The sequence below is a fragment of the Pan troglodytes genome, chromosome 2 (assembly GCF_028858775.2).
Source record: "Pan troglodytes isolate AG18354 chromosome 2, NHGRI_mPanTro3-v2.0_pri, whole genome shotgun sequence".
Taxonomy (NCBI): Eukaryota; Metazoa; Chordata; class Mammalia; order Primates; family Hominidae; genus Pan; species Pan troglodytes.
This window is the reverse complement of record NC_086015.1, coordinates 76,731,620-76,990,809: the sequence shown is the minus strand read 5'-3', so window position 1 is coordinate 76,990,809 and position 259,190 is coordinate 76,731,620. Positions and strand designations below refer to the sequence as shown.

The 259,190-nt window shown below is 41.5% G+C and overlaps 3 protein-coding genes, 1 long non-coding RNA gene and 2 pseudogenes across 9 annotated transcripts; 2 read left to right on the top strand and 4 right to left on the bottom strand.

Moving 5' to 3' along the window:
• Positions 1 to 17,032: 17,032 nt before the first annotated feature.
• GXYLT2 (glucoside xylosyltransferase 2) lies at positions 17,033 to 105,504 on the bottom strand. 4 transcript variants are annotated; one of them, XM_516584.9, is made up of 7 exons: positions 105,042 to 105,504; positions 84,961 to 85,153; positions 71,560 to 71,691; positions 38,502 to 38,753; positions 36,517 to 36,640; positions 26,177 to 26,349; positions 17,033 to 18,895 (listed from the first exon to the last, which is right to left on the bottom strand). In XM_516584.9, the coding sequence occupies exons 1-7, from the start codon at positions 105,314 to 105,316 to the stop codon at positions 18,713 to 18,715; spliced, it is 1,332 nt and encodes a 443-aa protein (XP_516584.5). In that variant the 5' UTR covers positions 105,317 to 105,504; the 3' UTR covers positions 17,033 to 18,712. The 4 variants fall into 4 exon arrangements, with proteins under 4 accessions (XP_516584.5, XP_054536773.1, XP_054536774.1 ...); XM_054680796.2 differs by lacking the exon at positions 17,033 to 18,895 and adding an exon at positions 21,538 to 21,747 and having other exon boundaries at positions 105,042 to 105,430; XM_054680798.2 differs by lacking the exon at positions 38,502 to 38,753 and having other exon boundaries at positions 105,042 to 105,429.
• LOC129143507 (ferritin heavy chain-like) lies at positions 64,130 to 67,359 on the bottom strand (annotated as a pseudogene).
• Positions 105,505 to 106,364: 860 nt separating the features above from the next.
• On the bottom strand, positions 106,365 to 144,836 carry LOC129143509 (uncharacterized). Its single transcript, XR_008547014.2, has 2 exons — positions 144,683 to 144,836; positions 106,365 to 106,531 (listed from the first exon to the last, which is right to left on the bottom strand). It is a non-coding gene; the product is annotated as an uncharacterized LOC129143509 (long non-coding RNA).
• Positions 115,487 to 116,870, top strand: LOC460508 (26S proteasome non-ATPase regulatory subunit 12-like; annotated as a pseudogene).
• Positions 144,837 to 144,868: 32 nt separating the features above from the next.
• On the top strand, positions 144,869 to 244,443 carry SHQ1 (SHQ1, H/ACA ribonucleoprotein assembly factor). 3 transcript variants are annotated; one of them, XM_063806013.1, is made up of 12 exons: positions 145,811 to 145,981; positions 146,226 to 146,317; positions 148,989 to 149,053; positions 151,005 to 151,127; positions 152,213 to 152,367; positions 160,918 to 161,030; positions 169,081 to 169,208; positions 176,251 to 176,405; positions 178,232 to 178,285; positions 180,849 to 180,972; positions 200,599 to 200,719; positions 242,884 to 244,443. In XM_063806013.1, the coding sequence occupies exons 4-12, from the start codon at positions 151,064 to 151,066 to the stop codon at positions 243,434 to 243,436; spliced, it is 1,467 nt and encodes a 488-aa protein (XP_063662083.1). In that variant the 5' UTR covers positions 145,811 to 145,981; positions 146,226 to 146,317; positions 148,989 to 149,053; positions 151,005 to 151,063; the 3' UTR covers positions 243,437 to 244,443. The 3 variants fall into 3 exon arrangements, with proteins under 3 accessions (XP_001141951.2, XP_009444138.1, XP_063662083.1); XM_001141951.8 differs by lacking the exons at positions 145,811 to 145,981; positions 146,226 to 146,317 and adding an exon at positions 144,869 to 145,166; XM_009445863.5 differs by lacking the exons at positions 145,811 to 145,981; positions 146,226 to 146,317; positions 242,884 to 244,443 and adding exons at positions 144,882 to 145,166; positions 240,016 to 241,951.
• On the bottom strand, positions 220,105 to 221,934 carry LOC129143508 (U2 snRNP-associated SURP motif-containing protein-like). Its single transcript, XM_054680800.2, has one exon. The coding sequence runs from the start codon at positions 220,836 to 220,838 to the stop codon at positions 220,410 to 220,412; it is 429 nt and encodes a 142-aa protein (XP_054536775.1). The 5' UTR covers positions 220,839 to 221,934; the 3' UTR covers positions 220,105 to 220,409.
• Positions 244,444 to 259,190: the final 14,747 nt, after the last annotated feature.

The following is a 259,190-nucleotide window of genomic DNA, read 5'->3' as shown; positions in this document are numbered from 1 at the left end:
TTTGCTACGTTCCTCTGCAAATTCAGATCTCTACTTAAACACCACTTCCTCTGGTACACTTTCCACGATTCCCTTAGGCTGTCATTGCTGTGTGCACTTTGTCGCCCGTCATTGACCTTATCCAGTGTCTGGAAGTCAAGATTACAAGGGGAGAAGAGGCAAAAGATGAGGCTGAAAAAATAACTTCGTTTGGTTCATTCCTTCCTTCTTCCTTGAATTCTTCTCCAGCCGGCCTGTATCGCAATGTCTGCAATTACTAGAGCCTCCTACTGGCTGGGCATGGTGGCTCACACCTGTAATCTCGGTACTCTGGGAAGCCAAGGCTGGAGGATCACTTGAGACCAGCCCAGCAACATGTCTCTACAAAAAATAAAAAATTACCAGGGGTAGTGGCGCACACCTGTAGTACTAGCTACTTGGGAGGCTAGGAGGATTACTTGAGCCCAGGAATTTAAGTCTGCAGTGAGCCGGGATCATGCCACTGTAATCCATCCTGGGCCACAAACATAGTGAGACCCTGACTCAAAAATAAAAAATAGAATAAAAAGCCTCCTACTGATGCCAATTTCCTGGGAAGAAAACAGAATACAAATGTGGCAGCCAGCCCCCACAATTACCCCTCATGATCCTCACTTGCTGAGATTCATGCCCTAGTATAATCAGGCACACCAAATCACAGCTGTCTGTGTGAAGGCACTAGGGCTTCTGCCTTGGCCTCTTGAATTGGTAAATGGGGCCTCAATGGGGGAAGCCAGCTGCCATGTCATGAGAACATTAGACAGTCTTGTGGAAAGGCCCCACAGAGAGAAGAACTGTCCTTGAAGGTGGATCCTCCAGCCTCAGGAATTCCTTCAGGTAACTGCAGCCCCAGCTGACATCTGGATCACAACCTTAGCAGACATCCCACACTAGAGCAGCCCATCTAAGTCACTTCCCAATACATGATCCACAGAAACTGTAAAAGGTGACAATGTCTATAACTGTTCTAAGCCTCTAAATTTTAGAAACTAATGCAACAAATAAGAAATTTAATAGTAACAGCTAATATTTATTAAATACTTTCATGTGTCTGGCATTCTCCTAAGCAGTTTACAAAACTATCAAAAAGTGTCTCCTAAGCAGTTTACAAAAGTATTTAATTGAATCCTCACAAAATCCTATGAGGATCCTCCTCACTTAACAGAAAAGAAAACTGAAATATAGAGGCCCAGCACAGTGGCTCACGCCTGTAATTCCAGCACTTTGAAAGGCCGAGGCGGGTGGATCACCTGAGGTCAGAAGCTGGAGACCAGCCTGGCCAATGTGATGAAACCCCATCTCTACTAAAAATACAAAAATTAGCTGGGCGTGGTGGTGGGCGCCTGTAATCCGAGCTACTCGGGAAGCTGAGGCAGGAGAATTGCTTGAACCCAAGAGGCAGAGCTTGCAATGAGCCAAGATCACGCCACTGCACTCCAGCCTGGGTGACAAGAGCGAAACTCAAGAAAGAAAGAGAGAGAGAGAAAGAAGGGAGGGAGGGAGGGAAGGAAAGGAGGAAAAGAAAAGAAAAGAAAGAAAAAGAAAGAAAGGGAAAGAAAGAAAGAAAGAAAACAGAAATATAAAGAGGTGAAATTGCTTGCACAAAATCACACAACTACATAGGCAGGTGACTGACCCATGATTCAAACCTAGACTGGCTTCAGAGCCCCCAAACACTTTCTTGTCCTCAAGAAGTTTGCAAAATACTAGGAAAGATAAGATGTAAGTGTAGGCCCTCATGCAAGGTAGAAGGCAAAGCTGTGTATCAGATATTCAGAGGCCTGCAAAATTTCTTCCAGGAAGAGATGGAAGGGTCTCACTTAAAGACTGGAAAAGATTTGTACTGACAGAGAAGAGCCCTCCTGGCAGAGGGAATGGTATTAACGAGGTAAACAGTCTGTGAGGGTCTCCAAGGTGCTCGGGAAAGTTGGTGCATAGTCTCTTTTCCCCCACGGAGCTCATAGTCTTATAGGGGAGGTAGACCTTAAATAAATATGAACATTCAGGAAGACTGGCAAGATGAAGGCCCATGTTCTGGGTGTGCAAAAGAGGGAAAAGGCCTGAACAGGGAGGAGACACAGAGTAGGCTGTAGAACATGGAGACACAAAGAGATGGGAGGGAGAAAACAGCCAGAACTATGTCAGAGAACATGTGGGTGGATCTTTTTTTAACCCCAGGGAAAAGTACTGGAGCTTGGCTGTCCTTCTGAGATGGGTCTGTGGGAAGGGACAAGAAGAGATTGAAGAAAAATCTAGAAAAACCAATATCCAGTCTAAACAAGCTGGAGAACAGAGGACAGACTGGGTTACAATACCACTACACAAAGCTTTAGACGTTCTTTGATTCTCGTGGCTTTTTATTCATGCCCTGAAGTCCTTATTTGTATATATAATGGGTACCAAATGAAGTTGAGATAGGAAGATAAACTAAACTGAATACATTTTTCTAAACAAGTATGAAGGCAGTTTCACAAACCATCAGGCTTCACTTTTTTCCCAGAGACTTTCCACTTTTTTAGTGGAAACAAGGGTAACAAAGGGTCTATGCAAAAAACCATGGGTTGTTTTCTCTGGAGTCACCACAGGCATGATGGCTGCTGGTGGCCATGGTGGGTGTTTAAGAGCAGTGTCAGAGAAGGGAACTGGCAGAGTGAAGCTGCCTAGGTGGCCATCTTGATTAGGTCTGACTGTAGTAGTGGAAGTTGGCTTCGAGTTGTGTGAAAGAAAATGGGAATTTATGAGGAGAGTAGGGTATTCCACAGATTAAGGACACTCACTGAACCCAACAGCCATTCTCTTCTTCAACTCTGCACACTTTCTGTCTCTTTCTCTGTCTCTCTCTCTCTTTCCCTTTCTCCACACCCACACCCACACATCCTATAGGTTGTGTTTCTTTGAAGAACCCTGATTATACATACACAGTCATGTGTCACTTAATAACAGAGATAGATTCTGAGAAACGTGCTATTGGGCAATTTCATTGTTGTGCAAGCATCGTAGAGTGTACTTACACAAACCTAGATGGTATAGCCTCCTACACACCTAGGCTATGGTACTTTCTATTGCTTCTAGGCTACAAACCAATACAGCGTGTTACTGTCCTGAATATTGTAAGCAACTGTAACACAATAGTAAATGTTTGTTTATCTAAACATACCTAAACATAGAAAGGCATAGTAAAAATACAGTATTATAATCTTATGAGACCATTGTCATTTATGTGATCTGTTGTCAAATGAAACATTGTTATGTGGTGCATGACTGTCTATACACAAATACACACACATATATATATTCGATAATTGAATATGATAAAATCGAATAGTGTATTAAGAGAAAAAGGTCTAAAATCAGATATCTAGTTTAATTCCTGGCTTATTACTTCCTAGCTGTTTGAATTCAGGTAAATGATTAATATCAAAATGCCTCAGTTTCCTTATGTATAAATTGAAGTTAATAGTGGTGACTTACTCATTGGTTTGCTGAGAGAATTAAGCCAGTGATCTGACTCAATCAATATTAGGTATTGTTCATACTTACATAGGTTAAGAATTACAAAAATAATTTATGGTTTTTCTTTCTCTTTTGAAATGATTTCAAACTCACATAAAAGTTGCAAGTACAGGCCAGGCGTGGTGACTCAAGCCTGTAATCCCAGCACTTCGGGAGGCTGAGGCGGGCAGATCACTTGAGGTCAGGAATTCAAGACCAACCTGGCCAACATGGTGAAACCCCGTCTCTACTAAAAATACAAAAAATTCACCAGGCATAGTGGCACATGCCTGTAGTCCCAGCTACTCGGGAGGCTGAGGCAGGAGAATTGCTTGAACCCAGGTGCTGGAGGTTGCAGTGAGCCAAGATCTTGCCACTGCACTCCAGGCTGGGTGATGGAGCAAGACTCCATCTCAAAACCCAACCAGCAAACAAACAAGTTGCAAGTACAGTACGAACATTTCTTTTCCTGAACTATTTGAGAGTAAGTTGCTGAAGAGATACTCCCAACCCCCCGAAAACTTTAGTATATAATTGCTAAACATAATGGTGCAACAATTATTATTATACAACAATTGAGGCCGGGCGCAGTGGCTCACGCCTGTAATCCCAGCACTTTGGGAGGTCGAGGCAGGTGGATCACGAGGTCAGGAGATCGAGACCATCCTGGCTAACACGGTGAAACCCTGTCTTTACTAAAAATACAAAAAATTAGCCGGGCGTGGTGGCGGGCGCCTGTGGTCCCAGCTACTCGGGAGGCTGAGGCAGGAGAATGGCGTGAACCCAGGAGGCGGAGCTTGCAGTGAGCCGAGATCGCACCACTGCACTCCAGCCTGGGCGACAGAGTGAGACTCCATCTCAAAAAAAAAAAAAAAAAAGCAATATATGTAGTTTATTCTATTTCAATTATATCTTAAAAGAGTTGTACAAAAATACTGACTCCCTAAACACAAGTCAGAAATTAAAAAAAAAAAAACTAGAATACAATGCATTTAAAGTACATACCTTAAAAGGGGAAATAGGGATAATAAAAGCATTGGGGGATTTTTGGAGTTAAAAATAAATCACCCAACTATGTTATCATTCGTAATAAAATTAAAGTAATAGCCATGCTACAAACTGGAGGAGAAATGTTATAAACCTTGAATATGTAACATCATAATAGCTAGTAAAATCCAATGATGAGAGAAAAATAAGAGAATATATAAGTATGCTAAATTCTAAATACTTTGTGCAGAGTTGATTCAGACTTTCCAAAATAGAAACAGAGATTGGCCGGGCACAGTGGTTCATGCCTGTAATCCCAGCACTTTGGAAGGCTGAGGCGGATGGATCACTTGAGGTCAGGAGTTCGAGACCAGCCTGGCCAACATGATGAAACCCTGTCTCTTCTAAAAATACAAAAACAAGCCAGGCATAGTGGCAAGCACATGTAATCCCAGCTACTCGGGAGGCTGAGGCAGGAGAATCACTTGAACCCAGGAGACGGAGGTTGCAGTGAGCTGAGATCATGCCATTGCACTCCAGCCTGGGCAGCACAGCCAAAGCTCCATCTCAAAAAAATAAATAAATAAAAATAAAAATAGAAACAGAGATGAAGGGCCAGGCGCAGTAGCTCATGCCTGTAGTCCCAGCACTTTGGGAGGCCGAGGTGGGCAGATCACCTGAGGTCAGGAGTTCAAGACCAGCCTGGCCAACATGGTGAAACCCCATCTCTACTAAAAATACAAAAATTAGCTGGGCATAGTGGCTCACGCCTGCAGTCCCAGCTACTTGGGAAGCTGAGGCAGGAGACTCGCTTGAACCCGGGAGGTGGAGGTTGCAGTGAGCCAAGATCACACCACTGCACTCCAGCCTGGGCAACAGAGTGAGACTTGGTCTCAAAAACAAAACAACAACAACAACAACAAACAGAAACAGGCGTGAAGAAGGAGTAGAGCGGGGAGGAGGATAATTATTCTTACGGTTAGTAAACTTAGACACAATATAGGTATTATTATTTAAGTTTTTTTTTTTTTTGGAGACTGAATTTCACTCTGTTGTCCAGGCTGGAGTACAGTGGCGGGATCTCGGCTCACTGCAACATCTGCCTTCCGGGTTCAAGCAATTCTCCTGCCTCAGCCTCCCAAGTAGCAGGGATTACAGGCACGTGCCACCACGCTCAGCTACTTTTTGTGTTTTTAGTAGAGATGGGGGTTTCACCATGTTGGCCAGGCTGGTCTCAAACTCCTGACCTCAGGTGATCCTCCTGCCTTGGCATCCCAAAGTGCTGGGATTACAGGTGTAAGCCATCTGTACCTGGCCAAAATTCCATTTTTTATTCACATGAACAAAAATTACCAATTGCAAATGACAAGACAAAGATTTGAGTTCAAGTGGTCTATTTGGGGGCCAAATCCAAGAAAACACTGGTAGGAGTGGGGAAGTGTGATGGGGAAGGCAAGAAGGCCAATAAAGAATATATATTATTAAAGAAGTTACTACTGTGGGCAATTTGAGCTTCTTCACACTGGGAAATTCTGGGATGCAATTCTGGAACAGACCAGAGTTACCCTTCCAGAGAAGATGAGGAGCTGAGGTATTTATCTACCAACTCCTGTCAGTCAGTGATTGTTACTACTCCCAGAGGTGTTAATTTCCCAATACTTTGAGCCTGCCTGTAGGCAAGTGGAGCAGGCTGCAGTGGCAGAAGGGAGCCTTCGGGCAGAGTCACAGGTTGGGAATCAGAATTTTGAGCTGGCATGCATGGAAATAATGTATGTTAAGGGAATAAGACAGGGCATGCTATGCTGGTCATCTATTCTGTGCCAGAAATTGTGGGTTCTAAATAGGCAGATGGCAACCTTAGGAAGCTTAAATTCTGACACACAATACACCAACTATTTTCTTAATTAGTTATTGACTTTATTTGAATTTCCTCTCATTTGAGCACGTATTGGTTTTATGTTTTAAAACCTCCATACACATACAAACAATAAACATCAGAGAAGCTGTTATAAACGGTGATCAAGTTTTAAACATTTAATTTTTTTTTAAAAGCTACTATCGGCCGGGCGCAGTGGCTCAAGCCTGTAATCCCAGCACTTTGGGAGGCTGAGGCAGGCGGATCACGAGGTCAGGAGATCGAGACCATCCTGGCTAACACGGTGAAACCCCGTCTCTACTAAAAATACAAAAAACTTAGCCGGGCGCGGTGGCAGGTGCCTGTAGTCCCAGCTATTCGGGAGGCTGAGGCAGGAGAATGGCGTGAACCCAGGAGGCGGAGCTTGCAGTGAGCCGAGATCACACCACTGCACTCCAGCTTGGGTGACAGACTGAGACTCCGTCTCAAAAAAAAAACAACAAAAAACAAAAAACAAACAAACAAACAAAAAGCTAGTATCAGTCCTTTTACTTTTCTTTCAACTGTGTGCTTGCAATCTTTTCTTTTCTTTTTTTTTTTTTTTTGAGATGGAGTTTCGCTCTGTCACCCAGGCTGGTGTGCAGTGGCGTGATCTCGGCTCACTGCAACCTCCGCCTCCTGGGTTAAAGCAACTCTCCTGCCTCAGCCTCCCGAGTAGCTGAGATTACAGGTGCCCGCCATGGCTTCTGGCTATTTTTTTTTTTTTTTTGTAATTTTAGTAGAGACTGGCATTCTGCCATGTTGGCCAGGCTGTTCTTAAACTCCTGACTTCAGGTGATTCACACACACTTTGGCCTCCCAGAGTGCTGGGATGGATACAGGCATGAGCCACTGCGCCTTGCCGCTTGCAATCTTTTCTAATAACAATAATTTAGAAGAATTCAATTTCCTAATATGATATTTAGACTTGCATTGTCACTTGACCCAGAATAGCAATCCTGAAAAAAGAAATGCTATTGTTTTGATAAACTCTAAGTGCTCCGTAATGAGACAGGCATAGGTGTTCCCAGGTGTCTCTTTATAGTTACAGCCTATATGCATATACATGACATAGAGCCTACATAAGTATAGTGGATACATCAACATTTATGATTTTGACTGTCACCTCTAGGAGTCTATGGGGACTGTGGAACTGAGGAATTGTTGAAGTGCTCTTTGGGAGGGGGAACCACCCCCTCCCAAATCATTCATTCATTTTAGATTATTGAATTGTTTCTGGTACGAGGGGTTTATTTGGTTAATGACAGTTTTCAATGAGGGGAAAAAGATATATTATAGTTGTCTTAAGTTAAACACAAGGAGAACAATTTTCTTGATATTTTGACCCAGGTTGGCAATACCATTTTTCATATGAACATGGAGACAAGGTATTTTTCCAAAGATGGAATGATTCTATTAAAATGACTTGAAAATTTTATGGCCGGAATCCTAGAAGGATGTGTGGTTTTCAATAAAATATTAATGAAAAAAGCATTGTTAAAATGATACATTTCCCTTGGCATCTTTTGAGCCTTTGAATATAGAGCTATTTCCGGATTTTTCACTTACACAAGACCTTTTTTTTCCTCTGTACTTGTTTGAGTTGTGTTTGCTGTCACTTACAATTTAAAGAGTTTTAATGACTAAAGAAATTGGTACCAGGAGTGGGGTGGTTTCCAGGCAGCCAAAATCCCACAAATATCTAGTATAGAGCTATAAAAAACAGATTATGGAAATAGAGAGCATTTACACAAAAAGGAACTTTAACCTCATCTGACCTAACCATGTCATTTTATGAATAAGTAAATAAACTGACTCAATCAATACATTCTCTCTCTTTCTTTTTTTTTTTTCGGGACAAGGTCTTGTTCTCTCACCCAGGCTGGAGTATAGTGGTACAATTACAGCTCATTACAGCCTTGACCTCCTGGGTTCAAGTGATCCTCCTGACTCAGCCTCCCAAGTACCTAGGACTACAAGCATGCGCCATCACTCCCAGCAAATTGAAGTGTGTTTTTTTTTTTGATATGGGGTCTTGCCATGTTGCCCAGGCTGGTCTTGAACTCCTGGCCTCATGATCCTCCTGCCTAGCCTCCCAAAGTGCTGGGATTACAGGCATCAGGCACCACACCTGGCCTCAATATACTTTCACTGACTGAGACTTTATTTATTTATTTATTTGAGACAGCGTCTCACTCTGTTGCCCAGGCTGGAGTGCACCTGGCCTCAACATACTTCCACTGAATGAGACTTTATTTATTTATTTATTTATTTATTTATTTATTTATTTATGTAAGACAGAGTCTCGCTCTGTTACCCAAGCTGGAGTGCAATGGTGCGATCTCGGCTCACTGCAACCTCCACTTCCTGGTTCAAGCAATTCTCCCACCTTAGCTTCCCAAGTAGCTAGGACTACAGGTGTGCACTACCACGCCCGGCTAATTTTTGTATTTTTAGTAGAGACGGAGTTTCACTCCCACAGTGCTGGGATTACAGGTGTGAGCCACCAAGCCTGGCTGAGACTTTATAGGATGGGTTATTATAGTCCAGCACCAACATTTACAGGAAAAGTAGTTTCTGAGAACACTCAAAATCAATACAGGGTATTGTGAAGCTTTGCCAATAGGAATTGGTCCCAATTCATGATGCAGATGAATAACTTCATTTATTTATTCCTTAAAGTTTTTTTTTTTTTGAGACGGAGTTTTGTTCTTGTCACTCAGGCTGGAGTGCAATAGCACGATCTCGGCTCACTGCAACCTCTGCCTCCCTGGTTCAAGCGATACTCCCGCCTCGGCCTCCTGAGTAGCGAGGATTACAGGTGCCAACCATCATGAGCTAATTTTTTTTTTTTTTTTGAGACCAAGTCTCACTCTGTCGCCCAGGCCAGAGTGCAGTGGCGTGATCTCAGCTTACTGCAACCTCCACCTTCTGGGTTCAAGCAATTCTCCTGCCTCAGCCTCCTGAGTAGCTGGGATTACAGGCACATGCCACCATGCCTGGCTAATTTTTTTATATTTTTAGTAGAGATGGGGTTTCACTGTGTTAGCCAGGATGATCTCGATCACCTGACCTCATGATCCGCCCGCCTCAGCCTCCCAAAGTGCTGGGATTATAGGCATGAGCCACCGCGCCTGGCCTAATTTTTGTATTTTTAGTAGAGGCGGGGTTTCGCCGTGTTAGCCAGACTAGTCTCAAACTCCTGACCTCAGGTGATCGCCTGCCTTGACCTCCCAAAGTGCTGGGATTACAGGCATGAGCCACCGCGCCCAGCCCTCAAATATTTTTTGAGCATGAGAAATGTGTTGGCCGGCCCTCAAATATTTTTTGAGCATTGAGTTGATGATGGGCATAGAGCAGAGAACAGGATCAGCAAGGACCATACCCTCAAGGAACTATGTGTCTACTGGGGCAGGTATTCAATAAATTAATATTTTAATACAAATAAGTATTATTATTGTTATAATAATGCAAATAAAAAGTGCAGGTTGATATGAGTCAATATAAAACGAGGACCTGCCCTTATGTGGCATAATAAGAGGAGGCTTCCATGAGGAAATGGCATTTAAATTCAGACCTGAAAGATAGTGGAAATTTGCCAGGTGAAAGAAGGTGCGAGGCAAGGTGTAGGATTCCAGGTACATACGAAACCCCTGTGGGAGGAAAAAAGCTTGTATACTTAAAAGAGAAAACAAACCAGCATAAATAGAAATTAGTGTAGTGGGGGAGAATAACTCAAGATGAGAATAGGGAGATAGGAGATAGATTATACAGGAACTTTCTGAAACATTTGTTTTTCTTTTGTTTTGTTTTTGAGACAGAGTCTCACCCTGTCGCCCAGGCTGGAGTGTAGTGGCACAATCTCAGCTCACTGCAGCCTCCATCTCCCGGGTTCAAGTGATTCTCCTGTCTCAGCCTCCTGAGTAGCTGGGACTACAGGTGTGCACACCATGCCCAGCTAATTTTTGTATTTTTAGTAGAGATGGGGTTTCACTGTGTTGGCCAGGCTGGTCTCAAACTCCTGACCTCAGATGATCCACCTGCCTTGGCCTCCCAAAGTGCTGGGATTACAGGCGTGAGCCACTATGCCTGGCCTCTGAGACATTTGGAAAGGAGCTTAGGCATTATCGTAAGAGCAAAGGGGAATATGGGGTAGGGGTGGGTTATGGTTTAGAGGAAACCAGAGGGAATGTAGAGAGTGAAGAGAGACATAGGGCACAATGCAGGCTGGAGATGACAGGGACTCAAAGGGTTCTGAGCAGAGATAGCAGTAAAGATAAAAAGAGGAAGCTGACTCAGTTAATATTCAGGAGGTAGACATAGTCCATTCTCTTCTTTTCTGTGCTAGTTTGAGCTGTGTTTGCTGTCACTGGAAATTCAAAGGGCTTTAACTTACCACAGAAATCGGTACTGGGAGTGGGGTGGTTTAGTGGCGAAGTAATGATTTAGTGATGACAATGATGTAAAACCAGGGGGAGGAAAGAGACAAGGATAATGCCCAGGTTTCTGGGATAAGGCAGGGGGTAGGTGTTAGTGACATTTATGACTTAATGGAACAATGAAGAAGGAGAAGGAAGAGAAATATGAGATTGTGATGAAAGAGGGTGAGGCTGCTTTTGAGCTGTGTTCCAACTAAAGGACTTGATTAGGAAGCAAACAGAAACAGGACTGCAGTGAGAATTGTAAAGTGCAGCCAGAGAGTCACGCTTTTCTAGCTAAGTTCCTCTAAAAAGATAAAGAAGGCAGAACTTCTGCATATGAACCCCCTGGTAAGTAAACATAGGACATCATGGTAGACTGGTAAATTGTCATTCCTTAAATCTGATATTTAAAAAAATCTATTAGCCATTTATTTAGTGGAGGCAGGGAGCACAAATAAGATATTTTTAATTTCTGAAATTTCATGTTTTGCTTTATTTATTGTTTTTGAGAAAGGGCTCACTGCAGCCTCAACCTCCTGGGCTCAAATGATCAATCCCCCCAAGTAGCTGGGACTGTAGGCGCATGCCACCATGTCCAGCTAATTTTTTGTATTTTCGGTAGAGACGGGGTTTCGCCATGTTGCCCAGGCTGGTCTTGAACTCCTGAGCTCAAGCGATCCACCTGCCTCGATCTCCCAAGGTGCTAGGATTACAAGCATAAGCCAGTGTGCCCGGCCTCATGTTTTACTCAAATGCACCCAGATTTTACTTTTCTACAGTAACAATGTAGATGTGATAATAAAGCATGCTTTTAAAATTAGCAAGTGCTTTGAATCAGCATTATGCTAAAAGTCTTATTTTTATATCTCTTGTCACAATAACCCTTATAAGGTAGACATTTTAATGTCTGTTGTTTAAGGCACAGAGAGGTTAAGCTACTTCTACAAGGTTACACGACTAATAATTTATAAGCTAGGATTTGAGTCCAAGTTTATCTGAATATAGAAAGTTTTTTGTTTGTTTGTTTTTTGAGATGGAGTCTTGCTCTGTCGCCCAGACTGGAGTGCAGTAGTGCATTCTTGGCTCACTGCAACCTCCACCTTCTGGGTTCAAGCAATTCTCCTGCTTCAGCCTACCGAGTAGCTAGGATTACAAGCGCCTGCTACCATGCCTGGCTAAGTTTTGTATTTTTAGTATAGACTAAACATGGTTTCACCATGTTGGGCAGGCTGGTCTCGAACTCCTGACCTTGTGATCTGCTTGCCTCAGCCTCCCAAAGTGCTGGGATTACAGGCATGGGCTACCGTGCCTGACCTTTTTTTTTTTTTTTTTTTTCAGACAGGGTCTCACTCTGTTGCACAGGCTGGAATGTAGTGGTATGATCATGGCTCACTGCAGCCTTGACTCCCCTGGCTCATGATCCTCCCACCTCAGCTTTCTGAGTAGCTGGACTACAGGTGTGCACCACCGCACCCACCTAATTTTAAAAAAAGATTTTTTTCTTGACAGATAGGGGCTTGCTTTGTTGCTCAGGTTGGTCTAGAACTCCTGGCCTCAAGCAATTCTCAAGCCTCAGTCTCCCAAAGTTTGGGATTACAGGCATGAGCCACGGTATTTGGCTTAGTCAGTTATTTTTGATGTGTGTACTAGCTAGCAAGTTAGGCTCAATTTTGTTAAATAAAATGTAGGAACATAGATAATTAATTTTCACATTCTTCAAACTCTATTTATTCTATCTTAAACACAAAACACCATTAAAACCAAATAACATCATTTGTAGTATGGCATTTTTAAAAACAAAGCAAATTTTAATGATTTTTAAAAATAGACTAAGCTAATTACTAAACCAAATATTTCATTACTTTTTACAAGAATTTAAATATTATTACTTACTGTAAATGTTTAAACTTGAAATCTTATATAAAAGAAACATACCTCCAAAATAATACCCAAAGACATGTTTTTAAAGCTTTTATTTAAAAAAAGGGTAAAACAAGAGATGATATTTTAAAAAGACAAGACAGTAATTAAATCATAGTACCATGTCCCTTTTAATTTGCTGTAATAATTCCTTTTCTTTGGAGTATTCTTTTTTATGCTCATTTCTTTGCAAAGAAAAATTACAAAAAAAATGTTTTCCAATATAAAAAATGAATACGGGGCCAGGCGCGGTGGCTCACTCCTGTAATCCCAGCACTTTGGGAGGCTGAGGTGGGTGGATCACCTGAGGTCAGGAGTTTGAGATCAGCCTGGCCAACATGGTGAAATCCTGTCTCTACTAAAGATACAAAAATTAGCCAGGCATGGTAGCAGGCACCTGTAAATCCCAGCTACTGGGGAGGCTGAGGCAGGAGAATCACTTGAACCCAGGAGGCGGGGGTTGCAGTGAGCTGAGATCACGCTACTGCTCTCCAGCCTGGGCAACAAGAGCGACACTCCATCTCAAAAGAAAAAAAAAAGAATTTGGGGTCTCCTTGGGAGCTATAAACAGTGGATGCATTTTTTCAGTGACAACATGAACATGTGAAACTGATGAAGCAGAAATTGTATCTGATTCTTACATGTTCATGCATATGGTGATAGAAGCACAAACACTTTATCTTGCAGACAAGAGAATATTGCCAGTTTTGACCTATGAAGAACAAAAACTAGGACAAAGCTCTCTCTTTGTCAGAGAAATCTCATCAGTTTTCAATACCACCAATGCAATTGTGAAATGATTTGACCTAAGGTTTATCTATAATTCCTCAGTTCACAGGTACAACAAATATTGGCTCCTCCTTTTAAAGGCAGTGTGTGTGTGTGTGTGTGTGTGTGTTGTGTTGATTGATTTTTTTTTTTTTTGAATTCTGGAAAACTCTTAACATAAAGATTTGGTCTAAGGGTTAGAACTTCGTTCTAGCCTGCAAGGGATCCCTAAGTTCTGTCATTCTACCACTAAAGCCAAGCTTCTTGGTTCTCCTCAGAAGCTTACATATACACAGAAATGGAAAGGCAAAAATGAAAAAGAGGAATATGAAAAAGTGGGAGAGAAAAAGAAAAACATGAAAAATTTCTCTATAATTCTATTAAGTGAGAATATGTCAGCTGGGCACAGTGGCTCATGCCTGTAATCCCAGCACTTTGGGAGGCCAAGGCAGGTGGATCACTTGAGCTCAGGAGTTTGAGACCAGCCTGGTCAACATGGTGAAATCCCATCTCTACTAAACATTCAAAAATTAGCTGGGCATGGTGGCGCACACCTGTAGTCCCAGCTACTCGGAAGCCTGAGGCATGAGAATCGTTTGAACCTGGGAGGCGGAGGCTGCAGTGAGCTGAGATTGTGCCACTGCACCCCAGCCTAGGTGATAGACGGAGACTTCATCTCAAAAAAAAAAAAAAAAAAGAGAGAATATGTCCTGTGTTAGCTTGCTTAAGAAAGAAAGAGGGAGAGAGAGAGAGAGAGAGGGAGGGAGGGAGGGAGGGAGGGAGGGAGGGAGGGAAAGAGAGAAAGAGAGAGAGAGCAAGAGAGCAAGAGTAAGAAAGAAAGAAAAAGAGAAAGAAAGAAAAGAGGCCGGGCACAGTGGCTTACGCCTGTAATCCCAGCACTTTGGGAGGCCGAGGTGGGCGGATCACGAGGTCGGGAGATCAAGACCATCCTGGCTAACACGGTGAAACCCCTTCTCTACTAAAAATACAAAAAATTAGCTGGGCGTGGTGGCGCCTGTGGTCCCAGCTACTCGGGAGGCTGAGGCAGGAGAATGGCGTGAACCCGGGAGGTGGAGCTTGCAGTGAGCTGAGATCGTACCACTGCACTCCAGGCTGGGCGACAGAGCGAGACTCCATCTCAAAAAAAAAAAAAAAAAAAAAAGAAAAAAGAAAGAAAGAAAGAAAGAAAGGAAATATGATTTGTGCTGTCATAGAACTCAACATATTTCTGATTTCAGTGATGAAATCATGTTCATGTTGGTTTATCAAACACATGTAATTTATCTTTTATATGTATAAATATCAGATAATAACGTATAAATATCAGATAATATTTATACATGAATCTAAATTTGTATGAATGTCCTGCTTTCAGGCTGGGCTGGAGTGATTATTTTGTTATTGGATCATTATTTTGTTTTCAATCACTGTGAATAATAATGTTTTGTATGATTTGGTTTATTTGTTTGTTTTTGCTCATGAACACCATAACTGCAAATAAAAGAAATACTCTCAAACGTCTGAGTCCATATAAATACCCATTTCAATACCAAATTTGGTAAAAGTCACAATAATTTGCAATGGAAGCACTGAATATGAACTAGACATATCCCATAAATAGTAAAGCTTGGAGCTTTGTATCCAAAGTGCTAAATTGCCATTTTGGAAGTTGAAGAAAAACTTAAATTGCTTTTCTAGCCAGTTAATTGTTTAAATATTAGAATTTTCAATGTAAGCCATGATTACTGAGATTTATATTGGAGAAACACTCAGCAAGAAAAATATTGTCAGCATTTCCAGTGACACTGCTGTTGAAAAACCTCAATCTCGATGCATATAAAAATACTGTCACCTTTTGCTATCAGAAAGTGCTCTTTCCTTCTTTAATGGAACTCCATAGTTATATGCATTAAACAGAAATTAAAAAGAAATGAGTAAAGAAGAAAAGAGAGGGAAGAGAGAAAAGGCAGGGCAGGAGGAGAGGAGAGAACTGGCCCACCTTCTTCCCAGTATTCTTTTTTTTTTTTTTTTTTTGAGACGGAGTGTCGCTCTGTCGCCCAGGCTGGAGTGCAGGGGCGCAATCTCGGCTCCCTGCAAGCTCCGCCTCCCGGGTTCACGCCATTCTCCTGCCTCAGCCTCCCAAGTAGCTGGGACCACAGGCGCCACCACGCCCAGCTAATTTTTTGTATTTTTAGTAGAGAAGGGGTTTCATCGTGTTAGCCAGGATGGTCTTGATCTCCCGACCTCGTGATCCGCCCACCTCGGCCTCCCAAAGTGCTGGGATTACAGGCGTGAGCCACCGTGCCCGGCCCTTCCCAGTATTCAATGTGGCATATGGGGCAGCACCACCTTTGGCAAATTTTAAACCAGAGAGTGCATGTTTTAGCAGGCCACTGAATTAAAATTTGTGGCTCCTGGATTTCAAAGGCGGTTAATGTAGTAATTTGCTGGGAGTTATCAAAGGCAGAGAAAATATTGCTCCATGGTAATATCCTAGCTATGGAAAATAATTAGCACTTTCAGGCAGCAAGGATTAGAAAAGCAAATTTTCTCTAAATTCTCTGCCAAATTCGGCTAAAATTTCGGGATACAGCACAGGAATTCCAAGGCAGACAACCGCACGAGGTTCTAAGGTTTCACATTCTCAAAATTCATCATTCTAGAATGTTCTAGGGTGATATCATTGACCTTTGTGGGCAACCCTTTTCTGCACAGTCAGACCAGTACTGGTAGTTGAGAGTTGTGGGTAAACTTGGCTCTCATAAAAAAGAAAGGCATTGTATTTCAAGTCTTTACAGTAGATGTTTTTGTGGGACTTATCAAAGGAGGGCAGGAACCTCTTTGAGTTGGTGAGCCATCAACAAATCTGAGTGCCATTTGTGTGTTTCACTGGCCATTCTGAACAAGCAGAAAGGAAACTGGGATGAAGTTAGGAAATTATGTTCCATCCTGGCTCTTTCACTAAAACCCAATTTATGGGTATATAAGATGCAATTTCCCCTATGTGAAAGACAATTCAAAAATTGCTCCATATCGTATGTGTCCATACCACAAATGGAAAGCCTAGTACTAAAGTTACAAAATAATGATGTCACCTCTAGTGGTGAAATAAGGAAACAAAATCTAACAGCAAAAATAAGAGTTTCCCATCATAATGGTAGTTTCCTTAACAAAAATAACCACAGGGCAACTGATCAGAAGGAAAGTATTACTCTAAAATTTTAGATTTAAATTTGTTACTACTATAATAATGCTGCATACCAAAACTGATTGGCATCTAAACATTTCTCTGTAGTGCTGAGATTTTCATATCTATTTTTTTTTCAGGGTAAGACTGACTTTTTTTTTGCTAATATTGCGCCCATGATATCTTATTGGATTCTAATATATATAAGGATATCATATTTACATCAACAAGATAATATTTTTCTTTTTATACTTTCAGATCATTGTCTCGATATAACAAAAGGTATTTAATATTTTAATTTTCAAAAATGTCTCTGTAAATAAGATGCATCTTACACAGACTGTACGTCTTACAGAATAGCAATTATATTCAATATGTTTATTTCTTTGTGTTACAATTTCCTTGTTTGCCTTATAGAGATGATTCAGGACCCTACTAAATCCACTAGGCTGTTGCAAATATCAAGATCATTTATGCAATAGTCATTTGAGAAAAATAAAGCATTATGCAAAATATTGCTATGCTGATACCAACTATATGAGCAACTAGGGATTAAGCCAGATCCCCGTGGGGAACAGAATATTCAACTTCCTCCTTGCAGTGAGGTGATAAAACCTGTATGGACCAGCTGGGTAACCCTAGGGGGAAAGAAATTGTTTAAAGAGACCTTTCTAAGGCTGGTAGGAAGCTGAATTTTCTTACCAATAGAAGCAGCTGAACTATTTGTTTTTTACACATTAAATTTGAAGTTAGTCTCTGATTTCCACCCATTGCCCAACAGTTTAAGAAAGAGAGATGACCACAGCTACTGATGATTAACAGATCAAATGTTTTTGTCTGTGGTAAACACAAACATTCCTGAATTTCCTCTCAGAAGCTATTGTTGCATAGAAATGTATTACGATTTAGTCCTCCACAAATTGAAACAATTTTTTAATTTAGAAATACTCCCAGATTGGCTGGGTGCAGTGGCTCACACTTGTAATCCCAGCACTTTGGGAGGCTGAGGCAGGCAGATCACTTGAGGTCCGGAGATCAAGACCAGCCTGGCCAACATGGTAAAACCGTGTCTCTACTAAAAATACAAAAATTAGCCGGGTGTGGTGGCGCACACTTGTAATCCCAGCTACTGGGGAGGCTGAGGCATGAGAATCACTTGAACCCAGGAGGTGGAAGCTGCAGTGAGCCGAGATCCTGCCACTGCACTCTAGCCTGGGCTACAGAGTGAGATTCCGTCTCAAAAAAAAAAAAGAAAGAAAGAAAGAAAGAAAAAGAAGAAATACCCCCAGATACATGCTTCATCCTTTAACACTGCCCAAGTATCTGAATGATTCTCAGGTGTATTTTAAATAAAATTCTGTATGCATAATCATCTCGTCTAATATTTTAGTCTCCCACATAAAAATCTCAGCAAAAAGGCCAGCTTTTACTGAGATTACCTGTTTTAGATGTGTGTTAGAGTGGAAAATGCAAAAGTAGAGAAAAAAGGTTGTAAGGAACTGCTTTAAAATGGAAACAATCTTTTCCACTGGTCAATAGGATTATGGCTCATCTAATCTTGATGTTGAGCCCTTGACCCATATGCTCTACAAGTGTGTCTCTCTGTTTCACAAGTGTGTATTACTTTTATAACACGGGTGTGGGGGAGTCAGTTGCATAGAAAGAGTTTCAGGAATGCTAGATCAATATAACACCTCAGGTGCCACTGAAATGGTCTCAGACATTTAGGAATTGGAAGGCTCACAAAAGCTATTTTCACAGCTAGCTCAACCTGCTTAAACAATGTTAAATGAGTAATAGTCTTTTTTTTTTTTTCTTTAGAGATAAATAGCATTTTAGAAAAAAAAATAAGGAAAAGCATATTCCCTTTTGGGGGCAACTGATTTGGCAAAATTTAACGAGGTTTTTAAAACTCAACAGTCATGGAGCACCATTAAATATTCACACAAAAAGACCCAGGCAGCTTAGAGATTAATATTTCCTTGGTCACAAGACGCCTAATTGACTTGCAACAAGACAAAATATTCAGTGCATCTGGTTGGGGCCAACATGGATGATGACGTGTTTCTCATAAGCCCTTTTCATTGTTTTCTCAATTTGCTTCAGAAAAACTTGCGGGATTCGTCCACATAAAGTGTGCACAGTCTCCAAAAACTTCAGCTGAAGGGGGTAATACATGGATTGAAAGAGATTGTCTTGAAAGGGAAACTGAAAGATGACAAAAAAAAAAAAGCTTATTTAGTAACGGAAATGCCATTTTAAATGCAGATCATTTTTACTAAGAAATGACATAGGAATTACGATAAGCCCACAGGCACAGGTTTGGACAAGTGAAAAGACCTTTGAGGATCTAACTTAAAATCCTGTCTCAGCTGTGCAACCCCAGGTGATCATTTAAACTCTCTGAACCTCAGTTTCTTTACCTCTTTAAAAAGAAAAAGGCTGGGCATGGTGGCTTACACCTGTAACCCCAGCACTTTGAGAGGCCGAGGTGGGAGGACCACTTGAGCCCAGGAGTTTGAGACCAGCCTGAGCAACATGGCAAGACCCCATCTCATTAAAAAAGAATAGTAATAAAATTAAAAAAAATTTTGTGTCCTTAAGGGTCTTACAATCTAAAAATGATGCATGTCTCTAAGGACAGGAAAGTCCATATATCATAGCATGTTTATGCTGAGTAGAAGGAAGGCTCAAGATACTCACTTGAAATCTACTACAACAAAACAATGAATTCTTCATCTTTTTTCACCTTAATGAGGAAACTTTAGGGTATGTCTATGGTAATCTCGTGAAGTTCAGGGTTTAACAATTACTAGTAAAATTTATTGGCAATAAACCAGATTTTAATAATTCAGGTACCAAATATTAGTGGTTGTTTACTTCCCTCTTAATATTGGGCTTTTGAGATCATCACTGCCATTTTTAAAAATTCTTTTGTTTTTTTCATGGAATACGTCTATGAGCAGTATAACCCAAAATAAATCTTTCAGACCACTTAGTTATGCACATGTATCAAAGTTTTATTACAATCTTGTTGAAAGGGAAAAGTCTGGTAAGTAGATCAAGTCAAAGATCCACTCTTGGTCAGGACATTTTGTATGGAAAGACTAGCGAGAAATGAAAGAAGAATGGTTAAAGATCAGTACACTCTTGCCTAACAGGAGAGGTGGGTGTCTGGTTTCCTAGAACAAATGTTAATCCTTTAAAATTAATCAGAAATACTGCTTACACAGGTTTATCAGAGATGCCAATTTCTTCTCGGAAGGAGATTATGCATTATGTAATGCAAGAAGGTTCTCTCCCAGACCAGGTTGATTTGGGATACTTTTTCTTTAATCATGAAATTTAAACCATTGATAAACCCCTTGAAGCCAGTCCTGAATCTGTCCTTTTCACCACTGTAGCTCCAGTAATGGGAACAGGATAGGTCAAAACCTTGGAATCACCCTCAATTCCTCTCTTTCCCCCCACAACCCTCATCCAATTCATCAGCAAGTCCTGTAAACTCTATCTCAACAACATAACCCAAATATGGCGACTTCTTCCCATTTTCCTGCCACCACGCAAGCCCATGCTGGCCCCATTGCTCACCCAGGTGGCTGCGATTAGTCTCACAAATAAATAGCCTTTGTGTTTTCACTCTTGCATCCCTTCCACCACGTTACCAAGGTGATATTTTTAAATCATAAATCAGAGCCTATCACTTTCCCGAAGGGGCTTTCCACTGCCATTAGAATGAGATTCCAACTCCTCCCTTGTTCTAAAGGTTCAAGGTGACCTGGAAACTCTCCCCTCTCAGTTCCTCCTCTCTCCTCTTATCTGGCCATTCCTGTCTTTCCAGCACACCAAATTCATTCCTGCCTCTGGGACTTTCCCCTGGTTATTCCTTCTGTTTCACGGGATTTTCCCCAGATTTCCCCTGGGCTGCCTCCATCTGATAAGTCTAGGACTTACAAGCAGCCTTCCTGGTGCCCCTCCCCCCAGCTGGTAGAACACTCCTCTCCAGCCCAGGACTTTGGACCCATCAGCCCACTCTTTTTACACCTTTTGAACTCCTTTCACTATCTCAGAGGATTTTTTTTTTCTTTCTTTTTTTTTTTTTTGAGATAGGGTCTTGCTGTGTCACCCAAGCTGGAGTACAGAGGGGCAATCATGGCTCACTGCAGCCTTGAACTCCTGGGCTCAAGTGATCCTCCATCTCAGCCTCACAATTAGCTGGGACCACAGGCACTTGCCATGACGCCCAGTTGTTACTATTTTTTTTCCTAAAGAGGCAAAGTCTTGCTCTGGCTGGAGTACAGTGGTGCCATCCTAGCTCACTGTAGCCTTGGCCTCCTAAGCTCAAGGGATCTTCCCACCCCAGCCCCAACCCCTCCCCGCCCAGTAGCTGGGACTACCGGCATGTGCCACCAGGTTAATTTTTTTTTTTTTTTTTTTTAATTTTTGTAGAGACTCATCTCACTATGTTGCCCAGGCTGAATTTTTCTTTCTTTTTCTCAATGAGTATTGTCTGGCTTCCCCCACCAGAATATATGCTTCTTTTTTTTTTTTTTTTTTTTCCGAGACAGAGTCTTGCTCTGTCACCCAGGCTGGAGTGCAGTGGTGCGATCTTGGCTCACTGCAACTTCCGCTTCCTGGGTTCAAGAAATTCTCCTGCCTCAGCCTCCTGAGTAGCTGGGATTACAGGTGCCTGCCACCACGCCCGGCTGATTTCTGTATTTTTAGTAGAGACGGGGTTTCACCATGTTGGCCAGGCTGGTCTCGAACTCATGATCTCAGGTGATCCACCTGCCTCGGTCTCCCAAAGTGCTGGGATTACAGGCGTGACCCACTGCGCCCAGCTCAGAATATATGCTTCTTAAAGACTAGGGCTTTGTTCATCTTATTACCTTCCAAATTCTTAGAAACTAGAATTGTTCCTGCATAAAATAGATGCTTCATAAGTGACTGTCAAGAGAATTACTGCAAAAATGTCTATATGATAGATGCCTTCTTGTGGGGAGGCTGCACTGCCCTTTCACACAAACACGTACCACACAGGTTAGGATGTCTATGAGCACCTGAAACAGAGAGAGAAACAGAGAGAAAGAGAGAGAATATTTTCAGAGACAGATGAAGGGAGAAAAAGAAAAAGATATATAGAGAGAAACTGTTTATAAGCAAGAAGAGAGAGAGAAATGTGAAAAAGCTAGAGAAAGTGTGAAATTGTTATCATCAAAACAACTTCCTTATATCTTTTTTTTTTTTTTTTTAGATGGAGTGTCACTCTGTCGCCCAGGCTGGAGTGCAGTGGCACGATCCTGGCTTGCTGTAACCTCTGCCTCCCGGTTTCAAGCCATTCTCCTACCTCAGCCTCCCAAGTAGCTGGGATTACAGGCATGCGCCACCACGCCCGGCTAATTTTCATGTTTTTAGTAGAGACAGGGTTTCGCCATTTTGGCCACGCTGGTCTCGAACTCCCAACCTCAAGTGATCCACCTGCCTCAGCCTCCCAAAGTGCTGGGATTACAGGTGTGAGCCACCGCACCTGGCCAAAACAACTTCTAATTATTGCACAAACTGTATGTCAGGCTCTGTACTAAAAGCGTAAAGACTATCATTTTGTTGAATTTTCATAACACTTGTTTGAGGTAGATAATCTTATTATCTACACTTGACTGATGAAAAAACTGAGGCCCAGCAAGGTAAGGGCACAGTTAATGGCAAATCACCAGAAAGTGGCAAAATTGGGATTTGAACCTGTCTGTCCAGGCCCAAAGCCAAGCTCTGACCCACTACACAATGGTTCACAGCATTGTAGAGAATGGGGAAATACATCTTTTATGATGGAGTCTCTTTATATTTACTCACATTTTAGGTCAGGGTTAGTCATTTTTCCGATTGAAATGCCTGAACGAAAACTATATTTTCAGGCCCAACTGAGGAAAATCATGGAGTGTACTAAGCAGAATCATTTATGAAACAAAGTTGTTCAGCCCTCTTTCTGATCCCCCAGAAAACAAACAAGATGAGTTGTAACTCAAGAACCACAACTGCTCAACTCCAAACTAGGGGTGACAGATCACAAAAGAAACCCAAGAGTGGCTCTGATAGACACACGGCTGCTGTGTACTTATTTAACTTCTGCTTGTACTCCTGAATGAGTTTGCCCCTGGAGTCAGTGTTTGAATATTTAAATGTGAGGATATCATTAAGCACAGAACAAATTTTCTGCGTAATTAAATCACCTGGCCTTTGAAAACCAAATAGCAGGAAATGCAGAAGGAAAAGCTTGGATGCATGCTAAACACTTTCCCTGTACAGAAGTCAACTCTAGGAATTTCTTTTTTCTTTTTTTGAGATGGAGTTTCACTCTTGTTGCCCAGGCTGGAGTGCAATGGCATGATCTTGGCTCACTGCAACCTCTGCTTCCCAGGTTCAAGTGATTCTCCTGCCTCAGCCACCCGAGTAGCTGGGATTACAGGCATGCGCCACAACGCCCAGCTAATTTTGTATTTTTAGTAGAGACGGGGGGGATTTCTCCATGTTGGTCAGGCTGGTCTCGAACTCCCGACCTCAGGTGATCCACCCACCTCGGCCTCCCAAAGTGCTGGGATTACAGACGTGAGCCACCATGCTCAGCCAACTCTGCGAATTTCAGAGTTAGAATTCTCCAGGACTCTCCCTAGCAAATGCATACTTTCTTTTTTTCATTTATTTTCTTTTTTTTAATTTGTTTTTTCAGAGACAGGGTCTTACTATGTTGCCCAGGCTGGTCTTGAACTCCTCGCCTCAGCCTCCAAAGTGCTGGGATTATAGGCGTGAGCTTCTGTACCGGGCCTATTTAATTAATTAATTAATTGGTTTTTTTGAGATGGAGTGTCGCTCTGTCACCCAGGCTGGAGTGTAGTAGTGCAATCAAGACTCACTGCAACCTCTGCCTCCCAGGTTCAAGCAATTCACCTGTCTCAGCCTCCCTAATAGCTGGGATTATAGGCGTGCACCACCATACCCGGCTAATTTTTGTATTTTTAGTAGAGATGGGGTTTTACCATGTTGGCCAGGCTGGTCTTGAATTCCTAACCTCAAGTGATCTGCCTGTCTCAGCCTCCCAATGTGCTAGGATTACAGGCATAAACCACCACACCAGGCCGATTTTATTTTTTTTTGAGATGGGGTCTCACTATGTTGGCTGCGCTGACCTCAAACTCCTGACCTCAAGCAATCCTCTCACTTCTTAGCCTCTTGAAGTGCTGGGATTACAGGCATGAGCCACTGTGCTGGGCCTTAAATGTTTTTTTTTTTTTTTTTTTTTTTTTGCAAATGCACATTTTCATACACAAAAAAATGTTACTATGTTACAGGATTTACCCCCTACCTCACTTCTACCAAAGCCTGTTCATGAAACTTAGAGAATTCGATCTTTAACAACAAAGCCTAATAAATTCTACATGTTTTATGTCAGGGGCTGGCAAACTTTTTCTGTAAAGGAGTAGATGGTAAATATTTTAGACTCTGTAGACCATATGTCCTTTGTCACAACTAATCATCCTGTTATTATAGTGCCAACATAACCATAGATAATACATAAATGGCCAGGCACGATGGCTCAGACCTGTAGTCCTAGCACTTTGTGAGGCTGGGATGGGAAGATCACTTGAAGCCAGGAGTTTGAAATCAGCCTGGGCAACAAAGCAAGATCCCATCTCCACCAAAAGAAAAATGACAATACATAAATGAATAGGTGTCACTGGTTCCCAATATGACTTTATTTACCAGTGCTGACATTTGAATTTCATATAGTTTTCTTCTGTCGTGAATTTTTTTTTTTTTTTTTGAGACAGGGTCTTGCTCTGTTGCCCAAGCTGGAGTGAAGTGGTGCAATCATAGCTCACTGCAGCCTTGAACTCCTGGGGTCAAGTGATCCTCCTGCCTCAGCCTCCCAAGTCACTCAGATTACAGGCATGAGGCTTGCCTTATTTTTTAAATTTTTTGTACAGATGGGGTCTTACTATGTTGTAGTTTTCTTGAGAAAGTTGCATAAAGGGCTCCAGACAGCCATGTTCATACACATACCTGCATTCCCACCCTATTTTCTCCTCTCTTTTCCCATCCCTAGCCCACGAGTCCATAAAGAGGCAAGAACCTTCTTTTTTTTTTGAGATGGAGTCTTGCTCTGTCACCCAGGCTGGAGTGCAGTGGCGCCATCTCAGCTCCCTGCAAGCTCCGCCTCCTGGGTTCATGCAATTCTCCTGCCTCAGCCTCCCGAGTAGCTGGGACTACAGGCGCTCGCCACCACACCCAGCACCAAAAAAAAATTTTTTTTTATATTTTTTAGTAGAGATGGGGTTTCACCATGTTAGGAAAGTCTCGATCTCCTGACCTCGTGATCCGCCAACCTTGCCCTCCCAAAGTGCAGGGATTACAGGCATGAGCCACTGCGCCAAGCCTAATTTTTGTATTTTTAGTAGAGACAGGGTTTCACCATATTGGCCAGGCTGGTCTCGAACTCCTGACCTCGTGATCCACCTGCCTTGGCTTCCCCAAGTGTTGGGATTACAGGCGTGAGCCACTGCATCCAGCCAAGAACCTTTTCTTCAGTGCCCCTTGGCAGTGAGAAGGTTCCTGCCATGTGTGCTGTATGCACTTGACTCTTATCTTGTACCCTTTGGTGGGGAAAAATGGAAGACTGGGGAGTCAGGGCCTCTTTCTGCTGCTTGCATGCACTTCTGCAGTTAAGCAAATAAAGGCTTGATTGTTACTTTTAGTTTGGCTCCTTGTTATAACTGAACACCTTGACCCCTGATTGAGTAACAGATTGGAGTTGGCAATCAGGCAACGTATTTAGCTAGAACTGAGTAATATCATTTTCTTTTTATTGTCTAATCTTGATCCTATATGTTACCTTACACTATGGCAAAAGGCACAGAAGCTGTCTTTGTGACATGAAATTTCCTCCTAAAGTAGGTGGCTCACACCTGTAATACCAACATTTTGGGAGGCTAAGGCGAGTGGATCACTTGAGGTCAGGAGTTTGAGACCAGCCTGGCCAACGTGGTGAAACCCCATCTCTACTAAAAATACAAAAATTTGCCAGGCATGGCGGCGCGTGTCTGTAGTCCCAGCTACTTGGGAGGCTGAGGCAGGAAAATCACTTGAACCCAGGAGGTGGAGGTTGCAGTAAGCCAAGATCCCACCACTGCACTCCAGCCTGGGTAACAGAGCAAGACTCCATCTCAAAAAACAAAAACAAAAAACAGAAATTTCCTCCTAAAGTAAATTTGGTTAAGTAAAAGATAATGAATGGTGTACGTGGAAATAAGTCAAGTAGATATGACATAGTACAAGGTGGCAAGAGGATATAGTGACAGAGCGTGACTGAGGTCGGGAATAACTGGTATAACTCTATGCTTTGGGAATATTTGGCCTTCAAAGGGACAGGTGACTAAAGCGCCAATATTGCTTCATGCTGATAAGCACATCTGCTAACAGCAGCAAGGGCACACTTACATCCCGTATTGCTTCATAGAGTGCTCTGAACGTTGGTTGCTTATCGTCATGGTAGACGCCTCGGTTTCCATGCAGAACAGACACACCTTCATGCTCAGCCTCTCTGCAGTTGCTTCCGTACATGCAGTGATCGGGACGGTAGTTCCACTGGCAGGGGAATACATAGAGACACTCTGGTGGTAAAAAGAGAAAGACATATATGTCCACGGTTAGTGCCAGCTCTCATGCACATGTCCCACGATTAAACTGTTTCCACTAACTGTACACAGCATGTAATTTCAAAGTACAGGAGTGTGATTTTTTACTCATAGATCAAATTTTGCTCCATTTGTCAAAATTCTGAGATCAAGAATTGAAGGGGCACACAGTGATGATGTAGGTTTCATCTAAAAAAAGAAGAGAGTATTGCATCTTAAATAAGAAAGCAAACACAGGCATGAGGCAGCCTGGGTCCAAATCTCAACTCTCTCACTTAAAACCACTGAAATCCATGTCTAGTCACTTAACTTCCTGTACTTCTGTTTTCTCATCTGTAAATGGGAATAATACAACCTCTATCTTATTTTGATGATTAAACTTTAAACATACATGTAAAATGCTTAGCAGGGTATCAAACATACAGTAGTGGTTCAATAATGTTAGCAGTTGCACTGGCTGGGTGTGGTGGCTCACACCTGTAATCCCAGAGTTTGGGAGGCCAAGGTGGAAGGATCACTTGAGGTCAGGAGTTTGAGACCAGCTTGGGTAACATAGCAAGACCCCTGTCTCCACACAAATTTTAAAAATTAGCAGCTGGGCCAGGCATGGTGGCTCACGCCTGTAATCCCAGCACTTTGGGAGGCCAAGGCAGGCAAATCACCTGAGGTCAGGAGTTTGAGATCAGTCTGGCCAACATGGCGAAACCTGTCTCTACTAAAAATACAAAAATTAGCCAGCCATGGCGGCACGCACCTGTAATCCCACCTACTTGGGAGGCTGAGGCGGGAGAATAGCCAGGAGGTGGCAGAGGTTGCAGTGATCCAAGATCGCACCACTACACTCCACCCTGAGCAACAAAATAAGACTGTCTCAAAACAAAAAAAAAACGAACAAACCAAAAAAATTACAAAAATAAATTAGCCAGGCATGGTGGCACACTTGAAGCTACTTGGCAGGATTCCTTGAGCCCAGGAGTTAGAGGTTACAGTGAGCTATGATCATGCCACTGCACTCTAGCCTGTGACGGAGTGAGATCCTGTATCCAAAAAAAAAAAAAGATACACACAAAAAAATGTCAAAAATAGTGTTAGCAGTTGTAATCAACTCTCTGGAAAGGTTTTATAAAATGGACAGAGCTAAAAAAGAGGAGTCAAGATTAAAGTAAAGATTCTGCTTCAGATTAAGAACAAACAAAAAACCAAAGGAAAAAAAAAAACCAGCAAAAACCCCCACCTTCAGCTGGGTACAGTGGCTCACACCTGTAATCCCAGCACTTTGGAAGGCTGAGGTTGGTGGATAACTTGAGGTCAGGAGTTCGAGACCAGCTTGACCAACATGATGAAACCCTGTCTCTTCTAAAAATACAAACGTTAGCCAGGCATGGAGGCAGGAGCCTGTAATCCCAGCTACTCAGGAGGCTGAGGCACGAGAATCTAGAACCCGGAAGGCAGAGGTTGCAGTGAGCTGAAATCACACCACTGCATTCCAGCCTGGGTGACGGAGTAAGACTCCATCTCAAAAACAAAAACCAACAACAACAAAAAAACCCCACCTACAACAGGAAAGAGAAAAACCCCAAAGCAAAAAGCAAAGAAAAAAAAGCCCTGTGCCAAGCTAACTATATGCACCATGGCCATATGTGCACATATGTACACAGGTGTGTTTGTATCTCTAAACCCTGGTTGGTTCTCAACCAGGGGCAATTTTGCCCCCTCCCTACTCCTCTACCCCAGGGCCATTTGGCAATATTTGGAGGGAAACACTGTTGACTGTTATACATGGGGGAGGCTGCTACTGGCATCTAGTGGGTGCTCTGAACATCCTATAATGAACAGGACAGTCCCCAACAATAGCAATAGTGCTGATGTTGAGAAACTCTGCCCTAATCCTATTGGATTCAGAAAATTTCCTCTTGGTGACCAGAATTATACAATTAGCAATAAATTCATGACCCCTAGCTTCCTGGCTTCTCAGCTTGATGCTTTTCAGGGTTGGGGGCAGAGGAGTATGGATCAAAGCTCTCTGCAAATGTGTGTTGCTGATCATGAGAAAGACCCTGTGAGAGAGCACAAGAGAGGATTACAGCAAATCAGTAACACCACCACCATTGGAAAAGCAACTTCAAGATGTGCTTGTTCATTGGGTTGATGGCATTCCTGTCTCACAGAAAAAAAATCATTGCTTAGTGATTACTTACAGAAAGCTTCAAGATGGAAGGCAAATAATGAAGTGATTGTCACAATCCCGTCTGGCAGGCTGTGTATGTTTTCATGGCTCAGTCTTTTATAGGACAGTGACATTTAGGCATCCTTTATCAAATTCCTAATTGCTCATAACACACTGTGACATTTCTCTTTTCTCAGGAGAACTCCATTCCACCATGACATTCCCGTACTTGCATTTACCTGAACATTTGCACATACATAGTCCCTAAGTGGGATGGAGTCGTGGCCATCCTCAAGTCACCCTATATAGATTTGAATCACAACTCCTCTATTAGCTGCCTGACCTTTCTGCAATTTAATGCAGAGACTGGATGTGAGGATTAAATAAAGGAAAATATCTAAAAGTGCTTTTGAACTGTGCCTGGCCACACCCAACTGCTTCCTTTTGTCACCCAATGGGTCATATCACTCATTAATGATGCTCACCCAAGCATTTACATTGTCTTGTTTAAGCGCCTTCTAAAGTTTCCAGTTGAATAAACTGTGCTTGAGTCTGTTTTTGTAAACACACTGATTGATTGAATCAATGAATATTTGTTGAGGGTCTGCTGTGTGCACTGTGGACAAATAATAGAAAAATCCAGTCCCTGCTTTCATGGAGTTTAGATTAGTGATGAGAGTTTTTGCCTCTTTCCAAGTAGTTTAGGGCTTACAAAAAGAAACCTTTTCTCGGCTGGGTGCAATGGCTCACGCCTGTAATCCCAGCACTTTAGGAGGCCAAGGCGGGCGGATCACGAGGTCAGGAGTTCGAGACCAGCCTGGCCAACATGGTGAAACCCCACCTATACTAAAAATACAAAAATTAGCCAGGCATGATGGCATGTGCCTGTAGTCCCAGCTACTCAGGGGGCTGAGGCAGGAGAACTGCTTGAACCTGGGAGGTGGAGGTTGTGGTGAGCCGAGATCGCACCACTGCACTCCAGCCCGAATGACAAAGCAAGACTCTGTCTCAAAAAAAAAAAAAAAGAAAAAAAAAGAGAGAAACCTTTTCTCTCTTTGCAACCTCCTTAGAGGACTGAGCCCAGTGAGGGGCACTCCAAGGCAGAAAACAAACAGAAAGGGCAAAGACTCTGGAATCAGAAGTGCAGAGGTGTAAATCTGGCTTCTACCCCCATCTAGCTCTATAATCGTGGTAAGTTAGAAAAACATTTCACCTTGATTTAACAGCAGTAAAGAGAAGCCAAGGCCGGGCATGGTGGCTCACGCCTATAATCCCAGCACTTTGGGAGGCCAAGGTGGGAGGACTGCTTTAGCTCAGGAGTTTGAGACCAGCCTGGGCAACACAGCGAGACTCCCGTCTCTACAAAATTAAAAAATTTGTCTGGGTATGGTGGCTCACGCCTGTAATCCCAGCACTTTGGGAGGCCATGGCAGGTAGATCACCTGAGGTCGGGAGTTCGAGACCAGCCTGACCAACATGGAGAAACCCTGTCTCTACTAAAAATACAAAAAAATTAGCTGGGCGTGGTGGCACATGACTGTAATCGCAGCTACTCGGGAGGGTGAGGCAGGAAAATTGCTTGGACCTGGGAGGCAGAGGTTGCGGTGAGCCAAGATCGTGCCATTGCACTCCAGCCTGGGCAACAACAGTGAAACTCTGTCTCAAAAAAAAAAAAAAAAATTAGCTAGGCATGGTGGTACACACCTGTAATCCCAGCTACTCAGGAGGCTGAGGCAGGAGACTCACTTGAGCCCAGGATGTGGAGGTTGCATTGAGCCAAGATTGTGCCACTGCACTCCAGCCTGGGCAACAGGGTGAGACTCTGTCTCAAAAAAAACCCAAAAAACTCCGGACCTCAGGTGATCTGCCCGCCTCGGCCTCCCAAAGTGCTGGTATTACAGGCCTCTACTGTGCCCATCCAGAGTTTCGTATTTTTAGTAGAGACAGGGTTTCGCCATGTTGGCCAGGCTGGTCTCGAACTCCTTATCTCAAGTAATCTGCCCGCCTCAGCCTCCCAGTGCTGGGATTACAGGTGTCAGCCACTGTGCCCAGCCTACTCCTCTCCTTATATTTCTGATTATTTCATACTCTTGGGATCTCTAAGATTATGAACTAGTTTATGCCTGATCATTTTAACTTCATGGTAATACAGGCTTGCTACACTTTTATTTTTATTTTTTATGTATTTTTATTTTTTAGTAGAGATGGGGTCTTGCCACGTTGCCCAGACTGGTCTTGGACTCCTGGCCTCAAGCAATACTCCCTGCTCAGCCTCCTAAAGTGTTGAGATTACAGGCATAAGCTCCCACACGCGGCCTCGCTTAATACTCTGTATCAATAGAACGGAGGCTGTTCAACTGCACTGTTAATAGTTTCTTTTTTTTTTTTTTTAATGTCCCATCCTGGAACTGAGATTTCCCAGCATTCTCTTTTTCCTTATTTCAGAATGCTCCTTGTTCCAAAAAAGGCAATTACTTTTTTGAGAAGGCTTTTCTGATCACACAATCTAAGGAAGCTCTTCTCTCTCCAGCCTTGAGGGTCTCTCTCTCAACCCCTCATTTGTTTCCTCCATCTCATTTATCACAATTTGTGATTTTGAACAACTAGTTATTCTTTAGGAGTCTACCTTCTACCTCCTCCAACAAAAGGTAGGTTTCATGAAACCGGTAACTTTGTTTAACTCATCTGTTGCCATATTCCTGGGACCTAGCCCTGTGGCTGGCACATAGTGCTCAAAAACTAGTGCTGAATGAATGAATGAAATGCAACTTATACCTCCTTTCACCAAATGCATCTTTTCCCTTTCTCCAGCTTTCTATCTCCTTTCTCTCCTGAACTTCTCTTTTCTCTCATTTTCCTTGCTGTGGCTCTTTCTCTTCCATTTTTTAATACTTTTCCCCTTCACTCCCTTCTCTTAATTCCATTCATTCAACCAAACAACACTTCTGAACACCAACTCCATTTAAAGCACTGAGCCTTGCACTGTGAAAGACACAAAGTTGACACAACCCCTTCTCACACAGACCATACAATTTTTATCCTTTTCTCTTGCGTTTTACATCAGGGCTCATGAACTTCCTAAACTCCTGAAACAGTGATTTGTTACCAGTTTCCTAGAACAGTCCCAATATGAAATAACTGGGCTTGTCAACCCCACAATGCAGCACTCGTAACTGCCTGTTGCTGGGTGCTTTGGTGTGGTGAATATACAATGTGGTTGCATGCTCAAGGGCAGGGCTCCAGTGACTCCAGGCAGGATGAGAATAAGGCCCTCCTGGAGCCATTGAAGAGACTTGTCCCATGTGAGTGAGTCCTGCTCCTTGAGGCTCCCATGAACTCCTCCTGCCTCCCTAGTATCACACACTCGACTCACAATCTACGTGTACTCCATGGGAATTTCAGCTCTTCTCTCGTCCCTCAGGCAGAATTCTGCCTCTACACTAGCCTGATGCCCTGCCTTATCACTTATACTTGGCTGGTTTCATTTTCTTCCCTACCCACATCTCAGTTTTCTAGAAATTGCCCTTGTAGAAGGAGCAGACCTATGTGGTCACGTTTGAGAGAGGAAAATGCCACATGACTTTGCCCTTCTAGAGACCGATCAAGGGTGGTCTCCCAAATTAAAGAGAATTCAGTCGCAGCTGGGCTGGGCCAGTCTCTCTCTCTCTTTTTTTTTTTCTTCTAAGAATTCGAATTAGGAAACAGAGGCGATCCATCATCATTGATTGTGGACTTGTGAAAATGTATTCACTTGGGGTTGACAATCAGGTTGGGCCATGGGCAAAGAGAGAATGTGGTCTGAGAGACAGAAAAGAATCAGACTGGCATGGAGAGAAGCAAAGATCACAGAAACCATGAGGCCTCTGAGAGATGAAGAAACTACTTTGGTCCTTGGCAACTTCCCAAGGCCAGTTCTCATGAAGCCTGGCTTGATTTGACTCGTGTGGTCATGAGACTGCCCCTGGCCTCTTACAGTATCTGCCCTCACTTAGCTGGCCTGAGTGGAGCTGTGTTCCCTGAAACCTAAGTGCATTCATGTAAACACATCTTCCTATATAGAATTCTCTTTTGGTTCCTGTCAGATTTACCCCTTCCATAGAACTCTGCTCTTGACTCAGACTCACCTTTAAGGGTGTGAACTCAGTTTTCCACCCCTTGATGAAGCTGCCTTGGCTCACCTGCCAGGAAATGTCCTGTGAACTCTCCTGCACGCCCCCACGCGTTTCAGCTATCTCAAGTCAGTCTATTACCCAGCACTGCAATTATGCACCCACAGGTATTTACTATCTAATTATAGCAAGAGTTTTAAAACACTTTCTAGCTAATGACTTTTAAACACATTTTAAAAAGCGGTGTTATCAGATACAAGACACTATAATAATGACAACATTTCCTGATGTGTGCTACAGGTTTTATGTGCATTGGTTCACCCATGGCAACCTGAAGAACCATAACAATAAACATGTTTATCTGCTGTGCCGTGGCCAATACTGTCTCCCTCTCTCCTTTCCAGGGATAAAGGTGACAAATCTTTTTTTCAAATACAGTTTGTTCTGGTTTGTGGAAAGTACTCTGCAATCAATATACATGAAGAGAAACCTTACAATGTGATAGATATTGCTGGATCTCAGTTCAAAGATCCCATGTTTAATCAAGTACCTGGGTAAAGTATGAAATAGGAAGATCAAATGCAGGCTGTACGAAGGACAATCAGGGAGTTCACCTATCAATCACTCATCTAAAACCAGAAAACTTGGTTATTTACTTGATACTGTGCAGAACCAGGATTTAGAACAACGTCATGATTATTTTCCAATATCCTGTTTTACTCAATGGATCTCAGATGGAGAGTGAAGAAGCAATTAAACTCCTCTGGTTTCAGCCCCAGTTAAAGACAAGGGACTCCTGTTTAATTGCAAAGCTGCTTACGCCTGCCTTCGGGTATTATTTATTTACTCACTAATCACATCCTCAAATAATCAGCAACAGGCTAAGAGGAACTGGGGAGGCAACTGTGTGAATCTTTTGGATTCCTCAATTTGGGAATATGGACAGGGAGACTTAAATTAGATCGTTTCGGTCACATGACAAAGAGGAAAATGCAGTATTTAAAGAAAAGGGCCGGGTGTGGTGGCTCACGCCTATAATCCCTCAAGTGATCCACCAGGAGGATCAAAAAATTTCCTGGGCATGGTGGCGGATGCCTGTAATACAAAAATTACAAAAATTAGCTGGGTGTGGTGGCAGGTGCCTGTAACCCCAGCTGCTCGGGAGGCTGAGGCAGAAGAATCGCTTGAACCCAGGAGGCAGAGGTTGCAGTGAGCCGAGATCGTGCCACCACACTCCAGCCTGGGTGACAGAGTGAGACTCTGTCTCAAAACAAACAAACAAACACAAAACCGGTCATGGTGGCTCATGCCTGTAATCCCAGCATTTTAGGAGGCCGAGGAGGGTGGATCACCTGAGGTCAGGAGTTCGAGACCAGCCTGGCCAACATGGCGAAACCCTGTCTCTACTAAAAGCACAAAAATTAGCCAGGGGTGATGGTGCATGCCTGTAGTCCCAGCTACTTGGGAGGCTGAGATAGGAGAATTGCTTGAACCTGGGGGGCAGAGATTGCAGTGAGACGAGATGGTGCCATTGCACTCCAGCCTGGGTGACAGAGCCAGATTCCATCTCAAGAAAAAAAAAAAGATGAAACCTACCTAAGAAGAAAAAGGAAGAGATGCAGACCTACTGTCACAGTGAAATGGATTAAAGCATGCCCTAAGAGGCTGGGCCTGGTTACTCATGCCTGAAATCCCAGCACTTTGGGAGGCCGAGGCAGGAAGATCGCTTGAGCCCAGGAGTTCCAGATGACCTTGGGCAACATAATGAGAATGCCCCCCAATCTCTATAAAAAATTTAAAAAATTTGGCCAGGTACAGTGGCTGATGCCTGTAATCCCAACACTTTGGGAGGCCGAGGCAGGTGGATCACATGAGGTCAGGAGTTTGAGACCAGCCTGGCCAACATGGTGAAATACTGTCTCTACTAAATATACAAAAATTAGTTGGGTGTGGTGTTGGGTGCCTGTAATCCCAGCTACTCGGGAGGCTGAGGCAGAAGAATTGCTCGAACCTGGGAGGCAGAGGTTGCAGTGAGCCGAGATCATGCCACTGCACTCCAGCCTAGGTGACAGAGCAAGACTCCCTCTCAAAAAAAAAAAAAAAAAAAAAAAAAGCTGGGTGTGGTGATGCACACCTATAGTCCCAGCTACTTGGGAGGCTGAGGTGGGAGGATCACTTGAGCCCAGGAGGTCAAGGCTACAGTGAGCCATAATTGCACCCACTGCACACCAGCCTGCGAGACAGAGTGAAACTTCATCTCATTAAGAAAAAAAAAAAAAAGAAAAAAAAATACCTGGGCACCGTGGCTGATGCCTACAATCCCAGCACTTTGGGAGGAGGAGGTGGGCAGATCACCTGAGGTCAGGAGCTCGAGACCAGCCTGGCCAACATGGGGAAACCCCATCTCTACTAAAAATACAAAAATCAGCCAGGCATAGTGGCACGCTCCTGTAATCTCCGCTACTTGGGAGGCTGAGGCAGAAGAATTGCTGGAACCCAGGAGGCAGAGATTGCAGTGAGCTGAGATTGTGTCACTGCACTCCAGCCTGGGCGACAGAGCCAGACTCTGTCCCAAAAAAAAAAAAAAAAAAAAAAGCCACAAGTGAACAGCTAAGACATTCCCCTTTCCTCTACTAAATTGGTATTGGGAATCTTTCCAAGAAACTCTGTATCAACCTGCTTTTTTTCTTTTCGAGGATTTGATCCTTTTTGATCCAAAGACATATGAAATTGAGTTTTATTCCAGAATTTTTTTTAAAAAGGTACACAATATGTGTTCCAAGGGTGACATACAAACAAACACAGGCAAAGTCTTTCTGAACAGCAGTCTCTACTTCAGGATTTTAAAATCAAAACGAAAGGCCTGAAAAGGGTAGGGTAAGGATTGCTTTTTTTGCCCAAAGATCTCTCTCAAGAAGAAAACATAGTTTTAATTTTTTTTTTTTTTTGAGACAGAGTCTCGCTCTGTTGCCCAGGCTGGAGTGCAGTGGAGCAATCTTGGCTCACTGCAACCTCCACCTCCCAGGTTCAAGTGATTCTCCTGCCTCAGCCTCCCAGTAGCTGGGATTACAGGTGCCTACCACCACATCTGGCTAATTTTTTTGTATTTTTAGTAGAGATGGGATTTCACCATGTTGGGTAGGCTGGTCTCAAACTCTCGACCTCAAGTGATCCGCCCAACTCGGCCTCCCAAAGTGCTGGGATTACAGGTGTGAGCCACTGTGCCCGGGAGTTTTAATTTTTAATAAGAATAAAGTTTTAACAAGGAAGAGGAAAAAAGAATTTTATTAGCTTTATGTGTTAATATAAACACAGAGACCAGAAATTTTCATCTCCCTTTTTCCCTCTACCCCACCAAATCATCCACCTAACAATGTAAGAAGAATTTCTTTTGCCCCAGATGAAAAGCAAAAGGGATTTGGGGATCTGAGTTCTTTTTCTAGGATGTTTTGACCCTGAATATGTTCCTGAACTCCAAGGACCCTGAGAATCAATTCCCTTCAATCTAGCAGTTGTTCAGGCTACAGGGTCTCCTGCCTAGATTATAATATTTCCATTTAGTTTCACGCCTCACATCAATTTTAACTGCACTTCTTAGAAGAATGGTATAGCAAAACCTAAAAGATACTCTCTAAAAATGAGTCCAGTGTTGGAAGTTTCAACATTTGGCCTTTTGTGTCAGTAGTGCAAGGCCCCGCCTCCATCAGATACCCAGGGGGGCGGATGAAAGGGCAAACTTCGCTGGGGAACACAGGCTCCTCTGTGCACAATTCAAGCCTAGTCAATAGCAACCCGGGCATGGAATGTGCTCCGTGGGGTGTGCTGAGTGTACTCCTACACAAAAGGCATTCTCCAAAGATAACCTACCTGGGTTGAAATAAAAAATAATATTTAATAAATCCTGGTCTCCCCACGTGATGGCATTCTTGTACTTCTGGTACAGAGGGTACAACATGTCCTCCCAAGCCAGGCCTGTTGGAATCATGCTGTTCTGGAAAAAAGAAAACCATCAGAACAGCTGAAGCAAAGCAAATACATTTTGTCCACTGAGAAACAATGTAAAGGGACTAGTTTTCTTCCCTTCAGAGGAGGGAAACAAATACAGGAGGGGTCCTGCTATTCTCAGGTCACAGAACAAAGCAAAATTTGGGCTGTTGATTGTATCGCTTTTTTCAGCTGTACACACGGATACTAGATGGACCAGGGACTGATAGTCGAACCTATGGTTTCTACTCAGAAAACCATGCCTGGAAATGAACCCCTTCCTTTCTTCTCTTCCCTCCCTTCCTTCCTGTGTTTTTGTTTTTGTTTTGAGACAGAGTCTTGCTCTGTCGCCCAGGCTGGAGTGCAGTGGCACAATCTTGGCTTACTGCAACCTCCACCTCCTGGGTTCAAGCGATTCTCGTGCCTCAGCCTCCCAAGCAGCTGAGACTACGGGTGCATGCCATCACGCCTGGCTAACTTTTTGTATTTTTAGTAGAGATAGGGTTTCCCCCTGTTGGCCAGGCTGTTATCAAACTCCTGACCTCGAGTGACCCACCTCCCTCCCAAAGTGCTGGGATTGTAGGCGTGAGTCACCACACCTAAGAGGCGAAGTCTTTCTGAACAGCAGTCTCTACTTCAGGATTCTCTACTCTACTTCACCTTTCTTAGGTGAACATCTTTCTTAGGCTTATTTCCTCACTGTGAGGTGAAGGAACAAAATACAGATAACAGAGTTCAGGTATCTTAAGGAAAAACACCTTTCCTCGTCTTAAACAATGATTTACTTTTAAAATAAAAGTAACATATTCACAGACTGAATTATTCAAACAGCACACAAAAATATAAAATAAAAAAGTAAAAATATTCTTCTTCCATATCCCATTCCCATTTTCCCCAGACGTATCCACAATTAACAATTAATGGTCTCTTAGGTATTCTTCTGGACATGTGTTTTTCTTTCTTTCTTTCTTTTTTTAGAGACAGGGTCTCACTCTGTTGTTTAGGGTGAAGTGCAGTGGCTATAATGCAGCCTCGACCTCCTGGGCTCAAGCGATCCTCCCATCTCAGCCTCCCAAGTAGCTGAGACTACAGCCATGTGCCACCATGCCCCATTAATTCTTCTGGAAATTTCTAAGGCATACAAATAATCACAGTCTCTGTCGCCAGGCTGGAGTACAGTGGCGTGATCTTGGCTCACTGCAACCTCTGCTGTTCGGGTTCACACGATTCTCCTGCCTTAGGCTCCTGAATAGCTGGGACTACAGGTGTGCGCCATCATTCCTGGCTAATTTTTGTGTTTTTAATAGAGACAGGGTTTCGCCATGTTGGTCAGGCTGGTCTCAAACTCCTGGCCTCAAGTGATCCACCTGCCTTGGTCTTCCAAAGTGCTGGGATTACAAGTGTGAGCCACCACCCCTGGCCAGGAGGATAATTTTTTTTGACTAGTTCTCTAATGATGTTCTTTTAGCTTCTTTCCACTTCTTTGCTAGGATAAAAGATGAGATCATGAACATCCTTATACAAATATCGTCACGGACTTACATAAATAATCCCTAGGGTAATTTGAAGAAATTTTACATAGTCTTTGAAGCATTGGGTATGAAGCGTTCAAACATTATGGAATTCAGAAATGCAACATAGTATTCCTGAATGGTGACTTTGCTGAAGCTTTAAATTCCATTGCCATCTGAGCTTTTCCTGAATAAACAAATATTCTATAATTTTCTAAATACTTTTCTCTGGTTCCTTTTATCCTCACCTGTAGGCCACCCAATTTCCAAAATCAGCATATTGACACTCTGGTAATGCCACTGTTGACAAGACCAACTCCCAGTCTTTAAACAAGGAATTTTAAAGCACTCGTTTACCTTGAACTGGGTACTTCTTATCCGAGTTAAATTCATTAACATGACTCCTGAATTAACTCCTGCAGAGCCATAGAAAGGATGCCTAGCAAAGCGGCTGTACCAGCCAATCTTGGGGATTTCGTGCTCAGGGGCCATGGCTGCAAGCTGGGTGGAATTAAACAGCCTCAGAAGCTTCCAGATGTCATCAACAGGTCTCAGAAAGAGGACATCGGTGTCCACGTAGAGAAGTGAGTCCACATCCTTTAAAATCACCTTTGTGTGTAAGGAGTGGGTGTAAAGGGGAGAGGAGGGAAGAAAACAAAACAAAAACAGGTCAGAAACAAAGGAAGTAGCCTGATAGGTAAATAATGCTACCAACTTTTGTTGATTTCGTATTAAATTCTGGAAAGGTACCACTCTTAGCTTCCACTCCTTCCTTCTCCTTTGACTTGAGGAATGAGTGTCGATCAAGAGGTAGAGACTTAAAAGAAGATAAATCTTGGTCTGGATTAGCCCAATTCTGGGACCCTGGACTATATTTGATAAGGGTTGAACTTACAAAAAAATAAAAACGTCAGCAAATTATTGTGGCTCTCACTTCTTCCATCTTCCAATAAGGCCACTTGCTTTTCTCTCTTAGGTTTTCCTTGGAACATCCAGTGTGGCATTAGAAAACTCGAAGTGGACAATCTCTATTTATTTACTTATTTATTTTTGAGATGGAGTCTCACTCTGTCGCCCAGGCTGGAGTGCAGTGGCCTGATCTTGGCTCACTGCAACCTGAAGTGGACAATCTCTAAAGCAGCTCATACCAAGCCTTGGGGGTAAATACTCTCCATCTTTGGATCCATTTCTTCTAGTGTTAATGGGGGGCCCTGCATCTTTTAAAATATATATAAATATATATAAATATAAATACACACACACACACACACACACACAGGCTGGGAGCAGTGGCTCACTTTGGGAGGCCAAGGCAGGCGGATCACGAGGTCAAGAGATGGAGACCATCCTGGCCAACATGGTGAAACCCCGTCTCTACTAAAAATACAAAAATTAGCTGGGCGTGGTGGTATGCGCCTGTAGTCCCACCTACTCAGGAGGCTGAGGCAGAAGAATCGCTTGAACCCGGCGGGGGGCGGAGGTTGCAGTGAACCAAGATAGCACCACTACACTCCAGCCTGGCAACAGAGCAAGACTCCATTTCAAAATTAAAAATTAAAAAAATATATAGTTTGCAGATGAGGGTCTTGCTCTGTTGTCCAGGTTGCAGTGCAGTGACATGCTCTTGGCTCACTGCACTCTCAATCTCCTGGACTCAAGTGGTCGTCCCACCTCAGCCTCCCGAGTAGCTAGGACGACAGCTACACACCACCATGCCTGGCTTTTTAAATTATTTGTGGAGACGAGGTGTTGTTATGTTGTCTGGGCTGGTCTTAAACTCCTGGACTGAAGTGATCCTCCCACCCTGGCCTCCCAAAGTGCTGGGATCACAGGTGTGAGTCACTGTGACCTGCCTAAAATGTATTTTTAGCTAAGATTTGGTCTTGGGATTAGGCAATGCAAGTCATTGGCTAGCTTTGTTTGTATATCAGCATGCGGCAACCTTTTTCCTCTAAAGGGCCAGATAGTAAATATTCCAGGCTCTGTTGCAACTCCTCAAATCTGCTGTTGTAACATGAAAGCAGCCACTGATAACAGATAAACAATGAGAGTGGGCCGGGCACAGTTTCTTCAAAACAACAGAATTTGAAGATTCTAATTTCAATCCTAGCACTTTGGGAGGCCGAGGCGGGCAGATAGCTTGAGCCCAGGAGTTCAAGACCAGCCTGGGCAAATGGTGAAACCCCACCTTTATCAAAAAGTAGAAAAATTAGCCAGGCATGGTGGCATGCGTCTATAGTCCAAGCTACTCAGGGAGCTAAGGTGGGAGGGTTGCTTGAACCTGGGAGGCAGAGGTTGCAGTGAGCCAAGATCACACCACTGCACTCCAGCCTGTGCGACAGAGACTCTGTCTCAAAATAATAATAATAATGACAATAATAATAATAAGAGAATGGCTGTGTGTCTTAATAAAAGTTTATTTCAGGACATGGAAGTTTGAATTTCATATAATTTTCAGATATCACAAAATATCCTTCTTTTGATTTTTCAACCATATGAAATGTAAAAGCCACTCCTGGCTCACAGGCTGTGGTTTGCTAACCTCTGCTTGGAGGATTCAAGCCACCTTAGGTAAATTAGTTCTCCTGTGCGAACTGCTTAGCTTTCCAGAGCTTTGCTGGGTGATTTGAGACTTCAAAGCCTTAGTAGTGGCATTATTTGCTTTGTTTTGCCATTGTTCCTCAAACTTTGGGGTAGCTTAACCAAGGAAGGATTTGAATCTTCCTGGATCCTTGGCCTAACATCATCCCAACACCATAACACTTATGGACTGAATGTCTGTGTCCCCAACGTTCATATGTTGAAGTCCTAACCCACAATGTGATGGCTTTTGGAAAGGGGCCTTTGGGAGATAATTGGGTTTAGCTGAGGTCAGAAGGATAGGGCCCTCAAGATGGGATCAGTGCCCTTATAAGAAGAGACACCAGAGAGTGCTCTCTCTCTCACTGCCATGTGAGGACAGAGGGAGAAGGTGGCCATTTGCAACCCAGGAAGAGGCTCCATCACCACAACCTGACCATGCTGACACCCTGATCTCAGACTTCCAGCCTCCAGAACCATGAGAAAATAAATTTCTGTTGTTTCAGCCACCCAGTCTTGTATTTTGTTATGGCAGCCCAAGCAGACTAGTATAACCTGCCACTGGGATCCCCAATATTTAAAATTGATGAACATGGGTGCTACATGATACAAGTATCAAAGGAATTTCAGACTTGAGTAATTCTGAAGCCCACAGAATTAGCCACAGGATTTATCTTTTGTTCTTCACCTACTAGAGGAATGGATGTTGCAAACCAATAAAATGAAATTAAAAATACTGATCATCTACCGTTTCATAAATGAAGATTATCTTAACATCCATTTTAAGAATTTGAAGATTCTAAGCCAGGCACGGTGCCTGGGAGGCTGAGGCAGGCAGATCACTTTAGGTCAGGAGCTTGAGACCAGCCTGGCCAATATGCTGAAACCCTGTCTCTACTAAAAATACAAAAATTAGCCAGGGGTTGTGGTGTGTGCCTGCAATTCAAGATACTCGAGAGGCTGAGGTACAAGAATCGCTTGAGCCCAGGAGGTGAGGGTTGCAGTGAGCCGAAATGATGACACTGCACTCCAGCCTGGGTGACAGAGTGAGACTCTGTCTCAAAAAAAAAAAAAAAAAAAAAAAGCTGGGCATGATGTCACGTGCCTGTAATTCCAGCTATTCAGGAGGCTGAGGCAGGAGAATCCCTTGAACCCGGGAGGCAGAGGTTACAGTGAGCCGAGATCGTGCCACTGCACTGTAGCCTGGGAGACAGAGTGAGTAAGACTCTGTCTCAAAAACAAACAAAACAAAACAAAAAAACAAAAAGATAAACAAAACAAAACAAAAAAACAGAATTTGAAGATTCTAATTTCAAAATTAGGAAGAATGCTGTATATTGACTGCTTCTTAAACTAAGCATTTAAAGTTTCAGCATGCTCATTTTGGTATGTAGATCATATTTCAAAGGAACACACAAAAGTAGCCCTAAGGGTACATCTCAGAGAAATGTGAGAAAACAGCACTTAAGAATCGTGAGTCTGGTATTCCTGAGTTCAAGTCTTGGCAGCCTGAGGTAATACCCTCATGACTTCAGACAAGTTCCTCAGTTTACCACCCACCCAGGTTGTTACAAGGATGCAGTGAAATGAAACCCACAAAGTACTCAGTACAGTGGCTGGCACATAGTAAGTACTCAATAGATAGTGGTTTTGTAAGAAGTCTCTGTGTTTTCGCTTTTAAAATGTCAAGTATAATTAGTTACCGTTCGCATCAATGCTCACAGCACTTCAAAACATGTGTCAACCACAAAAAGCCTTTTATGTAGTCAGAGTCAAGCAGTGCAATGAAGTTTTTGAACCTTCCTAATATGATCCACTCAGTACCTTGACTGAAAATAAGTACATCAGGACTTTTTACTCTTTATCTGAAAAAACAAAAGACCAAAAAAAAAAAAAATCACTTTTTGATAACATTGCATCTCTAGAGGCTAATTCTGCAGCAATTACTGCTGGTATTAATTTGAAGAGGATCATTGTTGGCCATGTTATAATGGGATGTGGGATATTTACCGAAAGGATATAAAATTAGCCATTCTAATTCCTTTATGGAAATTAGCCAGCACTAGCAATGAGGCCTTTGTTTTTTTAGAGTAAGGGGCGGGGTTAAAAGGCAGCACACAATAGTACTCTGTACCCGATGCTGCTGGCTATAATGTAATGGATCTTCCTGCTCCTGCCCCATGCACCACCCTAACCTGGGCACCCACCTCCAGTGAACCCTGCTCAGCCATCTGCACCAAGTGTGAGCCAAAGCCTGGCCATGGGCAGTAAGACGATCAGGGGCTCACCAGTGCACCTTCAAATTCATTTTCAATTTGTTGTAATTCTAGTCTGAATTTGACAGTATGACTTGGTGGTTAAAAGTTTTAGGTTTGAAATCTGACAACCTGCGTTCAAATTCCATTTCCACCACTAACTATGTGATCTTGAACAAGCTCTTTTGGCCCATTTTTTTTTTAGACAGGGTTTCACTCTGTCACCCAGGTTGGAGTGCAGTGGTGCAATCATAGCTCACTGAGCCTTGACCTCCTGGGCTCAAGTGTTCCTCTCATATCAGCCTCCTGTGTAGCTGGGTCCACAGGCATGAGTTACCGCGGCCAGCTAATTTTTTCTTTTCTTTTTTTGAGATGAAGTCTCGCACTGTCGCCTGGGCTGGAGTGCAATGGCGTGATCTCAGCTCACTGCAACCTCCGCCTCCTAGGTTCAAGCGATTCTCCTGCCTCAACCTCTGGAGTAGCTGGGATTACAGGTGTGTGCCACCATACCTGGCTAATTTTTGTATTTTTATTAGAGACGAGGTTTCACCATGTTGGCCAGGCTGGTCTCGAACTCCTGACCTCAAGTGATTCGCCCGCCTCAGCCTCCCAAAGTCCTGGGATTACAGGTGTAAACCACTGTGCCCAGCTGCTAATTTTTTTGTTTTTTTGTAGAGACAGGCTCTTGGTTTGTTGCCAGGTTGGTCTTGAACTCCTGGGCTCAAGTTATCCTCCTGCCTTGGCCTCCCAAAGTGCTGGGATTACAGGCATAAGCCACCATGCCTGGCCTGCTTAAGCATTCTAAGTCTCAGTTTCCTCTTCCTGTAAATGGGATTGATAACCCATTTCATAATGCTGCCAGGATGATTAAATGAGATGATGTGTGTGAAGCCCCTGGCACACACACAGCAAGGACTCAATAAATGCTATGTGATCTTATTCTCGTCCCACTCTCATGAGGGCTAGGTTTCCTGACTGACAGCCCAGGTAACCAGCAACTGGCTATAGTAGTAGTAGTAATGAAAGAATGAGGCCGGGCACTGTGGCTCACGCCTGTAGTCCCAGCACTTTGGGAGGCTAAGGCGGGCGGATCATGAGGTCAAGACATCAAGACCATCCTGGCCAACGTGGTGAGACCCCGTCTCTACTAAAAATACAAAAAAAGTTGGCTGGGCATGGTGTCACGTGCCTGTGGTCTCAACTACTCTGGAAGCTGAGGCAGGAGAATCGCCTGAACCCGGGAGGCGGAGGTTGCAGTCAGCTGAGATTGCCCCGTGGCACTCCAGCCTGGTGACGGAGCAAGACTCCATCTCAAAAAAAAAAAAAAGAAAAAGAAAGAAAGAATGATACATATTCCCTGTTCACAGGAGCTTTAATGGGGGAGACAGAAAAGGGGCAAAGCAAAGTGATGATGAGAAGGTTAGCACAGAAGCACAAAGCAGAGCCCTTAAGCCAGGCTGGAGGAAAAGTAAGGAAAGCTTCCCAGCAGAAGTGACATCTAAGCTAAGAGATAAATAAGTGGAGAGCAGGGCAAACATGGAAGAGCATGTGAAAAGAGAGGGCATGGCAAAGGGAGGACTGCCAGTTGCTCCAGGGCTGGAGTTTACAGTGGGAGGAGGGGTGAGAGATCAGGCTGTCCAAGTGGGCAGGTGCCCGATCAGGAACTATGTTGACAAATTTGGACTTAATCCTGAGAGCAACAGGGAGATATGTTCAATGACTTGACCCAGACACCTCTAGGTCATCCTTGCTTCCTCGCCTACCCATACTGCCCGCATCCAATCCTCAGCAAGTCACATAGGCTCTACCTCCAAAATGTCTGAGTCTGTCCATTTCTCTCCTTCTCTGCTTCCTCACCCAAAGTCCAAGGCACCATGACAGTTCTCCTAGAATTCTGTAAAGTTCTGTTCCCTGTGCTCCCTGTGTCTGCACTTGCCCCCTCCAATCCACTCCTCACAGAGCAGTCAAAGGGATTTTTTTTTTTTTTTTTTTTTTTTTTGAGGCAGAATCTTGCTCTGTCACCAGGCTGGAGTGCAGTGGCATGATCTTGGCTCACTGCAACCTCCACCTCCCGGGTTCAAGCCATTCTCCTGCCTCAGCCTCCCAAGTAGCTGGGATTACAGGCGCCCACCACCACGCCCAGCTAATTTTTGTATTTTCAGTAGAGACGGGGTTTCACCATGTTGGCCAGGATGGTCTCGATCTCCTGACCTTGTGATCCACCCGCCTCGGCCTCCCAAAGTGCTGGGATTACAGGCGTGAGCCACTGCGCCCGGCCCGGGATTTTTAATTTCCATTGTGACTTGTTCTTCAACCCATCAGTTCTGTACAACTGTCTTGTTTAATTTCCAAATATTTGGAATTTTCCAGATATCTTTTTGTTATCCACTTCTAAGTTAACTCCCTTGTAGCCAGGGAGCACACTGCAGGATTGCCATCTTTTTGAATTGACTGAGACTTGTTTTATGGCCCAGGATACGGCCTATCTTGGTGAATGTTCCCTGTACATTTGAAAAAAAAAAAGTTTATGCTGCAGTTGCTGGGTGGAGTAGTCTATAAATGCTATAGCTGTTGATGAGGTCACTTGGTTGACAGTGTTGTCAAGGTCTTCTATATCCTCACTGGTTTTCACGAGCTCCATGGAGCTTTACATCCAGACACAAAGAAAAAGGGATGGAGAAATGTGGAGTTACTGCAAATTCATTTATATCAACAGGTATAATTAGGGAATCATTAATCATTTTCCCACTAATGAGAGTTAGTTATTAAAAGAGGAATGTTGGAATCTCCAACTCTGTGAATTTATCTTTTTCTCTATTTGTCTAGGAATGTTTTTGCTTCGTGGAACTGGAAGCTTTGTTATGAAGCGTACACTCATTTGAGATGGTTACACCTTCCTGATGGGTTGATCCTTACATCGTTATGCAACGTCCAGAGGGCTTTGAAACAAAAACAAAAACCTACAATAAATCATCCTGCTTTTATCCTCAAACCCCTCCAAGGCCTTTCACTGCATTTCTTTCTTTTTTTTAGAGATGGAGTTTTGCTCCTGTTGCCCAGGCTGGAAGTGCAATGGTGTGACCTTGGCTCACTGCAACCTCCGCCTCCTGGGTTCAAGCGATTCTCCTGCCTCAGCTTCCTGAGTAGCTGGGAACACAGGTGCCCACCACCACACTTGGCTACTTTTTTGCATTTTTAGTAGAGGCAAGGTTTCACCATGTTGGCTAGGCTGGTCTAGAACTCCTGACCTCAAGTGATCCACCCATCTCCACCTCCCAAAGTGCTGGGATTACAGGCGTAAGCCACTGTGCCCGGTCTTCACTGCATTTCAAACAGTCACACCTGTACCATAGTCTATGAAAGGCTCCATAGGATATACACACTCCGTCTACCTCTCCAACTTAGTTGGCTGTCACCAGTGTTCCTCCACCGCGTAGCACAATCCATTTTTTTTTGGCTCCAGGGCCTTACACCTTTCATTACTGCTCTATTACTGTCAAAGTCAGCAGTGGACAGGGAGCTAAATAATCCTAATAGAAAGCCAATGAGCTCCTAATTCTCTCCCCGTCTAGAGCCAGGGTCTTCTCTATCTGAGATGCTCTTAAATATTTGTTTCTATCTTTGTCTTTGCTTAGATAGAGACAAATATTTAAGTCCCCTCTGTCAGAAAGAAAACACAAAATTGAAACAATAGGCCAGGTGTGGTAGCTCATCGGGCACTTTGGGAGCAGGAGGTGGGAGGATCGCTTGAGGCCAGGAGTTTGAAAACAGCCTGGGCCATGTAGTAAGGCCTCATCTCTGCAATAATATTAATAATAGTAATAATAGCAATAATAATAATAAAGTAGCTGGGTGTGGTAGTGTGCACCTGTAGTCCTAGCCACTTCGGAGGCTGAAGTGGGAGGATCATTTGAGCCCTGGAGTTTGAGGCTGCAGTGAGCTATGATCACACCACTGCACAGAGGCCCAGGCAACAGATGGAGACCTGTCTCTTAAACAAATAAAAACAAAATTAAAGCTATAAATTTCTAATTTAACAAAGGAATCATCTTATCATGGACTAAATGTTTATGTTTCCCCCAAGTTCATATGTTAAAATCTTAACCCACAAGGTGATGGTATTAAGAGGTAGAGTCCTAAAAGGTGATAAGGTTATAAGGGTGGAGCCCTCATGAATAGGATTAGCACCCTTACAAAGAAGGCCTCGGAGAGCTCTCTCACCCCTTCCACCACATGAGGACACGGTGAGAAGGCACCATCTATGAATCAGGAAGCAGGTCCTCACCAGACAGATGCTGAATCAATCTTTTGGTGCCTTTATCTCAGACTTCCCAGCCTCTGGAACTGAGAAGTAAATTTCTGTTGTTTATAAGCTACCTAACTTATGGTCTTGTGTTCTTGCCGCCTGAACTAAGACATGCCTTCTGGAATGACTTAGTCTTCTCTACGACTGGGATGTCTTCTCTCTCACTTTATTTCCTAAGTTCATTAAGATGATAAGGCCCTCAAATGCACTTTAAAATGACATCCTTTTTTTTTTTTTTTTTTTTTTTTTTTCAGACAGGGTCTTGCTCTGTCACCCAGGCTGGAGTGCAGTGTCACAATCGTGGCTCACCGCAGCCTCAACTTCCTGGGTTCAAGTGACCCTCCCATCTCAGCCTCTCCAGTAGCTGGGACCACAGGCATGTATCATCACGCCTAGCTAATTTTTAAATTTTTTTGGAGAGACAAGGTCTCGCTATGTTGCCCGGATTGATCTCAAACTCCTGAGCTCAAGCAACCCTCCCATCTTGGCCTCCAAAAGTGCTGGTATTACAGGTGTGAGCCACCACACCCAGCCAAAAGAAATGGCATCTTTATTGATTATGAAATACATGTATTGCCCCTGATGCTTTAGTCAGTTTCTAGGTTTGTGAACTCTTGTTTTTGATCATTGCCTAAAGTATTAAAACTGTGATTAGTGCAGTATTAAAACTGTGATTAGTGTGAAAATTAATGCTTCCCAATCATATCTGCTGATGTAGGTGAAATAGCAGTCACTGCGCATTCTGCCCTCTTTCCCTGAGACTGCAGGTAAAGCCTCAGGGAGCTCCTGCTGTTCATGATAAGCAACTTCCCAGGCCTGCTGGTGAAGTGTCACCAAATGCTTCCCAAATGCCAGGCAGAGCACTTCACTCATTATTCTTGAACACTCAGGTCTGACTCATCCCTTCTTAGAAAGATTTTCCCAGAGGGCTCCCCCTTCCTTCCTTCCATTTTCTCTTCATCATACCACCCGACTTCCTTCCTTCCGTCATGTCTCACAGTCAATGGCCTTTGGTTAAATTATTTTCTCATCTGTTGCTTGCCTCCTCTAACTAGAATAGAAACCCCTTGCGGGCTGGGATCTTCCGTATCTAGGTAACATCTAAAGTCTGTGTGCCTGGCCCATGCCTGACATAATATACGCTAGGCATCCAATAAATATTTACACAAGCTAAGAAATTCAACTGTTGAGCTCACTCAGAACCACTATAATTTTATTTTATTTTATTTTATTTTATTTTATTTTTTTTTGAGATGGAGTCTTGCTCAGTCGCCCAGGCTGGAGTGCAGTGGCGCGATCTCAGCTCACTGCAAGCTCCGCCTCCCGGGTTCACACTATTCTCCTGCCTCAGCCTCCTGAGTAGCAGGGACTACAGGCGCCCGCCACCACGCCCGGCTGATTTTTTTTTTTTTTGTAGTTTTAGTAGAGACAGGGTTTCACCGTGTTAGCCAGGATGGATAACCACTATAATTTTAAATACACTTTGAGGCTGATTGTAGAAGAGAAGGACAGGTTCTAAGTGATGAGAAGATCTGTGAACAAATGAAGTGCAGAAGACTCAAGTTCATGAAGGAAAACCACTGCATTGCCAATCATGGGAATATCCTGCTTTTGCTTGCATGTCTGGGACGTCACCCTCTAGGCCTCTGTTGACAAGACAGCTAGGTTGCTACGCACATCATTCCACTTCCTTACCTCTCACGCATTTCGAAAATGCCCTGCAAACTAAAGGGCTAGAAAGAGAGCTAGGGGAGGAAAAGAACAGAAGCAAAGACAAAGTTGTCATTCAGATTCAAGCAGAAGTGAATTTCAGAGAGGGAACCTTTGGAAAATGAGCCTGCTGATAATCAGGAGAGAGAAGAAATATTAAAGAGGATTAATTCAGGAGGTGGAAACAGAGAAGAGCAAAGAACAGTTTCAGAAGAAAAAGAGAAACACTCTTTTTGCGCCAAGAGAAGATATCATCTACATACATAAAAAACAAACAGCTGGGGCCGGGTGCGGTGTACTCCCAGCACTTTTGGAGGCTGAGGCGGGCGGATCACTCGAGGTCAGGAGTTCAAGACCAGCCTGGCCAAGATGGTGAAACCCCATCTCCATTAAAAATACAAAAATTAGCTGGGCATGGTGGCACACGTTTGTAATCCCAGCTACTCGGGAGGCTGAGGCAGGAGAATCACTTGAACGTGGGAGTTGGAGGTTGCAGTAAACTGAGATTGTGTCACTGCACTCCAGCCTGGGCAACAGAGCCAGACAGTCTCAAAAAAAAAAAAAGAAAAAAAAAGAGCCAGGTGTGGTGACATGTGCCTGTGGTCCTAGCTACTTGGGAGGCTGAGGCAGGAGGATTGCTTGAACCCAGGAGGTTGAGGCTGCAGTGAACTATGATCACACTACTGCACTCCAGCCTGGGTGAGAGAAAGAGACCCTGTCTTTAAACAAACAAACAAAAAAGACTTGAATGTAATGAAAATATCAACTATTAATCTATACAGAATCAGAAAGTCACAGTCTTGATGTATAAAAAATCAAATTATAACTAAAGAAATGATGCTCCCTGCCAGGCATGGTGGCTCACGCCTGTAATCCCAGCACTTTGGAAGGCCAAAATGGGAGGACAGCTTGAGCCCAGGAGTTTGAGACTAGCCTGGGCAACATAGCAAGACTCCACCTCTAAAAAAAAAAAAATGATGCTCTCAATGGAAAGCTGCAAGCAATACAGACACTAGTTTCAGTTCGGGAAGATGCAAACATTTTAGCACAACAGTGTGTCTGCCCTTAATGCCACAGAACTGGACACTTAGATATGGTTAAAATGGTACATTTTATGTGATTTCTATTTATCATAATAAAGAATAGGAAAAAGAGGCTGGGTGCTGTAATCACGCCTGTAATCCCAGCACTTTGGGAGGCCAAGGCAGGAGGATCACTTGAGGCCAGGAGTTCCAGACCAGCCTGGGCAACATGGTGAAACCCCATCTCTACAAAAAAATAAAAAGTTAGCCAGGCGTGGTGGGGCGTGCCTGTGGTCCCAGCTACTCGGGAGGCTGAGGAGGGAGGATCACTTGAGCCCAGGAGATCAAGTCTAGAGTGAGGCATGTTCATGCCACTGCACTCCAGCCTGGGCAACAGAGGGAGACCCTGTCTCCAAAAAAAAAAAAAAAAAAAAAAGGAAAAAGAGAAATACAGATACCATTACTGCATTTTTTCAGTTAAAATAAAGATTGCTTTATGTGTACTCTGTTGTATTTATTCACCCATTTTTATCTTTGTAAATTTTCACTTCCTTAAGCCAAATACATTTTGAGAAGTTATTCCAAGATAATACTTAATTTCTGTAATTATATGAGGTCCCTGTCCTCCTTTTTCCCCCTTTTCCTTTTTGAAGCATCCATCATTTCTGAAACACACATCTCTTTGGGTAAAATGTGTTGTCAAAGCTGCTTGACTGTGCTGATTTTCACCCACTGCGTCTGGCTGTGTTTTTAAATTTTTTATTGTGAGATCATTTTAAATTTACAGAAGAGGTGTAAAAAGTTCAGAGAGTTCTCATATATTCTTCACTCAGCTTTCTCTTGTGTTAACATCTTACATAACAGGAGAACAGTAATCAAATCTAAGAAATTAACCCTGGTATAAATACTACTAACTAAACTAAAGAACTTATTCAGATGTCACCAGTTTTTCCACAAATCTCCTTTTTCAGTTCCAAGATCCAAACACTGAATTTATTTGTCACATCTCCTTAGTCTCCTCCAATCTGTAACAATTTCTCAGCCTTTCCTTTTTTTTTTTTTTTTTATAACCTGGACAGCTTTGAAAACACTGGCCGGTTATTTAGAACAAAGTCCCTCAATTTGGGTGTCTGATGTTTTCTCATGTTTAGATAGAGGTTATGCTTTATTGGGAAGAACAGAGGTGAAACACGCCTGGGCATATACGATGTTGACCGGGCCAAGTGATATCAGTCTTGATTGCTTGGCAAAGGTGGAGTCTGACAATATTCTCCACAGTCAACTAAGGATTTCCCCTTTTTCTTTACTAAATATTTTGGAGGAGATACTTTAAAAATCATACAAATATCATGTTTCTGGTTAAACTTTCACTCCTTAATTTTAGCATTCACAGGTAGATCTTACCCGCAGTAATTATTACTATGGTGCTCTAACAATGATTTTCTATTTCCCTCATTCTTTCTACATGTATTAACTGGAATTTTCTATAAGGAAGAGGTGTGATTTTTCTCTATTTATTTATTTATTTATTTATTCAGTTATGTATTTATTTTTTAAATTCAGTTATTTATTTAGATTAGCATGGACTTATGAAAAATTATTTTAAGTGTTATAATTAAATACTATCATTATTTATTTTGTTGCTCAAGTTGTTCCAGCTCAAGTCATTTGGAGCTCTTTCAGGTTGGCTCCTACCTCTTCCAATATGAACCCCCTCCTTTTAAAAATTATTTTTATTATTAAAAAATATTTTTTCGCACATCCTTACTTTCTGGCACCATAAGGTTAACTCCAGGGGCATCTTGCATTTTCCCTGCCTTCAGCCAGGAATGAATAGTTCTCCCAGGAGCCTTGGGTTCCTTTGGAGGATGGAATTCAGAAACCAATATCTAGGTGCTAGGTGTGTTCATTGCTACTCAGGTGTCACTGCTTCTAGCCTCCTAACAGTAGACAGAGCTAGGAAATACATGTATGTATACAAACCCATGTATACATACATATCCATAATTACTTCTTTTTCTTATTTTTATCTTTTCCTTTTTTTCACAGATGTTGAGTATCCATAATTACTTCTTTACTTATCTGTACCTATATATTTATTTAAAAAAACATGAGTCCACATTGACACTGATCTCAGGACTGTGCGGGCGTGTGTGTGTGTGTGTGTGTGTGTGTGTGTGTCTGCCTGTGAGAAATAATTTGTTAAAGGCGAAGAGAATTCTGAGCTTAGATTACTAGGGTGTTGGGCTAAGATTACTAGGTGTGATTTTAATAAGTGAGGCTGGAGGTAGGGGTGTAGAATGGCCAGGTTATTGTCTCCAGGCAACAGTATGGCAGAGGGTAATGTGCACAGCATCTGGGAAAGAGTGACACACACTAGAGCGGCTGGAATGGGAAATTCATGACTTGGAATAATGCTGAAAGTTAGTATGTAAACTCAGAATGCAAAGGGCCCCGAACACCAGGCCCAGAGGCCTGGACTTGACTCTGCAACAGGGACTCTAGGAGGATTCTGGGCCAGAATCCATCTGATGAGGATAGCATTCAAAAACCAAAAATGCAGAAGTGGTAACAGGAGAAAAGAGACACATGTAGCAGGGAAATGAGTAAACAGGATAATATAATAACCCTTTTCTCTATTATCATTGCCACCTTTATTTTTTGTCTTAATTGTAAATACATGCAGACCCAGAACACATGGTCAGAAAGAGGCCTATACCTTCACGGCTCTGTACTTCTGGTGCATGCGAATGTCTTTGCAAATGTGAACAGATAGCTTGCGTACATTACGTAAAGCTCTGATGCTCTTTGTCTTTTTTCTCTTACTTACTGGTTTACTATTTTTAAAAACTGGGCCAGTACGGTGGCTCATGCCTGTAATCCCAGCACTATGGGAGACCGAGGTGGGAGTATTGCTTGAGGCCAGGAGTTCAAGACCAGCCTGGGCAACATACAGATCCAATATTTACAAAAAATTAAAAAATTAGTCAGGTGTGGTAGTTTGGGTGGGTAATTCCAGCTACTCAGGAGGCTGGGACAGGAGGGTCCTCTGAGCCCAGGAGGTGGAGGCTGCAATGAGCCATGATTGCACCACTGCACTCTAGCCTGGATGACAGAGGGAGACCCTGTCTCAGAAACAAACAAACAAACAAAACACAAGTTGTCTGAATTCCACAATACACAAATTCATGCATGTGTGTTGTAAAAACATACAAACAATTCAGCAATCAACAGAGTAAGTTCAAGTTGCTCTTTACCTGTCCCTATCCTCACCACACCACCACTCCAAACCCCCATAACCAACCCCCCCTCTCTCTTCAGAATTAACCAACATTAACAGTGAACCTCATCCCAGTCTGTTCCATGGGGTCTTCGTATGGCCAGGAAGTCAGATCTCAACTCAATCATCACTCTTTAAACTCTTTTTTCTGTAATTCTTATTACTGCCTGAAATTAACTAATTTACTTGCTTTTTGTCATTCTTTTCTGACTTGGATATAAGCTCCATGAGATTAGGATATTTGGATATCTTATTCACAGTCATACTTCTAGGGCCAGTCACATAACTGAGGCTCAATAAATATTACCGAATAAATGGTTGTATGTGTAAATGTTTATAAACACACACGAACACATACATTTTTGCATTTTCATTTTATTTACTTTTTTGAGATAAGGTCTTGTTCTGTCACCCAGGCTGGAGTACAGTGACACAATCATGGCTCATTGCAGCCTCCACCTCCTGGGCTTAGGCAATCCTCCTGCCTCCCAGGTAGCTGGGATTAAAGGCGTGAGCCACAGCGCCTGGCCATTTCTTTGCATTTAAGAAATACTGGCTGAGTGCAGTGGCTCAAGTCTGTAATCCTAGCACTCTGGGAGGCCAAGGCAGGCGGAGTGGATTGCTTGAGCCTAGGAGTTCAAGAATAGCCTGGGCAACATGGCAAAACCTTGTCTCTACAAAAAATACAAAAATTAGCCAGGTGTGGTGGTGCATGCCTGTAGTCTCAGCTACTCAGGAGGCTGAGGTGAGGGAATCACTTGAGCCTGGGGAGGTTGAGGCTGCAGTGAGCTGTGATAGCACCACTGCACTCCAGCCTGGGCGACAGACTGAGACCCATGTTTTAAAAAAAAAAAAGGAAAGAAAAGACTACCTATAGAATCATACTACACATGCCATACTTTCTAATTGTCTACTTTGAAATACTTCCCTTTAATTTTATGTGTGCAGACAACAAAGAACATTCTGTTTGATGCTGCATATTCTCAAGTATCCTCTTTGATATTCTTGAAATAGTTTAAGACAGTTTAGAGAATAATGAATACATGGAAAATAATGTTGCTATATAATGCTTTCTTTTCTGTTTTGTTGTTGTAGTTGTTGTTGTTTTTGAAAGAGTCTTGCTCTGTCGCCCAGGCTGGAGTGCAGTGGTGTGATCTCGGCTCACTGCAACCTCTGCCTCCTGGGTTCAAATAATTCTCCTGCCTCAGCCTCCCAGGTAGCTGGGTGCCACCAAGCCCGGCTAATTTTTGTATTTTTAGTAGAGACAGGGTTTCGCCATGTTGGCCAGGCTGGTCATGATCTTTTCTGTTTTAAAATATATATATAATTGGGAGTTTGTAATAAAATAAATATGCATTCTTAAGGAGTGTTCTACACTGTTTTAATCTGAGATTTTAAGATTGCTCATTTTGTTAAATTATTACCTTAAAATGGGGTGGCACAGGAGAAAATTAAAGCCTATCAATTTTTATTTTTGTTTCTATTGTGCCCCCTTGTGGAATTACATATAACTTACATATTCATTTTTGTGACGTTCTAACAAAGAGCAGGGTGTACCAATGTCATGGCTGCATTCAGGCATGCGCCAATCAATGAAGTAGCCTCTTCTGATCAGTTTAGTCTTTGCAAACAAGATTCTGATTGCTTCTGAGTTGAGCAAAGCAATGATGGCTTTGTTCAAGATGGTTCTTCTAAAATTCTGGCTCATTAAACTTGTGTTTGGTCTTTGATTTCATCATTTCAGCTGTGTGGCCAACTGTTAGAACTGCATGCAGGACGTTTTCCACAGGCCTTGCGTAACTGAAAAGTATCTGGTTTCTCCGGCATGTTCTGAGATAATGGCTCTCTAAGATGTTCCATCTGCTTCCATGCTTGCTTTTGGCTTGCTTCCTCCTCTTATCAGGTGTTGCAATCCCAGCCAGCAAGCACACAGTATCTTTCCTTGTTGGCTGTAGACATTCCGTTAGCCATGGCAACTGTCATTTAAAGCAGAGTCTAGTTTCTTAGTCAGATGGTGCCTCCCCAGAGAATGTGTTGCTGAAAACAGGATCATTGGATCACAAGGAACTGTAGCTCTTCACTCAAATTAGACTGATTTTCAAAGAAGCTTTTCCCTTTTCTTATATTTGAGACTCTAATATAGCCAACATTTACTGAGTAGACACTGGGTTCAGGGCTCGGCACTTTTATAAGTTATATCTTTAAATCCTCTCTGTCACTTTTTGAAGCAGTGGTTAGAGCCCTTTTTATAAGACCATCCATCCATTTGTCCATCTTTCCATCCATTGTCCATCCCCCTATCCATCTATACATCCATCTTTCCTTCCACCCATTCATCCATCAAAAGAGTTTTACAGAGTGCCTTCTGTTAGTATGTACCAAATATTTCTGTAGGTGCAGAAGATCAAAGACCTTTTACATTTTTTTCTATTTTTAAAATTAAATTTTTGTAGACAGGATCTCACTGTGTTGCCCAGGCCAGTCTTGAACTCCTGGCCTCAAGCATCCTCCCACCTCTGCCTCCCAAAATGCTGGGATTGTAGGCATGAACCACCATGCCTGGCCAAGATTAAAGATCCTTGCCCTGAGAGGGCTTACATGCTCCTGAGAAAAGCAAAAAAATAAATGAGTTAAGTGTGTAGTATTCCAACTTTGAAGATGGTAGGATATGGAAAACTAAAGCAGGGATGGGGAGCAATTATAAATACAAACACCTCACTAAACTGGCGAGTCTGAGCAAAGACATATGTTCTATTTCTTTTTTCTTTACCCATTTAACAGTTAAAGAATGGAAGGTTCAGGGGAATTTTCCTAAGGAGGTATTTTGGGAACACTTTAGGAATGTCTTCTACAAGTAGAGGAGAAAATGCTGTCACTAATATTCTAAGAAGTAGGGCAGAATGACTATTCTTTAGGAGAATCTTGGGCTTCAATCCAGACTCCAAGATTTACCCCAGGAAAAGGATTTAGTTTTCCTCAATTTCAGTTTCCTCATTTGTAAAGAGGATGCAAATGAGCATATTCCTCAAAGAGTTGGGGAAGAGTTAATGAAATCATAAACCTAAAGATCACAGCCTGGGTTAAGTGCAGTAGGCATTGGGTGGTCATTGGCTACCTACCATACATTCCCCTTTTTTCAGTGTTATGTCCTGAAGACATATTTTAAAGCAGCATTTCTTAAACTATTTTCAACTGTACCTCATAGTAAAAAACGCATTTTCATCACAATTCTAGTTTATGCATACATAAATATATAAGACAGAAATGTCAAAAAGAATACTTGTTTTTACTAAATGCAATGCATATTTATTCTATTCTATTTCTTTTTTTCAAAAAAAGCTGATAATAATCCACTAAACTGGTTCCAAGAGTCACTGGTGGGTTATTCCTCACAATTAGGGGAAACTCAGAATAGTCAAATAGTTAACCAAAACTTAGTAAATAATATACATAGATAGGTAGGCAGACATATGGAAAAAGAAGTAAAAATGGTCCTTCCTCTATGTCCTCCACCATATTCTCTACTATTTTCTTCCCAGAGAAAACCACCAATTCCAATTATTTAAATTGATTCTGTAGGTATATACCTCTGTGTGTCTAAATAATATACCTTATCTATTAACTTCCTACCCTGGAAGAATAGGTTTTAGCTCTCTTTCACACAAATTCCCAACCCCACACATATACCTTCCCATCACCCAATACAATTATATCAAAATATCATTTAGATCAATATACAGTATTATGATGGCCATGAAAACATTATTTCCAGTGAAGCCACAAAATGAGTAGCAATACTTTCCCTCTCTGTACAAGTGTTTTTCCTGGAATTAATGACTCTTTTTGCTGTTGTTAATTTGTTTCGGTTTTTTTTTGTTGTTTTTTGTTGTTGTTGTTTTTTGAGATGGAGTCTCACTCTGTCACCCAGACTGGAGTGCAATGGTGCGATCTCAGCTCACTACATCTTCTGCCTCCTGGGTTCAGGTGATTCTCCTGCCTCAGCCTCCCGAGTAGCTGGGACTACAGGCATACTACACCACACTTGGCTAATTTTTGTATTTTTAGTAGAGACAGAGTTTCACCATGTTGGCCAGGCTAGTCTCAAGTGATTCATCTGCCTCGGCCTCCCAAAGTGCTGGCATTATAGGCATGAGCCACTGTGCTGGCCAGTTTTCTATGTTTATTAAAGTTTCTTCCATGACTTCCTGATTTTCTCTTCTTTTTCTTTTCTTTTTTTTTTTTTTTTTTTGAGATGGAGTCTTGCTCTGTCACCCAGGCTGGAGCGCAATGGCGCAATCTTGGCTCACTGCAACCTCCGCCTCCCAGGTTCAAGCAATTCTCCTGCCTCAGCCTCGGGAATAGCTGGGACTACAGGCGCGTGCCACCACACCTGGCTAATTTTTTGTATTTTTAGTAGAGATGGAGTTTCACTGTGTTAGCTAGGATGGTCTTGATCTCCTGACCTCGTGATCCACCCACTTTGGCCTCCCAAAGTGCTGGGATTACAGACGTGAGCCACCGCGCCCGGCCGGCTTCCTGATTTTCTCCAACCAGGATGCTGTGCAGCTATCATCTCCTTTCCCCTGATACTCCTTTCACGCCCCCTTTGAGTAGTATTCCCTGCTTCTAGGATCTCACATCTTCATGTTTCTTAATGTACTCCATTTCAGTGGAGTACATTAGACTCACAGAAGGAATTACAGAAGACTCACAGGAGGTAAATATTTTGAAGCGGTGCACATCTGAAAATGTCCTGTGACCTAGACACTTAATTTGTAGTTTGGTTGAGTATAGAATTCTAGATTGAAAATAATGTTGCCTGTGAATTTTAAAGGTATTGCTCCAATATTTTGGCACTTTGCCCACTACTGTTGAGGAGTTTGAAGCCCTTTTGATTTCCGGTTTGGGGAATGTGACTTTTTCTTCCCTTTCTGATAGCTAATATTATCTTCTATTTCACCTGTTGTTCTGAAAGTTCAGTCAATATGCCTGATACGGTATGGTTTTTTCCATCATATGTGATGTCTTCTGATGGATTCTCTCAATCTGGGAATTTATGTCTGCTTGTTCTGGGAAATTTCCTTGAATTAATTTCACTGTTGATTCCCTATCCTGTGCGTTGATTCTTCTTTCCAGAGCTCCTATTGTTCAGATGTTGGACCAGTCCTCTAAGTTTCTGATCATTTTATTGCTATTCTCCTTCTATTTAGTTTTTGTTTTTTGCTGTACTTTCAGAAAGAGTTCAATTTTCCCAATTCTTCTATTGAGTTCTATGTCTTTCTGCTGTACTTTTAATGTACAAGAGGTTTTTTTAATCCTCTAAATATTCCATTTTTGACATAGAATCCCATGCTTCTTTAATACATATTGTGTTTTATTTTATTCCTCTAGGATCCTAATAATAATTTCTTTAGAAGTTTTATTCATCTTCCATATATGATTTTCTGTAGGTTGATAAGCTCCCTTTGTTTGTTTTGAACCCTGTCTTTCCTAGTAGAGGGTTTCTTCAAATGTCTAGCAATCACTGGATCTCTATTCATATTCCAGCTGTTTGGAAGTAGGTGGAGTAAGCCTGTCAGCTATGCACATCATTGGAGGAAGATCTGTGGGCCACTCTAATGGGGAATCCTTCCATGTCAGTGTTCTTAAATCTCCATAGATATGCTTCCAAATCTCTGTAATTTTCTTTGCAAGGTTCTGGGCTCTACATGGTAGAAACAGGCCTGGGGTCTTAACATTCATGTGTAAGTTTTTTACTGAATCTCATGTTTTCAACATAATATCCTTAACTGTGCCTGGATTCTCCTAGTCCAGAGACCCCCTGTTTTACTTTCTTTAGAAACTAAACTTCCAATATTTTGCCCAAGGGAGAATCAAATTCCAAGTTAAACAGTATGAAACAGGCAATCTGAAGGCGTAACTGCTTTTCAAACATAAATGTAACTACACCTCCTGATTTTAGGTTCATCTTCATTGCCATCTCCAGACATAGTTGATGCCGCTAATTCATTGGCTTTGGGGGTCTTTTTGCCATATATATCATTTGCTTCTGCGTTTTCCCCACTGCTGGTTAAAGATTTAGCTGTCTCAAGTTAAGGTTGGTAAATACTATTCTAGTTGTACTAGAATATATTTATGCTATTAAAAAAATTAATTATCAGCTAGGCATGGTGGCTCGTGCCTATAATCCCAGCACTTTGGGAGACTGAGGCGGGCAGACTGCTTGAGCCCAGGAGTTTAAGACCAGCCAGGGCAATACAGCAAGACCCTATCTCTACAAAAAAATACAAAAATTAGCCTGGCATGGTGGTGCACACCTGCAGTCCCAGCTACTCCGGAGGCTGAGATGGAAGGATCACTTGAACCCAGGAGGAGGTTGAGGCTTCAGTAAGCTGTGATCACACCACTACACTCTAGCCTGGGTAACAGAGCAAGACCCTGTCTCAAAAAAAAAAAAAAAAAGAATAAAATTAAAATTAACTATCAATTTTTGTATAGTTTTAGGAAAGAATGAATACAAATATAAATACTTTCCTTGCCATCTTTAATCCAACACAAGTCCAGCTGGCTAAGCTCCTCTTTCATTCTGAGAACTCCCAACATCCTTTCCTTTCTTTATTATTATTCTTCTTAATTTTTGAGACAGGATCTCACTCTGTTGCCTGAGTTGGAGTGCAGTGGGGCCATCACAGCTCAACTGCAGCCTCGATCTCCTGGAGCTCAAGTGATCCTCCAAGCTCGGCCCCCCCAGGCTGCTGGGACTACAGACCTGTGCCACCACACCCGGTTAATTCTTTGTAGAGACAGGGTGTCACTTTGTTGCTCAGGCTGGTCTTGAACTCCTGGGCTCAAGTCATCTTCCCATCTTGGCCTTCTAAAGTGTTGGGATTACAGGTACGAGCCACTGTGCCCAGCCCCAACATCCTTTCAATCAAATTCTCTTCTGATTAACTCAGCCTGAATCAATTATGATCACGTTCATTTATTTTTCTTTTTTCTTAATATTTGTACTTACTATAGCCAACATCATATATGATCACTTTCAACCAAAGAACTATGTTACAGTAAGTAATCAACATATATTATTGTGATTCTTACACTAGGCTTCTTAAGAAATATAATGACTCTTCAGTTGTAGAACTATTGCATCTATTAGCATTTACTAGCAACTATTGCAACTATTAGCATCTAATACTATGATGCTAATTATGCTGGAGTCAAAAAGACAATTCCCTACAATGTGACTGATGTTATAATAGGAGTGTTACCTGCTGGGACATGTTTACGATTGTTCATGGTTAGTTATGGCTTGGCCGACTGGGTAAAAAAAAATGATGTTGCTATTAATCAAGATAAAGTCCTTTTCGGAAAGAGAATTAACTATCTCAGTAGTTTCATGCTACATATCAGTCCTAAAAAAATAGGTATAATAATAAAAATAGCATCTAACACTTCCTATGTGCCAGGCATTGTTTCCAAGGGTGTTAAATGTATTCACTAATCTGAATTTTCACAACACTATGAGATAGGCAATATTATTATTCTCTTTTTTTACAGATGAGTAAAGGGAGGCAAGGAAAGTTGAAATTATTTCTTCTGGTTACAAAGCGGTAAGTGGTAGAAACAAGATTTAAATGTATTTGGGCTGCTTCCAGAGCTTGGAGTCTTAACAACTATACCATACTGTCTCTATATAATAATATCTCAAATTAATTTGTCTCCATTAAATGCTTCCTAATACTGTGGCTATTACATTTTCTAAAGGCCACACTTTGTATATTATCTCATATTCCTCATCTTAACAAAGTAACTGGACCTCTCTGAAGGCCTGAGAAGAAATGTTATATAACTATTCATTGTTAAGTCAAACAGATGTTTGTTGTTTGCCCTCCCCTTCATATCTTTCTCCATCTCCTGACAAGAGCCACTCTCCTGTGGTAAAACCCAATCCACGTGGCTTAAATGTTGTTGGCCCCTGTGGCCCATGGAGGAGAATGTGATTCAAGTCAAGCCAATCTGAGTATCCTGTCTTCCTGGACATAATGATTGGTTCAGAAATAAGCATGACTTTGGATTAGACAATGGTTTCTTAGATATGACACCAAAAGCACAACAAAAATGGAAATAGATAACTTTGAATTAAACAAAATTAAATACTTTTGTGTTGCCAATGACACTATTAAAGTGGGCCACGTACGGTGGCTCACGCCTGTAATCCCAGCACTTTGGGAGGCTGAGGCAGGTGGATCAACTGAGGTTAGGAGTTTGAGACCAGCCTGGCCAACATGGTGAAACCCCATCTCTACTAAAAATACACACAAAAAATTAGCTGGGCGTGGTGGTGGGCACCTGTAATCACAGCTACTGGGGAGGCTGAGGCAGGAGAATTGCTTGAACCCAGAAGGTAGAGGTTGCTGTGAGCCAAGATCGTGCCACTGCACTCCAGAAAACTCCATCTCAAAAAAAAAAAAAAAAAGTTAAAAGACAATCCACAGAATTCAAATTTGTCCATTTCATCTAAATTACCTAATTTATTGACATACAATTATTCATAGTATTGGTTTATAATCCTTTTATTTTGGTAATGTTGGTAGTTATGTTCCCTCTTTCCTTCCTGATTTTAGTAGTTTGAGTCTTCCCTTGTCTTCTAGCTCAGTCTACCTAAAGGTTTGTCAATTTTGTTGATCTTTTCAAAGTACCAATTTTTAGTTTTGGTGTTACTCCTCTACTGTTTTTTCTCTTCTCTGCATCATTACTTTTCAGTTGAATCTTTATTATTTCCATCCTTCTGCTTGCTTGGATTTAGTTTGCTCTTCTGAGGTGCTGTAAAGTGGAAGGTTAGGCTATTGACTTGAGGCCTTTCCTCATTTGTACTGCTGAAGTTTATAAATTTCCCTCTAAACCCTGTGTTAGGTGTCTGCCATAAGTACTGGTATGTTGTATCTTCATTTTCATTGTAGTTTCCCTTGTAGTTTCTTTTTAAAGCAATTGGCTATTTAGAAGTATGTTACTTAGGCCGGGCGCGGTGGCTCACGCCTGTAATCCTAGCACTTTGGGAGGCCGAGGCAGGTGAATCACGAGGTCAGGAGATCGAGACCATCCTGGCTAACATGGTGAAACCCCGTCTCTACTAAAAATACAAAAAATTAGCCATGTGTGGTGACGGGCACCTGTAGTCCCAGCTACTCGGCAAGCTGAGGCAGGAGAATTGGGGGTGAACCTGGGAGGCGGAGCTTGCAGTGAGCCGAGATGGAGCCACTGCACTCCAGCCTGGGGACGGTGCAAGACTCCGTCTCAAAACTAAAAAAAATAAAAAAATAAAAAATAAAGAAGTATGTTACTTAATTTCTACATTTTTGTTAACTTCCCAAATTTCTTTCTGTTATTGACTTCTAATTCCATTCCACTGTGGTCAGAGAACATACTTTGTATAACTTCAATCCTTTTATGTTTTTTACAGCTTCTTTTATGGTACAACATATGGTCCATTCTGGAGAAAGTTTCATGTGCACTCACAAGAACGTATTCTACTGGTGTTGGGTGGAGTGTCCTAAAGAAGTCGGTTGGTTCAGCTGGTTTATAGTGTTGTTCTTCTATTTCCGTGTTGACATTTAGCCTAGTTGTTCAATCCATTATTGAAAGTAAGGCAGCTGGGTGCAGTGGCTCATGCCTGTAATCCTAGCACTTTGGGAGGCTGAGGCAGGTGGATCACTTGAGCCCAGGGGTTCGAGACCAGCCTGGGCAACAGGGTGAAACCCCATCTCTACAAAAAGTATGAAAATTAGTTGGGCTTGTTGGTGCACACCTGTAGTCCCAGCTACTTGACAGGCTGAGGTGGGAGGATCACCTGAGCCTGGGAGGTCAAGGCTGCAGTGAGCCATGATCATACCACTGTACTCTAGCCTGGGTGACAGAGTGAAACCCTGTGTCAAAAAAAAAAAAAAAGAAGAAGAAAAAGAAAAAGAGGGGCACTTATATCTCCTACTACTGTTGATGAATTGCTTATTTATATCTTTTTTTTTTTTGAGACAGGGTTTCACTCCTGTTACCCAGGCTGAAGTGCAGTGGCATGATCTTGGCTCACTGCAATCTCCGCCTCCTAGGCTCAAGCAATTCTCCTGCCTCAGTCTCCTGAGTAGCTGGGACTATAGGCACATGCCACCACGCCCAGCTAATTTTTGTGTTTTTAGGAGAGATGAGGTTTCACCATGTTGGCCAGGCTGTTCTTGAACTCCTGAGCTCAAGTGATCTGCCCGCCTCAGCTAGAATTACAGGCATGAACACCTCCTATAGAGAGCACACAGTTCGACTGTATTCTTTATCAACTATAACTTGCAACTCTGTTTTTTTTTGTTTTTTTGAGATGGAGTTTTGCCCTTTTTGCCCAAGCTAGAGTGCAATGATGCAATGTCAACTCACTGCACCCTCTGCTTCCTGGGTTCAAGTGATTCTCCTGGCTCACCCTCTCGAGTAGCTGGGATTACAGGTGCACGCCACCACGCCCAGCTAATTTTGTATTTTTAGTACAGACGCCATTTCACCATGTTGGCCAGGCTGGTTTTGAACTTCTGACCTCAGGTGATCCACCTGCCTTGGCCTCCCAAAGTGCTGGGATTACAGGCATGAGCCACTGCACCTGGCCTGCAACTCTGTGTTTTTATTTGATTGTTGAATCCATTCACATTCAATGCTATTATTTATATAGTCGAATTTATGTCTGCCATTTTACTATTTGTTTTCTATATGTCTCATATTTTTGTTGTTCCTCTATTCTTTCTTTTCTGCTTTATTTTGCATTAAGTGAATATTTTCTTTTTTCTTTTTTTTGGGGGGGGTACCAAATTTCTTTATTTGAAGGAATGGTACACATCAAAGAACTTAAGTGGATGTTTTGGTACAACTTATAGAAAAAGTAAAGGAAACCCCAACATGCATGCACTGCCTTGGTGACCAGGGAAGTCACCCCATGGCTATGGGGAAATTAGCCTGAGGCTTAGCTTTCGTTATCACTGTCTCCCAGGGTGTGCTTGTCAAAGAGATATTCTGCCGAGCCAGATTCGGGTGCTCCCATCTTGCACAAGTTGGTAACGTGGCCACCCAATTCTTTGATGGCTTTCACCTGCTCATTCAGGTAATGTGTCTCAATGAAGTCACACAAATGGGGGTCATTTTTGTCACTGGCCAGTTTGTGCAGTTCCAGTAGTGACTGACTCACATTTTTTTCCCCCCAAATGTAATGCACACTCCATCGCATTCAGCCCGCTCTCCCAGTCGTCACAGTCTGGTTTCTTGATATCCTGAAGGAAGATTCGGCCACCTCGTTGGTTCTGCAACGTCATCAGTTTCTCGGCATGTTCCCTCTCCTCATGAGATTGGTGAAGAAAGTATTTGGCAAAGTTCTTCAAAGCCACATCATCGCGGTCAAAGTAGTAAGACATGGACAGGTAAACGCAGGAGGCGTAGAGCTCCAGGTTGATCTGGCGGTTGATGACGGCCTCTGAGTCCTGGTGGTAGCTCTGGCGCACCTGCGAGGTGGGCGCGGTCGTCATGGTGGCGGCTAAGGAGAGGCGGCGGTGGCTGCGCGGCGCTGGAGCGGCGGCGGGCCTTGGGGCGGTACCGAGGGCGCGGTGAAGAGGTGACGGAGGACTGGCTATGGGCGGCCGGCCGGGATGGGGGACGAACGCCGGGTTCCGTCCAAGCACTGTTGAAGCAGGAAACCCCGACGACTCCCGGCGAGGAACGTCCGGCAAAGTGAATATGTTCTAATAGAGCATTTTAATTTATTTTTTTCATGGTTTTTTTTTTTTGAGTTATTTCCTCAGTGGAGCACAAATTGCCCCCACAGTCTGATCCAATGAAATTAAGGACAATTTGAATTTTTGAGGCTAGTCTATGATATCTGTTATGACTCCAGGAGGGCACGTTTTACCTGCATTGTCCTCTGGCTCTCCCTTGTAAACTAACTGGCCTATGGTTTAGCTTGCTGTTCTCATTAAGTTGCAAGCCTCCTCTTAATTAAGAAACACCCTGGCTTCTAGGCCACACCTCCATGGAATTTAGGCTCTGCAACACATAGCTAGCTAGTAGCAATAAGAAATGCTGATGGCCTGTGCCTCCCAAGGAGATACCATGTTCCTCAACTGGGAGCTGGAGAGAGAGGAATCCCTGTGTTCTTGAATGAACTACCTGAAGGTGAATTTTTATCACACTGAACTGGAAGGGGGAAGGAGGGAGGCTGTGGTTCAGATGTCACAGATTCTCACTCTTCTTACCAAGTTTTAGTAGATTTTCTTGAATAAATGTTCCTTCATTTGCCTAGGTCCTTAGGACAATTTCCAAAGTATTTAGATAGTTATTTTAAAAATTATTTTCACAAGTTATGCTTGTTTCACTGGGGAGCAATTCCACAGGGCTCCTAATGTCACCATTTTGGAAGTTGCTACCTTGCCATGCTCTTTTTCTGCCGTAGCTGCTAAGCTGCTAGAATTTGGATTTCAGGCTGCGTCAAGCAATCATTATGCTTATGGAGTAGCCTTGCAAGGGACTGAAAGAGAGAGACAGAGTCCTGATGACATTATGTTAGCCTCTGGATCTAGCTGTGCTTGGAATCAGCCCTACAGTGTGGACTTTGCAGTTAGATAAGCCAATAAATTAATTTCCTTCTTTGCTAGTTGGAGTTGAGTTTCTCTCACATATAACCAAGAATTGTAGCTAATATCCTGAATGTCAAACTTTTAATAGTGTATGAGTAAATGATAAGTACTGTGGAAAGCTTGTTCAACAAAATTGGTATCTAAGGTCATTTCATGTAATCATTTAGGTGGCTAATCTCATCCAAATAATTTATGGCCTCTTGGTGCTTGATGAAATGTATAAACATCATTTATGGTGATTCTAATTGATGTTCCCCTTAATAAGGGTTTTTAATATATTCCTATATGTGTGTCAATATTTGTTAATATCCAAAGGGTTTGTTGCAAGGATGTCTCAATGTTAATTGCAAATACTGAGGTGTAATATTAATAATAATATAGAGGTCTGACCTTAATTACAAAAAGTTCTAAAAAGTATGATAAGCTTCCTTTTTCCATTAGCCTACAGCTAACTCATGAAGACATCATTGGTAAGCATGCAGATTTCAAAACATTAGAACCAGTTACTGGTCTCTTTAACAAGCCGTAAGTAGAAAAGAGAAGATTATACATTGTTGCTTTCACTACATAAAATAAAGATTTATCTTTATTTGGCATGGTAGTCCTTTGAAATATTAAGGAGTGGGACAAGTTACTTGGAAATATGGAGTCAGAAAACTTTCAGAATACATTTACAGGTTAAAGCTATAACTAATTTGGCCAGGTGCTGTGGCTCACACCTGTAATCCCAGCACTTTAGGAGGCCTAGGAAGGAGGATCACTTGAGCCCAGGAGTTTGAGACCAGCCTGGGCAACATGGTGAGACTCTTGTCTCTACAAAAATTTTAAAAATTAGCTGGGCATGGTGGTGTGTACCTGTGGTCCCAGCTACTCAGGAGGCTTAGGTGGGAGGATCACTTGAGCCCAGGAGGTTGCGCTGCAGTGATCCATGATTGCACCACTGCACTCTAGCCTGGGCAACAGAGTGAGACCCTCTCTAACTCATTCCTTAAATATGGCTATCTATTGTGAATGTCGGGAGCAAAAAAGACATCAGACATTATCCTAACCTTGGAGCTTATTAAAACTTGGTAAAAACAAAAACAAAAACATTTATCCCTGCATACAACTTTACCCTACCTCAAATTACCATATTGGGTACCACTTACTAATAATGTCTCTAAAGGTTCCGCAATCCAGTGATGTCTGTCATATTTTACCTATCTCTAGGATTCCCAGAAGACCACAGTTATTGAGGAGAGAAATCTTCATAATTAAACAGGCACAGCGTGTAACAAAATGTACAGATCTATTATAAAATCTCACTACTTCCAATTAATTGGGGGAAAGGTGATGTGAATTCATACAACTCAATTACTCTTACAGATGTAAAGGATTTCTGGCCTGTACTAAGAAAATAAAAGTATTCCAGAATCAATTTTAACGAACACATTTGATTTATTTGTAATTGGCATATTGTTTTAAATATTTTAAGCTTCTGAATTACCTGAAATATGCATTTTAGAACGCTTAACCAAGCCATCTGCAGTTTAGTTTGCATTCATAATGATCCCATGTCATAGGACCATTAGTCACAGAAGTAGAGGAGTAAATGTCCACTGATTTGTAGGAGTTCATAAATTTTGAATTGGTGGGATCTGAATCACACTAATTGTACTTGAGAACCTAATTGGCTTGAGTTGCAAAGACTTACGCTCTGATATTATTCAGATAGTAAAATCTTAGTTGAGAAAGGGTCTCTTCCACAGTTTTGGGTAGATGACAGCCTCTTAGAAAATGGGTGGGACCATGGTCCTCAGTCAACTGACTACCTGATAGAATGTTTGCACTTTAGGATCTCCATTTTCTCTGTGCTCCTGAGGCAGCACACCTGATATGGTTTTATAGAGATGAATTCCAAGGAAAACACAACCTAGACTTTAAAATTACCCTCAAGATCAATACATCTCACTGATGCCCAAAAATGCCATGTTCATAATCTGCTGTTGTGATATACAACTAGGAAAAGGTAAATGTCCTGTCAACCACAATCTCTCTTTATTATTTTTAAAGAGGGCTCGTTTCCATTATCAGAAGCAGATAAGGAATGCCAGCACCCATTTGTCATTCAAAACCAAGCACCTACTTAGCTGGGAAAGAATTAAGGCCATTAGGTGATGAATTTGTTTTTTTTAAATAATGGTAATAAAGTCACAATTCAAGGTCAACAAAAATTCAAATGTAGTTCCATTGGGTAGCTAATATTTTGGATAGAATGGGAAGACCATTTCCCAACATTACCTTTGGTTTTCTAATACTTATTTTTTGCAAAAATGGAGACAAGAAACAGAAACCTAACATTTTCTCTCACCTCAAAGAGTAATCAGTTTTTATATCACCAACCTAGAGATTTTCATTTCAATTGGAGGGAGTCTTTTCCTACCCCAGTTTTTATGCGATTATATATAAAGGTCTGTGACATGTGAAGAATAGATGACGTGGCCAGGCGCAGTGGCTCATGCCTGTAATCTCAGCACTTTGGGAGGCCGAGGCGGGTGGATCACCTGAAGTCAGGAGTTCAAGATCAGCCTGACCAACATGGTGAAACCCTGTCTCCACTAAAAACACAAAAATTAGCAGGGCATGGTGGTATGTGCCAAAATCCCCCCTACTTGGGGGACTGAGGCAGGAGAATTGTTTGAATCCAGGAGGTGGAGGTTGCAGTGAGCTGAGATTGTGCCACTGCACTCCAGCCTGGGTGACAGAGTGAGACTCTGTCTCAAAAAAAAAAAAAAAAAAGGAAAAGAAAAATAGATGACGTAATGAGCAAGTGAGCTTGGGCAGCTGATCGCTGCCAACAATTCATCCAGGGTTTATTCTGCTCACAGGTCTCTGCGTAGGAAATGCCAAAAGGGCTACTCCCCAGTTAGTGTTTCCAGACCCGATAGATGTGAAGATTCCTTCTGCTTGAGTATCCTCAGCCACCTCAAAATCAAAGTATGACCCAAATTAAACTCATTTGACCCCTTTACCAAAACTGCTTTTCCCTGTCTTTTCTATCCCTAAATGATTCTGCCATTTATTTCTTAGGTTGAGCCATAAGAAATTGCCTTTTTGTAGGTCATTAATGGTTGAATATTGGCAATTTCAAATGGATCAACCTTAACAGTTGTTCAGGTTAAAAAAAAAACTGGTAAAATCCTTTTCATGTCACTCCCCCTTCAACTCTTACAGCGAGCCAATCATGAAGGTTGGTAAATTCTGTTTCAGGCAGGTCCATTATCCATCTCTAAGGCAACCATCAAAGCCCAAACCAAGTTAGTGAGCTGGCTTCACCAACCCTGTCCGCGCTGCCATAAACCAGAGTGTCTTCTTTAAAACACAAGTTAGAACATGCCACTTGCTGCAAAAAATCATCCAGTGGCTTCCCACTCCCCTTAAGAAAGGGACTTGGGCTGAGTGCTGTGGCTCTCATCTGTAATTCCAGCACTGTGGGAGGTCAAGGTAGGAGGACTGCTTGAGCCCAGGAGTATGTGAGGAGTATGTGACCAGGCTGGCAACATAGCAAGACATCATCTCTACAAAAAATAAAAAAATTAGCTAAGCATGGTGGCTCACACCTGTAGTCCCAGCTACTTGTGAGGCTCGGGTGGGAGGATCACTTAAGCCCAGGAGTTGGAGGCTGCAGTAAGCCATGACTGCACCACTGCACTCCAGCAGGGGCGACAGAGAGTGACCTTATCTCTTAAAAAAAAAAAAAAAAGAAAAAAAAAGACAAAGACCAGACACTTCTAGATGGCTTGCTGAGCCTGCAAGCTCCAGTCTCTGCTGATTGCTTCGTTCTCATCTCACTTTCTATTTTTTGGTTACTATGACCTTCTTTTATTTTCTTAAACATGGCCCTTCCCACCTTAGGGCCTTTGTATATACTGTTCCATCTGCCTGGACCCCTCTTTTCTCTCGTTACCCCCAAGGCCCTTGTCACCTAGTAACCCTTACTTCTCCTTCATTCATGTCTGCATAAATGCCACTGCTGGACAGGCATGGTGGCTCATGCCTGTAATCCTACTACTTTGGGAGGCCAAGGCGAGAGGATCACTTAAGCACAGGAGTTCAAGATCAGCCTGAGCAATATAGCGAGACCCCATCTCCACAAAAAAATATGCCACTGCCTCAGGAGAACCTTCTATGATCTCTCTCAGACCAGGATGGAACCCCATGTTACATACATCCATGAGATTATCTCCTCTTAGTACTGGTCATACTTCTAATTATTTGTTCAAGGCCCTACTAGACTCAACCTTCAAGGAAACAGGACCATGGCTGTCTTATTACCATGTCATCATCACTGAGCCAGGGCCCAGCACCCTAGTGGGCACTCAACAAATGTCTACTGAAGGCATGAATCCCTCACAAAAATTAAGGCAGCAACTGACAATTCAAAGTTGCTATCCCTGTGCAATATTATTCTCACTTTTGAAATATCTTTTTCTATTGAATATTTTTATTATTATTTGATTTTTAAAATTTTATTTCTTTATTTACTTTTTTGAGACACGGTCTCACTGTGTCAGGTAGGCTGGAGTGTGATGGTGTGATCATGGCTTACTGCAGCCTCAACCTCTTGAGCTCAGATGATCCTCCCACCTCAGCCTCCCAAGTAGCTGGGACTACAGGCATGCGCCACCATGCCCAGGTAATTTTTTTTTTGAGATGCAGTTTCGCTCTTGTTGCCCAGGCTGGAGTGCAGTGGCGTGATCTTGGCTCACTGCAACCTCTGCCTCCTGGGTTCAAGCGATTTTCTTGCCTCAGCCTCCTGAGTAGCTGGGATTACAGACATACACCACCAATCCTGGCTAATTTTTGTATTTTTAGTAGAGACAGGGTTTCACCATGTTGGCCAGGCTGGTCTTGAACTCCTAACCTCAGGTGACTCACTCGCCTCAGCCTCCCAAAGTGCTGGGATTATAGGCCTAAGCCACCACACCCCGCCTAATTTTTGTATTTTTTGTAGAGATGGGATTTCACCATGTTGCCCAGGCTGGTCTCAAACTCCTGTGCTCAAGTGATCCGCCTGCCTTGGCCACCCCAAGTACTGGGATTATAGGTGTGAGCTGCCATGCCGGCCTCAAGATTTTAAAAAAGCAACCAAAAACATGCAATTTAAAAATTCATTAAACTAAAAGACTAAACCAAAATTCTGGACCCTTTTGGAATGATAGCCTAGTATGGCCATAACTAGTAGTTGTTATTGTTATAAGAGAAATAACAATAATCCAGGCTAATATTTATTGAGGGCCAGCTATGTGCCAAGCCTATGGATAAAACTGAAGTTAGTAAAGTTGGGGGATTTAACGAGGTTCACAGGAGCCAGTAAATAATGGAACCATAGTCACAAAGACCAATGATCCAAGACAGGATTTGAATGCTCACAGTCCCTCAGTCTTTCGGTATGACAACCTCCAGAACACAGGGATCCTCTCTACATGCTGCAGACTTAGAGCATCAGCTCCAGAATCCAAGAGACACAGGTTTTCAGCTGTTAAGTTAAATGTTTCTACACACATCTCAGCTAATTTTACCTTATTTCCAGGAGCAAGCTACAACTTATTAAAAACAGGTGTTCCTACCGGAAGAAAGAGTCTCTGGGCAGCACAGGGTTTGAACAATTTCTTCCACTCCTGAGGGTTTCCAACAGAAAATGTGATGGGGTAGATTCTGTGCTCAAACTTCTTTGTATATGAGTCAGGCCACTGGCGTAACTGAAAAACATGGAAAGCAAGGGAAGGGTGATTAGGCCCTAGGAAATATGGAAAATGCCTGCGAAGCTTCTGGATGGTCAAATGGAAATTATTCAGGCAACTTACACAGAAAGTCTAACTTCATCACCACTATGAATGTTCACTAAATGAAAGAGTATTTGCTCCTACTAAAATTGCTAAGATTTTAAAAAATAACATTCACCGTTGGCAACAGTGTTGAGAAACTGCAGAGGGGAGTATAGATTTGAACAAACTTCCAAAAGGGCAACTTGGAAACTGGTAACAACACCCCAAAAGACAGAGGTACAAGGACATTCACCACAACCTAGTTTGTAATAACAAGACTTGAGAACTTTGCAGCTTGGAAGGAGGAAAAAAACCCAACAAACTTGGGAACAATCAAAATGTCCAATAATAAGGAATTGGGACAATTAAGTATGACAGAACTATATAATAAAATAATGTACAGTTAGAGGGACCAGGGATGGTGGCTCATGCCTGTAATCCCAGCACTTTGGGAGGCTGAAGTGGGTGGATCTCTTTAGGCCAGAAGTTTGAGACCAGCCTGGCCAACACAGCAAAACCCCATCTCTACTAAAAAACACAAAAATTAGCTGGGCATGGTGGCACATGCCTGTAGTCCCAGCTACTCGGGAGGCTGAGACACGAGAATTGCTTTGAACCGGGGAAGCGGAGGTTGCAGTGAGATCGTGCCACAGTACTCCAGCCTGGGTGACAGAGCGAGACTGTGTCTCAAAAAAATAAAATAAAATTAAATTAAATTAAAAAAGAAAAACAGAATAATGTACAGTTAGAATAAAGTAGATGTCTTTTGTGTTATTTGTGGCAGGCTGGATTTGGCTCTTGTACTCCCATAGTTTGCTGACCTCAGTTCTATATCATTGTCACTAATGACTGCATTGTATTCTGTTATGTAGATATGTACTGACATGGAAAACAGTTATAACGTATAGTTGGGTTTTGGAAAAAGCAAAGTGCAAAAAAACTATAATTTTTTTTTTTTTATTATTTCTTCACTACTGTCTGAATGAATGGTTCTGTCTTATAGGAAAAAATATATGCATGAGGCTGGGCGTGGTGGCTCACACCTGTAATCTCAGCACTTTGGGAGGCCCAGGCAGGGGGATCACTTGAGGTCAGGAGTTTGAGACCAGCCTGGCCAACATGGCGAAACCCCGTCTCTACTAAAAATACAAAAATTAGCTGGCGTGGTGGTGGGCGCCTGTAATCCCAGCTACTTCAGGAGGCTGAGGCAGGAGAATCACTTGAATCCGGGAGGCAGAGGTGGAGGTTGCAGTGAGCTGAGATCATGCCACTGCACTCCAGTCTGACGGACAGAGTGAGACTCTGACTAAAAAAAAAAAAAATACATATATATATATATACATATATATATATATGCATGTACATTTTATATGTAAAGAAAAACCTAGATGGATATGCACCAAATTATTAAAAGTGGGCACTCTATAGCTGGTGATGGTGGTTTCATTTCCTCGGGCTACATTTCCATATTCTTTAGAATTTTTACAATGAGTATGTATTACTTTCTTTGCATATATTAATTTTATAACAAAATTTTTAAAATACACTTTTAGATTTTAGAGCAGTTTAATGTTTACAGAAAGTCAGCCAGGTGTTGGTGGCTCACGCCTGTAATCCTAACACTTTGGGAGGCCAAGGCGGGAAGATTGCTTAAGCCCAGGAATTTGAGACCAGCCAGCGCAATATAAAAAGACCTGCCTCTTAAAAAAATTAAAAACAAGGCCAGGAGTGGTGGCTGACGCCTGTAATCTCATGACTTTGGGAGGCCAAGGCAGGTGGATCACTTGAGGTCAGGAGTTCAAGACCAGCCTGGCCAACATGGTGAAACCCGGTCTCTACTAAAAATACAAAAATTAGCCAGGAGCGGTGAGGCACTCCTGTAGTCCCAGCTACTCAGGAGGCTGAGGCAGGAGAATCACATCAACTCGGAAGGCGGAGGCTGCAGTGAGCCAAGATTGGACCACTGCACTCCAGCCTGGGTGACAGAGTGAGACTCTGTCTCAAAAAATAAAAAATAAAAATAAAAAATAAAAAAAGTAAAAACAAGAACAACAATGAAAACAAACAAGAAAAAAGAAAAATTGAGCAGAAATCAGAGTTTCCAGATAGCCTCTCTCTTCTCCCTCCCCTACAGTTTCCCCTATTATTTATATCTTGCATTCATGTGGTATATTTGTTACAACTGATAAGTCAATATCAATATGCTATTACTAACTAAAGTCCACAGTTTACATTAGTGTTAATTCTTTCTGTTGTACACTCTTTCTATGGATTTTGGCAAATGCACATCATGTATCTATCATTACAGTATACAGAACAGTGTCACTACCGTAAAAATCCTCTCTGCTCCAACTTTTCAACATTCCTGCCTGCCCTCTCACCTGAACTTCTTTTTGTTTTTGAGACAGAGTCTCGCGCTGTCATCCAGACTGGAGTGCAATGGCGCAATCTCAGCTCACTGCAACCGCCGCCTCCCACGTTCCAGCAATTCTCCTGCTTCAGCCTCCTGAGTAGCTGGAATTATAGGTGACAGCCACTACACCCAGTTACTTTTTGTATTTTTAGTAGAGATGGGGTTTCACCATGTTGGTCAGGCTGGTCTCAAACTCCCGACCTCAGGTGATCTACATGCCTTGGCCTCCCAAAGTGCTGGGATTACAGGCGTGAGCCACCGTGCCCAGCCCATTACTGATCTTTTTATAGTCTCTTTATGTTACCTTTTCCAGAATGTGATATAGTTAGAATCATATAGTACCTTGCCTTTTCAGACTGGCTTCTTTCATTTAGCAATATGCATTTAGGTCTCCTACATGTCTTTTTGTGGCTTGATAGCTCATTTTATTTTAATCATTTAATAATACTGTATGCTATGGTATGAATATATCACAGTTTGTTTATCCATTCACCTACTGAAGGATATCTTGGTTGCTTCCAGTTTTGGGAAACTGTGAATACAGCTGCTACAAACATCTGTGTACAGGTTTTTGTGTGGACATAAGTTTTCAACTCATTTGGGTAAATACTTAGGAGTTCAATTCCTGGATTGTATAGTAAGCCTATATTCAGCTTCCTAAGAAACTGCCAAACCGTCTTCCAAAGTGGCTGCATGATTTTGCATTCTTACCAGCAATGAATGAGAGTTCCTGTTGCTCCACATCCTCACCAGCATTTGGTGTTGTCAGGGTTCTAGATTTTAGCCATTCAAATAGGTGTGTAGTGGTGTTTCATTGTTATCTTAAGTTACAATGCTCTAATCACATATGACACTGAACATCTTTTCATATGCTTGTTTGCCATCTGTGTATCTTAATTTTTTTTTTTCTTTTTGAGACAGAGCCTTGCTCTGTTGCCCAAGCTCGAGTGCAGTGGCATGATCTCAGCTCACTGCACTCTCTGCCTCCCGGGTTCAAGCAATTCTTGTGCCTCAGCCTACCCGAGTAGCCTCCCGAGTAGGCGCGCACTACTATGCCCAGCTAATTTTTTTGTATTTTCAGTAGAGATGGGGTTTCGCCATGTTTCCCAGGCTGGTCTTGAACTCCTGAGCTCAGGCAATCCGCCCGCCTCATCCTCCCAAAGTGCTAGGATTACACGCATGAGCCACCGCGGCTGGCCCTTCTCAATTTTTTTGAGTTAATGCCTTCCCGTTGCTACAACAATTCTAAGAATTATTCCTAAGGAAAAATTTCAAAAATGGATACTTGTTTATTACAAGGTTGTTTGTTTTAGTGTTGTTTGTAACAATGAAAAATTAGAAACAATCTAAAGAAGAGTTTGGTTAAGTAAGCTCCAGAGTCTATCTATATAACAGAATGCAATGTAGTCATTAGTGATAATGTCATAGAACTGGGGTCAGCAAATTATGGTAGTACCAGAGCCAAATCTAGCCTGCCACAAAGAGTACACAAGCCAACAATGGTTTGGCATTCTAAAATAGTTTTAAAAAATCAAAACAAGAATAATATTTTGTGACAATTATATGAAATTCAAATCTCAGTGCCCATAAGTAAAATGTTACCAGAACACAGCCACACCCATTTGTTTATATATTGTTTGTGGCTGCTTCTACTCTAAATAGCACATTGAGTAGTTGGGATAGAGACCATACAGCCTGCAAAGCTTAAAATAGTTACTATCTGGCGTTTTCCAGGAAACATTGGTCAACTCACTTTAGAGGAAACTCAGTAATATAAGCATCAGTGATATAAAAGAGATCCCATTTCTGATGGTGATATGAAAAGAAAAGGAATGGAAATAAGTATTATATATATACACCAAAACTGTTCTCCCTGAGCATTAGTGTAATGGGTTTTTTTTCCATTTATTATTTATGAATTTACTGGTTTTTACAATGTACATATATTGTTTATATAACCATATAAACTTTTTTTTTTTGAGATAGGGCCTCACTCTGTTGCCCAGGCTGGAGTACAGTGGCACGATCATGGCTCACTGCAGCCTTGACCTCTCTGGGCTCAGGTGATCCTCCCACCTCAGCCTCCCAAGTAGCTGGGACCACACGTGCATGCCATCATGCCTGGCTAATTTTTCTATTTTTTACTGAGACAAGGTTTTGCCATGTTGCCCAGGCTGGGATATAAACATTTTTTGAAATACATGATTGGAAACACTTTAAAATTCTTAATAGGAAAGGAGTGACAGACAAAGTATTTGACATTTGATATATGAAGGGTACTGACCAATTAGAACCCACACCAGGCATTACCTAGTATTTACCCAGTATAATTGCACAGATCCCATTAGAACTGACGCTAGGCATAAACTCTCAGTATGACAGTACTGACCAGTCAGAATGAACACTGGCACAAATACTGGGCACAAATACCAGTACAATTGTACCACCGCACAACAGCCCAAAATCAGCCCTCGAAAAAGTATGGGAAATTCACATGGTTCACGGGCTCCCTTAGCTCTCGGCATCCTCTAACAGTCTGAGAGGTTGGGGCTGCAGTGAGCTGTGACGGCACCACTGCACTCCAACCTGGATGACAATGTGAGACCCTGTCTCAAAAAAACAAACACAAAAACAAAAAAATCCTTGCCACTCTGATTGTTAGCATCCTATCTTCCGAAAGGTTTAACTACCTTTGTCAATCTAACCGCCCACCTCATCCTTTACCTCAGTAGGTAACTCCTCCTTTCTTGCAGGTTCATTCATTCTTTTCAAGTTATAAAAAATATTTTTGAGCATCTACAAATGTTATAGAACAGAAGACTTTTAGGATCTCAAATCCATTACATTGCTTTCACAAGGGTTTGGCTGGTTTACAATAACACACTAGATACAATGAAGCTGTTAAAACTCAACTGCGGCTGGGCGAGGTGGCTCACATCTGTAATCCTAAAATTTGGGAGGCCGAGGTCAGGAGTTCGGGACCAGCCCGGCCAACATGGTGAAACCCCCATCTCTACTAAAAAATACAAAATTAGCTGGGTGTGGTAGTGCACGCCTGTAATCCCAGCTACTAGGGGGGCTGAGGCACAAGAAGCACTGGAACCCAGGAGGCGGAGGTTGCAGTGAGTGGAGATCACGCCACTACACTCCAGCCTGGGCAACAGAGTGAGACTCTATCTCAAAAACAAAAACAAACAAACTCAGTTGCATCAGTCAGGATAAACTAGGGTTATCAAGAATTTATGGCCAGGTGTGGTGACTCATACCTATAAACTCAACACTTTGAGAGGTCAAGGTTGGAGGATCACTTGAGACCAGGAGTTAGGGACCAGCCTGGGCAATATAGCAAGACCCCATCTCTACCCCCACCCCCAAAAAAGTTTATTTTAAGGTGTTTTTCTTTTCTTTTTTTTTTACCTAAAGTTTGTTTCTTGCTCCTGCTACATCTTCAGACTGGCAAGGGGCTGTGCTCAGTATTCTCACTCAGGGGCCAAACTCATGGAGGCTCCATCTCAACTCACATCAGTGAACGCAGATGCAAGAGAAGGAAGTGTGGCAAAACACATACTAGATCTTAAGTTTCCACCAGGAAGTGACATATTTCATGTTAAAAGTGACGCTCATCACTGTCACCTACATTTCATTGGCCAAAGCAAATCACACAATCACACCCAACTTCAGAGGAGTCAGGGAGGTGCCAAATGACCATGCATCTAAAAGGATCATGGACCACGCATCTAATAATGACCACGAAGGTAAGACAACAAGGACCACACAGGGACAGTGAAGTGCAGCCCTTACCTTTCCCAAGTCCTCCATGGACATCCCTGAAACTGCTGGGCCAGCCTCAGCTTGTTCCTCTAGTAATGAGAAACCCAATACCTCTTTTTTTTTTTTTGAGACAGGGTCTCCCTCTGTCACCCAGGATAGAGTGCAGTGGCGCGATCTTGGCTCACTGCAACCTCTGCCTCCTAGGTTCAAGCAATTCTGCCTCGGCCTCCTGAATAGCTAGGATTACAGGCGCATGCCACAACTTGGGCTAATTTTTGTATTTTTAGTAGAGACGGGGTTTCACCATGTTGGCCAGGCTGGTCTCGAACTCCCGACCTCAGGTGATCCGCCCGCCTTGGCCTCCGAAAGCGTTGGGATTACAGGCGTGAGCCACCCGCGCCCAGCTCCCCCAATACCTTTAAAAAGGGCTCCTTGCATGGAATTAGAACCAGCTGCCTGAGACCTCCCCCACATCACCCCTCGTTTTGTCCTGCAGAGCAACACGGAAAAAATCTAATTCCGATTGTATACGTCTTTAAATTACTGAAGAATACCTTATCATCTCTTTCTATGGGCTATTTTTCCTAAATCCCCCCCCACAAAAAAAAAAAAAAAAGGAAATGAGTAACGAAGAGGCATGGTCCCTGTCCTCTAAAAGCACGTGGTACTATTTAAAAGCAGCCCTTTGGTGCTTTTTTTTCTTTCTTTAAAGGAAAAAAAACAACAACTCCTCACCATGTTTTAGTTACTTTGTGTTACTCTCAGGATGCTAGGTTGCTCACAATAAAACCAATTCAGGCTCTTTTTGAGATGGAGTCTCACTCTGTTGCCCAGGCTGGAGTGCAGTGGTGCCATCTTGGCTCATGCAACCTCCACTCCCGGGTTCAAGCGATTCTCATGCCTCAGCCTCCTAAGTAGCTGGGATTACAGGTGTGTTTCACCATGCCCAGCTAATTTTTGTATTTTTAGTAGAGACGGGCTCAAACTCCTGGCCTTAGCCTGCCTTGGCCTCCCAAAATGTTGGGATTACAGGTGTGAGCCACTGCATCTGGCCCAATTCAGGCTCTTTAAGCCAAAAAGAATTTAATGAAAGGATGTTAGGTAGCTCAGAAGACCAGTGGGAGGGCTGGAGAACCAGACTCAGGGGTCATGCCCTGATCCAGCTTGAGCCAGACCCAGGCTCTATGGCGTCGGTGTCTTTTTAATCTGTTAGAGCCTACCACAAGCCAGTCTGGTAAGGAAACCCCAGCTACTGTCACCACAAGTGCCACAGTTTGCCCCACTGACTCCAGGCACTGAAAGCTCCTGATGACAATTCTTCCCATGGCAGCTCTCTTCTCGCCACCCCCTCACACACACGCACATGTGCACACATATGCGCATATACATGCGCACGTATGTGCGCGCGCACACACACACACATATATATATAAATATATATATATATAAACATACATATATATACTGGCCGCCCCCACCACCAGAATGGATTGGTAGCCTCCTTATTTGTGTGTCCCACTACTTCCTGATTCTGAGTTGGGCAGTAGCACAGTTTAGCCAAATCTCAACCACATGCCCGATCCTGAGCTGCCGGAAAAGGCTAGGAAACCAACTGGCTGGCATCTCCCACTTCTCTGTTGGGAGATGACGAAAATAAATGAAACTTTAAAATATGAAGTATCTACCATGTAGACGGCAAATACCACCAGACATCCTGTACATATATGCAACTTTAAAAAGTCTAATTAAATACAGAAGAACTCGCCCATACTGCAGCCTTCGGAGGAATCATGACGGTACTGGCATTTTGTTTTGTTTTCACCCTGAGGTAAAAAATATGTGGCCCTGAGCTCCCAGAAGTTATCCCAAAAAAAAAACCCTGGGTTGCCCACAATGCCCTGGAGAAGGGTGACAGAGCCCACCCCTTCAGCATGTGCCAGTGGCTTGGCAGGAACCAAAACGGCTGTTCTATTTCTTTAGACCTAACAAAGTGCCCAAAATATAGATGTTCCAGAGAATCTTTGTGGGATTAAAAAAAAAATTCTTTATCTGATTTGGCCTCACCACCATAAGCAGGGTATCATTTGCCCCACGACACAGATGACAAACTGAGGCTGAGGAAATTCTATGGCTTACATAAGGGCAAAGGCAGTATGCATCTAAACTGGCAACATAATCCCTGCATGGACAAGAAAGTGACGGTAGTATACACCCTGCCTAGTTTTTCTAAAAATTATTTTTATTTATTTATTTTTTGAGACAGAGTCTTGCTCTGTCACCCAGGCTGGAGTACAGTGGCGTAATCTTGGCTCACTGCAACCTCCACCTCCCAGGTTCAAGTGATTCTCATGCCTCAGACTCCCGAGTAGCTGGGACTACTGGCACACACCACTACGCCTGACTAATTTTTGTATTTTTATTAGAGATGGGGTTTTGCCACGTTGGCCAGACTGGTCTCGAACTCCGGACCTCAGGTGATCCACTGGCCTTGGCCTCCCAAAGTGCTGGGATTACAGGCGTGAGCCATCATGCCCATCCCCTGCCTAGTTTTTAACACCCTGTCACAATTTCCTTCATTAGATGAGCTTCACTGGTTTAATAAAAACCTGAGGAAATGAACCATCAAAGGGATAAAGTCATCAGGAAAATTCAACACCTAGCACAACTTCACAAGTATCTGCAATAATTTTCCCATATAATTTAGCTCTTAATTTATAATGTTCCAGTTCTTACAGCTCATAAAAAATTACCCCAAAACTTAATGGTATAAAACAATCATTTATTAGGCTTACAGATTTCATGGATCAGGAATTCAGACAAGGCAGAGGAGGGGACAGGTTGACTCTGCTCCACAGTGTCTGGGGCCTCAGCTGGAAGCCTTGAAGGCTGGCGGCTGGAATCTTCTGAAAGCTTATTCACTCACATGTCTAGACGTTGGGGCTGGCTGTTGGCTGGAGGCCTCAGTTCTTTTCAGGGGCAGGCATCCTCACAAAGAGCCAGGCAGAAGCTGTATCCTTTTTTTGTCACATAGCATTACATTTGGCATAATGTATTTCATACATACATACATGTTTGTGTATGTATATGTGTATGTACATATATATGTAATATATTAACTGTTGCCTTATAACAAATTACCCCAAAACTTAGCAGCGTACGATCATAAACAGGCGAGGCATGGTGGCATGTGCCTATAATCCCAGTACTTTGGGAGGCCAAGGCAGGAGGATCACTTGAGCCTGGAGTTCAAAACCAGCCTGGGCAACATAGGGAGACCCCATCTCTACAAAAAATAAAATATTAGCCAGTGCTGGGCACAGTGACTCATGCCTGTAATCCCAGCACTTTGAGAGACTGAGGCAGGTAGATCACTTGAGGTCAGGTGTTTGAGACAAGCCTGGCCAACGTGACAAAACCCTGTCTCTACTAAAAATACAAAAATTAGCCGGGTATGGTGGCGTGGCTCGTAGTCCCAGCTACTTGGGAGGCTGAGGCATGAGAACTTCTTGAATACAGGACGTGGAGAATGCTGTGAGCTAAGATCATGCCACTGCACTCCAGCCTGGGCAACAGAGCGAGACGCTGTCTCAAAAAAAAAAAAAAAAAGAAATATATATATATACACACACACACGCACACACACACAACTTATATATTATGTATATTTAAGTATATATAATATATATTTTTATTAACCAGGCATGGAGGGGATACTGAGGCAGGAGGATTGCTTGAGCCCAGGCATTCAAGGATGCAGTAAGCTATGATTGTGTCACTGCAATGGACAACAGAGTGAGACCCTATCTCAAAAAAATAAAAATAAAAGTAAATAAAACCACAAACATGTATGATTTTACATAGTTTCTTAGGGTTGAGAATGTACAAGCTGGGTTGTTCTGTCTCAGGGCCTCTCATGAGATTACAGGACTATGGTCATCTGAAGGCTTGAAGGGGTTGGAGGATCTTCCATCCAGCTCACACACAAGTGTTGGCAAGGGTCCTCTGTTCCTCACCATGCAGGCCTCTCCAGAGGGCTACTCTGACATGGTAGCTGGCTTCCCCCACACCCACTGATCCGAGATGGAAGGTGAAGTGCCTTTTGTAACCTAATCTCAGAAGTGACATACCATCCCTTCTGCCCTGTCCTATTAGTCACACAGAGGACCCTGGGACAATGTAGGAGGGAAGTATACCAGCATGAGAATAACAGAAGGTGGGACCATTGGGGGCCTCCTTGGAAAGTACAACCTGCTAAACAGATATGGTTACACGTATACATCTTCCTTCCCTTCCCTTTCGTTATTTTTTTTGAGACAGAGTCTTTCTCTGTCGCCCAGGCTAGAGTGCAATGGCACAATCTCAGCTCACTGCAACTCCACCTCCCAGGTTTGAGCAATTCTCCTGCCTCAACCTCCTGAGTAGCTGGGACTATGGCACACTCCACCACACCCAGCTAATTTTTGTATTTTTAGTAGAGACAGGGTTTTACTATGTTGACCAGGCTGGTCTCGAACTCCTGACCTCAGGTGATCCGCCCGCCTCAGCTTCGCAAAGTGCTGGGATTACAGGTATGAGCCACCACGCCTGGCCCTTCCCTTCCCCTTTTAAAGTCCAAGTCTGTATTTTGTTCTGCTCCATCCCCACATCCTTGCTTTTTAGTATGCAGCAGGTACTCACTAAGTACTGGGTACACAGATATTGTACAAGACATGAGTAGTGTTTGCACATAGCCAGCTTCCCTTCGTTCTGCCACATAGAGCACTTCTCAGTCTCCCGCAGTTGGATGGGCTTGTGACTACTAGCCAGTTAAACTTGCATGGAAAGACCTGAGTCACTGCCACACTGAGGGAATGAAAGGTGGGGTTATGACTCTCTAGTCTCTTTCCTGCCATGGCATCCCACGAACTACAGATGTCAAATGCTCTGGCAAGTGTAGCTAACACATGAATAGCCTCAGTCTACTTCCGTCCCAAACCTAAGAGGCTGTACAGAATGGAGGCTCTGTCCCCTGGGAAACAAGCTGCAGGCACATGAAAAGTGTCTGAGTTTTGGGGGAGTTGTTACTGAAGCCTGACCTGACCTATCCATATTACAGATCTACCATCTCTTTTAGCAAACCCGCTAGCCTCAAGTTGCAGATGGGGAAACTGAGGCTCAAAAAGGCCAAAAGACTAACCCAAGGTCATATAGCAAGTACATAGTGGAGGTGAGTTTTGAATTTGAGTCTTCTGTCTACTAGTTGAGGAGGTGGTATGGCATATCGATTAATTCCATGGAAGGGTGAGCCAATAAACTTGACCTGAACCCTGATGAGCAAATCACTAAAATTCTGTAAGCTCAATGATCTCAGTCTGTAAAACTGGGACATAATAATTACCTTCTTCAAAGGTTACCTTTGAAGATTATGAGGATTAAATGAGATGAACTCATAAATCATAAGCCCTTAACAAATGCTATATATTCTCATTATCATTTCCCTTATACTTCACCCTCTGAGCTAACTATATAGAGTTTCAGCCTTTTTCCTTCACCCTTCCCCTGATTCAGATCCTTTACAAGGCATTTTCCAATCAATTCCAAAGCCCCAAGACTATTTCCTCCATGGTTTCTCTTGGTAAAGATGTCAAGGTGATTTTTTTTTCCTACTCAAACATAACACATTTTCCATCTTTCTATTATTAGCCTTTCTCTGCCCAACATGCTTTTTTTGGGCATTTCTCATTAGTGCAGCTAGCCTGGTGACAGGATACAGCACTGTTGACTCAAGTTGGTAGACACAAAGCAAACCAGCTTCTCGCTCTGCCACCATTTGAGAACTTACAGCAAGAGAAAACTCTCAAGGAAAACAAAGCTTGATCTGCAAAGGTCACGTGTGTACCTACCCTGGGGGAAGAGACCTTTCCAAAGCTCTTTTTGTGTACTGGAAAAAACTCATTACCTGTTCTTCAGTATGGGAATAGTCAAATAAATGAGGACCCAGCCCTGTAATAAAATACTATGTAGCCACCAAAAAGAATGAGGCAAGAATGTAGGAGTACTGACTGGGAACAATGCTGATGATACAGTTTTCAACGCAAAAAGCAAGTTCCACAACAATATACAGAGTACAATCCTGATTTTCGTAAAAGAAATACAATTTAATCAGGATACATACATATGTATGTAATTATACATATGCATGTCTATATGTACAAACATAGACAACTATATATGGGAAAAAAAAACCAGCCAGGCGCAGTGGATCATGCCTGTAATCCCAGCACTTTGGGAGGGACAGGCAGGTGGATCATTTGAGGTCAGAAGTTCAAGACCAGCCTAGGCAACATGGTGAGACCCCATCTCTACTAAAAATACAAAAATTAGCCAGGCATGGGGGCATAGTCCTGTAATCCCAGCTACTCGGGAGGCTGAGGCAGAAGAATCGCTTGAACCCAGGAAATAGAGGGTGCAATGAGCTAAGATCGCACCACTGGACTCCAGCCTGGGCAACAGAGTGAGCCTCTGTCTCAAAAAAAAAAAAAAAAAGAAAGAAAGAAAGAAAAGGAAAAAACGGGGGCTGGGCATGGTGGCACATGCCTATAACCCCAGCACTTTGGGAGGCCAAGGTGGGTAGACTGCTTAAGCCAACCTGGGCAACACGGCAAAATTTTGTCTCTATTAAAAAATACACAAAAATTAGCCAGACATGGTGGTGCATGCCTGTAGTCCCAGCTACTTGGGAGGCTAAGGTGGGAGGATCACTTGAGCCTGGAAGGTTGAGGCTGCAGTGAGCCGAGATTGCACCACTGTACTCTAGCCTGGGCAATAGAGTGAGACCCTGGTCTCATTCAATCCTCACCATGTCTCTATGAGGTAGTATAATTATCCCTGTTTTACCAAAAACTGAGGCTCAGAGTCAAGTGTTCAAGGTCACACAATTGAACATGCAGCAAAATACATTAGTTAACAGAATATGCAGTTCCTAAAACGTAGTCTGTTTGTACTCAGTAAACACTGTGCCATGATTTCTGCAAATTCACCTGCTTATCAAACTCGGGCTTCAGAGAGTCTTCAGTGAAGATGTGGAATTGGATCTTCCTGTGGCTAAAAAGCACAGCTGATTTGAGCATGACCAGCGTCTCCTCCAGCCGATTGCCACAGGCCACCACAGCCAGGTGGATCCAGAGCTCGGGTGGCAGCACAGCTTGGAAACTCCTGGGTTCTCCAGGCCTCCTAGAAAGAAGGAAAACAAGTGAAAGCTATTACTAAACTCAAAAAAGTAAAAACAACAAAAAACCGGCGAGTGAATGGTTAGAACATTTCAAAACACGATCAGGCACAATCTGTTATATTTTATAAAGTGATAAGCATTTTGACAATTCTTCCTGCTTAGAGAAAAATACCATTTATTCCCATATTTATCCTGGCAATAGCAGGATGAGTCACTGTTTGGACTGCTATAGGTGTCTGAGGCTTTTTCTGCCAGCACTCAGCTGTCTAGTGCCTGCTGGCTGCCTACTGGCCCATGTTTGGAAATAGTATTGCTAAACTTCGACAGCTGACACAAGGGCTGTGGAGCTCCCACTCGCACAGGCCGTGGAAATTAGATTTGAATGCAACTTGAACAAGAGGAGTGTGGGTTGTGGCTTTCCCATGTGAAACGAGCAACATGATATTCCCATCATCTGGATGTTTTTAGGTTGGGGTGGAATGCATGACCACTGGACCAAAGCAAGTCATGCAAGTCTGGGAGGTGAGCAAAGAAAACAACATATGTGCCCTGACTACATCTCAGGAGAGTCTTGAAGAAACAGGTGTTAATCCTGACCGTCTCGCCAATACTGGTGAGGTGGTGGGTATGAAATTCATCTTCCAGTATGAAATTCACATTAATGAGAAACAGGCAGGAGAGGGGGTAGGTTAATCTGAAAATGATCAAGGTATCAAATACTGAGTCAACAGCTGACAGAGGGATAGGGTCCAAGGGTCCAGAATCATCATCCAGCTATTTCCTAGTAATAAAAGATTTGTTCCAGACGAAGGGATGCAGCCAAGCCTCAAACACACCACTGAGAAACATTTGCAGTCAAGTTGGAAGAAGTTGGCCTGGAAAAGGTGCCCTGAGACAAATGAAACTAATTTACTTGCACAAAAGATTTGGAGACCAGGGGAACTTGGATGTCAAATGCTACCTTCCTTCCAAAAACTTCGAGTTCAATCAGCTTGCTGCTCCATTATTCACTGCATGGTTGAATAATGGCAGTCTTGCTCCAGATTTCTTTCACCAGGAGGAAAGTTGAAGATGTGGGTGGAGCATTTTGGAAAGGCTCCCAATTTGATTACTTATGAGCATGCTTAGTAGAAGCACAGCCTCATGGCTCAGCTAAGACCAGATGCGGAGAGTTACTTGGATTCCATTTACTTCGGGGATCACAGGAAAAGACAGTAGAGACATCCCAAGTATCTCTGGAAATTGTCCACTTCTCTCCATTCTCCCTGCCATTATCTGGTGAGGCCATCATCTGCCTTCCCTTGGATCACTGAGACAGCCCTCTGGGTGGTCCACCTGTCTCCAATCTTATCTTTAACCCCCAGCCTATGCTTTCTCCTGGTTGGTGCCAGGGTGATGTTTCTCTAAAATGCAAATAGGATTGTGTTATTCTCTTGATTAAAATCATGCAAGGGCTCCCCGCTGCCCCCAAGATCAAGTCCAAGCTGCTGACTATGGCTCCTACTTATATCTCTCACAACTGCCCACAGCACTCCAACCTGGAGAGACGGCCATTCATAATCATAGTCATATTCTGTTTCACTTCCAGTGCAGGTGATCACACTGTGTTGGCTCCAGGTCTTGGCACATACATTGCCTGTCTCTCTTTATTTCAGAAATGCTCTTCTTTGCCCTCTTTTCCTTGCTAACTTCAGACCATTTATTAATCAACAAATTTTTACTAAGTACTGTTATGTGTAGGCATTATTCTAGGAAGACAGTGAACAAAACAAAGACGCCTGCACTGGAAGAAGTTACGTTCTGCAGGGAATAAGGGAAACACAAAAATAAGTAAGAGTCAAAGTGGATGGTAACTAAATAATTTATATAGAAAGCTAGACAGTAGTAAGTACTATGAAGGTAATACATAGTGGAGCAGGATGGGGGTACCAGGAGTGGCTGGCGGGCTGGGGCAGTATATTCCCGACAGTGTCAAGTTGGAAAAGGCCTCACTAAGGTGAGCTCTGCAAATGACCTGCAGGAGGGGAGGTAGCGAGCCATGTGCACGTCTGGGGGGAGGAGCATGCCACGCAGAGGGGACAGCAGAACAAAGGCACTAAATCAGGGATCTTCCTGAAGAATGTGAGGACCCCCGCCTGCAAGACTCACAGGCCTGGTCTCTTCCTTGGCTTCATGGTTGGGTTTTCATGTTTGCTATTTAAGTCAACTCCCCAGTCACATGTAAAGGGATGTGGAGATGTTAAAGATAATGCTAAAATGACAGTCAATTTCTAAAAATCAGTCAAGACACTAGCTGAAATACACTACGAAAAATTATGCCCAATATTTAGGGATATGCATACGATTCAAATGGACTAACACCATAAAGGCAATCACTTAGATATCTTAAATATGAATACCCTCACCTGCCCCCAAACAGAATGACTCCATCTAGTTTAGCTTTACATATTGGGCTTCTGCCAAGGATAACAGGTTTTAATCTTAGTAATCAGGGAAGTACAAATCCAAATAATAAAGAGATTTATTTTTATTTTCAGATTGGCAAAAATTACAAAGTAAAATAGAAGCTGCACCATATTGAGCTTTCATGTGGATATGGGGCAGGGAACAGCTCAGGCGCTGGTGGGGGCAGTGTAAGTTGGACTGAACACTTTGGAGAGCCATTTGGCAACATATAGCACAGGTGAAGATGGATGTACACCCTCCACCCCTGCAGTCCAACTCCTGCATATATAACCTGAAGAAACTCTTGCACATTTGCACAAGACCTATGCAAGAATATTCACAGCAGCTCTGTTTATTGAAAATGAAAAATAGGAAATAAACTTCAGTGACTATGCAAAGGAGAAAAGTGAATATATTTGCTATGTTTTTAAAGTGAATACCATATAGCAGTGAAAAAAAATAAACCAGACTGGCATGTACCAACGTAAGGCCAAAGAGAATGAAAAACAACAGGCCAGTACGGTGGCTCATGCCTATAATCCCAGCAGGAGTTCGAGGCGGGCAGACCACTTGAGGTCAGGAGTTCGAGACCAGCCTGGCCATCATGATGAAACCTTGTCTCTACTAAAAATACAAAAATTAGCTGGTTGTGGTGGCGTGTGCCTGTAATCCCAGCTACTTGGGAGGCTGAGGCAGGAGAATTGCTTGAACCTGGGAGACTGAGGTTGCAATGAGCTGAGATCGTGCCACTGCACTCCAGCCTGGGTGACAGTGAGACTCTGTCTCAAACAAAACAAATGCAGGATAGTGGTTATTTTCTTTTTCTTTTCTTTTCTTTCCTTCTTTTTTTTTTTTTTTTTTTTTTTGAGACAGAATCTCACTCTGTTGCCCAGGCTGGAGTGCAGTGGTGCAATTTCAGCTCACTGCAACCTCAGCTCACTGCAACCTCCATTTCCCAGGCTCAAGCAATTCTCATGCCTCAGCCTCCCAAGTAGCTGGGACTACAAACCGAAGGCCATCACATCTGGTTTTTTTTTTTTTTTTTTTTTTTTTTTTTTGTATCTTTAGTAGAGATGGGGTTTTGCCAGGCTGGTCTCGAATGCCTCGCCTCAAGTGATCCGCCCACCTTGGCCTCCCAAATTGCTGGGATTACAGGGGTGAGCCACCATGCCTGGCCGGATAGTGGTTATTTCTGATTAAAATCTTATTCCTTAAGCCAAGTGGTGGGCACTTCATTTTGTTATTATCTATATTTTTTGTGGCCCCAAACTATTTGACTTTTTTTTTTTAAATAAAAAAAAAAGCATGCACTGTTCTGCAAGACAGCAGGCCACCTCTTCTCTTCTTTGCAGGCTTCAGTGATTTGGGTCTGCACAGTACAAAAAGCAGGGGCTAGGGACGACAATCATTCACAGTGTCTGGTGACAGGTACTAAAGAAAAATAAAACCTCTCCTGGTGCCAGTTCAAGTATCAGTGGTTGGAATTTAATGAGACCTTTGCTGGCCTCACCCTATTACTTCTCACATTACATGAAAAATCTCAGGCTTTAGGTAATCAGTGTTAGTGCTGTGCAGTCACAATGCATAATAAAGTTTAAGGGCACTGGCACGGTGTGCCTTCCACCAGCTCCTACTGATGGCACTCTCAAATGTCACTCAAGATTGTGAGGATCCAGGGGAGGAGTGCAGTCTAGGGACCTAGGACTTCTTAACCCCTTGAATGACTAGGATTGGGCAGGCAATGGGTGAGAGGGAATTCTAGCACTGCTGTGACTGATGGTTAATAACGTTCTTATTTTTACTTTATAAAAGGGGACTGGAGTGAACATTTGCTGTCCAGGAATTTTAAGGACCTGTTGCTAAGGCAGGGGCTGATGGCAACGATCCTGGTAACCATGCTGGTATAGCCTGAACAGGAGTCAGCTTATCACAGTGGAAAAGCAGAGTCAGATGGTGGCAGGGCAGATCTCTGGTGATACCACCTGGATCTAGGTGCATCTGACCCTAATCTTAGGTAGTTTAGTTATTAAGCCAATAAACTCCCTTTTGCTTAAACCAATTTGAAACAAACTTACAACTTAGCAATCAAAATAAGAGTCGTAACAAAGGTCCTAAAAAGATGTTCCCAATCAACTTTGACTCTTCCTGCCTCGCTCATATTCACCTGATTTATCCTTTGAAATGCCCACTGAACCCATTCCCTCCTTGTTGCTCACTGCTATGACCCTTACCCAAATCCTGACCATTCTTCCAGTTTTGTGGCTGGAAGAGATGCCAAACACCATGTAGGGCAGGGGATTCCCTACCTGGCCATGCATCATAATCATCTGCAGTGTTTGTTATTCTGCAGACTCCCAACTCACAGAGATTCTGATTCCATGGGTCTTGGGTGAGGCCCTGGAGTCTGCATATTAACACACTTGTACTACACACCACCCATAGTTCAGCTATGGTCAGGAACCAGGGATCTGAGCTCAAATCTCACCTCTCCTCCTTTCCTTAAGATTTACATTCCCAGAAATGGAATTACTGGGTTAATATCTATGATCCTTTCAAGAAAGTAGCAATTTTGATAGTTTCTCAAATTTACCCAAGTTCTAAAGGAAAGCATCAGACTATGAGAAGAAAACAAAAAGCGTAACAAACACTACCCTAGCCATCTCTGGATTACTTGTACTATGTAAGCGGAAATGGTCTTGTGTAAGACCTACTGCCTCCTAATTCCATGTATTCCAATGAGGTGATGCATAGGTGCTAGTAAACATTGAGACTCCAATGCAGCAAATAACACTGAGTCACACAGTGAGAAAGCTATTCCATTTTCAGTGCTTTTTCAACAACACCAACAACAATAAAGTCTCAGCTTGATGCTTTTTAAGAATTTTAATATTTTCCTATTCTTTTTTGTTTTGTTTTTTGAGACGGAGTCTCGCCCTGTGGCAAAGGCTGGAGTGCAATGGTGTGATCCCAGCTCACTGCAACTCTATCTCCCAGGTTCAAATGATTCTCCTGCCTCAGCCTCTCGAGTAGCTGGGATTACAGGTGCCCACCACCACACCCAGCTAATTTTTGTATTTTTAGTAGAGATGGGGTTTCATCATCTTGGCCAGGCTGGTCTCGAACTCCTGACCTCGTGATCCTCCTGCCTTGGCCTCCCAAAGTGCTGGGATTACAGGCATGAACCACCACGCCTGGAAGTACAGGCATGAGCCACTGCGCCTGGCCTTTCTTATTTATTTATTTATTTATTTTGGTAGAGATGGGATCTCGCTACATTGCCCAGACTGAACTCCTGGGCTCAAATGATCCTCCCACCTTGGCCTATCAAAGTATTGGGATTACAGGCGTGAGCCACTGCACTCGGCTCAGCTTGCTGCTTACATGTCTTGAACACTTTTCTGATATTATCTAATCCTCCCTTTCAATTGAAAAGACGCTGGAACCTTCAGCAGGAAAGAATACCAAGCTAAAAATGACAACATCTAGTGTTCTTAGTGTTTGATTTGACAATTGTCTTCTATTTATGTTATCACTGACAATTTCTGGCTTTCTGATATAAAGTTTCTTTTAAAAATAAATGTACTTAGGATGTGGAGAAACTAGGATCCTAAAACATTGCTGGTGGGATTAGAAACTGGTACAGCCACTTTGGAAAACAGTTTGGTAGTTCCTGAGAATGTTAAATATAGAAGGTACCATATGACCCAGAAGTTCCTTTTCTAGTTATATACCTACAGGAATTGAAAACATGTGTCCACATAAAAGGTTGTACACAAATGTTCAAATAGCAGCATTATTCCCAATAGCCAAAAAGTCCAACTTAAATGTCCATCAACTGGTAAACTGATACATCAAATATGGTATATCCATACAATGGAATAGTATTTGGCAATAAAAAGGAATCAAGTATGATAACGATGCATGCTACAACATAAATGAACCTTGCAAACAGTAAACCTGTGAACATAATGACAATGTAAAAAGCCACATATTTTATGATTCCACATATATGAAAAGTCCAAAATAGGCAAAGCCACAGAGACAGGAAGTAGATTAATGAGGCCAGGTGCGGTGGCTCACCCCTGTAATCCCAGCACTTTGGGAGGCTGAGGCGGGCGGATCACTTGAGGTCAGTAGTTTGAGACCAGCCTGACCAACATGGAGAAACCCCATCTCTACTAAAAATATACAAATTAGCTAGGTGTGGTGGTGCATGCCTGTAATCCCAGCTACTCGTGTGGCTGAGGCAGGAGAATCGCTTGAACCCAGGAGGCGGAGCTTGCAGTGAGCTGAGATCATGTCACTGCACTCCAGCCTGGGCGACAGAGTGAGACTCTGTCTCAAAAAAAAAAAAAAAATGCGAAAATGTTCTGAAATTCTATGGTGATGATGGAATAATTATTTGAATAAACTAAAAACGACGGAATAGTATACTTTTTTTTTTTTTTTTTTTTTTGATGCAGAGTCTTGCTCTGTAGCCCAGGCTGCAGTGCGGTGGTGCGATCTTGGCTTACTGCAACCTCTGCTTCTCGGGTCCCAGTTCAAGCAATTCTCCTGCCTCAGCCTCCTGGCTAGCTGAGATTACAGGCATGTGCCACAATGCCCAGCTAATTTTTTTTTTTTTTTTGAGACGGAGTCTAGATCTGTCCCCCAGGCTGGAGTACAGTGGCATGATCTCACCTCACTGCAACCTCCGCCTTCCAGGTTCAAGCAATTCTCCTGTCTCAGCCTCCTGAATAGCTGGGACTACAGGCACCTGCCACCACGCCTAGCTAATTTTTGTATTTTTAATAGAGACGGGGTTTCATCATATTGATCAGGCTGGTCTTGAACTCCTGACCTCAGGTGATCTGCCCACCTCAGCCTCCCAAAGTGCTGGGATTACAGGGGTGAGCCACCATACCCAGCCAATTTTTTGTATTTTTAGTAGAGACGGGGTTTCACCATGTTGGCCAGGCTGGTCTTGAACTCCTGACCTCATGATCCACCCACCTTGGCCTTCCAAAGTGCTGGGATTACAGGCGTGAGCCACCGTACCTGGCCCGAATTGTATACTTTTAAAATGTACTTGAGTTAAACTGCAATAAAGTTGTTATTAAATAAATAAATACATCAATGCACTTAACATTTATAACATGGATAGATGTCGTAAAAATTTTTAAAGCAGGTAATGGTAGTATAGCAATATTATAAGAATTGTGGGCTGGGTGTGGTGACTCATGCCTGTATTCCCAGCACTTTGGGAGGCCGAGGCGGGTGGATCACCTGAGGTCAGGAGTTTGAGACCAGACTGGCCAACATGGTGAAACCTGGTCTCTACTAAAAACACAAAAAGAAGTAGCTGGGTATGGTTGCGGGTGCTTGTAATCCCAGCTACTTGGAAGGCTGAGGCAGGAGAATCGCTTGAACTGGGGAGGTGGAGGTTACAGTGAGCCGAGATTGTACCATTTGCATTCCAGCCTGGGCAACAAGAGTGAAACTCCGTCTCAAAAAAAAAAATAAAATTGTGATGCCATGTGGGAATGAATGAAGTTTGTAAAACGTTGCCCTAGTTGTCCTGGCTCAAGTGTTCCCCATGCTCAAATGAAAAATGATATTCAGAATAACACAGAAGCCTAGGAGGGAGAAGCAACTTCCATGCTTCCTCTCCAGGGTGCCTGAGACAAGCGTCTCCTTAATTGCTTAAAAGTCTCAAGCGTGCGACTTAATTAAACTTCAATTTCTGGAGTGTATAAATAATGAAATACGGCATTTATGTGTAGTGCTATTTACTTTGTAGCCTATTACTGCAAAACACACTGAATTATTAAAGCGAGTAATTGGTTCTACTCAGACCCTCTTTTCTGCCATCTCCTGCTATTTCTCTTATCAGTGCTTCTCCTGAACTGTCAAGCTAAATTAACTCAGGTGAACCTGAGGCTGCCATACAGACTAGCAGGGTAAGTTGGATGGAAAATCGCACTTCTTTCAAATACAGCCCTAACCCATGCTGTTGGCAACTAGTTTTACTTACAGAAGGAAACAGAAATACGTGGGGGGAAAATGGTAGAAGATGAATTTTAAGAAGCTGAATATGCTCACCTTATGGGAAGAATAGATTAGTGATGTCCCCCTCCCTAGTGGAGTATTTTGCAAGATGGAACTGTTTTTGCTATTTTAACATGGAGAAAGTCTGCAAATGAGGAGAGAGTGGCAGTTCAGGAAGCAGAAACAACACCTTGATAAGGCCCCTAGAAGAAGAGTCTGGCGATGGATAATTAGAGCCATGTCAAGTGTTGGCAGTTGAGAGTTACTACTAAAGTTCCCTGCAAACCACAGGCTTTGGAAAGCATGAATCCCGACAAAAATTTTCTCCCTTGACGTCATGATTAGACTCTTCGCTCAGAACCCACACATGACACTAAGGACTTTGCTAACAGTTACATCACTTTTAATGACCCATGGTTTCGAGTTAAATCAAATATCATAAATCTTTCAAGATAGAAGAGCTGGCATTTGCCTTGAAGTCACGGTGTTACATGAATAATGCCAAGAGAGTGCCAAAAAACTCCATGAGGGGCTTCATGACATTATTTGATAAATGCATTTAGTTATTAATAGTACATATTTAGCTTGGCTCATGATATCTGAAATGAGGCTGTATTCTTAAACAAAGTCTAGGTCTAACGCATGGGAGGTGTTCAGAGCCTAAAGTTGGTAATTACAGCTATGTGTATACGTGTGTGTGTTTGCTTTTAGACATCACTGTGCACATACATAAGGTTTAAAACTAGTAAGTGTCACAGCAAGGATTCAAACCCAGAGAGGGGGACTTAAGAGGCCATGCCTTTAATCTTTATGTTGTATTTGGAACCACATACAAGTAAGTTAGAAAAAGAGCCCTCTCTGGCCGGGCGCGGTGGCTCACGTCTGTAATCCCAGCACTTTGGGAGGCCAAGGCAGGCGGATCACCTGAGGTCGGGAGTTCAAGACCAGCCTGACCAACATGGTGAAACCCTGTCTCTACTAAAAATACAAAATTAGCCGGGCGTGGTGGCGCATGCCTGTAGTCCTAGCTCCTCAGGAGGCTTAGGCAGGAGAATCACTTGAACCCGGAAGGCGGAGGTTGCAGTGAGCTGAGATCGCACCATTACACTCCAGCGTGGGCAACAAGAATGAAACTCCATCTGAAAAAAAAAAGAAAAGAAAAGAAAAAGAGCCCTCTCTGAGCAGATGAAGCCCCTACGCAAGGCTCCTGGCATGGACTGGATTTCAGTCTCCCACGCCTCCCCGGGTGCTTGGGTGCAGGGAACGATCTCCACAGCAGACCTTTGCCAACTCTACCTTCCTAACCCACCCCATCTGCCATTCGCAGAGGTTATTCACATTTGTGTGGATTTATTCCCCCTCCAGAATTCTATGAAGGCACCTGGACTATTCTCATTTCATTTTTTCCCTTATGATTGTTCCTGACATATAGGAGACTCTATTTCTCCATCTCCTTCTTCTTTCCAAATTAACATGTTATTGAGATTTTAAAATATGAATCTGCGGCGCTAGTTTGAAATAAATGGCTGTTGACATACGAGGGAGAAGAATTAGATGAGGATTACATATTTCACAAAGGGGCATTTCTGTCTCATTTCCTGAAAAAGAACATGAAGGACTTTAAAGCTTAGCGGGGGGGAGGGGGGAACAAAGAAAAATGGTCTCCCCAACTAATTTCCAGCTTCCTAAGCCTCAGGCCATCAAGGGATTTTTAATTTTTATGGTAATTTATATACTTTAAATTGCTTAATGCATATACAAGTAGTGCATATATCATAGAAAAAATTTTAAATACCACTAGCAAAAATGAGGGGCACTCAATTCCAATTTCATAACTACTGTTAAAATTTTGGTATACTGTCTTCCAGAGTTATACCCAATATATGTGGGTGTGTGTATATAAATATGTAAATATATAAAAACTTTTAAACTTGAAGTAGGATAATTTTCATACCTTGCTTTTTTCCTTACAAATCTGAACAATTACAAAAAACTAGAGAGGTTCTAACAAAAAACTAGAGAGGTTCTAGAAAGCTATCGAATGGTTCAAATTGTGAGATTTGTTCTCAGCTACAGCATGGTGGTTAGCAATTTTGCTGTAAAAGCACATGGACCTGGCTTCAAATTCTAGGCCTGCCACTTGACTGTCCTATCTTGGGCAAGTGCTTTAACCACCTTTAGCCCTCAGTTTCCTCATCTGTAAAATGGGCATACCAATGATAATGGACATCTGCTTTGGGTTTTGGGGTTTCTTACTGGCATCCATTTTTAGGACTTTCTGGTAAAAGCATCTTAATTTTATTTTGGGGACACCACTCTTTTTCTGTTCTCAGTCCATGAGGCTTGGAGGGGATGAATGAGCTGCCCCTCACCCCACCAGCTGTAAGCACATTTCACGTGTAGCCATCGGTGATTGGAAACACATGTTATTCAAGTGAGGTCAACAGAGGCAGCCCTGGGACTTTTGCTGGATGGGATTTTTCCCTTAGGGGCTACCAGAAGAGGAGGTTGCAAGCCCAGACCTATTGGGAATCGTTACATAGAGAAAATTTACCTGAGAGTGTCACCCACACAGAAGGAAGCAGAGCTAAAAGGAGGCAAGATCGTTAGAAATCCTGGCTTCACTTGCGACTGAAGCTTTATCTCTTTGCACTTTCCAGTTTTATGAGCCAGTTAAAACCCCTTTTATGACTAAGTGATACAAACAGATGAGCTGGTATTCTATCACGTGCAACTGAAAGAGTTCTGCCCTATCCAATATGAGTTCCTACCTCCTAGGTTATTATGAAGATTAAATGAAATAATGCAGTGAAGTGCTTAATAAGGTACGTGGCATACTGTAAGTCATCATTCAATATTAGTTATCATCATCATTATTACTAAGTATTAACATGACATTCATCAAAAGCCTCCATTTTTCTCTAAATATGTTATATCCATGCCAAAACCAGGCTAGGCAGGGCAGCAAAAAGCATGTTATTTTATGTATCAACATTCTACCTTACTACAAACCGGATTTGAACTGCCAGTAAACATTTTTTTTTTTTTTTTTTTTTTTTAATGTGAGACAAGTTCTCACTCTGTCACTCAGGCTGGAGTGCAGTGGCGCTATCTCGGCTCACTGCAACCTCCGCCTCCCGGGTTCAAGCAATATCTCTTGCCTCAGCCTCCAGAGTAGCTGGGATTACAGGCACTTGCCACCATGCCCGGCTAATTTTTGTATTTTTGGTAGAGACCAGGTTTCACCATATTGGCCAGGATGGTCTCGAACTCCTGATCTCAAGCGATCTGCCCGCCTCAGCCTCCCAAAGTGCTGGGATTACAGTCTTGAGCCACTGCGCCTGGCCACACTCCTTCAGCTTTTAATGAGTACCAGGAGACTGAGATTGGTGTATCCTTTATTATATATAGAAGCTGAGTCTCAGTTTCCTCAAGTCATACCTACCCCCACAAGAAAAGCCTGCTTGAATCTGCATCTTTTTAAAAAAATATAAAACTGAAATAGAGATGGATGTCTCACTATATTGCCTAGGTTGGTCTCTAACTCCTGGGCTCAACCAATCCTCCTGCCTCAGCCTCCCAAAGTGCTGGGATTACAGGCATGAGCCACCAGGCCCAGCCTTGAATCTGTAGCTTAGCCCTTGCTAACACTTGCTGGGAGTTTCTGGTGTGGCATGTTCGGTGTCAGCACTTTACCTGCATTGTCTCATTTTGTCACTGAGCTTATTTCTGAGAAAGCCACAATTTGCTGAGGACCGACTTGTTCAAAGTCACGTGGGTACTTAGCTGGGTCTAGTTATGGCTCAATTCCTAAGTAACAATGCAATGATGGATAATAATAGTACCCAGAACAGCAAATCATTTGGTGACTCCCATGAGCTAACCTACTGTGCTAGGTGCTTTATGTACATTATTATTTCACCTCTCGGATCTCAGTTTTCTCACTCACAAAAGAGAGCCATATTTTGGATTATGTATTCTCTGTTGTCTTATGTAAAGCTTGGATTATAAATTGTACCATATGAGATTACAGTCTCTCATGTTGCTAAAAGAGATAGGGGATCATCTAAAAGTCACTTGAAATATATCAAGGTTACTCTTTTCTGGCACAAAATCAGCAACTCCCAATAAAGGTATCATGTCAAAAAACTTCTTTTTCCAAGAGGAGTTTTCGGAACTTCATAATCTGAAATAAATGCTGGGGAATATTTAAGGGAAACATAAAATGAATAAATGAATTCTATCTTCAACAGAAGTCTCTTTTCTTTTTATTATTTGTAAAATTGTGCTAAAATCCATACAACATAAAATTTTGTCTTTTTTTTCTTTACAGTGAATTATAAATGAAGTATTCCTAAGGAAAACAAATCTGTTCTCAAATTCTCTTCCAAAGACTCTCACCTGTGAGTTTTAAAAGGAACCGTGTCAATATGGCCAATATTTACTGAATTTAGTAAAGGTGTTACAAGCAGGTGCTACATATTCAAATTAGTCAGGACTCTCTGGTAGCAAGTAACAAATGCAAGTCAAACTAGATTAAGAAAAAAAGGGGAACTCATTACATCACAGAATCTAGAAAAGGTTGAGACAGCACAGCCAGTGAAAGGCAAGAAGCTGGCCTTGGGAACAGTGTTGGGAGCTGCCCCCCCACCCCGCCACCAGCCCACCTGACCCCACTCCGCCCTACCCCATCTGGGTTGCTCTGCGTCACTTCTCATCTCTCCATATCATCTTGGTTTCCATGAGCTCCTATTGCAGAACAGCCTTCTCCACTGGCAGAAATACAGTTGCAATCCCTGAGTTGCATAATGTAAAGCTTCAGCCATTAGAAACAGTTTGCCCTTACGCTGTTCCCTTAGCTCTCTGTTGTGCCAAACCCCTATTAACCTCAATGGGGAAAGCACCAGGTTCAAGAGGCTGAAGAAAAGACCCAGAGCCAGCAAACGAGACCTGGGGTTTTACTGGGGGCTTCCATACAGAGGAGAGAGTCCAGTGGCAATGGGCTGGGCAGGAGGACCGCCTTACATACAGTCCAGTGGCAGTGGGTTGGACAAGATGACTGCACAGCCCAGTGGGGAAGGGCTGGGCAGAAGAACCACAATTGTTTGCAAAAGGTGTGCAGTTTACATATTATAGCGTTTTCACTTGCCACCCTCCCCTCAACAACCTCCACCTGGCAATCTTCATGCAACCCAAAACTCAAGGCCTTAATCCCCTGTATAGCCCGTGTTCCACGGGGCAGGACGAGGGCTCAGATGTTCCTCATTGAACGTAAGACTGACTCTCTGGGTTGGCCACTCCAGGATTCCCTAGGTTGGAACACACATTCAGGTGCGGCTGGCATGCAGGGTCATTCCAAGGGTATGCTCAAGCTATTGCTATCAGGTACATTTACCATATAGTCTCTGATCCCAATTTTTAAAAATCCTTAAGAAAAGTCTGATTTTGCTCAGGAACCTACCTCTGGTAAGTCACCCGCAGGTTTTGATAAAGTCAAGTGCACATAACGGCTGCTCTAGTGTGTGGTGGATGCTCACTTCCTGGGTGCCCCCACCCAACTATTCCCCTTTCTCTCCATCAATAGTCCCAAGATTTTGATTTAAAAGAACCATCTAGTTCAGCTAAGATGATTTTGGATGCAGTAACAGAACCCTCAACTCCAACACAGGGCCCAAGAAACGTTAGACCTCAGGATGCCTTGATTCTGGGACTCAGTGGTGTCCTCAAGGACCTGTATTTTCTTTTTCTACTGCCCAAACAGATGGCTTCATCCTAAAGGCGATTCCCTTATGAACATGGTGGCAGCTGGGGCTATTTATTTCCTTGGTTGTATCTAGAAGATGGAGTCTTTTGTTTAATAATGTAAAATAAGTTCTTTCCTTCTGGCTGATTGGGCCAGTTTGGGTCATATGACATACCTGTGGACCAATAGCTGTTGGCAGAGAAATGAATGTATTGACAGGCTTAGTACTGGATACAAGAAGCTCACACTATGAAAGGCATGGATCATGATGGTGGGCTTAGACACTCCCTTGGGGTGACACAGTGAGACACTATCTCAAAAAAAAAAAAACCCAAAAAATAAAAGTAATAAAAAATAAAACCTATTTAAAAGGAAAAACATCCCTCACTTTTAATGGTGTTACTATTAAAGACCCTCACTATTCTTCGAAAGGGTATGGGACTATTTTGAATATTATTAGATAATAAGGAACTTAACACTATAAGTAAATCTTGGAACACGGCTGGCACAGGCAGGTCCTGCACCCATTCATTAGTTCGTTCAACAAGTATTTATTGAATATCTGCTATGAGATCATCTATCTCTGTTTTAGGAGTTAGTGAAACAGTGATTTAAGGAGATCACTGTTAAGTGTACATGAGGGGGCAGGAGCAAATAACATACAATATTCACACAATGAGTGCTGTGAAAAACAAAAGACTACACAGGGTAAGGAAGAAGAGAGTGATGGAGAGGAGTACTCGAGCGGCTAGCAGGACCCCTCTCAGGAGAAAACATTTGAGCATAGTCCTGAAAAAAATGGAGGAGTTAGCCGTGTTAGGATGTGCACAAACATTCCAGCACAGAGAGATGCATGCTGCTGAAGCAGGAATGGGCTTGGTGTATTTGAAGCCCAGTGTGGCTGAAGCAGAGCAAGTGAATGGGGAGTGGTAGGAGAGGAGGCCAGAAAACTAAATGGAGTTGAGATCAGGCAAGGGCTCAAAGGCCACACTGGGAAACTTAAAAGTTATTCTTAGTGTGATAGGAAGTCAGTCACTGGAGGGCTTTAACCAGCAAACAGGTGGACCCCATCTGGTCCACCTATCAGATCATTTAAGCGGCCGTAAGGAAAATGGACTGTAGAGGGCGCTAGAGTGGACCCACACAAACCAGAGAGTAGGCACCTGCAGGTGTCCAGCTAGGGAATGATGGTGGTTAGGAGCTCAGTAAGTAACTATGGAGTGGAAATGGTGGAACTGGGGACATATTTTTGAGACAGAACCAATAGGGCTTACTGACTGAGTAGGTGTGGAGGGTGATCGAGGGGATTCATGGACCAATCAATAAAAATGAATTGTGGATAGAATCAAGACTCACACTACATAATATCATAGATGGTACTCAAGATCCAGACACCTTTAATGTGCTCTGGGGCTATTAGCTAATTATAGGATGGCCATAGATGAAGCATTTTGCTACAGAACACCATCTCTTTTTAGCGAGACCTTTATTCCGGTTTGAACACTCTGAGAAGACTTATCTCAGACACTAAAGGGAACTGCAGGAAATGGTGCCTCTTGATGAGACACACGCTTCCTTTCATTGGAGCAGCTGGGGAGGCTGCCAAGTGTAATGTGTTTCTGTATTGTCTCCTTTCCCTCATCCCCAAATTCTGGGAGGGCAGCAACTCCATTCACCATTGTACCAGGAGTGCCTGGCAGAGTAAATGTGCAATCACGTTTGCTGAATGACTATGGAATAAAATGGCAGAGGAAAACTACAGGGCTTAGAGGTATCTTAAGTCTCCCTTAGAAGCCATATTTTAAGAGAAACAACAATATCCAGGCCAACACAGAAAAAAAGAATAAAGTTCAGGACAGGGTTGCGGTTGAGTAATCAGTAAGAGCGCTAGGATGGAGCCCATAAATGAGAAACAGTGATTTTGCAAGAGTTAGCACAAAGGGCCATGCAATAACCATTGTTGGGATTTTGCTGCTAAACTTGATGATCTCATCATAGGATCATCAAATGTCTGAGCTGGAAGATATCTTAGACAACTTTTGGATTAATTTGCTCATTTCACAGATGAAGAAAATAAGGTGAAATGGCTTTGGACTAGAACCCAATTTGCTGGACTCCACATGCCAAATTGTTTTCAATATTGCACTGATTAGCAGTTAACCTTCCTTTTCTGTATGTAGGCTCAAGGAGGAGTTTTCAGAAGCAACCTAGAGTCTTCTAATGTCTAAAATCTGTTCCCAAGTACAATTCTCATTTTATCATTCAGTTTCATGAAAAAAAAAAAAAGATCTCTCTTGATAAACCTTTCCTCTTGTTCAGTGAAAATGAGGCCGCCCATCATGGTTCCCTTTTTGAAATGGCTGCCAGGCTTAAATTGAACACTTAATCCTACTAACAAAGGTATTGTTTATTTTTGACAAACAGTATTTATTTACCCCTCTTCTTTATGACTTTTCATTTTTTATACCATTTCAATGGACTTATTGTATATGTGTCTTTTACTATACGTTGTCTCAGACTCTTTTTGGAAGTCAGCCAGCTGTAAATCACCAATAAGCCAAAATAGAAGGAAGATTTCATTTGTTTTGTGCACTGGGACTGCTGCTTCCAGAATGGTGTTCATTTTCAAATCCCCCCTTGAAAGAAAAGCTCAGACCTTACTTACCTCTTGGCTTTATATTTATAGAGAAGGAGGCCACCACAGGGCAGATTGCATACAAATGACTAGTTATAAAATTGAAGGGTCTGCCTACTAACGAGGCAAATCCTTGGAAACTTCTGTGAAATGAAAACAAGATGTGGAAGGAGAGTGCTATGTTTCCTGCGTTGACGTGGCAGAACTTCACTTACAGCAGCCCCCTGTGGGAGGCGAGGCAGCACAGGCTGTGGATGGTAAGCAGGTGGTGGACTGTGTCACATCCAACTCCAGGCTCTCAGCTAACTACAACCACAAGCCTGACCCTCCCCAGGCCAGAGAAATGAGATCACGTAGCCTTCATCTCTTCTGGATTCTAGCCATGTAAAGAGATTAAAGCACTCGTTTTCTGAAAACACGAGGCTTTCTCTTCCCTCCCTAAATGAAATTCCTCCTAAACCACAAAAATTTAACCCAAGCAGAATTAGGAAAGCAATAAAGGAGACCGAGCAGAGATCTTTCCTCCTGCTCCCTCACAACTTCAGAATCTTCTGTTGCCATTTCTGTGGAGGTAGCAAGAGAAACAATAAATAAGTCCCAGAAAATGTCAACTGTTTATGCATTTGAGCCTGAGACTTCCTGTGGCTTTTGTTTTTTACTCCTTCCCCAGTTTTAAAATTTTGTTCCTTATTCCTATGGTGTTGGCCATGATTTCCATGATAATCTAAGAGATATGTTCAAAAGAAAAATGGCTTCAAGGGTACTGTTGCTCCTGGAAATAGAAACACTCCTTCCCTAAAACATCCATTTGGATTCTGTTCATGATCTCCTCCTAGTCAGAGACACTTTGTTCAGATAGACACAAAAAGATGCTGCGCCACTGTTCTCGACACCTTGAAGAATGAGACAGATCCAAAAATCTACAGTGTTTCTTTAAAAAACATCTCAGTAAAATTACGAATTGCAGGCAAGTCTATGGCCTGACATCAGCATAGCAGGTAAGTGCTCAACCTGAGCCCACACTGCCTGGATCTTTATCCTTCTCTACCAGGTTACCTGTGAACCTTGGACAAACTGCTAACCCTTGTGCAATACTTTCCTCATCTGAAAAGTGGGGATACCACTGGTGCTTACTTTGCAGAGCGGGTTCTCAAACTTTGTTGTGCATGAGAAACAATGGGAGGGACGTGTTAAAACACGGTTGCTGACCCCCCAAAGCTTCTGATTCTGTAGGGCTGGGGTGGGGCCCAGGAATCTGCATTTCTAACAAGTTCCCAGATGATGCCTGTGCCACTGGTCTGAAGTCCACACTTTGAGAACCACTGTCAAAGGGTTATGGTGTGGGCCCGGCGCGGTGGCTCACGCCTGTAATCCTAGCACTTTGGGAAAGGCTGAGGCAGATGGATCACTGGGCTCAGGAGTTCCTGGCCAATATGGTGAAACCCCGTCTCTCTACTAAAAATACAAAAATCAGCTGGGCATGGTGGCACACGCCTGTTTGCCAGCTACCTGGCAGGCTGAGGCACAAGAATCACTTGAATCTGGGAGGCTTGAACCCGGGAGACAGCGGTTGCAGTGAGCAGAGATCGCAGCACTGCACTCCAGCCTGGGCAACAGAGGGAGACTTTGTCACAAAAACAAACAAACAAAAAAACAAAAGAAAAACAGCGGTGTGGGGGAGATTATGGTGTGGATTATGTAGTTGTATATGTTAAGCGTTAACTGTGACTATTTGTACGTACTGCGGTTAGCACTGTCCCTGGCAATAGGTTAGCGATGTTAAGGGTGACAGTTATTATTATCTTACCAGTTGTCCCATCAAACTTAGCAATCATATTAAACTTGCAGTTAAACCCTAATTAATCTCTTACAAGAAACTCCAGTATAGAATAGGGGAAATCCTATTAATTTCCTAACAGAGATATCCTTAAAGACTGTATACATCCAGAAAGGGCTGTAAAGTGTTATAAGTACTTTAAAGTGACAGATTGTTGGGGTTTTTTCCCCCTAAAACTTGTCAGTACCCATTTGTACTGAGACAGAAGGGAAACAAAGGCTGACACAGCTACTTCTTGAGGTTTCGTGTCTTTTAGTTACAGTAAAAGCACCAAAGAGATTTAGTCATTATGGTCAAAAATAATTTTTCAGCTCCTTTCAGGTTGAAATTAATGAGCCCAGCAAACAAGGACGTTGCAATGGCAGTTAGAAACAACAGTTTTGAAAGGGCAGATGAAACAGACTCGCTACAAGACAAGGGGATTGTTGAAAAGCCCTCCACAACAAAGGAAATGAACTCAAATCCCTAACCTGCGGGGCGTTCCAGCAACCCTGAGGCCAAAAATAAAGCTCTCTGATGAAAAGCCTCCGCGTGTTAGGCTTTGTGTAGGGAAAGAGAGTATCAAACAGAAGGTCGAAGGTTAAGATGTTTTTCTTGTAGGAGGACCCTTTGACCACACTTGAGCCTGAAACAGAATGAGGATCTGGAAACCCCCACTCTGTCTTTTCTGTGCCACGCATCAGTCCTTTCAAGGAGAAAACTTCTTTTTAATAAACTTAGGTCAAGTGTCTCTTCTGTTCTAAGCATGGGGGTACTCGAGGTTGAATGAGAGGCTGCCAGTCCTTGGTAAACATCTAACTTTTCCAACTCAACCATATCTGAGGTTTCGGTAGAATTCTCCCGTGAAACATGAGAATTAGATAAAACATTCTTGCACCGTGATGGCTTTTGACAAATTAAACAAAGGGTGCATGTTTGCAAGAGTGCAAAAATACGCCTTGCCTTGACAGTTAAAAAATGTAATGTACGAAACCACTTTCCTTGACACTTCAAAAAATGTACGTGATTATCAACACCGAGCTGTTAAGGGGGACTCCACCAAGGTGGGTCTTCTTTTCTATCGGGCTAAAAACAGAGGTGGGCAGCCCGTGGGTGAAACTTGGAAATCTGTCTCTCCAGCGCAAAGCCTCCCTTGGACTTGGCACGGGTGTAGGGAGCAAGACACGGGTCCGCAGATGGGATTCTGGGGTTGCCACGACTCACCTCGCCAACTTCTCCAGTCTCGCAGCGCCCCGGCGGCCCGCTCGGGGGCGCGGACGCGGGGGCCGGCGCCTCCGAACTCCCGGGCTGGCCCCGGGGAGGGCGCCCGGCCCGGGCCAGCGCGCGGGGACAGGCGCGGGGTGGCGCTGCGGGGCGGACGCGGGGCGCGCGGGCAGCGCTGGGGGCTCAGCGCGGCCAGCGCGCAGGGACAGCAGCGCCAGCAGCAGCGCGGCCAGCGCGAGCAAGAGCAGCGCCGCCGCCTTGCTGCGGAGCTTCATGGTGCGGCGCGGCGGCGGCGGCGGCCCCCAGGCGGCTCGGCCCCTCTGCGCATCGCGGCGGCGGCAGGATGAGTGCAGCAGCGCGCGGCGGTCGCCTCCTCCGCCCGCCCGCCGGGGACTGGGGTCGTGGCGGCCGGCGGGCGGCCGGCGGCGGCGGCGACGGCGAAGGAGGAGGAGAGAGAGGAGAGGAGGGGGAGGCGGTGAGAGCTGGGTTACAGGAGGAGCAGCCTGCGCCTACCGTACTGTGTGGAGTAGCCGCCCCTCCGCCCGCCCGCAGCCAGGCTCTCGGGCTTCTGGTAGCTCAGACTCAAAACCACTTCATTCATTCATTCATTCATTCATTCGTTCTTTCGTTCGTTTGCTTCCCCATTCACTCACCCACCCATGCCATCCACTGTTCCCGCTGATTCTCTCATACCATGATTCACTTATTTGTTGATGTATTCCATGTGTTTCCTCCTTATTTATTTTATCCATCTATCCACACATTTGTGCACTTATCCACACATCCTTTCAGGCAGGAACATCTCTGTCCTATTTGCCCAGTGCAGGGATCTGCGGGTGGTGGTGCCCAATAAATATCTGTTGAATAAACCCCTATTGCCGCCTCTGTCTTGCCACCTCCATTTTTCCTGGAGGAGGACATATTCAACAAGGACACATGCAATAAGGCAAAGCGAGTAAAAGTAACACGTGATTAGTAGTTGGGGTTTCAGACTCCAAACACCAAAGTAGAACTTGGGACAGCTAGACTGGACCGAAACGATCCCTGTAGTCTGAAGAAATTAGAGAATGAATTTCAAAGTTTGGATGTGAAATCTGACACTGTGCTTAACTGGCTTGGTGATCCTGAGGAAGCTGCATAACTTTCTTAAGCCTTAACTTCCTTACATGCAAAATGGGAATGACAATACTGCTCACTACAGAGGCGTTTTGTGAGCATTAAATTAAATAATGCCTTCAAAGAAACTAGCACAGTGCCTGGCTCACAGTCGGTGCCCAATAAAAGTTCTGTAATGATTAGTTCAATAAAACATAGCTTATAATATACACATAAACACACATTTTATTTTCTTTCTGGCACAGATTTGAGATAGAGTAATAATTTCACAACACAATGTAAGAATGGCTTCTTTGGAGACTTTAACAGCTGCAATCGCCAGATGAAGGTCGTAATTTCCAGACGATTCTTCCAGGGGATCCCCAGTTACAAATCTGAAACATTAGGACACATCCTCTTATGACTCACGGTGAACTGACAGCCAGGACTCCATTAACTCTCTTTTCAGCACACCACAGAACAAAGAACACTAGTTAAGTTATAACAACGTCCCTGAGTTTTTCAGTTTTTTTTTTTTTTGGTTTTTTTTTTTTGATCACTCTGTAGCCCAGGCAGGAGTGCAATGGTGCAATCTCAACTCACCGCAGCCTCCGCCTCCCGGGTTCAAGCCATTCTCCTGCCTCAGCCTCCCAAGTAGCTGGGATTACAGGCTGCGCCACCACACCCGGCTGATTTTTGTATATTTAGTAGAGACGGGGTTTCACCACGTTGGCCAGGCTGGTCTTGAACACCTGACCTCAAGTGATCCGCCCGTCTCGTTCTTCCAAAGTGCTGGGATTACAGGCATGAGCCACCGCGCCCAGCCTGTCCCTGAGTTTCTACAAGATTCCATGTTGCTTTATAAATAATCTAAGATTTAGTTATATTCTGAATTATTCTCATGTTAGCATTTTATATTAATTCCTTGAGAACCCATTGTATTTAAAGTTCTAGGGATGAGAATATTTAGTAATTTGGAAGCTCTTGCCAAGCAGACATCTAGGAAATGGCAGGGTGCAAGTTCAGTGTGGGGGACATGTTGTAGGTGAGTAAGCGCAAAGAATCCATTAGTTCTCAAAGATGAGGGAGAAGGTTCCATCCTACTAGGAAGCATCTGGAATTGTGGGAAGGCTGACAGGTTCTACTAGCATATGCAAAACCTCCTGCAATGCTCAGGACATGCCAACAACGAAAACTATCCTGGACCAATGTGGGACCCTGTTGAGAAACACTAGGCCAGGCTAAGGCATGATGTTTAGATCTTTCAGGTTTAGAAATGGCCACCACTCTGTTGACATGTGGCCCAGAGAAGCAGGCATTCCCAACTCTGTCTTGCCCCCTCCCTTCTACCTCTAGGAGGACAGATGCAACAAGGATAAACAAAGGCAAAGTGAGTCAAAGTAACACTTGATTAGTAGCCAGGGTTTTAGCCTCAAACACCAAAGAATAATGGACCAAAGAGAGGACTCAGTTTTCTTGAACCTCACTGAAGCCAAAAAAAAAGCCTGATCTGCCTCCTTGCACTGAGTCCAAACTCAACTTTTGGATTTGTTTGGATTGCTCTGATTGGTGGAAAACTACATCCTGTAATTTTTTTTTTCCTTGGATGTGGTCAAATCTCATTTTAGTTGCAAAAGACTTCATTTACAGCACATTCAATAATGAACCAACAGGAGAGTTGCTGACTTTGGAACATATGAATATATAAAAATCCCTCGCAATTCAGGTAGTCAAGATAATAAGCACATACAAGGAAAGCAAACCTAATTTTTCTGAAAACTTTTACATTTTAAAAGATGACTACGCATACTTGGAAGTTCAAAGCAGTAGGATGTCCCTTGCAGGGAAAGAAGGAGGAAAACCCTTTTCCGTGTTGTTAGGCAAATGTATATCAAATATATCCCAATTCCACTTGATAAAGTCAGTTGGATGACCTCCTTGAACTAGGCTAGGGCAGAACACTTAAGAGGGCCTTGGGTGGGGATGTGAATCCAGGAGAAGAGGAACACCAGATCCCATGCAGTGCCAAACACATCTGTTCCACCCTCTAACACAGATGAGGCACGTCGCCCATGTCCCTGGACACCAGATGCACAAGAACAGTCATCAGATGGTTACTGCTCCCATGGCCTGATGTTTTCTAATGGTCTTAATTCAGGCCATGGAGAAAATCCTTTATCACCAAGCGCAAACTGTCATTGAACTTAAGTCATAAAGGGTGTTATTGGGGGAAATTCTTGTAACACATACATAAGGACTTCTATTTAACTAATTAGAATAATGATTACCTAATTTACATTCCTGTTTTCATAAGGTTTTGTTTTCTGCACTGGAATGGCTTAAGAAAAATTTGTCTATTTTTGATTTTATTTTACACTTTCAAAAGAGAGGGAACAGAGAGAAAAAATGTGACTAACTGCCCAACTTTGGGTCCCAGCAGGTACAAAAGTGGACTTCTCTGACTCTAGGTCCATCAGATTTGGGGGAAGTTTCAGTGCCTAGGGAAGGTTAGTGAAGCCCGTTACGCCCCCAATCCTACAGAAAGAATTCTATAGCTAATCTATCACAGTGTTCTAGCAAAGCATACGTTAAAAACTACAGGCTTCAACCTAAAATCTAAACTTTTAAAAGTAGCATTTCAGCAACAAACAAGCTCAGAGAGCTCATCGCAGAAGTGAAATAACAGAATTATTGCTCAGATGTCCAAAAAGTCAAGCTGCTGCCCTCAGCTCTGCCCACTTGAAGGCTTAGGCAGACATGGAAGGTGGTGGTGGCTCCTTGGCAGCACCATTCACAGTGGTATCATCATACGGGGTAGTGTCATTGCTGGTAATGTAAATCAGGACATCAGAGGAGTTCCTGGCATTGATAGCAGTTCCAAAACAGCTAATCAAGTAACCCTTAAAAGTCAAGATAATGCTAATAAACAGAATAATAATAAGGACCAAACAGGTAGGATTCACTGACATGACATCATCTCTGTAGGGAAAAATCGGAGGCAGTTGTCGTATGTATTCCTGAATGGAGTTTGGATAAACAAGCACAGTGATTGCAACCAAGGTATTCAGGGCAAAATTAAAGATCTGGTAACAGAAGAATGGGAGGATCTAGGCTGCGTGTTGCTTGTATGCTCTGTAAGTAGCCAATAGCACATATCAGGATCATGAGAAGAGAAATCGCTATGGCAATGCACATGTAGTTCCACATGGCTGGGGAGGCCTCAGAATCATGGCAGAGGGTGAAAGGCACTTCTTACCTGGCGGTGACAAGACAGAATGAGCTACATCCTCTAATGTTATAGAAAAGGCTTCTAGACTCCCTTACCCATGGCTTACCCAATGTCTCACTTAGATGTCTGATACAAAAAAAATGCTTAATTTTAATGCTTTATAAATCATCTAAAATTCAATTATATTCTAAATCATTGCCATATTAGCATTTTATTTTAATTTGTTGAGAATCCACTGTAATAAAAGTTCTGGATGTGGTAATATTTAATAATTTGGAAGCTCTGAAATCTATTTTTTCTCCTAGAATCTTGACACCTCTAGTTACCTAGTTGCTCAGGCCAGAAATTAGGTGGAAACCATCCTCTTTCCCTCACCTCTTATATTACTGATCTATTGTTGCAAAAAAAATGACCCCAACATTTAGTGGCTTAAGATAATATGCATAATCTCATAGTTTCTGTCAGTCAGGAATCTAGGGATAGCTTAGCTGAGCCCTCTGCTTCACAGTCTCTCACAAGGCTATAATCAGTTGTTGGCCGAGGTCTGTGGTCTCATCTGAAGGCTCAGCTGGGGAAAGATCTGCTCCTGGTTTCACTCACATGATTGTTGGAAGGATCCAGTTTCTTTCTTTTTTTTTTTTGAAGTTCAGCTTATCAGTCTTTTCTCTCAGCGTTAGTAGGTTTGGTGTTTTGTCTAAGAAATCTTTGCCTACCTCTTGGTCTCAAGAAATTCTTTTATCTTCTATTACAATAGAGCTGTCTGGGCTGGGCCTGGTGGTTCACACCCGTAATCCTAGTACTTTGGGACAGGAGGTGGGAGAATCACTTGAGGCCAGAAGTTCAAGACTAGCCTGGGCAACAAAATGAGACCCTATGTCTACAAAAATCAAAATAATAAATAAAAGATAGAAGTTTCTGTGATAATGGTAATGTTCAATATCTTTCCCATCCAATATGGTAGTCCAACAACCCCATGTGGCTGTGGAGCACTTGAAATGTGGCTGGTACAACTAAGGAAATGATTTTTAATTTTATTTAATTTAAATAGTAACATGGGGCTAATGGCTGCCATGTTGGAAAGCATAGTTCTAGACTCTATATTATTTGATTTTTCACAGGTAGATCTACAACCGATTGTGGATTATTTTTATGTGTAACGTATAAAGGCAGAGGACAGGATTTATGTTTTTCTATGGATATTTAATTAACCCATTTGTTAAAAAGATCATCTTTCTCTCAGTGAATATTATTAGTATTTGTTGTAAATCAGCTGACCATTTATACCATTGTAGAATATTATACAGCTTTTAAAAAATAATAAATTAGAAGGCAGAAAAATATGAGCTCACGTTCTGTAGTAAAATTTCTTAGGGTCAAATATTAGCTCCATTCCTTACTAGCTGCACACTTCTGGGCAAGTTACTTTCTCTTCCTAAGCTTCATGTCCTCATGTATCCAATGAGGATAATAATAGCATTTATATATTTCTTGTGAGAATTAAGTGCAGCAATTCTATGTGAAATTAATGGTTACCATAAAGCATTCATTGTCAACTACTAGTTGTTAGCTATTCATCCTAACTTGGCCCAATCTGGAGCTCTATCCAGCAAACATTGATCTAATAAAGCAGCGATTAAGGAGTAATATATATTTATTGATATTATAAAATATTTATTATATCTGTGTATATATATATATATACATATATTCCTATTTTGAAGTTACATCACAAATGCACTAATAGTAGTAGTCATTATTAACATTCATTATGTCTTACTAAATGCTAGTTCCATTCTAAGAACTTTACATGTGTTAACTCATATAATCTAAGGGGTAGATGCTATTATGTCATTTATTGATAAGGAGATTAACACACAGAAGAGTTAGCTAATTTGCTCAGCTAAAAAGAAAAAGCAGATATGACTTCTGGTTTCCAGTCTGTCATGTAAGGAGTTTGTACCTCATTATTCTGTCCTAACAACAAGGGAAAAGTTGCACGAACTGAAATTTAACAATTATTTTTAGGTCCATCAGAGAAGTAACGTCACAGGGCAAACCATTGTCCCAGAATTTGAAAAGCCAGGGAAATATAGAGAATTAAGTGCAACTTAACCCAAGCAGAAACCTCTGCAGGAACCAGTGCTGGGGTAGGAAAACCTAAACTATAATTCACAAATTGCTGAAGGCTTAGTGTGGAAAAGTCAGAAAGTTAAAAATCCTGGTGGTTGGTGGGGCTCAGTCTTACAGGACCCACACTTCTGTGAGTTTACCTCCAGGAGCTCTGCCAGGTTCTCACAGTGAACACTGGAGGAAAATCCCCTACTGCTCCGGCAAGGGGAGGAAAACGTAATCATTTTTAAATACATCAGGGCTTCTTCCTGCCCTCAAGAGAAACTATTTTTTATCAACCTATTGGGGTTTATCGGAGCTTAAGTGAACTGGGGAAGGGAAATACCCAACTTCAGCTCCCTTTAACCATCCTGTCCCACCTGCGTAGAGGGGGACTGGAAGCACTTGTCAAGTTTCTAGCCAAGGGGCATAGGCTCATTAAAATCAGCGACCTAATCATAGGACTATAGAATGCTTCCCCTCCCGACACCTTACCACCATATCACTAAAAGCCTATTTACCATAGTTTATTTTCTCTATTACATTGTATACAGCATGTAACAAAAAATTGCATGGCATACTAGAAGACTAAAAATACAGTTTGAAGAGACAATGCAAACACTAGAACTAGACTCAGATATGCCACAGATGTTGGAATTATCAGACTGGAAATTTATTTATTTAATTTTTTTGGTAGATAGATTTTACTTTTTTTTTATTTCAATAGGTTTTTGAGGAACTGGTGGTGTTTGGTTACATGAATAAATTCTTTAGTGGTAATTTCTGAGCTTTTGGTGCACCCATCACCTGAGCAGTGTACACTGTACCCAATGTGTAGTTTTTGTTTGTTTGTTTGTTTTGAGACGGAGTCTTGCTCTGTCGCCCAGGCTGGAGTGCAGTGGCACAATCTCGGCTCACTGCAAGCTCCGCCTCCCGGGTTCACCCCATTCTCCTGCCTTAGCCTCCCCAGTAGCTGAGACTACAGGCACCCGCCACCATGCCTGGCTAATTTTTTGTATTTTTAGTAGAGACGGGGTTTCACCGTGTTAGCCAGGATGGTCTCGATCTCCTGACTTCGTGATCCGCCCACCTCGGCCTCCCAAAGTGCTGGGATTACAGTTGTGAGCCACTGCGCCTGGCCCCCAATGTGTAGTTTTTATTCCTTGCCACTCCCCACCCTTTCCCCCATGTCCCCAAAGTCCAATGTATCATTCTTATGCCTTTGCGACCTCATAGCTTAGCTCCCACATATGAGTGAGAACATACAATGTTTGGTTTTCCATTCCTGAGTTACTTCACTTAGAATAATAGTCTCCGATTCCAACCATGTTGCAGAGAATGCCATTATTTCATTCCTTTTTATGACTGAGTAGTGTTCCATGGTATACATGTTCATTGGTCAATGGGCATTTGGGCTGGTTCCATATTTTTGTAATTGCAATTTTGCTGCCTAAACATGCAAGTGCAAATATCTTTTTCGTACAATGACTTCTTTTCCTCTGGTAGATACCTAGCAGTGGGATTGCTAGATCAAACAGTAGAACTACTCTTATTTCTTTAAGAAATCTCCACACTGTTTTCCATAGTGGTTGTACTAGTTTATATTCCCACCAACAGCGTAAAAGTGTTCCCTTTTCACCACATCCACGCCAACATCTATTATTTTTTGATTTTGTTTTATTACGGCCATTCTTGTAGGAGTGAAGTGGTATCGTATTGTGGTTTTGATTTGCATTTCCCTGATAATTAGTGATGTTGAGCATTTTTCCATATGCTTGTTGGCCATTTGTATATCTTCTTTTGAGAACTGATCAGACTGGAAATTTAAAACAACTATGATTTATAATCTAAGGGCTTTGTCTTAGTCCACTTAGTGTTGCTATAAAATGATGCCTGAAACTGGATAATTTATTTTTTATTTTTATTTTTTTGAGATGGAGTCTCGCTCTGTTGCCCAGGCTGGAGTACAGTGGCAAGATCTCGGCTCACTGCAACCTCCACCTCCTGGGTTGAAGCGATTCTTCTGCCTCAGCCTCCCAAGTAGCTGGGATTACAGGTACCTGCCACCATGCCCAGCTAAGTTTTGTATTTTTTAGTAGAGACAGCGTTTCACCATGTTGGCCAGGCTGGTCTCGAACTCCTGACCTCAAGTGATTCACCCATCTTGGCCTCCCAAAGTGCTGGGATTACAGGTGTGAGCCACCATGCCTTGCCTATTTTTTTTAAAAAGAGGTTTATTTGGCTCACAGTTCTGCAGGCTATAGAAGAAGCATGGCATCAGCATCTGCTTCTGGTGAGGGCATCAAGCTCCTTCCACTCATGGTGAAAGGTTAAGGGGAGCCAGCCATGTGCAGAGATCACATGGCCAGAGAAGAAGCAATAGAGCAAAAGGGAGGAACCAGGCTGAAAAAGAAATGGAACAGAATATCCAAGAAGTGTGGGGTAACTACAAAGGTATATGTAATTTATGTGTAATGAGAATACCAGAAGGAGAAGAAAGAAACAGAAGAAATATTTGAAGCAATAATGACTCAGAATTTCTTCAAGTTAATGTCAGACATTGTCTTAGTTTATTTTGTGTTGATATAACAGACTGGATAATTTATTTAAAAAAGAGATTTACTTAGCTCAATTTTTTTTTTTTTGAGACAGAATCTCACATTGTTGCCCAGGCTGGAGTGCAGGCACGATCCTGGCTCACTGCAACCTCTACCTGCTCGGTTAAAGTGATTCTTGTGCCTCAGTCTCCTGAGGAGCATAATTCCATGCCTGGATAATTTTTGTATTTTTAATAGAGACTGGGTTTCACCATCTTGCCTAGGCTGGACTCGAACTCTGACTTTAAGTGAGCCATCCGCCTCAGCCTCCCAAAGTGCTGGGATTACAGGCGTGAGCCACTGTGCTCAGCCTACTTAGCTTAATGTTCTGTAAGCTAGGAAGTTAAGGGTGTGTGGCTTCTGGCAAAGGCTTTTGCACTGTGTCATAACATGGCGGAGAAAGTAAAAGGGGAAGTAGACACATCCAGAGAGAAAACCCAAGGGGCATTCTGGCTTTATAATAAACCACTTTTGAGGGAACAAATCCATTTTCTCAAAAATGAATTTAGTCTCGCCAGAGTGAGCACTCACTTACACCCACAAGAACAGCACGAAGCAATTCATGAGGGATCTGCCACCTTGACCCAAACACCTCCCAGTAGGTCCCATCTCCCCACACCACCACATTGAAGATTAAATTTCAACACGAGTTTTGGCACGGACAAACAAACCATATTCAAACCATAGCAGATCCTAAGCCACAGATCCAAGAAGCTCAGAAAACTAAGCAATGTAAGTGTGAAAGAGAAAAAGAAAGAAAGAGACTATACCTAGGCATATCATATTTAAACTGCATAAAATCAAAGGTAAAGAAAAAAATCTTGAAAGAAGTCAGAAAATAAAATCTTAACTGTAAAGGAGTAAAGATGAGAATTACATCTGACTTCTCCTCAGAAATCATGCAAGCGAGAACCGAGTAAGGAAATACATGAAGTGTTGAAGAAAAAAAAAACACGAGTCTAGAACTCTGTATCCTGATAAATTATCCTTCAAAAGTGAAGGAGAAATAAAGAATTTCTTAGACAAACAAAAATTGAGGGAATTTGTTGCCAGTATAATTGCTTTGCAGGAATCGTGAAAAGAAATTCTTCAGAGAGAAGGAAAATGATGTAGGTCCAAACCTCGGATCTACATAAAGAAAGGAAGAGCTTAAGAGAATGAATAAGTGAAGATAAAATACAACACATATTTTAAAAATTCTTAATTGATATAACAAAAGGTTTGTTCAAAATAATAACAATGTATTTGATGATTAAAGCTTATGTATAAGTGTAAGGAATGACAGTAATAACACAAGGGATGGGAGGGAAGTATTAGGAATATTTTGTTATTATAAGACATTTGCGGAGCAGGTGCGCGGTCAGCTTCTGGTGGGGGTGATGAGTGGTGGCCAAAGCAGGGGGACAGCAAGGGACACTCAGGCAGAGACCATGGCAGATGGCCACTTGGAGCCGGCTGACAGGCGCATCTTCAAAATGGAAGTGGACTACAACGCCACGGTAGATCAGTGCCTACCCTAGTGTGAGAAGCTGGCCAAGGAAGGAAGACTTCGAGAAGTCATGGAAACCCTTCTCTCTTTGGAAAAACAGACTCGTACTGCTTCTGATATGGGGTCAACATCCCAAATCTTAGTTGCAGTAGTGAAGATGTGCTATGAGGCTAAAGAATGGGATTTACTTAATGAAAATATTACACTTTTGTCCAAAAGGCGGAGTCAGTTAATACAAGCTGTTGCCAAAATGGTTCAATAGTACTGTATTTATGTTGAGGAAATCACAGACCTTCCTATCAAACTTCAATTAACTGATACTCTATGAATGGTTACCGAAGGCAAGATTTATGTTGAAATTGAGTGTGCTCGACTGACTAAAACATTAGCAACTATAAAAGAACAAAATGGTGATGTGAAAGAGGCAGCCTCCGTTTATAGGAGCTACAGGTGGAAACCTATGGATCAATGTAAAAGAAAGAGCAAGTGGAATTTATTTTGGAGCAAATGAGGCTCTGCCTAGCTGTAAAGGATTATATTCTAACATAAATCATCAGTAAGAAAATTAACACCAAGTTTTTCCAGGAAGAACACACAGCGAAATTAAAGTTGAAGTACGATAATTTAATGACTCAGCTGGATGAACATGAGGGATCCTATTTGTTTATTTGTAAGCACTACAGAGCAATATATAATACTCCCTGCATACAGGCAGAAAGTGAAAAATGGCAGCAGGCTATGAAGAGTGTTGTACCCTATGTTACCCTGGCTCCTTTTGACAATGAACAGTCAGATTTGGTTCACCGAATAAGTGGTGACAAGAAGTTAGAAGAAATTCCCAAATACAAGGATCTTCTAAAACTTTTTACCACAATGGAGTTGATGCGTTGGTCCACACTTGTGGAGGACTATGGAATGGAATTAAGAAAAGGTTCCGTTGGCAGTCCTGCAACTGATGCTTTTGGTTCTACAGAGGAAGGCGAAAAAAGGTGGAAAGATTTGAATAACAGAGTTGTTGAACATAATATTAGAATAATGGCCAAGTATTATACTCGGATGACAACGAAAAGGATGGTACAGCTTCTGGATCTATCTGTTGATGAGTCCGAAGCCTTTCTCTCAAATCTAGTAGTTAACAAGACCATATTTGCTAAAGTAGACAGATTAGCAGGAATTAACAACTTCCAGAGACCCAAGGATCCAAATAATTTATGAAATGGCTGGTCTCAGAAACTGAACTCATTAATGTCTCTGGTTAACAAAACTACCATCTCATAGCTAAAGAGGAGATGATACATAATCTACAATAAGGGTCTTAATGCTTTTAAAAAAGAGTCAAAATTCGAAGTCATTTTTTGTTTAAAAAAAACTGTTTAAAAAAAAGACATTTGCATTACCAGCGAAATGATACAGTGTTACTTGAAAATGGGCTGGATGTAGTGGCTCACATGTGTTAATTCCTGAACATTAGGAGGCTGAGGTGGGAGGCTGTAATCCTAGCACTTTGGGAGGCTGAGACAGGAGAATCACTTGAGCCCAGGAGTTTGAGACCAGACTGAGCAACATAGGAAGGCTGTATCTCTAAAAAAATAAAAATAAATTAGCTGGATGTGGTGGCTTGTGCCTGTGGTCTCTCAGCTACTTGGGAGGCTCAGGTGAGAGGACTGCTTGAGTCCGGAAGGTCAAGGCTGCAGTGGACTATGATTGCACCACTTTACTCCAGCCAGGGCAAGAAGCAAGACCCTGTCTCTAAATGAATAAATGAATGAATGAATGAATAAATAAATAAATAAATAAATAAATAACTCAGTCTGTGATATTCTGTTGTAGCAGCACAAAATGAACTAAACAGTGGAGAATATAGTATATGGAAAAATATATGTGCATGAGTGGGGGCAAAGAGCATATGAAAACTCTCCTTTCTACTCAATTTTGATGTGAACCTAAAACTGCTCTATTAAAAACTCAATTTTTATTTTTGGTTTTTCACTCAGGTATTCTGGCTCCACTGTCTATGGTTTTGCTTTTTTGTTTTGTTTTGTTTTGTTTTATTTTTTTGTTTTTTTGAGGCAGTCTCACCTCACTTTGTTGCCCAGGCTGGAGTAGTGCAGTGGTGTGATCTTAGCTTACTGCAGGCTCCATCGCCCAGGCTCAAGCAATCCTTGCACCTAGGCCTCCAGGGTAGCTGGGACCACAGGTGTGCACTACCAAGCCCGGTTAATTTTTGTATTTTTTGTAGAGACAGGGTTTTGCCATGTTGGCCACGCTGGTCTCAAACTCCTAAACTCAAGTGATCTGCCTGCCTCGGCCTCCCAAAGTGCTGGAATTGCCGGCATGCATCACTGTGTCTGGCCTCTAGGTATCTATGCCTGGCCGCTAGGTGTCTATGTTCTTTTTGCTTTTTTTTTTTTTTTCTTTTGAGATAGTCTCGCTCTGTCACCAGGCTAGAGTGCAGTATTGCGCACTGCAACCTCTGCCTCCCGGGTTCAAGCGATTGTCCTGCCTCAGCCTCCCGAGTAGCTGGGACTACAGGCACGCACCACCACGCCCGGCTAATTTTTGTATTTTTAGAAGAGACAGGGTTTCCACCATGCTGGTCAGGTTGGTCTCAATCTCTTGACATTGTGATCCGCCCGCCTCGGACTCCCACGTGTCTATGTTCTTAAACATACTTCCCAGGGGGTGTGTGTGTGTGTGTGTGTGTGTGTGTTTGTTTGCTTGAGCAAAGAGAAGGCTGTAAACTGACATATATGAGGTAGTAGTCAATGAATAACTTGGGTGGGAAAGATATTTTGGGCTATGTCTATATTAGTTAGAATGTTTTCAACTGCACGGAAGAGAATACTTGAGTAACAATGGCTTAAACTAGGGCTTTCTAACTTTATGGTGTGGATGAATTATCTGAGGATCTTATAAAATTGCAGGTATGAATGTAGTATATCTGGGCATAACCTGATATTCTGCACTTCTGACAAGCTGTAGTAACCTGTTAGATCCTGCTGCTGCTGCTGGTCCAACACTTTAATTAGCAGGATTTGAATAATGAAGACATTTTTATGTTATACAGTAAGAAGCCCAGAGCAGATGGAGGACAGGGGTGAAAGGAAATCTCTTCAGTGTATACCTTCTTTGTACATCATTGTGTACATTTCTGCTGGGTATACACCTACGAGGGAAATCACTGTGTGTCCAAGTAGGCGTATATTTAGCTTTTGTGGATGCTGTGCAACATTTTCCCCAAGTGATTGCATCAACTTACCTACCCATCAGCAGGGTATAAGAGTTGTGGTTAATGCACATCTTTTTCATTACTTAGTATCATTAGGCTTTTTTTTTTTTTTTTAACCATTCTGGTGGGTATGTAGTAGTATTTCATTATGGGTTTAATTTGCACTTCCCCAATGACTAATGAAGTTAAACATCTTTTCATTTATTTATTGGCCAATTAGACGTCTTTTTTCTTAATTATTATTTTTTCAGATGCAGTCTTGCTCTGTCGCCCAAGCTGGAGTGCAATGGTGTGATCTTGGCTCACTGCAACCTCCGCCTCCCAAGTTCAAGTGATTCTCCTGCCTCAGCCTCCCTAGTAGCTGGGATTACCGGTGTGTGCCACCATGCCCAGCTAATTTTTTTGTACTTTTAGTAGAGACGGGGTTTCACCATGTTGATCAGGCTGGTCATGAACTCCTGAACTCAGGTTAGCCACCCACCTCAGCCTCTCAAAGTGCTGGGATTACAGACGTGAGCCACCGTGTGCGGCCTAGACATCTTATTTTATGATGTATTTGCTCAAGTCTTTCGCCCATTTTTCTTTTGAGTTACTTCTCTTTTATTGATTTGTAGGACTATCCAGAATATATATAAATAACTCTTATCAGTAAATATAGTTTCATTTTAAAATTTAAATCTCTGATCCACTTGGAGTTCATCCTGATGGAGGTATGGGCCCAACTTAATTTTTTTTCAGGTGGTTACTCAGTTGTCTCAAACAAATACCATATAGTCTGTCTTTGCCACATCAATTTGAGATGCCACCTTTGTCATGTAATACACTCCCATGTGTATGTGGAATATTTTTGGGCTTTCAATCTTATTCTATTTGTCTGTTCCCAGATACAAATGCAATTTTATGTACTTAACATTTTTAATGTGTTTAAATGTTTAGTAGAATAAGTCTCATAGTTTTAAAGCTTTCCAGGCTATTTTATTTTTCCATCTGAACTCAAAACTAGTTTGTCTCATTCTAAAATTAAAAAAAAAAACTTTATTGGTACTGAGACAAATTTATAAATTAAATTAGGGAGAATTAAAATCTTCATGATGTTGAGTTTTTCTATTCAACATGATTACACACCTCTTATTTGTTCAAATTTTAGCTGGTGTCCTTCAATTGTGCATAAACTTCTTTTGATATGTATGACTGAGCTGGTGGGAAAATGAAGAAAATCTCTGAGGCAAAGACACTATAAGAAAATCAGAAACCAGTACGGTTATTCAGCATTAAAATCAAACTTTTCTTTGAACAGGAGACAGCTTAGATCCCAAGCAAGGTGTGAGGTTAGAGTTGGGATACTTAAAACAAAACGAGGTCCTTCATAGATTAGCATTTTGATTAAGAATCTAGAAAACACCTAGGGGGTGGTGGCTCACGCCTGTAATCCCAGCACTTTGGGAGGCTGAGGCTGGTGGATCACCTGAGGTCAGGAGTTTGAGACCAGCCTGACTAACATGGTGAAATCCCGTATCTACTAAAAATACAAAAATTACCCAGGCATAGTGGTGGGTGCCTGTAATCCCAGCTACTTGGGAGGCTGAGGCAGGAGAATTGCTTGAACCTGGGAGGTGGAGGTTGCAGTGAGCCGAGATTGCACCATTGCACTCCAGCCTGGGTGGCAGAGCGAGACTCCATCTCAAAAAAAAAAAAAACAACAACAAAAAAAACAAAAACTAGACTCTAGAAAACACTTCACAGAAGATGGGAGAAATATTGTTTGTGTCAACTGTGTTTCTCAAAGGATGGAAAAGGAAAAAAAATAATTTGAGAATTCTTAATAACTCACCTTCAAATGGGGCTGTCTTCTATGAGTTAAAAAAAAAAAAAAAATCCAGCCAGGTGCGGTGGCTCACACCTGTAATCCCAGCATTTTGGGAGGCCAAAGTGGGAGGATTGCTTGAGCCTAGGAGTTTAAGACCAGCCAGGGCAACACAGTGAGACCCCATCTCTACCAAAAATCTAAAAGTTAGCCAGGCATGGTGGCACGCACCTGTAGTCCCAGCTACTAAGGAGGCTAAAGTGGGGGGAATCTCTTGAGCCCAGGAGGTCAAAGCTTCAGTGAGCTGTGATTGCACCACTGCACTCCAGCCTGGGTGACAGAGTGAGACTTTGTCTCAAAACAAAAACAAAAACAAAAATGAAACCCCAAAAAACAAAAAATAACAGCAAAAAAACCCCAAGCCAAAATGTTAGGTTAAAACAGTTCCAGGTTGGTAGTTCCTCCAATTTCCAAAAGCAAAAACAAATTTTCATTGGCCACAGATATTCTAATCCTCATTGTAGTGGGTTGAAGAGTGTCTCCTTAAAATGCGTGTCTACCCAGCACGGTCAGAATGTGACCTAATTTGGAACTAGGTTCTTAGCAGATGTAATTAATTAAGGATCTCAAGATGAATCATCCCGGATTTAACGTGGGCCCTTATGACTGACGTCCTCATCCTTACAAGAAGAGGAAAGGAGGACACAGAGAGTCCTCTCTGTGAAAGAAGGCCATGTGAAGATGGACAGAGAAATTAGCATTATGCTGCCACAAACCAAAGAATGCTACGAGCCACAGAACCTGGAAGAGGCAAGAATGGATTCTCCAGAGAGCCGTCAGAGGAAGCATAGCCTTGCTGGCATTTTGATTTCAGACTTTTTGCCTCCTGAACTGTGGGAGAATAAATTTCTGTTGTTTAAGCCCTCCAGTTTAATTTGCTATGGCAGCCCTAGGAAGCTACTACACTAGGTTTCAAGGGATTTACACATATAAAATTTCAAGGACCCTCATTTCATAATCTCAAACTATAGAACACACAAAGAAATAAGCCATGATAAGCAAGAATGAGCAGAGATAACAAACTGCAGAGAATAACCTCCAGTATAGGCCTTGGAATGGCCAGTGTGGAATATTAAATAAGTATGCTCAATAGTTCTAAAAAAATTAGAAGGTTATGGAAACTATGATGCAGGTATAAGAGATTATCAAAAGGGATAAGGAAGATTAGAAAAAAAATGTATAACTTCTAAAATACAGAATATGTGATGATTAAAACTAGAAACAATTTATGGGCTAAATAGTACATAAAATGTAGCTAAGGGCCAGGCAGGGTGGCTCACACCTGTAATTCCAGCACTTTGGGAGGTCGAGCTGGGCGGATCACGAGGTGAGGAGTTTGAGACAAGCCTGACCAACATGAGGAAACCCCGTCTCTACTAAAAATACAAAAATTAGCCAGGCCTGGTGGTGTGCGCCTGTAATCCCAGCTACTCAGGAGGCTGAGGCAGGACGATCACTTGAACCTGGGAGTGGAGGTTGCAGTGAGCTGAAATCACGCCATTGCACTCCAGCCTGGGCGACAGAGTGAGACTCCGTCTCAAAAAAAAAAGAAAAAAAAAGGAGCTAAGGAGGAAACTAAAAAAACTGGAAGATAGATCTAAGAAAGTTACTGAAAATAGAGCACTAAGAGATTTAAAAAATTAAAAATTAAGACATTAAAGACAGGATAGAGTGAAAAGATTTCGTATACTTCTAATCAGAGTTCCAGAAGGAAAGACTGAGGGTCGGAGGAAAGGGAGGTGATATTAAAAGTGAAAATGGTTGAGAAGTCTATAGAACTGAAAAAGATACAAATCTTTTTTTTTTTTTTTTTTTTTTTTTTTTGAGACGGAGTCTCACTCTGTCGCCCAGGCTGGAATGCAGTGGCGCGATCTCGGCTCACTGCAAGCTCCGCCTCCCGGGTTCACGCCATTCTCCTGCCTCAGCCTCCCGAGTAGCTGGGACTACAGACGCCCGCCACCACGCCCGGCTAATTTTTTGTATTTTTAGTAGAGATGGGGTTTCACCGTGTTAGGATGGTCTCGATCTCCTGACCTCATGATCCACCCACCTCGGCCTCCCAAAGTGCTGGGATTACAAGCGTGAGCCACCGCGCCCGGCCGATACAAATCTTTAGATTGAAAAAGCAAAGGCTGGCATGGTGGCTCACACTTGTAATCCCAGCACTTTGGGAGGCTGCGGTGGGCAGATCACTTGAACACAGGAGTTTGAGACCAGCCTGGGGTATATGGTAAAACCGTCTCTACAAAAAATACAAAAATTAGCTGGATGTGGTGGTGCATGCCTATAGTCCCAGCTACTTGGGAGGTTGAGACAGGAGGTTCACCTGAACCCAGGAGGTCGAGGCTGCAGTAAGCTTTGATTGCGCCACTGCACTCCAGCCTAGGCAACACAGCGTGACTCTGTCTCAAAAAAAGAAAGAAAGAAAGAAAATGGTAAAATATTTTGACAAATGTAAAAACAGCCACAAAAAATATTTTGGAGGTGGTTTATAATCAACATGTGATGGACATCTATAAACAAAAACATGGAAGATAGGTGGGAATAATTCAGAGTAGATTTAAAAAGTTAAGACCTGGTGCAATGACTCATGCCTGTAATCCCAAAGTTTTGGGAGGCCAAGGCAGGAGTCTCGTTTGAGGCCAGGAGTTTGAGACCAGCCTGAGCAACATAGCAAGACCCTGTTTCTACAAAAAAATAAAAAAATTAGTTGGGTGTGCTGACACATGTCTGTGATTCCAGTTACTCAGGAAGCTGAGGTGGGAGGATCACTTGAGCCCAGGAGTTGCAGGCTGCAGTGTGCTAAGATCATGCCACTGCACTCCAGCCTAGGCAACAGAGTGAGACCCTGTTACTTAAAAGAAGAAGAAGAAGAAGAAAAGAAAAAAGTTAAGGTTCCTGTTTCGTTCAGAAGGAAAATAGTAATATTAGCTATATTTTTCCTAACAAAATCTAAAGTTAGTTGTTTGTTTTTTTAACAGAATGTATAGCTAATGATAAATGGAAATATTAAAAATATAAGAGTATAGGTGAATATACAATATTCATTATAACGTTTCTTTAGACTTCTCTGTGTGCTTGAAACAGTTCTTTTTAATTATTTATTTGTTTTTTTGAGACAGAGTTTCACTCTGCCGCCCAGGCTGGAGTGCAATGGCGCAATCTCAGCTCACTATAACCTCCGCCTTCTGGGTTCAAGTGATTCTCCTGCCTCAGCCTCCTGAGTAGCTGGGATTACAGGCATGCACCACCACGCCTAGCTAATTTTTGTATTTTTAGTAGAGATGGGGTTTTACCATGTTGGCCAGGCTGGTCTTGAACTCCCAACCTCGGGTGATCCGTCCACCTCGGCCTCCCAAAGTGCTGGGATTACAGGTGTGAGCCACTGTGGCTGGCCAAAAAATTTCATAACAAAATATTGGGAGGCATAACCAATGATGACATATCTTTCAGAATAGCTAAAATGAAGAAGACTGATAATATCTAGCATTGGTGAGATTGTGAAGCAACCAAAACTCATACACTCCCAGTGGGAGTGTAAACTGGTCCAATCGATTTGAAAAACTCTTCGACAGAATCTATTAAAACTAAATATATGCATAGTCTATGACTAGAAATTCCACTCCCAGATGTAATATATATTTAATAGGAATCATACTTAAGTGCATCAAAAGATACACAAAAGAAAGTTCAGAGCAACTTTATCTATGATAGCTAAAAACTGGAAATTATTCAAATCCCCAACAAAAGTAGAGTGGATACATGAGCATATTCAAGTGATGAAATACTACATGTCAATGAGATTAAATAAAGCTGCTGCTATGTCCAACTGTGGGTGAATTGCATTAACCTAATATTGAGGGTAAAAAGCCAAAGACAAAAGAGTGTACACTATCTTATTTTATTCATATAAAGCTCAAAAACAGGTCAAACAAATCTCTGGTATTAGAAGTCAGGTTATTGGTTTTTTCTGGGAAGGTGGAAGAGGAAGCACATTCACTTTGTGATATGTACATTTGATATGCTTTCCTAAACCTAAAAAAGATTATTGTTTTAAACATTTCAAGATAATTTCTGAGTCTATTAGCCTATGGTAATTTCAAAAGAAACACTAGAATAGTGGCTCACGCCTCTAATCCCAGCACTTTGGGAGGCTGAGGTGGGTGGATGACCTGAGGTCAAGAGTTCGAGACCAGCTGGCCAACAGGGTGAATACAAAATACAAAATTACTAAAAATACAAAAATTACAAAATGGTGAATACAAAATACGAAATTACTAAAAATACAAAAATTACTACTAAAAATACAAAAAATTAGCTGGGTGTGGTGGCAGGCACCTGTAGTCCCAGCTACTCAGGAGGCTGAGGCAGGGGAATCTCTTGAAACTGGGAGGAGGAGATTGCAGTGAACCGAGATCACGCCATTGCACTCCAGCCTGGGCGACAGAGTGAGACTCTGTCTCAAAAAAAAAAAAAAGAAAAGAAAAGAAATGCTAGAGTGAATCCCTAAGGTGTGGTGAACAATATACAGTTATTTTGAGGAAATTGAGGCTAAAGAACACTTGAATCTGCTTTGCTGCTGGAGCCCTGGGAGGTGTTGATCTCAAAGGTGTTCCCTGGGCTCCACAGAGCAAGAATAATAAGGTGGAGTGGGATGGCTGAGACCTTCAGAGGAGAGAAACCTGAGGTAGCCTCCCATGGCCCTGGAGTAGGTCATGGCACGGCCAAAATTTCTATGTCCCAGGGAGAATATTAGGTTTCTGAGCCAGAGAGTCCTATCAGGCTCACCCCTAGTATTCACAGGCTCTGGGGCAGGAGTACAAATGAAGGCCTCCTACTACATGTTTACACAGAAGTTATAAGTCAAACTAACCACTGTCAAATGAGTTATATGCTTCTGCTTGACAAATATGCTTTTATAATGACCTTGAAGGCCATAATGCACACTGAGTTCTAGACTTGTACATGGCCATGGTGGAAGGCCAGTCCCCAGTTCCCAGCTTTTGCTCTATCCCTTTTCCCTCCACCCTGGGAATGCATGGACACCCCTGTCCACATGTCCAAGCTTCATCTGTGTCTTTGCAGACAACTGCTGTACACCAGAGGCACAGTTTGCCTTCAGGAGGACCACTTGGCAAAGAGGTCAATACCAGTCCTGGAAATAGACTCAGGATCATTAATGTAGGGAATTATATTGGGAATTATGGGGTCTTGGCTATCCAGTGTGTGTTCTAGAAGTGGGGATGGGCTTGGTCTCTAGACAGGAGGGCACTGCCTGAAGAAGGCCAAACTGGGAGCTGGTAAAACATAGGGTCCACTAGGGACCCTGATACGGTTTGGCTGTGTCCCCACCCAAATCTCATCTTGAATTGTAGCATGGGAGGAACACAGTGGGAGGTAACTGAATCACGGGGGCTGGGTATACCCCCCTCTAGCTAGGGTATAAGGAATAGTGTAGGTCCTTGTGCCAATGAGGGAATGTCTCAGACTGTAGAGCTATGAAATAGGACTTTGGATGCCTCAGCAAACACTAGTCTTCATGCCTGGAGACCACATGGGACTGGACATTCCTGCACATGTCTGTGTAAGACAGGACTCCAAGGATCAGATGTCCTCTCAGGCTACCCCAACTCTGTGATTCTTCGAAAACTTCCTAGAAATGAAATGGCACCTTGAGGGGAATTATAGAGGAAGAAAATAACCTTAACTTTTTGAATGTTCTCCAAAGAAATTGAGGAAAAATTCTGAAGTGATGGAGTTTACTATGAATTTACTGGCAAACTGCAGCTAAAGAGAGAAATTAAGTTCAGAGATGGAAAATCAAAGTTACTTTTTTGCACGCCTGAGTCTTGTGCATTGAAAGTTCATAGTTAATACACATTTTATCAATGCTGCTGAGGTCTACTATGGTTTTAAGATTCATCCACTTTTTAGAGGCTGGGCATGGTGGCTCACACCTGTAATCCCAGCACTTTGGGAGGCTGAAGCGGGTGGATCACCTAAGGTCAGGAGTTCAAGACCAGCCTGCCCAATATGGTGAAACCCCATCTCCACTAAAAAATACACAAATTAGCCAGACATGGTGGTGTGCGCTTGTAGTCCCAGCTACTTGGGAGGCTGAGATAGAAGAATTGCTTGAATCCAGGAGGCAGAGGTTGCAGTAAGCTGAGATTGCACCACTGTACTCCAGCGTGGGGCTACAGAGCGAGACTCCGTCTCAGGAAAAAAAAAAAAAAAAGATTTACCCACTTTTTAGAAAACCTTGACTCATAGTTCATGTCCCTCTCATCACAGGGAAAGGGGAAGAAGTTCACCAGTTTTGTCTGGTTAGAAGATGGAGAAAGAGGGAGGAGAAAAGACCATGATTATGTATGCTACACATAGATCACCCAAGAGGTATTTCAATCAGTGAACTGGTGAACTCAGTTGTTCATCAGTCACTGGTTCTTGTCACGGTAAACTCCGAATACAATTTTGCCCCCAGTTGTTCACTAGTTCACCAGTTCTTGTCATGGTGAACTAAGATACGATTTTGCAATTAAAATGTGTAATTTTTGGGGGTGAGGGGACAGGGTCTCTGTCTCCCAGGCTGGAGCGCAGTGGCACAATCTTAGCTCGCTGCAACCTCTGTCTCCCAGGTTCAAGTGATTCTCCTCCCTCAGCCTCCTGAGTGGCTGGGATTACAGACATGTGCCACCATGCCCAGCTAATTTTTGTTTTAGTAGAGACAGGGTTTCACCATGTTGGCCAGGCTGGTCTCAAACTCCTGACCTCAAGTGATCCACGCGCTTCGACCTCCCAAAGTGCTGGGATTACAGGCATGAACCACCATGCCTGGCCTAAAATGTGTAAATTCTATCCCAAATTCCCAGGACATACATATAACTAAAATTAGACATCTTGGGATTATTTTTGGGGGGAACTGGACAATATGAAACAGGATAATGGTGAAGGAAGACTGATGTTGCTATGTGCTAGTAATGGACTTGCTCGCTACAATAATTAAAACAAGATGCCATTGGCACAAGTAGCTTCATCAAACAGCATAAAACCCAAGAAAACAGGCCAGGTGCAGTGGCTCACAACCGTAGTCCCAGCACTTTGGGAGGCCAAGGTGGGAGGATCTCTTGGGTCCAGGAGTTCAAGACCAGCCTGGGCAACATAGTGAGATCTGCCTCTACAAAACATAAAAATTAGCTGGGCATGGTGGTGTGTGCCTGTAGTTCCAAGTACTTGGAAGCACAGGCGGGAGGATCTTGAGCCCAGGAGTATCAGGATGCAGTGAGCCATGATTGCATGGAGCCACTGCACTCCAGCCTGGGTGACAGTGAGACTCTGTTTCCAAAAGCAGAAGCAGCAACAGGAACAACCCTCCAAGAAAACCCCAGGAAAACATTCTGGCCAATATTAACCTGTGCAGTACAATAAAGAATGCTGTTCAAATCAGTGTGGAAGGATAGCTTTGGGGTGAACTGATGCCAAAATGCACTCAGGATGAAATAAAAAGTTGCATGTAAACAGTAAACCATAACTGAAAGAAAATAGAACTAAATAGTTTTATGATTTTAGTTAGTTTAGTTTAGATAGATTTTGTGAGTATAGCAACAGTCAATGTTGTTTATAATGACAAATTGGATATAACTGAATTATCTAATAATTGCAATTAGATAATGGATTATGATACATCAATTCAATAAAATGTTACTGACATAGATTTTTTTATGATGTTAATTTAAAAATAAGCTATCAAAAAGTAAGTACAACTTAGTCTTATACAGAAAGAAAGCATAGAGGCTTAGAAAAAAGAATGTAGATGTGGGCTGGGCACGGTGCCTCACACCTATAATCCTAGCATTTTGGGAGGCCGAGGCGGGTGAATTACCTGACGTCAGGAGTTGGAGACCAGCCTGGCCAATATGGCAAAACCCTGTCTCTACTAAATATATAAAAATTAGCCAGGTGTGGTCGTGGGCACCTATAATCCCAGCTACTCGGGAGGCTGAGGCAGGAGAATCGCTTGAACCTGGGAGGCAGGGGTTGCAGTGAGCCGAGATTGCACCACTGCACTCCAGCCTGGGGGACAGAGAGAGACTCCGTCTCAAAAAAAGAAAAAAAATGTAGATGTTAGTTAACGTGGTTATCTCTAAAAGCTGAATTTATTTACTTTGTGTTCTCCTGTTTCTTTTTTTTTCTTTAATAAGGAATTCCCTCAGAAAACCCTAAATTCTTTAAGAGATTGGGGGGGGGTCTCCCTATGTTTCCCTGGCTGGTCTTGAACTCCTGGACTAAAGTGATCCTCCTGTCTCAGCCTCCCAAAGTGCTGGGATTACAACTGTGAGCCACCAAGCCCAGCCAAAATTTCTATATGTAGCTTCTCTTACTAAGCAATGCTTACTACTTTTAAAACTTAATGGATGGCTGGGTGCGGTGGCTTAGGCCTGTAATCCCAGCAGTTTGGGAGGCTGAGGCAGGCGGATCACAAGATCAGGAATTCGAGACCATCCTGGCTAACATGGTGAAACCCTGTCCCTACTAAAAATACAAAAAAAAAAAAAAAAAAAAAAAATTAGCTAAGTGTGGTGACAGGCGCCTGTAGTCCCAGCTACTCAGGAGGCTGAGGCAGGAGAATGGCGTGAACCCGGGAGGTGGAGCTTGCAGTGAGCCGAGATCACGCCACTGCACTCCCAGCCTGGGGGACAGAGTGAGACTCTGTCACAAAAAAAACAAAAAACAAAAACAAAAACAAAAACAAAAAACACTTAACGGATGCAGCCTTATGAATATGAGACGAAAAACTAGGAATGAGCCAAACAACCCTCAAGGGGTAAATGGACACACAAAATATGGTAGACCCATCCACAAATACAATTCCTCAATCGAAGGGAATGAACTACGGGCACACGTTACAGCATGGATGGACCCTAAAAAACGTTGTTATGTGAAAATACCACATATTGTATGATTGCATTTACATGAAATATCCAGAAAAGACAAATCTACAGAGATAGAAAGTAGATTAGTAGCCTGCAGCTGGAGGTTGGACCAAGGGTTAACTGTTATGAGCAGAGAGATTTTATTGGGGAGATGGAAATGTTCTGAAATTGGATTATGTTGATGATTACACAACTTGATACTAGAAATCACTGAATAATAAGTATGATTAAAACAGAGTGAATATTATGAAATGTAAATTATACGTCAGTAAAGTTGTTTTAAAAAACTTAATGGAGAATTTGGTGAAAGTTGAGAGACCTAAAGGTTTAGAGGTTTGGTTCTGTTTTATTTTTAATATGAAGGAGAGGAGGAGGAAAAACTGATAGAGATTTTACAACTACAAAATTAGAGAATCTTGCTTTCAACATGATAGCGTCTGTACAGATGTTTAGAGTGGCTACACCACGGTACTTTTAATGCTAGGGGAGAAAGCCTATCTAGATTTAGACATAGAACAGTGATGCTCTTTCCCTAACCAACTGTGGGTTCCTGGAGGAAAGAAACCACTCCTTGGCCTCAAGTATTAACATCTCTGGCCGGGCGCGGTGGCTCACGCCTGTAATCCCAGCAATTTGGGAGGCTGAGGTGGGTGGATCACTTGAGGTGAGGAGTTTGAGACCAGCCTGGCCAACGTGGTGAAACCCTATCTCTACTAAAAAATACAAAAATTAGCCGAGTGTAGTGGCATGCGCCCGTAATCCCAGCTACTGGGGAGGCTGAGGCATGAGATCACTTGAACTTGGGAGGCGAAGGTTGCAGTGGGCTGGGATTGCACTACTGCACTCTAGCCTGAGTAACAGGGCAAGACTCCATCTCAAAAAACAAAAACAAAAACAAAAAAAAACCTCCCACCAACCGGCTGGGTAACCTTCCACAGTTACTTTCTCCAGCTTTCAGTTTCGTCTGTTAAAAAAAAAGGGGGGGGTTGGACTAAATGATTTTTAAGGTTGCACTAAATGATTTCTATAGTTCTGTTCAGCTATAGAATTATTTTCCTTGCCATTCACCACCCTCAGCAATTTGCCCTAGACTCCTTTCCAATCCCATTGCTTATTGCTTCAGTTCCTGTATCCTTTACATCAGATAAGGTGACCTGGTTCTACCCCATTTATCTGCATTTTTTTCTCCCCAGAGCCTTTACTGGGGCCCCAGACTTTCTTACTAGAAATGTGATTTTTCTAATTGTTTCAACCCTCAAGCATTTCTCTATCTCTGGATCTCTCAGACATGAATTTGTACACTGTTGTTTCTTGCTGCTGTGCCATTTATCAACTGCTACACTATAAACTTCCTCCAAACCCACTGACTTAAAACAACAGCTATTTTATTATGCTCACAAGTTTGTGAATTAGGAATTAGATCAGGCACAGTGGGGATGGCTCTGTCTCATCTGACATAACTGGACCCTCTGCTGGGGTGGGTCTGATGATTGGAGGTAGCTGGGATGGGGCCTTAAGCCTGGAGCCTTCTTTCCGGCTGTTAGCTAGATTTTCTCCACATGGCATCTGCTAGGGTTTGAATGTCCAAAATGGCTTCTTTACTCACGTGAACGGCACCTGGGCTGAAATGGCTGGGACAGCTGGGATGGCCACATAGCCTCTCCATGTGGCTAGGCTGGGTTTCCCCACAGCATTGCGGTTTTAGGATAGTTGGATTTCTGATACCATGGCTGGCTTCCATCAGAGCACAGGTTCTAAGAGTTGAGGATGGGAGCAGCAAGGCCTTCTATGACCTGGTCTTTGGAAGTCACACAGTGTTCTTTTCTGCTGCATTCTGTTTGCTTCACAGGGCCAACTCAGATTCATTCTGGGAGGGTACTACACAAGGTGGGGGTAAGTGTTGGGTGTAGTGCTCATGGTGGCAGGGGGCATCTTTAGAAACTGGCTGTCACAACTGTGAATGCTTCTGTGTTTTATTTTCATAACTAAAGTCTAAATTATTTGAGATCAGGAAAGATTTATTTCCTCTTTTATTACCTTCACTGTCTCCTCCTTCTCTCTTCCCACAGCATAAAGAAGAGAAACACATGTTTTATGGACTATAGGCAGGATGGCTGGGCGTGATGGCTCATGCCTGTAGTCCCAGCACTTTGGGAGGCCGAGGTGGGCAAACCACATGAGGTCAGAAGTTCGAGACCAGCCTAGCCAACATGGTGAAACCCCATCTCTACTAAAAATACAAAAATCAGCCAGGCTTGGTGGTGTGCGCCTGTAGTCCCAGCTACTTGGGAGGCTAAGGCATGAGAATCGCTTGAACCTGGGAGGTGGAGGTTACAGTGAGCCAAGATTGTACCACTGCACTCCAGCCTAGGTGACAGAGTAAAACTGTGTCTCAAAATAAATAAATAAATAAATAAATAAATAAAAGAATATAGGCAGGAGTCTGGATAAGCTCAAGGGTCCCAATCCTGGCTGTGTCATTTACTAGCCATGTGACTTGGGACAATCACTCAACCTCTCCGTATCCAAGTTTCCTCATTTACACAATGGTGGTGGTGGTGGTGGTGACATGATAGCACTTTTTCTCATAGAAATGATAGGAGGATGAAATAGTGATATTGTTAGCAAATCACTTAGAAGAAAAGGCTACTATACAACAAGCAACCAATGAATATCAGCTACTATTGTTGTTGATTTAATTTAGACCATCAATTTATCATGATTTGGGGGCAGCGTTGCCCAAAGGAAAAAGGAAGAATCTAACCATTGTTTTCTGAAATGCAAAAAACAAATTATCCCACAAACTGTGATGATGAAGGCAACTGGCTCTACAGCGTCTGTTCAGACACTATCCCAGAGGCTGGAGACTTCTGAAGTCAAGAAGACATGTTTACATTTTCTTGTTTCTTCATGTCTTATCTAAAGATATATTTAGATAAAAGAGTATAAGTGGATACAAAGGCCTTACTCCTTGCCTCAATATGGGACAACTCTGAAAAAGCTGTTAAAAACTGAAGAGGAAAAAAGCCATCCCAGCTCCAGAGCTCCCAGTAGAAATGGTTTCTTTTTTTTTTTTTTTTTTGGTGACGGAGTCTCGTTGGAGCGCAGTGGCTTGATCTTGGCTCACTGCAACCTCTGCCTCCCGGGTTCACGCCATTCTCCTATCTCAGCTTCCTGAGTAGCTGGCACTACAGGCACCCGCCACTACGCCCAGCTAATTTTTTTGTATTTTCAGTAGAGACGGGGCTTCACCATGTTAGCCAGGATGGTCTCAATCTCCTGACCTCGTGATCCTCCCACCTCAGTCTCCCAAAGTGCTGGGATTACAGGCATGAGCCACTGCGCCCGGCCAGAAACGGTTTTTTCATGTCTTATCTAAAGAGAGTATATGCTTAATTGGCTATAAATTACAATTTAAAAATCACAACCAAAGGAAAAAAAATAAAAAGAGAAAAAAAAAATCACAACCAAAAGGCTGTTAAATACTGAGATGACCACGAAAAACAAGTGTAAATAAACAAAACCTGTAAGGCAAAAAAAAAAAAAAAAAAAAAAATCATCAAAAAACTGATGTGAAACAAAGAAAATGTCAACGCAGAGAAAAGAAGTTCAAGTAAATGGAAGCATGAATGAACACTTGCAGAGGATATGCAAAAAGCAGAGTGGAGAATGGAGCACAAATCAAAAGAAGAAGATTAGAAGAAGGATCTGAAGGCATGTTTTGATTATGTACAACTGACAATAACAAAATTGCTAACTGCATTTTAAACACTAAGACATCCTGTTGCAAGGATTGGTCCTTATTTTGGAAAAAAAGCAACTAATGTGAACTCTTCTGGGAAAACAATATAAAACAAGCCAGTTATACTATTTTAACTTTACAGAGAAGTGCCTGTAATGAGTTTACAATACATATAATCTACAGAAATAGTTTCAAATTGCAGGAGGGCCAATTTTCCTCCTACTTAGAGCTCGTTTTGTTTTGTTTTTTTTCCCTCAACAAGATTGGCTTTCTTTTGGGAGGCTGCAATAATCAAAAGACATTCAGGAAGATAGAACGCCCTGGCAATGGATTTTTTTCCCCCTAGAGACAGGGTCTCGCTGTGCTGCCTAGGCTGGAGTGCAGCAGTACAATCATAGCTCACTGAAGCCTCAACCTCCTGGGCTTAAGTGATCCTCCCGTCTCAGCCTCCCAAGTAGCTATGACTACAGGTGCATGCCACCACACCCAGCTAATTTTTTTTTCTTTTTTTGAGATGGAGTCTCACTCTGTCACCCAGGCTGGAGTGCAGTGGCATGATCTCAGCTCACTGCAACCTCCGTCTCCCGGGTTCAAGTGATTCTCCTGCCTCAGCCTCCCCAGTAGCTGGGATTTCAGGCATGTGCCAGCACACCCAGCTAATTTTTTTGTATTTTTAGTAGAGACGGGGTTTCATCATGTTGGCCAAGCTGGTCTAGAACTCCTGATCTGAAATGATCTACCCGCCTCAGCCTCCCAAAGTGCTGGCATTACAGGTGTGAGCCACTGCGCCCAGCCCCAGCTATTTTTTTAAAAATATTTTTTTGTAGAGACAGAGTCTTGATCTGCTGTCCAAGTTGGTCTTGAACTCCCGGCCTCAAGTGATCCTCCTGCTTTGTCCTCCCAAAGTGCTGGGATTACAGGCATGAGCCACCATGCCTGGATGGATTTTTAAAGTAAAGTCATGCATCATGTAATGACAGGGACACATTCTGGAAAATGTGTCATTAAGTGATTCTGTCTTTACGTGATTGTGTGAACATCAGAGCATACTTACAAACTTGGATGGCCTAGCCTCCTATACACCTGAGCTGCATGGTATAGGCTTTTGCTCCTAGGCAACAAACCTGCACAGCATGTTGCTGTACTAAATAATGTAGGAAACTGTAACAGAATGATAGGTATTTGTATATCTAAATATATCTAAACATAGAAAAGGTACAGTCAAAATACAGTGTTATAATCTTATGGGGCCACTATCTTTTATATGTGGTCTGTTGTTGACTGCAAAGTCATTATGGGACACATGACTGTACAGGCAAACTCATGGCTTTAAGACCCCTCAGTGAAGAAATGCCGGGAAAGGACACTGCAGGAAAATCAAGAAGGAGGCTGCAGAGTTAATTTGGGGAATTTCAGTATTGAAGGGAAGGTCAGCATTCCAGTCTAAGACTCTAAGAAGGAAAGTTGAGTGCTGATGGTTTTGGGGGATGCTTTTGGAGATACACCTATACAAAGAGATGGAGTCTCGCTCTGTCACCCAGGCTGGAGTGCAGTGGTGTGATCTCGGCTCACTGCAAGCTCTGCCTCTGGGTTCATGCCACTCTCCTGCCTCAGCCTCCCTAGGAGCTGGGACTACAGGCACCCACAACCAAGCCCAGCTAATTTTTTGTATTTTTAGTAGAGACGGGGTTTCACCATGTTAGCCAGGATGGTCTCGATCTCCTGACCTCGTGATCCACCCGCCTCGGTCTCCCAAAGTGCTGGGATTACAGGCGTGAGCCACCGCGCCCGGCCATACCATTTCTACCAGGAGCTCTGGAGTTGGGATGACTTTTTTCTTCTTCAGTATTTAACAGCCTTTTCGGAGTTGTCTCATATCAGGGCAAGGAGTTAAGGCCTTTGTATCCACATCAGCACTCTGGAGGAGGGTAACTGGATAAGGTAGTTCTCTCTAGGTAAGGGCAGTGCCCTGTGAGGAACACAGCTATGAGCCAACAGCAGCAGCATCCCTTCCCAGCATCCAGAGTCTTCTGACTGTTGTCCAGGCACCCACAGATTCTCTTTTTTATTGAGATATTACACAGAGTAATGTGCACAAATCTTAAATCCATGGCTCTATGAATTTTTGTGTATGAATAGACTCATATAATTCCCATTCAAACTAAGATAAAAACCAAATTTTCACTACTCCAGCGGGCTGTCTCATGTCCCCTCAATAACCATTCACACAGATGTAATCACTATTCTCACATCTATGAGCATACACTGGTTTTGCCTGTTTTTGAATTTCATATAAATGGAAATATCTAATATATACTCTCTTGGGTCTTGCCTTTTTGACTTAATGTGCCTAATGTGATTCATGTATGTTGCCATGCATAGCAGTAATTTATTCTTACTGCTGTGTGGCAATATTGAGTGAATATACCACAATTTGCTCATTCTACTCTTTTTTTTTTTTGAGGCAGAGTTTCACTCTTGTTGCCCAGGCTGAATTCCAATGGTGGGATCTTGGCTCACTGCAACCTCCGCCTTCCGGGTTCAAGTGATTCTCCTGCCTCAGCCTTCTGAGTAGCTGGGATTAGAGGCATATGCCACCACGCCTGGCTAATTTTGTATTTTTAGTAGAGATGGGGTTTCTCCATGTTGGTCAGGCTGGTCTTGAACTCCCGACCTCAGGTGATCTGCCCACCTTGGCCTCCCAAAGCACTGGGATTACAGGTGTGAGCCACCATACCTGGCCCTTACACCTGGCCCTTGACCATTCTACTCTTTTTTTTTTTCCTTTTTTTTTTTTTTGTTGAGACAGAGTCTCGCTTTGTCACCCAGGCTGGAGTGCAGTGGAGTGATCTCCGCTCACTGCAAGCTCCGCCTCCCGGGTTCAGGCCATTCTCCTGCCTCAGCCTCCCAAGTAGCTGGGACTACAGGCACCTGCCACCACGCCCAGCTAATTTTTTGTATTTTTAGTAGAGGCGGGGTTTCACCGTGTTAGCCAGGATGGTCTTGATTTCCTGACCTCGTGATCCGCCCACCTCAGCCTCCCAAAGTGCTGGGATTACAGGTGTGAGCCACTGCGCCCGGCTCCGCCCATTCTACTCTGAATGAGCACTTGAGTTGTATCCAGTTTTGACTATTATGAATAATGTATCCATGAACCCTCTGGTACGTGTCTCTCGACTGAATATTACTTCAGTTCTGTTATGTATAAAAGAGGAATTTCAAGGTATACATATGTTTAGCTTTAGTAGATACTGCCAAACAATTTTTTAAGGTAGTTATACAAGTTTACAATCCCACCACAATCTTTCTAGCCAAAAAAGGTACATTTAAATCATTTCTGCATGAGGGAATAAAAATATGTTCACACCCATCTGTACTAAACAATACAAAAATTAGCCGGGTGTGGTGGCACGTGCCTGTAACCCCAGCTACTTGGGAGGCTGAGGTGGGAGAATCCCTTGAACCCCGGGAGGCGGATATTGCAGTGAGCCGAGATCGCGCCACTGCGCTCCAGCCTGGGCGATACAGCAAGACTCCAACTCAAAAAAAATTATAATAAAAATAAAAATATGTTCACTCTGAATCAAGGAAAACATTAGTTAGGCTAAGGATAACTAGACTGTAAGAACTTTTTAATAAGTAAGATAAAGACTTGAATCAGCTGTTCTCCATGGGTATTGTAGAAACTTTTCTCCAGTAATTTTGCAGGAGTGTGAAGAATGTTTAAGGGGTTCCATAAGTGTAGTCATAGGTCAGGTTCCTTAGAAGCAGATCCTGACAGATTTTTTTTTTTTTTGAGACAGAGTCTTGTTCTGTCGCTCAGGCTAGAGTGCAGTCGTGCGATCTCCGTTCACTGCAACCTATACCTCCCAGGTTCAAGCAATTCTCCTGCCTCAGCCTCCCAAGTAGCTGGGACTACAGGCATGCGCCACCACGCCCGGCTAATTTTTGTATTTTTATTTATTTATTTATTGTTATTTATTTATTTTTGAGATGGAGTTTCACTCTTGTTGCCCAGGCTGGAGTGCACTGGTGCGATGTTGGCTCACTGCAACCTCTGCCTCCCAGGTTCAAGTGATTCTCCTGCCTCAGCCTCCCGAGTAGCTGGGATTACAGGTGCCCACCACCATGCCCGGCTAATTTTTGTATTTTTAGTAGAGATAGGGTTTTACCATGTTGGCCAGGCTGGTCTCGAACTCCTGACCTCAGGTGATCCACCCATCTCGGCCTCCCAAAGTGCTGGGATTACAGGCGTGAGCCACCATGCCCGGCCTATTTTTGTATTTTTAATAGAGACGTGGTTTCTCCCTGTTGGCCAGGCTGGTCTTGAACTCCTGACCTCTGGTGATCTGCCCACCCCTGCCTCCCACAGTGCTGAGATTACAGGCGTGAGCCACTGTACCCAGCCAGATCCTGAGACATTTTGATGCATGTGATCTATGAGGAAGGGTTCTCTGGAGAAATTTATTAAGGAGGAGGTGAAAGGGAATGGGAAAAGGGAAGACAGCCAAAGAAAGATGTGGGTTTGGGGAAAATCTAGCCTTGGCCGGATCCCATTAAAAAAAACAAAACAAAACTCTGGAGCATAAGCCATGCCACAGAGTCACCTTCCCTTTTGAGGTGGTCTTCTGAACCCCATATCACTCTTCATGATTGCAGGCCTGGGCAAGGGGGTAGCGGTCGTGGTGGTGGTAATTCAATCCTGGAGGTTTCTTCTATCAATCTAGAGCAGCTGTTTTCAGCCCTGGGCAATTTTGTCCCCTCAAGGGCATGTGGCAAAGTCTGGAGAAGTTTTGTGATTGTCACACCAGGAAAACTCGTGCTTGTATTGAGAGATTAGACGATAAGGATGCTGCTAAACATCCTACAGTGCATAGGACAGCCTTCTGCAACAAAGAATGATCCTGTACAAAATACTGGGGTGAAGAAACCCTGAGCTAAGGCAATTCTTTGGCGGGATCAGTGGCAAGCCATTACATTCACTGCTAGTGACAGATGAGCTTCCTGGCTCCATAAAGGGAATCTGGGCAGGGCATCAGAATAGTACCTTTTGCAGATGCTTTTTCAAAATATGATGTTAAACAATGAAGGAGGCTTGAAATGCTGTTCAGTTAGCATTCTTTTGTGATCCTGCATTTCATTTAATGGGATAAGACTGGCATCTTGATATATATATCACTAAGCCCTTAGGTACATTGCTCAGAAATCTTGTCAAAAAACACTCTTATGTCAGCTGTAGCCATTTTGGATTTTCTTTGGAGCTTTATTGAACTTGTGCAAAATTGGAATTGGGCTGAATCCTCCCTGAAATACTCATTACTATGCTACATTAGTGCTAACACTGTGCTCCTTAGCAAGTTTAACTCTAACAACTGTAATGTGAATGGGCTAAAGGATTGGGGAAAAGAACAAAAATAGCTGCACTTAAATCCAGAGGGGTTTGAAAACCACTGGAGGTCACCAGTGTCAGACTCATGGTCTTCTTAGTCTACATCCTGTTGGGACCATCCCTTAAACCTCTTTTACAGTCCTGTATTTATCTGTCAGTTACCCATGAATTTATCTGTGTCCTCTTAGAAGCAGTTTATAGCTTGGAATTGCAAAACTCAGGGTATCAATGGCAGGAAATATTTGCAAATTATGCCTCCAACAAAAGACTAATATCCAGAATTTACAAGGAACTCAAACAACTCAACAAGGGGGAAAAAACCCAGTAAAAAGTGGGCAAAGGACACGAACAGACATTTCTCCAAAGAAGACATACAAGTAGCCAATAAACATGAAAAAATGCTCAACATCACTAATTAGAGAAATGTAAATTAAAACAACAATGAGACATTATCTTAACACCAGTCAGAATGGCCATTATTAGAAAGTCAAACAACAACAGATGTTGGCATGGATGTGGAGAGAAGAGAATGCTTATGCACTGTTGGTGGGGTTGGAAATTAGTACAACCTCTACAGAAAACAGTATGGAGATTTCTCAAATAAATAAAAAGAGAAATATAATTTGAACTTGCAATCCCACTACTGGGTATCTACCCAAAGGAAAATAAATCATTGTATTACAAAAAGACACTTGGCTGAGTCCGGTGGCTCATGCCTGTAATCCTAGTACTTTGGGAGGCTGAGGTGGGCGGACTGCCTGAGCTCAGGAGTTCGAGACCAGCCTGGGCAACATGGTGAAATCCTATCTCTACTAAAATACAAAAAAAATTAGCCAGGTGCGCACCTGTAGTCCCAGCTACCCGGGAGGCTGAGGCAGAAGAATCACTTGAACCCGGGAGGCAGAGGTTTCAGTGAGCCAAGATCGCACCATTGCACTACAGCCTGGGCAACAGAGCAAGATTCCATCTCATAAAAAAAAAAAAGAAACCTGTACTCATATGTGTATTGCTGCACTATTCATGATAGCAGTCATGAAATCAACCTAAGTGTCCATCAGTGGTTGACTGGATAAAGAAAATGTGGTGGCTGGGTGCAGTGGCTCACGCCTATAATCCCAGCACTTTGGGAGGCCAACGTGGGTGGATCACTTGAGGTCAGGAGTTCAAGACCAGCCTGGCCAGCATGATGAAACCCGTCTCTACTAAAAATACAAAAAATTAGCTGGGTGTGGTGGCACACGCCTGTAGTCCCAGCCACTCGGGAGGCTGAGGCAGGAGAATTGCTTGAATCCGGGAGGCAAAGGTTGCGGTGAGCTGAGACTGCGCCACTGCACTCCAGCCTGGGCGACAGAGTGAGACTCTGTCTCAAATAAATAAATAAAATAAAAAATGTGGTATAATTACACCATGAAATACTATGCAGCCATAAACAAGAATGAAATCAAGTCCTTTGCAGCAATATGGATGGAGCTGGAGGCCATTATCTCAAGTGAAATAACTCAGAAATAGAAAATCAAATACTATAAGTTCTCATTTATAAGTAGGAGCCTAAACAATGGGTACACATGAACATGAAGATGGAAATAGTAGACACTGGGGACTCCAAAGGGGGGAGAGTGAGAGGGGTAAGGGCTGAAAAATTACCTAATGGGTACTGTGTTCACTATTTGGGTGATGGCTAACTAGAAGGACAACCCCACCATTATGCAATATATCCATGTAACAGAATTACACATGAACCCCCAAACCTAAAATAAAATAAATTTAAATAAAAAACTCATGAGTGCCATTGTATTACCACTGTTATACAAAAGGATTTTTTTCAAACTTCAAAATGTGTTATCCAGTTTGTATTCTAACTTTTGTATTTTTTTAATTATTTATTTTTTTTTTTTAATTATACTTTAAGTTTTAGGGTACATGTGCACATTGTGCAGGTTACATATGTGTACATGTGCACATTGTGCAGGTTACATATGTATACATGTGCCATGCTGGTGCGCTGCACCCACTAACTCGTCATCTAGCATTAGGTATTTTTACTCTAGTTTCGTGATCCTAGTATTAGTTTTTTTTTTCCTTTCTTAAAATGAATCATCACTGTGTTCAATTCTGTTTTTAAGAGTTATAACACTAGGCCAGGAGTGGTGGCTCACTCTTATAATTCCAGTGCTTTGGGAGGCTGAAGTGGGAAGATTGCTTGAGGCCAGGAGTTTGAGACCAGCCTTCACAACATAGCAAGACCCCGTCTCTACTAAAAAAAAAAAAAAGTTATCTGCGTGTGGTGAAACATACCTGTAGTCCTAGCTACTTGGGAGGCTGAGGTGGGAGGATTGCTTGGGCCTAGGAGGTTGAGGCTGCAGTGAGCTATGATCCTGCCACTGCACTCCAACCTGGGAAACAGCACAAGACCCTGTCTCTGAAAAATAAAAAAACAAAAAAACAAAGAGTACAATTGTGGATAAACTTATTCTTGACAAAAATGTAGTCAAATGGAAATATTGTAATGCCACATATGCATTTTATATATTATATATATATATATATAGAGAGAGAGAGAGAGAGAGAGAGAGAGAGAGAAAGAGATGGAGTCTTGCTCTGTCACCCAGGCTGGAGTGCAATGATGCAATCTCAGCTCACTGCAACCTCCACCTCCCAGGTTCAAAGGATTCTTTTGCCTCACAGCCTTCCGAGTAGCTGGGATTACAGGTGGTGCCACCACAACCGGCTAATTTTTTTGTAGTTTTAGTAGAAACAAAGTTTTCCCATGTTGGCCACAGCGGTCTCAAATTCTTGACCTCAAGTGATCCACCCGCCTAGGCCTCCCAAAGTGCTGGGATTACAGGCATGGGCGACCGTGCCCAGCCTGTAATCCTATATTAAGTGAAGAAAGCAAATATAGATTATGACATTCTTTTGTTGAAAATACTTCCCATACTTTTATGAATAGGAGTCTGAAAAGATGTATGCCAAAATAATAACAGTGGTTAAGATGTAGTTTGCAAATACTGTGTAAGATTCCACCACCTCCCCAAAATGGCTCAGAGAATGAACTAGCGCTATAAACAACTTATTCAGGAAGCTATTTTTCAACATAGGTTAAAGCTCCATTCTTTGAGATAACATTGTTTTAATCACCTATATGCATGCCACCTTCTGGAAACAAGGAGTATTTCACCATTAAAAGACTTCTAACAATAGAACTTGGTAATAAAGCTGACATTGGAATTGTTTATAAAAACCATTTTTAATTTAACATTTAATTTGGAAGCTTACGGATCACAATCAGGGTTGTTAGACCAGAGGAGGGGCCAATTTAATATAATGAAAGATGATGGGTTACACACTTGTCCTACATAAGTTGGTCATGGAAAAAACTTTATCTTATTATTTTATTTCATGTCCTCTATAGGCCAGAAGGAAAAACTATTTTTAAAACAGTGGAAGGCCATTCAAAAGTAAGCTTTCAGAAAATGAAAAGATAAAAAATACTGCAACATTTGAATGCTCAAAAATGACGAAAAATTGCATTCCTGTTTTTCCCCTCTAAACCAGAGCTAATTTAAAACATTAAAATAATGTCTTTATTCTCAAGCAATGTCTGTAGTCAGAAATAGAAACTCAATTTGATCTATGAATCAATATAGCTATGTCTCAAAAATGAACCAAAGTAGGAAAAAAAGCATGTTGCAGAATTACATTCATAGTGTGAGAATGTGCCCATATAAAGTGGGTCTAAACACAAAGCAACAGGGTCCATAGAAATGGATGTAGAAATAGAAAAGGGTCTGAAGTGATAGCTAGAAGGACTGCCTTTGAGGAAGCAGGAGAAAGAACCAAAGTTGCATGGCAGCCAAAAGGAACTTTATGTTCTTAAGTGAGAATGAATCTATAACTTATATTTACCACTAATAGAAATGCAAAAATAAGAGAACTATTGCCTGCAAGAAAACAAAAACCAACAGAAACCCAAAACAACAAAACCTTGTTATATACTTGAAACTATCCATATTTTGTGATTTAGCAGATGCAATATATATTTCTTATAATGACAGCAGCACTGAACCATGTTGTCTTTCTGTGTTGCAGTCCTGTGTGTGTGTGTGTGTTGCCAGACACATAATAAAGTACCCAGGAAATGCACAGCTCTAGTTTGCAAAGTGCTTTCAATTAGAATTTCCTCATGGATAGCATAGCTTGTTTCAGTTGATTCTCTGGCATTAATAATTTAAAAATATTAATGCTTGTGACCTACAGGAATGAGGTCCCATGGCAGATGTAAAGATTATTTCTTTTTTTTTTTTTTTTTTTTGAGATGGAGTTTCACTCTTGTCACCCAGGCTGGAGTGAAATGGCACAATCTCGGCTTACTGCAACTTCCGCCTCCTGGGTTCAAGGGATTCTCCTGCCTCAGCCTCCTGAGTAGCTGGGATTATAGGTGCACACCACCATGCCTGGCTAATTTTTGTATTTTTAGTAGAGACGGAGTTTCACCATCTTGGCCAGGCTAGTCTCGAACTCCTGACCTCAGGTGATTCACCCCCTCGGCCTCCCAAAGTGGTGGGATTACAGGTGTGAGCCACCGCGCCCGGCCAAGATTCTTTGTAAAGAAGCTAATTTGGAATAGTTTAGTCACAGGCCTATCTCAAGGGACCTTTTGAGAGCTTTACTAAATCAAATTTGGCATCAATTCATTGTCAATATTGAGTGCCTATTACCTGTAAGGCTCAGTATGGTCTAAAGCAGGCAGGCTTGGCTTTAGAATGTGAAACAAAGTAGGTGGTAATAACAGAGGGAGTCAACTCTGTAATAGTGTAGAGCCTGGGCCTAGGAATCAGACTCACCTGGGTTTCAATTCCCATTGCACCACTTACTAGCTGTGAGATCCTGTGCAAGCCAAGGGAATATATAATGCCTACTTCATAGAGCGGTCAGGAGGGAGAATGAGATCATTATAAAGGGTTTGCTGCAGTGCTGGCACATAGTAAGTATTCAGTTAATGTTAGCCCCTATTACTATTAATTTTTTTTCTGAGTCCTAATGAAGTTTCAAGAATGTCTCCTTAGAATCATAAAACAGCTGGAGATTGAAAAGACTTTTGAAGTTTTCTGGTTATCTCCACTGTCCTAGGAGAGTACTTTTCATCCCTTTTCCACTGATACTTAAAACCACGGAATAAATACCACAACTGGATTATTCTAATTAGTGGTGGAATAACAGGAAACAACATGTGTGGAAAGGCCAAGGGAATATGTGGGGGAAGAGGGAAACCAGTGGGAGAGGCACTGAGAGAGTGTAAGGGGCACACTCCAAAGGGAGAAAATACAAGGAAGACAAGTAGAAAAAAAGACGGAAAAGATGTCCTCAGACAAGTGTAAGGACAAGAGTGAGAAAAAGGAAAGAAGGGGAATACAGAGGGACCCTAATTTGTGAATGCAGTCACCGACACGGTTTAAGAGTCAAACGTTCTGAGTTCTAATTACTGTAAAATGCATGGTTATAAAACATACTGATTAACCTCTCTGAGCCGTTTTCTTTAGAGTTTGCAGCGTAGATTAGATGAGATTAGCGGGACGGACGCTCTGTTAAAGAGAAAACTCTTCAAATAAGCCGTTAAGAATGAGAGAAAGCTGCAGAAAAAGAGAAGTGGAAAGAGAGAGGGAGGAAAGGGAAAGTGGAAGAGGAATTGTTCACAAGGCAGGTGAGAACTAACGGAAACCACTGTAACGGTGCTGCTGTGGCTACTGCGGTGACTACTTCAGCACATCAAGCGTTGACAACTTGCCAAGTTCGTTATTAGAGTTCTACATGCACAATTTCATGCTACCCTCACAGCATTTCTATGGGGCTAGGTTCTCGTATTATCCGCGTTTTACAGAAGATATAGAGAGGTTTTGTAACTTTCCCAAGGTCTTACAGCTGGGAAGTTGTGGCCAGGAAGGGATTCAAACGCACGTCTGTTTACCTGTCAAGCCAGTGCTGTTAAAATCATCTCTAAGAACCTCGAAAAAGGCTCGGTTGCTAGTCATCCCGCCGGTTCAACGCCGGCGCCCAGGCACCACTCGCCACGCCCTTTCTCCGCCCGGGGGTTTTGAAAGTTCCGCCTCTTCTCGAACGGCGTCCCGTCTCCATGGAGATTGGCGTGGGGCGAGACTTCCTGCCTTACGCGCGAGCACTTCCGCCTCGAGCCGGAAGCTCCGTCCCTCACACCGAGAGTTCCTGCGCGTGGGGAGTTGGAGAGTTTGCGTGGCGGGAACGCGGCGGCAGTGAGAGCGAGCGGCGCCGGCCTTTGCGTCCGGTGCGGCGATGCTGACCCCGGCGTTCGACCTCAGCCAGGATCCGGACTTCCTGACTATCGCCATCCGCGTGCCCTACGCCCGGGTCTCCGAGTTCGACGTCTACTTCGAGGGGTCTGACTTCAAGTTCTACGCCAAGCCATACTTTCTCAGGCGAGTTCGGGGTGCCTGGCCGCAGGAAAGGCGCATTCGTTAGATAGCTGCTTTAGAGGGAGAATGCAAGGTCGAGAGAGCAGTGCTCGATTGCGCGAATGCCTTTTCCCGACGTTTCCGCCGCTTCTCTTGGTGCCAGGGAACTGCCCTCTTCCAGGGGTGCGTTTTAGATGCTGCGGAAGCCCTTTTCCTTCTTGAGCTTTCTTAAATCCCATATCAAAGGATTGCGGAATCACTTGAAAAAGTGACGTTTGGACCGTGTCACTTTCCCTTTTCTACCCTGTCGCCCTAGTTCTCGTCCCGTTCTGACTTGTTCTGTTCTTTCCTTTCACTCCGCGTTTGCTCTCCCAGTCTCTCCCTCCCTGGGAACGGCGCGCGCTGACATCTCCGTGACTTCCCAACCCGTCGGTCCTTTTAACTTTGCCCAGGCCGCCTTCTGTTGATCTATCTCTTGTCTGTCCGCTCCCTACTTACCGAAATTCTTACCTTTTTTGGACCTCTTGACACCAAATTAGCCTAGTTCTCCTGCTTCCCTGCTGTCTGCTGCTTTTGTGTTTGGTTTTGTCCCTGAAGTGTGGTTGTTTCCCCCAAGTCTCCGTGAGGGTCTGTCAGCACTTGATCTGTTTAAATTATTCTCCTTGCAGAATCGTAACCTTGGTAGCAGCTAACACTGATAACTCGTAGTGTGGTGGCCAAGCAGTTCCGTTAAGTGCTTTATGATGGTGTATCTCATTTAACTTTGACAGTGATCCTTAGGGATAAGCACTGCTATTAACCCCATTCCACAGAACCCGCTGCTACATATTCATCCTAAGGTATTGCCAATCTCTTGTCCTTCTCTTTATCCATCCTCCTAATCTTTCTCAAGTGTAGCTGCAGCCTACTTTTCCCACCCAAGTACTTTTGTGGTACAAACCTTCTCCACCAGTCAAGGTGGTTTTTTCACTGTTGCTGAACCAGTTTTGCTCAGATTTCCCTTAGACCATATAACGTCCGTATTTGAATTATTGCACTTTCCAGTTTTTTAATTCACTTATTTCTTTATTTATTGAGTTTCAGTGTTGGTATTATTGTGCTGAACAAGACAAAGTCCTGCCCTCATGTACTTTTCACTGGGGAGAGGAAAACAATAAACAGTGTACTTAATTGTGGTGAGTGCTATGAGGAGAAAGAAGTGCACTGATAGAGAATGAAAAGGGGCCCATGTTTTATAAAGTGGTCAGGAAAAGCCTTTCTGGGGAGGCGAAATTTAAGCCAAGATGTGAAGAATAGGAAGAAGATTATGGTGGTAGCAAATATTTATTGAATTTTTACTCCAGGTTAGTGCTTTATACGGATTATCTCATTTGTTATTAGGACAGTGTTACAACGAGGTTTTATTATTTACCCGTTGCCGTGGATGGATTATTTGTGGGCACCCCCCTAACTCTTGTCCCCAAATTCATATGTTAAAGGTCTAATTCCGGTGTCACTTCTGCTTTATTGTATTCATCAAAACAGTCCCAGAGCCTGCTGAATTTTAAGGAGAGGGGACATAGACCTTCATGGTTGGGAAGAGTGCTGTGAGATGGGCATTCTTTGATAATACAGTTTGCCCCCAGATGTGGTGGCTCACTCCTGTAATCCCAGCACTTTGGGAGGCCGAGGTGGGCAGATCACTTGAGGTCAGGAGTTTGAGACCGGCCTGACCAACATGGTTAAACCCCATCTGTACTAAAAATACAAAAAAATTATCTGGGCTTGGTGGCACGCGCTTGTAGTCCTAGCTACTTGGGAAGCTTGAGGTGAGAGAATCGCTTGAACCTGGGAGGCGAAGGTTGCAGTGAGCCAAGATTGCGCTATCGCACTCCAGCCTGAGTAACAGAGCGAGACTGTCTAAAAAAAAAAAAAAAAAAAAAAGAATATACAGTTTGCTGTACCAAGGTTGAATAAAACCTCGTCCCTCTCCTTGAAGAATGGAGACTGTAGCTGCGGAGGCACCATGTAAGCAAATATGATTTCCCATGCAGTAAGAATTTAACTCTAGGCTTATAGAGTTTAGGGGAAGGGAGCTGGTAATAATAGCTCACATTTTCTGAATGCTCACCTATTGTGCCGGCCACTAAGCTCTTTGCATTATCATTTCATGCTCATAGTAACGCTTGGATAGTTACTGTTATTTCCCCCCTTTACAGAAGAGGAATTTATGATTCTTGAAGAATAATTAACTTGTACAAAGAAGGTTGTTACACATCTGGTAAATGGCAGATCTAGGAGTTAATTCAGATTCTGACACTAAAGTTAGCGTTTGTAACCATTATAACAAACTCATCCATAAACTGACCCCTTATTCTGGCTTAGAGGGATTTTCATTCTGAAAATGTATTGAAGCTTGACGAAACCTTGGGATTAAAGGTCCTGGGCCTTTTGGGACTGTCAGCTGTTTTTGTTTTTAATCATATTTAGTAGGAAACAAGGGGGAGGGCCATGGGAAGAAAGGAAGCTCAAATTTCAAGTTTGGAATGATATGGAGTGGGCCTGATATGCCCTTCTGATAAGTTTAAATTATCTAGGCAACATGAGGCAGCCATAGACACTTTTTAAAATAGAAAAGTGACAATTAGATTCCTGTTTTAGAAAAATTATTTTGGGGCCTCAGTGGAAGACTGATTGAACTAGGGTAAAACTGGAAGTAGGAAAATCACTTCATTTCTTTTTTCTTTTGAACTAGGGTAAAACTGGAAGTAGGGAAATCACTTCATTTCTTTTTTCTTTTTTTTTTTTGGACACAGAATCTCACTCTGTTGCCCAGGCTGGAGTGCAGTGGCAAATGATCTCGGCTCACTGCAACCTCCCCCTCCTGGGTTCAAGTGATTCTTCTGCCTCAGCCTCCTGACTGGCTGGGGTTACAGGCGTGCACCACTTTGCCTGGCTAATTTTGTAATTTTAGTAGATACAGGGTTTCTCCATTTTGGCCATGCTGGTCTTGAACTCCTGACCTAAGGTGATCGACCCACCTCGACCTCCCAAAGTGCTAGGATTACAGGCGTAAGCCACGGCGCCCAGCCAATCACTTCATTTCTTTTAGTACAAAAGGGGTAAATCCCTACATAATAATGATGAGATTTGACACTTTTGCTTTCTGCTTTTTTTTAAAAGTAGTAATTTGCCTGATAAAATCAATTGGTTTTGTGTTTCTTTATTGTTTCCCATTGAGTATCCCTTATCTGTACAGATTGAGTGTCCCTTATGTGAAATTTCAGATTTTCTAGAGTTTTGGAATATTTGTGCATACATAATGAGATATCTTGAGGATGGAACTCAAGTTTAAACACAAAATTTGTTTGTTTTATATACACCTTATACATATAGCCAGAAGATAGTTTTATGTAATTTTTTAATACTTTTGTGTATGCAGCCAAGTTTTGACTGCTTTTTGACTGTGACTCATCACATGAGGTCAAGTGTGGAGTTTTCCACTTTGTGGTGTCATGTTGGTGCTCAAAAAGTTTCAGATTTTGGAGCATTTCAGATTTTCAGATTAGGGATACTCAACTTGTGTTATAACAATAGTGATAAGTACTATTTATTATGGCTTTTTTTTTCAGTATCTATTTTGTTGGTGACTAGGGGTATTCAAATAGAAAGATGATCATCTCTAATTTCTACTTTCTTAGTTGGGGAAAGAATCTAACTTAGTTTATTAAAATATGAAAGAAATACTGAGGAACTTCTTAAAAAAATGATAGATATATTTTGATGGTTAAATGTTTGCAAGTATTGATGGCCACTTACGTTACTTTATAATTTAAGGACTTCATGAGACCTGTGTTAAATCTGCAGATTAACCCTTCCTGGAAGAATTGTAGAAAATGGAAGCGAGCAAGGGTCCTATGATGCAGATAAAGGTATTGTCTTTGGAATTTTTGTTAGTTTATTTCTTGGGATTTTTCACATTATTTACATAATAATCTTACAAGATACCATGGGGACCTTTTGATGTCTTTCAAATACAATCTGTCCCTATCACTCTTTCTTATTTCTTAGTGTCCAGTGCCTGTTATTGATGTTCCCCATCAATACTTTTAAAGTATTTCACAGTGTTCTTCAAAGTAAAGTTAACTACTCTGGTTCTATTTCCTAGAGTACTTCCCCTACATTTAGTAGACATTTAAAAGTAAAAATTAGAACATGTGAAATGATTGATCATAAAAAATGTAGATGACTTATGAGCTTATGAATGGAATCTTTCTGGTATAATTTTCAAACTTGAATTTTAATAACAGGTAGGTGAGAGAGAAACTATTCATGGGTGGCATTTAAAGGCTAATTGAATTTTCTCCTCATGATTGATAAGCCCTTCATTTCAGCTAGCCATGAACCCATTTATTTTTCCTTTATAGAAGCCACTGGCTTCCTTTGTCATCGGATTTAGAACGCCTTGTGTAGTCTTGTGTACTTTATTCAATGAATATTGACCTCAGTGAACTAGGGTAAGGGTAGGGTATGGGGGGGGTGGGTTAAATGACAGAGATCTAACCCATAATGCAGTGTAATTAATGTGTAATGAAGTATAGTGAAACTGCCTTCCTAGGTAGTAAACCAGCTTTTAGTTATAGATAAGTTGCATATTGAAACAAAATTATTAAATTTTTAAAGTACATAGGAGTTAAGGAAGATTGTGTATGTGGAGATATTTGGGCTGAGTTGTATTTGGTATGTTGGAATTCAGTTCAGTACACTGAAAGAGGCAAAATGTTTTAAAATGTAAAAGTGCTAAATAATGTAGTAAGTTCCCAGGGAAGCCTAAATAAGATAGATAAACTCAGTCAAGGAAAGAAAAGAAGTACATAGACTTTAGGGATTTGAGTCTGCCATAGACTTTAGGGATAGATCTCCTGACATGCCAGAAAACCTTATTAAGCCATAATTGTTGTATCTAAGATTCTGTGTATTTTTAAAACTGTTGCCATTCTCCATTGGATTAGGTATTCTGATTTTTTCCTCCTTTCCCAGAAGTCTAATTAGTAACTCCTGGTTAATTCTAAGCTATTACCTTCTTAGGCCATTGATTTTTATAAGTTTTAACTTGGATTTTTAATATTATCAGTAGGTAAAGGTCATACTGTATAAGACTAAAGTATTCTGTAGCTTTCACAGATTAATAATTTTTTTTTTTTTTTTTGAGACAGAATCTCGCTCTGTTGCCCAGGCTGGAGTGCAGTGGCACGATCTCGGCTCACAGCAACTTCTTCCTCCTGGGTTCAAGCGATTATCCTGCCTCAGCCTCCCAAGTAGCTGGGACTACAGGTGCACATGCCACCACTCCCAGCTAATTTTTGTATTTTTTAGTAGAGATGGGGTTTCACCATGTTGGCCAGGATGGTGTTGATCTCTTGACCTCATGATCCGCCTGCCTTGGCCTCCCGAAGTGCTGGGATTACAGGCGTGAGCCACCTTACCCAGCCAGATTAATAATTTTTTATAGAAATGACAGCTTCTGAAAAACCCTTGTTAAGAACCTTTTTCTATCTTGACTTGTATTCACCAAATCTATGAGGGCATAGTTTTAGAGCCTGTAAAATAGAATTATGTTTTACCAAGACATGTATTTCTCAGATATATTTGTGAGGTCTTTGACTATTTTATTTATTTATTTTTTTCTTTTAATTAAAAAGATTTTATTATTATTTTCTGTAGAGATGGGGTCTTGGTATGTTGCCCAGGCTGGTCTTGAACTCCTGGGCTAAAATGATCCTCCTGCCTCAGACTGCCAGAGTATTGGGATTACTGGTGTAAGCTATTGTGCCCAGCTTTTTAAACATTTTAATCTAAGCATAAAACAAATTTATCTTTAAGGAATTTTTACCATTCGCCTGCCCAAAGAAACCCCTGGCCAGCATTTTGAGGGGCTGAACATGTTAACTGCTCTTCTGGCACCAAGAAAATCCAGGACAGCAAAACCACTTGTGGAAGAAATAGGTATGTTTATTGCAGTTGGGAGGAAATTAAGATAAATAGAAATATTTGGAATGCTGTGTATTTGTACGGGAAATGGGATATAGTGAATAGGAAATTGAAGAAAATACTTCAGGTATAAGGTGGTCATGTGAAACCATATGAGAAAATAGCTTCTTTGGTGATATAATTAAGACATTAAAAATCCTATTGAACCAGATCACTCACATTTTTGGACCAATTGAAACAGCGTTTTGTGGTTGGCAAAATATTAGCATCTTGAGCTAAGATCAGAAGTATACAGTTAAGTGAGTTACGTAAAACAGGGATCCCCAACCCTCAGGTTGCAGACCAGTACTGATCCATGGCCTATTAGGAACCTGGCTGCACAACAGGAGGTGAGCGGAGGGCCAGAAGTATTACTGCCTGAGCTCTGGCTCCTGTCTGATCAGATTAGATTCTCATAGGAGCATGAACTTACTGTGAACTGTGCCTGCGAAGGGTCTAGGTTGTGTGCTCCCTTTAAGAATCTAAAGCCTGATGATCTGAGGTAGAACAGTTTCATCCCCCAAAACTATCTCTTTACCTCTTTGATCTGTGGAAAAGTTGTCTTCCACAAATCCGGTCTCTGGTGCCAAAAAGTTTGGGAACCACTGATGTAAAGTGAACACCATCTCTGTCAAGAAATGGAGCATTTCCAACACCCGAAGAATACCATCCTGTATTCTTCCATTACTTTGCCCTGTCTCCAGGGTAACCACTATCCTCTGTTTTGCCTGTTTTTGCGTTGCATATGTAGATCATACAGTATGTGTTCTTTTTGTCTGGCTGCTTTCACTTAACATTATTTTGTGAGATTTATTCATATTCTAGCTGAGATTCGTTTGCTTTCATTGCTCTGTAATATTCCATTGTATGAACATACCACATTTTTGGTTCTTTTTTTTTTTTTTTTTGCTGTCACGAATAGCGGAGCTATGAATATTCTTTTAGTACATTTGGTAGATGTCTTTTGGTACATCTTTGTGGGCATTTTTTCCTATACTTTTTCTTCCCCTAGTTGTACTTAAATCCAATACTTAAAAAAAATGAAAATTTAACACATTCAGGTGCTTCTGAGATTCCTGAGGAAGTAGTTGATGATGAAGAGTTTGATTGGGAAATTGAGCAGACACCTTATGAAGAGGTATCAGAAAGTGCTTTGAATCCGCAGTGCCACTATGGATTTGGAAACTTACGATCAGGAGTGTTGCAGCGGTTACAGGTATGTTGTCTTTCTGAAAGATCTTGATCTATAGGGTTTTTCCATTTGGATATTTTAATTTCAGTTATGCTTACACTTGGTAGTTTTAAAAAATAATATTACAGGAGGTGATTGTATTTAAAGCACTTAACACAGCTAAAGTACATAGACGTGCATTCCCTTGCATTTCATTGGCTGTTCTGCCTAACTGTACTGCTCTTACAGACACCCCGTGGCTTTCTTTTTTCTCCCCTTTATTCAGTATTCTAGATATGAAGTTTCCCAAGTACAAAACAGAACTCCTCTCTCATACTTCCTGCAAAGCTTTATGTTTTATACTTCTGAAAAGTGAAATCATGTACTTACGGCATGATGTCTCTTCTTTTCTGTATATAAATGAAATAGAATGTTCCTGGTGAGAATGAGATTGTGTGTTTTGATCAAATTGTCTAATTCTTGGTGTATAGTAGGCACCATTTTCTATTCTTTTTTTTTTTTTTTTTTTTTTTTTGAGACTGAGTCTTACCCTGTCGCCAAGGCTGGAGTGCAGTGCAGTGGCACGATCTTGGCTGATGACAGCCTCTGCCTCTAGGGTTCAAGCAATTCTTCTGCCTCAGCCTCCTGAGTAGCTGGGATTACAGGTGCCTACCACCACGCCTGGCTAGTTTTTTGTATTTTTCGTGGAGATGGGGTTTTACCATGTTGGCCAGGATGGTCTCAAACTGAAGTGATTTGCCTGCCTTGGCCTCCCAAAGTTCTGGGATTATAGGCATGAGCCACTGTGACCAGCCTATTGTTTATTTATTCTTTTTGTTTTTTTTTGTTTTTTTTTAAGACAGAGTCTCACTTTGCTGGAGTGCAGTGGCACGATCTTGGCTCACTGCAACCTCTGCCTCCCGGGTCCAAGCGATTCTCCTGCCTCAGCCTCCCAAGTAGCTGGGATTACAGGCGCCCATCACCACGCCTGGCTAATTTTTCTATTTTTAGTAGAGATGGAGTTTTGCCATGTTGGCCAAATTAGCCGGATGTGGTGGTGCGTGTAATCCCAGCAGTTTGGGAGGCCGAGGCGGGTGGATCACGAGGTCAGGAGCTCATGACCATCTTGGCTAACACGGTGAAACCCCATCTCTACTAAAAATATAGAAAATTAGCCAGGCATGGTGGCACCCGCCTGTAGTCCCAGCTACTCGGGAGGCTGAGGCAGGAGAATCCCTTGAACCCGGGAAGCAGAGGTTGCAGTGAGCTGAGATCTCGCCACTGCACTCCAGCCTGGGCAACAGTGTGAGACTCTGTCTCAAAGAACAAACACAACAAAACAAAACCTGTTTAGAATGTGGTTTATTATCTTAAGACATATTTGAATTTACCAAGGAGAGGGAAAAGACCTAGGTTCTGGCCCCGCTCCTAGCTCTGTTTAGATTTGGGATACCAGGCCAGTTATTTGACCACAAGTAAGTTTTGTCTCCTCTTTGGAAAGTGGGGATAAATTTGCCCACCTACTTTATAAGGCTGTCTTGAAAATTTAAAAAGATAATGCCTGTGAAAACTCTTTGGAAAGTGTAGAATGCTGTAAAGACTCCTGCCTTTGAAAAATATAAAATGCTTTCAAAATTCCTTAAAGGGAACAAAATTGAGATTTACTTAGGAGCAAATAATGCTGGTGAAATAGCCTTCCTTCTAAAAACTTAGGTGTTTTTCTGCTGAGTTGTGGTCTGCCCATATTCTCTGCTTGATCACAATCGCTGGTGATCTCAGAGGCAATTAGAATAGAGTCAGTTTTGTCTGTAGCAGGAACTACAGTGAATGGCCCTCAATTGTTGGCCAAGAGATAGTTTGTGGTCAGGCTGTTTTGGGCTTGCCAATCTAACGCTATACATGAATGATAATAAATGTCACACAGGCTAAGTATGGATTTTACATTTACATTAGAAGTGCTTCTTGAGGCCAGGGATTTGTTACTTAATTGTTGCTTCTGTTTACGGAAAATCCTTTTGAAAGATTTCTGACAGGTTGCTGAGATGTTGTAGGAATGCCATAATGTGAGCCTAGAATGAGTCCCTTTTAGGTCAGAAATTCTTGTATCTTGAAAATGTTCACTTGATAATTTAGGTTTTGTTTTTTTTTTTTTTTAAGCTGCTATACTTTCTATCTTTTTGGATGTCTTAACTAATGTATCAAATACATAGATATCTATTACTTAGGTTAAAAACATTAAACATTAACCAATATAGTTGACTCCTGTCTAATCCCTTTTTGTTTACATCCCTCTGTTTCCCATCAGAAATAAACCACTGTGGCTGGGTGCGGTGGCTCACACCTGTAATTCCAGCACTTTGGGAGGCTGAGGCAGGCGGGTCAGGAGTTTGAGACCAGTCTAGCCAACATGGCAAAACCCTGTCTCTACTTAAAAATACAAAAATTAGCTGAGCGTGGTGGCGCATGCCTGTAATCCCAGCCATTTTGGAGGCTGGCAGGAGAATCGCTTGAACCCAGGAGGCAGAGGTTGCAGGGAGCCGAGATTGCGCCACTGCACTCCATCCAGTCGGGGTGACAGAGTGAGACTACATCTCAAAAAAATAAAAAAGGAAATGAACCACTGAATTTAATGTTTATTATTCTAAGCTTTTAAAATGGCTTAATCATCTAAAATCATTAAACTCTTCTTCAAATTTTAATTGCAAGAGCATTGCTTTTCTAAACAATTTGAATGAATATTCCCTAATGTAGGGGAAAAACAACTGAGCATTTGGGAAAACTCTAAGGGTTTTATAACGTAAATAGTATACTACTTGTAGTACAGGTTTATAACCCCATATGTGCAATACTGGGATCACACAAAGTTCTGAAAACTAAAAGTTAAAATATTTAATTTGGTGGCAAAACTTAACCTGAACTGATACAGATTTTTAAATCCCACTTAGTGTACATATTCAAAAATTTCCTGTAGAAGTAGTGTTTGGATATGGGTGCTGCCCCAGACATCTTAGAGGTTATTACATAAAGTATGGTGTGCGCACCATGTTACCTTTCTAAACTCTGAAAGAGTGAATCCTGAAGCTCACCTTGCTCCAGGGGATTTGGATAGCACTGTGCTGAGCACTATGTGTGCAGCAACCAGACTTTTAGAAATCAAGTGTAAGCCCAAGATCCCAAAAATTCAAATGTATCCTCTTGAAGATATTAAGGTAGATAGGTTTTATGAAATATTGCCGCAGAAATCTTGCATAATTGGTTAATTACTTGTAGAGTTCTTCTTCATTCACAGCTGCTGTTTATGGCAGCCGTAACAAGTGGTTCAAAACTGAGTGATCATGTAAGGTTAATAATATGACCCTAATTCTATGAGTAAAGCAGCTAGAAGAAACTGAAATGATGATCACAAATAAGAGATTTTAGAACATCTTTTCTAATTTAAAATGATTTTGAAAACTTCACCATTTTCTCAAATAGTATTTTCTCACAAGTTTATTTTTTCTAGTTCTGCCTATAGATGAAGAGATGTCCATACAGCTTCATTGACTACTCATATGAGTATTTTTACAGCTTTTTCCTCCCCCTGTAGACGAAAAATGGCTTTTTTGTTTCTAATAATAAAAGCAATACAGATTTATTATAAAAATATAATACAAAGAAGAAAGTAAAAAAATTATTCATAATTTCAACACTCAGGGATCTTTTCTTCATTGAATAATTTAGCCCTTTACAGAAGTCTTTCATATTTTTTTGCCTCCAACTTTTTAGACAGGATTTGTTTGTAAACATCTATATTTTATACTGATAATAAGAAAATAAAATATTTTTGCTGAAACAAATTCTCTTTGAACATTCCTCCCTCCACTCCCCATACCCAGAGATATATTCTTCCTATCCCCAGTCTTTTTTTCCTTTCTGAAATTGCTGCCAGCCACCAGGGTGCCTTTGGAAAACTGCCCTAGCTGCTCAAAGTCAGGACTTCACAACAAGCTTCTGGCAGTGGTGGCTGCCAGCAGCAACAATCCTAGAGTCTCTGGGCGCCAACCCAGCAAGCTCCTGGGACTGCTGCTGCCAGTGCTGCAGGACGCCAGGCTTGCTGGCCCTGTCCTTCTTTTGGCTACACGGGGACCTGAGGCCATTGTTTCCAGGATACCCACTAGCCAGATGTGTTCATTGTTCTTTATTTTCTTTCTGGATTGTCTCTGCCTAACCTGTGCCTAAACTTCCATAAACTTAATTTAAATCCTACCTGACCTTTTCTTGGCAATGTCTATCTTTAAATAGCTCTAATAACTAGTGGCCATAGCAATTGTTTAAAAGAAAAAGGAACCTTTTTTTCCTACTGCAGTTGAACACTTCTCATCCTCTTTCTTCCCTTTGGTTGATTAATGCCTTCTACTTCTAAACCCCAAGCTACCTTTGCTTTTAGTTTGTTTCTGTTTCTTTTTAGAGTCCAGTTTGAACAGGGCTGCTGCATGTGACTGTGCATAGAGCAAGCCTGGGTGGGGCTTGCACTGCTCTGAACACTCAGGTTCTGCTGTGTACATGTTGCATGATTATAGTGGAGGCCCTGAATCTGGAGGCCAGGGGGAAGAGGAAAGAGGAAAAAGAGCTGCTTGCTTTTTTTTTTTTTGAGATGGAGTCTTGCTTTGTTGCCCAGGCTGGAGTGCAGTGGCGTGATCTCAGCTCACTGCAAGCTCCGCCTCCCAGGTTCACCCCATTCTCCTGCCTCAGCCTCCCGAGTAGCTGGGACTACAGGTGCCCGCCACCACACCCGGCTAATTTTTTGTATTTTTAGTAGAGATGGGGTTTCACCGTGTTAGCCAGGATGGTCTCTATCTCCTGACCTGGTGATCCGCCTGCCTTGGCCTCCCAAAGTGCTGGGATTACAGGCGTGAGCCATCATGCCTGTCCAAGAGCTGCTTTCTTATTGGTCAGTTCTCCTTCCCATGAGAGTAGAGACCTGGTCTGTGTGCTGTGTGTTTATTACTGGATTTCCACTTTGGCACCCAGAACAGTTTCTACTCCATAGCAGGCCCTCTAGCACTATTTGCAGAATAGATGATTTAATATTGGACACCGGGCACAGTGATGGGGATACAGTGAAGAAGATGATAGATGAGATCTCTACCCTCAGAGAACATTCTAGTGAGGAGATGGACAGTAATTATGTAAACACATAACAAGTAAACAGGATAATGACAGATAGTTACAGGTAAAGGGAAAGGATGGGGTGAGGTGAAAGACTGGGGGTACTACTTTGGCTAGGATGCCCAGAGAAGACTCCTTTGAGAAAGTGACATTTGCACTGAGTTCTCAATGATGAGAAGGGTACTGTAAGCGTAAAGGCTCAGGATTGGAATTGATTGACGTTATCTAGAAATGGAAAGAATAGTGAGTGGCTTGAGCGTATTTGAGCCAGAAGAGGACGGTGAACATGGGGTTGAAGAACAACAAGATGGGCTAGATTGTGCAGAGCTGTGCTCACAGTCTGGGGCTACTCTCAGCGCAGTTAGAGTTTTTAAATTTCTGGGGTTATGTCGGTCCATTTACCCTCTGAAATGTAGAGTTGTCTACAGAGACTCACAGATTATACCCCATTTATGACTTTATTTCTGGTCAAGGGGAAATAATGAAGCAGAACATGTAAGTCTGTGTTTTAAAATTGCTATTAGCAAGTGAGGAAATGGAAGTGGAGGGGAAGTAGGAAGTTTGCCAGTGAGTAACAGGGAGCAGCAGTGGAAGAGGGAGACAGAGAGAAAGGAGACCGACATTATTGAATGTAGTGAGGCCTCTGCTTGTTCCTTACTTGTATTATCTCATTTAATCCTCACAACAGCCTGTAGTACAGAAAACTGTCCCCTTCCCCAAAAAAATGTCCTTGTGCTTCTCCCCAGAATATGTTACATTATGTTGCAAAAGGTATTTTGCAGATTTGGTTATGTTGAGGATGTTGAGATGGGGAGAGTATCCTGGATACTCTGTCTCAAAAAAAAAAAAAAAAAAAAAAAGAAGCTGATGGAGGAATGGTATTATGATGTGGGGCTGCAAACCAAGGAATGAGGACAGCTTCTAAGATGGAATGGACAAACAATCTCTCCTAGAACCTCTAGAAAGGAGTGTAGCCCTTGATTTTAGCTCAGGGAGACTGATTTTGGTCTTCTGACTTCCAGAACTGTAAGATAATAAATGTGCATTGTGTTAAGCCCAAGTTTGTGCAAATTTTTTATAGCACAGGAAGCAAAGAGGAAACTAATACCTAGTGCTGTGATAGAGATGTTACTGGACTTGACAGTAAGAAAGCTGAGGTTCAGAGAGTCTGCATGATTACACTGGAGCTGAGATGTAGATCCAGAACTTTTTGAGCACCAGCATGACACTCAAAGGAAAATACTACATGATAGTATTTCAGTAGGATATGGTATAATATATTCTAATTCTCCAAAAAGTAAATTGCAAAGGAACTTTTGGAATGTAAATTTTTATAAGTTTGGAGACAGCCAGTAATCTGGTTTTTGCCCAGAATGTTTGTACTTGACAACATTAAGATGTTCTGGATGTTCCAGTGACAACTTCTTCTTTTTTTTTTTGAGATGGAGTCTTGCTCTATTGCCCAAGCTGGAGTGCAGTGGCACGATCTCATCTCACTGCAACCTCCACCTTCTGGGTTCAAAGAATTCTCCTGCCTCAGCCTCCTGAGTAGCTGGGATTACAGGTGCATGCCACCACACCTGGCTAATTTTTGTATTTTTTAGTAGAGACGGGGTTTCGCCATGTTGGCCAGACTGGTCTTGAACTCCTGACCTCAGGTGATCCGCCCGCCTTGGCCTCCCAAAGTGCTGGGATTACAGGCATGAGCCACTGGGCCCGGCCTGTTCCAGTGACTTCTAAAAAGGTCTCTGGACCCTTTTTATTATATTAGTATGTGCTTAGATGAAACATTATTGATACTACTTAAGCTAAATGGATTGTGATAGGGATGAGAGAATTTTAAAATTATTATATGGAAATTTTGATTGTTTGGAGAGGCTCTCTCCTATCTCTAACTGATTCAGCATTGCTCACATTTGTTGCAGTGGTTTTTGCATTACAGCCATCAACTTTTAAACCTGCCTATTAGGCACCAACCTATAAGTCTGTTTATAAATGTCTTAACAGTTTGTTTTCTCAACTCTCTAAGTTATTTCCCTTGATTTCTTTTCAGCTAATATTCTTTAAGCTTCTTCCAGTTTCTGTACTTCTCACTTGTGGTTGGTAGCAGGAGTAGTGAGACAGAAGAAAGAAAAAAAGACACAATTTTAGGAGTATTTCACATTGTATAAGGTTTCTTTGCTTCGCAATTCTGGTGAAACGAATAAAGACCATATGGCATCCTAGGCAGTTTTCCTAATGTCCGTTTATTCTGTAGGATTTGGCTTGGGAAACATGTTCCATATCAGTATGTATGCATCTAGGCAAAGGCAATGACAGGAAAACTGATTCTTAGGATTCGACTTTTACATTTTTCAATGGAAAGTCATATACTGTGCATCAAAATTGCCCATAAAAATTCTATCTATCTATCTATCTATCTATCTATCTATCATCTATCTATCTATCTATCTATCTATCTATCTATCTATCTATCTATCTATCATCTCTGATAGAGTCTGGTTCTGTCGCCCAGGCTGGAGTGCAGTGGCATGATCTTGGCTTACTGCAGCCTCCATCTCCTGGGCTCAAGCCATCCTCCCACCTCAGCCTCCCGAGTAGCTGGGACTACAAGCGTGAGCCACCATGCCTGGCTAATTTTTGTATTTTTTGTGGAGATGGGGTTTCTCCATGTTGCCCAGGGTGGTTCGAACTCCTGGGCTCAAGCAGTCTGCCCGCCTTGGCCTCCCAAAGTGCTGGGGTTACAGGAGTGAGCCACCACACCCAGCTTGTATGTAGTCTTTTACAGGATCTGAAATCTGAAATGGTCCAAAATCCAAAACTTTTTGAGCACAAACATGGCACTCAAAGGAAATACTCTTTGGAGCATTTCGCATGTGGGATTATTGGAATAGGGCTGCTTAACTGGTATAATGCAAGTATTCCAAAATTTAGAAATATTCAAGATCCAAAACACTCTCTTCCCAAGCATTTCGTATAAGGGATATTCAATCTGTAGGGTAATGCTTCTTTAGACCAGCTGAGCTAGACTATAGGAAGAAAGAAGAGACCGTGTAGATGTCTGAAAATCCAGCCACTCTACGTTTAATAACTTTCAAATCTCTAGGTGTAAATGGGGAAATGGATGTTGAGTTAAATGTTCCTGCTTGCTTGTAGGGGTTTATTCCATTCTGTTTTTTATGTTAAACTTTTATAGCCTTAATATCTGTCAGTCAGCTTGTTTGTTGTAAGGATTAAATGAGATAATTTATGAGAAAGATCTCACAGGCCCTACCAAGTAGTAGGTGCTTAAACATTTGTTGGATTTGAATCTAAATGTCACAGGTGGCATCATGGTTTACTGATCAGTTAGGTTCTTCCTGTGCTTTGGCATTTTGTATAAAATTTGAGTTTTAAATGCTAAAAATAGGAGATAGCAATTGTTCTTTCTTTTCTGGGTGTCCTCAGGATGAACTGAGTGATGTTATTGATATTAAGGATCCAGATTTCACCCCTGCAGCTGAACGAAGACAGAAGCGCCTGGCCGCTGAGCTGGCCAAGTTTGATCCTGATCATTATCTGTGAGTAATGAGATTTTTGAGGATTAAATAATTTACTTGACATTTATTTTAAAATTTTTGAGTGTCTTTTAAACTCTGCTAGGGATGTGCATTTCGGATTCCAGAAATTATTGATGACTGAAGACCTTAATGGACATTTGAATTAACCTACAATGGTTGTGCCTCTGTAATCTTTGTAAGATGTTGCCTCTTATATCTCAAGTTGTTCATCTTAGCAACAGAGAACTCTTCTAACATACTTTTTAGTTTTTTTCTCGCCAGGCTTAAAAATATAATACTGAATTCATGAGACTATTACACTTCTTTTAAGTAAACTTTTGGTTGTGATTAATGGTATGCATAAATGAAAATATGTTTCAATTTCTTTAAGAATTTAAATGTACCTGTACCACATTTCTTGGCTGATCCCAGGATCTTCCTAATAACTTTCATCCACTAGCCCTTGTAATCAGTGATATGTTTCCAATGAATAAATAATTATTCTTCGTGGTAGAGAATAAATAGAATCTAATTTGAAGTTTTGCTGTATTTCCCACTGGCATTAATTGTGTTTTTGGCTAAAATGTATCTCCATCAGGCTTAAATTTGCATAAAGAACTTATCTAATTAACAGATAGGTACATGATGACTTGAGAGATTGTGATACCTCCCACTGGCCAGGATAGCAGCATTTCTTCCAAGGATTGTCGCTTGACCTCTCTTGGACATGTGGCTCTACTAGGATGCGTGGAGAATGAGGGTTTTATGTTGATGTAGACCTTAATTATTAATTCTGGGTCAAGATTTTCCAAACTGTTACATATATAGCTCTAATCATCATATCTGCTTATATTGGTATAGTACCTGCAGCTTATAAAGTGCACTCGTGTGATTATTCAGTTTTCACAACAGATGAGGAGAGGAGTTTAAGGGACTTGCTCAAGGTGACACTACTACTAAGTGGCTTGGCCAAGACTTGAAAAGAGTCTCTCCATTTGTCATTTTGTATATCCTTTTCATGTACACTATTTCAGTTTAACTGCTGTAGCTCTCGTGATTAACATTCTATCTCCTGTGACACAGTAGGATACTAATTGGAATGGCAGGGATATATCTTGTGATGTGCAAATGGAATGAGTGATGTGTAATGATCAGTGGTTGAACTGTTCAACATCCTAAGGGAAACTGGGTAAGAGCAGGGTATGTTACATTTTGGAGGACATCTGAGAGATTCAACTCCATTTACATTGCTATTTCTAATTACCTTTATCTCTCCAATTGTGGTTTTAAAGGTCCGCTGAAGAGCAATTTGAAGAAGCCCATTTAAAATCTTGCTGAATATTTAAAGTGGAAATTTCATTGTCAGCAAATTTCTCAGGCTAGCATAAAAACAGAATGAACTTTACAAGACTGAAATTTCAGGTGGGAGGGAGCTTAATTAGAAGAACTGCCTATCTCCTCTCTTCTAAAACTAGAAGAATAACTATGGCCTGAGAGAATTAGGAAATTGGAATTTATAGTTAGCAGTGTGATATTATAAGCAGCCCTTATTTTTCTCCATCTTCTGTGTGTCTTTATCCAGAAGCTCATTTTCTTTAATACTATGCATGAAATATTCTTTCCACTTCTCAAAGAACTGTTCTTACAGGAATGGTTTAAATTTAGTTATGGGCTAAGTGAGGAGAGTGGGAGTCATGAGGTAAAGATTCTTTGTGACTTTTCTGATAGCAGTAAGACTTTGGCTCAGTGTAATTTTTGTGTTACTTACTACTCACTATTTATATTAGCTGACTGACTCACCCAAATGTATTAATATTAAATGAAATGCAACTAAAATTCTTTTAAATTTTTATTTAAAAATTCTTTTTTTTAGCTCAGTGCTTTTTTTTCTTGTTGTTAGTGGTTAAAACAGTGGAGAAAAAAAGGCTTACTTTAAATTACTATCTACCATACAGATAATACCTTGTAATATACACATGTAATACATAATGTATATAATATTAGCATAATATTACCTAACTCACCCAAATGTATTAATATTAAATGAAATGCACCTAAAATTCTTTTAAATTTTTAATTAAAATGTTTTTTACCTCAGTGCTTTTTTTGTTGTTGTTGTTAGTGGTTAAAAGAGTGGAGAAAAAAAGGCTCACTTTAAATTACTATCACCATGCAGATAATACATTGTAATATACACATGTAATACATAATGTATATAATATTAGCATAATAATGTATATAAGATTAGCATAATATTACCTATTTGTAAGTTGTTTGACTTGTCTTTACAAGTCATAGTGTTTCCTCATGTTGTCAGGATTTGGGGGGCTTTAGGAAAATGAATTTTAATTTCAGCCTAAGCAGAACACGGTGAAGTCAGTTGATTGTAAAGAAAAATTTATACATTTCAAAGGCACATATATGATTTTAGATTGTTATTTAAAAGTATTTTATTGTAAAATCTGGATGTTATTTTGGTGTAATCTTTTTTTTTTTTTTTTTTTTGGCATGTTTTGCAGCTCACTATAGTGCTGGGCATGTAACAGATGATCCATAAATGTTGATTGTTTTTTATTATCCATTTCTTATTTGTAATTCCTTTGGGGTATTATTTTTACACTAAAATATGTTGACAGCATCTTGAAGCATTTCTTAATAGTCATTCCTCATTGCTTATTATTATAGCCAAGTATTCATATTTCTCTTGCTGAGAGTGTTTGGTTTTCTTCTTCCCAAATAGTTTTCTAATTGTTGGCATACATTTTACATTAACCAGTTCATAAAATCTTGCCTATTTCTTTGGGAGAAAACAAAAGAATTCAGTCAGTATTCTAAACATCTGTGAGATAAGAAAAGGGACAAAAATGATCTTATACCATTTGTTGTACCATTTTAAATTGTGATAATTTTTCATTACTCTAAATTTGTGAAAAAAGATGTATATTAATTAAGTTCTTGGGTTTATTGAGTAGATATTAAGACAACAAATAGTAATTGGAAGGCTGGGAGCAAGATCACCTGCTTCTGAGGTGGCTCTCAATTCAAAACACAGAACTTGAGAAAAAGCATTAGAATACAATTTTATGTATCCCTTCTTTCATTTATGTATTTATTTGTTCAACAAATATTTGTCTGAATGAAGTACATGCTAAACAGTGTCACAGATACCAAAGACACCGTGGTGCATACGGCAAGATCTCAATCTCTGTGTTGTCCATGGGGCTTCCATTGTAGTGGAGGAAGTAGACACTATTTTTATTGTAATTAAGTGCTATGAAGAAGAAGCGTACTAAAGGGGTTTTATTGTAATCAAGTGCTATGAAGAAGAAGCATATTGAAGAGAGTGACTAGGCATCCCACTGACTTGACTCCTCTGTTCAACATGTCCAAAATTGAACTCATCCTTTTACCTCTAAAGTCTTTGTGAATTTTCTAACTTGATTGATGCCCCATTTTTCACTCTATTCACCCAGGTTAGAAAGCGGGGATTCATCTTTGCCTTCTTTCTTATCCCACACTTTCAATCAATCCTGAAGTTGTACCATTTTTCTCTGTAGTATTTTTTTTTTTTTTTCACTTCATCAGTTTCTGGCCCTCATCTGTGTCTGGTTTAGTGCAGCACTCACTAACTGCCTAACTGGCATCCCTGCTTCTAGTCTGGACTTCTTCAGATCCATCAACCATGAACCATTAGTATGATGTCTTACGTGCTGAAAATGAAAATCTGCTTAACTCTGTCCTTGGTGCTCTTCTGCTTAAAGTACCTAACTCCTTTGTGTGTCATCGCAGTTTCTCTGTGATCCCGACCCTGCCTACCTCTGTAGCTTCACTTTTGCCACTCCCTGCTCACGTTTTACACCACAGCAATAATGAATGTTTGCATTTCCCCACCTATACCACACGGCTTTTCTCTCTCTTTTTTTGAGACAGAGTCTTGCTCTGTCGCCCAGGCTGGAGTGCAGTGGTGCGATCTTGGCTCACCACAGCCTCTGCCTCCCGGGTTCAAGTCATTCTCCCGCCTCAGCCTCCTGAGTAGCTTAGATTACAGGTGTGCACCACCATGCCCAGCTAACTTGTATTTTTAATAGAGACCGGAGTTTCACCATGTTGGCCAGGCTGGTCTCGAACTCCTGACCTCACGTGATCCACCTGCCTTGGCCTCCCAAAGTGTTGGGATTACAGACATGAGCCACCACGCCCAACCCACACTGCTTCTCATATATTTCCTTTTATCATGGTATCCCTTTGCCATTTATTTCCCCTGACCCCACATTGCCTGAATAGTGGTTGCTTATCTCTTCAGACTAGGCTCATTGTTTCTTCCATGCACTCACCCTGTTAGACTGGCTTAGGAAGCCCACCTCAGTGCTCCCCTGTTACAGTTTGTCTTGTTTTTTACCACATTGTTTTATAATGTTCTGTATTTGTGTACATGGTTCTCCTTAAATTGTGAAGTCCTTAAGGGCAGAAGTGAGTTTTACAGATCTTCATCTTCCTGATGATGCACGTAGAGGGCATTCAGTGAATGCTTGTTCAATTAGTGACCTTGAAAGTCTTGAAAAAGGCGGGGCATGGTGGCTCACGCCTGTAATCCCAGCACTTTGGGAGGCTGAGGGGGTGGGTCATGAGGTCAGGAGATTGAGACCATCCTGGCTAACACGGTGAAACCCCATCTCTACTAAAAATACAAAAAAATTAGCTGGGCATGGTGGCGGGCGCCTGTAGTCCCCGCTACTCGGGAGGCTGAGGCAGGAGAATGGCGTGAACCCGGGAGGCGGAGCTTGCAGTGAGCTGAGATTGTGCCACTGCACTCCAGCCTGGGCGACAGAGTGAGACTCTGTCTCAAAAAAAAAAAAAAAAAAGTCTTGAAAAAAAATTGAGATCTCAAATGAAAAAACAGACAAAACTTGAAAGTAATTTATTATGAAAAGTAAAACATTAGTCACCGTCAGCGCTTGTTCATGAAACTCTTAATTCATGGACAATTCAAGCATAGACCACAGTTCAGGTTACTAGGACTGTATTAGTGAAATTTTACTCAAAATAATCAAACATTTTGGAGGTGTTTTTGGTGGGGAGGGGGATGGAGGTGGTAGAAATACCATGTTCCCAAGCCAGTTTTCTTTTTCCCTTCATCATGGTCCCTTGGGGAGGAAAACAGCATCTTTTCAGATAGGCTCCTCTACTCTTGCCTTTGGTGTCCTCCGCGCTGTGGTGTCCAAGGCCCTTTTCTCTCACTGTGCCAGTTCTTCCTGGGCAATTTTATCCTCTTCTTGGTTTAAATGCTTATGACTCTCATATCTCTGTCTTGAGCATCAGACTTGTATGTCCACCTACCTATTGGATGGGTCTGTTTGTAAATCCTAAAAAAAGGCATGTCATACTCAACCTATCCCAAGCAGGAGTCGTTATTTCTCACTCATGTCTGTTAGCTTCCCTGTCTCAACGAAGGACACTGTTGTCCACTGAGTTGTGGAGGCCAGAATTCTCAGTGTCATTTTTCACTCCTGGAGCTCTTCATTCCCTGCATCCTGAGGGTTCTGTCATCTACGTATAGGTCAGATTCATCCACTTTTCTCCATGTCCACTGCCACTCTCTTATCCTAGGCCACCATTATGTCTGCTTCTCCAGGTTTCTCCCTTTAAATCATTTTCCAGGCTGCAATAAGAGTGATGTTTCTAAACCATGCTAATGTCATTCCCCTATGTAAAAAGCTTTTAAGTGTTTAGTTGGTAGGGATAATCTTTGAGATTTTTTAAACATGGTTTACAAGGTGGTTGCCACTATATTATGTTCAGCTTCTTTCAACTTTTTTTTCCCTTAAATGTGCCTTCTTGTTTTCTAGCCTTCGCCAACCAGTTTTTCATTACAGAATTCTCTGTCCCACCCCCTTCATCTGGTTAACTGTTCATTATCATTCAACCATTGGTTTAGGTATTATATCCTCCAGGGTCCTTGCCTGTCATTCTAATTTATTTTGCCCTAGAATCTTGTACTGCTGATATGTCATAGCATTTTGCTATATTGTAATTGCTTGACTCTCCCATGGGATTGTAAGTTGTGTGAGGGCCAGGACTGTCTGTGTCTTGTCATGAATGGAACTCCAGTGCCTAACATGGATCATGGAACATGGCACAATGTCAGTACTTTCTGTTGAATGAGTGACTTATTTAGCATTTTAGCCATTTATTGTTATTGTTTATCCCTTTGAAATTCATTTCCTAGAAAAAAGCTCACGTTCTGATTTGTGGATGAGTTTAGAGTAGAACTTCAATTCAAAAGAGTTCCTTCACTTTAAGGAGAAAGAGATAGCTAATAAGAAAATAGGCTTAGCAGGATTAGTTTATGAAGCAGCTATTTTGTCCTTGTCTCATATGTCTGTGCACCTGTTGGAAATTGTTATTGAGAATTCCTATTTCAAGATATTAGCTGTTCAGTTTTGTCTAATATGTACTTTATTTCCTCATATATAAAAATGGAATATTTATGTTGGTTAAGAGCTTGGAGTCTGAAGTAAGAGTTCAGTATGTCTGCATCCTAGCTATGGTTTTTACTTGTTCTCTGAACTTGGCCAAGATACAAAACTTTTCTGAGCCTCAGTTTCTACCTTTATAAAATGAGGATATTGATAGTACCCCATGCCTATAGTGATGGTGTGAGGATTCAAGGAAATAATGGATGCAAAGCTTTTAGTGCGGTGCCTGGAACATACAAAGAACTCCGTAAGTTGTCTGTGATCTTTCTAATTTTTAAGTGATTTCAGTATCTCAGTTGAAAGGGAAGGCTGCGGAAAACTATCAGTTAGAAACTGATATAAGATTATAGTTTACAACTATAAGGTTGTAAAACTATCAGTTAGAAAATTCAGTGTATCAAAGCAACCAATTCCTTGAGTTTCTAGTTAACTAAAATATAAATAAAATTTTCACCATGAGTTATACCTTGTTAATGCTTTTCCCAAGAATACCAGTTTCCAACTTTGAATGCAAGATAGAATCATTTCTGAATAAGTGTCCTCCAAGAGTGAGAGGTGTATTTTGAATGTGGCTGTTATTTTTCTAGTTAAAACAGGAATGTAGAGTGCAGGAAAATTAGCTTTCTGTTCTCTACAAATGTTGCTTTTATCTTCTTCAGTAGTTTAAGGAACTTTAAAATTAGTATCTTAATAAAATAGATTGTATCTTGGTAGAAAATATGAGTGCACATGCCAAAAATGGTGTGTGTGTGTGTGTGTGTGTGTGTGTGTGTGTGTGTGTATAGCCCCTTTTAGCCTCTTTGTGGAGATGCAGTATCCTGAATTTCCTACTCATCTGCTTGTTTTTCTTTGCTGGTTGAGTTCAAAAATTTTTTCCTTTATTGAAATTTTACTAAAGTCTGTAGTACTTGCATACCTAGCACAAGTGCTAGATTTCAGTCCAGTGTGTCTTCAGATTTGCTTCATTTCACATCATCGAATATGGGATGGGACTTCAGGGTAGGACCAGTCTTCTATGTACCTTCTATTTAAAGAGATCAGAGGTTGGACACAGTGGCTCAAGCCTGTAATCCCATCACACTTTGGGAGGCTGCGGTGGGAGGGTCACTTGAGGCCGAGAGTTTAAGACCTGTCTGGGCAAGGAAGCAAGACCCTGTTTCTATGAAAAAATAGAAATTAGCCAGGCACAGTAGCATGTGCCTGTAGTCATAGCTACTTGAGAGGCTGAGACAGGAGGATTGCTTGACCCCAGGAGTTTGAGGCTGCAGTGAGCTGTGATTATGTTACTACTGTACTCTAGCCTGAATGACAGAGTGAGACCCATCTCTTTTAAAAAAAAGTTAAAAAAAAAAAAAAAGAGAGATCAGAAATGTTATATATCCCTTTAGTCAGATACTTACTTTTGTTTTATGGTAAATAACTTATGTTTGTGGTTAGTAACTACAAAGAAAGTAAATATAGTGTTCAGTCTTTCCTTGAAATGTACTTTGAATTAAAATCTGTATTTCTAGTACAAATATGAGTTAAGATAAAATGTTAAAAAGTAAAAGCCAGTGAAATCTTGTATAGTAAGTTCTTTCAATGTTTTTTCCTAGAGCTGACTTTTTTGAAGACGAGGCGATTGAACAGATTTTGAAGTATAACCCTTGGTGGACTGACAAATATTCAAAAATGACGGCCTTTTTGGAAAAGAGTCAGGAACAAGAAAATCATGCTACATTAGGTAAGAAACTCAAATTCGGCTAATTTGTTTCATTTTAAAATCTCACGGTGTACCACGTTTACTGCCTTCCATATTATTAAGCGTATAGTTGTAATTGCCTTATAATGTTAAAATATGAGTTTGAATTGCTTATTTTGGAAATGACTTCTTTGCCCCTGACTGGAAAATGCCGCTAAATAATTAGGCTTATTTGTGTTGGAAAATTCTTCTGAAGTATGGTTTCCTTTAGAATCATTGGAGTTCTTTTATAATTAATTATTTTTTAAAACCTAAATTTAGGGATATTATCACACAGGACATTTGTAGTTTCTCAATAACCTGCTTAAGAGGTATGAACATTCTTTGGTAAGGACATTTGAGTATTAGTAACGGGCGGGGGGGAAGACCCAAGTGGGAAAAGACCTAGATGGACATGTTATTACCAGCTTCTCTAAGTGCAGTGTAGCATTGATATATTAAAACTATACATTAGAAATATAACATTTGCAGACAGATCTAGAAGAGAACACCCATGTTTTCTGTCACACTGATTTGGCTTTTATTTACATATTAAAAATAAAATTTCAATGTTTAAATGGAAAGAATACACATATATGTACATTCTGAAGAGTATTAAATGGAATATAGACTCTTCCCACCCCAAGTTCTTCTTCCCGGAAGTAATCACTATTAGCAATTTTGGGGATATTTTAAAAATATATATTCCCACATCTAAACAGTTGCTTTAAGAAATGTCTACACATAGACTCACGTATACCCGGTTCGTACCTTGTTTTCAACTTGTAGTGTGTGTTGCACATCTTCCATATTAGTATGTAGAGATCTACCTGAAGCTTTTCATGATTACATAGTATCCTGTTGGATATTTTTTTCATGATTGATGGTTATTTGGGCTGTTTACTACTGGTGGACATTTGGGTGACTTCCTGTTTTCTGCAGTTGCAAATAATATATATAGTGGCCTTCTTTGACCACTCATTCTGAAGTAGCTACAGGGTCTCTAATGCATCACAGTTTTTTTATTTTCTGCATATCAATGCAATAGCCTGTTATCTGCTATTTTTTCACTGTCTAGTATAGTGCCTGTTATATAAAGGTACTCAGTAAATATCTATAAATATTGTAATAAATGTTTTTATGGTTAAATTTTATTAAAGTTTAGGTGAGTTCTACCAGATCAAAAAATTGCTACTATAATATTTTAGAAAATAGAGGATTAGCTTTATTGCATAACAGAAGCTCATTATAGTGACTCTTTTTTTTTTTTTTTTTTTTTTTGAGACGGAGTCTCGCTCTGTCGCCCAGGCTGGAGTGCAGTGGCACGATGTCGGCTTACTGCAAGTTCTGCCTCCCGGTTTCACGCCATTCTCCTGCCTCAGCCTCCCAAGTAGCTGGGACTACAGGCACCTGCCACTGCGCCCGGCTAATTTTTTGTGTTTTTACTCGAGACGGGGTTTCACCCTGTTAGCCAGGATGGTCTCGATCTCCTGACCTTGTGATCCGCCAGCCTCGGCCTCCCAAAGTGCTGGGATTACAGGTGTGAGCTCCCGCGCCCGGCCTATAGTGACTCTTGTTATAGATTTATTGTCGTTTTCAACAAATCCTGACTTTTATATTTGAGTTTAAGCAGCTTTCAGAGACTTCTCACATTATGTATATATAGACAAATTTTCAGGTATAGGATTGCTAACACAATATAGATAGTTAATTGTACATGCTAGGTAGATCTGGTCATGAAGTTTGAACAAACTTAAATCATCAAGTGTATCAACTGGTTTGAGTCAGTTTCCCTAATTTTAGCACAGTATTTTAATGAGGTGGTGTGGGAGAAAATTGGTGGTTGCGTAGTTGAGTTCTCTGTCCACCAGGGTGAGCTAGTTGCCCTAAAAATCAAGAGAAGGCGTTCCCTTTGATTTAAATTCTAACTTGCTCTACTTTGATAAACTGTAGCTTGTTCTCAGTCCAGTTTTCTGTGTCAGCAATGCTCTTAGTCTTCTCTGTGTAATTTTAGCAGGAGATCAAGCCACTCAGTCCTTTTAACCACCTGCCCTCCTGACCCTTCATCTGACCCATGACTGATAGCCAGGCTGGTGCATCAGGAACAGTCATAGTCTGCAAAGCCATTATGGTGATTCATTCTAAAAACCACCTTTAAAAATAGCAAGGACATGTGATCTAAGGTAGAAGAACTTGAGCTTTGTGTCGAACAGCGTGTCTCTTCTAATAATACCAAATATAAGATATAAACTAAATGTAGGCTTGGGGTTGGACTTCTTGTTCCACCACATGCTCGCGATATGATCTTGCACCTTTGGGTTGCTGTGGAATGCTGTACCTACCTCAGAGTTGTCCTGAGATTGAATGAAACGATGTATTTAAAATCCTGTAAATGTTAGAAATTATTATTGTAGAGTAAAATCAGTCACAGGAGAGTCAGGAGTTGGATGGTTTCTCTGTGAAATTACAATTTTTATACATTTAGAAAGCTTTAAGGGAAAGTTCCTTGTTAACAAGATTTCTCTCTCATTTGAAAAATCCTGTTTCAAATATTTGGGGCACTCAGAATTGGAGGAATAAATTGAAGTGTGTTGAGCCAGGATAAAATATGGGGGAAAAGAAATAAACCAAGAAATAAACATCACAGTTTTCTGCTGACCTATGGTGCATGCTGCTGTACCTTTTCTCCTCTTCCTCTTTGTTCTTTGCCTCTCTGGCCTTCTTCCTCTTTGTGTCATAGCGTGGGCTGTTGTCTGTTTAACACCTCCTCATCAGGTGTCGCCAGGCAGATACAACAGTGCAGGTGAGGGGTGTACCTTTGATTCATTCTGTATCATAAAATATTAACCTAGATTGCTTTGAATTCCAGATAAGCCTTAGGTGGTGAACTTTGCTCCCTCTTTTTCTCCCTTGGTTGTAATTCTTGTCGTTTTCATCACAGCCCTGAGTTACAACAGGGAGACTTTTCTCCAGCTTTGTAGTGATCCAGATTTTCCTCCCCAAAGGCTTGTAAATGGAAGTGTTAAACGCTGTGCTTCCCCTGAGCTCTGGTTTCATGAGGATGAACTCACCGCATTTCCCATGTTGTCTTTCAGTGGTTAATCTGAAGCTCCAGAGTCTTGGCACGTTATTGCTTGTTATGACACCACATAACATTTATAGTCAATGAACTTCCTAGCAGGGACATCCTGTTTGGCACCAGTGAGCCCTTCAGTGTTTGTAGAGATAACTGTCAGTGTCAACTTTGAAAGTTGTAGCACTGCAGGGCTACCCATTTAGGCTGAAGGTTTGAATGCAGCACAGTTTTTTCTGGTTCTCTTGATCTGGTTCCAGTGAATGTACAATGTAATAGACAGATGTGCGTTACTCTGAGAGCATTGAGATCCTTTGTGATTTAATTGTTGACCCAGATAAGAGGGATGTTTGGGAGGGGGATTTAGAGAGGAAGGGAGGATTTAAAAGTAACAAAATTAGAAAATATTTGGAAGAGAAAAGTGACTACCTTGCAGACATCTTTCATTTTGATAGTCCCTTTGCAGCCTTCAGACATATTGGTGGGGTTTTTGATGTTGGGAGGTGGTCCTTGGCCATTTGCTTCAATGCTAGGGCACCAGTTTCCTCCTCAAATGTATTGAGAGTTCAGCTGACTTTTGTTTCACTGGAGATTATTTTTAAAAGTATAATTAGCCAAAACATTGTGAACTATATAGCAAAGCTGCTTTGTAGTGTAGCTAAGTCATACAAATGCTTGACAAATGTTACTCATGGTGGCAATCATCCAAGCATTGTTGGCACTGCATCTGTAGTTATTTCCAGTACTGCTGCTAGGTTAGACTTGATTGTGTGCAAACTTCCCCCAAGTTCCCCTTTGGGTGATATGATTTACAGCTCTAATAAAAAAGGCCTTAGGGAGCTCAGACTTTTGGTTTCTCTAGTGATTTCCTGGTTTGTTGTTATTGTTATTTATCATCTCTGATTTCTTTGCTTGAATTTCAGAATTTAAATGCATTTGTGTGTTATTAATGAAGTAGGCCACAGTGGAACTTGTAAATGCTCAGTAAAAGGTGGAAGTGTTTTAGGGAAAGTCTAGCAGCTCCTAGTATCCAAGAATTCAGAAGAATAATTCAAGTAGGTTTTTCTTCTGTGCACAGTTATTGAAAATGACTAATGTAGAAATAGTTACATGTGGATAATGTAACGTCAGAACCTACATTGCCTAGGTCAACTTTTATAAATGGTTAAACGTCGATAGGTATGATTACTTAAAAATGAAGGCATAAATATGTAGTGAGTTGACATGTTGCTAAATAGTTTCTGGGCATGCTTACTTTGTGATTGAGAATTATGTGGGAGCAGGGGTCTTTATTAGTCAACTAGGATATAAAGACTTTTCTCTAGTCAGAGATCATGAACACCTGGCATTTTCCCATTAGCTAAATTAATGAACATCTCAAAAACCATACCTAAGGGAATACTGTCTCTAACCTTCTTGCTAAATACAAGGAGTCATAAAATATTTTGTCAGGTATGCTTTCTTCCTGCAGTGAGTATATTCCTTCATGCCATTTCCTTAAATCAAATTGCTTAAAATGAACTGAGAGCTTTTGTTTAAATTAAGGAACTTCAGATGTGTCCTCCAATGAGGCAGTCAACACTCAGTTTATCTGTCTTATTAATTAAATCCAGTAAATTTTAAATTAAATACAGTTGACCCTTGAACAAAACATGTTTGAAATGCATAGGTCTGCTTATATGGGGATTTTCTTTTGCCTCTGCCACCCCTGAGATAGCAAAACCAACCCTTCCTCTTCCTCTTATTCCTCAGCCTACTCAATATGAAGACCAGGATGAGGACCTTTGTTTATGATGCTGTACCTCCACTTAATGGATAATAAATTTAATCTTAAAGAGACTTCATGTACAATTCAAGGATTGGGGAAACCTTAACTAAAGCTATAAATCCAGAATCTTGTCTTAAAAAAAATGGACATATTGACTACATGAAAAATAAGTGTTTCAATGGCAAAAGGTACCATAAACAAAGTCAGTAGAGATATGGTAGCTTTGGAAAGATGATTAGGGTTTATATCTATAATATACAGGATTCTTAATTTGACAAGACAAGCCATCCAATAGAAAAAAACTGGACAAAACACATTCGAATGGGTCACTCATAAGAGTGCAAATCCAGATTGCCTACAAACCAAGGAACTAGTGCTTAAAGTTGAGCAATTGGAGAAATACTAAGTGAAATAACAATGATAAGTCACTGTTTTAGTTTTCTCTTGCTGCATAACAAATTATCACAAGCTTCACACAGTGTACGTTCATGATCTCAGTTTCCGTGAGTCAGAAGTTGGGCCAGGCTTAGCTGGGTCCACTGTGTAAGGTCTTGCAAGGCTGTAGCCAAAGATATCCATCATATTTTTTTAAAAAACAGATGTTGGAGGCTGTGTTCTTTCCTGGAGCTCAAGGTCTTCTTCCAATCTCACATGATTGTTGGCAGAATTTAGTTCCTTGCAGATATAGAACTGAGGCCCCTACTTTGTTGCTGGCTGTTAGCTGGGGGCCACTCTTAGATCTTAGAGGCCTCTACAGGTCCCTGCCACATAGCCTTCTCACAGGCTCTCTCACTTCACCATGTGACATCTTATTTCTTCAAAACTAGCAGGCGAGTCCCTGGCTTTGGTCTGCTAATAATGGAATATAATCATGGAAATGACTGTCCCATTGCCTTGGTCGTATTCTGTTGGACAGAAGCAGGTCACAAGCTCCATCCCCACATAATGATATGACTCATTGGAAGTCATCTTAGAATTCTGCCTACTATACTCAATTTATTAACCTGGAAATGATTGTAACAAAGCTATTACATTTCTTGCCAGGGGGAGGTGGGAGGTATGTGTAGGAAGAGGAACTTCTATTCATGACTGTGAGAAAGGAGAGTTATTGTAGCCTTTAAGTAAAGTATCTTTCTAAAACAGATACTTTTTTAACCCAGTCAATACAGTCTCGAGAGTCTACTTTATGGAAATAAAGCCTCTAATATCCAAGGACATAGGATAAGGATATTTATTGCAGCATTATTAGCAGTGGCAGAAAACTAGAAGCAAAGTGAGTGCCCATCAGTAGGGGGAGTGATTGGACAGAGCATGGTACATTTTGGAATATTATACTCCTTTACAAAAATTAGTTACACACCAGTTTACTTTTAGGGATTTGCCAGAGGTATTGTTGAGTGAGAAGGGCTAGATGGAGAAAAATGACCTAGTTATTTGGGTTGAGGGAGGGTGTAGGAAGTATAAACTCCCTAGTAGGTATGCTTGTGTGTCTGTATATGATTACATGTCTAGAGAAAACTATGGAATGATATATACAAAATTTTCAGTGTGTGAGAGGCTGTTGACGAATATTCAGGAGGCGAGAAGGTGCCAAGCAGAAGAAGAAAAGCAAAAAGGAACTGTGTTGTAAAGAAACAATCTTTTCCCACAAGTCTAACGTATGTGATGTGGTCATATGTAAAACTTGATTTATATGGTAAACAATATGAGATTTTAATGGATTAATTTGAATTGAAATTTAATCTAATTAAATTAAATTTAAATTTAACAATTTTAATTGATTAATGTCTGGGAGTATTCCTATTTCTTGGTATAGAACTTTCAAAATGGATAATGAATATTTTCAGTGTGCTTTATTTAGCACTTTCTGTTGTCAAAATGTATTATCTTAATTTTAAAGACAGTAACTGGCATTCAGACGCCTTAAGTACAGAACAGTGTAGCAAAAAAGGGAGGGTCGGGAATTAAGGAATAGGTATTATTTAGAAAAATCTTCTTTATTCAGCCCTATTAGGATTTGAGCAGACTCATAGCTCTTACTAAAACTGTGAAGTCTACTTAAGTTATTTATATATCCATAGTTAAGTAGAAAGAACTTTTATTTCAGTTTCTATAATCAAAGTTCTAATTTTGACAAATCTTCCACATTGGGAGTTTTACAAAACTGAATGAAACATCTAGTTTTTAAATGCGTTTTCTTCTAGTGTCTTTTTCTGAAGAAGAGAAATATCAGCTACGAAAATTTGTCAATAAATCTTATCTGCTGGACAAGAGAGCCTGTCGTCAAGTGTGCTACAGTTTGATTGATATCCTTCTGGCATATTGCTATGAAACCCGTGTCACTGAAGGAGAGAAGAATGTAAGTGCATGTATGTGTGCATGTTGCCATAGATGACTGTGCTGAGTAAACTGCATTAAAGCATCAGTCTTTCTTGTCTAGAGTAGAACTGGTGGTGATTAGTTATTCAGGGGATGCCCCCAGCAGAGTTGCATGTGTGTGGTGGTGGTGATGGGTACCCACATGCAATCATACATTACTTAGTTGGTCTTTTTCACTTTTCTCTTGGCATTAGTCTCTGCAAAAATAGCAGAGTAGGGAAGTTTAAGGGAGTGAAACTGAGAGTAGAGAGGAAGGCTACTCTGAGCTCTCATCTCTTTTAGGCCAGAGAAGTGCTCTGTCACATGACACTTCACATTGGCAAGGGGGTAAACTGCCATACCCATTTATATTCTTTCTCTCAGCCAGAAGTCAGCAGATGCAAAATATGGCATTTTACAAAATAGAGAAATCTTAGTATTTACCTGCAAGTGTCCCTCAATTCATAGAGTACGTGTACTCTGAAAAATTATATGTAAATCAGATTTTTTAAAACCTGAATTATATCTTTTTTTGCTATTTAAAGGGATCATATTATAAAAGTAAATCCTTTTGTAAATTATTTCTTCATCTTTTAAAAAATAATATAGACTTTGTTGTATCTCTTCTTAAACCATATTTGATTTTGTAAATGAAGAGCTAAACTTCCTTTTCACCTGTACCATTGATTGTATATTTAAAAAGGCTGGAAACCAAAAAAAACAGCCTTTCTAGTTAGTGTGGCCCTGCAGCTGTTTATAATTGTCCTTGCTCAAAAGGTTATTTTTGATCTGAGCATAGCTTTCCTTTTTTGAATTACACAAATAATTCACATATGAAGGAAAATATACACATGAAGAAAATAATTAAGATTTTCTGTAATTTCAGTCATCAGAAATATAACCGCTGTTACATGGCGATGTATCTATTTCCAATCTTCTTTCAGTGTGCGCGTGTGTCCATATTGTGTGTATTTACCTTAGGTCCTAACGTGTATACTATTTAACCTGCTTTTTTCACTTGACATTATAGCACTAGGATGGTATTAGAGTTAGGATTTTCTATGTACCAATTTTTTTTGTTGTCATGATTCTGAAAATTTCTAGGGTGACTCTTGACGTTTGTGTCTGACTCCAAGATGACTATTAATTTAGTGTGTTAAGGGCATAATATATCTGAAAATACTTCTTGTTTTCACTTATCTTTTAAAGATACTGTAATTGGAGAAAATGTTTTCTTTGACCAAAAAATGCTTCATATTAAATCTTGAAAAGATGAGTGTTTAGGTATATTTGAAAAAATTTACCATTTTTAATTCTTTTATTTGTGTATTTGAAATCATGAAGTCTTACAACTTGAGACCTTCTCTAGCATTTACTTATTCTCACCAGCATTCTCTGAAAGATCAAATTTTCTAGCAGCTTCTTAAGTGCCACAGTTAATACTTCAACATTATCTTTGATTCCTTTGATAGATTATTTATGGATTGTTTGGGAGGCATGTAACTTAGTGGAAAAAGGACAGAAATTGAGCAGGGATTACTTTGCTTTAACTTTTAGTTTCAAAACCCCTGGTTATTTGCTCTTGTGTTCTGGTACTCTTATCAGTAGAAAAGTTTTATTTTCGAAAATCCCAAGGAGAGTAAACAGAAACTTCCCACTGGTAGTCTCTGTATCAGCAAAATAATTATTTTTCTATAGTCGTGAACACTTCTTAGTTCTCATATGTCAGTGATCCTCAGACACTGGTTGAATAAATGGATTTGTTTGGTCTATTTAAATGACTTCACCTCTAATGTGATGGTATTCTTTTCTCCAAAACAAATAAAGGTTGAATCTGCATGGAATATCAGGAAACTGAGTCCAACACTATGCTGGTTTGAGGTATGATTTCCAGTTGCAATGGTTTAGAGTTTGTTGTTCAGGAAGTTATTTTTGTTGTTTTTACATCATTTGGTGTAATTCAAGCAATTCCTTGAATTTTTAAAAGTAGAAGCTCTATTGTACAAGTATGTTTTCCATCTTTTTAATAAAATTCTGATAATGAACCAGGTAGAGTATTCTGGAAGCTGGGGGAGGGAAACACACTTTGGAGAGAGGGTGGAGACATGGTTTGTTGGGAAAGAATGTGGGGGCAGAGTGAGAGGTGTGTTTGTAAGTTGGCATGTACTGGAGCCTGAAACTCAGAGATGGAAGCAAACCTAGGTGATAAGTGACTGTCAGGGTCTATGCTAAGAACACACACACACACACACACACACACACGAAAAATAATGTTTTTTATATCTTTTTTATATATATGTGTATATGTAAAAAAACTTCACCTGTTCTCAGTATGTCTGTGAGGTAAGTATTGCAGGTTTTACAGGTGAGGAAACTTAGATCATATAGCTTAAATCTCTTATCTTAGGTCCTACAATTCAAATGTAGTCTGGTTACATTTGATAACTCTTTTAGTATAGTAGTAATGTTTCTGTTTTCTGAAAAATAGTTGTGCAGGTCTCACCAAAAATACCAAAGATAATATCTTTAAATTTGTGAGTTTTTAACAAACTTGTGCATCAAAACAGTAATTAAAAGCAGAAACTTTAAAAAAGTATCGAGATTATATCATCAGTTAAAACAACCAGTATTTTTTAAGTTGTAAAATCAAGGTTGTTTCATTGACGTCACTTTGTTGAAATAATAGGTAAGATGTAAACAGGAACTGAAACACTTACTTCATATAGAATCTTACTACTCCAAAAATGATTCAAGGACCAACAACCTGACCAGCAGCTTCAGCTGGGAGCTCATTAGAAAGACAGAATTTCAGTCCCACCTCACACTCACTGAATCAGAACCAGGATTTGTAGCAAGATCTCTAGGGAGTTTGTATGCATATTGAAGACGAAAAGTGCTGCTCTCTAGGCTTCATTGGAGTTCCTCATGTTGCCATGATCAGCATATAATAGAGGAATCGGTTTCTGTGTTAGCATTTATTAATATGTTGAAAGTAGTTGGTGACTGGATAATTTTGTAGTATAGTTATTAAAAATCTACGTGAAAATTCACCTATTTATGATTTTTAAGTTCCTAATTCTCTTTAAATTATGTCAAATACTAAGTGTTCTTAATCAGATTTCTCATAGTTTTAAGGATTAATGTACATGTAAATTATCTTTCTCCCTTGGTTTTAATTTTAAATTTTACATATGGTTTACATTTTTTATACTTTGTTTATCAAAAAACAATTTTGTGGAAATTTTCTTTTGTCTAGTGTTTTTATAAGTTTTGAATTGCTAATGTTATCAGTTTGATACCGTTCAAGATACAACAACTTTTTTCCTAGAAATCAGTTTGATAAGCAAAAGCAAATTACTCAAGTAAATGTCTTGTATTACCCATGTCCAGTGCAAAAAAAAAAAAAAAAAGAAAAAGAGGAGAGGAAACTGAACATACTTTACTAAAGAGTTCTGTGTATTTTTTTTTTTTTTTTGAGACGGTGTCTTGCTCTGTCACCTAGGCTGGAGTGCAGTGGCGCGATCTTGGCTCACTGCAAGCTCCGCCTCCTGGGTTCACGCCATTCTCCTGCCTTAGCTTCCCGAGTAGCTGGGACTACAGGCACCTGCCACCACGCCCGGCTAATTTTGTATTTTTAGTAGAGACGGGGTTTCATCATGTTAGCCAGGATGGTCTCGTTCTCCGGCCTTGTGGTCCGCCCGTCGGCCTCCCAAATTGCTGAGATCACAGGCATGAGCCACCGCGCCCGGCCTTTTTTTTTTTTTTTTTTTTTTGAGATGGAGTCTCACTCTATTGTCCAGGCTGGAGTGCAGTAGCGCAATCTTGACTCACTGCAGCCTCTGCCTCCCAGGATCGAGCTATTCTCTGCTTCACCCTCTTGAGTAGCTGGGATTACAGGTGCCTGTCGCCACACCTGGCTAATTTTTGTATTTTTAATAGAGACGGGGTTTTGCCACGTTGGCCAGGGAGGTCTCGAACTCCTGACCTCAGGTGATCCACCCGCCTGGAGTCCCAAAGTGCTTTACAGGCATGAGCCACCACTCCCGGTGAGTTCTACATTTTTGATCTGTGCCATCTTGAATAGCCTTAGCTGACAAAAACATGAAATGTAAATTATATTAAAATGTCCTTTATGTGCATCTGTATTTTGTTAATGCCATGTGTTTTAGATTCTTATTTGTAATCTTTAGGACTTTATTTAAAAGCTTTCTTGTGACATTTGTGATGTATTGATAGTGTGAGAAATTACAAAAACTAAGATTCTGTTTTATTGTAAAGTATACAAAAAGAATCTTATTTCATGGTTTTATGTTTCTCTTCTACTTGGCTTCACAATGATCCGAACTTGCAGCTTTTAAATGAGAAAAGCTTCCTATTTCATTGTGTACTTTTGTTTGTGTAACATTTTGTGGAAATGACTGCTTATTAAAATGACACTTCACAGACTTGGACTAACGTTCATGATATCATGGTGTCTTTTGGAAGAAGGGTGTTGTGTTACCCACTCTATCGCCATTTCAAGCTGGTGATGAAGGCCTACAGGGACACTATAAAGATATTGCAACTGGGTAAGATATTATTGTACTTGCAAATTTGGGAGGGAAAAAGTTGTAAGTTTTTAGTCTGTGAAGATATAATAATGATTTTTGCTTTTTTTCTATATATAAATAAGTAATGAAAAATGAATCCAACCACTTTTAAAGTATAAAATTCCTGTGTATAAGATATATGTAGGTAAGTAATTGCATAGAGGCATAATAAAGACTCTTTTCCGAGAGGAGTAAGGAAGGTAAACAGAAGGCACACACAGTATTGCAAACCGTTTTACATTATAATAGCTTGCATCATTCAGTATTTCTTGGCTGCCTATAATCTTCTAGGCTCTATGGTGGGACTGTGGGTCTAATAATAAAGAAGGCAGAAAAGTTCCCTGCTCTGTTGAAGTTTACAGTTTTGTCAGACAGATGATGGGTAAGTTAGCAATTCCAAAGAGAGAGTGAAAAGTACTCTGCTGGGAGAAGTCCAGGGATCGTTTAGGAGGGGACATGTAACCTAGATTCGGCATGTCAAGAAAGATTTTCCAACAAAAAGCTCAGCTACTCTGAGCACTTTTGACTTGCTAAATTCAACCTGAAAAGACAAACACTCGTTAGCTTTAAGGATGTGGAAAATTCTGGGCTCTGAAACAAATTCCAAAGTGCCCATAGTATCATCATTAGAATAAGTATATAATTTCCAAGATAATGACTTTGAAGGGGGCAACATCCATTTGTATGTATTAGTTCTGGCACATTTATTTAAAAGTCACTTTTAGTACTTTATGGTCATTTCTTATATTCTCCCCCTGGGGAGACTCATCATTCCTTTGCCCTTAGATAAAAGTGTTTCTGGGAGCTTGGTTTTCAGACTTCAGAATAAGAAGGGGAAAGAAAGGAAGTTCTTCCTTCTACCTCCAGGTGACTTCACTGGCCTAAAGAAGAGAATCGCATCTCAAATGTTTTGTCTCACCTGGAAGTGTACTTCGCTTTCTGTGTAACCTGTAGTCTTCTTGCCCTGGTGGTGGGGATGGGGGAAGAAAATCATGTTTGAAGTAGATTATTTTAAAGTAGACAGTAATTGTAAAAATGAATCATGGTTAGATGAAAGATGCCTTTTTATTCATCCAGTTGGTTTAGACTAGCTGTATTTTATTTTGAAGGATTGTTGATTATAGGATGAAAGAGCTATCATTGAGAAATCTATCTTCTTTAACTTAACAGTGGGAAACAAACTGCTTTGTTTTTTCATGTGTTATTTCTTCTTGCCTTCCATCTAAGATATTTTTTGAATTGCTAAAAGTACCTTGGAAAATCAATCTACTATAAATGACTGTGTGAGCCTCAGTTACACGTCACAATTCATTTCTTTTTTAAGTCATGCTAGATTATCTGGGCATTATTCATGGACTTAAACCAGTGAGAATGCAGTTTGCGATTATCCTGTTATATCATGGCTTCCAGATGGAGAATTGGCAAAACCTCCACATGCCTGTTTGCACACACACTCACACACTCTCACTCTCACTCACATATACAGACTATTGCTTGTTACTTTTTATTCTGGGAAGTAATCTAGTTCTTTTGACTTTCATTGGAAAAGTAATCAGTTCTATGATTGCATAACCAAAAATAAATTCGATTGCCTTGACTTACACAGGAATCAATTACCCAAACAGTTTTAGTAGGTCAGAATTGAAATTGAGACTTAATTTTTATTCATTATCACTCTGACAAGAAATAGTTTTATCAGCTGTGTTATGATAGTAACATAAAACTTGAAGTAATACACTGGAGGCCTCTGCTAAAAATGAACCTGAACCCTCTATGTACCATGTACAGTGTGTTCTGTGACTAATTTGGGTTGTGGCTAGTTAGTGCTAAAACTGAGGGCTGGGTTGTCTAGAATTTGTGCCAGAAGCTGTGGAGATGACATGTTCTGGATGAGAATCGTCACCTGTCTTTGTACAGGTGGATGGCACGGGGATGCCATTATTGCCGCTGAAGAGGCTCATTTGTTTGAACACCCCATAATTTAAATAAAGGTAGCTCTGGTTTGGCATTTAGTGTTTTCTAAGAATGAATTCATGCCTACTTATAATTCAAAATGCAGTCACAGTGTTCACACTTTTTATTATAAAGGTCAGTATAGTGTTCCATAGTTGAAAGTAATGAATAACCCTGGCTCCAAAGAAGGATTGATCTTAAATGGAATGAGCTTTCAAAACCAATGTAGGAATGCTTCAGAAACTACAGAATATTTCATTATAACTGATTGACTAAGATCTGAGTTTTCAAAGAGCCAGGAATTTGCCTCATGTGACTTCACAGTAGCCTTTACAAGGATTCTTTACTAGGCCTTTGGCTCTTTTCAGGTTTGCATTTCTTCTCATTCCCTCCCCTCCTCCAGAAGACTGTATGTTTATCTCTGGAGGTTGCTGTTCTGTTTAATCCAAACTCTTTAAGGGCAGGAAATCCTGCTTTGCCCCTTAAGTACTGTTTTAGTGCTTAACAAAGGACCTTGCTCTCCTTGGATCAGTCATCTTGGGGCACATGACTCCTTTTTTTTCCCGTCTCTGTCTCTTCAACTTTTATTGCCTCTGTTCCATTCTTTTTGGAAGAATGGGTAAAGTTTTTCATGGGAGCATCACTTAGTTGCTGTTAGTCGATTAAAAATAAAAGTAAAAGAGAAAAAGCAGATTTTCTAATGTATCTTCAGAAGAGTTATTCTTTTTTTTTTTTCCTTTAGACAGAATTTTGCTCTGTTGCCCAAGGCTGGAGTACAGTGGCGCGATCTTGACTCACTGCAACCTCCGCTTCCTGGGTTCAAGAAATTCTCATGCCCCAGCCTCCCAAGTAGCTGGGATTACAGACATGCACCACCACGCCTGGCTAATATTTGTATGTTTAGGAGAGGCGGGGTTTTGCCGTGTTGACCAGGCTGGTCTGGAACTCCTGGCCTCAAGTGATCTGCCTGCCTTGGCTTCCCAAAGTGCTGGGATTACAGGTGTGAGCCACCGCACCTGGCCCACTCAGAAGAGTTATTCATTTTAGAAGTGACAAGTCGTAGTTTAATACTTGATCATACATTATTTATGTAATTTAGTGAGTGTATTGTCTACATCTTATTAACGTATAGAAGGTATTCCTTACTTTACTTCCATTAGAAGGGTAGGATGGGATGGGATGGAAGAGAAACATCAACTTAATTTTTGCTTTCACTTCCCCCTTTGAGCTCATTCTGTGGGTTCTTTTTTTTTCCTTCTTCTTGGATGGAATATATATCCTATATATATCATATCATATATTTGTCTCCTATAATATATATCCTATAACTTTTTCTATCACTTTAGATTTTAAAAAAGTTCTTTTACCACTTCTAGTCACAAGAGGAGTCTAATTTCAGTGCTTAAAATGTCCACTTTGAACTTCATTACAAAAGAAATTCTTCCCTTCCCCAGCTGGGACCTGCCTGAGGGTGGGTGACCAGCGGCAGGGAGGAGGACCCCTTTCACTTTGGCAGGACATACCACTTACCTCCACTCGGCCACCCCATGTTGCTCTGTCCTGCTTCTTAATGGAAGCCAGACACCAGTCTTTGTACTCTCCAGTTGGTATCTACGGTTAAAATTTCCAGGGTAAGCAGGTTGTACTCTCTTAGGGCCTCTTAAAACCCCTTTTCTCTTGGTTTAAGGTAACAGAAAAGCACCTCCTTCCTGCACCCACACCACCTTTATCCGTGGACATTTTTTCTGGACCTCTTTACTCTTAAGCTCCTGAAGGTGAATATTTGGTGAATGAATTACAAATCATTTTTAGTTTCTCTCTCTACAAGTTCAGCATAGAGAGGTTAGCATCTCTTTAAAATAAAGGGATACTTGATACCAGTTATTTTCTTTGTGAGCCTCATTAGAAAAGAGTCAGAGTTCTGTCCTGATGTGTTAATAATATGTACAGGTGGATGGCACAGGGATGCCATTATTGCCACTGAAGAGGCTCGTTTGTTCGGACACCCCATAATTTAAATAGAGGTAGCTCTGGTTTGGCTAGTTTGTTAATAATAACCACAGCTGCGTGTGTTAGCTACCTTCTGTGTGCCAGCGCTAGGTTCAGTTCTTTAGATACCATATCTCATTTTGCTCATATTGCAGTCCTGTGAAGCAGGCATTACTATCCCCATTTGGCAAATAGAAGACAGGCTCAAAGAAGTGAAGTCAGTGGCCCAGGGTCTTACGGCTAGTAGGTGGGAGAGCCTAGATTTGACTCCAGATCTGTGTAACTTAGAGTCTGTGCACTTATATATATTGAAATAGTTATAAATGAAATTATATGAAGCCTGGAATTTGCTTCAAAATAGTCCAGAGTGGGTTGTGGGAAAGTGGGTGGGGTGTAGCTGAAACAAGGTTGGCTACAAGTTGATTGCTGCCTGGGTGATGAGTATGTGGGATTCATGATACTGTCTTCCCTATTTTTGTACATGTTGTGATTTTCCTTTAGACAAAGTCTTTTTTTTTCCTTAAGTCTGGACTCTTTACCACCATACTACCAAGTTTCAAATTTGAATTTATCCACCATTTTGTGGAAAACATGATTTCTATTAATATTTGGACAGTTTTCTAAATTTTTTTGGCTAATAAAAACGTATACAATTGTTCTTTCTATTTGCTGTTTTGTTTTTAAGGTTAATAGAAACCTACTTTCTAATAACATGTGAAGTCTGATGAATAGTAGCTACCTAGCAGGTAGTAACCCAAGAAACAGCCTTCAGGAGTTTAGTTGTTGTCCCCAATTAAAACCAGGTATTACTTCAGGTAATTAATAGCCCTTACTTATCAATTATTAATTGGGCTCAATAAACAAATTTTCAGAAATTACTGCTTTACTAACCTCTTCCATAGATAAAATAACACAATCAATGAGAAAGGAAAGAACAGCTATGGTACCAAGCACAGGGCTTGTGACTGATCAATTTTTTAAAAGAATAATGGATGTTTAAAACATTGAGGTTTGGCAAGTGTATTGTATGAGCTCCAAGTTTGGAGGAGACCTTAAAGGTGAATTTCTTTTTAATATTTATATTTTATTTATTCCAGAGTCAGTTTAGCAAATGACTTTTAAAAAAATTGAATTGTAGAGGAGATATTGCAAACTCGAAAACTAAAAGATGAAATCACTGCCATTTTCCAGTGTTGACATTTATCTATATTTAACTTCTGTAAGTTCCCAGTTCTGGACATTTTAAAGAATTGTTAGGCCTTTTAATTTTTACTCTTTAAATACATTGTATGAAACTATTTTGAGATTTATTCAACAAGTATTTGTTGAGAACCTGCCGTGTGAGGCTGCTGAGCTGGATCCTGAAGATATAATAGTTCTAATGGGGGCACAGGGCACAGAATTACACAACTACCAGGGTTTTTGAAAAATTGCATTTGTAATAAGTAGCTCAAAAGAGAAATATGGAGAGTGAAAATATAAGCCAGGAAAACTGACCTACATTTAAGTCACTGAAGACATGTAACTTCCTACTGTGGGAGCCTCTGCCTTATTTGACCTCTAATTCTCAGCTCCTACTAGTTTCCTAGCACCCTCAAGTACTTGTTAATTGCTTGATGAGTTCATTTATTCATTGATTTGTTCAACACATATTTTGAATGTATGCCTACTCAGGAGCCAGTCCATACAAAGCACCCTGTAAATATAAAGAGCAATAGAAAAATAATTTAGATGTGTGGGCTGTATTTGGGGACGTGTTCACTAGCCGGGGAGCGTGTTCACTAGCCGGGGAGCGTGTTCACTAGCCGGGGAGCGTGTTCACTACCTAGGGAGCTAAGATGTCCATCAGTAACATAAAATATATAGTCAGCCGTGGTAAGTGCCTTACAAGAAATGTGGATTAAGTAGTTCAAAAAAGAGAGAGACGACACATTTCACTAGGGGTCAGGGAAATTTTCATAGAGGCTGTGAGATTTGAATTGGGACTTGAAGGATGGAGGGAATGTTGTAAACATTGTGAGTAAACCATGTGAGGAGGTTCATGGGATAGTGTAGTTTCTGCTATGAAAATGTGTTTGTTGGAATTAGATGATGGAAAATCGATATGCTATCTGATGCTGAGATTTGCTCTACAGCCTCTAAAACTAGTTGATAGTTTCTTTCCTATCTGAGTTAACTGGTCACTGGAATTTATGTCTCTACTTTTTAAATATTATTGCTTAATTCCCTGCTCCTCACCCGGGAGATTGTAATTCCTTGTGTTTTCTTCCTCCTATTCTAAATTGTTCTTGCTTTTTTTTTTCTGGCTTAATTCCCCATACCAGTTAATGTTTCTAAGAACAGAACAATCATAGTGCTCTCAGAAACTTTAGCGTGGAATTAAAGTCAGATACTGAAGTAGCATTTGTACCTGTTTTTGCTGACCATTTTACATACCAACTTATCGAAGAAAGTAGAGAACTTCAGAGTACAGCAGGAGTTAACTCCTGGAAACCATGAACTGCTGCTGAATGTTTGAAAGGGAGAACTCCGGATTCTCATTCCATGAGGCAAAGTGAATTCTTTTTACTCTTGTCTCTTCCTTGGAGTACAAGTCTATGTTCCCAGTCTCCTAAATTAGTACATTCTTCCCATTCATATGTATTATTTAACCTCAGAGCATTTGCGGGTTTATACTTATAACCCTGTATAGAAGGATATTGTGTATAAACGTAAACATTAAAGGAAAGAATATCAAGTTCTAGTCATCTCCATAGAATCTCTTTCCCCCTAATACTTCTAAATATTGTTAATCACCGAAAATGTTTAGATTGCTCTCATGGTAATTTCTGGGTTACATTTGTATAAAACATTCTTGGTTCTCTTAAAATACACCATAGAGGGAAGCATTTCCCATATGGCTTACAAATAATAAATTGCCTTTTAATTGCCACAAATGATGAATAGCTTGTGGTTATTTGGCTTCAAAAATATCACTTAAAATATTTTAAAATGTTAGTATTCTTTGAAAACTGGAGTTATATAGAAATGCTTACTGATGGGTGATGGCTTCAAGTCAGCTGACCTCTTAAATATTACATACAATTTAAATCTACACTATATTTTCTGTACTATTTATTTTTGTTAATTTCAGCAGTTTCTGAGCTGAGCAGTGTAGAAATCCCTAGAACTTAGTTACATGGTTTGAATGTATGGCTTAAAAAAAACTTCTATAATTAGTGCCTCTTTAAATAAATTTAAAGTCAGTTTTGAGATTATTTTTATGGATCTGAATTTTTATGGAAGTAACTTTCTATAAGAAAATAGCAGCAGAAAATTGTATGTATTTAAGACAACTTTGGGGGAACAAAGAGAAAACCTTCTATTTGACCCTAGTGAATCAAAGTCCTATTGTATATTAATACTGAGGCCTTGATGAAGTGAATTGAATAATACTTTATGTTTTACCAGGAATACATGTAAGAATTACAATTATGTACCACATAACGACTTTCAGTCAGTGATGGACCACATGTACAACAGTGGTCCCATAACATTGTAATACTGTGATATTACTGTGTCTTTATTTTCTTATTAATTTTTTTTGTTTTTCTTTTAATCAGAAAAGAGCTGAAGTATACCGTATCTTTTCTATGCTTAGATATGTTTAGATACAAAAATACTTAGCATTGTGTTACAATTGCTTACAGCATTCAGGACAGTCATATGCTATACTGGCTATACCATAGCCTAGGTGTGTAGTGGACTCTACCATCTAGGTTTGTGTAAGTACATTCTGTGACGTTCACATGACAGAATTACCTAATGACGCATTTCTCAGAACATATCCAAATCATTAAGCAACACCTGATTATATAGGTAATTTAGAGTTTCATTTCATTTATTTTTTAGGGACAAGGTCTCACTCTGTCACTCAGCCTGGGGTACAGTGTGGCATAATCATGGCTCACTGCAACTTCAAACTCCTGGGCTCAAGCTATCCTCCTGCCTCAGCCTCCCAAAGTGCTGGTTTACAGGTGTGAGCCACCATATCCCAACTTAAAGTTTCTTTAAGTAAGAAGTTAATGTTGGAAAATAACAAGTGGCAGATATTTATTTATTCAGCAGACATGAATCAAATCTATTCTCCGTGCAAGGGAGTATAACAGAATTGGTGAAGAGTTACAAGGATATTTATGACTTGGTCTTAGCTCTTAGGGAGTTTATTGTGTAATAGGAATGATAGGTCAAAAGATAAGGTACAAAATGTAAGTATTTATGATGAGAACACATGGACACGGGCAACAACACCCATTGGGGCCTTTTGGAGGGTGGCGGGGGTGGGTGGTGCGGGAGGAGGCAGAGGATCAGGAAGAACAGCTAGTGGATACTGGGCTTAATACCTGGGTGATGGGATGATCTGTGCAGTAAACCACCATGACACACATACCTCTGAACTTAAAAGTTCAAAACAAAAACAAAATATAAGTGTTTATAATATAAGATACAAAGGGGAGACTCCCTTAAAAAAATACCTTAATGGACAGGTATGGTGGCTCATGCCTGTAAACTCAGCACTTTGGGAGGTAAAAGTGGGAAGATCTCTTGAAGCCAGGAGTTTGAGACCAGCCTGGGCAATATAGTGAGACCTTGTTTCTAGAAAAAAAAAATGTTTTTTAAATTAGCAGGGCGTAGTTGTGTGTGCCTATAGTCCTAACTACTTGGGATCCCGAAGCAGGAGGATTGCTTGAGCCCAGGAGTTCGAGGTTACAGTGAGCTATGATCATGCCACTGCGCTGCAGCTTGGGTGACAGGGTAAGACCTTGTCTCTAACAAGAAAAGCAAAAAGAAATTACCTTAATGGCCATCCACAGGCCAAATCCATCTTGTATTGCCCTTGAGCTAACAATGCTTTTTACATTTTTAAATCGTTGAAAAAAAATAATATTTTGTTACTTGGGAAAATTATTTGAAATTCTCATTTTAGAGTCCATAAATAAAGTTTTATTGAAACACAGGCTCATTCACTTACATATTGTCTATGGCTGCTTTTGCGGTAAGATGACAGAATTGAGTAAGTGCATCAGAGATTGGCCTGCAAAGCCAATATTTACTTTCTATCTCTTTACAGAGAAAATTTACCACCTCTGCCTTAGGTATGTACATGGAGGTTGGAGGGGAGCCCTTTTGTAGGGAGCCGAGGTCTTTGGCTGCTTGCCATTCCAAATAGTGGCCAGCATTGAAGTAGATCATTTCAGCTATTTTCTCTCGCCTTCCCACAAGGTGAGACTTAGCTGATCTAGTTGGCTCACATTAGAGTAGGCTTCTGTACATTAGGAGAAGCAAACTGAGATGCCTACTTCGCCAAGCAGGTAAATGAATAAGGATGCTAGGGTTTAAGGAAATAGAGACTAATGAGGCCTGTGTGAACTAGAGAGATACATGGCTCGACTGTAGCCTACTGTTGCTGTGTGAATATATAGTATTGCCAGTCTTAAAAAGAAGTAGAAAGTAAAATGGTCTTTAAAATTTTTTTAAAGCTTAAGTATGAACAAAGAAGTAAAGTAATGTAAAATCACACTGTAAGAGCCATAGCATGTCTGAGAGCCCAGGTCAGCCTGGGAGGCCCCCAGTTTTCAGTCTCTGCTCTAAAGCAAGCTAAGTGCCAGCGTGTCTTTCTCATACCCTCTTGGACCTGCCAGTTTTAGCTGCAGTGAAGGCTTGCACCAGGTCTTTGCTCCTTCAGTCCTAGCTTGAGACTGAGTCTCAACCTGATACAGGTTCTAAGATTGGGGCAGGCAAAGGAGGTAAGAGATGTCCTGCATTGTCTAATGTAGTTAACACCAGAAAGCTTTTTTAAAAAGTGGATCCCCTGCCTCTCTCTTGACTACTTTGTATTGTTACTCTTGTCAGCCAGAGCCTGGTCAGGGTGGAGGAGATGAGTGATAGGATTTCAGTACCTCCAGTACCACACCTCACTCTGACCCTGACAGAGTGCTTGTTAGTAGTGGGAGGAGGGATTAATAGGGAAGGAGCAAACAGCATAGACCTAATGAGTGATATATAATGGTAGTTACTAAAGAATGTGTAGGATTTAGAAAAGAAGATGTGGAGGAGCGGTATTCCCTGAGAAAGTAGAAGGCAAAAAAATCAGAAAAAGGAATATAAAAGAGTTCCATGTCCAAGAAAGGGCAAATTCCCATCTGTCTGGAGGCCAGAGGTGTGAAGGGGAATGGTAGGATAAAGGTAGAAACAGTGTGCTGGGACCGGGCTGAAAGGAGCCTGCAATGGCTTGCTGATGAGTTTGGGTCTTATTCAGGGAGGAACCACTGAAGAGTTTGGCATTGGAGCCGGTGAGAGGCTTATGAAATTAGATTCATCTGGCAGCAGCACTTAGGATAGAGTCATTGAGAAGGGTGAGGTTAGTGGGCATGGAGAAGAGAGGAGACTTATTCTTGCCTAGACCCAAGGTAGTCTGGGGACAGACAGTATGGTCTGAACTAGAGTTCTAGCCACGGCACCGAGGAGGAAGGAATATGTGGGCAGGTGCTTCACAGGTAGTGGGGCAGGGACCAGTAATGGGAGTGCCAGGGCTGATCCATACTACCAGTTGTCCTCCTTCCCTTTTCATATGTAAAGTACTTACATGTTTGTTGTCTCATTTAATTTCCATAGCAATTCTTAAGAATTTTTTTTCCAATTTATCCCTGTGGAAACAGATTCAGATTAAGTACCGAACGGTTAAGAAGTGGTACCAGAAGCAAGCAAACTCTGGGCTGCACAGCTGGTCCACAGTGGAACTGTTGGGATTGTTACCATTTTTACTTCGTGAGAAATTAGCTAAGAACTGCATAAGATTATTTATGTGTAGCTTTTTAATGATCTTTCCTTGGCTTTTTAGAATTGGGGAACACAGTTCTAAGATCTTAATTTCATAGTCAAAATTTTCATGCATCCTTTTCATATAAATTAAACTTATATGTAGAGATAAATATCTAATCAGCTTTACTAAATTATATTTATTATCCATTGATTAAAATATAAAGAAGCATAGCTCAGTTCTACCAGTGTGCAGACCATTTAGCAGAAAGCAAACATATTCACTGAAACACAGTGAGGGTTTCAAAACGGTTTGGTTTTTCTCCTTTTTTACCTTGACATACTTATCAGTACTTGAGATCACCAAAATAAATTCATCAGTGGTAGGATTAGGTTTAGGTTTGTTTTTTCCTTTTATGAGCCATTTGAGATATCCAGCTGTCTTTCTTCCTATATACTCCCTATTTCTTCTTTCCAACCTCATGCAATTTTAGTTTTTTTCATTTTGAAATAAAACTAATTTCAAAGAATTAGAACTCTATTAAGTGGTATCTGTTGGAAAAAAATGAAGTGTAATTGTTTTAATTAAAACCACAAAGGGCATTGAAATACATACTGTAATTCTTAAGATGGAAAAATTGAATAAAAATTTTACCCACAAAATTTTGAAGTTTTCTATGCCTATGGGTTTTTTAAAAGTTCAGGTTTAGGTTGCAGCTGTTTCAAAGAGCTTTTTTCCATGCATCTTCAGCTTCTTAATCTATTTTTCTCCTTACTGTGTAGACAGAGATTTTTTTTTTTAATGTTCTACCTTGAACTTGGATGCCTCATTCTTAGTTGTCTGAAGAAATTGAAATTAGTCATGTTACCATTATGTAGTTTTGATGACATCTGGTCATGTATTTCTAAACTGAAACAATCACTGTTTTGACAAGTTACTTAAGAAAGAGGACAGAGTCAATGTCAAGGCTGTCCTTTCAAACGGGCACATCTTGCAGGGATTGTTAGAGCAGAAAAGGCAAAAAGCAGCCTTGGGTTAAATTTATTATTTGAACTTATGGTGGTACAGTGATGTAATAAAGTTTGTACAGCTACATTCTTTTCTTGTCAGGGAAATATATAATTAGGGAAGGAGTAAACAAATTGTATATGCCACATTTGTCATGATGCAAATAACTTTAAATCTGTAGACCACAGAGATGTTATAACTAGTACATGCTAACTGAGCAATTTGACTAGGTGTGTTTAAAGTTAGATTCTTTGTACTCCAGACTGGATTAACAACCAGCGTTTATTGAACAGGATCATACAATTTGCTGGACATTGTTCCAGGCCAAGGAAGAAAGATGAAAAGTCATGTCCTTTCCTGTCAAGGACTTCATCACACATGGTGATAAATACTGACAGTGGATTTATTGCATAGTGGTTGAGGGTCAGACAACTTATTTCCAGTTCTGATTCTTGCTTCCTAGCTGTGATCTTGGCCAACTGCTTCATATCCTTGAGCCTCAGTTTTCTCATTTATGAAACAAGGAAGAAAGTACCTAACTTGTAGGGTTAAATCATGTAATTATATGAAGTATCTGGTGCAGAGCAAGTGGGTAGCTCCTAATTACTTACGTCTGTTTCGTGCTGCTGTAACAGAATACCACAGACTGGGTAATTTATAAAGAACAGAAATTATTGGCTCATGGTTCTGGAGGCTGTGAAATCCAAGATCAAGGGGCTGGTGAGGGCCTTCTTGCTGTATCAGAACGTGGCAGAGGGTATCACATGGTGAGAAGGCAGGCAAGAGGTTGAACTGGCAGCTTGAAGTCCTAATTGTCGTTAACATTCATGAGGGTAGAGCCCTCATGACCTAAATACCTCTCATTAGGCCCCATCTTCCAACACTGTTGCATTGGGGATTAACTTTCCAACAGATGCTTTTTGTGGGGTGCATTCAAATGGTAGCACTACTGTAATAGAGGGGTATGTCAGGTATATGAGGGAACCTTAAACCAGCTGGGGGAAGAGTTAGAACCCTGTTTCCAGAAAAAGTAATGCCTGATTTGAGACTTGGATAGATGGTAAATTATGAGTTGAATTGAGGGTTGTACATTCCAGGCAAAGGGGACATCTAAAAAGTACATGTTTGCTTCATGTTAATTTTGTTTGCGAGTATACAGATAATATATGTAATTTTAATAACAATACTTTTTAAATGGATAGGACTATAAGTTTGTGCTAAAAATAGTAATTCATTGCTTCAAGGCTGTGTTTCTTAATACAAGTCAAAAATTGAAGCTTAAATGGCATCTGAGAAATTTGAGGATAAAAAAATTACATAGACCTAGAAGCCTTCTTAATGCTAAATTTAATGTGCGTGTTTGTGTTAATTGCTAGGGATTTGACTTTATTCTACTTCCCGATAGGGCCTGGTATTAAAGCAAATTACCCCACTTTGGTTCTCTTAATTTAGATTAATTTGACAGAATTTTTCTTCCTTCTCCCTTTTTATGGTCACACGACATATGAAAATTAGTGTTAAAATACTTCATATCTGTTTTGATAATATGGTCTCATCAGAATCCCAGAATTCTAGCCATTTTCTAGCCAGGTATCTATTATACTAAGTTATGTATTTTAAATGATAGTAATGTTGGCTGTTATTTTGAGATGATTTTACAAATAAAGACCAAGCAGTGCTTTCCCTCAGGTGTTTTGAATAACCACTCTTTTTTTCTTTACTTATTGTTTTAAAATTATTATTATTTTTTTTTGTAGAGATGGAGTCCCACTGTGTTGCCCGGTCTCAGACTCCCAGGTTCAAGTGATCCTCCTGTATTGGCGCCTCCTATAGTGTTGGGATTATAGGTGTGAGCCACCAGGCCTGGTCCCTTTACTTATTTTGGCCTCTTGTCTTGATAAGGACAGATATGACATTTGATCTTAGCCAGAAGGCCAAGAAGCAATTGGCTTCTTGTCTTGGGTAACTCAAAACTTTAAAGGGCAGAATAGATACCCAGAAAACCACAGCCACATAGCTGTAATGTACCAGCAGTTGAAAAGAAATTTAGCTCTTATTGTATAGAATTAGCAACTTACATTGTTTTTCCGATGCTGGCTTTTAGCCAGCAAAAACATCCACTACCCTGATCATCTCCTAGAGATGGAAACCATTTCTTATGTGCCTCCAGCCACGAGCTGGTCTGTCAGTGAAAGATTATTCCCAACCCTGCTCTCCTAATAGGAGGATTTCAGGAAGCCAAGGGATTCTATTTAGAACAGCTCAATCTTGTCTTTGTATTAAGATGTATTAACCTGAGATGCCACTTCTGTCCAGACAGGAAATCACATTGTTCTTAGTTTACCTTCCCTTTAAAGGAAAGCTGGGGAATATGTTAAATCCTATTTACTACCCACCTACTTATTACTGTCATCCATATTTTCTTTATCTTGTCATTACGTTTCTCTGTGTTGTCATTAGTCTTTCCCCGAAGTAAAACATTCATGGCACTTGTCATTTGTAATACCAGGATACTAGGGTTAAACTGCTTTCATGAGTGAACAAGAGTTCTTGGTCTTCGAGTCATTCTTCCATGGATAGGGTTGGCTTACTCAACCAAGTCCATCCTAGAGAATCCCTAACTCTTGGGATTTAACGTCCTGGAGAGAGCTGTTAGTGCCATTTTGTGGTGCAAATAGTTACCGTGGTTACTGTGCAAGGCACTGTTTTTTTTTCCTGCTTTGAACCAGGCAGTGAACTGCCTAAAAATGGTCACTTTCCTGCAGTGCCTTTGAGCAGAAATGATTCTCTTGGACTTAGGCCTTAGCATTTTTTTATGCCCATATCGTGTATGATGAGCCCACGACTGGATAGATCCCCACAGGAACCGTGTACTTTGAGTCCCCATAGGCTTCTGGCCACTGGCCATGTGACAGCCTGGAAGAGGGCCAGATTTTTCCTTTGCTCATAGCTGCTAGATAAGTGGCTGAGGGTCTGATAGAAAGAGCAGTCAGTACAAAAGAGACTGAAAAAAAAAGCCCAGCCACATGCTTGTTGAGTCTCCTGGCTGTGATGCTGTAGTCATCTACGGTGACATAGTCGGAACAAAAGAGATCAAGTGCGACCTCAGAGTAACAATGCATATTGTTGGGAGGAGAATAGTTTTCATGTACTTTTTATTCTAGATTGTCAACTGCAAGTAGCCTGGTTATCTTTACCATATTTGTCACATCACATACTATGAAAGTAGTTTAAGGCTTACAGTTAAAACACAGCTTGTGAAGAGAGCATGTAACTTTCACTTTCAAAACTGCCTTGCAATATAATTTTTAAATATTAATCTAAATATTGCTTCTCAGTTGTTTAAAAATATAATTTAAAATGTGAATTCAAATTTGTAACCTTCATTTGTCAATTTTTCAGAGTTTGGCTGTGTAGTTGAACGTGTCTTAATTTTTGTTAAACAAATAATGTTTCTTGTGGACAATTTTGAAAATAGAGGAAAGTATAGAAAAGAATAAACAACTGTACTCCCACATGTAGAACAATGCCAGGTGCATGATGGGCTCTCACATATTTGCTCAGTGGATGTAGAGACAGATACTGTTAATATCATTTGGGTATATATGTCTAGGATTTTTTATTTTTTATTTTATTTATTTTTTGAGATGGAGTCTCGCTCTCAAGTCGTGCAGGCTTGAGTGCAATGGCGTGATCTTAGCTCACTGCAGCCTCCACCTCCTGGGTTTAAGTGATTCTCTCGCCTCAGCCTCCCAAGTAGCTGGGGCTACAGGCACCTGCTATCATGCCCGGCTAATTTTTGTATTTTTAGTAGAGATGGGGTTTCACCATGTTGGCCAGGCTGGTCTTGAACTCCTGACTTCAGGTGATCTGCCTGCCTCGGCCTCCCAGAGTGCTGGGATTACAAGCATGAGCCATTGTGCCTGGCCCAGCATTTTTTAAATGAGTATTAGTCTTTTTTTTTTTTTTTTTTTTTTAAGAAAATAGGGATCAGAACATGCAAATACAATGTAATTTCTTCTCTTTAAATTAAAAAATATTTTGACATTTCTTATTTTTTGTTATTTGACATTTCTTTTGTTTTTGAGACAGAATCTCACTCTGTTGCTCAGGCTGGAGTGCAGTGGTGTGATCTCTGCTCACTGCAACGTCCACCTCCTGGGTTCAAGCGATTCTCCTGCCTCAGCCTCCCGAGTAGCTGGGATTACAGACGTATGCCACCATGCCCGACTAATTTTTTTATTGTTGTAGAGATGGGGTTTCACCATGTTGACCAGGCTGGTCTCGGACTCCTGACCTTAGGTGATCTGCCCACCTCGGCTTTCCAAAGTGCTGGGATTAGAGGCGTGAGCCACCATGCCCTGCCTGTTATTTGACATTTCTTTTCATTGTTATTCTTATTTTTTTTGTGATAGCTGGAAGATTTAAATTTGCCTGTGGCCTTTAGCAAGAGGGCAGCCTCACTTTAGGCATGTCTGGTAAATGAAGCTGTATATAATTTTATCAGGTAATGGCTGCTGTGGATCCTCATTAAATATGTGACCTTAACTCCATACCTTTTTACATTATGATCTCGGGAGTAGGGTCCTTTATTCCTACTGCCCACACCTAAGTTTAGAGACGTTCTCACTCAGTCTGTCCAAGTGCATTCTTCTCTTCCTCCTTGTTAGTGTCTGATTTCTACCAAACTCATCTGCTTATTCTCCTTTTTTTCCTTACATGAACTCTTTGCTCTAGCCAAATGGTTTTCTCCAAATCCTGCATTTTCTTTTTCTCTTTCTTTTTTTTTTTTTTTTTTTGAGATGGAGTCTCACTCTGTCACCTAGACTGGAGTGAGTGGCGCAATCTTGGCTCACTGCAACCTCTGCCTCCCCGGGTCCAGTGATTCTCCTGCCTCAGCCTCCCGAGTAGCTGGGACTACAGGCGTGCACTACCACGCCTGGCTCATTTTTGTATTTTTAGTAGAGATGGGGTTTCACCATGCTGGCCAAGCTGGTCTCGAACTTCTGACCTCGTAATCCGCCTGCCTTGGCCTCCCAAAGTGCTGGGATTACAGGCGTGAGCCACCACGCCTAGCCCCAATCCTGCATTTTCTGTTAACCTGTTTATATTAGTAAAGTGTGGGATCTTGAGAGAGAGTATTCTGGAGGTGTCACACAGCAGAGAAGCTTATTCAAGTTACAAGAGAATAGTTCGTTTTTCCAGTAAAGACTTACGATTGATATTTAAAACTTTTAGTACTTCTAAAACTAACTCCTTCCCTCTGCACCCTCCTTCCTCTAAAAAGAGAGAGAGAAGGAAAGCAAGAAAGAAATTAGTTGGCATATGCTTACTGTGACATTTGTCTTCTCTGTGGCAATTAAAACTTCAAAACATTCTTACAGGTCAGTTGTTCCTTGATTCTTTGGGTAACATGGCTAGTGTGGCAAACATGGTTTCATCATGCCTGCAAATTTTGATTATATTTCCTCCTCCTTTCATCAAACCCTGCTCTCAACATTACCTAGTTTGTAATTAAAATAGGCTTGTGCTGGGGTGATCTACACTAATCATTTGACATAGTTAACCTGCGCCACTTTGATAAGCCATAGCACTGACCTTGCCTTAACCAAATGAACTTGACATCTTGTAGCTTTAGGCCTTCTAAGTGTTAGTTTCTCTTCACAGTCAGTCTAGCGGTGGAGCTTTCATTGACATTCTTCATTCATTCTTTATTGTATCTGCATATGAGGAAGCCACAAAGTTAATATTTTTTAAAAAGGTATAGACTCTGTTTTCAGACTTACTACCTACTTAGGGGTTAAAGTCAGTAATAAGTCCTTGAGTAATAAAAACGTTGTGATATAGACTGGATGAGGCAAGAACATACAGGTAGCATGGCACAGTGGGTAGCCTCTGGAGCCATTAAGATTGGAATTTAGATCTTGGTCCCTCAACTCAGTGGCCCTGTATCTTACCCATCCTGAAGCCTCCAGTTTTCCTTCTGGGAATTGAACAGGAGAGGTTATGGGGAGGACTTTCCCCATTTTGAGTTTCCTTTCCACTTCTTGGCAGCATTATAGTAAAGGACCGTGAAGACTAGGAAAGTCAGCCCAGAACTTCCCGAAGGAATGAAGACTGGAGCTAGACCTTGATAGTGGGCTAGGTCACATGGAGAAGGGAAAAAGGCATGGAAACAAGTCTGTAGAAAGAGCATTGAGAACATATGCAGGGAAGAGACTCCATGAAAGCAGTGCATTAAAAAATGTGTGTTTGAAGGGGTAGAGTCTGGAATCTGAAAGATGGGAAAGAAGATTCTTAAAATCGAGGCATGAGATGAGAATATGAGTGAACATAGGAGCTCAGGCAATGGCAGAGAAAGGGCAGATACAAGGAGCATCTCCAAGGAAAAATCATCAGGATTTGATGGGTGAGACCGTAGAATGAAAGAAATTTTCAAGGTTTAAGCTGGATGATTACTGTGTCTATCATGTATTCATTCATTCTTAGAACACTTAAATGGAAAACCTGCTGTTGCGGTGTTCTGTTCTAGGTATTGGGGATTAACCACTAAATAAAACAGAAGCCCCTGCTCTTTTGAAACTTACTTTCTAGTGTTAATTATGTTAAAAAATTTAGTGTCAGCAATTTTAGGATCTTGAGATGTCATCATCTAGCTCATGATTCTTTTATGATCTAAAAGTTAAATGGGAAATGTCGATGAAAGTGCATCCAGTATCTTCATGAACTCAGTATACAGTATTTCCGCGTTTCAGAACTGTAAAGATAAGAATGAAACTGTTAAACTGAAAATACTGAATTTCACAGATCAAAGAAAATGGTACTACTCTAGATGTAGAATTAATAGTTCACCTTATAATTAATAAATTTCAGGAAATATCATGAAGTTTGGAACACCTAGGGAATTGCTGAGTTGTAAAAGGCTCCTTTTGTAGACTTTGGTTGGGTTAAAACTAGGTTCATTTAAAAACCAGGAGGAAGTAGGTTGAACAAGGCTTTAATACTTGATGGCTTTTGTTCATGTGAGTTTTGTCAGCTTATTTCTGAAGTAGTGCTATGATGTTTTAGTGTTCAGTTTTCTTCAATTCTTTAAGGTAAAATAATTTGTTATTAGTAGATAACTCCTTGACAGAAAATGTTGACATAAGAAATAAAGAAGTTTGAAATTTAGAATACAGTTTTCCATGTTATGTTGAAAGCTTGAATTGGAAGAACATTATCTAATACAAATTATGATGCATTTAGATATTCATTTGGTTTAGAAAACTTTCCTGCCTTTCATTTAATTGACCTAGTTGTATTTCATAGCATTTTAATGATAACCACAACTAGTCAGCTGTAACAACAGAATATAAAGATTATATGTAATTCTTTTTTTTTTTTTTCGAGATGGAGTCTTTCTCTGTCGCCCAGGCTGGAGTGCAGTGGCGCGATCTTGGCTCACGGCAAGCTCCGCCTCCCCAGTTCACGCTGTTCTCCTGCCTCAGCCTCCCGAGTAGCTGGGACTATAGGTGCCTGTCACCATGCCTGGCTAATTTTTTGTATTTTTAGTAGAGACAGGGTTTCACCGTGTTAGCCAGGATGGTCTCGATCTCCTGACCTCGTGATCTGCCCGCCTCGGCCTCCCAAAGTGCTGGAATTACAGGTGTGAGCCACTGTGCCTGGCCAAAGATTGTATGTAATTCTTAAGGAAATCAGTAAAGGGTTTTGGACCTAATAGGACTCATAAATTTTTTTGCATTTAAAAATGTTCTTAAGAAATGATCAGGATTCTGAGCTGCTTTAGATATATTACCTCTCAGGGTCTGAATTTCTTTTTCTTAAGGATAATTTTATGTTTTTTCAATTTTCTTTAGGTAAAAGTGCAGTTTTAAAGTGTCTCCTGGATATTCACAAAATTTTTCAGGAAAATGACCCAGCGTACATACTGAATGATCTCTACATCTCAGACTACTGTGTGTGGATTCAGAAAGTCAAGTAAGTTTTCATAGAGTTACTTATGAATTTTTAGATGTTCACATTGCCGAAATACCTATTTACCCAGGAGGAAGAAAACGAAATAACCTGAGGAGTAAGTTGCGTTTTTTTTTTTTTTTTTTTTTTTGAGATGGAGGTTTGCCCTTGTCACCCAGGCTGGAGTGCATTGGTGTGATCTCAGCTACTGCAACCTCCGTCTCCCAAGTTCAAGTGATTCTTGTGCCTCTGCCTCCCGAGTAGCTGGGATTACAGGCGTGTGCCACCACGCCTAGCTAATTTTTTATTTTTAGTAGAGACGGGGTTTCACCACGTTGACCAGGCTGGTCTTGAACTCCTGACCTCAGGTGATCCACCCACCTCGGCCTCCCAGAGTGCTGGGATTACAGGTGTGAGCCACTGTGCCTGGCCAGGAATAAGTTTTAATGAGAAGGAAACCCATAGACCTACCAAACACTAAAAAGCAACTGGATTAACATGGGGAGCTTGGTGAATTTGCTTAGGGAAGGAGGTACACAGATGGTAAAAAGTTAATTTTATTAGAAAAAATTGGTATTGGTATGTCCTGGAAAACAGGTATTAAAACAGTTGTGATATTGATTGCCTTGCTATTGACTGTCCAGTATGAAATCTCAAGACTGGGTATCTGAACTTGTATCTGTATTTCACTTACAGTAGAGTGTGAGTGTGTGTAGATGTATGTGCATTCATGTTTGTGTGTGCAAACATTTTAGTATGCAAACTGCATCAATTGAATCCAGATGAGAGCTCTGCATTTATTGGCTAGCCACTGGCTTACCACCTGCAGAGCCTAATAGCATGATTCTTGATAACGCATGTATAGAAGGGTCTGAACACTCACAAATGAGCTCCAGCACTTGGTATATAAAAATTTTTTAAAGTGTTTACCATTGCGTCAATCAAAGAAACATAGTAGATTAACGATTACATTTTAAAATGCAGTGAATTTTTATTTCGTGAAGTTCTGTAGATCTGATTCTTATTAGACATGACAAAATTCCATTTCAGTAGCAAGAGGCTATTAATTAAGAATCTATAAATGGGCCAGGCATGTTGGCTCATGCCTGTAATCCCAGCACTTTGGGAGACTGAGGCAGGAGGATCGCTTGAGTTCAGGAGTTCAAGACCAGCCTGGGCAACATAGTGAGACCCTGTCTGTATTAAAAAAAAAACAAAACAAAAAACCTATAAAGGGAACTCTTAATTGGAATGACTCCTAGGTGCTATAGAAAATGATAGCTACAATGTCAATTGTGACTTAGAAGAAAAATAGTCTTGATATTTTTGCTACTGCCATGATTGATAAATAAATGCTTTAGTGTGGATTTTAATGTCTGTTTTGAATGAGCCATTATATGGGATTTATTTTTTATTTCTCTTCATGGGGGAGCAATTATATTGCAGAATGAAATATGAAAAAACTTGAGGCTATACCTGTTGTACAGAAAATGCTTAGGGATTGCTCAAGATAATGCCTAATAACATACAGCAGGTGGTGTCAGCATTTGTGTTGGAAATCTAGATTTCGCCAGATGGAAAATTGAATGTTTAACCCCTGAGGTCATAATGGCATGTCATCACTTCATTTGATCCTCCTGCTAATTGAGCTTATCAAATACCCTGCTGCCATTTCCTGTTGTTACTTTCATTTTCATAATAAAATTAAATGGGGATAGTCTATTTGTGTGGGTTTTGGTTTTTCTTTTTTTTTTTTTTTCTAGGAATGATGATTTTGTAAACATGTAATGAATATTGAGGTATGTGCCAGGATCTCATTTCTATGAGTGCCTGTTTCTCTCTTTGTGATATTCTTTATTAGCTAGAGAGAAGTTTATTTTTCATTAAAGTAGAAAGATATAGGCTGTCAAGTAGATGTAGGGATTATCAGACCTTCCCTGAAAAAACTTTTTCTCTTGGTTTTATGTTGTGGGAAATGAAGTGAAATTCTTAGGTTCTTTGTAATTGTTGTGCTAATAGTACTTTTAAAAAATGGGATAATGTATTGGGGAGTGAGGTAGGAGAGAGAAACCAGCAGGAACTCTTCAAATTACTTTGCAAAAGTTGTTTTTTCAACTTTACCAATTTGAACATAACTTTCTTTTCCCTAAACAGGCGTGTTGCTTTCAGTTTGTATGTTAAATTCTAACTGTAGCCCAGCTATTTTTTCTCTCTTTTGAAATAAAACATTTGTTTATCTAATTTTTATAAAAATTTCTAGTTTCATTCTTAATTTTACAAGCACAACATGATTGAGCTTTCTAGTATTTTCTTTACTGTGAACTTCTTAGGTCTAAATAATTCTACTGCAGTGTAGATCCATGATTTTCGTAAGTAATTTTTTCCTCACTTTTACCTTCTGGTTTATTTCTTCTACATATAGTTTATCAGTGAAATCTAGCACCTTATTTTTATGTTTGAAAAGAGCCATGTATTTTTCTTAGTTTAGTTTGATGTTTTTGATTATAATAATAAAAACTATGTAAGGTTTTGTTTGAAATACCAGGTAATTGCTAAATTCTGACTAGCACAAAAACAGCATTCCATTTTTACAGTCAGATATATGCTTTGGCAAAAACCTATTGAAACATAGGTAGCAAAGTCATTCTTACATTGAATCGATGAAGTTATAACAACATCTATTGTTACTTCTGCTTTCGTACTAGGTTTCCCTATGTTATTTTTCCTTATGATATCTGTGTCTTGTAATGCATATTTGCAAAGCTGAAAAACTGAAGCTCCTGGCCTCTCATTCTGAGTTACAGATTTTACCAATTGTTTTTCTGAAAAGAACGCTCCCTACCACCCTTCACTATAAGCTTCACTGGAAGTTTTGAGTGTGGTGCTCACTACAGCAAATGTTCTGTGGTTGGCAGCCTTAGAAAGTGATTTGTTTGAGGTTATATGTCTTATAAGAGATAGGTCGGGTCTTCTGGTTCCAGATTTCATATTTTTCAAGATATGCCACTTATGCAACCAGTTGTCTCCACCCATACCATGTGGAAGAAAAAAGATAAAAGCCCTTTCTTCAGAGAGATTTTCCTATAGGAAAAGGAATGAATGAAACGTCTGTCTTTCTCATGGATGTTCCCATAGCACTTGGTTGAGAGATCATTGGGCACCTCTCATGCCTGCCTTATATTGTAGGAATCTAGATGTGTATCTCTTTCCCCTCTAAAATGCTAAGGTCTATGTGAATAAGCACCTGTCTGGACCCATCACAGTTTGTGAGCACAATCAGTTTTACTCAAATTGAATGATACCTATTAGACTGGATTAAAGGAACGTTTTTCTTTTTTTTTTTTTTTTTAATGTAGCACTTTAAAAATATAAATCAATTCTAACTTATTTTTATTGGTATTTCAGCTACATATACAAGTTGCCCCATTCTTTGCTGGTGGGCTGCCATCAGTAGCAGTGATAGTTCTGACCCTCTGAAATTTAACAGTTCCATGATATCCAACCCTTTGGCTTCCATGGGCCATACTGGAAGAATTGTCTTGGGCCACACATAAAATACACTAACACTAATGATAGCATGGACCAAAAAAAAGATCCATGCATAATTTTTATGATATCCATCACTACAGATAAGCAAAAAAGTCCTTGCATTCAAATAGTTGGCACCTTTTTATATAAGGTGGGATAGAAAATAATGAACTGTAATACATTCCAGCTCTACTTCTCATTGACCGTATGACCTTAGCAAGTCACTTTGTCACTTAATCTAATTCAACCAATATTAGTATTTTGATATTTCCTGTATTTGTTTCTCATTGCATTTTTTTAAATATGTAACAAGTTTATTTATTTTCTTTTTTTTTTTTTTAGTGTTTATTGATCATTCTTGGGTGTTTCTCGGAGAGGGGGATTTGGCAGGGTCATAGGACAATAGTGGAGGGAAGGTCAGCAGATAAACATGTGAACAAAGGTCTCTGGTTTTCCTAGGCAGAGGGCCCTGCCGCCTTCTGCAGTGTTTGTGTCCCTGGGTACTTGAGATTAGGGAGTGGTGATGACTCTTAACGAGTATGCCGCCTTCAAGCATCTGTTTAACAAAGCACATCTTGTACCGCCCTTAATCCATTTAACCCTTAGTGGACACAGCACATGTTTCAGAGAGCACGGGGTTGGGGGTAAGGTTATAGATTAACAGCATCCCAAGGCAGAAGAATTTTTCTTAGTACAGAACAAAATGGAGTCTCCTATGTCTACTTCTTTCTACACAGACACAGTAACAATCTGATCTCTCTTTCTTTTCTCCACATTTCCCCCTTTTCTGTTCGACAAAACTGCCATCGTCATCATGGCCTGTTCTCAATGAGCTATTGGGTACACCTCCCAGACGGGGTGGCGGCCGGGCAGAGGAGCTCCTCACTTCCCAGATGGGGCGGCAGGGCAGAGGCGCCCCCCCCCCCCCCACCTCCCAGACGGGGCGGCTGCCGGGCGGAGACGCTCCTCACTTCCCAGACGGGGCGGCTGCCAGGCAGAGAGGCTCCTCAATTCTCAGACGGGGCGGCTGGTCAGAGATGCTCCTCACCTCCCAGATGGGGTGGCGGCGGGGCAGAGACACTCCTCAGTTCCCAGATGGGGTCGCGGCCGGGCAGAGGCGCTCTTCACATCTCAGACGGGGCGGCGGGGCAGAGGCGCTCCCCACATCCCAGACGATGGGCGGCCAGGCAGAGACGCTCCTCACTTACTAGACGGGGTGGCGGCCGGGCAGAGGCTGCAAACGTGGCACTTTGGGAGGCCAAGGCAGGCAGCTGGGAGGTTGAGGTTGTAGCGAGCCGAGATCACGCCACTGCACTCCAGCCTGGGCAACATTGAGCACTGAGTAAGCGAGACTCCGTCTGCAATCCCGGCACCTCGGGAGGCCGAGGCTGGCAGATCACTCGAGGTCAGGAGCTGGAGACCAGCCCGGCCAGCATGGCGAAACCCCGTCTGCACCAAAAAATACGAAAACCAGTCAGGCGTGGCGGCGCATGCCTGCAATCCCAGGCACTTGGCAGGCTGAGGCAGGAGAATCAGGCAGGGAGGTTGCAGTGAGTCGAGATGGCGGCAGTACAGTCCAGCCTCCGCTCGGCATCAGAGGGAGACCGTGCAAAGGGAGAGGGGAGAGGGAGGGGGAGGGGGAGAGGGAGAGCCCCAATGCATTTTTAAACCAGTGGAAGCAATACTGCACATACCATTCTGTAGCCTGTTTTATACTCATGATAATACCTTATAAACCATTTCCCTTTATAACATAATATCCATTACAGAGTTTTTTTTAAGTAACTAATTTATTCCTCATTATAAAAAGAGTACATATATGCTCACTGAGAAAATTTCACATTAAAACTGTATGGTTTTAATACATAGCACATTTTGAAATGACAAGGGATCAAGAACGGTGTTCTTTTGTTTTTGCTACATGGAAAAATTTTATTCTTTTTAAATGAAACTAAAATCTAAAATCCTGACTCTTATCAGTACAAAAGTGAACCTGTAATTAAGATGTTAAATCACACTTTTCCTCTCTAGTATAGTTTTTTTAAGTAGGTAGTTCTGGGGAAAAAGAAAAAAAGTGTTTTTGAAATTCTAAACCCTCTTTGCATTAAACTGATTAATGGTTAATTAACTCTAATAGTGCAATTAACTTTTTTTGCTGAAATCTTCTGACCTTTTGGACACTAATGTGGGAAGTTTGTAGAGGGAAACAGCTATATCACAAGATAGTTATCTGTCATTTCACAAGTCATGAACCTCAGTTTCCTCAGTTGTAAGTAAACCTAAGTCATTTCAGCACTGAAGTTCTAAAATTTTAGAAAACTTAAGACCTTATGATTGCTTTAGATTCTTGAGTTGCTTTCTATGTGCATGTGCTTTTGAAGGGGATAGGATTATGCTAAGAACAGGGTAGATAACATACATCTCTTCCTTCTGGCTCTCTGTTGTTCCTGGTTCCTCTGCCAAAATGAGGGAGTGAGAGAGACTCGTATGCAGAGGTGCAACATCAGAATTGCATGTAAAAGTGGAGTCATGTATTTTTTTTCAACCAGTAGTTATTGAGCTCTATTATGTGCCAGGTGGTGAGATAGGTGCTGGGAATACTGTGGTGAACAAGAGAGACACATCGTTGTGAAGTTGGTCTTCTAGTGGGAAATGCAGATGTAATGTATTATACCCAATAGCGGCTACAGTGGGCAAGTATGGGAGCTGTGGAAGCATCTAAAAGGACACAGGGCTGTAGGAAAAGGCTTCCAGAGGAAGAGTTTAAGCTGAGAGCTGAAAGGTTTGTAAGAATTGGTCAGATGCAGGTGGGGAAGTGGGGATGAAGAGTATTTCAGACAGTAGACAAAAGAATATGGCCCATTTGAAGGGCTTGAAAACCCAGGATGCATAGGTTATAGTACAGAAGGGATAGGAAAGAAGTGAGGCTAGAGGTTCATGTAGAGGCTTGGCCACCTAAAGATGCTTGGCCTTTGTCCTGGGAGAATATGGAGCATCTGAAGAGTTTTAAGCGATGAACTGCCTGTGTGAGTGAGGGTATGAGACTGACATTCTGGGAAGATCCATCAGGTGATTGTGGGGAATGAATTGTGGTGGGGCAGAGCTCAGAGCTCCAGACTTAAAGGCCAGTTAAGAAGCAGGGTAATCCAGGAAAAATAGCCTGAGCCAGGTGAGTGAGAATGGGGAAGGAGACTAGTCATCAGATTTGAGAGGCAGGTGAGACAGACTTAGTAATTGATTGGATGCTGCTGGGAGAGAGAGAAGGGGAGGAGCCAAGATGAGATGTGGGTTTTGACTTGGGCATCTAACTGGGCTGTTAAAGGTGCATATGCCAAGATTAAATAATAATGAAGAAAGTGTAGTTTGGGAGAGAAGGTGAGGAGTTCAGTTTTGGAAATGTTGATTTAATGCCTCTAAGGAATATCAGTAAAGAGGGAGCCAGGAACATTTCGAGCACAGCTGGGACAGATGTATAAAGAAGAGTTTAGACAAGAAGGGAAATGAATTAAGTCACAAAACATAAAAAATGTTCTCTGGTTACGTGGTACTGTGTTACCTATAAGTATAATAATAATCGGAGTGGATGCATTTCAAGCTGGGAAAATAACATCATGCAGATGAGTAGACAAGGAGAACATGTATGCAACATGGTGAACAAATTTTCTTGTTCTAGCTACAGTGTATAGGTAGGACAAGAGTGGATGTGAGGCTTTTTGCATTTGGATCATAGTTTATCCTTGCTGTCTCCCTTTATTGTTGAACAAGAGGGTCTACTGTTAACATTTCAAGGGTCACGATGTTATAGTAATAGGGTCAGATAAGAAATCCTATCTCTCTAGTCTGTGTGCCGGAGCCTGCCAGTATTCTTAACTAATTCTTTTTGTTTTTTAAGAGGTGGAATTTCGCTATGTGACCTCCAGCTCCAGAGCTCAAGTGAACCTCTTGCCTCTGCCTCTGGAGTAGCTGGGAATACAGGAGCACGGCTCATGACTACTTCTTGTCAATTGTTCCCATAAGAGAAACTCACTCAGACTTTTACAGCAAAATTGGGGAGCTTTATTGGTGACTATAGGTTATCCCCTGGAACTGTACGTTCAAGAGTACAGCTGGATACCAGGAGGTCAGATGATGAGAAAGTGAGGCATTCGGCTTGCTCTTGCATATGGTCTTGCATGATGCTGCTTTCTGCAACGCACTGCCACTCTTCTCTCTCACTGCACATGGAGGATGGCCACTCCACAGCTCTGAGTTTACATGTCTTTACTTTCAGTGGGGATAGATTCCCTTGTTTGTAATTCCAGGGGAGGAAGAATGTGATTGGCTCAGCAAGGGTAAGTGTGTTTTCCTGGTCCAGTTGCCTTGGTCACACTGGGATCAGAAGTAGTGAGTGGCATTTCTAAGAAAGTGAAGCTGGAGGACATACAGCCACCTCAAGAAGACACTGCTGTAATTTCACAGTACCATTTTGAGCCATAGCTGGAGGAAAGCCATGACACCTACCACCCCCCAAGTCACTGATGTTTATAATAAATCTACAGAGTGGAAGGTGATTTTGGGGATCTGTTAAATTCAGGCACGCAGAGCGATAATCAGACACTCTAGGTGGTTTTACATTGGTATGGGAAGTTACTTCTGACAAATGGTGAAATGCTAAGTGTTACATTAGCTGCTAATGATTAGCATGTAGAAGTTTCAAGAAACAATTGTGCGTAATTTCAAGCAAGTTAAACCTCCTTGGATTAAAATCATTCTTGGTAAGGTGCTTATTCTGGCATGTCAAGTTGCTCTTTAGTTTTACTGTTTATTTTTAATTAAATCCACAAATTCATCCTGGATGGAAGTGGGTTTTTATCTCCATAAGAAAAGATTAGTACAAGGCAGTATCTGTTCACTTGGATCCATTCAGCGTGGTTTCATATAGAAAGGATTTACTTAATGGTTCTGTACCTTATCACCAGTAGCTCAGCAGTGCCCACTGGGGACTGTTGCTCTTCATTAGACTTCTCTTACAAGAAATGTGCCAATAAATCACAGGATTACAAATGTTCCTACAGATCTAAGACTAAAATAACCTTTTATAAAGATATGAATGCTTCCTGTAACTAAGTGTATTTAAAAAACTAACAAAAGAATTATATATTTGAATGTTAAAGGTTTATGGGATATTTTTGTTGTTCTTTTTTTTTAAATTTGTAATTTGTATCTTTTTTTTTTTTAGGTAGACTTTTTATTTTAGAATAGTTTTAGATTTACAGAAAAATTGCAGAGATAGTACAGAGTTCCCATGTACCCTACCCAGTTTTCTCTGTTAACCTCTTATATTGGAATGATATATTTGTCACAATTAATGAACGAATATTGATGTTATTATTAACTAAAGTTTATTTAGATTTTCTTAGTTTTTACCTAATGTCCTTTTTCTCTTCTATGAGACCACATTTTGTTTTGCTTTTACTAAAGAACTGGAAATTGAGTAGTGCTCAATTTCTTGGACATTTTGGTTATTCAAGAGCTTAAATGCTATGAAAGGTAAGTGAAATATTGTTGAGATACTCAGATATCTGAGGAGCTTAATACATACAAACATTCTAATCATCATGAATCCAGACTTGGAAAAAATGGGTTTGACGTATTTGAGAATTTTTAGAAATAGAAACATAATTCATTTATCATTTTTACTTACACATGTACCATGGACATCATGACTATGATACATTGATAAAAATAGAGAAAGCTTAGGGCTGGGCATGCTGGCTCATGCCTATAATCCCATCGCTTTGGGAGGCTGAAGTGGGAGGATCAGTTGAGGACAGGAGTTCAAGACCAGCTTGGGCACCATAATGAGACCGTGTCTCAACAAAGCAAAACTGGGCGTGATGGCATGTGCTTGAACCCAGGAGTTCAAGGCTGTAGTGAGCCAAGATCATGCCACAGCACTCCAGCCTGAGTGACAGAGGGGGAGACCCCATCTCAAAAAAAAAAAAAAAAAAGTTTATAAAAATAAATTGGGCAAGGCCTTTATAGTTTCATCTTAATTTTCTTAAGGTGGAGGAGGTTAGAGGAGAAAATGTGGAGATACATATGAACCATTTTCAGAGGTGAATAAGCGTGGAAAATACCCTACCTTTATCTAGGGAGTAGTATGTATATCAAGCCCATTTTATAGCTGTGGCTGGGTGGCTGTGTTAGAAGTCTCTGTTCTTTCTTGTTTTAGTCCCTGATACTTGGCTCTAGACTGCCCAAGTCCTTGGTTTTGGCTTGGTGGAGCCATGGCTTTTTACAGAGTAAGCAAATTACTATTTTCCTTTATCTCCTTGTTCTTGTGTATTTTTGTACCTCAAAGCTCTTTGGAGGATTCTCTTTGGAGGGAGACCCACAGGATCAAGTGAGTTAGGGTGGTGATTGATTTAGTCAGGTTTTGTAAACCAGTATTCTCTACTTCATGTAGAATTTTCACTGTGCTTGAATTGTCTTAACATCTTATTCAGAGAAAAGGCTTACATTGATTAATGTGGCATATGTGTGGTTATCATACTTAGAAAGTGCTCTGTTTAAGGAGAGCTTTGTCAAGAGCATTCTTTCAATGGAGTCACAAGAAAGCTTTTTAAAAAAGCTGACAACTTCAAGTACAATTTCCTTTTTCTTCTGTATATTATGATTGAAACCCAATCTTTGTTATAACATAATTATCTCAGCTGAAGCCAACAGGGAGTTGCTGCCTTAATGTAAGGGGTGTGAAGTCCCCTAAATAAATAGAGGATTAATTACATTCCCAGCATGTTGCAAAGGTGATGAGATTGATTGTGATCATTTGACTTGTCCCATTTCCTGTTCTGACTACTTTCTTGAATAAATAGAAGCTGGGAAAATAATAAACAGAGCTGTGGAACGTATCTTTGGGCATGGAGTGTTGGAAAAGGACCTTCTTGAGGTATATTTCTGGATTTTAAGTGATTTATATGACATTTTACAGTTTTTTTTCATTGATTATTCTTGTACTGTTTCAATTTAAACAGCTTTCAAGGAAATTGTTTTTGCTTAAGAAAACATAGATATTAGCAGAGCGTTGAGAGAAATTGACAAATTCTATTTTAATGGTTGGATATAAGCAAATTTCTGATCCAATTTTAGATGTTTTCGTTTAGTGTGGCATTATGGAAGGTTTAAACTAAAGGAAATATTAGCTATTACATGTTTCTATTGTCCTTTTCACATAAGAGCTTTATACTTCTGTTAAGCTTAAAGTGATAAATTAGGACTTTCATGAAGTGGATCATGTTTTCTGTTTTGTGCTTGTCTTACTGTCTTTTCCTGGAGAGTTTTATAATATCCTGAAACTGTGATTTAGAGTATTTATTTAGTCTCTAAATTTTCTATTGCTGTGGCTTCCTATGGAGGTCCACTTTTTCCAGGGAGTACATAAAACAATCTTTTTGGGGTATAGGAAAACTGTAATAGACCTTCTACCTATAATTATTTTTTGAGAATGAAATTAAGCTTCATAAATATTTTATACAGGGATTGATGGCAAAAATGATTTTTAGTGGCTACTTACCATACCTTTTTTTTTAGTGACGTGATATTTGATTAGAAGCTTAAAAGGCCACTGCTTCATGGAACAGCCATTCCTATTTTCAAAGAGAGTCATACACCTTTTTTCTCAAAGCCTAAGTTATGGCAGGGCTGGGATTGCCTCTGCCAGGAAATTAGTGTTGGGGTTCGGGGACTCTAGTCAGTCTCTGCCAATTAAAGACTCCTGATGATATGGTCTCTTCTTTCTGCTCTGTAATTTTATATAAATAATAAAATGGTGCACCAAAACAATGAGAAAAACTGCATTTGTAGTCTCAAATTAACTACCTGACTTAAATGCTAAGTTCATATTTGGGAAAACTCAAGCACTGAAGAATTATCTAATTATTGTGTTTATTTCATTTCATGTAGGGTATAAGGGCCGTCTTTTTCTGAAATGCGAGCCCTTCTTGAAAATCTCACCTGAGGCTGTGCATGATGTCTCACACCCATAATCCCAGCACTTTGGGAGACCAAGGTGAGCGGATCACCTGGGGTCGGGAGTTCAAGACCAGCCTGGCCAACATGGCGAAACCCCATCTCTACTTAAGAATACAAAAATTAGCTGGACATGGTGGCATGTGCCTGTAATCCCAGCTACTTGGGAGGCTGAGGCACGAGAATCGCTGGAACCTGGGAGGTAGAGGTTGCAGTGAGCCAAGATTGCGTCACTGCACTCTAGCCTGGGTGACAGAGTGAGACTGTCTCAAAAAAAAAAAAAAAAAGAAAAAAAAAAGAAAAGAAAATTGCCTTGAGTGCAGACCACCATACTTTTTACTTTATTTGCTTCTATATTCTGCCTCTACTAAAAATACAAAATTAGCCGGGTGTGATGGTGGGCACCTGTAATCCCAGTTACTCGGAAGGCTGAGGCAGGAGAATCGCTTGTTCTCTGAGTTGTGTAGCACATCAAGTGATGGAATACACCTCTAATATCATGGCATGTTTGTCTTTTGTTTGGTTTGCCTGATTTTAGTCTTGTGATGGATGAGATATTACTTTACATCCCAGATTTGTAATTATGTGGTATACTTTAAGTGACAGAGTGAAAGGTGAAAAGTGATGTCTCTTCTGATGATCATCTCTTCTCCTGACTCTTGCCACTTTCGGTGTGTATGTATCCTATAAACCCAGAGCATTTACACCCCCAAAGTTGTTCTTTGTGGATGTCACTTTTGACACCTTAAGAACCCAAAGACACATTCTTTTGGCAAAGAATAAAACACCTTCTCGCATATGGTATTAAGTACCTTTGTGCCATTCCAAATAAGCTTGCCAGCCAAGTTAGATTTTATTTCTATCCTTAGATTATCCTAATGCTTCAGAAAAATAAGGGTTTAGTTCTTACTAGAAGAAATTGACTTCACTTTCAACTTGATATTTAAAATTACAGTTGTCAGCATTTGTCCTGTCTGCTTGTTTAAGGGACATAACAGTTAAAAGGACTTCACTTAATGCTGTATAAGTTAGTGATCTGAATAAAACTATTGGCAAAGGATCTCCACTCTATATTAAATACTGGATTAATCATACAGGTCAAGCTTTCACAATTCTAGTTGTGAAGCTTGTGTTCTGAATGTGGCAGCACTACATATCCTTATGTTTCAGAAGCTTTATTGTGATCCATGGTTTCAGATGCATATTTCAAATCCAGAAATTTTGCCTGGTAAGTAAGGCTTATCATACCTTTTTTAAAAAATTAAATATTTTTTAAATAGTAGAGGCAGGGTCTTGCTGTGTTGCTCAGGCTGGTCTCGAACTTCTGGCCTCGAGCAGTCCTCCTGCCTTGGCCTCCCAAAAGTGCTAGGATTATAGGCATGAGCCACCTCGCCTGGCCGTGTACCTTTTTATCAGAAAGATCAAACCTTGCTCCAGGTTTGTGTGAAAACAGTTTTGCTTTTGTTTTTAAACCAGAGCCACATAGATCTTTCCATCTTCTGTATAGGTCAGTGTTACTTGTTTCTGTTAATCATACTATTTCAAAGTCCCCTGCCATTTTAAGGTGGGCTCTCCTCTTGAGGCTTGGGCATGAGAGTTAAGCCAGATACTGACTTCGTTTTCTATCTTTTGGGGTCTTGTTATCCTAGGTGGAAATGGTGGTTGTTTAATTGTGACTGCTTTAGACTTGAGTATCTGTTCATCAGTCCATTCATTCAACAAATAGTTTATGAGTTCCTACTGTGTGCAGAGTTCTCTGCCAGGGGCCTGCCAATGGTAAACAAAACTTGACTTGGCTTCTGCCCTTCCAGAATTTGTGGTCTGATGAGAGAAGTATTAATCAAATACTTGCATACACAAAAAGTAAAATTAAAACCTTGGAAAGTGGTGCAAAAGAAAAGATTCATACTGCCACGAGAGATGGCTGACCTCGCCTGGTGAGGGGATTAGGAGGAGAAGGAGGATCCCCTGGGGAAATGTTTGGTTTGAGTACTGAAGTACAAGTAGGAGTTAACCTAAAAAAGGTGGTGGACTTCAGGAATATATAGTAGATCCATCATGTGCAAAGGCTCTGTGGCAGGAGGAGGGAATTTTATATGTTTTCAAGAAATTGCAAGAAGGTCAAGGTGGCTGGAACCTAGAGAAAGGGTATATGTGTTGGGGGAGGGGTCAAGAAAAGGCTGATGATTTAGTCAGAGCCCAGACAGTATAGTGCCTTTTAAGTAATGTTAAGAATTTTTATCCTTATTCTAAGAGTAGCGAGAAGCCAGCGAAGGATTTTCAGCATATGATGGGAGATGACTGGTGTAGTGTAAAGAGCTTTTTAGGCCAGTTTCAAGACTATTAATAGTGCCCTTATGAGGCGTGAGTGTAGCCTGACTAGGGAATTAGGATTTTTAGGAACTCAAATGGATTTAGAGAATGAGGAAGAAGGCAACATGGAGGATGATGCCTGGGTTTGTAGCCTGCACAGCTGAATGAATGATAAAACCTAATTTTGGAAAAGGAATCTCAGGGTTTTGGCTTTTGTTAGAGGAATTCTTCTCTATACAGAACTTAAACTCTTTTGTGGTGATCTGTACTTTAATCATAATTCTGGATAATGGCCAGTTTTCTTTATTTGCCTCTGTTATTGTTGCCTTTATTATTTAATGAACTACTGGGTTCAGTTATCTATGGAGGTTTGCCGTTTGTATGTGTTTTTTGAATGTTTGTAGAGTTTAGTTATTTTCTTAAAATGTTTTCTTATGAAATATAAAATACAATAATATTTGAAGTGTATACAAATTATGCAAATTAAGTGTATACAATTACACAAATGAAAGAATAGTAATGAACTGAATATTCATGTAACTACCACTGATTTCTTTTTTTTCTTTTCTTTTCTTTTCTTTTCTTTTCTTTTGTTAAAGAGACAGGGTTTCTGTCACCCAGGCTGGAGTGCAATGATATGATCATAGGTCACTGCAGCCTCAAACTCCTGAGCTCAAGTGATCCTGCCATCTCATCCTCCCGAGTAGTTAGGACTACAGGCACGCCCAGCTAATTTTTTATTTTTTGTAGAGATAGAGTCTTGCTTTGTTACCCCAGGCTGGTTGAACAACTGGGCTCAAGTGATCCTCCCATTTCAGCCTCTCAAAAGTGCTCAAAGTGGATCGATTATAGGCGTGAGCCACCATGCCTGGCCTCCAATCTTAAGAAATAGAATATCACCAATTTCCTAGAGATTCCCTATGGGACCATTCCCAATTGTATTAAATTCTGGTAACCACAACTCTAAATTTTATGTCAATCATTACTTTACTTTTCCGTATAGTTTTACCATTTGTGCATATATCTCTAGTTTTTAGCTTTGCTTTCTTTTGGACTTTATGTAATGGAATCATACTATATGTATGGTTCTTCTATTACTTGTTTCTTTTGATTTTAAAAAGATTTATCCATGATGATGCATAGAGTTGTAGATGGTTCTTTTCTGTCCTGCAGTGTACTATCCCATTGTCTGAATATAGTGCTGTTTGTCTGTCTGTTATTCTGTGGAACCACTAATAAATGGTTTCCAGTTTGGGCTATTAAGAAAATGCTGCTGCAGATATCACTGTACGTGTTTCATGGTGTACTTGTGCAACTTTTTGGTTAAGCCCTATACCTAGGAATGGAATTTCTGGGATTAGGGACAATGATATGTTAGCCTTTAATGGGCAGTGTCAAACTGTTTTCCAAAGTGGCCATACCAGTTTATTTCAACTTATACTTTAACCAGCAATGTATAATAATTTTCCTGATTCCACCTTCATGCCAACACTTATATGGTTCAGATTTTAAGATTTGACAATCTGAAGGGGTATGAAATAGTTTCTGTTGTAATTTTAATTTGCATTTTCCTAATTACTAGTGAAGCTGAGCATCTTTTCATGTGTTTATGAGCCATTGGTGTTTCCTCTACTATGAAATGTCTGTCTGTTGTATCCCCTGTTTTTCAATAGGACTTCCTTTCTTTTTGATTTATAGGATTCTTCCAGTATTCTGGATACTAGTCCTTTATGGGTTAAATATGTTGCAAATATTTTCTTCCAGTTTATAGTTTATGTTTCAGTCTCCTTGTAGTGTTTTCATAAACAGAAGTTTTTAATCTCAATGCTGTAGAATTTCTCAATGTGTTCCTTTATGGGTGTGCTTTTGGTTCTCGTTTAAGAAAGTTTTTATGATTTGGGTGTTATAGAGATATTCTCCTATAGTATCTTCTAAATTTTTTATTCTTTTGCATTTTGCATTTAAGTCCTTAGTCCACCTGGAATAGATTTTTTGTATGTTATGCAATAGGGGATCCAGTTTCTTTTTTCCCATATGGACAACCATATCCTGGCTTCATTTATTAAATAGTCTATCCTTTCCTCATACATCCTGCAGTGCTCACTCTCATAAATCAAGTTAACATGTATGTGTGGATCTGTTTCTAGGTTGTCTGTTCAGCCCCACTGATTTACTTGTCTGTCATGCGAGAGTGCCATACTTTCTTAATTACTGTAGCTTTATATCTTAGAATCAGCTTGTCAAGTTCCATGAAAAACATTTTGATTGGAATTGCTTTGAATCTGTTAATCAGTTTGGAGAGACTAAAACATTTTGTGTCTCTTTCCAATAATATGTTATGACTCTCTTAAGTTTTCTTTAATGTCTTTCAATAAAATTTTATAATTTTTTTCCATTAAAGGCTTACTGATTTTTTTGTTCGATTTATTGCTGATATAAATACTTTTTTTAAAAAATTACTTACAAACTGCCTGTTTAAAGTACAGTCATGCATTGCTTAATGATAGGGATACGTTCTAAGAAGTGTATCATTAGGCAGTTTTGTTGTGTGAACATCATAGATTGCACTTACACAAACCTAGATGGCATAGCCTACTACACACCTAGGCTCTATGGTGTAGCCTATTGCTTCTAGGCTACAAACCTGTACAGCATGTGACCACCCTGAATACTGTAGACAGTTGTAACACAGTGGTATTTGTATATCTCAACATATCTAAATATGGAAAAGGTACAGTAAAATCAGAGTATTATACTCTTATGGGACCACCATATGTAGTTCATCATTGACCACAACGTTGTTATGTGGCACATTAATGTGTATAGAAATGTAATTCACTTTTTAAAATTGATTTCATATCCAGCTACGTTGTCAGACTCTACTATTAACTCTTATGTATCATTTCTGTCCAGTTTTCTATATAGGCAGTAGTAATGCAAGTAATGACAGTTTGGTTTCTTCCTTTTCAGTCTTTATATTCTTCATTTCTTTTTCTTTTTCATTTTATTGCACTGGCCTAGGCCCTTCAGTACAATCCCGAATAGATATGGTGGTAATATATTTATCTTATTCTTTATCTTTAAGAAAATGCTTTCAACGTTTTATCATTAAATATGATATTTGCTTTTGTAGATAGGCTTTATCAAGAAAGATTCATGTTATTCTTATTTTGCATAGTTTTTTATTCTAAATAGTTTTGAATTTTATTGCATTTTTTCCTCATCCTTGGGATGATCTTAAAAATTTTTTCCTTTAATTTGTTAATGTAATGAATGGCATGTGTAAAATTTCGAACAAATTCGGCCTTGCATTTCTAGGATAAACCTATCTTGATTATGATGTATTATTTAAACATGATGCTGGATTTGGCTTGCAAACTCTGTGGGTGCCTACAATCAGGAAGAGGGTATGTATGGGAGGAGAAATTGGCCTATAATTTCCCATTATTGTACTGTCCTTTCCTGATAAAATGACTTAACATTGCCTTTTCTGTTCTCTGAAACAGTGCACGTAATATTGAAATGATACATTCCTTGAACCTTCAGTAGCATTCACCAAAAAAAAAAAAAAAAAAAAAAAAGCCATTGTGTCTTTCTTTCTTTATGGGAAAATTCTTAACTATTTATTCAGATTTTCTAATTGTTATAGGACTATTCCGGTTCTTTATTTCTCTGAGTCAGTTTTGATAGGTTTTATTTTTCTAAAACTTTGTCCATTTCTTCTAAATTTTCAAACTTTCTGGCATAGAGTTGTTTTTATTTGCTCTTATCTGTTTTATCCACAGCATCTGTAATTGTTGTCTTTTACATTTCTGATAATCATGCTGTCTCTCTCTTTGTTTTTTTGTTTTTAAATTATTTTTGTAAGAGGGTATATTTGATTAGCTAATTTTTAAAACATTATTTTATTTTATTTTTTATTTTTGGAGACGGAGTCTCATTCTGGTGCCCAGGCTGGACTGCAGTGGCATGATCTCTGCTCACTGCAACCTCTGCTTCCCTGGTTCAAGCGATTCTCCTGTCTCAGCCTCCCAAGTAGCTGGGATTACAGGTGCCCACCACCATGCCCAGCTAATTTTCCTATTTTTAGTAGAGATGGGGTTTCACCATGATGGTCAGGCTGGTCTTGAACTCCTTATTTCAGGTGATCCACCTGCCTCAGCCTCCCAAAGTGCTGGGATTACAGGCATGAGCCACTGTGCCCAGCCCATTTCAAGCTCTTGATCCTCTCTTTGTCTTCTATTTCATTACTTTTGCTTTTATCTGTATCATTTTATTTCTTCTACATTTTGGAAGTTTGTTAGATTCTGCATGTAGATGTTAGTAACTTGCTAACATTGACTCTTTCTTCATGTAAAACTAAATTTTCAAATATATGCTTTATATTCTTCTCACAGGTTTGGAAATGTACTGAATTTTCATTACTGTTTCATTCCACATATTTTCTGATTTTACTCATGAAATTTTGGAAATATTTTTCTCCTTTCCAAGCATATGGATTTTTATAGAAAAGTTTTTGTTGTTGATTTCTAACTTAATTGCATTTCTGCCAGAGAATTATATCATTGTTTAGAAATTTGTTGAGATTAATTTTATGTCTAGAATGGTGTCAGTTTTCATACCCTTTTGGTTTTATTCTTAAAAGTAATGTTGATCTTCGAATTGTTAGCTGCTGTGTTGCATGTCTGTCCATTGGATGAAACTTGTTGGTTGGGCTGTTTGTTTTTTGTATCTTTACTGATATATTTTATCTGTTTAATCTGTCCGTTTTGAATTGAAAGAGGTGTGTGAAAATCTCCTATGTTGTCAGTCTTGTCAGTTTCTTCCTGTAGACCTGTCAGTTTTTACTTTATATTTTGAGGCATGTTATTTGGTGTTATTAGTTTATAATTGTTATATCTTCTTGGTAGGTTAAAATGTATCACTAATAATGCTTTTTGCCTTACCATCTATTTTGTCTGATAGTAACATGGCTATCCCAGCTTTCTTTTGAGTAGTATTGGCCTGGAATATCTTCTTGTCCTCGGAGGATTTAATTTTTGTGAACATCTCTTCAATAAACCTTTGATGACTGGCTTCCAGTAAATTCAAACCTAACTACAAAAATCTTACATTTTGTATGTGTGAGAAATATGCTCTGAACATATGATGTAAAGCTGTGATGAATCAGTAATTTGGGAACCAGTTGTGACTTCAGATGTTTTTGGGTTTTTGGTCTTGTCGTTATGCAGGTTGACATGTTTGGGTTCTGTAAGTCATGTGTTTCTGTCTTTGATTCCCTACTTCACATTGACTCAGTCAGCAGATCTTTTTAATTCTTCCTATACAATCCCTTTCATATAAATCCCTCTTTTTGGTCTCACCACCTTTCTCTGAATTCAGGCCTTCATTTCCTCTTCTCTTGCCACAGTGTCCTCCCTGTTGTCCTTGCCACCACAGTCTCACTCCCCATCTTGTTTCTTTCCTGTAGTAGTGCCAGTCTGACAGTTCTGAAATGCCATTTTGGATATGGCTGTCTTCGTGGAAGTTCTTTTTTTTCTTTTTTTTTTTTTAAGCTGTCTTTATGAGGTCTTTCTGAACACTTTGATCACTCCGATTTTGGTGATGGGGATTTCACTCATCTACCACTGCTACTGTGAGATAGGCTGAGGGATGTACTGTGTCATCTTTTCCTTTCCTTCCTTGTTGGAGTATACTCATTTTTTTCCTTCTTGTCTTTGGAGCTAGATTCCAATTTTTCTTTATCTTTCTTGTCCCTTTCCCTTTCTTGTCTCTTTCTCATTCTCCTTCTAACTCTTTCTCTCGTTGAAGATGTTTATCTCTGTAGTGTTCTACTTGCTCCTGAAAACTCTGGACTGGTTTTTTAGGTCTTTTTCCAAAATTCCAACTCATCCTGAAACTTCATGACTTTGAGCTCAATTTCACGAAGTTTGGCCTGTTTTTCCTCACTCATTTCCGAGTACTTAGAGAACTTGGACTCAGTCATTTCTTCTGTGATTGGATTAGAGTACAGATGATGTTCCTCAGATTTGGAACTTTGAGTATCTTCTTCATCTTCACTTTCTTCTTCTTGATTTTGTTTTTCTTCCGATTCTTCATGCTGGTCAAATAACTCCCATTTAGAAGTTGTAACAGCCTGTGCTTCCAATTCAGATTTGTCCACAGCTTCCCATTTTGATGGGGCAACTTTAGATATAGGCTCATTCTTCTCTGAGTTTTCAGTTGCATCCAAAGGCACTCCATCAAGATCATCATCAGGACTTTTTATAGGGATTCCATGAAGATCATCCATGGGAGTAGCATCAATAGGAATTCCATCTACATCTTCCAGAGGTGCACCATCAAGCTCTTCCTTGATGGAAGCACCATCAAGATTGTCTAGTACATCTTCTGTTTCCTTTTCTACAATAATATATGCAAGTCCTAAGAAAATATTTTTTAGTTTAATCAAAAATGGTTCTGGATAAATTGCCCAATCTTCCCATGCTCTAAAGCTTAGGTTGTGTACAACTTGTCATATCACTGTCTGAGGGTCCAGATGCATCTGTATGTGCATTTGAAGATCCAGATGAATGAACATCTGACAATCTCATCTTTGAACTGGTCTGCTCAGAAGTTCTTGATGGTTTGCCTGCAGGACAAAAGCCTAAATGCCTGGGCTGAGTTGGATTGCACACCGTCTGCATCTTTCTCCTCATCTTCTAAGCTTAATCCCTCATTCTTGCTGATCAGGCACCCTCCCTCTCCTGCCAAGTAGATGAACTCACTATTTCCCAAATTTGCCATAAACTGGAGCTTTTTTTTTTTTTTTTTTTTTGCTTTGGCACATTCCATTTTCTCTACCATATTTGTTAACATTTTGCTTTAAGCTTTTTCTAACGAACCCAACTAAATCATCTCTGCATTGTAAGACTTAAAGTTAACACTGACATCACTCCTCTTGATGATGACTATCTGTAATGCAGCCAGTCACAGAACTGAAAAGTCTTGCAAACTCTTCTCTTTCGTAAGCCTTTATTTTGTGGATTAATTCCCCCCTGCACTGTCGCTGCTGTGTGATTGCTTAGTCTTGGCATGGCTGACTCTGATACCCGCAAATTCACTTATAAATGAGAACCCTCCTACTCTGAAGCAGGCTAGAGGGCTTAAAAGTTGTCCTTTAAATCTGATTGAAATCTGCTTTCTTCACATTAATTTCAATTCTGGACCCATATAGAGTAAGTTCTCTTTTCAAATGTCTGCCTTCAGCTATCTGGAGGATTACTATTTTATCCCTTCTCAGTCTTCCAGATCAACCTCTTCTGCCTTAAATTATTCTTATAGGTCCAAATTTCCAACTCTTTGTCCATCTTGGTCTCTTTTTGGGGAGACTACTTTGTCAGTGTCCCTCAACCCCTCCCTTTATTTTTTTGGTCCAGACCCTTTTAAAGTATCCTCCAGTTTAAATATAATGCTTCAGGTTTGACCAGAGAGAAGCAATTGCTTTTGGTTTTTGTGAATATTACTTTGTCAGTCATCTGCTTATCACTGGAAACCTTAACTCACTATATTCTTAGTTTATGACTAGCTGAAATTCTTCATATTCGTCTTTAAGTATAATTCCTCTTCTTTGCTAGCTAGTTCACAATCTTTGCATTTGTCCCTGTTTAGTTTCACCTTGTTAGATTTGGCATATCCCATTCACCTGTTAACGAACTTTTTGGAACTGGAATCTGTCACCTAGGTTATTTCCTGATCTTTGTCACCTTTGTAACACTGTTTATAAACTTGACTCTTGAAATCTAATGAGCAGTCATTTTTTGGAGCAAGCACAAGGTTAGGCGCTGTGGAACTAAAGAAGAATTAGATACGGCTTCTGGCCTTAAGGAATTAGAATGAGCATTCTCTGTTTTCACCTAAGACAGTGAGTAGAATGTAAAATGAGGAAGGCTGAGGTCAGAACTTTGTACTCTTCCACTAGATACCTTCCTTCAGGTTGAAATCAGTCTGACCTCTAAGGTCAAATATGAGTCTAGACAACTGTATAATCATACACCCATACTCTGTATTTTGCCCATAAAGAGACCACAGGAGATTGTTATATGTTTTGTTAAAATCCAGACACAATCTTTGCACAGGGTTCCCAGGTGCGGGCTAGTCCAAGGGATGGCATCAGTTTGTGAATCCATAATAACTTCTGGGGATCACCTACTTCATCTCTTATCTGCCTATATGCAGTTCACATATTTTGAGTTCATGGTCTATGGTTTCATCACTTTCCTCCTTCTTTTCAAAAGTTAAGGAAGACACATTTGCCTCTTTCCTGTCTTCTATGTGGATATTCGAGGCTAGGTGTATTGTTCTGATTCCCTCTTCTTTTATTCTGTGATTAGCAGAACACCTTTGTCTTTAGTATTCATCTATATCACAGTTTTTGCCTTCTATAATACTAGATATCATCTTGTACTTTCTGGGCATTTTTCTTCTTTCCTTATCATTCTTAGTTTATTGAACAAACTGACAGCCCTTGGTGAAACTGGCAAAAGCAAACTCCTTCCTGGAACTTCTGAGATGTAGTCTGGCTAAAACCAGGCCCTGATCATTCTGTCATCTTAAGCCATGGTCCACAAAGCCAAATCCTGTTTCTGATTTGGGAAGGCTGAGGTCAGAAAGCTGTCCCCTGTCATTAGAAATGTAGCGAGGCCATAGAGTATTATGGTTAAGAGTATGGGCTCTGGAGCCAGCTGGCAGCTTCAGATCTCTGCTCTGTCTGTATGGCCTTGGACAAGCCATTTAAACTCTCTGTGCTTCTGCTATCCATAAAATGGGGGAGAATTAGGAAAATTAGATGAGCTAACACATGCAATTTGTTTAGAACATGTTAACACAGAGTAAGTGGTCAATAATATTTGCTAAGAACAAAGCTCCATTGATGCAATGCTTGTTTAACAATAGCATTGGCTGAATCAGGCAATCAGTCCATAACAATAATAGCTAGCATTTATCAAGGGCTTACTGCATACCAGGCATTGTGCTAAGTGCTTTATAGAGATTATCTCTCTTGATGATCTCACAAGCCCCATATGAATTTGGGTTATGTCCTCATTTTGTTATCACCCCAGGTTACAACTAGGGAAATTGAGGCTCAGAGAGATTAAGTTAACCCAGAGCTGTGTGACTTCAGAGCCTGAGCTCTTAACCTTCTTGCTGTGGTCAGTCAGTTGTTTGCTGACTTCAGAACACATGACCCTGATAAACACAGGACATTTTCTTGGTGAAGTAGCCCATGTAGTCTCTGTTATGGAGCATTTAGTCTGGTTGTAGAGACAAGACAAGATTTGCAGAGGGCAGAATTAGAGGACTGCTGAGCAAACCCTGGCCCCGTTGCAAGAGACATAGTGATTCAAAGAAGAGGAGGCCAGGCTGGTCTGCAAGGCCTAGTGGAGTAGAAGTCTTGAACAGGGAACTAAAGATGGGTGGGATCTGACCAGGCACAGAAAGAAAGCGGGAAGATGTGCTAGGCAAGGATGCAACTTGAGGCAAATCCCAAAGTAAAAATAATTGTTCTGGGTCTGGAAGCAGTGGTACCAGTCACATTAGTGTAGCAGGTATGTATTGAGATATACAGACTATGTTAGGGAACTGGGGAGATGGAACTAAGTCTGCAGACGTAGAAGTTGCAAGCTAGTGACCCTTGGGTCACTTTTGGCTCTCAGTGAGTTTTTAAAGACTTTAAATTGGTTGTCAACACTTAAAAATTGGAAGATTTTGTGTAAAAGTCTGGATTTATAGCTGCTCTTGAAATAACGGAAGTTCTGGCAGTTGCTGGGCCCACATCCCCACATGGTAACAATTGGCTAGAGCTGGGGCCAGCTGTCTCCATTATGTGGGACAAGTGCTCTCCATTCTGCCACAGACCCCCACCTGCCTGCTAGACTCCATCTGTTTGGCTTCTAGGGGCAGCAGTTTGTGGCCTTGGCCTAACGTATAAGGGCTCTGTTACTTGATCAAAGGACCTGCACTTTTTTCCTGCCAAACTGCAGGTCCCATGCAAGCAGGAGCCATGTTTTTCTTGTGCACTGCTGTATAGCTGGGTCCTATCAAAATGCCCAGCAAATACTGGCCACTCAATAAATGTGGCACCTGGATGGCAGCAGTGACCGTATTATAGTGGAATCAATTTTGGAAGCTGCAGCAGGGTTCTAGAATGCTTAGGGAAAAACATACTGGGGGCACACAGCATTTGACCTGGTGGCTCATGTTGAACGCTGTTGTAAAGGCACACTATGGATGACCATTAAGCAGCAAATAGGCTGCTTATAAAGCAGAGAACAATCTGTGTTTGTGTCGAGGAAAAAACTGCTGGCCATGCAGTGCTCTGTTTCCAACTCCTCTCACTGACATGGATAGCAGCCCTGTTGTTGTTTTCTTCTTTGGACACGTACTAAACAATAGGAATAGAAAATGCATAAGTAAGGCTTATGGCACATACTTATTTGCCTCACTCAGCAGGACAACAGCATGACAAAGATCACAGCCACAGCTCTGGGCTCTGTGTGTTTTAGTAAAAACCTGTAAAACCGAGTTGCTTTCGACTAGGGATATGATCTTTCTTCCTAGATGCTGATGGCAGCTCTTCTCCACGGTTTAGCCTGTGTTCTTGTTTTGTTTATTTATTTATTTCCCTTTCTTCTGCACTTGGTATTCCTCCAGGCTCCATCTGAATGTGCCTTGCCATCGGGAGCACTAGGAAAGAAGAAAGTCAAACTGCCTCTCCCTCAGGCTCAGGCTTTGGAAAATCAAAGCTAGCAGAGGCAGCTCTTCTCTGCCTGCAGCAGGGTCAGCGATTTGTGTAATGTTTTCCCTGTCGGCTTATCTCTGCTGATTTCTTCTGTTTTTGAGCAAGGGAATGAAGAGTTGTATCATTGCTGCTGCCTTTTTAAGCAGGTGGGATCTGCAGCTGTGATCACAGCCAAGCTCTGTGCTCCCTGCTGACAGCATTCCCTGCTTTTTTGTAAACTGCTCCTTCTAGGGCTGGATTTGTCTCAGTGGAATGAAGTGGCTGCAAGAAAAAAAACCACCCAGACTCCCTGACAAGGAATGAAAGGAGCAAAGCACTTATATCTCCCGCCCCATGCAGGAAGCATTTTGATAGCATCGTTTGAATCAAACCATAATTAGGCTTTTGCATCCAGTTCTTGTAGGAACATGAAATGCTAGGCAGCCAACAGGTTTGGTTCTGGCAACCACCTAACCATGGAGGATTAAGTTGTACTGTGTATTCCTATATTTAGTAAAGTAGTATCTCAGAGACCCTTTTTCATTCTTATTTTTAGTAATCAGTAATTTTTGTAGATAGTAATTTGGCTCTGATTGGGACATGTTGGCAACTCTTCAGTTCTAATTATAGAAGAGTTTTTGCCAGTAAGTCTTGAGGACAGAGTGAACGTAGGATTTTAAAAAGGTATCCAGCAAATTAGTTGAGTCCTAATTGTTGAGGGTCGTGATCACTATAATAGAATATATGAGATTAATTGTAGCTCCCTACCTCGTAAAACTATTCTAGGAGACTTAATTTGCATAAATGTTTTGTCAAGGACTGGGCCCAGTGATATAGGACAGATTCTCCAGTGGTTCTGCTGGCAAATGTCATCTTCCAGCATCTTGTTCAACTTGTATGTCGGTAATCAACTCTTTAGTTACCCAGATGGTGTCCCTGCTTCAGAGCGTGAGGCAGCACAGCATAGTGCATAGTGGGTCTGCACATGAGGAGCTCTGGCTAATCAGGGATGAACCCTCTGGCATGGGGCAGGTTTTTGCTTCTGAACATTGGTGGAATATGGAGAATTGAACCTGCTTATGTTTCTGAAGAAAGGATCGGATGGGGTTGTACATATGAAAGCAATTTGGAAGCCCTCAAGTCTGATGGCTGTGTGGAGGATTAGTGCTTGGGTTTGTGGCTAGCCCTGTGGTATACCTATGCTGCTAAAGTCTCTAGGCTTCATCTTTGTCAAACAAATTAGGGCTTTAGATTAGATCTGTGTGGTCTGATTTGGTATTCATTGCCACATGTGGCTATTTTCATTTAAATTAGTTCAAATTAAATACAATTTAAGGTATAGTTCTTCAGTCAAGCTGACATTCTGAATGCCTGACAGCCACATGGGGTTAGTGGCCCATATTGGACAGCACGTTTCCATCATTATGTGAAGCCCGCTGGACAACCTGGACTCAGTTATCTAGCAGGTTTCCTCCAGCTGGGGATTGATTAGACTTCAATAAAATGGCTCATGAAGTCCTTAAAAGAGGCCTGTGCTTTCAGTTCCCCCCTCCCTTCACCGGCAGACCTGCACCAGGGGCTTGGATGTGCTGAAATCTTTCCTCCTTGTTTGCCTGGTGTCTGAGGCATGAGCCCTTCCTGTGATACCTTCTGCAGTGAGTTTCTTAGAAGAGGTAAATTGTAGAATGACACATTCCTGAACCCTCAAATAGTTTTATCTTGTTTACATAAAATTCTGACTTGGACAGAATTTTCCTTCTCTTTTATTAAACCTCTAGGTCTTCCTTTTCAAGAACAAGATGACCTGTGGTCATTTTCTGTGTACATGGGACAGCTTAGGCTCAGGGTCGGGCTCAGGCAGCAGTGGTGTAGTATGAACTTGGGCAGCAGATGAGGGTTTGGAGGTGCAGGTTGGCCCACAGAGGTGGATGGATGATACAAGAACTATGGTTTAGAGATGGATGCATGATCTGGAGACTAGCAATTAGCTATGTCAGAATCGGCATCCAGATGGCTTGTAGAACTGGGAGCAGGGGATTGTTGTGATTGTCTTACACTAAGCTTGATAGACTGGAGGTTCAAGCTGAGAAGAGGTGGAATAGCTGAAAACAGGAATAAGCTAGGTCCCACAGTTTAGGCTGTTCAGTGATGTATAGGGTCCCCAAGGTCACCTTTCAGTGAGGCCTTCCCTAAATACTCTTAAAAAATTGAACACCCCCTGGCCCAAGTGCACCCTGGCTACCTTTTGAGTTCTGTGTTGTTTTTTCATGGCACTTATATCATCTAGCACACTATATTTTACTTACTTCTTATGATCTATTATTATTTTAGTATTTATTATCTTTTCTTACACAAGAATATAAGCTCCATGAGCACAGGAATTGGTCTGTTTTGTTCAGGGCTTGAACACATAGTACTTTCAAGTATTTATTTGGCCAGGCACGGTGGCTCATGCCTGTAATCCTAGAACTTTGGGAGGCCAAGGCAGGCAGATCACCTGAGGTCAGGAGTTCGAGACCAACCTGGCCAACATGGCGAAACCCCGTCTCTACTATAATACAAAAATTAGCTGGGTGTAGTGGCACGTGCCTATAATCCCAGCCACTCAGGAGGCTGGGGCACAAGAACTGCTTGAATCTGGGAGGCGGAGGTTGCAGTGAGCCGAGATTGCACCACTGCACGCCAGCCTGGGTGACAGAGTGAGACTGTCACAAAAAAAAAAAAAAAAAAAAAAAAATATATATATATATATATATATATATATATATATATATATATATATATGTCATGTGAATCTGGGAGGCGGAGGTTGCAGTGTGCTGAGATCGTGCCACTGCATTCCAGCCTGGGCGACAGAAGGAAACTGTCTTTAAAAAAAAAAAAAAATGAATCAGTGAAAAATGCAGCCCTGATGCACTGTTTCAGTGCAGTCTGGAGGTAGAGCTACTCTTGGGAGGCTAGTGCCATAGAAGGAAGTAACAGGTAGAGGTCTGAGGAGACAGGCAAGTGGTGGCATCTGAATGGACAGAAATGGGTTCAGGGGCAGGCATGTGGACCCTGACTTCAGGCAAGGTCCCTGTGAAAGTTGAAGATCTTGTACAAGAAGGCAGCTAATGGGCAGAAAGCCCAGCTTTGCAGAGTCAGGGTTTTGAGATAAAATGTTTCTGAGTCTGGGCCTCAGGATCAGTCTGACCTAGAAGGGGGGCTAAGGAAAGAACTCTTGAGCAATGGAACCATTAGAGTAGGGCCCCATGCATCTTTTTACTTAAAGCCAAGATTAGTGAGTAAATGCAAGGTGGAGATTCATCCTCATGCTCTGGGTGTAAGAGGGATGGGACAGAGTCAGGCTGCCCTGTACACAATGTGTGAAGTCAGCAATGCCTCACCACAACAGTTGACCCAGGAACAGGGGGAACCTCCCACCATTCCCATCCCACTGTTTGATCAGATCCAAGAATCCACAATATTGAGAGTGAATGAAAAGTGTCAGCTGGTAATGATGACTTCAACATAGTCACAACTCTTTGGGGTGTTCCAAACATCATGGTGCGTGTGTATTACCTGGGAGTCTTGTTAAAAAGACTCCTATTCAGAGACCTGGGTTGGGGGCTGAGATTCTGCATTTCTAAGAAGTTCCAAGATGATGCTGCTGCTCCTGGTCCAGGGTTATGCTTTCAGAAGCAAGGCTTTATCAAAGAAAGAAACTAAATATTAGCCATTGAAGTCAATTGCCTTTATTAAAAGTATTTTAAAATTCTCCTTAGATAGTCTAGGGGCTGTCATTTAAGGGTATTCTGGTAGACAGATGCTTTTCACTTCGGTTTAGTTTTTGAGAGTATAAGCAAGCATAAAATACACTTTCCCAAGTTTGATTTTCTATAGAGGACCACTTGTCAGAACTGTTGTCAAGTCTGGCTTTCAGATCCCATGTTTCCTGAGGCAGTCGTTGAATACTTCAAACCTTAGTAGTCTGGGCACCGTGGCTCATGCAAATAATCTAGCACTCTGGAAGGCCAAGGCGGGAGGATCGCTTGAGCCTAGGAGTTCTAGGCTGCCATCAGCTGTGATTGCGCCACTGCACTCCACCTCTTCTACTTGTAAGTAAGTGGTTCTGCATAGTGTGGTATGTGGGCACTGGGTAGGGTTTGTAACAGGGGTACATTGTGATCATAGTGTAAAAGCATAGCATTTTGGGCTTGGAGGGGAATTAGAAACAAACTAATCTATTCCCCTCATGTTATTACGCAAAGAAAACTTTTCTGTGCCTTGCTGTTGCTATTTTTAGTGGTGTCTTTTTTTTTTTTTTTCCATTTGTAAACTCAGGAACATACTATGCAATGCTTTCTAATTTCTGTTCTGCTGTAAGGATCTTCATCACTGATGTTCTTCTATATTCATTTCCTAAGGCTGCTGTAACAAATTACCACAGACTGGGTGGCTTAAAACCACAGACCTTTATTCCTTGCATTCCTAGAGGCTAGAATTCCAAAATCAAGGTGTCATTTGGGTTGGTTCCTCCTGTGAACTCTGCAGGAGAATCTGTTCCGTGCCTCTCTGCTGGCTTCAGCAGTGCTGGCAACCCTAGACATCCCCTGGCATATGAACACATCACACCAATCTCTGCCTCTATCTTCACATGGCATTCTCTGTGTCCCTGTGTCTTTACATTGTGTTTTTTATAAGGACACCAGTTGGTGGACTGAGGTCCTTCCCTAATCCGGTATGACCTAATCTTGATTACATCTGCAAAGACCCTGTTTCCAAAACAGGTGACATTCACAGCTTCCAGGGCTTAGGACATCAACACATCTTTGTCAGGGACACAGTTCAACCCATAGTATCTTCCTTCTACCACCAACTTTATAGTGATACCTTCTCCATTTAGTTGGCTGACCTCCACTTAGTTGAATTGAATCCAAACAGCCATTTCATTTGGACAGTTAACAGGTCAAAATCCTACATCATTAAACAACTCTATTTGCCCTTTTTTCACACAGATGAAATGTAGGAATGTTGTCAGAATTGTTCAAGTCTTATGTGCCCAAATACCATGCTTCATGGAATAGTCATAGAGAAGAAAATGGATTGGAGAGCTCTGCTTCAGCCTGCGACTTGTAGTCCCCATTTCTTCTGTCCTTTCCTATCCTACAAAGGTGTTTTTTACTTAGCCAGATAATTGGTTTCATTAATAATTTATTCTCTGCCTTGTACTAGAAATTATTTAAAGCATTTCTCTCTCTCTCTCTCTCTCTCTCTCTCTCTCTCAGTGTGTGTGTGTGTGTGTGTGTGTAAAACAAGATGGCATAATAAAGGTGAAGGTAAAAGAAGAAAATTAAAAGTAGAAACAGGCCGGGCGTGGTGGCTCATGCCTATAATCCCAGCACTTTGGGAGGCTGAGGCAGACGGATCACTGGAGGTAAGGGGTTCAAGAGCAGCCTGGCCAACATGGTGAAACCCTGTCTCTACTAAAAATACAAAAATTAGCCAGGTGTGGTGGTGCGTGCCTGTAATCCCCATTATTCGGGAGGCTGAGGCAGGAGAATTGCTCTAACCTAGGAGGCAGAGGTTGCAGTGAGCCAAGATTACGCCCCTGCACTCCAGCCTGGGTGACAGAGCGAGACTCTGTCTCAAGAAAAAAAACTGGAGGCAAGAAGGAGCTGCAGGTACATTCTGTCATGTTGAGTGAGTCACAGATTTGAATTCACCAGCAGCCCGTATGGAACGGGAGACCTTGCGAGGTACACAATTCAAGTGAGGTATACAATTCCAAGAGGTTCATGGGACTGTTATTTAAATCAGCTTTTGGGATCACAGCGAAGCACATTTCAGCAATAGCATTTCTGCTAGGGAGTAGAGAGAAATGTGGCAAATTTATGAGACCCACATTTCCATCTCTGTGAATTTGATCTGGCCTGGCAAAAATGTAAAACAGTTGCAAAGCTGGGGTGAACTGCATTTCTTTCACACAGTTCTTTATGGACGTTGTACCTTTCTTAACCTATTTGTCACCCTCACCCTTGAATTTCTTAAGTGGAGGTTGGGGTTGAGCCAAATGGTGGCTTCTCTGCATTTGGATAAACCTTATGAGAGCCATTCTTTTCAGCATTTAGCATTGCCATAGCGAGTGTTTTTTTCTAAGTCATTTATTTTTCTCAAAAAATGGATGTGTGTGTATGTGTGTACTAATGTGTGTGGGCAGATGTATGTATAGGCATGTGTGTGCACATGTATGTATGTACATGTTTGTGGGCACACGTATGTATGTGTGTGGGCACATGTATGTATGTACATGTTTATGTGCAGACTGTCCTCAAAAAAACTGCTGGAGCTAGAGCCTGTCTCCTTGCCTTTAGCTCCCCTGCTTTCACCCCTTCTGTGCGAGAGTCATTCTGATGGAGGACTTTTTAAACATGTAGCCCACCTGTTTATCATTTGGTGATTAAAGTAAATGATTCTCTATATAATTGTGAACCAGGGGAAACTGTATGTGATTTCACACATAATTAACATAAAAAGTAAGAAGTGTTCTACTTGAGGTCTTTAGAGTTGTCTTTCTGTGATAATATGACATCTTTGGTCCTCCATGGCTCAAAGAAGGTGCCACATTATTTTCTTATTTTACCAGTAGGGATAATAATAGTACCTATCTCACAGGGTTGCTGTAAGTACTTCATGAGTTTACCATGTGAAATACTTAGAAAGCCTGCACAGAGTTACTGCACAGGAAGTGCAAGCCTTTTGTCAAGGAACCTTTGTCCTTTTGCATAGCATCCAAGAGGTGGTTGAGTCTTTATTATTGCTGTTTGCCATAGTGATTTGACTATATTATTCAAATACATCTAAAAATTTTATTCCTTGGCCCGGCGCAGTAGCTCATGCCTATAATCTCAGCTCTTTGGGAGGCTGGGGCAGGAGGGTCACTTGAGCCCAGGAGTTTGAGACAAGCCTGGACAATGTAGCAAGACCCTGTCACTACAAAAAATTTATAAATTAGCCAGGCATGGTGGTGTGTGCTTCTAATCCTGGCTACTTGGTAGGCTGAAGTGGGAGGATTGCTTGAACACAGTAGGTTGAGGCTGCAGTGAGCTGTGATTGAGCCACTGCACTCCAGCCTGGGCGATGGAACAAGACTCCATCTCTATAAGAATAAAAAAAATTTTTTTAAATAAGTAAAAATAAAAATTTTATTTCCCCCACCTTCTTGGGATCTGTAGTCTGTGTCAGATATATATTAATGCGTTCATGAATATTTGTATTCTCTACTAAAGCACTAAGGACTAGAGCTCATCAACTTATTTGAAAAGTGGCATAGTTGTTGAATCGTTGGAATCGTCTTGAGAGCTTTTATCGATCTAATTATAAGAAACCTACAATTGGCTTTTCATAAAAGGATATGAAGGTCTATTTTGTGATTTTTAAAACCTTGATATATTTTGTAATATTTCAAGAAGACAGAGTTATTTTCTGCCAGGGACTTTTGGAAAGTGGTCACTGTCATTTCCTTAAGGAATGATTTGATACTGATTATTTTCTAGCTCCACATTGTATTTTTCCTAAGCTTAGTACATCACAGTCAAGCTGACTTCTCCATAGGAATTAAGTAGCATTGAAGTTTTCAACAGTCTTTTTCAAAGATTAAATAATTTATATTACTCTCATAACAACTACCCTGTAAGCAGTTGAAAGAGAGCAGATGAGAGAGAAGAGCCCTTTAAGCTTGGAACTTTGGGATTAATATCTTGTAGCAACTCTTCCAATTTAAGTCACACAAACTTTCAAGCTGCATCAAAGTAGCCAGTCATGTCAACTACGTTTCTAAAGTGGAAGAATTGGAGTAGATGACTTCTGTGCTCCCTTAAAGAATGAAATTTCAGTGGATCTCTCTAGCACAGCCACTTATATGTGTCATGCAGGAAGTCCTTTCTGAATATTCATTGAGTTTCTGCACTTAGAAAGTTACAAAGAAACGCGATGGTAGTCAAACCTCACAAAAATTCACTAATGAGCAAGCCTCTTAATAAATTTCATCCACATTCTAGTATATCATTTCCTTCCCAGCATCTTTCCCATCCATCTTGCCAGTATTTTTATTGTTTGACTTATTGTTGATCATTGATATTGTACAGTGCAAATAAATTGCAAGTCAACCAAAAGATCAAAGATTTCACGAAAACATTGGAAGTGATATGGGGGATGTGCTTGAACCACATGGAACCACTCACCATAGTAAACAATTGAAGAAGAAAACTCTACAATAATAGTGAAATTAGTGGAAAGTCCTTATTTTGAATATTAAAGGATTGATTAAAAGATTGATTTGAGCATCACATGATTGAGAGGCCCTTGAGGAAGCTGATGATACCCTTGATTTTTTTCTGTAAGAATTACCTTCTCTGATTCTGCTAGAAAAAGACCAACATGAAGTGATGAATGTTAGATGGTGCTGTAATATAATTTTGTTAGAACAATTACAAATACAATTAATATTTGGTTCATTCTTTGCTGTTTTTGAGAATTAGTACATGGTTGCAGTTTTAACCTACATATTGTTAACATTGTTAAATATTTCATCAATTTATTTTTGTAGTTTGTAGTTTTGTTTCAAGGTGAAGTATTCGGTTTTTGTTGTTGTTTTTTTGACACAGAGTCTCCCTCTGTTGCTGAGGCTGGAGTGTAGTGCTGCAGTCTCTGCTCACTACAACCTCCGCCTCCCAGGTACAAGTGATTCTCCTGCCTCAGCCTCCTGAGTAGCTGGGATTACAGGCACCTGCTACCACACCCGGCTAATTTTTATATTTTTAGTAGAGACAGGATTTCCCCATGTTGGCCAGGCTGGTCTCGAACTCCTGACCTCAAGTGATCCGCCCACCTTGGCCTCCCAAAGTGCTGGGATTACAGGTGTGAGCTGCTGCCTCCAGCCTCAAGGTGAAGTTTTAACCTTATCATCATTATTTACTATTAAATTTTGGTCTCCATTTTAAGTTGATTTACTTTTTTCCGGTCTATTATCCTCTATTAATGAGCATCTCCACTATTGATTTCAGCTCTACAGGGTGTACTGTGTTATAGTGATGCCCTGTGATGTCCCTCCAAAATTCATGTCCTTGCAGAACCTCACAATGTGACCTTATTTAGAAATAGAGTCATTGCAGATGTAATTAGTTAAGATGAGGTCATGCTAGAGTAGGGTGGGCCTTTAATCCACTATGACTGGTAACCTCATAAGAAAAGAAGAGACACTAAGACACACAGAGTGAAGATGGCCATGTGAAGTCACAAACACATAGGGAGAACACCCTGAACAACAGAGGCAGAGCTTGGAGTGATGCATTTACAAGCCAAGGAACTCCAAGGATTGCCAGCAACACCAGAAGCTAAGAGAAGGGCATGGAAGGGATTCTGCCCTGAGAAGGAGCCAAACCTGCTGACTCCTTAATTCTGGACTATTAATAGTAGCCTTGGCCAGGTGCAGTGGCTCACGCCTGTAATCCCAGCTCTTTGGAAGGCCAAGGCAGGCAGATCATGAGGTCAGGAGTTTGAGACCAGCCTGGCCAACATGGTGAAACCCTGTCTCTACCAAAATACAAAAATTAGCCGGGCGTGGTGGTGTGTGCCTGTAATCCCAGCTACTCAGGAGGCTGAGGCAGGAGAACTGCTTGAACCCAGGAGGTGGAGGTTGCAGTGAGCCGAGATCGTGCCATTGCATTCCAGCTTGGGCAATAGAATGAGACTCCATCTCGAAAAAAAAAAAAAAAAAAGAAAGAAAAAATAGTAGCCTCAGGAGCTGTGAAAAATAAATTTATATATTTTGTTTTCTGCTACCAGTTTTGGTGGTTTGTTATGGCAGCCTTAGGAAACTAATACAGGGAGTTTTCAGAAAATGATTCTGCTGATCCATGGACTAGATGATGTTTCTCAGAGCCTACGCCCACGAAATGGCATAAAAACCAGTTGAAATTTGTATGAGAAGTTGTGTTATTGGCCCAAACTAGATATGGTTTAAATAACTCTTTAGCTTGCAGCCTTCCTTGTGTTAAGTTAGTCGTTTCTTGTTCTTAGAGATTGAATGTTTTTGTTAATGGCTGCGCTGGAAGTGCTTCTCACTGTTACAGAATAAGAAGAGACAGCTCCAGGTTCCTCTGTGCATCCATTGGTATTTGTTTTCCTTGGCGGCTCTCAGATTCAAGATAGGAATTTCACCAGCAACTTCTACTTAAAGCCAGTGCATTACCTTTAGATCAGGCTACATACGTGTGTTTTGGGCCAAGGAACCTAAAGTATGGAACTGGTTCTTTTCAATAGAGAGGAATTATGATATGTCATTATCATAAAGGCCCTTTTAAAAAAATTTAACTTTTAAGTTCAGGGACACGTGCAGGTTTGTTATATAGGTAAACTTGTGTCATGGGAGTTTGATGTACAGATTATTTTCACCACCCAGGTATTAAGCCTAGTACTTATTAGTTGTTTTTCCTGATCATCTCCCTCTACCTACCCTCCACCCTCTGATAGGCCCTGGTGTGTGTTGTTCCCCTCTATGTGTCCATGTGTTCTTATCATTTAGCTCCCACTTACAAGTGACAACATGCGGTAATTGGTTTTCTGTTCCTGCATTAGTTTGCTAAGGAAAATGTCCTCCAGCTCCATCCATGTTGCTACAAAGGACATGATCCTGTTCCTTTTATGGCTGCATGGTATTCCATGGTATATATGTACCACATTTTCTTTATCCAGTCTACCATTGATGTGCAGTAAATGCCCTTCAGAAAGTTGAAGCCGGGCTCAGTGGCACGTACCCGTAGTTCCACCTACTTGGGAAGCTGAGGCAGGAGGGCTGCTGAGGCCGGAGGGCTGCTGAGGCCAGTAGTTCAACACTGTATTGTGGTATTACTGCTCCTTTGACTACTGGTCTCCAGCCTGGGCAATGCAGTGAGACCCCATCTCTTAAAAAAAAAAAAAAGGAAAGAGAAGAAATTTGATCTACTGTTTGGTCCCAGATAGAACCTGAGATTGTGTGTGTTGTATGCTATGAAATTAAAAGGCCGGAGCTCCAGTCGCGCAATCGGTTAGCGCGCGGTACTTATATGAAATTAAAAGGCCGAGTTAGCCAGTAAGCATCCAGTTTGAACTGTCTGGAATTGCCTCACTGGAGTCTTGTCCTCTGTGATCAATTGTGGGCTCTAGTCTCAGTATGTCATGCCTGGCAGGCTTCTAGGTTTGGGCAGAGGAAGTGAAACCTAGTCGGTTACTCTGAGATTTATAGTAGACCTGCTATTGCAGGAAGTGGTGAAAAGTTGATTGATAGTTTGAGACAAAACTCTACAGCAAAAAAACAGGATGTATGCTTTCCATTTATACCCAGTTCCCCCTGCCCCTACGTTTCAGGCTCCTTTTGCATTTTGTTTTGGTTGCTTCATAAGGCTGCGGAGGCTTTCCCCCTCCTACAGTCACCAAATGTAAAATAATTGAGGAAATTTTGTATCAGCTTAGCCATAGTAAAGGCAAGTACTTTCTGCTGTTGCAATTACTCTTTCGTGGTAGTTACATGTAGCATAACTTGTCTGCAGTCTTTAAAGAGAAATTCTCCAAATAGGATATTATTTCACATATGTAAAAAGAATGAAAGGTCTTTTTTAAGTTACATTGTAGGATTACATTTCCAGTAACTTTCTAAGAAAAATCTATTTTGAGTGTGGTTTTATTAAAATATGACAGTAGTGGTATCCAATTGTCTCTTTTAAATGCAGCGTCTCTTCATTCTATAATAAATATATTCTTAACAGGTAGGTGATCCTCACTTAGATATAAAACATGTAACTAGCCAGGCATGGTGGCTTACTCCTGTAATCCCCAGCACTTTGAGAGACCAAGATGAGTGGATCACTGTGAGGTCAGGAGTTTGAGACCAGCCTCGCCAACATGGCAAAACCCCGTCTCTACTAAAAATAACAAAAATTAGCCGGGCGTGGTGGCGCATGCCTGTAATCCCAGCTACTCGGGAGGCTGATGCAGGAGAATCACTTGAACCAGGGAGGTGGAGGTTGCAGTGAGCTGAGATCGCTCCACTGCACTCCACACTCCAGACTAGAAGGCAGAGTGAGAGTCTGTCTCAAGAAAAACGTAACCAGACAAACAAAAAACATATACTATAACTAGTAACTCAGCCTATGTGTTTGTTGAGAGTATCAAAATGTACCATGCCCAGGGCTGCCACTCATGCCTGTAATCACAGCACTCTGGGAAGCCAAGGTGGGAGGATCACTTGAGCCCAGGAGTTGGAGACCAGCCTGGGCAACATAGGGAGAACCTGTCTTTACAAAAAATTTAAAAATTAGCTGGGTGTGGTGGCATGTGCCTGTAGTCCCAGCTACTCAGGAGGCTGAGGTGGGAGGATCACTTTTGCCCAGGAGGTCAAAGCTACAGGGAGCGCTGATTGCACCACTGCACTCCAGAGCCCAGGCAATAAAGGGAGAACCTGTCTCTAAATAAAGAAATAAATAGTACCTGATGTTTGTAAGAGTGGTTATCTAATAATGCCATTTGACCAAGCTTTTGGACATGAACTAGCCTAGTCAGTTTTGAGTATGACAGAGAAAAACTAATACCTACCTTAAGTGAGCTGCTTTCTGAAAAGGTAAGTCTGTTACAAAAGTAGATTGTAGAATTGACAAGGAGTGGCAGATTAGAACCAACTCTAATTGTACTAGTGGTTGAAAAAAACAAAACAGCTACTCTTTCATGGCTTAATTTTTTTTCCCTACAGGAATAATTTCCCTTTTTGTGAACAGTGATTGCTAGGTTATCTGTGCTAAGTAATTGAATAAAAACAAACCCAACTTTAATTCCTCAGACTACTGGGGCACATTCTACACCAATGCTATTTTGAAATTTTAATCAGTTTTTATCCTAGCATTCTTTAAGAATGGGAGAGAGTTCAGAATGTTTCTTTTATTAAAGTTTCTTTCAGAACTTTAGTATTAATTTAGGAAGCTAGCCAGCTTGAGGTATTAAAGGTGGGATAATAAAATAGAAATGAAGCTTGGCGAAGGATCAAAAATCAATTTATCTGTCTGTCTGTCTATCTATCATCCATCCATCTATCCATCCATCCATCCATCCATCCATCCATCCATCAACTTATTGTATAACCTGGTAATTTTAAACATAATATAATGCCGAAAGTGAAAAACATTTTCCTGAAGGATAAAAGTTCGCATCAGCTGGTTACAGGCAGCCCCTGGACTCAGCTTCACCACTTTTCTGCCTGTTACACTTGTTACTTTCAGTCCCCCTGTGTATGGGGTATGCTTTCTGAGAAGAGCCAGGATTCTAGGGGAGGAGCTTTGGAATTCCACATTTCTACTGTTATAAAAGACAGGACACAATATCTGTATAGTAGACAATAACAAAGATCCAAATAATATCAACTTGAGAATTGGCATGTTTAATATATTCAGCAATATTCACAAAAATGATTCAAATTTTACCCTTGTTTTCTAAACCTCCATAGATGATGCTTATATGTATACTTCATTTAACATTGTTAAGCTAAATATATTAGTCACAGTTCCTTTGGAGGATTCTGGGCTTTGTGCAAGTCAGAACTTGCTCAGTTGGAAGATGCTGAGTGGAGCTCAAGTTAGGAAGAAGTAAAGAATGTGGCCTTAAGAAAGGACACTTTGGCCAGGTGCAGTGGCTCATGCCTGTAATCCCAGCACTTTGGAAGGCCTAGGCGGGCAGATCACCTGAGGTCGGGAGTTCAAGACCAGCCTGACCAACATGGAAAAACCCTGTCTCTACTAAAAATATAAAATTAGTCGGGCATGGTGGCTCATGTCTGTAATTCCAGCTACTTGGGAGGCGGAGGCAGGAGAATCTCTTGAACCCAGGAAGTGAAGGTTGTGGTGAGCCGAGATCGTGCTATTGCACTCCAGCCTGGGCAACGAGAGTGAAAATCCATCTCAAAAAAAAAAGAAGAAGAAAAAGAAGAAAAGAACACTTTGCAGAGCCTGTATATTCATGGGAGGCCCTTTGGTGGAACGGGAAGAGGGCTGGAGTTTTGAGGCTTGGGTTTCCAGTCGTGACCGCCCCTTGTTGGCTGAGTGAACCTCAGCGGCTCTCCTACCCCTGCAAGCTCTAGTTCCCTCATCTGTAATGTAGGGATAACAATGGCACTGATTCACAAGGTGGTTAATGGAGCAAGTGCAGTGATGTTAGTGGAGCATCATCCTTTGTATATTGTTGAGAAGTATTTGTCATGACAATTAAAATGAGATATATAGTCAGTAAAATAAAAGCTTTTATTTTATATTTTTTATTTCTAGTATTAGAGTTAGATGCAGTATCCACTTTCCCAAATTTATTACGCTTTATTTCTTAAGTTGGGTGTCACTACCCAGAGAGAACTCCCCTTCATGGAGAAACAGAGTGGTGTACTAGTTCTTTGACTGAACTTTGCAGCAGCTCAGACTGAATCCTTTACCACTGGTAGTCAAGGTTTCAAAATATATGGTAGACATTATCTACAACTGTCTTGGGTATAAATGCAAATTATGTTGCAGCCGTCATATTCCATAGCTATGCTTTTAAAAATGCCTCAGACTGATAAAAGATTAGCCAGGGGTTATAATGCTTTGGTGAATCATTAACTGACTCTAGTGGATCTCACCTTGGTTTTCCTCTTTACCCTAAACCCCTCCCTTTCTCTAAGCACTCTGGAAGTTCTGGCACTGAAACCCAGGGCTAAGAGAAAGCTACCCATCAACGATGGTGACTGCTCTTGTCCCACTCACCGCACTGTGCCTCCCGCTCACCCTTGGACACTGCAGTGGTGCTTCTGTGGCCTGATTACACATGTGAAGAGGCAGCAGGGGTTGTGGGGGGTGGGGGGCAATCCCTGCACAATCTCATTATTGTGCTGAGTACTTTGAGAAATAGCATTTCAGGTACATGTGGGCACCCAGATTAAAATACCATCTTTGTTCGGTATTTCCCATTGTACCATCAGCTCCACTGAAATGAAGCCTCATTTTCCTGATATTATGGGATGGACTATACTTTTACAAATGAATTTATCTTGTAAACTCACTGTCATCCAGTTTGTCTCAAAGCCACTCAATGTTTTGTATGTTCATTTAATCTTTGGAGTCAGGGAAACATAGAAACCATGTCAGCATGTTTACCACTTTCACTCACTGCCACCTTTCTTCAGTTGTCACATCAGATTTCCCCTTAAGAATAGTAGTCATCTTTGGAGAATGCCAGCTTGTGTCATGTTGGTTCTTTTAGAAACAAAAAACAACTAAATGCATCCAAGTTAATAATGGAAAAGTTTATTTACTCGATACAATGTAATATTATAAATCTAGCAGGTAATTTAGAGGAAAAGCATCTTCGGCTGGTCATGGTGGCTCACGCCTGTAATCCCAGCACTTTAGGAGGCCGAGGTAGGTGGATCACGAGGTCAGGAGATCAAGACCATCTCGGCCAACATGGTGAAACCTCATCTCTACTAAAAATACAAAAAAAATTAGCTGGGCTTGGTGACTCATGCCTGTAATCCCAGCACTTTGGGAGGCTGAGGCTGGCAGATCACGAGGTCAGGAGATCAAGACCATCCTGGCCAACATGGTGAAACCCTGTCTCTACTAAAAATACAAAAAAATTAGCTGGGCATGGTGGTATGCGCCTGTAGTCCAAGCTACTCGGGATGCTGAGGCAGGAGAATCACTAGAACCTGGGAGGCGGAGGTTGCAGTGAGCCAAGATCACACCACTGCACTCCAGCCTGGCGACACAGTGAGACTCTGTCTCAAAAAAAAAAAAATCTTCTGAAATAATATGAAATGGTTTTCTCATAAAAAGAAAAAGCACTCCATGCTGCTGATATTGCTTTTCCTCCTTGTACATTTTAAGATTATGAACATTTATATAGGTTTAAAAAATACAACAATAGGCAGTGAAAAGGCTCCGTCATGCCATCATCCTGTGTCATCCCCCATATTTCCAGTTCCCACCTTATCTCCTTTACAGAAGTTACTGTTTTCTGTTACTTTGGAGAGTTTATTAAGAAGTATACAAGCAAATAGAAATATCTGTTTTGATATCTTTCCTGTTATTTTCCCTTTTTATATATATGTAGCATATACATATGGTGAGCCTTTTGTGTTGTTAAGCAGTAAGTCTGGATTGGCCCACGGAGAGCTTCATTCATTGTACAGCTGTAGGCTATTCCATTGTATGGATATGTCATAACTTATTTCACCAGTCAACCAGTCTTATAACAAGGACATTTGGTTGTTTCCCATTTTTAGGTATTAAAAAACGATGTCATAGTAAATAACCTCAGACCTATGTCATACATGACATAGGTTTACTACATGTGTTTAATTTTCAGACATGGGGCTTTCTGGGTCCAGGGTATATACATTTTCCATTTTGAAAGTTATTCAGACATGGGGCTTGCTGGGTCCAGGGTATATACATTTTCCATTTTGAAAGTTATTGCCAAGTTCTCCTTCATGGGGGTTGTAGCTATTTAATCTCCCTGCATCAGTATATGAAAGTGCCTTTTCTCCTGCAGTCTTGTTAACAGAATAATATCAAATGTTTGGGTATTTTCCAATAAAAAATATATCTGACATATGACTTTAATTTGTATGTCTCTTATTTGACTGGAGTTGAACATCTAATATATTTAAGAGTTACTTATATTTCCTTTTTTGAAAATTGTCTGCTTGTATCTTCTGTCCATTTTTCTGTTGGATTGTTATATATCCATTATTAGGAACTCTGTTAGGAGAGTTAGGCTTTATTAGTGTGTGTATATATATATTATATATATGTATATAATATATATTATATATATAATATATGTAATATATATAATATATATAATATATATTATATATAATAATATATAATATATATACACACACACACATATGTGCTTATTATAGATATATTACCCAGAAGAAATTGATATTTTTATTTTTCTTTTTGAGATGGAGTCTCACTGTGTTGTCTAGCTGGAGTGCAGTGGTGTGATCTTGGCTCACTGCAACCTCCACCTCCTGAATTCAAGTGATTCTCCTGCCTCAGCCCCCCTCCCCAAGTAGCTGGGATTACAGGTGCCTGCCACTGTGCCCAGCTAATTTTTTGTATTTTTAGTAGAGACAGGGTTTCACCATGTTGGCCAGGCTGGTCTTGAACTCCTGACCTCAGGTGATCCACCCGCCTCAGCCTCCCAAAGTGCTGGGGTTACAGGCGTGAGCCACTGTGCCTGGCCAAGAAATTGATTTTATTTAGTTGAATTTATCAGTCTTTTGTGGCTTCTGAATTTTGAGTCATAGTTAGAAAAGCCTTCCTCCTTCTTAGGGTCATAAAAGAAATCTGTGTTTCCCTGTAATACTTTTAATAGCTTCATTTTTTACATAAATATCTTGGATCTGTTATGATATATATCCTGGTGTGCCATTTAAAATATGGATTCAACTTTATTTTTTTGGAAGCTGTATAACCTGTTATCCCCAGGCCAATTAATAAATACTTCTAATCTTTCTTTTTAAAATGTTTTCAAGATCCAAAAAGTTGGCAGCTCTTGCAGAAGCCTTAAAGGAAGTCTCCCTTACAAAGGCCCAGCTGGGGTTAGAACTGGAAGAACTAGAAGCGGCAGCACTGCTTGTCCAGGAGGAAGAAACTGCATTAAAAGCAGCCCATTCAGTTTCTGGGCAGCAGACACTTTGCTCCAGCTCTGAGGCAAGTGATTCGGAGGACTCAGACAGCAGCGTGTCATCTGGAAACGAAGACTCAGGCTCAGATTCAGAACAAGATGAACTCAAAGATAGTCCATCTGAGACAGTCAATTCTTTGCAAGGTCCCTTTCTTGAAGAAAGCAGTGCCTTTCTTATTGTTGATGGTGGAGTACGCAGAAACACAGCCATCCAGGAGTCTGATGCCAGTCAGGGAAAGCCACTTGCCTCTTCCTGGCCTCTTGGAGTGTCTGGGCCTCTGATAGAGGAGCTTGGGGAACAACTGAAGACTACAGTTCAGGTTTCTGAACCCAAGGGCACCACTGCTGTAAACCGCAGCAATATTCAGGAGAGAGACGGCTGTCAGACACCAAATAATTGACTCTTAGGTGGTTTTATTCATTGTTGAGAAATATGGTAGATTGGGTTTCATTTACCGAATGAGAATTCTTCATTTTCACTTTGTAATTTTTCTTAGTATATAGTCAGCCCACTGTATTTGTGTGTTCCACATCTGTGGATTCAACCAACTGCAGATCAAAAATATTGAAGAAAAAATCGCATCTGTACCAAACATGTACAGACTTTTTTCTTGTTATTATTCTCTAAATAATACAGTATGACAACTATTTCCACAGCATTTACATTGTATTGGGTAATATAAGTAATCTAGTGATGATTTAAACTGTGCAGGAGGATGTGGGTAGGTTATATGCAAATACTGCACCATTTTTTATCAGGGGCTTGAGCATCTGAGGATTTTAGTATCCTCAGGAGTCCTGGAACCAACTCCCCACAGATACGGGGACAACTTTATGACATTGTTTTTCAACCAATGAATGTTTATACCTTTTGTTTTCCTTGCCGCGACTGTGAAGATAAAGTTCAAAAGTATTTTTACCAAAGTGTAGCTAATATTTCAAGCTGAAAATAATAGTTCTACTGCCCGTGTCTCCAGAATGTAGAGCCCATCAATATTTTTATTTTAGGAGGTGTACTTGACACCCAATAAACTGCACGTATCAAAAGTGTACAATATGTTGGCGTATGTATACCCTGCGTAAAACTATCACCACAACTGAAGGGAGGAACGGACCCATCATTCCCAAGTGCCCTTGTGCTCTGTTATTAGTTTGCATGTCCTAGAATTCTATGTAAATTGAATCATACAATATGTATCCCTTTTTTGGTCAGGCATATTTTACTCAGTATAGTTATTTTGAGATTCATCCATGTGGTAGCATGTGTCACGAGTTTTTGTTTTTATGTTTTTCATTGCTAAGTACTGCTTCATTGAATAGATTTGTTCATTGACCTATCGATGGACACCTGGGTTGTTTCCAGTTTGGGGCTGTTATAAATAAAGCTGTTATGAACATTTGTGTACAAGTCTTCATGTGGACGTATGCTTTCCTTTCTTTAGTCAAATACCTGAGAGTGGAATGACCGAGCCATATGGTAGGTATATGTTTAATGTTTTAAGAAAATGCTGAACTGTTCTCCAGCATGGCTGTACCATTTTACATTCCCACCAAAAGTGATAGTTTATGAGAGTTCCAGTCTTCCACATGATGGTTATTGATATGGTCAGTCTCTTAAACTTTTACCGTTTTTATAGATGTATAGTGGCGTTTTGTTGTGGAAGTGTCTGTTCAAATCTTCTGCCTGTGTGTGTGTGTGTGTGTGTGCGTGTGTGTTTGAGACAGGGTCTTACGCTGTCTCCCAGAGTGGAGTGCAATGGTGCAATCTCCGCTTGCTGCAGCCTCACCCTCCCAGGTTCAAGCAATCCTCGCACCTCCTCCTGACCACAGGCTTGCTCCACCACACCCAGCTAATCTTTGTAGTTTTTATAGAGATGGGGTTTCGTCATATTGCCCAGGCTGGGATGTGATTTTTTAGAGTTCTTTTTGTTTGGTTGGTTTTGTTTTGTGTGTTTTTTTGCCTTGTTTTGTTTTGTTTTGTTTTGTTTGAGATGGAATCTCACTTTGTCACCCAGGCTGGCATGCAGTGGCGTGATCTCAGCTCACTGCAACATCTGCCTTCCAGGCTGAAGCGATTCTCATGCCTCAGCCCCCCAAGTACCTGGGACTACAGATGTGTGCCACCGTGCTGGGCTAATTTTTGTATTTTTGGTAGAGACGGGGTTTTGCCATGTTGCCCAGACTGGTCTTGAACTCCTGAGCTCAAGCAATCTGTCCACCTCGGTCTCCCAAAGTGCTGGGATTACAGGCATGAGCGACCACGCCCGGCAGTTTGAGAGTTCTTTATAAATTCTGGATACAAGTCCTCATATGAGTCTTTTTTTTTTTTTTTTTTTTTTTTTTGCATGCCTCATAGTCTTTGATTGGATGCCACACTTTGTGAATTTTTTACCTTCTTAGGTGCTAGATATGCATTCTTATATATACTCTTGATCTTTGTTTAGGGATGCAGTCCAGTGACATGGAAGTAGTTTGATCCTTATGGGTCTTGCTTTGTAATTTGTTAGGCAGGTCTGGAGTGGTGCTCAGTCTAGGGCAAATTATTCCCCAGTGCTGATATTCCTGAGTGCTCCACCATGCCTTATGAATTATGAGTTTTTCAGCCTGACTGATTGAACTCACACTGTTCCCAGTGTGCGTACTGAGGACTCTTCTCTCTAATGTGAGTGTGTGTGTTTTTTTTTCCTTGAGACAGTCTTGTTCTGTCACTCAGGCTGGAGTGCAGTGATATGATCTCAGCTCACTGCAACCTCTGTCTCTCGGGTTCAAGTGATTCTCCTGCCTCAGCCTCCCGAATACCTGCGATTACAGGCATGCACCACCACACCTGGCTAATTTTTTGTATTTTTAGTAGAGATGGGTTTTCGCCATGTTGGCCAGGCTGGTCTCGAACTCCTGACCTCAGGTGATCCACCCGCCTTAGACTCCCAAAGTGCTGGGATTACAGGCATGAGCCACCGCACCCAGCCCCCTCTCATCTTTTCAGATGGTTCTAGAAGAGGGCTCTCCTCTCTCTCTCCAGATATCCAGCGTTCTCTGTGCAGCTCTCTCCTCTCTGGAGCTCTGTGCTGCAAATGTTAGCTGCCTTGGTCACCCCAAGTCCTCAGCCCTGTCTTTGAACTCCATAACCCCCTGGGTTCTGCCTTGATTGTCCTTCCCTACATAGCATGGAAAGTCTTTCAAAGCAGTAGATCTCACCTTGTTTTCTGTCTCTCAGGATCACTGTCTTTCATTGCCTGAAGTTCAGAGTTTGGAAAGCCATGGTTTTGTGTATTGCTCCCATTTTTCTGCTTTGGTTATGTCTGACGGGAGAGTAAATCTGGTCCCTGTTAATCCATCGGGATTGGAAGTGTAATTCTCCATTAATAGTTTAAATATGGGTTTTCCCACTTGAGTTTAAGCTGCTGGGGAGGTAGGGTCTTGTTAACACTGAATCATCAGTGTCCGTATTCTCAAGCACTCCATAAATATTTGTTGAATGAATGAACAAATAAGATAAACCAATTTGCTTTGAGGAGGAAATGAAATCTCATCTATTAATCTCAGTAGCATCATTAATTTCAAGAAAGGGTATGATGCTTTTTACTTAGGGTTTGTGAAGGTTGTGAATGTTTGTACTTTTCCAGGTTGTATTAACATGATCCTGGGGTGACTACGGCACTTAAAATGCATGTGAACTCCTGAACACTATAACTGCTTTGTTGGAATGTGTTCAAGACTTCTCTCAGCTTCCCTGGAGAGCTTCCAAATCCTTATGACCATTGAAAATGCATTTCTTCTCACTAGTACATTATCTGAAGCCAGTTTGAAAAAGTAGTATCTGTAACTCCCCTCATTTACTTCCACTGAAGTCAAGCCAGTTAAGCAAATCCTCTCGTCTAAAAATTTAACGCCATGGAAGTTTTCTTCCTTCCATCAATTTTTGTTCTTAGGAATCTTGACAGGATCTACTTCAGTGAGACTTGTCTTGGGTAGAAAAACCTGTTATTCCCTTCCTCAAAGAATGAGCAAACATGATCCTTCCCGGACATCCTCAAAGCCAGGGAGCTCATTAAACAACCCTCATGAGTATTAAAGACAACGTGAGTGAGCTTCTTAATTTCAGAGTCCGTGTCGGCAGTGTTTCTCCTACCCTTTCTTTGTTCATGGAGGTTGAAGCTTTGTTATATCACATTACTCTGTCTTTGTTTAAGATGGGCTGAGAACACTATACTACGCTAGCTCAGTAACCCAAAACACCTCCAGAGGTGCTGCCTTTCATTTATTTTTTTAAACTAGACAACCTGCCAGGCAACTTTAGGGATCTCCTATAACCATATGGGTTTCCCAAAACCCCTAGATGATGGGAGAAAAAAATAAGTTGGGGCAAGAATAGGGAAGAGACCCAGTGACTGCCTAGTCGCAGCTCAGTGGGAAAAACCGAGACTTTGCAGTTGACAAGAGGCAGCCTCCAATTCAACCCAGCTCCACTGTAGCTGGCTCACAAGGGGGGGACTCCAAACGACACCTTTCCCTTCGTCTTAGAAACGGGGCTGGGCGCGATGGCTCATGTCTGTAATCTCAGCACTTTGGGAGGCCGAGGCAGACAGATCACTTGAGGTCAGGAGTTCGAGACCAGCCTGGCCAACATGGTGAAACCCTGTCTCTACTAAAAATACAAACAACTTATCTGGGCGTGGTGGCGGGCCCGTGTAATCCCAGCTACTCGAGGCTGAGGCAGGAGAATCACTTGAACCTGGGAGGCGGAGATTGCAGTGAGCCGAGATTGTGCCACTGCACTCCAGCCTGGGCGACAGAGTGAGGCTCTGTCTCAAAGGAAAAAAAAAAAAAAGGAATAGATGAGATCAGGCGCGTTCAGGGTGGTATGGCCGTAGACAGAAATGGAAATAGAACTGCTTTTATTGCTGGCCTTCCAGTGCTAGGAGACTGTATGTTCAAAGCACTTTTATAAACTGGAAAGTGTTAAACCAACGTAAGGGTTTATTATTATTGTCTGACTTCCCAGAGCTGAACAGGGCTCTATTTAGCTACCTAACAACAGGTCGCTGGGGGAGCCGGCACTGTGAAAATGAGTCAGCCCTGTTAATCTCTACAGAGGCCGGCTAGTGGTAAAAGTCTACACAGTTCAGCAGATTAGATAGAAATATTAATTATGCCAATGAATCACAGCACTGCCTCATCTTCTAGGCTTGCATTATCATTGACCTATTTTTCTATGTTCTGTCTCTCTTGTCCCATTATCCTTGAAGAATAATCGCAGGCCTTGCTGTGGGCATGGCCAGGTTTTAGGTGCCGGTAACTAAGCTGGTATCACCTTTCACTGGCACAAGATTAATCTGCAAATGAGACAAGAGTGCTCCCTACCACATTCTAAATTGGTTGACAGCTGGGGAGCGGTTTTCACACCTGCTAATGAAAAATCCACTTTGGTTACGTGGATCAAATTCTATTATTAATACCAAGAATTGGGAGGAGTAGAGAGAGGGCCATATTTAAGACTTTATAAAATTATTTAAAAAAAACCCAGACTCCTGGATATCTACTTTGTTACAAAGGGATTTTTATTACTTTATATGTTATAACTGGAAATTGACTTATATAGTCAATGATGACAAAACAGATACCTCTAAAATAAATGGAAATGAGTTTAAAACTTAGTACAGGAATAAAATTATAAATATACATCAGATCCTAAGAGTGTATTAATTATAAAATCCTTAAAGATGCAGAAACCACCCCCCCCCCCGCCCAATGTATCAAATGACCTGCCTGGAATGTCATTGCATGTCAGGTAAATTCAAATTAAGCTTCATAAACACAAATCTCTGATTGTTTGGTCAGGGGTCTCCATTAGAGCAAATGAAAGATTGCAAATGTTTCTTTAACATCATTCCATCTAAATCCCTGATGGAATTTGTGTGATCTGCTGCTTTTCTCTCCTGTTTTCTGAGTGTGTTATATATAGTTTCAATCCATACCAAATGAAGGAAGCATTGATTAGACTTGATTTAAGGCAGCAAGTGATAAATGCAGCTGGGAAATTGATTCATGTCTCTCAAGTGACTGGGGCACAGCCATCCATAGTTGACACAACTCTTGTCTCAAGGCTGGAGAAAACAAACAGGCAAACACATGTCAAACAGATAAATGACTTTGCTGTTTTGAGCTCTCCGTGGAGGCCATTTGTTTCTTAGATAAGGAAGACTGCTTTCCAAAGTCATGAAAAGATAAGTTAGAGGAAAAGGATGAATGTGGGATTGGATGCCCAAGCACTGGGAAGAAAACAACAGGATTTACCTCCGGGAAGGGTCTTGCTTCTTTTCCCTCCAACATGCTGGGAGCAGTACTCCAAATGCTTTGTCTCCATATTTTAAGTGTTCATAGTGGTATGTTGGTGTCTTTGAAGCTATTTCCCAAGAAACATTTCCTGACTGCTCTTATTGGAGTGAGTATTCAGGAGAAGAATTGGCAAGAACAGCTAAGACTTGCGAGCCCGGCTTGGTCTGAAATAGTGATAGTTCCAGTAGTTTGACCACCAGCCCAGAGGGCCCCTGGAAACAATAGTCCCATTGCAATCCAGTGCCTCTTGTAGAGCCTCGCCCATAATACAAAGTATTGCATTTGTGTTTCCCCTACATGCTTTGTGTTTTCCCATCTTGATGTTTGCTCCTGCGTTGCTCTCCCATTTCCCTTGCTGTTAGTTTGCGTGTTTAAATCTCACCCATCCTTCAAGGCCCCCATTCAACTGCCACCTCCTCCAGGAGGTCACCCTTCATTGCTCTGGACTAGAAATAAATTCTCTCCTCTGAACTCCCAGAACAATTTGTAATGGTCTTAGAGTATTTATTGCTCCCTGCGGGGTAAATATGCGTGTCCTATCTTATTTACTAGAGCACAGACTTAAGTATCTGTTTCAGCTTTGGATCCCACACAACGTTCTGTCCACACAACACCTTCAGACGACACTTGTTGAATGAAAAACTAGGCAACTGGAGAGCTCAAATGAATAAATGGCATCAAACACTCGACAGCTCTTTACTAGCTAGTAATCCCCACCTAGCATCGGCCATGTTGCCTTTCTTTGGTTTTCTTTTGTTTCATAAGTCTTGATTCTCTTATCTTTTGAATATGACTTCTGCCAACATTCTAAGCAGGAAGATCAAGTGTGTCTTTCCTCTTCCTCCTTCTTCCGGGTCTGGGGTCCTCATCTCCTGGCCTAATTGGCACATATGTTCAATCTTTTCCTGTTGCTGTCCCTCCTCCCCAACCCTGAATTCCCAGCGTTCTCCACTCACTGCCCCCTAGGCTGGCAGGTGGAAGATTAGTTGGTAGAGAATATGAAAAGTACCCCCTCTGGGCAGTGCCCCTGGACATGGTGGACATTATCCCAGTGAATCAGGGCCAGGTCCTTCTGGAAGAGCCTTAAATCCAAGGCAAGCCAGAATGATCGGAGCAGGAAAGAGATTCTTATCTTCTAAAGCAGTGGGTTCCAGAGTTCTGTATTGATTTCTACAAAATTAAAATTAGAAACAAAACCAAACAGGGTAGAGTGCAGAGGGTGCTGACATAAGGCTGCCGACTTTTCATTCTGGATGTGCATCTCTAACCCAACCCAGGCAGTATTCTACTGAAACAATCCTTTCATAAAAGCCTGTTAATGCCAAAAAGTAGAAGGATAGTATTTAGAATAAAGATTAGCCCTCTAAATTGGACATAATTAGCTTTAAGAAAAACTCTCGGCTGGGTGCAGTGGCTCACGCCTGTAATCCCGGCACTTTGGGAGACCGAGGCAGGTGGATCGAAGCCGAGGACTGAGCTCAGCAGTTCGAGACCAGCCTGGCCAACATGGCAAAACCCCATCTCTACTAAAAATACAAAAAAATTAGCTGGACATGGTGGTGCATGCCTGTAGTCCCAGCTACTTGGGAGGCTGAGGCAGGAGAATCGCTTGAACGCTTGAAGTTGGGAGGCAGAGGTTGCAGTGAGCCGAGATTATGCCACTGCACTCCAGCCTGGACAACAGAGTGAGACTCCATCTCAAAAAAAAAAAAGAAAAAAAAAGAAAAACTCTTTCTCCTGAGAAACCACAGATACCTTTTTAGTTTCTCTATTTTTCTTTGTAGAAACATGAGTAAACACATGTAGTTTTTAAACAAAATTTGAATCATATACTACATAAATTTATATCCTTCTTTCTCTTAACATGAGGTCCTGTTTCCCATGTCATCAAATAACCTCCTGAAATATAACACTCATAACTGCATTTATTCCTATTGCACTGGCAGCAATTGCTCTCAAATGTAAATCTGATTAGTGAGGATTTTCCTGTTTTTGTAGTAAATTTGCTAAGCATGGATGCCTAGATCCTCTAGGTGCTTCCTCAGCAGCTCTTCCTCTGTTGTGTTATAGCAGCATAGTTTATTTCATTTTACGTTATTATTTTTTATGTTTTTTTTTTTAAGAGATAGGGTCTCACTCTGTTGCCCAGGCTGGAGTGCAGTAATGTGATCAGAACTCAAGGGATCTTCCCACCTCAGTCTCCCGAGTAGCTGGGACTACAGATGTGTGCCACCACACCCAGATGCATAGTTTATTTTAAAGACAATACAGTCGTCCCTCGGTATCTGTGGGAGATTGGTTCCAGGACTTCCTCAGATACCGAAATCCAGCGATGTGCAAGTCCCTTATATAAAATGGCATAATAGTTGTGTATAACCTACCTCCATTCTCTTGTATGCTTTAAATCATCTCTAGATTACTTATAATACCTAATACAATGTAAATGCTTTGGAAATTGTTAGTATACTATATTATTTTTAAAATATGCATTTTTTATTGTATTTTATTATTTATCTGAATATTTTCAGTCTGTGGTTGGTTGAAGTCATGGATGTGAAACCCCAGGATACGGAGGGCCAACTGCATCCCCTTGAATTACAGAAGAGACAGGAATGTAATAACATCTGTCATTTGTTGAGCGACTGCATGATGCCAAGCGCTGTGCTAGGCTTGTTTGTCCTCAGCATGTCAAGCAGGGGCCTATCTCCTCTCACTCCTTCTTTTTTTTTTTTTTGAGACAGAGTCTCACTCTGTTGCCAGGCTAGAATGCAGTGGCACGATCTCAGCTCACTGCAACCTCCGCCTCCTGGGTTCAAGCAATTCTACTGCCTCAGCCTCCCGAGTAGCTGGGATTACAGGCGTCTGCCACCACATCTGGCTAATTTTTGTATTTTTAGTCGAGATGGGGTTTTGCCTTGTTGGCCAGGCTGGTCTCGAACTCCTGACCTCAGGTGATCCACCTGCCTTGGCCTCCCAAGATGCTAGGATTACAGGCATGAGCCACTGTGCCTGGCCTCCTCTCACTCCTTCTGTAGCCACAGATTCTGCCAATGGAAGGGACTTTGGGCATAGTGAGACCCTGTGGCTCTGCTCTTAGCTGACTGGATTGAGCTTGAACTTGACCCAAGGGCCGACTGTGGGGTCAGCTGGCCTGGAAAGCTTTACTAATCCAGGGGTTCTTGACTCTGGCTGCACACTTGAACCATCCAAGAAACTTTTCAAAAGTACCAATACTCAGTCCCCTCCACAGACAGTGGAAATAGAATCTCTGAGGTTGTCTAAATAGGCAAGAGCTGGGATAATCCAAGTCCTGCTCCCGGAAATTTGAATTGGGAAATGAAGAGAGGATAAGGCCCTTGGAAGTTATTGAAGGTAAGAGATGCGTTAGGATAATCACAAGGTGAATCTGGAATCAGTCTTGCAAACTCGACTCAGGAAGGAGGAAGTGTGAGTTAGGAGGATCTATGTAATGGAGAAAAGATACAGGCAAGAGGGTGAAGACAGCAGCTGGTCATGGGAAAGGGAGTGGCTGGGCATAAAAGGATGCAGACACGTGGAGTTGCTGTCATTACTCTGAAATGAACATTCACACACTGCTCCCCTGAGGTCCCAAAAGCAGTCATGGATGCCCATACCACCCTTTCATCAGTCCGAGGCTCCATAAGGCCTGAGCATTAGGCCTGTGCTGACTTTTGGAGCTCAGAGGACATCCAGTTCCCTATTGCTGATCAAATCAGAGGCCTTTCTTATACGTAACAGGACACCTGACACAACTGCTTCAAACAGTAAAGAGGATTTATTAGTTTATGAACTGTAAAGTCCAGCAGTAGAATGGATTTCAGAAGAGGCTTAACCAGCCATCCAACAATGTGATCAAAGGCGCTATCTCCTGTTTCTCTGTACCACCATCCTCAATGCTGAATTCATCCCAATTTGGACACCTTTCATGTCTCAAGATGGCTGCCAGCAGCCCCTGCAGCTACCTACTTTCTTGTTACCATCTGTCAGAAAAGAGATTATCTGTGTCCCAGCCTCCCCAGCAAATGTCCTCAGATTCACCCTGATTGGATGCGTTTGGGTAAACACTGAATCATTCATCACTGGCCACTGAAATGGGATGGCTGGTTGGTTTGTCTGAGTCATGTGGCCATTCCTGGAGCTGAAGGCAAGGTCAGGGGGACTTTGGGAGATGGAGGATGGAGCACAAAACCAGTAAGGTTACTGATAAACGTCTACCACCCTTTTCACCAATGCTCCCATGTGCAGGGCTCAGCTCTCTCTTCAGAAGAGGAGTGGTGAAGTGACAGCTTCCAGCGGCCACACCTTCATCTCGAGATCCACCCCAGTGTTTGCGCTAAGGCCACACTCTTCCTGGCCTGTTCCCAGCAGCTGGCTGGTCATAGCAAGGTGCTGGAGCTGGGCCATTCCTGCCCAGTGAGTGACTCCCATCCTCTCCACACCTTCTTAAGCTTACACTGCACTGTGGGGCTCCTTCTCACACTTGTCTGTCTTCCTTTTGGTCTGCGCCCTGCCCCACTCCTGTTTCCTTTTCCCTTTATTCTTCCTTCACAGACATTGCACTTCTAATTCTATCTTGGCTTCTGCTTCCCAGCAAATGCAACTGACACATCCTGGTTTTCTGAGCTACTCTCTGAGTGTGCCTCTGATTTTCAGAGGAGCTCAGCTCAAACCCACTTGCTCCACAAGTGCCTGTGGGGCCGATACTGTCTCCAGTATACAGAAGGGGAAGCCAGGGTTAGAGGTTGAGTAGCTTGCCTGATGTCACCCATGCAACAAGGGGAGCCTTGGCTTCCGAACCCCATCTTTACCTCTCTGCAGCCCGTGCTCTCTACCAGCTCTAGATGCTGTTCCTGGTAGAGCCTGGTGAGGTGGCCTGAGTCTCTCAAGGTCACCCCTGGCTCAATGGAAGAGGAGAGGATGCATCGCAGCGTGTGTTCCCTCCAGTCGGATTTCCTTGAATCACTCGCACCTGGGGGAAGGAAGATGAGGAGGGGATTGTCGGTGGATGGGCGGGATCTCTGTACTGGGGGCGGGAGGGGCGTTGCCACGTTGAGCACCGACACTTGAGAAGTGACACGGCTTCGTTTGTACACAAACCATCCTGCATGGTGTTTAAAAACAAAGGGCAAAGTCAGACGTTGCTCGAGGGCCCGGAAAGCCAACTGCGAAGCAGGCGGGCAGCTCCCGGATGGCCCCGCGTTGCCCCTGCTCCCACGCTCCCGATCAGTGAGAAAGCCTGCGCCCCGCCCTGAGAGCCAACCCGCTAATCCGCGGCATCGTCCACCAATGTGTCTAATGAGGTGGCATAACTACCCAGCTCTCCCTGGAGCCGCGCAGGGCCTCCTGGCTGAACTAGCGGGTGTAGCTCCGTCGGGTCCTCGGGCGTCGCGGGGCGGGGCGGGGTGGGGCCACTGCGCGTGCGCGCGGACCGGGCGGGGCGGGGCCCAGGACAGGTGCTTGGAGGAGGGTCTCCCAGCGGCAGGGGCAGACGCCAAGCTTGCTGAGGCTGGAGTGTATGCTTAATCACAGTCGACTGAGGGGCTGTTTAAGAATTGTAAGAAGCTGTTCCAGGTTAAGTTCTGAGCAGAGCTACAGAAGGTCGCGGTCTGGAAGCTGCTGGGAGGAGAGGGGCGACATCAGTGGCTTTCGTTGGGGGGAGGCACCCGCAGGATTTCCTGGGATGGGGAAACAATAACCTGGAATACGAGGAGGCTGTCCTAGAAGAGTCAGATTGCCCACTCCCATCCCACCCCCATCCCCAAGCTGATGAAATTGGCGCGAAGCAGATCCCTAATTCACAAGCTTATCTAATTCCTGCCAATAACACAGTATTTCTGTTTCTGCGGATACCTGGCTCTCGGGGCACATTGAAGCTTCACCTGGAGAGGATGGAACAGAGAAGACGATCAAAAACAGGGCCTTCCTGGAACCAAATGCCAATAACAGCCCTCAGGTGCCTAGCTAGCCCTTTACAGATTGCAAAGGGCTTTCTTCTACCTTGCCTCGTTTTCAGCAGGGGCAGGCAAGTGATCCCATTTTAAAGCGAGGAACCCGAGAGAGCTCAGGCTTTTCCCAGGTTGGGCACAGGGTGCAGTGGGAACTAAGGACTCAGTGAGTAGGGGTCACCCAGGGAGCCATGGAAGATCTCCCAAAGAAAGGATGAACAGGAGTTGGTTGAGCAGAGGGACGTTAGGGTTGGGTGTTCATGTCTCAGGTGGAGAGATGTGGTGGGTGAGGGAACAAGATTGCTCAGGGTTGCTAACACGGGAGGGTTAGCAGAGCTGGGGAATTGGGGGGCAACCCATGGAAAGACACATCCACTTGTGGGCCCAGATCAGCATTGTGTCGCATTAAGAAAAAGGGAGAACTCAATTCACTATCCATAGTAATTGAAAAGCAATTGAATATTTATTGTAGCCTCTGGTGCACTTCATTTGTAAGGCAGAGCCAATACAGCTGGCCCTCCATATCCATGGGTTCCACGTTCCTGGATTCAGCCAGCTGTGGGTGGAAAACCACTCAGAAAAAATAAAAAGGATAATTCCATACTGAACATTCACAGACTTTTTCTCGTGTCATTATTCCCTAAACAGTACCGTGTAACAACTATTTCCATAGCACTTACATTGTATTAGGTATTATAAGTAATCTAGCGATGACTGGAAGTATATAGGAGGATGCACATAGGTTATATGCAACTTCTATGCCAATTTTTATCAGGGACTTGAGCATTGGCAAATTTTGGTATCCTGGGGGTCCTGGAACCAATCGCTTGCAGATATTGAGGGACAGCTGCATTGTAAAAATCTTCTTTTTCTTTCTTTCATTCTCTTACTCTCTTATCCTAGCCACTGCCCCCAAAGATGCATCTTTCCCCTTCCAAATTTCCCCAGTTCTCCTTCAGACTCTGCCTTCAGAGGGTTCCTGCCTCTCATCTCCTTCTCCCCTTCCGTGGCTGTGGTTTTAACCCTACAGTACCTTTTTAATTAATTAATTAATTATTATTTTTTCTTTTTGGGGAGACAGAATCTTGCTTTGTCGCCCAGGCTGGAGTACAGTGGCACGATCTCAGCTCACTGCAACCTCTGCCTCCTGGGTTCAAGCAATTCTCGTGCCTCAGTCTCCTGAGTAGCTAGGACTACAGATGCACCCCAGCACACCCGGCTGATATTTTTATTTTTTTATTTTTAGTAGAGATGGGGTTTCATTATGTTAGGCCAGCTGGTCTCGAACTCCTGAGCTTAGGCAATCCACCAACCTCAGCCTCCCAAAGTGCTAGGATTACAGGCATGAGCCACCACCCCAGGCCTAACCCTACAGTACCCTTAGATTTCCTTCCCAGTATAAACTCTGCTTTCCCTGTGGCTTTTTGCACTTCGGAAAGTGGAAAGAGATTAGTGCAGGAGTCAGCAAACCAGGGCACTGAGGCCATATCCATCCCACTGCCTGTTTTTGTATAGCCTGCAAACTGAGGATCTTTTAATTTCTTTTTTTTTTTTTTGAAACGGAGTCTCACTCTGTCACCCAGGCTGGAGTGCAGTGGCACAATCTCGGCTCACTACAACCTCTGCCTCCTGGGTTCAAGCAATTCTCTTTCCTCAGCCTCCCAAGTAGCTGGGATTACAGGTGCCTGCCACCATTCCTGCCTAGTTTTCTTGTAATTTTAGTATAGATGGGGTTTCACCATGTTGGCCAGGCTGGTTTCAAACTCCTGACCTCAAGTGATCCATCTGTCTCGGCCTCCCAAAGTGCTAGGATTACAGGCATGTGCCACCGCGCCCAGCCCAAACTGAGGATTTTTTTAAAAAAACTTTTTAATGATTGAAAAGAATTTATGGAAATGTCTTTTCTCTTTTGTTATGTAGGTACTTACCTAATAGCCTTGATTCTGCCCCTTGGTCCATAAAACTTAGAATATTGTACCATCTGGACCTTTACAGAAAAAGGTTGCCAATCCCTGGTTTAAGAGAAGGGGTTTGTGAATACCTATCCAGTAGCATTTTGGATGCCTGGCCCATGGCTTCTGGGGTTTCCATGCCCTCCTGGGGGAGGCTGTGCAGAAAGCTGGGACAAGAGGAATGAGGCTGATACTACCCCGAATCCCACCACAGGGGTGGTCCCATGGCTCAGGTCTGGCCAATCAGAGTATCCTGTTCTTCTGGCCACAGTGATTGGTTCAGCAATAAGCAGGTGTCTCAAGCCTAGTCAATCAAAGTCCTCTTGGGGCTTTGGCCAGAGCTACTAGAAATGATACTTTTTCTGAGTTGGTAAGCTGGAAGGAAGCCATTTTTCAGAGGATGATTATTTTTGTATCTATGTGAGGAAAACCTTTCTGGAAAAGAAATTGCATATACCAGAAAGCAGACATGGAAGGAAGAAGGGAGGAAGAGAGAGAGAGAGAGAAATTGACACATTTGACATTGTTTGAGACTCAGCACCCAGCCACCCCTAAAGCTCCTTCCACCCTGGACCTTCAGTCATGCAAGCCAGTAAAATGCCTGCCTGCCTGCCTGCCTGCCTGCCTGCCTGCCTGCCTGCCTTCCTTCCTTCCTTCCTTCCTTCCTTCCTTCCTTCCTTCCTCTCTCTCTCTCTTTAGCTGAATTGGGCAGAGTTCAGTTACTTGTATCCAAACACATTCTGAGCAATATATGGGCTTTACCAGGTACTTTGGAACCTTGGATTTCTCCCCTTGGTACCCACAGCCCCTGCCATGTAACTTTCAGTGCCCTCTCACTCTGACTCTGGACTCCAAGTGACTTGCTTTGGCCAATAGCATGTTTGCAAACATTATGTAGACACAGTGGGACTTGTATTGTCTTTAGTAGCTCTTGGAGCTCCTCCAAGCCCATATAACAGTCCCAGTCTGGGCCACTACATGATGATAGGCATATAGAGCCAAGATGAGCCTTCCCATCCTCTTGACCAACAAGCCTCGAGCTAGGATGGCTGGAAGCCAACTGTAGGCACATGAATGATCACAGCAGAGGCCAGTGGAAGAACCGCCCCCACTGAGCCCAGCCCACAGAATTATGAGATAAACAAATGGTGGGTGTTTTAAAGCACTAAGTTTTGGGGTGATATGTTAGGCAGCAAAAGCTGATCCGTAGGCAAAAGGTGAAAAAATGATTATGAAAGGCTCTAAAGGAGAGCAGCTTATCACTTGCTGGCACTTTTAGTGTATAAGAAAAACAAAGCACCGTAGTATTGAAATATTGCCCAAGCTTAAAACAACCACAGTTCTAGAACACCAACACTTAAACAAGCAGTCTGGAACACATACTGAATTCCTTGGCAGGAACCCCACTGAGAAATCCACGCCTGGCACTCCCATTCCACAGCCATACTGGGCAGCTCCTACTGCAGGGATCATGGCCGGCACAAATGTTATCTCTAGGATGAGGGGATCAGATACATCTGTGAAAATGTAGAATTCCTCTTACTTGTGTCGTAAAGGCATGACAGTAAGAGTTAAAATGCAATAGTGCGACGATCCCTGGTGGTCTACTGGTTAGGATTCAGTGCTCTCAAAATGCAATAGCATATTGAGCACCTACTCTATCCATAATGTTCACAGCAACCATGTTTTTCTTCTATAGGTCTGACTTAGTACACTTTCATTCTCATTTATTAGGGGTGAATTGCTAGATGCAATGTACCATTTTCTCTTTATGTGAGGTTGTTCATGTCAAATACTAAAGGTATGACTACTACTACTACTAATGATGGCTTACTGTAGGCCGGGCTCAGTGGCTCACGCCTGCAATCCCAGCACTTTGGGAGGCTGAGGTGGGCGGA

Excerpts from the sequence above, each read along its gene's own strand:
- GXYLT2 (XM_516584.9), bottom strand. The coding sequence starts at position 105,316 with ATGAAGCTCCGCAGCAAGGCGGCGGCGCTGCTCTTGCTCGCGCTGGCC. Across the intron at positions 26,350-36,516 it reads TATTTTTTATTTCAACCCAG|AGTGTCTCTATGTATTCCCC; the intron begins GTAGGTTATCTT and ends TTTTACCACCAG. Across the intron at positions 18,896-26,176 it reads TCTATGAAGCAATACGGGAT|TTTCCCTTTCAAGACAATCT; the intron begins GTAAGTGTGCCC and ends GTCATCTTTCAG.
- SHQ1 (XM_001141951.8), top strand. The coding sequence starts at position 145,024 with ATGCTGACCCCGGCGTTCGACCTCAGCCAGGATCCGGACTTCCTGACT. Across the intron at positions 169,209-176,250 it reads AGAAAATCATGCTACATTAG|TGTCTTTTTCTGAAGAAGAG; the intron begins GTAAGAAACTCA and ends GTTTTCTTCTAG. Across the intron at positions 178,286-180,848 it reads CAACACTATGCTGGTTTGAG|ACTTGGACTAACGTTCATGA; the intron begins GTATGATTTCCA and ends GACACTTCACAG.
- LOC129143508 (XM_054680800.2), bottom strand. The coding sequence starts at position 220,838 with ATGGATGATCTTCATGGAATCCCTATAAAAAGTCCTGATGATGATCTT.